Here is a 288,358-nt window from a genome sequence, read left to right as displayed (position 1 = left end):
CCCGATTTCTAAGCAGTGTTTTACAAATAGGTGCTCAGGACATCTGTGCGCATGGCCAGGATGAGATGGCCATCAGAGCATCAGAGCTCATTATGCAAACGGGCAACAGCCAGAGAACTTCAAATCCTCACCTAAGTACCAGAGGAGGGCTTTTCCCATCAAGTGTGGCTTTCAAATTGCTTCCAAGGGTGAATTCACAGAACTGTCAGGAACTCTGGGGACTGGCGCCTGCGGTGCATCTGATCACACTTTACTTGCGTGTGGCTTGTGTGGCATGTGGCAGTGGCTCCTTGTGATGTTAATGAGCACGAAGGTATCTAAAATCATGGCCGGACCAAGTTGAGTACATTTCCATTCCTACAAGATACAGAAAATTGGACATTTTGTCTCCCCTTCCCTTCCTGTTCGCCTCCCTTATTTTGATAAGACCTCATTTCAAAGTGCCTCGAACAGACCCATTTCATCTCATCTTTCATCTCAAGAAGCAGGATTCAAGGAGAGACTGCCTCACCAGTTAAAGCAGGGGGTCCTATAACACGAAAGTTACTAATAGACGTTTCCAACATTCCCCAAATGACTTTTTGCTTCCCTCAAACTCATGGCTCAAGCTTGAGCCTTAAATCCAAATACGAGTGTATCATGAAAAATTGGCACAAAATGAAGTAAATAATTGTTTTTCAAGCAGGATGAACTTTAAGATGCACAGACCTCTTCTTCCTCTCTGTCTGAAACCAGACAAAAAGACCCACCTGGCAAAGGACAGCAGTGATGGAAATCTCTCTCCCCGTCACGAGGATGTCAGTACTCAGAACAACGCCCCCTCCTGAGTCACGAGGCCGGTGCTTTTCCATAGAAATGCAGCCTGTCCAGGGGAAGCTCCTGGGCCGCCTCTGTGCTCAGATCCGAAACATGGGGAGGGAGGCTCGAAACTGAGGTCTCAGAAGCCGCTCTTTACTCACCATCAACAACAAACAGTCCAGCAAACACGCCTGGTTTGGCAGGTTGCCATTTGGGGTTTGTACATTTGAATATTTACGTTGATCCTTGGAAGCCAATAAACATTTGGCATCTAAATGTTTTTCTTTCATTTTCCAGACGTGAGTTATGATGTTAACATAATGAACCTTAGCAAAACTAATGACACTCCCCTCCTGCCCCACCAAAAGTAATGTGAGGGACCCACCCTGGAGGGAAACCAGAGCAGAAGGACCCTAGCCGACTGGGGAGGCAGGGCCCGGGCTCCTAGAGGCCAGTCTAGGGTTCGCGGAGGAAGCTGTGCTACCAGCAGGTCCCCACGATGCTGCAGGGAACATCGACTCTCGGCCTGAGCTAAAGGGTGCAGAAAGAGAGAGGGTGCATGTGATAACATCAGGATTGCACGCTCAGAGGCTCCAGGAATCACCTCACGTCCATAGTCTATCTCCCTATAGCACTGCCTGGTCCCCCTCTAAGTGACCCCCAGGGCAGTCGCATGGGGCTGCTCAGAGTGTCCATCGTGCCGGCCGTAGATGGAGTGACGGTGCTGATCTCACCACACTGTTGGGAGAGGGATAGCCGTGAGCCTGGCGCACACTGAATGTGCCGTAGATGGAACAGCTTCCCAAAAGGAAAGAGCATTGTCGTTAGCATCTCACTGCGAATCAGCCCATCAGGTGACTTTCTTCTTTCATGAGAGGGTCTGTGCAGGACAGAACACTGGCTTGGAGCTTGGAACCGAGGCTGGAGGTGGCAGGAGGGGACAGGAACATACAAGGGGAGACGGAGGAACTTGGGAGACAGACTTGGCTTACTCTGTGCTCATTGGGCAGGGAAGCTGCAGGAGGAGGGGAGACAGGAACATGGTTGCGGGGTGACTAGGCCTCAGCCAGGAACTGGGACTCAGGAGACAGAGACACCAAGGAGGGGCAGCCAAGCTGAGCACAGCCCTGGATGCTGCCAACACAGGGTGAGGGCTAGGGGACCAGGGAGCAAAGGATGCTTGAGAATCACAGAACCGGGGGGAGGGGGCAGCCAGAAAGCACTTTAAATATCCTGTAGCTCAATTTTCATTTCACATTTCACAGAAACTGAAGCCAGGTGGTTAAATGACTTGTCCCATGTCACAAAGTAAAGTTAGAACTCAAATGCAAGTGTTTCCATTTAAGTCTAATGACTCATAGTGCTTTCATAAACAGTACACAGATAGTCACAGTTTATTTCCACATTTCTCCATAATACAATCAAGAGCATGGTGGGGTTGGTTTGAACACGAAATCCCAATACTGGGCACTAAAGCCACAACGGCCTCCTCGACCTCAGGATCTATCAGGGAGGGGCTCAAAGCCACGGGGACTCAGGGAGGGTTATCTTCATCCATTCCATTATCTGGCAAATGTCAGCATGTAAGGCGCGTCAGGCTCTGAGGGTCTTATTTCCCCACGAATAGGCAACACTTGCAAACAGTTTAAGTGGGAATCCCCTGGGCTTCCTGAACACGATGGCTTCGGCTGAGCTGTATTTATCAGGCCATAGTGATCGAAGTGAAGAACCAAGAACTAAAGAAAGTAAACAGGACAGAAGAGAAACGGTCTTGTCGTAAAATCAGTGTGTGAGGAAACAGTGGACATTTTCATACTCTCAATACACAGACTTAAAATGCTGACATCTCTTGCCACGTCACGAGGTGGGAGAGTGGGAGCAGGTGACCCTCGGTGGTCTCTCCAGGGACTGAGTGGGACCAAACCCCGGGGAGGAGAGCCCCTCTCAGGAGACTCAGGGATGAGAGAGGAATCCTTTGCATGACCTTCTTTGATAAACTCAACTCTTTTTTTTAACTGAAGTATAGTTGGTTTACAATGTTATGTTAATTTCTGCTGTACAGCAGTGACTCAGTTATACACACATATACATTCTTTTTCATATTCTCTTCCATTATGGTTTATCACGAAATATTGAATATAGTTCCCGATAAACCCAACCCTTTGTGAAATCCAAGTGGCTTACTGGTTCCCCAGGTCCCACTAAGAATCCCTCCTGTGACAAGGGCTCTGTTGCCCCACAAGACGTGAGGTCTCCCCCTGGACTCAGATATCAGCCAAACACCCTGAGCTCCCCCGAAGACCAAGCATTCTGGATATGAGTAGCAGTTGGATTGATTGGGTTGGGAAGAGCGTCCGGCCATCTCAGAACGAGCTCTCGGCACACCTCAGTTTCCTGGATGAACACTGACCAGGGTGAGTATCACCAGGGTGAGTATCTGGCCACGTTAGCCTCCGAGACTCGGAGCAACAACCCATCCACATACATGAGAACGGTTCCCATTTAGGAGCCTCTGCTTCTCTTTTATCATCTTCCAAAATTCAATATAGACTCTCCAGGCTGGACGCAACTCAGCTTGAGCGTTCAAGCCATTACTCATCAGTTGGGGAAAGAGGCCAGGTCACCATCTAGTTAATGTTTACCCTGCTGAGTCTGCCCTGTGGCTGATCTTTTTACATCCCTCTTCGTGAGAGCTGAAAACTAAACAAACTATTTGCAAGACGAAGGGGCCTAAGGGGGACAGCTCTCTGCAAGGGGTGGGGGCCCTGCCAGGCGGGATGTTTGTCTGCCTGGCCTGTCCAGATTCTCTGACCTCCGCTGTCAGACCTTCCCCAGCTCTACTGAAAATTCTATGTTCAACTGACAGCACCAGTCCGAGGCAAATGATCTCCAGTCTCAAGTCACTTCAGGAAGTTCTCCATTCACACTTGTCCCTTTGCTGTTACTTCCCTATAAAATGCAAACATGTATATTTTGTATGTCAAGACTTATAAGTGACACTTGAGTCCTTGGTGTTCCTCAGAGTCACTCAGAGCCGAGGCATACTGCAAATGAAGAGTTTTGCGATGGCTTTTAGGACACATCCCAGCCCTATGTCTTCAGGGCTGATTTCTCAGTGAGACTAAGATCAATTGCCTCCTGGGCATCTACATTTCAATTCAACAAGCCTGAGGCCAAATTCATCATCTTCCTTTCTGTAAAGTCATCCTCCTCTTCTGGTACTTCTAGCACCCCACCCTCTTACTCCTTCCTCTGCTCCCTGCTTCATAAAGGGAACCACCATCAGCCCAACGATTCAACCCAATGATGAGAGATGTGACGTTATCCTGTCTCCCCATCGTTCAGTCACCAGATCTCACCAGGTGGGACCCTACCACTCTTCACATCCTGCACTCTGCCTCCACCTCCATTGCTGCTGTGTTGGTGGTGGGGGAGGGGGGCAGCCTCATCTCCCACCTGCATTAATACAACAGTCCCATCAGGCTTCTCCACTTTCAGTCTTGGCTCCCTACACTTTTCCATACTGTAATCAAAAGTGAGCTTTCTAAAGCAAAAACTCTTATGAAATCATTCCCTCTTTTATAATATTGGTGGCTCCTCATTGCCCTCAAGATAACACCCAAACTCTTTAATATAACTACAGAACATTCATTCAGCAAGTATTTATTGACCATGTTCTCTGTGCCAGGTCCTGGGAATAAATGTAAGCAGAGCACACATGGTCTCCACCCTCATGGAGCTAGAGGGGCAGGGAAGCCAGCACCACACACACAACCACGCAGATCAACATCTGACTACAAGCTGTGATTGGCACTGTGAGAGGAACTGTGATGTGGGATGAGAATTTGTGGTGGGTGGGGTAGGGGATGAAAGGCTCCTTCAAGGAAGCAGTGAAGTGGTCAGGGAAGATTTCCAGGAGGAAGGACCACCATTTATAAAATCTATCTGATAGGAGGCAACTGCAAAGGAGGTCAGCATAGCTGGAGTGGAGAGGGCAAGACAAAGCATGATAAGAGGTGAGACTATAGGGGTAAAAGGGACAGAATCACACCATCAGGGCCATCAGGTCACCCAGAGAATGACGCCTGGTTCTCCAGTATGTGCAACGGGGTCATCGGGACTGGGCATCTGGAGGAAGCAGAGATTTGGGAAATATAAACCAGATCCTTGGACAAGCTGCATTTGAGGTGGTTTGAATCATCCTAGGAAAGATGTCACATAGGAAGGAAAACCTGCCTAAAGCAGCTGGAGTTGGGCATTTGATAAAAAAGCCTTGTCTCCTGCCAGCCCCCTTCAGAGCTCTCTGCTCTTGCTCTGCAGACACGCTGACCTACTTCCAGCCCCACAGCCCTTCTCTCCCTCTTCTTTTGGAGCCTTGCATTCATGGACCCTCTGCTCAGACACACTGTCCCAGCCTCTGCCCATGCTTTACCTGCCGATCCCCTACTTGTCCTTCAGAACCTGGCTTAGACAACTACCCCAGCAGAATGTGTTCCCAGAGCACCCGTGCTTGACCCAGAGGTACAGCAGCCTTGGTGCTGAGACTGCCTACTTTCCCGTCTGTTCTCACCACTACACTCCTAGCTCTGGGACATGTGTTCAGAAAGCATTTGTTTAGTCTAAGAATGACAAATTATTTAATTATTTATCCACAGAATCAAGTAGTTCTACAAACCCCTAGCAAGATAAAGAAATGCACAGCTGGACACATCACAATAAAACTACAGAAAACCAAAAAGACCAAAAGAAAATCTTATAAGCAGCCAGAGAAAGAAGACAAAGTAACCTCAAATGAGCAATAATTAGACTGACAGCTGATTTTCAACAGAAGAACAATGAAGGGCAGAAAACAATGGAAAGATGACTACAAAAGACGGGAGGAAATTACTGTCAACCTAGTATCACACTGTACATGGCAAAAATAATCTTCAAGGGTGAAGGTTAATGCAGACACCTTATACCAACAAAAGCCCAAGTATGCAAGTGGTAAGCAGACCCACGCTAAATGAAATACTAAGAAATTTTCTTCTTCTGGCAGAAGGAAATGTCCCCAAATGGAAGACCAGAAATAGTAAATGGTAAATACATGGTTACATACAAATGAAGATTGACTGAATAAAACAGAACTTGTACGTGTCTGAGCAGAAGGGAAGAGGGGCAGTTCTCTCAGGTCAGAACAAATCAGCATCAGTTACAAAGCTTAGAAAAGGAAGGAGGAAGGAAAGATACATTAATTGGGAATCTTCTATTTTACATATTTTTCTAGCACCTGGCTACTATTCCTAGGGATAAAAACCTCAGTTTCTGAGGATTTTTAATACAACCATAACTTTACAAGATAAACTCTTATGAAATCCCACTGATCCTTAAATATATTGATTCTACACAGAGGGAAAAATAACCAAAGGACTCAGGGCCACCTCTGAGTCCCAGTGGAGTCTTCTCTGCCCTCCCCACTCCAGGGCTCAGCACAACAGAGCTTACTTCTCACACACCAAAGTCCTTGCAGGTCCTGGTGACTCTCAAGGCAGCCGTCCTCCATGAGCTAGCTCTGTGATTCAGCCTCAGGGCACCTCCGTGTCTTCCTGGCTCCCCTATTGTGGCTCCCACAATAGGGGAGCAAAAGTGCAGACGTAGCAATAAAACACTCTCCTGTAGCCTAGAGAAGTCACATGGCCACACAGGTTCCAAGGGGGCAGGAAAATGGCTCCCCTAAGAACTGGGAACTCAGGGGCTGAAAAGTAGCTCTCCGGTCTCAGATGGTCAAAGGCTAATGCATACTTTAATCATCCTGGTCCCCAGCATTCTCAAGGCTCTCTGCCTCTGAACTATGCCCAACTCCACCAAAAAACTCCCATTGGCTCAATACAAAGTCAAACTCCACGTGACATAAAGGTCCTCCATGAGCTGGCCCTTTTCTCTTTCCATCCTCAACATCACCCTCCCCACCTGCTCTGTGCTTTGGCCATAACAAACAGCCATTGTTCCCCAGCCCCCACTACAAAGGGCTGCAGCTTCCATCATTTTCACTGTGGTTCCTTCAGCCCTACCTGTCTGGCCACCACCTGCTGGCTGTGGAAGCACCACCTCAGCATCCCCCAGTGAAGTAGGCTCTACCCTCTCTCCCCAGCTCCTGTGCTTCTTGAAGCCCAGAATCCTCTTCACCTCTGCATCCCCGGGGTCTAGCAGAGTGTCTGACAGAGTATTCTTAAATGCTTATTAGCTGATTAAGAAATGTATACCAGCTCTTCCATTTGGCATTCAGTGGCTGTGTCCCCGAGAACCTGGGTCCTTATTCCCTGTTAATAAAAAGAATGGTAGAGAGAGTTACCATTCACATGGTGCATAGGACACACAGTACTATTCTAAGTGTCTTACACGATGTGCTAACGCACTTAGTCCCCCCATCAGCCCTGGGAGGGAAGCACCATGTATTAGTCCTCTTCTCCTGGTGAAGAGCCTGGAGCACTGATTGGCAAAGTGCCAGGTGACACAGCTAGACCATGGCGGAGCTAAGATGTGGATTCACACTCTCCAGGGAGAGCCCAGGGCCATGTCCCGACGGCTTCTCGGGTTCCGCACACAGACCCTCTGGTGGAGGTACTCCACATGCCATATCTGCCTATGTGCAGTGCCCCATCTGCCGGAATCAAGGGCAGGTTATGCTCCTGCAGTTCACGCATTGTCCCTCTAAACCCAGAGGGGACAGTGGTGGTGTGTTGGGCTGATGGCCATGGAAATCTGCTTCACCCTAAGTCACTCAGATTGACCAGAGGGCACACCAAGGAGATATTTAAAGCTCATGAGAAAAAGATTCACCCACCATCCAGTGACAATAACTGATAACTACAGAGCAGAGAGTCTTCTAAGGACACACATGTATTCATTCATTTGATCCTCGTAACAACCACTATGAAGCGGATACTATCACCAGCCCCATTTTATCAGAAAGGGACTCACTCTGAGCACCAATGACTTTGCCCAAGGTCTCCAGGCCCCTAAGCGGCAGGGCAGGGATTCCAACCCAGATATCTGGCTGCAGACAGAGCAGTGGAACCTGGCCGCCGGCCAGGTCTCTTCTGGTCCACAGGGGAGGCCTTGTTCAACTCGCCTCCCGGGCGTGCATGTTCCAGCCTCTCTCCCTGAAGCTCAGAACCGCGCTGCCCTGGCCACCCTGCACAGGTGCACTTTGCTGTGATCTGCTCTCTTAGGCTCGGAGGAAGCCACGCTTGCAGTTTCCTCCATGCACAGCGGCCCAGGAAGGCAGCCTCCCAGGGATCGGTGGGCGGCCTCCTGCCGTCGTCAGGAATGAAGGCTGAAGACAGGAGCTGCCCCAGCCCCAGGGAAAGGGGCTTTGTGCCACCTCTAGTCCATTTGTGCCAACCTGACGCGATTGAAAGGATCCGTCAAAACGCACACGCGCGGTTTTCGTGACCTCTTCCCTAGAAGAGAAGAACGAATCAGGGAGGTGCCCGTCACACCCTGTGGTTCCAGCCTCCCTGCCGCTGGGAGGAACGGGCTCCAGGCGAGGCCCACTGCTGTGTTTACTAGAAGCTTCACACCACCCCGTGGAAGACCCCGGAGATATGGACAGGGGACCGTAGCTGTCAGGCCTTTTGACGCAGATCCCGAGGCCCCTGTATTGATCCTAATTTGTCACCCTGGCCCTTCTCATGGCTGATGACTAAACAGACTTCAAAACAGTTTTAATGCTGTTTTCTAGGACTTATGGAGGATTAGAACCTTAATATTTGCTCACTGTTATCTCTGAGCAATTGGACAGATACGAAACCCAACTCATTTCAAATAACCCCAAAGTGATCGTGATGTTTAAGGAAACATGAACGGCAGCAGTTAAGGCAGATTTGGGGGGGATTCTTCTTTTCTGACACGGCAGGAGATGACTGGGCAATGCTGAGACCTCCCTGAGCCCCCAGATGTGACTGGGGATCTCAGCACCTCGGACTTACACCTTAATGCAGCAGCAGCTCCGATTCCTTATTCCCTTAAACCACAATGTAAAGTGAGGTCATAAATCAGAAATAACATGAATGTGTGGCTAATGCCCCTCTCAGTCGCCACAAAGGAATACAGGACACTGAATCGTTTTCCAAAAGGCACCTCCCACAGACATGACAGTTCTCGCTTATGATTGTTGTGTTCACGTTTGTTTGGGAGGCAAATGGAAGGGAAGGGGGCTCAGGAAAAGAGAGCTGTTCCCTTCACTGGGTGGAGTCAAACCATAACATTCCTCTGAAGGAAGCATCTCCTCTTGGCCTTGCCTGTGTGCCCTACTTCTCCCTGAATCACGGAGGCTGGTGTGTAAGAGAATAGTGATAGGCTTTGCACAAACGAAATTACAATATTTATGTTAAACTCACAATAGGCGTGGTCAGTTAACCCACCACTGATTCACCCACACATAAAGCTCATTATGCAAAGCTCCTCGGATGCACCTTCTACCATATTCTGTTTGGAAGCCACTCTTCATTCCAACGATTACAGGAAGATGTTATAGTAAAATCTTCATTTCTCTTATCTGTGGTCTCTCGACTTCACGCACATTTTGAAAAAAGGCATGTTTATCTTCCTCTCAAGCCTTTGAATTTAAGGTTGTTGTCTTCTCTTTATTCCTATAAGTGGTCTTTCTTCTCTGATTTTTGTTGTTTTTAAGATCTGAAGTTACCTACTATTCCTTGAACTTCACAACATAAATGACTCAGGAGTTACAGCCAAACTATAAACAGTATTATCATCATCTGAGGGTGAGGGGCAGAAATTCCTGGGATTATGAGGTTAATTCATTTGAAAAATGACAGTATGTGTCTGTCTTCTAATATTTGAACAAATGTGGCCTTGGCTACTCCTCTATCTTATATCATTTCAGAAAGTATTCAGGTACCTTTATGAAGGTCGTTCTCTCCACCTTAGGGAACAGCGTAACATGGAAGAGAACGGTACAGACATAGACCTGGGATCAAATCTTAGCACAGTGTGACCTTGTTAGAAGTTGACCTTTGTGAGCCTATTGCTCACCGGCAATAAAATTATCTGACTCACAAAGTCACTGTCAGGATTAAATGAGAAAATAGTTGGGAAGGATTTACTCAGTATAGAGCCTGGCATCTGTAAGTGTTAATGAAAGCTAGAAGTAGTGGTACCCATTTTAATGTTCCAGAATAGATTCTTTAGCTTCGGTCTATAAAACATTGAGTGTCATGATGTCACAATCACACACACACGCGTGCGCGCGCACACACACACACACACACACACACACACACACACACACACCTTTCCCTGTGCTGCTGCTGCTTTTCCATTGGTTCTCTTCCTTGCCGTGAATTCTGTGGTTGTTGACCTGGTGCTGTGTCTTCTCTTTTAGGCTTCCAGGAAAAGAGATACCAAAGAGTTTGTGGTTTCTAAAAAGGTTCTTACTTCGAGTGACAAGGTCTGCGTTAAAACATGCTTGACACCATTAATATCCTTCTTGGTGAAATGTCCACTAGTGATCTCCAGAGGCCACTTTTCAGAAGAAGCCATACAAGAGCAAACGAAAGCAGATTCTCTGCAGAGAGCCCGGGAGCAGATGGGGTGATGGTGAGAGAGAGAGGAGAGGGCAGATCTCGCCTGATGACCAGCAAGCCTGCATTTTCAGACCCGGATCAACAGCTCAACATCTATGTGTCTCACGTTAGACTGTACCCTTTAATGCAGCACGTGGTCACTGGACAGTTTCTTTTCTTCCCCCACTTCCTCTTCCCAGCGTGAACCCTCACTTCGTGAAGACCAGCTCTGCAGTCATGACGAGACCCACCCTGAGTCAAAACAACCAGGCCTTCTTCCCTCGGAGAAACAATCCATTCCAGTCTATTCCATGAAAGCTGTATAGACCCCAAATTTCTTTCTTAATCGAATTTCATACTTTTTGACCAGTTTGTACTTGTGCATCTATCCTAAATGGCTTGAAGGGAGATTTTTTCTGTATCATATTTAAAATTACAGTACCAACTTTGAATTTTAAAAATAAAGAGGAAGGAAGATTTTAAAAAACTAGTCAAACCAAAGCCTGCATTGGGGTTAGTCCACCAGAAAGACCTGCAGAATTGCTTAAGGAATCTCAAAACCAGGCTCTGCTCTGTTTACAGCAGAGGAGAAGCTACCCCACACGGTAGATACTCGGCCCTATAGACGGTTTGCGGCGTTGGATTGCACTCCTGTGAAAAGCCGCCAGTGCTGACTGGTGAGTGTGCTCCCCTGGGGAAACAGCCCTATATAGGGACCCCTAAATATCCTTTAATGAAGTCCCCGCCCCACAGGGAACGAAAGGGCAGAGACGTGCCTGGAACCAGCAGCCAGGGTGTGACCCCTCTCTCATGTCAATAAACAGGCCGGTTCTCTTCATTGAGCACTGGCATGGGCGGGGCCGCGCGCGGTGGGCGGGGCCGGGCGACGCGCCTGCAGGTGCCCGCTCGGCCCCTCTGCGCTTGCGCGGAGCCAGGCACCTTGGCGCCCGCAGCACCAGCGCTGTGCCTGGGGGCGGTGTGCGGGGCGCTAGGGCGGCAGGTGCGCCCCAGACAGCGCTAACCCCACAGTAAATTCCATAATTACAGGTCACCGAGTGGGCGCCCCTTTGAAGTGAGGGACTTTCTTCTTGTTCCTGCAGCGGATACAATTTGGCTGAGATATCACATGCAGATAGCAAAAATTTAATTAACAAATCAAAGCCTTTATCTGGAGTTTTCAGAACTGTGGCCAACAGTTGTCTTGATCTCCAGAGCGCCTGTCAGGGCCGAAGAGAAGAAAGCAGCGCCTTTGTAGTGCAGAAAACGTACAACTTCTGATGATTGCTCTGACAGATAAGGCTCCTCTCAACTGCCTGCCCCCTGGGGAGAGGCTTCGGGACCCTCTGCAAAGGGGCTGCGTTTCTGAGAGCGCTCTGACCTGACTGCTTAACCCTCTGTCTCAGAGCCCAGGGTGATCCTCCCACCAGCCAGGCCGTGAGGGATGGCGGGTCTCCCGTGGACGGGCATCACGCCCGGGAATGAAAATAGAGTCCTTCTTATTACTGTGGACTCAGCCTCAGGAGATAAAGATGAACGGACCATAGGTAACGATTTACTTCTGCATCAGCCTTTCAACACGTTCACGGGGGAAACAGCCGCCGCTGGCGTCCACCGCGGCTGCCGATGGGGACACAGACACTGGAAAGCAGGGAATACCCAGACAGACCAAGATGCAAGGCAAAGTGTGACTAAAACACAGAATCCGAATGTGTGTGTATATGTACTATATACACACCTACATGTACATAGTAAAATTATCAAGGTGGAATCTCTGAGTGTGCTTAAAGGTGATTTTTTTTCTCATTTTTTGTGCTTTGCTCGAGCTTTCGGGTTTTCTAAAATCAATGTGTAAATTTATAGGAACAAATTACTATAGCAGTTCACTGAGCTCTTGAAGGCAGAGACAAATGGCCCCTGGTGACTGGCTCCCAGTGCGGATCAGATTGGTTTCCAGTTAATTGGACTGGACGGGGTTGAACTGGATGGAGTGGAGGAGAGATAGCGCTCCTCCAGGATTGCACACAGAGGCTATGAGGAGGGGCTGAAAGAGGGAAGCAGCTCCAGGAAACATCTATAAAGACATGCAGAGGCAGGGAATTAGGAAGTTCCCTCTGCTGTCACTCCCTTTTCCGATGTCCAGGGAAGGAGCGTGATCTGGAGGGTCCTAGCTGTTGTCCTCTGGTCCATCAGCTGTCCCATTGCTCACGCCGGCCCTGTGTTTGGAGACGAGGGAATGCAAAGGAAGCTGAAGAGAGAGAGGGGAGGCCCCTGGGACCTGAAGCAGCAGAGAACCTGTTCATTTATCTGACAGCAAGTGTAGCTCACGACCGCGTCCATATGAGGCTGCAGCTCCGATAGGTTTGGGTGGGGGAGGGGAGATACACGGGCAGGCCGTGGAGGAAGGGGTGGGAGCAGTGGAAGTTAAAACGGCCCATCCGGAAGCAGCATGGTTCGGGGACCTTTAATACTGTGCGGAAGCAGGCGCCTCTCCAGGTCTGGGGGCGTTTCAGCCAAGTCGCCATCCTGGGCAGCGTGTGCTTGAAGCCACGGGCCTGACTGTGCTGAGCCCACTGTGTCTGAGGCTGCGAGGGGAGCCTCACGTGGAAAAGTCCAGAGGTAGCTGCCCAATGGGGTCCCCTCCTCCCTCTACACTGCAACTCCACCCCTCATCCACCATCCATCCCCCCAGGAGGTTTCTGTTCCACCTGCCAGGATGTTTCTACACATAAATATGATCTAAGACACATTTGACAATTAAAGCTGTTTATTATTGTCAAGGTTTCTCTTCTCTTCTCTTTTCTTGTTGGAAAAACAAACGAAAATGCCTGTGATACTCTGAGGATGGGTGCAAGTCATCAGAAAAACTGTAAGAAGATGCTGTCGTGTTTAATGCGTCCCTTAGTTTTAAACCATATTTCCTCGCCCCATGGTTGAAAAAACTTTTTAAGGGCTTCAAAAAGCAATGGCATTGCGGGCTTTAATTTATCTTTTTAATTTATCTGGGTCTGCAATGTATTAAACATGAGAGGCTCCTCCGGGCCCGTGTGGTTTTCGTGAGGCTGCCTCGCTGATTCATTGGCACTTGCTTAGTGACGGGGCGTGAGGGCAGCAGAGCAAGGCCAGGTCTGCGGGGTTCTTCCTGAGCGGCTCTCGGCTAAGCACGTGCTCACTTTGGTGAGCATCTGGTGAATGTGATCTGGGAAAAGGGAAGCTGGCATTTAGGCTACAGACCCTGAAGAGAGATGGCCAAAATCTCAGGTGTCCCTATTAATTTGTCAATCAATACTTCCTGAACTATAGTTACTATTTATTGGGCACTTCGTAGATGCCCATCGCTGTGCTGAGCTACTGTTTAATCCTTACTGCATCCCTGAGAAGTAGGAACCATTATGCCCTCATTCCCAAGACAGGATAATTAACAGGCACAGGATTTGACTCCAGTTCTCTTCTATCCCTGTTCTGAGCCCACCCCACACTGCCACCGTGCTGCAGGGAAAGCTGGTGGGGAATATAAAGCCGTATATCCATGATCCCCACATGCCCGCTCTGAGTTTTTGGTATCTTTGTGCAGTAAGCTATGCACATAAACTCTCAGCTCCCTGTGCAGGATGGAAGCAAGTGCTGTAGCACCCAAAGCGGAGTGTGGTCCCACTGCTGGGAGCACCAAGAAAGTTTCCAAGGAGAGGGAGCTTCCGCGGGCTCTCCGGCGATGATACTGGGAAAAGGGATATGAAAGAACTCAGATTAATGATTTCATAAATCCTGCATAGGTTAGAAGGTGAGAAGATCCAGTCTTAAAACACCTTTACCGGTTCTAACAAAACTTAAAAGGAAAAGATTCATCTCCATGGCTACAATAGTATCTGAGTTTAAATCTGTGGTAACAAGCCCATGACAAAACTAACAACACGACACCAGTAACACAGCTACCCCCTACTGAGGGTGTACTCTGTGCCCCAATAATCCTAAACTCCTATCATGTCCCCATGTAACAGATGAGGAAACCGAGGCCTACAGAGGTAAATTGTTCCTGTTCACACGGCCACTACGTGGCAGAGCTGGAGCAGAACGTGAGCTACCAGAACCACGAGAATTTGCACATCCAGAAGAAGAGGGAGGCCCCCAGAGGAGCTGTGGGTTTGGGGGCCGCTCTTCCTCGTGGGCAGATGCCAATTCCAAAAGCAAAGGCAGTGGCCGAGAAGCTGAGCAGAGATTTCTGCAAATCATGGTGCTGGGGGCAAAACGTCGAGTTCAGTCTCAGGAGAGAGAGGCCCTGGGAAGCAGCCAGCTTGTCCACACAGATCCTGAAAGGCTGACCCAAGATCAAGAAGGAACCAGAAATGGACCAGCCTCCAGGAACTGGATCCCAGGCAGCTCCTGGGTCATCTCCATCCCTGACTGGATCCAGTGCTCAGCAACCTCTCGGAAGCAAAGAGACATTGTCCTAGGCGGACCCCAGAGGCGCAGGAAGGCACCAAGAGCAATGGGTGTGCAGGGAAACAGAAATCAATACCAACCGAATAAACAGTCATTCTGCCCTGAAGGGTTTTAGATGTGCATAAAATTAAAACACACGCAGCAAGAGCACAAAAGAAAGGGGGGTGGGTAAATGGATGTGGTGTGAGGGCCTGACATTATGCTTTTGGTTGCCCGGCATCCACTTCAAAGGCATCCATCTCGAATGAATGGACCTCCAGCCAGACGACTTGGCTACTAGCAAACCAAATAGATAAGGAGCCAGCCGCCCACCCAGGAAGGTCCCCTCTCAGAAGGCCCTGAGTGACCCGGATAAGTGACCACTCAAGTAACCCCTCTTCTCCCTTCCTGTGCCCCGATTCCCACTCTTATGCTTTAAATTCACCAATAAAGAGTGAACCCATAAAACCTCACGCACCCCACCTGGGGCCCTAATAAAGGCAGAGCCCCACATCTTCACTCCCTCCCTCCCTCCACCCCAACCTCGATGTGTGGCCCCGGGTATGCTGTGTGTCCTCCAGGACCTGTGAGTCATGAATCTTTTTTCCCAAAGTTCCCTGACGGTTGTCGCTGAGGTGCATCCTGCAGTCATAAGACCCACAAGGCCCGGTCCAGCCACATCACTGCATCCTGGTCAGGGAAATGTCTGTGGAGGCTGCTGCAGGTAGGATGGCCCAGGTGAGCGCCCCAGGCATCCCTAGCCAAGAGCATCACTATCATAGGCTGAGATAATGGAGTTAAAGCGTTCTAAGATCCCTTTGTTCAGAAAGTGGTGAAAGAATTAATTTATGTTAGACTTTAATGGGTCAAGGAAAGATGTCCCAGTTTCTATGGTAACCACGAAAAGAACAGTAAAATGGTATGCAGCTAAAGAACTAATAGGAGAGGGATGAATTTTTAAAAAGATTAACCTAAGAAAGGGCAATTAAAGGAAAAGAAACACGTGGGGGGGGGCGGGGGACGATTTAAAAAAATAGTAAAAGGATAGACTTTAACCCAATTATACCAGTAATTACACTAAATGTCCTGCACATTTCAGCTGAAAGACAAAGATTCTCAGACTGGAGTGGGGGAGGGGGCAGGGATCAGATGCTTACAAGAGCCACACCTTCAGATGCAGCCAGCTTCCCACCCTGGAGCTCAGGCCGGGTCTGGCACCAGGAGAGCTTTGACTATGAGGCTGTGGTGTGGAACCAGGACCATTCAGGGCATTGGAGCCAGAGGAGAGTTTTGTGGATCAGTGTAACACCCAATCAAGATGAGTAACCAGGCAACCGATAGGAAGATGTTCTGCTCTTGAGTAAAGCATCTCACACCCTGGAGGTTCATGTCTCTCTTACCCCACCAGCGCTTTCTATTCCAATATCACTCCACAAAGCCTCAAGGGCATTCGCAGTAGCCCAAGGTGGACGCCCTGGTGAATCTGGTTTTATACATTTCGGAATGTGACACTGAAACAAGCTCTGTTCCCCAGATCGATACTTTATTATGTTGAAATCTGCAGATGAAAGGGATTGGCGAGGCTGTGGTGTTGCCTGCTAGGAGATCTGTGAAAACTATTTTCATCTTTGCTAAGAGGTAAAGTATTTGTGTCTTTAATAAGCATGGTGACTGAGACATAAGCGTGCTCATAAATAGCTACGCCAAAAATGTGCACACACCACTTAAATAAAAGGAATGTAAGGCCTGCCAAGTACCGAAGAGCGGTCAGCATCCCGCCACAGGTCAACTGCACGGGGGTCTCAGGCTGGGGTCGGGGGTGCCCTGCAGGCCCAGACATCACGTGGAGCTGACCCTGTGGCAGTGGAACTCGGGCGGCACTGCCTGTTCACACCGAGCCTCCTCCAGGCCCTTCTGAGCTCCCCTGTTTCAATCACAGCCCTGCGTGCGTAAACACCCCCCAAACGTGACTGTCCAGTGACAGGTTAGGATAAAGCTGTCATCCTACCATAATCACTAAAGCACTCAGTTTGGGGCGCCCGGGTTACAAGGACTATGAAACCAGAGGAGAACCTGAAAGACCAGGACACGTTCACCAGCCAATCTCCCTTCTTTACTGCAGAGATAAAACGGGAAAGAAAACGTGTGTTGGCACCAGAAACAGTTATGTGACCCAGATGCTCCGTGCTCAGCACTGCAGACCACAGCCGATGGGGGGACATGGAAAGCTGGCAGGACAGAGCGAGCTGAGGCCAGGAGAGGCACTGAGAGAGCTGTCACTGGCCTGAAACAGTAAATAAACACCGTTCACCAAAGAACATGGAGATGTCTTGAATTCTTGGGGAGATGGCAGAGTCCCAGAGCACTTCTGGAAGTATTTTTGGCATTCGGCGTCTGCTGCATGTACGCGATCACACCATCCCTCTGGACGAGGTTAGGGCAAATCTAATAAAGCGCCCTGGTTCCCTGATTCATGGGCAGAGAGGCCGTGGGCCCTCAGCCACACCCAGAAACTAATCCTGTGACTTTTCATGTGCAGCTGAGTGGAGTGAGGGGGTGAAATAAAGTAACCCCCAAACCAAACTCACACACTCGGTTCCTGAATGTACAGTAAACTAGATTCTTCCATCAACAGATCTTCACCTGACACACGTAGCAATGGACTTTAGTTTAGACATGGACCCAGGACATTTTTTTTTTAATTGAAGCATAGCTGGTGTCAATATTATATAAGTTACAGGTGTAGAATATATAGTGATTCACAATTTTTAAAGGTTATACTCCATGCATAGTTATTATAAAGTATTGGCTATATTTCCCGTGTTGTACAATACATCCTTGTAGTTTGTTTATCTTTTTTTTTATTGGAGTATAGTTGCTTTACACTGCTGTGTCAGTTTCTGCTGTACAGCAAAATGAATCAGCCATATGCATACATATATCCCCTCTTTTTTGGATTTCCTTCCCATTTAGGTCACCACAGAGCACTGACTAGAGTTCCCTGTGCTGTACAGTAGGTTCTCATTAGTTATATATTTTACACATAGTAGTGTGTATATGTCAATCCCAATCTCCCAATTCATCCCACCCCCCTGCTTCCCCCTTGGTATCCATACGTTTGTTCTCTACATCTGTGTCTCTATTTCTACTTTGGAAATAAGTTCATCTGTACCATTTTTCTAAATTCCACATATATGCGTTAATACACGATATTTGTTTTTCTCTTTCTGATTTACTTCACTCTGTATGACAGCCTCTAGGTCCATTAGACGTGGACCCAGGAAATTTTATGTGCAAGTTTTTGACTGAAAATCTTTAGTGAAAATTTTCAACACATAAAGCATGATTCGAATATTGTTATAGGATACGTTAAGTCCTAAACCACAAGTTGGTTATTAAGAGTTTAATTATCTTGCATTTTAAATATTAGAAGATAACGATTATCTATTATTCCTACAGATTCCTACAGTTAGCTCGAGGATCTTCCCAATGTCCCCCTGAGGTCACCAGGGGAGGGATTCCGGCTTTGCCTGTGTAAGCAGTGAGACGGGCCATGAACCTCTGATGGCTGGAGCCAGAGGGGAGAAGGGCAGTGCTTTCCTGCCCTTCAGATAGTTGCAAAAAACTCTACAAGGGAAGTCTCAATTCTGTTCCTCTGGGACAGTGAAAAGCTGAGTCTTCATCAGCCTGGCGCTCGAGGCGAGACCATGGTCAGTACTGCCCCTGGCCATCTAGCTGGGTCAGCTCTGTTTCACTCCACAGACAAACATTTTACTCTTTTAGTAATGGGATATTTCCATCGTAGTCAACAGTAGTTTCTTTCGGAATAACTTGATAGTATGGGAAACAGACCGAATTTCTTGGTAGGGGTGGTTTCTGTGCCACAGCCATGCTCTCTCAAGCTCTGTCTCTCCTCCAGCTCAGCCTCTCCCTGACCCAGGTCTGGATGTCTGAGAACAGCTGGACGCAAGTCACTTGTGAACCGTAGTTCCAAGGAACAACAGTGTCTCAAAATACAGAGATAGTTCAGAACCGTGGATGTAGGACTCAGGTGGGCATGGCAAGTCTCACCTGTGTGAGTGTTTAACTTGCCTTTATATGACAGATAGACAGACAGACAGATATAAAGGCAAATTTGCTAACTTACATGATTCCTGTGTCTGTGTTTGAATGTCCAGCTACTCAGAACAATGGATGTTTGGCTTCAATTTGCTGAGACGACTAAATCTGAACTTTATCATTTGAACTTTAGTTGAAATTTATGAACTGTTCTTTCCTTAATGGAGGGAAGATTTAGAATTTTTAGAATTAGAATTAGAATTTTTCTTACACTTAACTACAAATTTGAGTCAGAGAGAAATTTTCCTACCATAGGGAACTGAGAATTGGAAGGGATCAAGGAAAAGGAGTTTTTTTGTGTACACATTAGAAAAAAAGATTTCCTAACATAAAAAGCATTGATCTGTGAGAGATGAAAGTTGTTGGTCTGATGTGTGTCTATTTCCAAAGGGAAGAAAAAAATTGGTGGTCCAGACTTTGATCCAAGAGTTCCTCACATCAACCACCAGCTGGATCGTCTGCCCAGGACTTGGGCAAAAAAAACCAGCAATGATCATGATAGATAATGTTTACTGAGCACTTACCATCTGCCAAGCACTCTAGGGAGAACTTCTCTTATTTCAACTCATGTAGGAAAAAATTGTGGAAGGTTTTGAAGTGGGCAGTAGAGATCACTGGCCATCTTTCCAATGGAATGCCCCACACACCTCTGGGGATGTTTGCCATTGACTAGACAGTTCGCTCTATAGAGGTAAAGGTTAGCTTGTAGAAAACTGATGCAACTTATTCCTATCCATAGAAATGCAAACTGTACCCAGTGAAATGCAATTGATTATCGCCCTGTGGATACTAAGCAGCTCCGCCAGCTCTGCATTCGTTTGTGAATTCGTTTCATCACTTATCTAACTCCAGACGTGTGGTACCAGTGGTCACATTGAGTGAATCTGTCGTTAATTAATGTGTTAAGTGAAATCTTTGACACGTGTTCATTTCGAAATTGTATGGGTTGTGATTTTATTCTCTTTAAAATTTTAGCCTTTACTGCTCATCAAACCTTCATCATAATAATACTATGGGTAACGGGAGCAGGCTTGATGAGGGCTTCTGGAAAATGGGGACAGGAAGGCAGGGGACAGCCAACCCCAACCTAGATCCAAAGAGAGGGGCCTTCCTGTCATCTCATCCACACGGCCCCTCAGGACATGAGTCATTCCTCCCCAGCATCCCTGCCTAAGTATCCAGTGCACAGGCCCTCGTGCTCAGGAGGCAGCAAGCCAGAGGTGGAAAATTATATTCTTAAACAGATATTTCTCATATGGAAAGGAATTTTCCCTCTGAAATGTTAACCATTCCCCCCTTGAAAAAAAAAAAAGTCCATTCTTTTCCCTGCAAGAGTCTTTTCATGTTCGAAGGCAAATCTCTCACATCCCCTGTGCCTCCTCCAGAATAAATACATTAACCCCTCCTTACCTGAGATGGTTTCCAGACCTGCCCCCGACCATCTCATCCCTTCTTTTTGCTCTTGAGTTTGTAACATCCCTCTAGAAACATGGCGCCCAGGATGGAACCAATATTCTGATCCACCCAGAACGCTATTCCCGTGATCGGAGCTCCAGTGATTTGCTGAAATCCCTTTATATCAAGGAAGCTGTCATCACTTCTTTTTGCCCCTTGTGTATGTTCACTTTGTAGAACAGGAGATTCTTTTTAATATGTATTCTAACTTATTTCTACTTAGAGTCATTAAAATCTTTACTTCTAAAGCTCTCAGTAATCTTTTCATTCAGTTTTTTATCGAAAAAAATTCTGCTGTCTTCTCTGTTAACAAATTACTTTTATGTTAGCAAAATTAACTCTAATGATTAAGCATCTATGAAACCCTCTTTGGTTTAATACCCTGTAGTCAGATTATTCAAGCAAGCAATAAAGAATTCATTTTGACACTAAATGGACAGTCAATCCGTATTGATGGCTACGCTTGCTCCTTGTTTAGGAATTCCCGCTGATGAATTTCACGGTTCAGCCGGCCAGTTTGGGGAGCCCAGTGGGCAAACATCCCAGATGCCCCCAGGCCTGTAATTAAAGTGCTCAGCTGCCCCTTCGTGTGACTCCCTGGCTTCCAGCCCCTGGCTGGCCGGCCGCTGGGGAGGGCTAACCTGTAATCAGAACGCGGGAAAGAATAACAAAGACCAGGAGGACCGGAAACTGTGGAAAGTCTTCACTCCCAGACGGCCCTCTGCTCACTGCAGTTTCAAAAACACAGGAGCCCTCCATCTGACGTCTCTCCTCGCAGAGCTCAGTCAAGGGCTAACAGACAACCCTCCCCGAAGGACCTGGCACCACGTGACCCTTGCTTTTCATGCCACTGCTGGTCGTGCATACAGAGCACCAAGCTCTACCTTGCGCTGCCCAAGTAACCACCGGGGAAGGAAAACACAGTCAGCCCATAAGCCCACGGGTCTCCATGATACCCACACACTGGCTTTTTCACCACGGTTGATTAAAACAAAAGACATTTTAACATCCTGTATAGACAGAGTCTGACGTTGTCAACGCTCTTCAGTATAAACATATTTCTTATCACGTAAGTTCTTCATGACACGTAAAGGCCCCTTTGATATTGTGTAGCTATCACAATCACAGGGAAACAGATACTGAGAGAGTGGGCAGGAGGCCAAAGGTCACCAGCAAGGCCAAGGATGAAATCAGGTCGAAAAGTGAAAGTTTCCCCTCCATTAGTCACTGCTCCCCAGTGAGACTCCAGAACATCCTGTGAGACCTTGTTGTGTCTACTGTCAAAGTGAATTTCTATCATTAACAAGTGAGGAAACTGTCTGAGTAACATCACAGAATCCAATTGTGCAGTTTGATTATTTGGGTCTAGAAACATGGGGAACTTTTCCAAAGTCAGGAGACATCTTCAGTGTTCCCCTTCAGTTAACTCTGGCCAACCCCTTAAACCTCAAGTGAGTTCCTACTGACTTCACTCCCTCAGGAGCCCAAGGTAGGAAACACTGACAACACCTGCATCCCTGAGCCTCTGAGTGAACAGCGTGTACAGTAATTAGTGTCCCCCGTTGGCTGACGTCTGGAAAAATCCCTTCATCCACACAAGGGAGCCTGGGGTGAGCAATAAAGATTTCATTTGAACAGAGAACCAAGCCTGCACCACTTAACGCAATGACTTAGCACAAGCTTAGAGCAATCGTGTGGCTATTCCCACGTGTCAGGAAGGGAAGCTGGGGAGCCGTGCACATGGCTTCCACGGGGGAGAAAAATCCTCGACCACACACAGCGTGCAAGAGCGTGGGGAGGGCTCCTGGGTGACAAAGCTGTCCTCAGGACGGGGCTCATCCAGGGGCTCCCCAGAGGCAAGGACCAGGCCATCCAGCACCGAGCTGGCCGACAGAACAAATAAACCTTGTTGCCTTGGGATTCTTGCTAAAGGAGCTCCAGGCACCAATGCACACGGAGTGAGCTGCTCGGACGGTCCGTGCCCAGGCTTCTCAGATCAAAGATAGGTCTGGGGAGGAAGGAAGTTTTGAATTTGACAGGATTTTCCTGGACACACTGAAAACAGGAACAACCTGACAGGCGGGGAGCAACAAACTCACCGCATACAACCCTCAGGGCAACGCGGTGGGTGCATGGGGTTCAGGGCCTGCGGTTGTGTTGGCTTAAAGAAACCCGCAGGGTGAGCGCTAGCCCTCAACAGTAACCCACGAAACTGGGTAGGGGGAGGGGAGACAGATTAAATTAAGCGCACGAATTCCTTGACATGCGCCTTATGAGTTTTGACACTTTAATAGGAAGAATCTGTTACAGGGCTTGAAAGTTCCAAGCCTCACCCTGCAGGGTACGGGGGGAAAAGAGCAAGGAGTTCAAAGTGAACCTGTTATTGATGTATTATATTTAAAGACCCTGGCTAAGGATTAAAGACGCTCTCAAGGCCATTAACAGGCTGCAGTAAGCAAGTCAAATTTCAGACGGGAGGAGGAGAAAAGAATTTCACAAGGATTTCCTCCGCCAACCTGAAACCCTCTGTAGGTAAGGCCAAGTGTGCACGTGTGCATTACACGGATGGGCATATTTAGATCAGAAAAAAAGAAAAATCACCAAACACGCTGGAGCTTCGTCTTGGTCCCTGGAGTCAAGTCCTGTGAGTTTTACTCTCTTTCAAGGACTTTGTCTTATTAACAGATTCCTGGCACCACAGAGGGATGAGCAGCCAGTAGGTGCACAACGAACACGGCTGCTTGGTTGGTTGGTTGGCTGGTTGAACCCAATTTCCCTGTTCTTCATGATTTCAGTAAAAAAACAAAGATTCTGTCACTGAAGTCCCTGGTCACCCACCAGACCCAGCACCATTTCCCCGGGGACCAGCATGGAGAAGAGACAGTTTCTCTCTGGCCAAGTTGCCCTGAAGTCCCCTGGGGAGCACTTGACGATGCCCTGTTTCTGTTTCTGTTTCCCCTTTTGGGGTATCGGATCCTCTGATCTCTCAGCTGAGGACCATTATTCTAATGAAAAACACTTCCAGGAACTCAGTCCAAGACAGGCTTAATAATCTGACGTGGAAAGGAATTTCAAACGCACATCATGTCCATCGGAAATTACAATCAGCCTTAGCTTTCAAGTACCCAGATCTGAAGATGCCACAGTCCTTTAAGGGAAATGGGGAGGAGTACTTTTTTGTTTTTTGGTTTTTTTAATTTCTTTTAGGAAAAAAACTGAAGAAGCCAAGGTGGAAAAGACAGCCCTGCTCAACATAACTACAACCCATGGATGGGCAGCGCCTGGCTCCGCACTGAAGCCACGAGGCCGTGTGTACCTCCGTGAGGCTGTCGGGAGAGTCCAGCCTGCAGAGGAAGTGCCCATCTAGTCCCCGGGGGGCCGGCTCCCTCCGTCCACGCTCCCCACGGCACCGCCCTACGCAGGAACCTTCAGCCTCTCAGGCTCAACTCTCTGAGCTAAGCATCAAGGCCTCCCTTCACTTCACTTGCTTTTCCACGTCCAGCTTCTACGTGTGTCCTCCACACCGTGTCCTGCAGCCAGGCTGGTCCCAAAGCTTGTCGCCAGGGAACACTCACCCAGTGCATGCCAGCCTTTATCTCTGCCCCTTCCACAAAGAGGGGATAGAATCCCACATTTTTAGAGTGAAAAGGGACTAACCAACTCTGCACCTGAGTTCCAGAGTAATAAAATGAAAAGATCTCTCCATGTAATAAGATACCACTGCCTTTCAGGGCTCAGCTTTGAGACCCAGCTCCAAACTCTCTCACTGGTCCCTCCTCTGGGCTGGACTTCAAAGCTACAGTGAAACCAGGCCTGGCTCCTGCCCTGGAAACTTCCCCCTCACAGGTGTGCACTAAGAACCATTGTGGTAAATGTCATCCCTCCAATTGCGTCTTTGGTTTGTTTTTTTTTTTTAAACAGAAGATCTACAGCACGTGGATCTTTTTTTTTTTTTTTTTTTTTTTTTGGCTGCATTGGGTCTTCATTGCTGTGCATGGGCTTTCTCTAGTTGCGGCGAGCGGGGGGCCACTCCTTGTGGTGCACAGGCTTCTCATTGCGATGGCTTCTCTTGCTGCGGAGCACGGGCTCTAGGCACGCGGGCTTCAGTAGTTGTGGCTCGCGGGCTCTAGAGTGCAGGCTCAGTAGCTGTGGCACACAGGCTCTAGAGCGCAGGCTCAGTAGTTGTGGCTCACAGGCTTAGTTGCTCCGCAGCATGTGGGATCTTCCTGGACCAGGGCTCGAACCCGTGTCCCCTCCATTGGCAGGCAGATTCTTAACCACTGTGCCACCAGGGAAGTCCCCCAATTACGTACTTTTTTATTCTGGTGAAATATATTTATAAAATTTGCCATTTTGACCTTAATTACATTCATAATGTTGTACAACCATCAGCATGATGTGTTTCCAAAATTTTCATCATCCCCAAACAGAAACTCTGTACCCATTAAGCAATAAGTTCCCACTGTCCCCTCCCCCCAGCCCCTGGGGACCTCTAATCTATTTTCTGTCTCAATGAATTTGCCTATTCTGCATATTTCATATAAGTGGACTGGTACAGTATTTGTCCCTCTGTTTCTGGCTTATTTCACTGAGCATGTTTTTAAAGTTTATCCGTTTTGTATACATATTGTGTTTTCATTATTTGTGTGGCGGGATTATATCCCATTGCATATTTATCCCATATTTTATTTATCCACTCTTCCGTTGATGGGCACCTGGGTTGCTTCCGTCTTCCGGCTACTGTGAATAGGGCTGCTATGAACACGGCTGTAATGGTACCTGTTGGAGTCCCTGGTTTCAGTTCTTTCAGGTAAATACCTAGGAGTGGCATTGGAGGTCACCCCTTCATTTATAGTTGATGGATGGATGGATGAGGGTTTCCAGCAGCCGCAGGAATTTGGGCACAGACACTGGGACACAGCACAGCCCAGTTACCCTGTACCCAGAAGCAGTGTGGACCGGCTGCTCTGGGGACACAGAACCGAGGCCACGGATAGGAATTCTCCTGAAACCCCACCATCTCCATCTGCTGAATGCGCCTGACAAACTCCCAAGAACAGGACAAGATGTGATTGGTTCCCAAACTTGCCTCGTCCTTGACACCCAGGACAGGTCACTCGACGAAGCAAACTGCCCAGTGGCCTGCCAAAAAAGTGGCATTAATGCCATCCTTTCTCGGTCACTCCAGAAAGATCTCAAACTAAGGTGATTCATGTTTTTCAGGAAAAATCATTCTAATATATTAGACCAACCTTCAGTGTTTGGTATTGGATGGCTCTGTCACTCCCTCATGATCAACACTGACACAGTTCCTGGAGGTGGATCCGTTTTCTGCAGCTTCTGTCTCACGAAAGGATCCACGGTGGATCAGCTGACACTGGTGACCAGGGGATGGAGAACCTGGGAAGAGAGGGGGCTGGGGCAGAGATGACATCATTCTCAGATAGAGGCTGAGAGGCATCCCCCGGGGGTGGGGTGGGGGCAGAGGTCAGGTCTCCATGGCAACATCAGCCTTGAGAGAAAGATGCAGGAGTCATCAGCATATGGGATGAGGTGACCCAGCCAGGGCGACAGCTTCAGAGGAAAAGACCAAGAGCAGCGTGGTGACGAATTCTGACATTTAAGACATAAGTCGGCAGAGAGTTAGAACAGCAAAATGTCAGAGCGGTCAAGGGAAGCAGTTCGAGGAGGTGATAAGCAGTGCCCGGTGCCCCCGAGTGCTGGGCAGATTGGGGATCCCACTGGGTCTGACAACTGCTTGGACCAAGTGGTCTCAGCGCGTGTCAGGGAGCAGTGTTCACGTGTGAACTGGCTTAGGAGTGATTGGCACATGTGCCACAGAGGCCACACACAATAGACACTCAAATGTTTACTGCATAGGTAAACGCAGCGATAAGCGCTTGGGGAAAAGCAGTTAGAACCATCTATCGCTGCTGAGTATACGACTGGACTGAGATTGGGAGATGGACATATTCACAACTGCTAACCAGTTACAGGAAAGACTTGAGTTGTTTTAAATTGGATAAACACTATTGATATAACTGTGAAGTCGCCCATGACTATAATAAATGCAATAAATCAGATCATTAAATACACTAGAAGGTGATTACAAGATATTCTCGTAATATTTCTTTTTCTCACCTAAAGCTAAAGGCAGAGCCAGGAGTCTCAATACTTTGGGGTTCCCTTAAATGTTTCAGAATATGGCTAACATCAAACAGAAAAGATGATGATGATACAGAGGTCGCTCGGAGAACCTCAGGAACTAGGGGCTGGTTCACTGCAGGGTAGTAAACCGAGAGCCCTCCTTCAACCCGCTCGGTGGCCAGGAGCTGTGATGGACTCCACTCCGAGCGCTGGAGGTCGGGAGAAATGAAATAAAATGAAAAGAAATCGCCTACGTAATAAGACACAAATCCTCACATGCTACGTCCTGCTTTAGTTCAGAGCGGCTCCTGATGACAACCTGTGGGCATCACTGGGAACCCTGGACAGACGGACCCACTGTGGGGTCCTGCACACCTGTCATCTCAGAAGAAGGGGGAGAGCAGGAAATAGACCCTCCAAACTGTGCCCCGGCACTCTGCCCACCCTATCCGCACAGCCTCCTACAGCCAGGGGTTATTTTAATGGCACACAGCCAAAGAAAATACTCCCGAACAGTAAATGGCCTGGTCATCAGCAGTCTCTTCAAGGATCTCTGTGCAGCACATTCCCATGTCCTCCCCGCGGCAGGGCCACCAGTCCTGCCCAGAGTCACTTGGCAAAGGTAAGGGACTTGGACACTTGCCAGCAACGAAGCATTTCCAGCCTGAATTCTGGAGGGGACACGAGGTTATCTGTGACCCTCCCCTGTCCTGGTCCACACCTGGGGCTATTTTCTGAGTCAAGCACGTGGTTTGGCGCTGCCTGGCACCCACAAGCACTCTTGACTGATGGAACAGACATGTCTCCTGCGTGATTTCTTTTTTGCTTGTGACCTAAAGACACCTGACCAGACTCTTCATGGTCGTGGATCTTAATCTCCCTTGTTTAAGAAACTGCACCCAAGACTGTAAGAAATCCTAACTGCAAGCATCTTGCTTTACGTGGCATTTTCCACTGACGTCGGTAAAATTCAAATCCAAAATTTAGTTTCCATCTTCAGGATCATTAAGCATTTTCATCTGAGTTTTTTTGGTTTTTTACTTAGTGCTTTTAAGAAAACAAAGTTTTTTAAGTGTGCTTGTGTGCAAGGGCGAGGGATCTGAATGATGTTTCTGGTGATTATCCCACTGAATCAACAAGCCCAAACGTCACCCCAGAGCGTCTCACGCATTGCTAAGCCACGTGTTTGCAATCGGCAGTGGCTCTTTAAGCCCAGGCAGCATGTTTTTGGCTTTTGAATTCAGTTTCAGCACCTTGAGAAGGCACAGCCGAGCTGGGCAGGAATGTGAATAGTATTCGCTTAATTTGGGTCCCATGGAAGCCAGATAACCGTCCACTGTGTCTGTTCCAGGATGTTCACTTGCACGTGTGCAGCCGTTGCTCACTCGGTTCTCGGCCTCCGAGGCGTGTGCGTGTAAAATGCATGGGACGGAAAGGTCCACAGCTGTCTGACTGAAGGCCTGGGCAGCGCGAGAACAAACCAACGAGGGCCCTGCTGGGCTGCAGCATTTAATTGGTCCGAGTTTGATAAATTTCTCCCCGTTGGGCTCTCTTCTCACATCCTCAGACATCTGGAGGGAAACTGGAAGGGAGATATTCCGCGGGTCCCGGAGCGCCAGATGTGTGCCATCACGCGGAAAGAATGTCCAGATGCCGGACGTCCCCCGCGTTCCTGCAAGAGAGCCTTTCCCGAAGCCTTTTTGAAAGTCAGATGAAGAATTCTAATGAAGGCTTCCTCACCGTGCTACAGGGCGCTTCCTGCCACCGCAACCCTTTAGAAGAGGTAGGGGTACCAGCAAGGAAACATTTTATTGCGAGACTGAGGAGTTCTTTCTCTTTCAAATTATACTTCTGTTTTTAAATCGACTTTATTACAGAGACGCAAATGTGGGAGAGTGTTTAGCCAAGTGTGTGAGTGTATAAGTATGCGTGTGTGTGTGTGTGTGTGTGTGTGCGCGCACGGGTATGTTGGTAAGAGCCTGGATTTCAAAACAAGGCTACCAGTAATCATGAACCTGAAAAACTTTTCAGAAATCCAGATCCCTGCTCCCAAACTGGACCTACTGACGCGAAATCTCCGGGTTTGGAATTGGGGATCACTGTTTCTAAAATGCACGCAGTTGGTTCTGCCATCAGAGCACAGGTGGCACCTGGGAACCAGGAAGTAGGGAATAAATAATACGAACACTGTCACTAACACTAATCCTAACGGTTAACATTCCTTGAACTCTGACCAGGTGCCAGGCGCTCTTCTCGGTATCTGATAGACACCTGATTTAGCCATCACCAGCACCATGTCATGGAGGTACCACAGTATTTCCAGTTTAAAATTGAGGGCACTGAAGCTCGAACACAGAGCTGGCGAGTGGTGGAGCTGAGCCTCAAAGATCCTGGTCTGAAAAGCGGGTTCTCGTTAAACCACAAGCTCCAGGCAGATGTCTCTTCCAGCCCCACCGCAGCCCAGCCCAAAGTCTCCAGTTGATTCGAGCTGCATCGGGAGATTAATTTATCCTCTGATCTAGCCCAGCCTATTTGTTTTAGAGATGAAGAAACTTGACCTAAAGAGAGTAAGTAACTCTTCTGGGAACACCCAGATGAGAACTTAGATTCTCTGGTTTTATCAGAGTTCTTAGGAAAGCACCACGCTTCTGGTTTAGTGACTAAATTCTCTCCATGATTTACACACTAAAAGTCCCCTTGCCCTGCAAAGATGGACAAATTTCATGGTGCTCAGTTTATTTTCTGAAAGTTCCAGACTTAAGGATCTCTGGAACTAAGACGTTCTAGAATTCCACAGTGACCCTTATAAGGCCCTTGGGTTGGCTGGCTGGTTTGTTTGTTTGTTTGGGGGTTCAGGTAAGAAATATTACCAAATTCATCTTAGAAGTCTGTTTTTACAATCCCAGCTCCATGAACGTGTGCTTGGGGAGTCAAAATAGAAAGACGGTTACCTGGAGGCCTTTAGAGACGGCAGACACATTCTAACAATTTCCCCCGAGGCTCCCACCGCTCTGCTATTGGCTGCTAACTTTCCAGGTAAAGGGGCTGCTTGAGATCTGGGCCTCATGACCCACCCGCTGACGTAATCGGGAGCATCCTCTCTGCATCCTTCCCACACACAGACTTTGCTACGACCTTATTTCCTAACCGTCCTAGCACTCAGACTGGCGGAGTTTGGGTCACAGCTGCCTCTCCGTCCACAAGTGCACGTTGAAGGCCGGGTCACCGAGATGAAAACTGCACAGTTAAGACTGAGATTCGAGCCCGCGGGGCGGCCAACAGGTGGGTCACCTCGTTCCTGAAGGGCTCCCGTTAGAAGGGCCAGATCTGCTGTCCTTTCTGCAAGGATCTGGCGACTTTCTCCCTCCCAAGCTCTGGGTGTCAACAATTCTTAGTGATTATAGAAATCAAAGATAAGGAATAAGGCCCCAGGGAGGGAGTGGATAACTGCCCCTCCGGCCCCCGTGGACGAGGTCACACTGGCCAGAGTGGCCGGGTCCCTGCACATCCATGTACGGGGCGGTGGGTGGGGGGATGGCAGAGAAGAGCTGGCGGAAGGCGGGCCTGGGTCACCGCTGGCCACGTCAGGAAGACAACTGGACATGGCGTGGGGCAGAGCAAGCATGGTGGACACCCCAGCGGCTCTGACTGACGCTCACCGGGGAGGAGAGCAGCCTGGAGACCCTGTGTCTCTCAGAGCCTCGGGGGCTCTGGCCTCTGCTTCCCTCCTCCCCGACCTTCCACACATCACACGCCCCCTCCTCATGTGGGTCTACAGTTCCAGCTGAGCACAGTGACACAGGACGAAATCACTGCAGTCCACCCCTTTGCACTAGACAGCCAGGTACACTTTTTAACCATTTTTAATTCCCAAGTAAAGACAGTAGGAAACCTATGTTTTCATCTCACCTAATGCAAGCATCCCTCATACAAACGAAGACGTGCTAAGTCTCTCCCTGAAGTAGCAGCAGAGTCTCATGCCTTACTGCACCCATCGTTGGGTGACCATGTCACGCAGAATGGAGCTGAAGTTTCTCCTTCTCAGTAAACCGTCGTAGGGAATCCCCGACGAGGCTGGGCGGCGGAGGAGAGAGGAGACAGATGGGGGGACCAGGGCCTGAGAGAACGGGAGGCACCTGCTTGGGCATCACCTGTGCCTCAGGACCTGCTCCAGTCCGACAGTGCACGTCTCGCTTGCACCCAGTGATGGAACCTGTGCGTCCAGCGTGCCGGTGGGTTGAGCAGAAAACACCCAGTTCACAATGGGTGGGGTGGCGTGCACAGTGGCCCGTGGCCCAGTGTTCAGTATCTTCTCTACGTTGGCTTAGAGACTCCATCTCCGCGGCCCTGTAACCAGCCGGAAGCTGTTTCTCAAAGGAACAGTTACCTACACAACGGCGTGGCTGTACTCCAGACTCCTAGAGACGTATTCTCTGATTCATTTACAGGGGTGTGACAAAGTCTCCCGTGTCAGAGACACACCAAGCTTCACAGAACACGCTTTATCACGGGGCTGAAGTGGCAGCAAACAGCTGTCTGCTGCAGACCCTTCTTTTGCTGAGAGACCCACCCAAACGGGTAGCCTTTGGGGTCACTCAGCAAACAGGTCAGAGTGACCTGGCCAAGGGAAGTGTTTGTTGCCTTCGAGCTCCAAAAAGCCCCACTTGACTTTGTGCCTCCTTCTTAGCGGAGGAACTACAAGATGTAGAAACTTACCTTCCGGCACAGTTTGGAGCACTGGACCCCTCAAAATGCTCACTGAGATAAATGGCCCCTGAGTTTCTGTGGGATCGATTTCCACCCTCTGTCACGCAGAGGTCTTATCAGAGTCTGGGTTGTTTCTCTCCAGCTCAGTCCCTGCTCACAAGTCTGATCAGCATGGCGTCACCACGATGTCATAGGTCAGTGCCCTGTCCCTCACGGCACAGAGACCGGCAGGAGCCCCGTGGCTCAGACTGTGGCAGAGGGATAGAGGGTGACGTTTCCCTGGGTCAGGCCAGCGAAGGTGTGTCGCCAGGGCTGCTGGGAGGGCAAACTGCTCCTCGTGCTCGTTACCAGCAGGTATGGAGGGAAAAGCGTCTGCCAGCCTGATGGCTGCGTACCAGACGCTAGAGGACGCGGAGAGAATACACACCTGGAAGAGCAACCGCACTGGAGCCACCACCCGACTGGGTGGTTCCTAAAACCCACCCGTCTTCTGCACCGGCCGAACCGGCAAGTTAAGTGGAAATACGGCAGGATGCACGAACTCTGACTTTCAAGTCCTTGGTAGTGGCACCAATCCCTGCAGGCCCCCCAGGGATGCCCCGATGCTTCTGAGGCTGTTCTAGAGTCTTCCACTCGGCCTTTCCCACCTAATAGCCTTTGGGTCATTCCATGTGTCAGAGAAACAACGTGGGGATTCTGCTGAGTGTCTCTGTCCCAGTGACAGATTCCAGAACTGGGTTACGTGTGGGGTGGGCTCAGAGACGCACCTGGCCCGCTGAGGGGGTGACCTGAGTCAGACCCATTCATCACCCGACCCCAACAATCCCCCGCACTGGCGGATGCATCATAGTAGCATGTGAGCCTCAGGAAGTGGTGTCATTTCACAACCAGAATCTGATAATGCCCCGCAGTGTCATCATTCCCCCTCTCCTGGTGCACAGTCACCGGGGAAATGACCAAGAGGGAGGTTACAGGGCACAGTTACAGCCGTGTTTTGGGGTCACCTCGCTGCAGAGTCGCTCTCAGCGACCAAGGGGGGTGGTCACCCCCTCACCCTCTGGGCTCTTCTCCAAACGTCCCCACCTCTCAGCGAAGGGCCCCCTCCTCCGGGCCTCGTGCAGCCTTACAACCCCTGAAGTGCCCCTTATTTGGGGAATCTGAGTCTCTGTGGCTCTCCACAGACGAACAGGCTGCAGGGGCTCTGCTCCCCTCGCTTGAGGGTCTTTGGATATAAATCTGTTTGCACCTTAGAAAAAGAGGCCGCATGAGTCAGGTATTATAGATGCCCTCGGTACTCATTTCCTGGGGCCACTGGAACAAATGACCACAAAAGGAGGCTCACACAATAGACATTTATTCTCTCACAGTCCTGGAGGCCCAAAGTTAGAAATCGAAGCGTCAGCAGGGCCGTGCCCGCTCTGAAGGCTCCAGGGAGGATCCTTCCTGCCTCTTCCAGCCTTTGGCGACCCAGGCGGCCCTTGGCTCCCAGTGTCATGACGCGATCTCTCCCTCTGTCTGCCAGGCCCCCTCCTCCACGTGCATCTCTGAGTTCTCTCCTGCTCCCACCAGGATGTCAGCCATCGGACTCGAGGCTCACACTACTCTCGTGTGAACTCAACCCTTGACCTGCACAGACCCTGATTGCAAATAAAGTCACATCTGCCAGTTCTGGGGGCCCGTGAACTGGGGGGGACATGGCCTCTCATGGTATTTCTCAGCCCCTAACTCACCTGGCGGTCCCCTTGAAACATGAGCTGCCTGGGTCCCCCTCCCACCTCCTGAGACTCTGCTGTATTTTAGTCCTGCTGGGATGGCATCCAGGCATCAGCGCTTTTAAAGCTCCCCAGGTGACTTTTAGTAGCTGTAGCCCAGTGGTCCCCATGGTGTGGGACACGCTCCACCCAGTCTAGGTCCTGGGAGAACCCAGGTCTCTGCCTTCCTAAGCTCTGGTTCCCAATCATTGCTGACAGTCACCCGGCTAGTCTACAGGAATTCTGTAAGATCTACAGTCACAACCCTAACTTTTTGCCCTAATGGAACGCAGGACGTTGCATCCACACGGCCAGAGTTCGGTCCTACACACAGTAAGCACTGCTCAGCCCGCCTCTGCTCCAAACTTTGGGCATCTATTCTGTGTCGTCCAACAATCTCCAGGCGGTGCCTTTCTGGGAGCCTTTGTCCTCTTGCCTCCCACGCGCCCTAGGTACAGCAACCTCAGAAAACGCAGCCCCCCCTTATTCCTAGTGCGCCCTCAGCAGAGTATGTCTCAGGGTAGGGTGTATGCTGGAGGGCAGGACATGCCCCGTCTCCATTCTTCCCCCTCCCAATCCACAGCGCCCAGACCTTCCCTCCTCTCTCCCAGCTGTGCCCACGTCCGTGAGGGTCCTCCAGCATCGCCCGAGCCACGGCTCCACTTTCCCACCTCGCCCAGTGTTTACACAACCCCCATCCCACCTTTATGGGCTTACACTCAAACACACACACACACAAAGCCATGTGACAGGTGTCACTGAGGATAAACTCACCTGCTGCTTGCAAAGTTTTCACTCAGGATCAAAGCAAAGACTGGCGCCCCCAAAACTAAAGCATTTGTAGTAAAGCATTGGTAGTGAAGCATCGGTAGCTTTCCTGACTAGCTTAATGAAAAAAAGAAAGTCTCCTTTGTTCCATCTTAGTAGATTTTCCAGTTAAGCAATAAAGGCTGTGTTTTTCGCTTTGTACCTTGGCTTCCTAGATGAAATAAATCTACATTTATTTCAACCCTGAATGCTCACAGAACCAGGGATTTTCCATTGTGGACTTGCTCCCTGATTGTCTTCCTAAAATAGTGCCTTGCGCACTATTTTAGGGACAAGGGACGGCTCAGCGTCCGCACGGCCTGATCACTGAGGTTCGGTCTCGTGTCCTCTTGATGCCACGATGGTGAGTTAGCAGAGGGAAGTGGGGTCACCTTGCCAGGTGACTGGCAAACGACTGCTAACTATTCCCAGCACGCTTCCTAGAGTTACCAGTGAATTCTGATATGTTTAGCATCAGATAATAATATATAAAATTATAACATTTTATAAAATACAATCAGAAGCTCCTTTTCATGTCACCTCGTGGGCCACAGAAAATCCTAGGATTCTGCGCTGCTTATGAAACAGACCATCGCAATCCACAGCAAAGTGCCCTGGCTTGTCTACGTTCGTACTTCCCTTCTTGGCAGTGAACCCCTCTCTCTCTCTCTCTCTCTCTCTCTCTCTCTCTCTCTCGCTCTCGCTCTCGCTCTCGCTCTCTTCTTGCTCGCTCCCCACCTGATGGTCCCACCCTGGTGGTTGTTTTCCTTCGAGTGCTTTGCTTGGGGTATTAATATCTTGGTGGTGAGAAGCATATCTGCCTATTCCTGGAAAACTATATATAAAGCAGAGGAAGCCAATTAACTGCCCTGAAAAGGACACAAAACAACTTGCCTTTGAAACAAAGTGTGTTTCCCCAAGGCTATTGAAAGCCTTCCTGCTGCTTCCTCTGGTGCCACAGGGAACGCAGGGTGACAAGAGGCTCTAGCTCCCTCCTGGAAACAGGGCACGAACAGCCATCACTCCTTCTAGCTCAGCTTCCAGCAAAGGCCCCCAGCCTCCCAGCAGCTCACTGACAACACTGGCAGGGGGCTCCCTGATCCAGCAGGACTGCAGCCCCAGAGGAAGCCCAGGTTTGGGGTGAGAAGTCGGGGGACTCCTGCCGGATGCTGTATTTGAGGACGTGTTCCCCTCCCGTGGGCCTCGGTCACCCCATAGCTAACGGCAAAGGGTTAGATCTAATGACGTCTCCGTACATAGCCTTCCAGATCCCGTGATCTGACCTGCTGGGGCAATGCCAGCTGCTAACACACATTAGTAGGCCTGGCCTCCTGTCTGGCCATTTAACTCAAATTGGTGACATATGTTTAGTTTAAAAAGGGGGGGGCTCAGTGATTTGCACACAAATCTATAAGATTTGCATAAACAGGGAGTCTGGGCCAATCCACGAAGTTCCGCTCCCTGCCCTCCCCCAGGGCCCACATCGAAGGAACTGTCTTGTTCTACTCCCTACTCCTAGGACCCTCTCAGCTTCCATCCATCCGGGAGCCAGTTCCTGGCGCGACTCACATCATTAGAAACAAGGTCGCCTCTAGGACGTAAACTGCGACATAAACGTGCGTGACCGCAGCGGAGACCAGGGGTCAGGGAAACGCCGTTCCCCACCCCACCTGCCTGCCCAGAGGGGAGGAAGACGCCTTCCGCGGCCTCCCGGAAGTTGGTGAGCAGTGTACGTACCGGCGTCCCAAGGCTCCTCCTATCCGCGCAGCTGGCGGCAGAGTTGAGGCTGGAATCACTGTTGTCTCCCCGCCCCAATCTGAGAAGGGCTCTAAGAGAGATGCCTGACCACCTGGGACTACGGTGTGAGCCGGAAACACACCCGATATGCTCGGCCCTGCGACGTCAGGGTTGGTGACTGTAGCAGAGCCCCTGGTACTTGGCGGGCTGCTCATAAAAGCACAGAGAAGGAGTCTCCCAAAGACGGAGTCAGCCACTGCCCGCCAAGCTCTGGTTCCCACTGGCACAGTCTTTCAGGAGATAGAAACTGATAAGTTTAATAACAACTTGTTCAATTACCTGAAACCATTAAGTTACCAGTTCCCCTAGTACCTCCTGATCTTCCTCACTGCTCACCAAAGAACCTTTGATTATGCTCTGGCATCCACCGTAGGCTTGACGGCGGGGAGAAGATGTCAGAGCAGAAGGATTCTGGAGTTAAAGGATTCCCGTGACGGTGCTTCCTTAGGCGGAGTGGGTTATGGTGTCGGCACAGGTACAGCCCCGGCAAGGAATGTTCCCACCCGGAGGCCAGGCTGAGGACCCACCTTGGACAGCCATGCTCTGGACCACGGGGTTCCCAAGCCACATCTAGCTGTTGACTCATTGGTTCACTTATCCAGTCATTCATTCGGCACACATTTATGGAGCATCTCGTGTGCACCTATGACCAGCACTGGGGAAGCAGCAGTGAAGAAGCAAACTCCCCGTTCTCACGAATATTTCATTCTGGAGGGTGGAAGGCAGCTGATAAATAAGAAAATAGGTAAATCGATAACGTATCAGATGGAGATAAGTCCTCAGCAGAAAAATAACATACGGAAAGGGGATTAGGAGTGTGAAATGGGATTCACTATTTTCTAAGCCTCACGGGAAAGGCTCTCTGGTGAGAAGACATTTGGGCAGGTTCCTGAAGAAATGAAGGAGGCGGCTGTGCAGATACGCCCCAGAACAGGGGAAAGTGTGGTCCAGTGGGAGGAACAATGGTGGCAAAGATCCTGAATCGGGGACACTGTTTGGTCAAGAAGACACAGGCAGCCAGGGGGCAGTGGATGAACGGAGGAGACAATAATGTGAACTGAGATCTGGGGAGACAGGGGCCTGGTGGGGACACTGGGCTGAGTGGGATGGGACGTCATTTAAGGTTTGGAGCATTGTAAAGCAACTGTGCTCCAATAAAAATTAATTTTTAAAAAACACAAATTGTTAATGATTATAATCAATAGATGGCAAATTTTCCAGCTGCTTTTAATTTTTTGTATATCTGTATTTTTCTTTTTTCTGAAATAACCATTAATTACTGGAGTAATGAAAAAATGAAGACAGAAAAATTTACAGATAATGTTACCAGGGGAAACATTGATAGATAAGTCCTAACATCAAACATTAAAACTCTCTCACACTACTATACATAAAATAGGTAACTAATAAGGACCTACTGTATAGCACAGGGAAATCTACTCAATACTCTGTAATGGCCTGTATGGGAAAAGAATCTAAAAAAGAGTGGATATATGTATATGTATAACTGATTCACTTTGCTGTACAGCAGAAACTAACACAACAGTGTAAATCAACAATACTCCAGGGCTTCCCTGGTGGCGCAGTGGTTGAGAGTCCACCTCCCGATGCAGGGAACACGGGTTCGTGCCCCGGTCCGGGAAGATCCCACATGCCGCGGAGCGGCTGGGCCAGTGAGCCGTGGCCGCTGAGCCTGCACGTCCGGAGCCTGTGTTCCGCAACGGGAGAGGCCACGGCAGTGAGAGGCCCGCGTACCACAAAAAAATAAATAAATAAAACTGTACTCCAATAAAAACTTTTTTAAAAGGTTGGAACAGAGGAGGGGCGTGATCTTACTTAGATTTTAGGTTTTCTTCATGACCACCTATGAGAAGCACCCAGAGAGATTTTTAAATCTTGATGCCCAGGCCACCGTCCAAACCGTTTAGGTCAGAAGCCCTGGGGGCGGAACGAACCACAGGTAAAGTTTTAAGCTCCCATGATCCCCACATGCAGCCAGGGCTTAGCACAGTGTCGGAGGATGGTGACGCCGTGACACCTGCAAGACAGACGCGGGTGCCGATGAGTCGGGGTGGAATTCAACGTCACTGCCACGGACACTGCAGCTTCTTAGAATGAACAAACAATCTAGAAGATGGAAAACACACCCTCCCAACCGTGTTGTGGAAGCAGAGGCTTAGTTGTCAGCACATCACAGCTGGGTCCCTCACTAACCCACACGAGACCCGTTCTGTCGTGAGTCACCGGGAGGCCGCGGGCCCTTGGAAGGACGTGTCCACAGGCAGCAGGAGGGCAGGTGGCAGGGGGTCCAGTCTGGGGGGCCCCTGAGGACAGGCCCCGTCCATCGCAGGGGGCGGCACATCTCCAGTTGTGCGGGATGAAAGGAGAGGAACACATGGGAATCTAGGCCCCGCCAGCAACTCCATTCTGGGCTGGGGAGCAGGTGCAGGGAGCCTGGCAAAAGGGGAGCCCTGCTTTTGTCTGCCTGTGTGTTGATTTTGATTGTTTGGAGAGAAAAAAATTCATGGTGTGCTAGCTTGTTTCAGAGCTGGAAACATCGAGGAACACCCTCCATGGCCTTCCCACACCACTCGTGCCCATCCGCCCGCCCCTCTGTGTTCCTGCCTGTTCCCTCCTCTTCCCTCCCTCCTTCCTTTCTCCGCCCCCTCCTACTTCATCCTGCCCCGCCCCAGCCCCCGCCGCCCCCTGGGATGTGAGGCAGGGGTGCCGGTCAGCTGTGGGGTCCGGGTGGAAAGGGAAACCTCCCAACTCCTATTGCTCCACCTCAGACCTGTGTTCAGATCCGTCTGCAATAGGCTACGTAATTTCACCCCATCTGTCGTGCATCCTTGGACGTGAGCCTCCTTAAACTGAACCTGTGAACCTATTTTTTAAATTATAAAGTGAAATGTGTCTTGAGTGACTGAAGAGAATCAGGGAACCTGGTAATCATGTGCATTTCTGTCACAAGAAGTAAATTCCAATCCACTGGGCTGGCCCAGGGTGAGCTAGGACACCCCTCACTGTCGGAGTAAACAGATCAGATTGGTAGATATCTACTCGTAAGACCTGCTCGTAAGCCAAGTGTCGGGGTCTTCAGAGTTTCTGCCTTGGGCTGGCCTGGATCTGATGTCCCTGAGGAACTTCTCGGCAGGAGAGCTTGAGACAGAAGGGGAAACTGGTGCCTCCTCAGGGCCACGACCCACCCCCCCGGGGCCGCAGTCCACCTGCCCGACCCTCAATCACCCAGGCCCATGCCGGTCAGGCCTCCTCCCTGTGGGAGGAGTGGCTGCAGCAGCTTCTGGGCCCCGTATAGCCTCACAGACTATAGTTCTGAGAGGGTGGGTGCCAGCTGGCACAGGTGGGACGGGTCTGCCCCCTCTGCTCCAGGGAGCCTCCCACCAGGGCCCCGGCACCCCGCCCTCTCCCAGCACCCTTGGAGTCATTGCTCCCACCCCGTGCCGCCTCTCCCCTGCCCACAGCATTCTGCAAACCAGCCCATCCTGCGATTGTCATGCCAGCTGGGACACCATCGTGCCTGCCCTCAAAGGCAAAAAGTGCTCCCACACCACACAGATGGGCCTTTAGGATACGAGTGATTTTTACTGGACCTTGTCTGCAAATAGAGTCACCGGAAGAATTCCATGCTCCAGGGTACTGACTTAAGTCTTCAGATCACAGCCCTCCCGCTACACGTCAGCCTTTTCCCGGAACACCTCTGAAATGAGAGGAGTTCAGCGCTGCACAGTAAGTTTTTATGAATTCAGCTATTTTGAAATGATAATGACAAGGGGTCTTTGAGAAACACAGCCTGGTAGAAATTTCCATGCAGCCTCCTGCTTGAGTTCGGTCTCTAAAATCTTTCGAGAGATTTTTGAAAGACCCAGTCCCATCCTTTCTGCCTTGGGCGTAGGGCAGGCTGTGCGGGTGTGGCTTCTCTGGCTTTGAGATGGGAAATATCTCTCCGTCTACAAGAGGGTCTAGGTATGCTCGTCCCTGCCTACTGCTTTCTGCAGATTCCTGCTGGTACCAGGCCTGGCCTGGCTGGGATGGGACAGAGGCAAGCCTGGTGCCCACCCCAGCCGTTTCTCACTGGACCAGCCCCCAGAGCACACTCTTGCCCCAGTTGTCATCTCTGGGGCGGAGAAGAGCCGGCCGCCGTCCTCCCCAGAGCCCTCTTCTCAGAAACAGCTGAGGTGTGTTCCAGCCGCAGACCACGCAGGGTGATGTGGAATTCAGGGTTAATTACAGGGAGGGGCCCGTCCTCTGTCGTGAGAGCTGGCTGAGCCCCCTCTGGGGCTGGTACTCGGCCAGAGGTCTGTAGGGTCAGCCCCCAGGAAGGGAAGGGAGCCGTGCCAGGGAGACAGACAGGAACAGCATCACGGCCTCTCCAGCCGTGGCCACCTGGGTGACCCGCAGGAGAACTGACTACAAAGAGGAGACGCCTGGGAACCGGAGCCCAGGTCTGACAGCTGCCCCTCCAACAAGGCAGCCAGCAGCTGACGGCTTTGGGCTTGACCTGCAGCAGGCCGGCCCTACTCCAATCCATGAGCGTAAAAGCAGCCACCACTTTGCTCCTCCTTCCAAGTCACACAGGGGTTTCTCCTGCAGTGAAACACATGTACGGGTCCGTCACCCAGCACCCCAGGGACCTAGTCTGTCCACAGTTCATACCCCACAGACAGAGCCTAAAAGGACGCCCTGATTGAAGGAGGGCTGATGCCAGCCTTGGGTTAAGGTCCAAGTCCGGGCACCACAGCCTGTTTTGAAAGACTTCTTTAACACTCTCTACGATGTCCTATTTCACACCTACGTTCATGAAATTTTTCAGAAACACACATACATGAATAAAATAACCCTTATTTCTTGCCCAGTCAGCAAATCTTGCCCCAAAACACACTTACAATACTGACAAACTGCAATTCACATCTTGTCGCTGATCTAGCAAACTGTGGACAGACTTTCAAAGCAAAGGGGCTTTTACTATTCCAAAGTGTGGCTTTAAGTTTTTAAACTAATGTCACTTCTGACAGGTCCAGCCTCAGCAAGTTCATCCGCGCCATCAGAATGGTGGTCCGTCCCACTCTGTACTAACGAGGGCTGCCTCGTGCCCAGATCAAAGACAGTGCACACCAGGTTTTCTCCTAAAAGAAACAAGGCAGCTCATGCGTTCCTTAAAGACTCTGCTTAATGAAACCTGGCAAGTCTTTCTTCTGTGCACACGTGTGACACACACACACTGATGAATAAAACCTGTCCAGACGGGTGAAAACTTTCTGATCTGTTATGAGTAACAAATGGACCCAGCATTCAATAGATCCCCTGAGAGTGTGGTGATGATTATTTCCATTAGTCAACTGAAGTGTCCAGGCCATCCTGACTGATGGAACTGCAGCTTCATCATGAGAGAGGAGGGGAAATCCAGGAAATGCGTCATCCCAGGAAATGCCTGCAAGATTCCATGTCTGGTTGACTGGGCTTTCTTATGAGTTCAGTATTCACCAGAACAATTTTACTGTCATCGTTTAAAATTTCAATAGAATATATTGGTCCATTTTCCTCCTTAGTGCTCTATAGCACTGGCCTAGCACAAGCTGAGTAAAACATAATAACAAAGTAATTAATTTTTTCATTGTTGATTCCATATCTTAAAGGCTTCAAATTCACATTCTGTATGCCACAATTTTTTTCCAATACCGTACAAACAGATGCTAGGTATAAATTGTTGGCTGGCTCTCTAGCAACTTAAGAATATATCTCATGAGATTATTTTAAATAAATTCCTACTTTGAATTCGTCTTCTTAACCATTGCCTTTTTTGAAGAGGGATTTCCTGCCAGAGGATATTCTGGTAAATCGAGGAAATCCTTTGATTTATGAATTCAATAAATTTCTAACACCTCCTTTATTATGGACTCTGCACTAGGCCCTGAAAAATTATATATAAACTCCAGCCTCTAGCCTAAAAATAATATGGTCTAATAGTTGATGTAGAGAAATAAGCCAGAAATTATAAGACAGTGGGATAAGTTGCCGTGAGAAATGTTTTGAGTAGAGGACAGACTACAGTGGACAAGGTCCACCATGGCGGGAAGGAGGATTCTATTTCTGCCCTTGTTTAGAACAGGGCAAGGTTAGGGTAAAAGGCAGCCTGGCCTCTGGTCGCTTTTATCATTGTGCTGCAGACCACGCGTCCCATACTGCTCCCACCTCTCCCAGGCCACCCGCTCCTCGGTGGCCCCTGACTGGAAGGGGCCAGGTGAGTTGCCCCACCGGGCAGGGAGAAGAACACGGGCACACCTGAGCCACAGGGGGTCAGAGACCACCCCCGGGAAGAGCTAAGGAGGACCCCAGGGCAGCTAAGTTTCTGGTTCAGAGCCATCGCAATCGGGCCACAATTTGGGCATGAATCTTCATGTGAGGTTGTCTGCAGCCAGGCTGGTGGGTCGTGGTGCTTGGCTGCACAGGTAACAAGACGGGGGTCTCCACGTGGCTCAGAGGGGTCCAGAGAGGCAACCTCTATCCTGTGGTGGGTGAGGCCTCAGTAAGGACTCTGTCGAAGACCGAGGTCTGTGTTACCAGGAGGTGGGTGGAGGATGGGTCTCTGGGCAGAGGAAGAAGGTTGAGCAAGGCACGAAGCAGCATGGAACACCAGGGGACACCTGTTGGCATAGATGGAGCTTGCGGTGGGGATGATGAGGGTCTGGGAGACAAAGAGCTTTGTATTGTCCCAGTGGATTAGGATGAAAATTTGGACTGCCCCTTGTGCTCCTCTGTCCTCCTGGACACCTCTTCAGGTTTCATGTTAAGTCTCAGCACATCAGAAAGCATTTTGGGTGAAGACAGTCAAAATCTACAAACTCCCTCTTATAAAATAAGTAAGTCCTGGCAATGCAACGTACAGCAACGTGACTATAGTGGATAATAGTTACTGTATATTTGAAAGTTGCCAAAAGAGTAGGTCTTAAAAGTTCTCATCACAAGAAAAAAAATTGTAATTATGTGAGGGGATGAATGTTAAATAGACTTATCATTTTGCGACAGATACCAATATGGAATCATTATGTTGTACACCAGAAACAAGTATAATGTTATATGTCAATTCTATCTCAATTTTAAAAATGAATTGCCATGATCCAAAAAAAAAAAAAAAACAAAAAAGCCTCAAACAGTTTTTCTAATAAATCAGCACCAGGGAGTTCCCTGGCGGTCCAGTGATTAGGACTCCGAGCTCTCACTGCCGAGGACCCGGTTCAATCCCTGGTCGGGGAACTAAGATCCCACAAGTCAGGCAGCACGGCCAAAAAGATAAATAAATAAATCAGCACCACTGGAGGGTGTTAAGCAGGGAAGAGCTGTCGGGTTGCATTCTGGACTCCTCGCTCTGGCGGCACCTGCCGATTCAAAGCTCTTGGAGTAAAGAGAAGCCATAGGATTCGGTATCTGATAGACGGGGCCACAAGGGAGGGGGGCCCTAGTTTGGGCCTGGTTTCCATCAGGAACGATGATGGCACAGCTCACAGGGAGAGGACCATGACTGAGGCCAGGGGATGGGACGAACGGGGGCAGGCGGAGTCTGAGATGCCCCAGCACGTTCTGCTGGAATCGTCTGCGGAGGTGCTCAGGCAACTGTGAGGGGCCGTCCACATTCCAGCAAAGGGGAAGGAGGACCGCATCGTGTGACCAGAGACCAGGACAGAGGACAGACTCCGAGAAGCCCTGACGTCGAGGAGTGACTGCAGAGCCCAGCTGCACCCGGAAAGACGGCGGAGGGAACAGGCGGAAGCTGGCGCTCAGAAGCCAAGGGAGGAGAGAGTTTCCAGGAGCAGACGGCCCCCAGCAGTGCCGTCCCACTGGAAATAAGATGCCCGCTACTAAGGTTCTACTTAGTAGCCACATTAAAAAGAAAATCAAAACAGGTGAAATCAATGTTAATAATAGTGCGTTTAACCCCACGCAGCCAAAATATTATGATTTCAAAATGTAATCAGTGTAAAAGATGTTGAGAGAGTCTACGCTCTTCTTTTCATTACAGACCTCAGAAAGCTAGCGTGTATTTTACCCTGCCGCACATCTCCATTCAGATGCTATATTTTCATCAGAAATGCTTGCTCCGTGGTTAGATTTCACAGCATTTACAGCTGTAAAAACTGGGTACACAGACCCAAGTTGTTGCAGTTATACTGAAAACTTTTTCAGTAACTGCTTTCAAATTTAAATTTGAAATAAAGTTAAAGGAACGATGCACCTGCCTGGTGCACTGGCACCGTTCGAGTGTTCAGTAACTGCCTGCCCAGTGGCCACGCTTCTGGACAGCGCAGTGGACAGCACAGACAGAGCCACGGAGGCACGTGATCCAGAGCGGCGAGGAAGGCTGTTTCAGGGGCTGTTGGTGTCCTAGCAGTGGAGGGTCAAAGGTTGAAGGAAAGCAAGGGAAAGTCAACAAAGCAAACTTCCTGGATATTGACTGTAGGGAAGTAGAGACATTGTGTGGTAGCCACAGTGGGTGCAGATTTTTTGTTGGTAAGACAGGAGAGCATTAGGAATACTGACTCAGGGGAAGAACAGTACTAGATGAGATTGCATAGAGGAGAATCACAGGTGCCATCTCGGAGGCTGTTCTTCTCTGAAATCCCTTTTTAAAGCCACGTGGGATCATGAGTGTCATAGCAATAAAGTTTGCTGAGCACCTCCTCTGTGTTGGTCGTACTTGCTCCGTGTATTGTCACCTGTAATCGACATGTAATTACGGAATCATAGGTTTTGCTCTGAGAAGGAAAGCAGAGGCCTGAACGATCATTCTTCCGTCGAAGTTGGACTGGCCCGTAACCACGATGGGAACTGAATCCCCGGGGCGGATGCTGCCGTTTGGGTCCTGGGCTGACACGGAGGCGTCTGCGTGCTCTTTTGTGCTGGGGCCTGGCTTCCTCGGATGTATAACTGATGCAAAGCAGCTTCTGACACAGAAGCAGCGTTGGAAGCAACAGGGTGGAGGGTAGTGCGGAGCCTGCCGGCTCAGGGCGGTGAGTCCCGGGGTCACAGACCCTGCCGTAAAACGCTGCCCGCAGTGGCCTGAAGACCACTGCTCCCAGGGGGCTGAGGATCCACCTGTGAAATCCCCTTATCTGTCCCCCGCAATCAAGTCCTGTGCACAGTCCGGTGGGACACTGATCCCCCAGTGATGGCTGGAAACCATAAGGAAACCGGTTTATCAGAACCAGCCCTGAGGAGACCACAGCCAATCACACATGCAGAAAACATGTCTGGCCCACTTCAAAGACGCTGTGCATGTCTTCACCACCAAAGGAAAGAATTCCAAAAAGAAAGCCATAAATAAGCCTTCGGGGCAGGGTGGGGGGAGTTCAGTATTTTGGATCGCTCTGTCTGAAAGGCAAACATTTTCCCCCTTTTTTCTTCTGCTGATCTTAAGCCAATAAAGCAACTGACATAATTTTTAAAAACTGAGCACTGAACACAAATGTATTTTTTATAAAAGTTTATCCATCTGGAATGGCAATCCTGTCTGCATGAGAAAGAAGTGACCTCACCTGGTCTGCAGAATCCCGCTGCTCGCTAGCTCCAGAGAGACCCGCGAAGGGCTGGGCCACACGGCAGGTACCAGAGGGAGAACCTCAGGTGAGAAGGTGGGTCCCAGGGCTCACCCCTCAAGGGGTCGTGCTGGCTCATTGGATGCAGAGGGCAGGCGGGGGTCAGCATCATCTGGCCAATGCGAAGACCCTGTCAGGACCCCACGAGAACAGCCCTCACTTATACAACACACTTGCCTTGTGCCAACAAGGCTCTGGATGCGTTACATACTGACATATTTAAATCCCTTCCATCTGTCTTCATAACAGCCCTTACGGACGAGGATCCTGAGGCACAGAAAGGTTAAGTCACTTGCTCAGAGCCACACAGCTGAGAGGGGCAGAGCCAGAATCTGACCAGCGACTTGGGCTCTGAGTGTGCAGGGGACCTGCCAATCCCACGTCTCACTCCGACTCAGCTGTTCTCTGAACTGTTCCTGCATTTAAATCCCAGTGAGAGGGGAGCTGACAGTGAAGGAAAATCCCCCAGATACTCCAGGCTAAAATTCCAACCTACTCACCCGATGGATACGTAGATGCCATTTTAAGGGCCTTTTTTTTTTTTTTTTTTTGCTATTAAGGTTTTTCTTTTAACGTGCCATGAGATACGTTAATTGGATATTTTTCAAAGGACTTTTCCAGCTGCATCTCCCAAGACTTTACTGAATGAGGGCCAGATACTCCCCACCTTACATTTAAATAAAGAGCTTCTTGCTACTGTCCCCAGAGACGGGCCTTCCCAGAACAGAGGGTGGTGTCTACTGGTCATTAGTCACCTCCACCCAGGTGTGAGGAAATACTGCGGTTTCCTCATTCATCAGTTTCCCGTGGAATGTTCTGGCTGCTTCCAGGGATCACAATCATCGGTGAGCTCGGCGGGGAGGGCTGAGAGGTGCTCGGGGCCTGTGGGGACCTCTCGTGTTCCCATCCATGTGCTCAGACTCCCGGCACCTGGGAGAAACGGCTGACGTGATACATACAGGCCTCCTTGGCGCCAGCTCCCAGGGTGGGAGGGGCGTCAGCGCGGAGGATAAAAGAAGCTGAACTCCAGGTTCAGAAACCCCAAGAACAAGCTCAAAACCGCCTCTGGAACAGCCAGCTTTCTGGATTCGAGACGGCAAATTCCAGGAAGTACAAGCACCAGAGAGCCTGGAAAGTTCTAGAATTCCACCCAACATCAGAAGACGTGACCCCAGCCTCCCCACTGAAGCCAACAGTGGCCGTGGAACTGAGCCAGCTAGACTCCCAGTTCCCCAGAAGGACAGAGAGAGACTCCTGGCCCCAGTGGACAGCCTGGGCCACCCTCGCTCAGGGCAGGGCCTCCGGTGGCTGCAGAGCCTAAAGGGGCAGAGCAAACTGGCTGCTTCTGGCAGCTCTGTGAGCTGGTCAGCTCCTCGCAGCCAGGACAAGCCTTGGTGTTCTCTCGTCCCTAGAATTCTGGCCAAGCCTCAGCCACAGGAGGACAGAAACCTTGGAACTGGCTGAGATGCCCGCTTGCATTTCTCTGGGCAACCCAACCGCAGTGGCCAGACCGTCAGAACAAGGCAGGGAAGGGGCGTGATGTTGACTACGCCCACGTGAGCCAGGCTTGCTCCACACCTTATCTCATTTAACTCTCAACACCTGGCAGGACCAGGGTTAAAGGAACTGGAACTCAGGAAGGAGGCAGTCTCCTGCTGTAACCCAGTCCAGTGGACTCCAAAGCCTTTTTTCAAAAAACATTGCTATTGCATGGCACAGGGAGATCAGCTCGGTGCTCTGTGACCACCTAGAGGGGTGGGATAGGGAAGGTGGGAGGGAGACGCAAGAGGGAGGGCATAGGGGGATGTATGTATATGTATAGCTGATTCACTCTGTAATACAGCAGCAACTAGCACACCATTGTAAAACAATTCTACTCCAATAAAGATGTTAAAAAAAGAAAACAACTGGTATTTTTATCAACTCAATTCATTTTGACAGTGAATCCTAGAACTCGAGGGCTGGGCGGCGTCAGGATGGCCCAGGGGCTGCAGGAGAGTGTCAGAGGTCACAGAGGTGAGGGTCCGCGTCCGTGTTCGCAATCTGCCGCGACAAACTACCATCCCGCCAGCCGATCATGCCCCATGTGTCAGTCCCAGTTCCCCTGGCCAGAAGTTGAGGCCTCTGCTGATTCTCTGCTTAGGGTCTCACAGCCCAAAATCCAGGAGTTGGCAGGGCCGCAGCCCCTCCTGGAGGCTCTGGGAAGATTCCAGTTCAAGCCCATCGAATTCAGGTCCCTGTGGCTATAGGGTCAGCGCCCCCATTTCCTCGAGGGTTGTTACCCGGGGGCCACTCAGCTGCCTAGAGTGACCTGCGTCCCCACCTCATTGCTTGTCCTCTTTAACCAGCATGTGGAACCCTTCCCACCGCGCGAATCTCTCCAGCTCTCCCTCGGCCCCGTCTCTGACTCCGGCCGGACAAAGTTCTCTGCATTTGAAGGCTTCTATGATTCAAACGGGCCCACCCGGACAATTCAGGGTAATCTCCCTTCTGTAAGGTCCATAATCTTAACTACATCTGCAAACATGGAACACGACGTGGTCACAGGTCCCAGGAGCTAGGGTGTGAGCATCTCTGGGGTGCCATGCTGTCTGCAGTTCTGACCAAGGCTAGGGGTGACAGTTACAAACCCAGGACGAGTGTTTAACCACCCGAATCCAGCACCACGTGTGTCAGGAGCCTTGCAGCTCTAAGCTGCTGGGCTTCAGGCTGGGGGCTTGTACCGGCCAAGGCGATGCCCCCCATTCCCTATTGCCCGCTGGACAGCAGGGGAGCCGTGCAAGCTCTGTTTTTTCTTGGTCTCCGAGGGCTGCTGTGAATCCTCAGAACATTCACAAACAGATGTGCAAATATAAATACCAAAACCCATTGCAAAATATTCATTTGTATGTCAATGTATTCAGTCATTCAATAAACATTTATGGAGAGCTCGCTGCAAGCAGGCAATGTGGAAAAGATGTGTAGATCTGTAGCAGCTTTGAATTATTCACAAGGCAGCCCCCTTGATTAACATGGATAACTGGATGGACCACACTTGGGCCTCTCCGTGGCTCAGTCTTCTCGCAGCCCATGTACACTGAAAAGCCCTGGGGGCCATGGATGGTCTGGTGGGGAAGTGACCTCTCCCACCCCACAGGTGGATGGAGGTGGGCACTGAAGGTGGGGGACCCCCGCAAGCAGGGTGAGGGTCTGCGTTTGTGGTCACTGTCCATTCGGGCCCCAGAAACACGTCCTTCTGCCTGGGCGCCTGGCATGGACAGGCGTGCAGGGAGACAGTTTGCAGGGCGTGTGCCGGGCTCCTGGGCGAAGCCACAAGGCCATCCTGCTTGGGGACACACATCGTGGACCTCCATTCATACGCTTCCAGCGCCCTCTGCTTCTGTAGTTCAAAGCCTCAGAGTATCAGCTCATCTCCAAACAGACTGACATGAAATCTGAAATGATCAGAACGACCACCTATGGGGCAACTACTCACTTTCCAAAAAGACCCAGAGTCCATCATGTAGCATCTTTAAACTGCAAGCTTTCTCGAAGTGCGGTTCGATTTAGGAACAGATTCCTATTTGTAAAGCTGGAAGGGGCCTTGAAATCCAAACTTTTTATTTTGAAACAAGAAACCTGGGGCCCAAAGAGGCAAAGTGACTAGCCCAGGAGCCCAGCTAGTTGGCAGGCAGGACTGGGGCTCAGAACCCCTGAGCGTTTGCTCTCCCTCTGCATCTACAGCGCTGCTTGCAAATTATGTTTATAAATTGATAAGCACGGGACATATTCAATTCCAAATTATCTTCATCACACACAGCACTTGATACAGAAGCACAGGGAAGTGGGGGAGGCTGGCTGAGAGCCAGGAGAGCTGGGGTCCAATCTCAGTTCTACAGGCCACACACACTGTGTGTGGCCTGTAGAACAGGCAAATGACACAACCTCTCTGGACTTCATTTCCCTCGTGTGTAAACTGACTAAAGTTTAAAGTTTTCCCATCTCCACTATCCATGACCAGATGCAAAAAGCCTTGCGGGGTTAGCCACATGTCATGAGCAAAACAGAACTAGGAAAGAAAGGGTCTGGGCTGAAAACTGCTGACTTGATTTACTCTGTATTAAGAGCTTGAGTAAAGGAACATAGGGTCCACGAGGAAGTTCCCCCAATCCACTGAGGCACGGTGTGTGAGGTGGGAAGCCACTGGGGCTGGGGGGTCGGGGAGCGAAGGAATAGATGGTTCAAAGGGAACGTGAAGGAAGCAAGGGGCCACCCACCTGTGGAGCTCACATCCCTCTAGCTGCTGCACCATGATTAGCTGTCAGAGCCCCCAATCCTAGTCAAGCTGGGGAGGGGGGCAGCCGGTCCTGGTTGTTGCACTTTTTACCTGAGCCTTAATTCTGAGACATGAGGCAAGGTGAGCAGAGGGACCCCCCCACCCAGAGCCCAGGGGGCCCAGCTCTGTTTCCTGGCAAACCCCACCCTCACTGATGGAGAAAGCTCTGAGTGGGCCAGACGGCTCCCTACTGGACCCTCATGCTAACCCCAGGAGACACACAGATATTACCCCCATTTTATAAATGAGAAAATAGGGGCCCTGCAAAGTGACCTGGCGGTCTTGCTCAGAATCCACAGGCCCCCACCTCTGCCCCGCGGAGCAGAGTCCGAGTTTATACACTGTGTGTAATGAGAGAAGCCGAAAATTCACAGGAGCTGACAATCCAGCGAGAAAAGCTCATCCAAGATGCTCAAAACCAACAGAGGAGGTTAACCAAGTCCTACCTGCTTCAGCTGCACTGACCGTGGCTTCCTGAGGTCCAGACAGGGCAGAAGGGTGGCGATGATTCCACAGCCTCACCTGTTACCTCGCTCACCATGACGCCACTTGCTGTCAGTCGTGACACCATTTGCTGGGCAAAAACTGGTACATTGAATCCCGAGTCAGTAATAAATGCTCTCCGAAGACAAAGCCCAGATATTTTTATTACTCGGGACGATATTGTAGTTTCCACTGGAACGTTTGCCCTCTGCTCACAAAAACAGGGCAGGGGAAGGGGACAGGTGGGACTTTTCACGCTAATTTTTCCCCAGCAACGATTATGGCTTTTTATGATCGGTGGTGGACTCGACATTCCACCAGCACAGGTGGTAACTCTCATCTTTCCCAGCAAGAGAATTAAGCACATAAAAAGGGAACCGCCTCCATAAAAGCAGAAAAAGTCTCAAAAGTTAAGCACCAAAATATTGAGAAAGGCAACCACTTAAACAAATGGAAATTCCCTGTCAAAAGAAGAAAGGTCTCAGCCCACATGAGTCAGAATTTAAAGATTAGCAGGGAATGGGGCGGGCGCATGTGTTTGCGAATGAAGCTGCTCCAAAGCGCCGCCGTGAATGACATCCATGTGGGGTCTCTGGGGCCACCTGACCTCCTCACGCCTTCGTCCCACGCTAACTACATCCAGAATCGAGGTTCCCCTGTGTGGTTCAAACGTGCAGCTATACACGTAAGTCGCAGATCGCTGAGGAGGAAACCAAGGAAGGAGACTTTTCAAGGGGGCCTGGGTCAGGATGGGATGCACAGAAAGGCAGAAACCTCCAAGGTCCTCTGGTCTGTCCCATCAACTTACGGAGAAGGAGCCTGAATCCTGAGGAGGAAGTGATAAACCGAGATCACGGTGGCGCTAGGTGACGGAGCTGGGGTGAGACTCAGATCTCTGCACTCCTGGACCACAGGGGCCGGGGTACCTTCAGCCACAACAGAGATGTCCAGTGCGGCCAGCTGCTTTGCCCAGTCCTGCTGCAGACTCCATAGGCTTTGCTGCATGTCCCTATCATTTCCTCTCCGGGTGCCCTGGACCCCTTTCTCCTCCCCTCTCCACACCCTCTGCTTCATGCACGCAGCCTGAGGGCGTCTGCCCGAGTCACCACGCTGCCCCTGCGTGCCCTGAGCAGGGCCTTCACCTCACTGGAGAGGCCTGTGCCAGTGAGGGGACAGAGGAGGGGTGCAGGAGGGGGAGGGGGGAGGGGTGCAGGAGTGGGGCTGGGGAGGCAGGTTCCAGCCTGGGGCACAGGGAGGAGGGATGGGGAGCTGTAAAGGAGAAGGAGGGTGTGATACTTCCGGGTCTGGCTGGTTTCAAAGCAGGGATAGTGAGTGATCTTGGGGGACAGGAGTTTAAGGTCTTGTCCCCACAAGGCCAGAAAGGCCTGTGTCCTCCCAGGGCACCAGGCTGACGGGGCCTGGGGCCTTACTGTGGGTTCCAGGGGACGGGTGTGTTTCGAGGCCCCAGCCAGGAGGCAGGAAGGTTTAGGGGGGCTGCCTCCCCTTACTGGGGTGAGATGGATTTTCTGGGAGCCCAGGAAGGCAGGACTTTTCCTTTCACGCCCACTAGTCTCTAAGAGCAGTGGGGAGGTGACAGTTTTATCAGCACGCAGCTGGAATGTCTGAGCATCAGTTTTAAAAGGCTACGTCTGTTTATGAGGTGAGGTTTGACCTCAGTGGAATTTGTACCGTGTATGGATTTGTATTTCTTGATCCTCAGAAACTATGAATGTCTGCGTGGCTTCAGACCAAATGCACAGACGCTGCTCAGTCTTTCTGATCGTCTGCAAGTCTGTTTAGACCAACCTGAGGGAGGGAGGATTTCCACCTGGTTTTGTGTTTGTTTTTTTTAAATTCACTCTCCCCCTAACACTTTAAGGGACGTTGTATAAAATCACCCCCAATAATTTCAAAATGAAATTAACTTCCTCACCCTGCCGATGGCAACAGCTGGGGGTAGACTGAGTTAGAACTCCTTTGGCTACGGGACTAGCTGGCAGCAGAGCCCCAGATTACCCCAGCCTGTCGGTCCCGTGCCCGGGGAGAGACTGGCCCCAGAGGGCACCGAGTGGCTCTGGGATGGACTGAGACCTCCGTGAGTGGCCATTCTCTGTCTTCTACCTTTCACCCCAAACCCTCATCCCAGCAGCCTGCCGCCTTGGCCTCTCTCTTGGCCACCGAACATCTAATTAAACAGTGTTTTGTGGCATCTGCAGATAAACCAAAAAATAAGATGCTTTGTGTACAGAGGAGAGACTCACCTTCCCTCCCGTCCAAAATGGAACCATGGGCCATAGATTTTAAATTGGTTGTAGAGGTAAAGAAATCAAAAGAAAGCTAATTTCTTCACATGTACTTTTAGGCGAGAATTTTTGCTCCCTTTAGTGTGTGCAAAATGTGTGTGTGTGTGTGTTTTACATACACATACTGCATCAAGATGGTCCCATTCTAACAAAATCTGACGAGGTCAGCCAGCTAGCTCAGGGTCTCCATCTCCCAACTTCCCGAGGCTTGGCAGCCTGTCAAGGCCCCACGTCCATCAGAGGCTGAATTATCCAGTCATCGCTGGATTAATTGAGCAAGGACCTTGTACGGACCACAAGCCCAGCCAGAGGGCATCGGTGCCCACAGGTGTAGCAGACACAGCCCTGCCCTCAAGGTGTTTACCCTTTGGCTGGTGTCGCGTGTTCTACCCACAAACAGCCAAGCGGGGGAGGGCTCTGGGGCAGGGGGGCAAGGGGCCGTGTTTTGTTCTTTGTTCTGACAACACCGGTTGAAAGTCTGCCGTATCAGATGCTCCTGGGACACAATGGACACGATTTTTCCATCTGCACTGTTGATTTTGTTCTCCTCCTGGCTCGAAAAGGGATCTGCTATCATTTCAAAGCCTTTCAGTGCCAGTCAGGACGGGTTTTCCTTAAACAGTTTCATGTGTTTCTGTAGTTGCCTCCCCCCACCCCCGGGCTCCACGCCCACCCCTTGGCTCAGTGGCAGGCGCCACGCTAAGACCAAGCAGGGCTGATTCGAGAACCGGTGAGCACCTTAATGCCAGGACTTGAAGAACGACTTCATGCTTTGGAAGACAGCCACAGAATGTGAAAAACAGAGGATGATGGATGGCAGCCTGGGCCTCAGCCTGCCGAAGCCCACAGCTCTGGGGTTCTCGCGCCAACTCGAGGTGTTCTGAGGATGCGGTCCTGGCTGGACCTGTGGCCAGAAACGCCTGGCGTCTTCCTCGGTCACCGTCCTCTGTCTCATTCATTCAGTCAGCACACTGTGGACACGTCCACATGGCCGAGCTTACAGGGGAAGGGGCGGGCAAGAAGGAAAGGAGTGAAGCTGGGGAAATACTAAATGTTCTAGGGCAGGAAAAAACACACTGAATGCACGTCACTCCGCAACGAAGTGACGAAGCGCTTTAGGAATCATGCTACGTAAAGATACACCAACAAAATTTTGCTACGACAAAAGGGCTGGGAGAAAAAAGTCCAGTCTCCACCAACAGTGGGTAAGTTGAATTAGACCAAGTAAATGCACACAACGGAGCCACTAAAAGAACAGATACCTTATCACTGACACGCAAAGTCCCCTCAGAGAGCATTGTGAGGAGAAAAGGCAAGGCGGGGGTGAAAATCAGCTCATTTTTGTTTGACGAAATGCAAAGAAAATTTCTTTTCCAATGCAAAGAAAATTTCTTGAAGGACAAACAAGAAACTGTTCACAATGGCTATCTTTGGGGAATGGGACTTCCAGTTGGTTTGCATTGTCTGCCATGAGAATATATTAGTTTTGTTTTTAAAAAATAGTAATAATTTTTTAGATTAAAAACTCACCACTAAGAAAACCAGTTCGAATACTACTCCCCGGCTCCCCAGGGACCTCCTGGGCATGGCAGGTATACTAGATTCTCTGAAATTTGGGGGGTCCTGGTTTCTAATTCGAACAAGACCATATTGTTTTGCTCTTCAGCCTTAGACCACACACCCTCTCTATGAACCAGTTGTACCCTCAATAAAGTAAGGATTATCAAGAGTCACTGTCACCATAAAGGATGGAAAAAGACAGTAATAAATTATAGCAGTAATAATCACAGAATATTAATGAAGTAAGAGAACGAGGAGGTTATAAATTAAGTTTATTGAGCTGGCCTTAAAAGGGGTTCTCTAAAGCAAGAGGTGGCAAACGACAGCCTAGGGCCACAGTACATTCATCCCTGTCACTAGGCTCCCGCATCCACTGTAGCCACAAGGCCCCACTGTCCCTTTGACCCTGCTCCTACCGCTCACCCACCCATTCACTCACCAGTTCCAGCCGCACTAGTCTCCCCTCTGCTCCTAAGATAGGCTAAACACATTCCTGTCAGCCTACTGCCTAGAGAGAGTTTCCAGGCTGCAAGGCAGGTAGGGAACCCAAATCGAGCCCTGTGGTGTCACTGAGTTAAGGAGACAGACTTGAGAAATCAGGGAAGCCCAGGCCACTGGAATCACAGGGCAGAGGAGCTCAGAGGAGCCTGGGGCTACTTCACGTACCCACCAGCCAGAGTGGCAATGTCACAACATACAGGCTAACAACATACAGGTTCCTGAGGTATAGTATCTCAGGAACACAGAAAACTCAGTCCTAGACCAGGGGCTACTCTGGTCCCACCTAACAAATTTTAAAAGCAATCCTCGTAAGGGCCAAATGGCTTCTAAGTAAGTCCACTGCACCCCAGAGCAAAGCCCAAAAACTACTTAAATGAATACCAAAAACCCCCGCACCCTATGAGGTAAAATGTACAGGTAAAATGTCTAGCATCCAATCAAAAATTACCAGTCGTGCAAACAAACAGGAAAATACAACCCATATTGAAAAGAAAAATCTATCAATATACACAAACTTAGAAATGACCCAAAGGATAGAATTAGTAGACATTAAACCAGTTATTGGAACTATAGTCCATATGATCAAAAAAGCAGAGGAAGATATAAACATTTTAAGAGACATGGAAGATATAGTAAAGACTCAGATCAATATGAAAGATAGAAATAAAAACTATAATATCTGAAATGAAAAATACAATTTGATGAAATTAACACCAGAACTGCAAAAATAAATGTACCACAGCAGCATAATCAAATATGAAACATTGAAAAAGAAAACCAAAAACATAACGAATAGAACATCACTGAGTTGTGAAATTCAGAGGCTTAATAGATGGGTAATTGAAATCCCCAACGGTGAAAGGCAGGAAAAGTATTCAAGAAATAATGGTGACATTTTTTCCAAAATTGATGAAAACTCTAATTCTACAGATCCAAGAAATTCAACAAACTTCAAACACAAGAAATGTGAAGAAAACTACACCAAAGCTCATCGTACTGAAATTGCTCAAAACCAGTGGTAAAGAGAAAAATCTTCAAAGCAGTCAGAGAATATTGACACATTATATGCAGAGGAAAAAAAAAGATTAAAATGACAGCAATTTTCTCTTCAGAAACAACACAAGTCCAAAAACAGTGGTTCAACATCTTTAAAGTACTGAAAGCAAAAAACTGTTGACCTGGAATTCTATTTGTGGAAAATAACTTTCACAAAAACTTTCAAAAGTGAAGACAAAACAGATTCTTTCAGACATAAAAAAAGGTGGATGAATTCATCCCCAGCAGATTCGTACCACAAGAAATGCTAAAGGAAATCCTGTAGGCAGAAGAAAAATGATGACAGGTGGAAATCTAGATCCACACGAACGGAGAGCACCCAAAATTGAAACATAATCATGATAACATTTTGTAAGAAATTTTCTAGCAGAAGCTGACATTTTGACATCTCCTTTTCTCTTTGCATGTCCCAAAGCAAGATGGTGACACACAGAACTTTAAGAAATGTCAGGAAAACGTTAATCAACTAATATTATTGAATATCCAAAAACATTGTTTAGTGAGTGATCATCCATATGTTTAATAATGTTTAATAAACATTTCAGAGGAAATGTTTATTAAATGTTGAAGGAAAAAAGAAGAAAAAGAGGGAGGGAGGGAAAACCATCAACATAGCATTGGAGCCGATTTCCAAATACCACGGAGCAGCCCGCTGCTGTCACACTTGTCCTTCACTTGGAAGAACTACCACGTCCTTCAGGGGTCAGCAGAGACCCTGGCCTCCCTCCTGAGGGGCACTTGTCCACCAGCCCCTCACCTCCCGGGTACAAGCCGGGGAGAAAATAAGAATGAGCCTTAGCACTCTAGCTTTCAAAGGCTGGGGCCTCCATTCTGAGGACTTACAGGATATTGGACCGACTCCCCAAAGGGGGCCCTTCACTGAGTAGCTTCAGGATCAACGGAATGTTTCTCCCGCCCACAGAATTGTTCTCACACCCTGTGCCAGGCTCACAGCCCAGCACGGCTCTGTGCCCTCCCTGACGGCTGCATGGAAATTAAAGCACACAGAGCACATTTATCAGCTCTGCCCCCAGTTCTACTCCAGACCAAAGAGACGTGATCTGGCTTGAATGTGATGAGCCATCATTAATGTCCTGTCCCCACTGAGAGCCTGGGGGCCAAGGAGTGACCCCAACCCTCCAAGCAGCCCCGTCTGTGCAATCTCAGGACAAGTCGGTCCAACAAATACCTGGTTTTCTCATCGTCTCCAAATCACGCACACACCAAAAAAAATTTCTGGCTTTTCATTTTACCTGTTACTAGTGAACTTGCTCTGTGGATCTTACGTTTTATCTTCCTAATGCACAGAGCAGCCAATCAAAGTCAGTCGGTCTGACAATTGCCAATTTTTGCACAGACTAAAACTCATAATTGTGGGAATTCCCTGGCAGGCCAGTGGTTAGGACTCTGCACTTCCACTGCAGGGGTCCTGGGTTCAGTCCCTGGTCGGGGAGCTAAGATCCCGCAAGCTGCGTGACACAGCCAAAAAGAAAGAAAAAAATCAGAGATACCAAAGGAAAGAAGAGCACAAAATATTAGAATCATGTAGGTAAATAAAAATAACTATTTTTAAAATAAATAAAGTCGTAATCGTCTGAATTTTTCACACGGTAAATTGAATAGATTTAATTCAGTTGATGAATAGATGAATAGATCTATTCAATTGAATAGATCTAATGAATAGATCCTGACAAGGGCAATGTCTCGGGCGTCCAAAAGACCCACCTCAGTCGCAGCTGGAGTGAGTCCTAACCCCGCTGGTGAACTTGGGTCCCACCCTCACATTTTTATTCAGAGCTGTCCTTCGTGAGCCTTGTGTGGGCCTGAGGGGAAGGGGACCCTCCTCGGGACAGAGAAGGGGCTGGCTGAGCCAAGCTTGCCTGGGCCAAAATAAACAGGCCCTTTGTGGTCATTATTTTAATGAGATCATTCAATCAGTCTTGACGTGCTTTCTAAATACAGACAAGAGTGCGCCCAAACTGCAGCGGGGTTGGTGATCTTGAAAAGGTCTGATTTTTCCACTCCCTCCTGGATATAAAAATAAGGAAAGCTGGGAAGACTCTTATTACCTTTTTTTTTCCTTCACACAGTACCACCGAATTTTCCCCAAAGGTCCGGAGAAGAGAACAAGTCTTAGAACCAATCATTTTTTTAAAGGATGTTATTCGGTTTTCCTAATCTTCATAAAACAGGATGGTTGCAAGAGACCCACTGAGACAACCCGTATTGCCAGGCTGACCCCCGAAAGCAGGTTTCTGGTGGAAGCAGCTGGGCCTTCTGGGGGTACGGCAGGGAGGAAGGGGGCGAGGCGGGGTCATGCAAGGCAATGTTAGGATGCTTTCGTTTTTAGAAAAGCATAATTAATAGGAAAAACAATGCATATTTTAATGAGTTTCTTCTTCCTTTTCAGAAGCTACATAATACTCTTGTAGGCAAAGGGATCAAAGAGATACAGAGTCCTGAGTCCAAATTATGTTTCGGGAAGACTTCCCATTTCTGCTCATCCAAAACTTTCCTTTTACCTGTAGGGTGGTCTCCAATCTTGGCTTCCCTTAAAGGCTGTTTCAGGACACCCTCGGGGCCTGGCTCCCTCTCTCCCAGGCCACCCCAGCTGCTGTTCGAAAGCCTTATCACCTGAACCACTCTGCAGGCCCTGAACTTCCCTTTGCTTTCTTGCCACTGTAAACTCTGCAGCTCGGTGCCAGTAATCAATCCCCTCCTAACCTTTTCCCCTTAGAGCAGCTCCCACTGGACAATGGCTGTTCCGTGGAACACACTGTCCTCTTAGAAAGGTCAGACTCCCATAGTCTTTACACATTCGGGATACTAATCCTTAGTGACTTCAAGGTATTACAGTCATTTTCTTGTAGATTGTCACTTGACTTTCACTTTTTTTTTTTAGTGTCTTTTGATGAAGCAAATTTCTAATTTTAATGGGATCAAATTTATTATGTTTTATATATTGCTGTGCTTTTCTTGTCTGACTTAAAAAAAAAACATTCTCTCCAGAAAACATAATGATATGTTGTTAGAATCTTTTCCAGTGTTTTAATATTTTTAATTCACGTTTAGTGTTTAATACAACTGGAGTCCATTTTGTGGCAGTGTGTGATGGGCCATGATTTTTGTTCGTTTCCCTATGGCTAACCACCTCTCCCACAGCCCTTTTACTGAATAGTCATCTTTACGTGCAATGAATTCTGTCACTTATTAAGTTTCTACCCACGTGTATCTGACCACATGCATGTGTATTAAAGACGTGATTTGGTTCTGAGACCTCCAATTCCAACCCAACAGCGTAGGGTCTACTCCAGCCTACCCCCTTAGTTAATTCATAACGCCTTTCTCCAACTGTGAGAAACACGGTTCTTGTTACCTACAACATATTCACTTTTTTGCTCTATCTTAGAATAAACACAAAGTAGTTTCAACTGTTAAAAAAGAAGAGGAAGAAAAGATCAGACCCGAGCAAAACAGAGGAGTTAATGTATGTCCCAAATGTAGGTCTGAGAGAGAAAGATGCAGTCTGCCCTCTCCGTGTCCTTGAAGGGCAGCGATCTGGACCCTCGGCCCCCAGCTGTGAGCACAGCAGCCTTAGGCAGATGGCCAGCACCCACCCGGGAGCAGAGCGGGATGCAGGGACCCAAGTGCAGACGGGGCAGCTCAGCGCCGGGCGGGCTGCGGGGTGGTGGGGGGTGGCCTCCCCGTGTACTTGGTTCCACACACGTCCACCCTTCTCAACCAAGAAAAATACACAGAAACCTCCTCCAGTCTCATCTTCCTGCCAAAAGGGAACCCATAGAGAATTATAACAAAGGGGATCTTGTTTCTCTGTTTAATGCTCTCTAGGGACTGGTTTGGAGGATGCATTAGCATCCTTGCCATTTTTTACCTATTCTTAAGAGTCACCTTGGGGGCTTGGAGGTGCCATCAACCCATTCAGAAGCGAGGAAACAGGGACAACGCCTTGCGGGCGGCGTAGCAATGAGACAGGGGCTCCCAGGGAACATCTGAGAGCTTTGCTTTCCACTGAAGCCTGAAATATCTAGAGGGAACCATCTGGGGGACATCTGGGGGAGGTGACGACAGCGAGGGGGAGCCCAGCCCCTTCGCTTCAAAGCCAACTTCCCACCCCACAGTGAAGGAACTTCCCTTCTTCCCACATGTCCGCCTGGCTAAATATAAATCCATCTTGGTTTATACTGTGCGGCCTCCAATTGAACCATATTCTTTCACTTGTTTGATTCAGAAGCAAGAAGCCATCCTGGGCCCTCCCCGGGAAGCCTGCGAGCGAGACCTCAGGGACGGTTCCCAGCTCCTCAGGCGGGGGGTTGGCTCCAGCATCTGCCGCAGAGCACTTTGGGGGCTCGAAGGGAAGGGTGCGAGGATGGACCAGTTCTAGGAAACCATTAACATAATTCCTACATCAAGGCGTCCAGAGAAAACGTAAGCCCACAAGATGCCAAAGAGGCGTTTCAGAGCAGTAACCCTCCTCTTGATTTAACCCAAAAGTCCTAAGTAACATCGGAACAGACGGTACAACCTTGACATGATGGAATATCTACCTGGAGTCAGAAGCCAAGGTCAGCTGCCTCCGGGGCACTCGGGGAGCTGAAGGGCAGGAGTCAGACAAGCAGGTCTCTGTCACCCCTGGTGTCCAGAAAGATGCTGGACATGTAAAAAGAGAAAGAAGAGGGGGCTAAAGCAAAACACTCATTTCTTGCAGATGACATGATTACATACCAGAAAATCCAGGAGAATCCATTAAAAACTAGAGTTAGAATCTAGTAGAAACTAGGTCATAAATCAGTACCTTAGAAGTCATAACTCCATGAGGTCTTGGGTTCTGGTTCAGGATAAGCAGTTTTCTTTCACAGTTTCACTTTGGCAACTGTTGAGCACCTCCTGTATGCCCGTGGTGGTCTGGGCGCTGGTGACTCACAGAGGAGAGCAGAGTGCCGCCCTCCTCATGCAGCTACCTCCTGGGGGTCAGACAACAAACAAGGGAATCAGCAGATACGCCAAGTCCAGGGGGTGACACGTCTATGGTGAAAAATAGGGCCAAGGAGAGGTCCAGTGACCTGGTGAGAGGCTGCTGTTTTCGCAGGAAAAACAGACAAGTCCTCCCTGCAGAGCTGACTTGGAGGAGTAGGGGCCCCAGCAACTGAAATTGAAATCTGGACTCTTTCAATTTCCCTCAACCCAGCAAAGCAGAAGAGCTGTCTCCAGGGACTACTGGAGAAGGGGGTGTCTCGCAGAGAGGGCATCAGGACCCGGTGTGGGTCTGAGAAAGTGTGGGGATCAGTAGGCGATGAGGCCAGAGGCCACCGGGGGGACAACCTCAGAGCCCAGGAGGCCATGAGGAAGGCTGTGGCTCGCGCTGTTTAGAAGACTGTCAGCACAGAAGCAGAACGATCTGACTTTCTGTCAAAAGAGAGTAGGGCACAATGAGATACCACCTCATACCCATTAGGATGGCTACTATCCTAAACAAAAACAAAACCAGTAAATAACAAATGTTGGTCAGGATACGGAGAAACTGAAAACTTGTTCACTGTTGGTGGGAATGTAAAGTGGTGCAGCCACTGTGGAAAACGGTTATGGCAGTTCCTCAAACTAGTAAAATAGAATTACCATATAATCCACTTATTTCACTTCTGGGTATACCCCCAAAACCACTGAAAGCAGGGACTCAAACAGGTATTTGCATCCCATATTCACAGCAGCACCATCCACAGTAGCCAAAGAACAGAAGCAACTCAGGGGTCCATCAACAGATGAATGGATAAATAAAATGTAGGCTGTACATACATGTAAAATTATTCAGCCTAAAAAAGGGAGGACATTCTGACACAGGCTGCAACATGAATGAACCTTGAGGACATTATGATGAGTGAAATAAGTCAGTCACAAAAAGACAAATACTTTACGTTTCTACTTATATGAGAGGCCTAGTGAGGTCAAATCCACAGAGACAGAAAGTAGGATGGTGATTATTTACCAACGGCTGGGGGAGGGGTTGGGGAGTTGCTCTGCAACTTCAAACTTCGGTTTTGCAAGATGAAAAGAGTTTGGAGACGGATTGTGGTGATGGTTGCACAACAATGTGAGTGTAATTAATACCACTGAACCGTACACTTAAAAATGGTTAGAAACAGGACTTCCCTGGTGGCGCAGTGGTTAAGAATCCGCCTGCCAGTGCAGGGGCACAGGTTCGAGCCCTGGTCCAGGAAGATCCCACTTGCCGCGGAGAAACTGAGCCCATGCGCCACAACTACTGAGTCTGCGCTCTAGAGCCCACGAGCCACAACTACTGAGCCCGCACGCCGCAACTACTGAAGCTCATGTGCCTAGAGCCCGTGCTTTCTCCGCCACAGCTAGAGAAAGCCTGCGCATAGCAATGAAGACCCAACGCAGCCAAAAACTGATTATTTTTTTAAGTCCTTACCTTTTAAACAAATGGTTAGAAACATAAATTTTATGTTCTGTGTATTTTACCACAATTGAGAGAGGGAGAGACAGAGAGAGAGAAGGATAAGGAGAAGAGGAGAAAGGGGAGGTGGGGGGGGGAGGGGGAGGGGAGGGGGAGGGGGAGGAGGAGGAGGAGGAGGAGGAGGAGGAGGAGGCAGCAGCCTGGGTTAAATAGTCTTTATTAGAATCTCATTGCACACATTACACAGCCCAAGTGGTCTCTGCTGACAGTTGTACATTAGTGCCCAAGTGTCTGCGGTGGGCACACCAGACAGGCGGTCCCTGCAGACGCGGGGACGACGCGCCACCTTCGAGAGGCCCCTGCACGGCACACCTGCTTGTCTCCTGGGGCCGACACAGCTCGCCCTTCCCTTCGGGGACACCGCAGGCTGACCACCAGAAGTATTTAAACAGCAACTGAAACCTTTACAGCCATTTCTGGGCAAGTGGCAAAGGGAGGTCTTATTCACGACTCAGCAACCCTTTTCACGATCCTCTGGCCCACCTCCCTCTGGGTGCCCCCAACGAGGTGGCGGCCACCCTCCGCCCTCCCCTCCTCTCAGCCCTGTCCCCCCTCTGCTCTGCCCGCACCCCTGCCTCCTTCCTCGTGATCTGGATCTCACACAGGCAGAGCCCCGCCAGCCTGGGCTGTTTCCACTTCCCTCAACCCGACACGGCGGGGCAGCGCCAACAAAGACAGACCTGCTTCACGCCGAATCAAGGCGCTGCAAGCGTTCAGGTGCTCTCCCCGTGCACAGCACTCCGGGTGGGCCGTCTTATTTTCCTCCAAGTGATGGGAGTGTGGTGCTGCAAGCAAAATGCTCCAAGACCCCACAGGCTGGGCGACAAGCGAGGTGACCAATGGCCCTCTCCCGGGGTGGTGGAGGAACAGCCTGGCACCATGTCCTTTACGTGAGGACGGTGTCAACCTGCAAAGTCGCCCCAGACTCTTCCTGACCACGGCACTGGACAGAGCCCCCCTTGATGTCACCTGCCTCAAGGTCTCCATCCTGACCTCTCAGGCTCCAGAGGGCCCACTGCCTGCCCAGAACCCCCTGTGGTGGAGCAAGCACCCGGCCAGCTGCCTTTTACCATCAGACTGTAGGATGCCCTGCCCCTCCAGAACCTTTGGATAAAGGAAGAAACATGATCACATAACAGAAAGCTCTCCTAAACCCCATCAGCCCTCGCGAAGGGCTCCAAGCCCTGAGGTGCCGTGACTCACGCCAGCCTGTAAGTTCCCAGGCCCACTTTGGGACTCGTCTACCTTCCAAAGGGGTGCATGTGAGAACCTTCTAAGTCTGGGGATTCGTGACTCAGGAGCCGGCCTGAGCCTTTGCTCTCAGGGTGTCTCCTCTCTGGGCTAAACGGGGGCACTCAGGTGAGACCAGATCCCGCTGGGTACCATCCAACGGGTCACTGCTGGTTCACGTTGTTCCAACATCTTGCGACTCAAGGCCAAACCCAGAGTTTCTGTGGTTCTGGGTTTTCCATCTGATGTGGTTTTTGAAAGTACAACTAATCCTTAAAGAGCATCTCTTATTTCAAACCACAGCTCAAGGCTATTTTCCAGAAGGAGGGTTAAAATCTGCTCCCAACTTCCTCCCTCCGTTTTCATCTTAATGACCAGTTAACTGAATTTACCGCCCAGCTGAGCCAAGGTGGCAGAGCAGAGGAGGCGGAGAGAACTGTCCCTGTCCCCCACGTTCCCTCGCTGAGGCCTGTCAGACCCCAGGGTGGGTGGTGGTCCCCGAGCCACGGGCTGTGTGTGTCTCAGGCAGACAAGTGCCCCTCAGGCCGGGCTCATTCATTCTCTCTCCGGGCTTCTACCGTCCACTCAATGGGGAGCAGCAGACCCCGATAAAAAGAGGAAGTAAGCAATATGGGCTGATGGCCAGGCAACAGTGGAAAGTTATCAATTTGAATCTTCCCAATTCTCTGTCTTTGGATATTTGTTCTAAAAAGACACATTTTCCCTGTAAAGCGGTTTCGCACCAGCCATTTGTCACAGCAAACGTGATGATGAAAGACACCGATTCTCAATTTCAAGCATGCATTTTCACAGTCACATGTCACACTTGTGTGCAGTGTCGCTGACGAATGCCGAGCACCAGCCCCAGGTCTTCCTGGCTGTGCCGAAGCGACATCCAGTCCCACTGCCCAGTGAACCGTGAGCTCTGCACCCTCTCCATCAGGTTGCAGCAGTGTTGGGGAGGGCCTGGAGGGTGGCGGAAGTGCCAGCAGAGCACACACCCTGCCCATGCCGTATCTAAGGTGACACCTGCCGCGTGTCCAGCCGGTACCTCACCTTGTGTTGGGTCCTTGACAAAAACTCATTTCATCCTCACAACCATTCTATGATATAGACCCTTCGTTTTCATATGATCTCTGAATTCTGTTCTGACATTCTAGGTGGTAGGCATTCCCCCCTGGATGCTTGAATTGTGTTGTTCCTGGGATCCGGGCAACTCTGGTCCCATAGTAAGGATGGGCTGACGGAAGGACCCATCTGGGCCTAAACTGCAGGGGAAACTCCTCCTAAGGGATGAAGGGGCTCAGGTGAACATGAAGGGCTCACAAGAAACGGGGCAGACTCCCAGGGATGGGGGGGCTGAGTACACTGCCGAGTTCCTGCCACACGGGCTGTCGCAGCTCAGGCCCGAGGCACACACCTGGGGTGGGGTGGGAGGGCTCTTCCGAGATGTCCTGGGCCGCAAAGCCAGGAGCAGGAGTGCCCTGAGGGGCCGCACACAGGGTTGCCCACAGCACTGATCGGCCACGAGGAGCGATCAGCACGTCCGCGGCCTTAGCATCAGTCACCGTCAGATGCCAACGGTGAATCCCCGACATGGCGCCAGCCCGGGAAGCACTCCACGTAGAAGTGAAGGCAGAGGCTCAGAATTCATGCAGAAGCTTGGGACGAAGGAGTTGGGCGTCTGTTTCAGTCGCCCAGATGCTTTCTGAATGTTTCTCGGTGCTCCCCAGCGTCCACGGAGGCAAGTCGGAGTACACCAGACACAGGCCTCCAGGGGCCGCACGCCCCGCTGCGGCCTCCAGGCTCAGCTGCTCTCCACTCACTCAAGCCAGCCCTTCCGCCGCCCTTTTGGGCATATTCCAAAAGAAATTTCTACTTTCTCTACTTTACACTTCACTTCCACTCCCAAAGAAACTCAGCGAGGGCGTGTTCTCTGGGCGCCTGCACCCCTGGCCGCCCCATGCCCAGCTTCCCCAGGCTCGGTGCAGGGCCCCCCGTTTCTCGATGTGCCTTCAAGTGTGACCCAAATCACTCGCACAGCTCTCGGGATGATGCCATCCGCATTCCTCGTCAAAGCGTAGCTTTGTTTTTCATCCGATTATAACACATGCATTCAAACAAGACAGAAAAGAAGAAAAAAGAAAGCAGAGATCGCTTGAAATCCCATTTGTTCACGGGTAAATTAGCAAATTTTGCAAAGTCAAACCAGTATTTCTACTCTCTGCCATACTCACAGCCAACAGCAACTGAAGTAGCTTTGGTTTGGCCCCGGTTCTGTCAGTCGGTCTCTGTGGAGAGGACGCACGTGGGCAGCCCCGGGATGCAGACGGGCAGTGATACCACCCCTGCCCCGGCCGTGCTGCCAGCATCCACTTTGATTCACAGAACCTGGGCTTGTGCTGCCAGACTTCTTCGGTTGCTCACATCGAATCAACAAGTTACAAACCTCAGGTGTTGCTGTGTGACCTTCACAGCCCTAGTGTGTGGAGCCTGCTTTGTCTTCAGTGTCATCTGCTGTTCTCCCCAGGCTACCTCCCCCTGGCATGATTTACCTTTTGACACAGATAACTCAGCTCTTTTACAAACTTTCACTGAGACAGAATCTTCTTAGTCTCTCCTAAACCAAGAGGATTTTGCAAAAACAACAGGGTGTAAACTCTAAAGGAAGTTAATCCCAGCAGGGGAAGTTCAGTGACCTGAAATGGCCCAGCAAGCAGACCTCAGAAAATCATCTCCCACCAAGGTGACTGGACCTTAGGTGTAGAAACGGTGTCGCCCCAGCGACGGCATCAGAACCAGCTCTCCCAAAAGCAACTGAATGCAGCCAGGCTTTTGCACGACCTGTGAATTATGGGCCCCCCTCCTCGCGAGCATGCTTTTACAAGCATGATTTGGGCCAAAATCCCCATATGCCTGCTGTCAGGAGGAGGAGAAGGCGGGGAACGGTTGGGCTAGTGGATCAGGGGAGGGGGGCGCCTTGAAGCTTGGGAAGAGGTGGAGTCACCTCTTCCCAAGTCACCCCCGATCCCCGCACGTGCTAGGGAGAACGAATGGGAAGAGAGTGCGGTTCTCTAATTAAAACACACATTTTCAGGACCTCCTTGGTGGTCCAGCAGTTAAGAATCTGCCTTCCAATGCAGGGGACGCAGGTTCCATCCCTGGTTTGGGGGAACTAAGATCCCACATGCCGCAGGGCAACTAAGCCCACACGCCACAACTACAGAGCCCACGCGCTCTGGAGCCCACAACTATAGAAGCCCACACGCTATAACTAGAGAGAAGCCCGCATGCCGCAACAAAGACCCAACGCAGCCAGAAATAATATATAAATAAATAAATATTTTAAAAACTATAAAATGCATACTTTCCTGGAGGAGAACCACAGAGGCTCTCAGCCATACTGGTTTGGACTGGATCCCTTCTCGGGGGACCGCTGAGCAGAAGCATCAGGACCTGGGGGGCGGGCAGCTGGCCAGGAAAGAACAGGATGGGTCTGGAGTCTCTGGGTTTGGGAGGAGCCAGGAAACCCTGACCCCTCCTCTTCCCTTCCGTATCCACTCAATCACCAGACTCTGCCAACTCCAGAATCTGGATCCACCGCTGTCCCCTCTGCTCAGGCCACCATCACTCTCACGGGGTCAGAGCCGCAGCCTCTCCGGGGCCTTGGGGCTCCAGTCGTGCTCTGCAATCCATTCTCGACGCTGCAGCTGGGACGCTCCCTTGACTGAGACGTAGATGTCTGATGTCACCTACCTGCTCGATGCGCCAAAGTGCCCCCCACCCATTGCCTGCACACGAGGTACAAACGCGCCGCCTTCAGAGCACCTCTGCCTGTGCCCCAGCCCCCGGCCCCGCTTCTTCCCCATCCACACACAGTGCTCCTACCAAACCCGCCGCCATCCTGCCCCTCCAGAAAGGCGCCTGTGCCCCATGTCCCGGCCCCATGCTGCTGTCCTGTTCGGGTCCCTACACCACCTGTTCATCTCACTCACTGCTCAAATCACCAGCTTGTCCTTCCTGATGCCACCTGGTTGGGTGATTGTGGTCAACGAGAGTTTCTTAACTCAGCTGCTCATGAAAATCTCCAGGAGAGTTTAAACAGAAACCGTACCAATGCCCAGGCCCGCCTCCCCTGGAACAAGGAAGTCACCTCCCTGGGGTGTGCCTGGACGAGGGGAGTCTGCTGAGAGCTGGGTGGGGACGCTGCGGCCCTGTCTGTGCTCCCCGAGGACCAGGCGCTCTCTCTATCCCAGCGCTTATCAGATCATCGACATCGTTTCTTCACACCGCCATTCCTTACATCATCCTCCTTGCCGTGCTGTCCTAAAACCCATACTTCTCTTTTGGTTTTTTGTTTTGTTTTCGTTTGCGCTTTTTTTGTTTTGTTTTGGCTGCGCCGCACAGCATGCGGGATCTTAGTTCCCCAACCAGGGGTCGAACCTGTGTCCCCTGCAGTGGAAGCACGGAGTCCTAACCACTGGACTGCCAGGGAGGTCCCCATACTTCTCCTTTAATTTTCATGTTTCAAATTTGAAGACAATGCCCATCTTCATCACCAAGCTGTCTTCCAAAGAGTACCTGACCCACGGAGGGATCACACCAGGTGCTGCAGCTCTACTCATGTCAGTTGTTTTGACTCAGGAAACAAAGCCACCAAGTGAGGCACATGTTGGGGTGTGTTTGCTGGAGGCTCTCGGGCTCTGGCTGCAGGTGCCAAAGCGTATCTGCACAGAAAGCCTCTGTTTGCCGTGGTTTGGACAGAGAACTGTTCCCGCCATTGTTTACGATGAAGAGCCTGCAGAGATTCTCGTGGGTTCCTCAACAGCGCCTGCAACTTGGCCTCTGCTGATGGCCGGGGATACTAAAGCCCTTGTTTTCTGAGCACGGCTCATAACATTGGCCAGAATCACTCAGGGCCAGTTAATCAGAAGGAAGAGGTGATAACAGCATCTTTACGATACGCAGTGATGTGATAAGATGCAGACGTAATGAGAACTCTTTTCTTCTGGGAAAGATTAAAGACATAAAATCCTGGCTTAGGAAGAAAAGACTCTTTGTGCCGCTAAAACAAAGTGACCGGATGTCTTGATTTAGGCAGAACAGGGCCTGATGCGTTAGGACTGGCCCCCCATCTGTGGTATTTGGAGTTATTTCCCTCTGTTTTCTGGGTTTATGAGGCACCACTTAAAAGAATCTGAACTCTGCTGGGGCTGGCCTTCCTCCCCTGGGAAGCAGTGACCCCCTGAGAGACAGGACCGGGGGGCTGGGTCTTCTCGAACACAGGGAGGATACAGGGGGATGAGCCCTGAGATGCCCTCCTGGTGCCCATGTGTGGGGGCTGCAGCATCACCATCAGTGACCCAGAACTAGCTCCCTGCTGATCCTCCTCCAGGGAAGTTGTTCTGGTTTTCCTCCCACAAGAGCCATCAAGTGGACATCAACCACGCCAGAGGGATAGGAGAAAAATCCAGAGCTTTGGAACCACCGTCCAGGAAGACAGTGTGTGTTCTTCTCGCCTAATTAGAGAGAAAAGGGGCATTGGGTGGCTTCTCTCCTCTGGGTCACTGGCCACGGCGGCAGTGGGGCGAAGTCGGGAGTTGGAGGACCAGGGACCAGCCATTAGTGACCAGCCACCTGGCCTGTGATTTCCCGTCTCTGAACCCATTCTCCACCTGTGAACTTAGAGCATTGGATGAGGGGCTGACACTACATCCCTGTAGGAGGACTCTATCCATCACAGTTGACAGTGGGTCTCCAGCCCCTTGCATGGTGCCTGTCACATGGAGGACCTTGATAAAACTTGCTGAATGAAATAAGGAATGCCTGTAGGAATGAAACAACCTCTAAAAGTCCCCTGTGCCCTAAATTCTGTGATTCTTGCCAGGTTTTTTTTGAAAATCACTCAGCTTGCAAAATTTGTACTGAACCCAACCCCCAGTAACTTTGTTTACTGTCCAATGAGTCCGTGAAATCTGCCTCAATGCTGAGGCCTCTGTGGGGGTTCCCAGAGAAAACCAAGCAAAATTAAGCCAAAGGGAGAAATGGAACACACTTAACAACTCCCAGTGTCTAGGCCCTATGAGACAGTAGCACACTCTAGGTATGGAGACAGAAAATATGGTCTGAAACTCACTTTTGCCAAAAGCAGGGTTTTTTGCATTTGGATAAGCTGGCTTGATCCCTCTGACACTCAGTTTACCCATCTGTGAAGTCGGATAACAATGTCATAACCACACAGACTCACACACACACACACACTCACACAGGGTTGTTTTGATGATTAAATGAAAAAATATTTGTGATCATATTTGATAGCAAAAAATGCAATCACATGTCATTCTTTACTATTATACAGACGGGTTGTCTTCAAGACTGATCTAAGTGAATGGGGCGTGAACGGCACTGACCCATGCGGCCTTGAGCTCTCACTGTCAGACGCCCTCGCAGCGCTGCCACTTTAGAATTGTTGAACATCAAACAATCTCCCGGAATAACATATTGATGTTTTTAGTATCCACAAATGAGGAACATGTGGGTTCAATTTCACTACATATACAACCTATGACTGCAGAGAACATCCCGGGGAGGGAATGTGAGGCTGGGGAGAGCCCTAAGGTTGAAAAAAATACAATAATTCAGAAGAAAGGAAAACTAGTATTAATGAGTGCGTGGTCTTGGCCAGATGCTAACATTCATCATCTCCCCTAACCCTCACAACACCCCACGGAATGTGGACTGCTTTCCCTCATTTATAGGGAAGGCAACAAAGTTCAGAGAGGGTGAGTTACTTACAGGAAGTCACAGAGCGCACCAAAGCTCAGACTCAAACGAACCCCAGTCTGACTGAGGCCGACGCCCCCGAGTTCCCCTCTACCACTCCCCGCCTCGCCAGAACGCTCAGCACAGTATGGGGTCACCACTGCCTCTCTGCACATAAATGACACCTTTCTCAGAAAATGCAGACTGTCCCCCACGGGCTCTGTGGACCTTAAAAGATCTGGAGGTTGATAAGTTTCCTTAGTCCCAGATGGGAATAATCCAGAAAATGGCCTCACTCTGAGAATTAATGTCAAGGGCCGCTGCACTGAAGCTGAGTCAGAAACACGTCCAAGTGCGTTTGCTTATTTGGTAAATATTTACAGGCCTCAGGCTCTCGGCCGCATCCCAGCCCAGCTCGTGAAAACACCATATTTGGGAGCTTTACATTGAAGCAGGGAATCTTTGATAAACAGTGTGGAAATGACCATGAAATGAACTAGGGCTTCTTGGCTCTAGTGAAAGAATCTGGTGAATTCTCCCTGTCCATTTCCAGGAGGGCACTGCCTGGCCGTCTTCCCATGGGAGCGAGAGAGACTGACCCCTTGTCCAGCCGTGTCAGAGTCTTTCCAGCAAAACAGGGCGACACACCAGTCAAGGCCTGCAAGGCGCTGGCCAGCACACGGCGAAGACCCCCTGCTCTAGGGCCCCGGGCTGCCCGCCTCCTTAGACCCACAGCCAGAGTAGACACCCAACCTTCTCAGAATCCCTAGCAGACTGAGCAGGAGACGTCAGGCTGGCACTCATAGGGACGTCCTTCTCTTTTACCCCTTGCCCTCTTATTACTTACCATCTGGGCTGCCAGGAAGCCACACAAAACGTCTTCAGGACCTTGTGCATCTCTGGGTTCCATGACCTGTGTCTACATCCTAGCTACATATATAAATGTCCTGCACTCAATAAACGTTTCTTGAATTCAGCAGAGGATGACTACACGCAGCACAGAGAATGTGGTTTTTCAGGGACCCTAACAACCAAACCATTTGAAATTAAAATATTTTGATGCCTTGACTTTTTCTAGTTCAATAAATTTAAAACATACAGGTTTGGTTTCAAACTGATACACTGGGGTTTAGGATTAGAGATTTTGTTCTGCTGCTTGGCTGCATTTTTTTTTTTTTTAATGACATTGGTTCCATTCGTGGTTGGGTAAACAATGAATATTTGATTTCAGCTAAGTGCTCAGTGAATGAGCACAGCCCACTCCAGGTCTCACAGCCCAGGTGCCACGTCACCTGTGGCACCTCAGGCTGGGGCACCTCAGAGTGTCAACAATACTTTTAGGGAAAACCACCAGCCAGGATACAGCTCACATTCTTGGCAAATTTCATTTCTATGCCATCTTTACCCCATGTATTAATACGTTTCACACATGTTTATTGAGCACCAACTATGTACCAAGTGCCATGCTAAGCGCCATTCGGGTAAGATGATGAAATAAAACATGGATCCGCCCCAAGTCACCGACAGGACAAGCGTAAGTAAAAGGAAATGGTTAAAGTCACGGGATTGACACTGAAAAAAATGTTTTTAAATAATAATAAGGGCAAGGACAGGTCCTTGAGAAACACCTGCGTGCAGAGGGAGGAGAGACCCCCGGAACCCCCCTCCTTGGGGTCTGGCTTCCTCCATCCCACGCAGGACAGGCCTCGCTTGAGGCTCGGGAATGCTCGGACATGAAGCAGGGCCGGGACGAGGGCCAGTGCCCATCTTGGGGCCCAACGGGCAGCACAGGAAAGAGGGGCCAGGTCCACTGGGAAGCCCAGGACCAGCTCCGCGGGGACGGGCCGACGTTAGAAACCTGCCCGGCGTCAGGAGGCTGGAGCCGGCTGCCTTGGAGATGGCTGACCAGGTTAGTTACCGGGTCAAGTTGTTGACCCTCCAGTAGCTGAAGCCCAGGCTGTGTTTGACACGTGTCCGATTGTAACCCCGGACTCTAAGGTGTGGATCACAGCTGACAAGATCTTCAGCAGTCCCTGAACGTACTTCCCACACTGCCCCTCTCTTACTCTCAAACCTCGACCCGAGAGAAAGGCCAGCCCCTCCGTCCCAGTGACAAGGACGCGTCTAGACCGACTGGCGCACGCAGGGCGGATGGCAAAGACAACACCACTGGTCCACGGCCCGCCTGCCCCAGCAGCCGTTCCCATCCCTTCTAGGACTGGCTTCCTGCCTGGGCGTCACCGTTCAATCAGAGTGAGAGAATGAATGAGACCAACAAGATGTGGCAGCAGAGGCCAGGACCGGCAGTGGCATCATCGGGACCTTAGTGAAACGTCACCAAACGGCTGTGACCATCCCGTAGTGACCACGGGGCTTCATGCCAAGTGTTTGCTCATTTCTAAACCATGGGCAGGAGTTTTAAAACAGGACCGTCTACCCCGTGTAACCACCTTCTGGGGAAATCGTTGGAAGTGCTGCCTGACGTCTCCCTCCCAGGTTTCATGTGTTTAAAACGCATCACATGTGTTCGTTCTCCGGCAGGAATTCTCAGGAAGATTTTCTTCACTTTACATCATGTCAAAATGCAAACATTAAAAGAAAAAGAAAAACTTAAGACTGAGTAATGCTGGCAATGCTGCAGGGTCAGAAGGAGACTGGCGGGGTGAGGCTTGAGGTCCGCGTGGGTGACCTGATGGTCGAATTGGGTCCCCTGGGCACTAAGCGGACCCCAGCGGGCGCCGGGCACTGGGAGGCTCCAACCACGAGCACCGTGAGTCACCGTAAAGCCCACGGGTTTCCTGAAGGCAGGCAAACAAAGGGCTGTTCTTTCGCATGTTTTTGTTGGACGCCCAAGTGTCTCCAAAAAAGGATGAGTATCTCCGAGTAGATTAACACTAAGAAAAAGTCAGGATTAGGAAGAGGAAAACAATGAGGGAGGCTGTATAGCTAATGATCTGCAGCAGCTTAAAGGCTCAGACTGACAAGCTCCCGGCCACCGAGGACTCCCGAGCCAGTGGTCGCCGGGCTCGTGGAGGGAGCAGAGGGGGGACGCACGGGGGCTCCGGGACAGCCACCAGCGCTGCCGCTGCCAAAGCGGGCTCGGAGGACCCGGAGCTGACCACCCCTGCCCCAGCCCTGTTCACCCCGTCAAGCCTGTTCCACAGTTTCTTTTCTGAAGGAGTCTCTTTGATGCAGCCTCATTTTGTGTTCGGTGACATGAAAGAGATATGCTGATTATCAAAGGCTCCACACGCTAGCTGAGGAGGCCTGGGGGATGTAACTTTATCTCTTCCTCAACGTCTGCATCCTCCCCCCGTGCAGGCTGCCCCGGTGAAGTAGCACAGCCTTTGCCCCCCAAGTTCCCATCAGATGTTCATCTGAGTGGGGAAACAAGAGTTCATACCTGAAGCTTGTAGGTCACACTCAGGCGAACACGCTCCACAGAGCTAAAAGCCACAAATGCTGAGAGGAAGCTGACCCTGCGGCTCCCGAGGCCTCGGGTCCGGACGGAGAATCCTCTCTCCCCGCAGCATCCAGGCCCCTTCTCCGCAGGGCCCTCCCACGGAGAGAGCCTGCTACCTGGTCCCTCGGAAACCTGGGCCATTTAGACATTTGAGATGTAAAGTGTGTGGCACCAGGGGTGTGAAGTAAATCAGCACAGTGACCGTGGAACAGCACACAGCCACAAAAGTCTTGTTAGGATGTATCTTTCCAGGCAAAAACGCTCATCCTGTAGCACCAAGGAAAAAACTGGGGAACTGAACAGTACTTGCGGAATGACTTCAGTTTTGTAAAAATAAAACAAGCTGAGTGGAGTCCACAGAGGAAGGTCTGAGATGAGCGATCCCAGCCGGCAGAAATGGACCTGGACAGGATTTCCTTCAGTCTCCCTGTGCTTACGTATCTTTTCCAACTTGTCCACAAAGTGCATTATTTCCTTAAGTTTTCAAAGTTTAGGATTTAACCAACGGATGCACAGTAAGGAAAAGAAAACCGTCGTTTTAAAGAAAATGTCCGAGTGTGTAGACAGAACGTGGCCACACCCACAGGGATCATTTAAATCACTTTTCATGTATTATTTTAAAGCACCAACAACATCACAGACGTCTTCGTACCAGCTCATTCACCTGCTGGGTCACCCCCCTCGTGGCACCAGCTGTGAAAGGGAGGGACCAAAGTACTGTCACTGTGGGCCTCAAAGCCGTTTTCTGTCCAGCTCTTTGTGGAGGGATGTCAGGACCACACAGCTTTGTGGCTCTCGTTCTGGGACTAAACCAGGTATGGAGGGAAGCCGTCAGTGTGACTTGCCACACACACGTGCTTCTCAGTTCCACGAGCAGCTGTGAGGGACCTGGGAGCCGCTCCTGCCTCACAGCCAAGTCCTCTGCTGACCCTTAGCCTTTTACGTTTGAGGGGCGGGGCCTAAGCTTCAAACCTGCAGTGGAAGGAACGCGGGGTCAGACAACCCCCCTCCACGGTCTCACTGAGACACCTGAGGGTAGTCTGAGAACCCAGTGTAACAACAGAAGGACACAGGCCCCTGGGGAGAAACCCGAGGAGACTCAGAGCAAAGATGGTTAATGGACAGACGAGGGTCTTCTGACCCCCTGAGGCCATCCTTATAGAGACCAGATGAAAAAGGATGTATTCGCTGGGGAGTGTGAGAGTCACAATTTGACTAGAATTTCTTGCCATCCAGAAAGTCTCTCTCTCTCCCTCCTGCTCTCCCTCCTTCCCTCTCTCTCTCTCTCTCTCTCTCTCTCTCTCTCTCTCTCTCTCTCATACACACCTTCCTGATGCCCACACTGTCCTCATTCAGCAGCTGTTTGGAGAAGCTGCATCTCTGTGAGTCCTGAGCCCCCTGGCCATCCCCGCATTAAAGCATCCACGGACCCAAAAACAAGCCCAAATCCTACAGGCCTGTCTAGGCCGCTGGGCCCAGGGGGTCTGATTTCCCAGATGTGTGCACCAGCAGATTTACTGCAGTGAGAATGGACGTCGCAAAGAGCACTTTTCTCACCCCAGTTCAACGAATATTTGGTCTCAGGCCCCTGGAACAAAACACAGCCTTGGCGTCTGTTGAGGGACCTTGAGAATAGAATAGTCAGGTATGGGATTGGAGCCGAGCAGAAAAAGAAGGAGGCGGAGCTCATTTCTCTTTTGCTTGAGCTTTTCTAAACTCCCTCTTTGCCCTCCTGACCCTAAAAAACACACCTGGAGCCCAGGGCCTCCCCCTCTCCCCTCTCTCCTCCCCCGTTCCCTCTCTCCCTTCCCCACTCCCCACCTCCCCTCCCCCTCCCCACTCCCCTTCCCTTCCCTCCCCTCCCCTCCCCTCCCTACTCCCCACCTCCCCTCCCCCCCTCCCCAGGGCCCCACCCCTGCCTCCTTCACACACAGGGTCCAGGTTTCCCCAGAAGCCCCTCTGGCCCCGCAGCATCAGCTGGACACGGAATAGCACTGCCTCAGCTCCTCTGCTCTGAGGGGGTCTGGCCAGAGCAGAGACACTCCCCTCGTGGGCCCAGGGCTCTGCATTCCTTCACTAAACCCCCAGCTCAGAGCAGGGGTTCTCTGGGCCCTTCTGAGGCCGAGGCTCGTGGGCCTGCCCTGCTCCCTGGAGCAGTCCGGTGTCTGTGGGGGGCCCCCCTGCCCTCTGCCCAGAGGCCCCGGCGTCTGCTGCCTTCTGCTGCCCCCAGGAGGCCGACAGCAGAGACCTGGAGTGCAGGGCCCTCACCTACCCACCAGCAGCCCGTCAACTGCTGCAGCTGCTTGCATCCCTTTAGAAGGTCAGCAATGCTCAGATGGACCGCAGGCCAAGCCACACAACCGCACACCAACTGGCCAAAGGGGTGGCCCCTGTGCTTGCTTCTCCTCAGGAAGCTCCCTGTAGAGAAGAGGATGTACAAAACTACTAAGCAAGGGAGCCGGGCCTGGCGCTGGCCTCTCCCGTCGTGGCCGGGCCTGGTGCTGGCCTCTCCCATCGTGGCCGGGCCTGGCGCTGGCCTCTGCCACGGTGGCCAGGCCCTGCCTGAGCTCCCTGAGGAAGACAGAGCCCCCGACACGTTCTACCTGCTGGGACGTGATGTGAGGTGTGCCCGGCAGTGCGGGGGCCCTTGACAGAAGGAGCCCCCCACACAGGGCCGCCAGATGCGATGCAAGATGCCCACACGAGTCGAGCTCAGATTCACAACCAGTAGTGTTTTGGTATAAGTACATCTCAAATGTTTCATGGGATGCACCTATACTAAAAACTAGTCATCATTAACCTGAAATCAAATGCCCCTGGGCATTTGGTTTGGGGGAGTTTTGTTTGTTTTTTGTTTGTTTGGGGGGTTCGTTTGTTTCCAAATCTGGCAACCCTCTTGCCATGTCAGCACCCCACCTTAGCAGGACTCGTGCCCTGAAACACCTGCCCCACATCTGTTCCCCAGCAACGTGGTCACACGGTGACACGCAGCTGGTACCTTCCGACTGAGGGAAGCAAAGCGAGCTGAGACCCTCCAACTGGAGGAGGCCTGCCCGCGGGGGGTCCTTCTGCTCAAGTCAGTCACCTTAGGACAAGGACACCAGCTGGCCTTGGGAGTTGCCTCTTATCTGATCCCAGCTGATATTTTTTTCAAAGTCAGAGATGAAAAACACTTCTAAGGCCCCACATCTCCCAAACATCTGTTGCACATTTTCTTTGGCCTTGATTTTGTCTTAATCTTGTATAAGGGCTCAAGCATGCCTTTGACTATCTGATTTGGGTTCTAAGCCGGTGGCTTTCTGGAGCTGGTATTTCTCTCTAGATAAGAGAGAGAACACCCACCTTTGTTTCCAAAGTCCTCTGACACGCATTGCGTCATTTCATCTTCCTACCCTGGGAGACAGCCCGGCCCACGGCAGCAGGCCTCCACCTGGGTGGCACACTGGAATTACTTGGGGGTGTTATAAAACCCTGATGCCCATACCACACCTAGGACCAGTGACACAGAACTCCTGGGGGTGGGGACCCAGGTGTCAGTGTTTAGCCAGGTCTCCAGGTGACTCCCAGGTGCAAACCAGCCGAGAACACTGGTCCAGAGCAGATGGTCTCAGATGTGGTCCCCGGATCCACAGCACCAGCTTCCGTAGGAACATGTGAGAGACGCATGCCCCGGGGCTGCGTCCCCAATCTACTGAGCCAGAGACTCTGGGCCCGGCTCATCTGGTGATGACTCCGACGCACATGGACGTTTCAGGGCCACTGGAGCGGAGGAAAGCACGGGTTTTGTAAAGTCAAACAATCTGGCCCCAGTTCCAAGCCTAGAGCTATCACCAAGTCCCTCTCAAAACTCAGCTTCCACACCTGCACCGTGGAGGTGATACCGTCTGTCTCCTCCGTGGAGCCTATGGAGAGATGACATGAGACGAGGGCACAGCCGTCTAAACACCCTGCAAAGGCCAGTCCACGCGGCGGCCACACGTGGCTTGCTCAGGACAGAGGCAGCCCCCGGGACACGGGCTCCAGGGTTTGTCACCCGTCAGCACACGCCTGGGCCCTCCTAGCGCCTCTGGGAGGGATGGGGGTCAGGCAGCACAGCCTCCGCATCCCAGGTGGGGACACTAAGGCTTGGACACTTGCCCGAGACCCCACCAATCTGGCGCGGCGGGGCTGAGATCTCGGCCAACTGGTCTTTGTTTTAACCTGCGTGTCGTTCCCTGCGTGACACTGGTGCCCATTCTGAACTGTTAGTAACAGCGTGTCGAATCCACACAGCCGGCTCAGAGGGTGACACACCATAGCCTCACCCACACGAGGAAACGAAGGCAACCGTCACCACCATCGACCCCAGAACTTTTTCATCTTCCAAACTGAGACTCTGCCTATGACACGACCCCCCCAGCCACGCCCCCCCAGCCCCTGGCACCCACCATTCTCCTTCTGTCTCTGTGAGTTGACCACTCACGGTGGACTCATGGAGCGTTTGTCTTTTTGTGACTGGTTTATTTCACGGATCATAAGGTCCTCCTGGTTCATCCATGTTGTGGCAGGTGTCAGAATGTCCTTCCTTTCTAAGCCTGAGTAATATTCCATTGCATGAATAGGTCACATTTTGCTTATCTGTCAGTGGACACTTGGGTTGCTTCCGCCTTCTGGCCTTTGTGAATATTGCTGCTATGAATGTGGGTGTACAAACATTTCTCCAAGACCTGAATTTCATTTCTCTTGGATATATACCCAGAAGTATCTTCTTTAATTGGTGATTTTTATAATGGCTGAAAAACGAATAAGCATTGATGTGACTTCCTTTTGCACAAGAAAACACACAGTGACCTTTAGTGAAATGTGAAGAAGTGTGTTAAATTCTGTACATATGTGTGCTCATATGTTCCATCTATACCTCCATAGACTGAACAGGTGTTCAACTAACTGCTGATTTTCAGTAGCCTGAGAAGTTGTCTAAAATTCTGTGAAAAAGCAGTCTTGTCTTTTCTAACCTTTGCCTCTTCCCTCAGCATGAAAATTTTAATTTAATCAATGAGGGAAATTAAATCTACAAAATCTAATACTATGTTCACTGTCCACGTGGATGTCCTCTATGATTTTTTTCAATTGTGGTAAAAAACACATAACGTAAGATTTACCAACTTCTGCATTTTTAAGGGCACAGTTCGGTACATTCAATATATTCACATTGTTGTACACAGAGCTCCGAAACATTTTCATCTCGCAGAACTGAACCTCTCTCCCCATTAAACAACTCCACTCCCTCCTCCTGGCAGCCAATATTCTACTTTCTGTTTCTATGAGTTTGACTACCCTTGATCCCTCATACAAGTGGTATAATTTTTTAAATCAAACATGAAACAAAATCTCTAGGCCATAAAGAAAACTATCTATTTGTTGACCATTAACCATTGTGTATACATGCACGGAGTGCTTTTTTTTTTAACAAAACTCTCATTTGCTAATGATCTTAAGAATGCTAACTTGCCCTGAAAGAAAACTACTCAATTTTAGTCAATATTTGATAAGCAATTAAAGGTTTTATGACAGAGGTCCATCTACCTCAAGCACTAAAGGGAAAGTTATTTTGAGAAACACCAGCTATGGTTTCAGATTTCTTAGCAGTTGGTACGTCTTGGCGAGAGTTGGCCTCCCTTTCTGTGGACCAGCTTACGGAGCCCGGAACACTCACTCCTGGCTAGATCTCTTCTCACTGACTAAGATTTCTGTAGGATTCTTGCAAGAGACCGGTGGGCGAGCAGAAAAGTAAGTTGACTCTCTTGCAGGTAAGGTCACGATGCTGCCCTGGCTTTGTTGAATCCCAAGTTAAAAACTTCACTTGTAGCAAAGGTGACTTTCTGAAATGCCAGCTAAACCACTTGAATGTTGAACAAGAATACACGCAAACATCAGTTCAATGTCCTTGCCTTGAGTATTAACTTTTTAGTTTACATAAGCATTCTCTTTAAATGAATATAGGACAAATTATGGCCATATCTATAGACCCTGGATAAACTGGATTGACCAAGTCCATGCTCACTGCAACTCCTGCTGTTTCCCGTCTTCTACCCTGGGCCACACAGCAGGGCCTTCCCCAGCCTGAGCTCCCCTCCCAGCGGGCTTCCTCCCTCTCAGGGTCCCTCCCCACCCCCACCAGCCTGGCTCCCTGCCCCCCCCCCCCACCCCCCACCAATTCTTAGATCCTGAAGGATGCAGATGCCTTCCAAGCGGCTCTTACTCCTTTGTGTCATGCTGTGCCACGCATATCAGATGGTAGAGGGACATTCAATGTCTTTGCAAAATGGTCCTCTTTTCCCTTTCCATTCTTTCTCTTCCTCCCTATCACTTCCACTCGCTGGTCTACGCTGGCCCCTCTGCCACTGGCTGGTCTACACTGGCCCTGCTGGCTTCCAGGGATCCCTGCTTACCAATGAATGAGTCAACTTCGTGCTACTGATGTCTACTGAAGGCCTGCTAACAGCAGCCCAACACAAGAAAATGAAAAAAAGGGAACTGGACCAGATCTAGTGCGTCACCAGGTGGCCTTCGTGACCATCATTTCTCCTCCCCGGGTCAGGTCATCTATCGATGCATAAGGTGCCACTGTGGGAAGAGCTCCGGCCAGGACTCGGGACATGGGCGTTGGGTCTAAGATGTGACTTTGCCCCACTTACCCTAACAAGTGAGGCTGATTCTGTGGTGCTGGCAGGAGATGGGAGGCTCCTGCATCAGAAGTTGGGGCTGCTCAGGACACAGTGTCCTCACTGGGCCTCTATGAGAGAGTGAAGTAGATAGAATTATTTCCATTTTAAAGACGACCCAACTCAAACACCTAGAGGCTAAAGGATGTGCCCAGAACTAGACACTCAGCAAGAGGCAAAGCTGGAATCAGACCTGGGTCTCCTGCCTCCCGGTCAAATCCATTACATACCTGTCTCTGAATCCTCCATAGTATTGTAGGAAATGCCTGAATAATCTGGCCAAAGAAGGAAAAGAAAACCAACTCCATTACTTTAAAGAAGTCCAGGCTGATGGAGATGTGCACCATATACATAGCTAGGAAGGCAGTAAGAAAGTAGATAGGTAGATTGATGGGTAGGAAGGTAAGTAAGTAGATAGGTAGGTAAGTGGACGGGTAGGTAAGTAATTAGGCAGGTAGGTAGTGGGTAGGTAAGTAGGAAAAATAACACATGCACACATATCCATAAACATTTGAGGCAACTTGGAAAATTAACCACAATATACAACAGGAAAATGAATAATAAAAACAGAATCAGTCAGTTTGAAGGGGCAAACAAAGGGACACCACCAGGCACCGGGATGTGACAGGCGCTGCTACTGGGGATGAATCCAGTCCTGAGTCCCCTGTGACAGCACAGGACACACTTGTCGCTGTCAGTTCAACAGAAAGTTCATTTGGGAAAGAAGCCCTTCTCTGCCTTACAGGTTCTTAGGAAAAGGACTTCGGGTAACACAACAAACTCCCCCCTTGTCCTCCTATAAAAGACCCAGTTTTGCTCTTCAAAAGTGCATTTCTGTGTCAGCTGCCCTCTGTAAAAGCCAAAGAGGTGACATTAAATTTTACTTTTTGGGTTGCTTTTCTGTGGGGAGCTAAGGTAACAAGGTCCAGGAACATAGCTTTCAGATGATCTAACTCAGAGCCATGGGCATGGGGTCTTGCGCCCTGTTTTCTGTCTTTAACGTCTATCCCCCGAAACAGGAAGAGCTCTGAGCGAGTGGGCATCCCACACCCCATAAACATCCCAAGTGAGGAGCTGCAGACGGACCAGAGTCAGATACCCAGGTGTTAAGAAGCCAGGCAGAAAAAGAGAAGGTGAAAATCAAGAGAGAAAATAACAGGGGCTGTAAATGGAAGATTCTAGATAGGGTCGTGTTTTTATAGTCCCTGCGAACGAATACAGACATTAATCCAGGTGCCAATGACATCAGCTTCTCAAAGGCTTTCCTTCTGTATCCGCTTGGCAGTTTCGATGTTAACAGCACATCTCATTTCCGTGTGTTTGTGTAGCTGGTTTACCTTCTTGAGCCTCTCACGGCCATTGTCTGTTTGACCCTGTTCTCTGCCACCCGCCTGCTCACTCTGACACGTTTTCATTCTGTGGAAACACGTTTCCTTTTCTATTCCAGCCACAACCCAGACCAGCAGGTGTGGTCTCTGAAAGAAGGAATGAGGAAAGAAGGTGCGAATCGAGTCGTGCTTGAATAAATGTATATCCAGTCCAACAAATATTTATTGAGCGTCTGCCAGGATCCGTGCTGGTGTCACGCTTTCAGAGACGAATAAGGCAAGTCCTACCCACCAGGGAGCCCACGAGTGAATAGAGAAGCGTGTGCTGTGGGTCCACAGTCCTTAACAGGGAATCGAGCCCTTCGGCAAACCCATAATCACCCTCTCTGCGGTGAGGTCCGCAACAGACTGGAAAGGCTCATTCAGTGCAGAGTAGGGGACAGTGATTGCAGAGGGACAGGACTGCCTACTCAACAGTTCCACACTCCAGTTCCTTGCTGATTTAGTCTTCTTCTGTGTATTTATAGTAATATGTTCCATAAAATATTATTTTACTCAGTACATTTAAACACTTGATCAGCCCTGAACTTCCTGTCTGGCCTCTAGGTTGAGCATTCGGCCATTTCAAGCTTCTCATGATTTTATTAAGTGGATAACATCACCCTTTTCCATTTTTTTATTCCACAGGGCAAACATCTTAATGGCTTTATTTGCTCATCTTGGGGTCTTCGCCCATCCAAAAGTCTAAAATACATCATAAACATTGTAAGACATCCTAAAGATTTTAAGTCATTGTTGATATTTTTTTTAAAGATTTTTTTGATGTGGACCATTTTTGAAGTCTTTATTGAATTGGTTGCAATATTGCTTCTGTTTTATGTTTTGGTTTTTTGGCCGCGAGGCATGGGGGATCTTAACTCCCCAACCAAGGATCGAACCCGCACTCCCAGCATTGGAAGGCGAAGTCTTAACCACTGGACCACCAGGGAAGTCCCACTGTTGATATTTTTAAGATGACTCGGCCTTTCAATATTTTTGTTTATTTTAGGGACCTGTTTCACCACTGGCCACATCCTCTCTGAAGCAAACATTTAACTATAACTCATTTGCCTAACAGGGGGCAAGCTTCAAAGAAATAGAGATATCTAATCATTCACACCAAGTTCTTAGTTTTTCCTTTACAGACATACCTATCGATGCTTGACTTAATTGAGCCCTAGGGCTTCCCAGGCTCAAGCAGACCTTACCTGGAGGCATCTCCCAGAACACAGCCAGTATCAGGCTTCTGGGATGTTTCAGAGGTGAAGACAGCCACGCATTAAAACAAACTTTGTATCATTGCCGGGCGAACGCTTTTGACTGCTAAACTTTAGAGCATAACACCAGTTTTCTGTAGCTCTTCCCAGAGATCAGAAACCAAAAACCGTACCACGCTTTTATGACTGTCACCTCTGCAGGGGTTATTTGTGTCTTTCTCCTGCAGACGTCCTGACCCAGCAGGTGACAAGTCCCAGGGCCCCTCTGCATCAAGCCGAGCACTTGCACATTCACATGTTGGTGACAGGGACTGTCTTCCTGGCAATCAGGAAAGAGTCCCCCTTAGCTACTCCTGCCTTCACGAGCGAGCATTTATAGAAGACTTTCCTCGGACTAAAACTGTGCTGATCCTGGTGTACATGTTAGTCAAGGCGAGCCCTAGAACAAGGCATATAAACCGAGGATGGCAGTAGCCCACTGGCTCAATGACCATGAGGGGCAGATGCCAGGACACTGAGGGGAAGGCGGTGACTACTCCGTCCTAAGGACTTGGCGAGAGCGGCAGAGATGGTGACCTCTGAACATCTCTGTTCAAAGAGGGGAGGAGTAAAGTCGTGTACAGGGTGTGGTGGCTGGAAAACAGGACGCAAGAGTCTAAGTGTGCGAACTTGGGTAGAGCCACCAGTGATAAGTGATAGAAGCCAAGCCTTGAGTCCAGGTCTCCGCAACCCTTCCACAACCCAGAGAGAAACCTGTGCGCAGCGTCACAAAGTCTACAAAGGACGGGGCACCTCAGACATCACGAGCGTCGGGCTCCAGCGGAGGAAGCAGGGCCTCCACGGCAAGTGGGCAGCAGGGTCCCCAGCCCACTCCCTCTGCCCCATCCTGCACAGGATCCCTGAGACCATCGAGGAAACATCCCTACTCACACCCAGACTTTCAGCTGCACGTACTGTTTCCTTCCTCCCCTCTCAGTCCCCTCCTGTTGGGACTAATGACCCTGAAGATGGGGGGAGGGCTACCCAGCTTCGCACGGCCTCCTGGGCCCTCACAGACCCCTGATACTCAGGGCCACCAGCCCTTGGGTACCAGAGGATGTAGGAACCTGACAGAAGCGTTAGAGCCATTGACACAGAGCCCTGTGCCTCACATCTCACAAAATCTTCCATGAAAACAGCTCCCTTGGCTTATGGCTCCACCCACACCCTCCTAAGAGAGCAGCCTCGCCCAGGGGCAGATGGGATCAGATGCCACATCCTCCATGACCCTCATCTCTCATCCTCACCCCTGGCCCCAGAACCCAAACCAAAACCAACACCACCTCCTCTAGGCAAACACACAAGCGCCAGGCACATCCTCATAGGGATAAGTGTCCGGAGAGGCCACTGCACCATTAACCAGCAAATAGCCACGTCTGGAATTCCAGCTCAAGCAGTCAAGCCACGTATATGTATATAAAAGTATACATATATGTATAAGAGGATATGAAGGACACAGAAGGATAACTAAATATATAAGGTAGAATATGATAAATGTCAAAAGAATTTTTGGTGAGAAAGCAATCTTAACAGAATGCTTTCCAGGGAAAGTGGAATGTAAGCAAGAACTTAAAGACACAGAAGCAAAGCCTTGTTTATGCAGAACGCCAGTACTTCCCAACCAGAGCACCTCTCACACAAATTTGTACTTGTCTATTTACTTCTCTGCATCTTCCAGTAAACCTGAAGATCCATGAGGGAAGGTCTTATGTATGTTTTGTTCAATATTGTAACCCAGAAGGCTTTCAGAGTGTCTGACCCGTAGTAGGTACGCAGTCAATATTGGTTGGATGGATGGATGGATGGATGGATGGATAAATGGATGCTTTCTTGGGTGAATACATGAGTGGATAGGAAGACGGACATGAGAACTGCATGGACAAAAGATGTTCTTCATGTGCATCAAGATGGAGCCTTGGGGCTTCCCTGGTGGTGCAGTGGTTGGGAGTCTGCCTGCCGATGCAGGGGACACAGGTTCATGCCCCGGTCCTGGAAGATCCCACATGCCGCGGAGCGGCTGGGCCCGTGAGCCATGGCCGCTGAGCCTGCGCGTCCGGAGCCTGTGCTCCGCAACGGGAGAGGCCACAACAGTGAGAGGCCCGCGTACGGCAGAAAAAAAAGATGGAGCCTTGCTCACTTTCCTTGACACTTTTCCAAAACTACTTATCTATTTAACGTTCCTTGGAGAGTACAGGTGTAACAAAGTACAGGAAATTGTAATCACCACAATTCCTTTTTAGTGAGAGCACCACTTGAATGAAGTAGAAGGGACAGATGGTGTAAGGAGTGAGACCTGGGGAGTCTGTATGCAGAGTTACTACTTGAGCAACAACAGTGGAAAATGCCAAATGGGCCACATCTTCATTTTGAAAAAAGTTATGGATACTCAGCCTGGAATTTCTTAGGCAACGATGCAGCATAGGGGAAACCCCCAGAATTTAGAGTCTAAACATCTGGGTTTAAGCCTGCCACTTACTTGCCTTAATATAATGGGCAACTCACTCAATCTCTCTGGTGCTTTAGTTACTGCACCTGTAACCAAAGAGCAGTAATAATAGTATGCAGTTAGTCTCCCAATGGGTAAGAGGATTACAAGAGCTCGTGAAGGTGAAAGCTCTCTGTCAACTGGCGGGCACCTTACAAACGCTGCTGTTCATAGTCAAACCTTCCACCAACCCGTGGACGTAGAAATGGCACAAAGCATCCTCCTCACCCACAGCCACCTTAAACTGAGACACAGGGCATCCAACTCATTAACCTCGTGTGTTGATCACATAAAGCCATGAAGGACTGGCCGCCATCAGACTCTGCCCCATGCCTGCCGGGGCTCCAAGTGCCAAGCGGTGGCCAGCCAGGACCTTCAAAGAACCCCAGGACATCCCAGCTCTGGGAGGCACGTGGAAATTTCATCTACAAATTACCCCGGTGTTGCCATCTTCAGCCTCTGACGGTGCTCACTGGAGGATTCTCTAAAATAGACCAGATTTTGTCCTGAAACGGACCTTGAAGGTCACTTAGATCAACCTTGTTCATTACAGAGATGAGACAACTGGTGCTAAAGAAGAGGGATGATTAACTGAATATTCACAAGCTGTTGGCCCCGGGGATTCTGCATCTGGCAGTGAAGAAATAAGAAGGAGCATGAAATTCTAACTTATGAATTCTTCTGAGGACACAGATGGGAGGAGTACGCAGGACAGCAGTTTATCAAGCACCTCTGCCCAGGGCAACACCAGCGTGTCTCTGGACTAACAAGGGCTTTGGGGGAAGTTATCCATTTAATCTAACTCTTGGGGGCGTTGATTTTGCCACAAGGCCAGATAGCAGGATATGGCTGAGGAGAGATGAAAATGCATCTCTTACTCAAGGACAAAGCCCTCTCATTGGACCCCCACTGTGAGCCCCTGCAGAGACACTCCAGGCGGTGGAGGCTCACTCCCCAAAGAGCCAGCAAAGGTCTGGGGCCACTGACTGGGCAGAACTGCAGACCTCAAGCTACGGAGTAGATTGAAATAAATATTGGTAGATTCACTCTCCCGAGAGGCGGCGTCTAAAAATCAAACTGGGCAGGGTCTGGGGTGTGTGCAGCACAAAGACCCTACTGAGGGCGGGCAGGGAGACCAGGGCACCGCGTGGCCTCTGAGTCAGCGGGGTCCACGGGCAGACACACATGAAACCAGCCCTCCTCAGAGTTTCAGGAGGTGGTGAGGCGCAAGTTCCCATTGCAAACACGGAGGCCGGACCCTCTCCACACTTTGCTTTCTCCTGGGTGGCGGGTGACACTGTCATCTACCTCCTTGTAACCATTACGTTCCACCTCATTGTCAGTATCAGATTCACCTCTGCCTCACAGGGGAGCAGGGCACGTTTCCTTATGCCCAGAAAAACAACAAGCTGAGAGATCTGAGAACGTAAAGGGAAATGACATTGAATTAAAATCAACGCACAAGTAACCCACTCCCCGCCACATGTCACGCATTGCACCAGGTACTGTGTCCACGCAGGTGGCGTGAGGGCTGTGTGGTCCTAAGCAGGGTCCTTGCATCTCAGGTGGCTTGTGGGTAAAGCGTTGTCCACGCAAACGAAGACCTCCCTGGGGAGTTTGAAAGGAAAAGCGGTGGTGACCGTGGAGCACTGGGTTCTTGAAGCCGCTGAGGTGCAGCCTTGCCCTGGAGAAGGTCACAGGTGGGGCCGGTGCCACACAACCACCCCCGGATCCTTGTGCAGCCCCCTGCCCGGACACACCTCGGGGAGGGCACTGCACATGGCATCACACGGCAGCAGGAATTTGCAGACCCCCAAGAGACGGTCAGCATTCGCACGGGATGGGTCTGCTCTGCACCTGCCATTCTGGTGCCCCGGGGGAGGTGAGACTCCCCAGCGTACCCGGCCATCCGAGCAATGGTACCCGGGAGGCAGGGAGATGTAGCACCAAGTGGTCCCCCCGTGGTCCTCAGACCGTCAGGGTTAGTGGGCCCATTCTATCACGTTGCTGAACCTCATTTTAATCTCCCCAGCATCGTAGCTGCAGTGAATTAGATGCAACTATACATCTCAGAACCACACACAGGGAAGAGTTTCAGAGCCTCTTCCTCCATTTGTCTGGACAAGGAAACGTTACACCCTAACAGATGGTCACTTAGGTGTCAACTCAAGTCAGTTAAACTTCAACCTGGACTTGACACATGCGAGGCCCTGAGCTGCGCCCTCTACGGGCTGAGAAGTCACAGCACCTGCGCCCCAGGAAAGCTCTGTACAGCACAACGTAGCCACAAGACCAGCCAAGTGTCAGAAGGAAAATGCAAAGCCATCTGGGAAAGACCTCAAGCAAGAAGGTACCGTTCGTGTCGACGGAGGACCAGAGTGATTCTGTTTATAACGATACCAGGATTTCATCTTTCATTCATTACATCAGCCACAATTTCCAAGCACAAGGTGTGCGCCCACGGGTGTCAGAGCCATGGATGTGCTTGCAGATGGGACCAGAGGGGGAGAGGCGGGCGGGAGCCAGGCACCAGACACCCTGCTTCTGGGGAACAGAGGCCTCACTGATGCTCCAACCCAGGGCTCATACTCAGACCCCAAATTCCCTTGAATTTCCTTTTTAGCCCAGAGTTCAAGGCCCTGTGGCCACCACTGCTCTTGGAAATTCCATCTTGGAAATTCCATCTCAGAAGTTCTGGAAGCGAGAGCCGAAGCCCGTCCAGCTCCACCCACGCTGGTGGGCTCACAAGTTGTGGTTTCAAACCACATTTGTACAAACCGTCATCTTCTGGGACTTCTAGGTTCTGTTCTCATACACAGGCCAGGTTTAGGAAGTAAATTCCTTGGTAAGAAAGTGATTTACATTGTGACAGTTGTAGGCCCACGGGCGGTCAGAATAAGTCCAGCTCAACTTTTCTCCAAGTTCATCATTTATCTCCCCCTCAGCCCCTTCTTCTCCACCCCACCACACCACACACACACACACACACACACACACACACACGTGCGCGCGCACGCACGGCCCTCAACCCATGTGAGTCATCCCCCCGCGGCAGGCTGGGCCTGCGTTCCCACGTCTGTGGTCCCACTCACCAGGCAGCCATACCCCAGGCTGGTGACCCAGCTGGGAAGCCTGGTCTCAAATGTCATCCCGGAGCGTGAAGCCGGCCGAGAGCCTGCACAGGCTGCGAGCTGTGAGCTGGTGGCTCATCCACACTGGCTGGGGTCACAGAGCCTTTCTGGGGGGCCCTGACCATCCCGACGGCATCGCGAATGGGAAGAAAGGCAACTACTAGGCAAGCACCTGTGTTTCTCTTCACATTCGGACGAGGACCAGGGTCCTGTGGGCATCCCAGCGCCCGCCGAGAGCCCAGCGGGACCCGGGGAGGCGGGCCGATGTCCAGCCTCGGGCGTGTAGGTGCCATGACCCGCAGGCAGCGGTGGGGCAGCGCGAGGGGGGCTCCCCAGATGTCTGACACTCCCTCCCTCCAAGCAGCCCTGAGACCTGTTTTAAACAGAGGGGGAGGGGAAATAGTCTACCCCAGGATAGTTTTCCCACCGTCCCTTCTTCTCTGGGGACCTTAAGAAAACACATGGCCTTCAGAGATGTTTCTAACTGGTCGCCCTGGTCCTCACCAGGGCGACCGGCACTGACCCTCCGTTTCTCTTGCAAGAAGCCAAAGCAGGAGGATTTGCCTTTGGAGCTTAAACAGCCTGCGTTCTGGCTCCAAATCAGAAACTCAGAATGACTGGGCTTTCAACTCAGTCCTGTGTGTTAGGTTTCTTGGAGGCGGCCTGGATCCCTCTCCGCGCTGTCAGCCAGGAGAGAGGGGCTGGCACACGCTTCCCACAGAGCATGCGTTGGTTCAGACGCTCTCCCGGCCTCTGGCTTTGGGCAGCAACGTCAGAGGAGGAAAACATATTGGATCCTGTGTTCCACGCTCCCTACCAACTCCTCAACGTCCAACAAATGTTATGAACAATTAATGATCCGCTCCCGGGGACACACACGACGTGGATGGCGGCGCCGTGGACGGCGGGCCTCAAGCGCATCAGATCTCGGGGCGAGTCGAAGGTCACCTGGGGTGTCGGCTCTGGGCACAGACAGGGCCGAAATCCCACTCGGGTTGGTCTAAGCCGCTCTTGGGGGGGTCACCCAGGAACTTGATTCCTCCCAACACAATTATCAAGTTTCACTTAAAACCTGTGAAAAATACAGTTTTGTCCATTTGAAAATCACAAAATCTCACAGCTGGACAAGCCTTTAAAGTCACCTATTTCCACCTTCTTTCTGACTGTCGCACACGGGGTGGTACACAGTCTCCCTGCCATGGGGTCCCCCACCACCCCACAAACTCAGCCCCTCCAAGGGCTTGGCTGGAGGGTCACCACCGCAGCGTCCCGGCCCAGCCTCATGGGATCAGTGCCCAAACCGTCCAGCCACTCTTCAACTCTCTTAGCCGAGGTGCGTGTCCCCCTCCCCCATTTCTCATGCAGCTCAGTTTGGGGACCCATGTGGCCCTGGCTCTTCTCCTTGCAAAGCACCCCCATCAGTTATGCCCCCTGTGAAGAGAGGTGCCCCTCGCAGGAACCAGCCAGCCGCGCTCCCTCGGTGGTCCAGCTAAGCCAGAACAAGACGATCCCTCGTCCCCCAGATACTGCACTTTTTATTAACGCGGCCGTGGCTCAGATTCCTGGCAGGCACAACGCACCAGAGCTGAGTATTAACTTTATTCTCAACCAGCTTTCAGCCCGTTTCACCCCCTCTTCCCACTAAACTCCCGTCGCCCCACCCTGCGCTTCTACAATTCGTTTCCTGGACCCTAGGCCTGGGTCTTTTGTTTGCTGGATATTTTAATTTAAAAGTAGACAGCTAAACCACAAATCAAAATTAGGGCACACCCATCTACGTCCTTTTAAAGCTGCCTCAGAACATCCAACAAAAAAAATCCAACAGGAGAACAAGAACGGTCAATTTGACGTGAAGCCCAGTCCACGTTTCATCTGGACAATCGCTGTCCTATCAGTTTTAGTCAATGATTCATTCAAGCCCCACGGGGTCCAGGAGGCCTGAAGGAACCAAGGCATCTGTCAAAGCCACTGGTCTGGTGACAGGGATGATGTCTTGCTTCGGCCTGTGGAGCACAGCCGGGGGCCAGGGCTGGCGGAGGGGTCCTGGTAAGTGGAGGCCTCCTGGCCCCAGGGAGGCTGCCAGAGAGCCAAGCAAATCAGTGCTCTCCCACCTGGACCAACATGCCAGCAGCCTGGCATCCAGGGCGGGGCGCCCCCGCTGGACTCCACCACCAATGAGCATCGCCGCTACCGCTGGGTTCCCCACCTCGAGTGCTGGAGTATGCCGAGCTTCTGTCTTGTTTTCCTTGATTCTCAGTCTCTAAACTGCAGTGGTGGGAAGAGAGGAGGAGAAGGGAAGATGAGTCCTGGGCCTCTTTTAAATGTGGACAGAAACTCCACACTCTGACGTTCTGTAGGAAAGCAAACTTTAAGAGAGACAGTGGCCACTGACCTCCCCGCTCGGGGAGAGAAGAAATTCTCCCCTCCAACCTGCGTGGAGAAGAGGACTGCCCCGGGGCATCCAAGCCTCCGTCCAGGGTCACACCCTTGATGCGGAGTGCAGCAGGAGGGCCGGCAGAGAATTCTCTAACTGCAGCGACCCTGGGCCATGGCCCTCCCTGCTGGGGACACAGGGCCGCGGCCACTGCAGGGTGACCTGGAGTGCCTGCCGGTCACCGATCACCGAAGATGGTCCTCCCCGATGGCGGTCTTTTCTCTTCCCCGGCTCGTAAATCACATTGAATTACCAGCCCACAAGTCCCCCTTGGGACTCTCTGACATGGCTTTTGGTTAAAAGGAAAGCCAAGCGCAGTCAGGAGCACAGTGTGAGCTTCTTCCCTGAACACTTCCATGCCTCTGCTGCTGTGACCCCTCTGATGTGGAGGCTGCGTTGGCCAGAGATACCCACTCCACTTGCACACAGCTGGCGAACGAAAACACTATCAGAGCATCTCAGTTACACAGCAGGCCTTCCTGCGGCGTGTTTCAGACTTTCCTGCACTTTCCTTTGGAAATGCTCAAAGCAAAGACATCTGTTTCTTTTCATCGGGATTTTTATGTTCTTCCAGCCAAAAAAGGAGAGGATAGCGTTCAGTAATTCAGCATAGTAATAATTACGATGTCCACATAAATTCTGTTGGGTTTGGTGCTTTCAAATATTGAGGGCTCCACCCCCCCTCCTCCCCTCCTGCTTTCTCATTTGAGACAAGATGACATCTTGAAGATGACAAGAAAACCGGGAAAGCTCGGGGTGAGACCCCAGAGGTCTTGCAGCCAGAAGGAACTTGCCACCAGTTTCCCAAGAGGAAGGTGACATCCCCAAGACCTCGGGAGAGCACAAGGACGTGGTCACTCAACATGTCATGGACAGAGGGAGACTCAGGACGCCCCACTTTTTATTTCCTGAAGAAGGTAAAAATCTACCACAGGTAAGCAGGGGCAGGAGAGGGGGTAGAAGGAGGCGGGGCCAGGACACGAAAAACCACATAAGTTAAGAAACTTGGACTTCTTCCTAAAAGCAGAGACTCAATTCCTTGAAGGTCATGACCATGTCGTACATAGTTTCTGTCGTCCCAGGCTCTAAGCCCGGCATGGAGCACAGAGTCCAAGCTCCACAGATCCCGATGAATTGATTAAGTTGATTGATGGGTTTCAATTAAGCAGTAGTGTCCCCGGAAAAAATGAAAACAACTGGCGGTGCTTGACAATGACACCAGGAAGGCTGATTATCTGGGAGCTCAGAAGTTTCATAAATTTTCAACGTGTGCTTCTTTTGTACTGAACAACCTAATTAGTTTTCTCATAAAAGCATCTGAGTATACATTCTGGGCGCTTCTCGGCGGGGCAGTCGCAAACTTAATAACAGGTGAGTTCATTTACCATCATTATTAGGCGTGACAGCGGTGGCCTGAGCGCCAGGCGAGGAGGCATGCGCACAGCCCACAGCCTCCCTGCCCAGCACTCCTTCTGGAAGAACAAGCTTTCGTATTTGCGTTCCAGTCGCTTGTAGCATTTGAGCTTCCTAAGTCCATGCACTCTGCCTTGCCTAAAGAGCTGCACCACAGAGGGCAGCCTGCACTCCCAACTGCCCTGCTCTCCCTGTTAACCAACTGACAACAAGAGTCCTTCGTGCTCATCCAAAATACTAGAACAACAAATGGAAAAATAAACACATGGACTACACCAAACAAAAGCTTCTGCACAGCAAAAGAAACCATCAACAAAATGAAAATGCAGGGCTTCCCTGGTGGCACAGTGGTTAAGAATCCACCTGCCAATGCAGCGGACACGGGTTTGAGCCCTGGTCCAGGAAGATCCCACATGCTGCGGAGCAACTAAGCCCGTGCGCCACAACCACTGACCCTGCGCTCTAGAGCCCACGAGCCACAACATACTGAGCCTGCATGCCACAACCACTGAAGCCCACGTGCCTAGAGCCCATGCTCCGCAAGAAGAGAAGCCACCGCAATGAGAAGCCCGCGCACCACAACGATGAGTAGTCCCCGCTCCTGGCAACTAGAGAAAGCCTGTGTGCGGCAACGAAGACCCAACGCAGCCAAAAATAAATAAATAAATATTTTTAAAAATGAAAATGCAACCTATGGAATAAGAGAAAATATTTGCCAATCATATATGTGATAAGGAGTTACTATCAAAAAAATATACAAAGAATTCAAAACAACTCAAAGCAAACAAACAGGGAGTTCCCTGGTGGCCTAGTGGTTAGGATTCAGAGCCTTCACTGCCAGGCCTGGGTTCACCCCTGTTGGGGAACTGAGATTCCGCAAGCCAGGCAGCACGGCCAAAGTATATATATGTGTGTGTGTGTGTGTGTGTGTGTGTATATATATACACACACACACACACATATATATGTGTATATATATATATATATATATGTATGTATGTATGTATATAAAAGCAATCAATTTAATTTTAAAGTGGGCAGAGGAATAGCCATTTTCCCAAAGAAGACATACAATGTTCAACAAGCACATGAAATGCAAATCCAAACCACAATGAGATATCACCTCACACCTGTCAGAAGGCTACTGTCAAAGAGACAATAATAAATGTTGGCGAGGGTGTGTAGGAAAGGGAACCCTAATACAGTGTTGGTGGGAAGGTAAATTGGTGCAGCCACTATGGAAAACAGTATGGAGGTTCCTCAAAAAATTAAACATAGAACTACCATACAACCCAGCAATTCCACTCCTGGTATATATTCAAAGAAAATGAAAACACGAATTAGAAAAGATACATGTACCCCAATGTGTATAGCAGCATAATTCACAATAGCCAAGATATGGAGACAATCTACATGTCCATCAACAGATGAACGGATGTGTGAATACACACACACACACACACACAGGCGTGCACCCACATGAAATGGAATATTACTCAGCCGTAAAAAAATAAAAGAGTGAAATTTTGCCATTTGCAGCAACATGGATGGACCTGGAGGGTATTATGCTAAGTGAGGTAAGTCAGACCCAGAAAGAAATACTGTATGTTTCATGTTTTGACTTATATGTGGAATCTAAAAAATTAAAACAAATGAATAAATATAACAAACAGAAACAGATTCACAGATACAGAGACAGAGAACAAACTAGTTGTTACCACTGGGGAGAGGAAGTGGGAAGGGCAAGATACGGGAAGAGGATTAAAAGGTACAAACTACTGTGTATAAAATAAATAAGATACAAGTATCTAATACATAGCACAGGGACTACAGCCAATATTTTACAATAACTTTAAATGAAGTATAAGCTATAAAAATATCAAATCACTCTGTGTATACCTGAAACTAACATGATATTGTAAATCAACTATATTTCAATAAATAAAACTTTCTTTTCAAGAACAGAGGTCGGCAAACTATGGTCCATGGGCAAAGTCTGCTACCCATTTTTATAAATAAAGTTTTACTGGAACAGGCCATGCTTTCTCATTTATATATTATCTGTGGTGGCTTCCTGCTACAGTAGAAGTGTTGAGTAGTTGTGACAGAGACCATATGTCCTGTAACATCTAAAATATTTACTATCTGGCCCTTTGCAGGCAAACTTTTCCAAAAACCTCTGGTCAAAAGAGGTTATACTGTCTGTGGTAACAACTCCAAAAATCCCAGTGGATTCACACATTTATTTCTCACTCCCAAAAGGCCAGCTGTGGTCTGGAGAACCTCCAGGCATGCCGTTCTCTGTGAAGTAACACAAAGTAAGCTGTCTCAATCCCATGGCTCTGCCATCACAATGCAAAGCTTCCTGGATCCCCTGGTGAAGGAAGAAAGCAGTGTTCTCACCCCCCCTCCCCCTGACTCCTCCCATAGAATTTCAAGGGGACCAGGAAGTATAACAGTCTGGATGGCTGGAAGGAGACAGAAACCAGATATTGGTAAGAATTATAATATCTACCAAACAGACTTTATTACATCTTTGTAATTTCTTTCCACTCCTATTAAAAAGTTTTTATTTGGTTGTTAAAATTTCAACATGTATTGATAGGTTCCTATGGGTTTTCTCCACAGGAAATGCAATGTAATAAATTATGCCCATAAACTTTCTGTGAGGGACTCATTCATGTGTTGCTGCAATGAAGTCTATTTAGCAAAAGTTTTGTTTTATAACTGATGATCTTTCTATATTAATATTTTATTTTTGCAGCTATATCCATACATCAGATTAAGCTGTTATTTTCCCTTTTTGTACTGTCTTTATCATATTTTATGTTAGGGAAGGTCTCAATTCTGGTACTCATTAAAATCACTTGGGGAGCTTTTGCAAAATACTGATGTCCAGGTATTTTGGATAGTTAGGCAAAATGAGGAGACAAAGGAATATGTTCCAAACAAAAACAGACAAAACTTCAGAAAAAGAACTAAACAAAAGAGAGATAAGCAACCTTCTAGATAAGGAGTCAAAAATACTAGTGATAAAGCTACTCACTGAACTCAGAAGAATGGAGGAACACATTGAGAACTTCAACAAAGAGGTAGAAAATATTAAAAAGAGCTAATCAGAGCTGAAGAATATAATAACTGAAATGAAAAAATACACTAGAGGGAACCAAGAGCATATTAGATGATGCAGAAGAACAGATCAGTGACCTAGAAGACAGGCTAGTGGAAATAACCCAATCGGAATAGCAAAAAGGAAATAAATGAAGGTATTTAAGAGACAACATCAAGCTTACTAACTTTGTAGTATGGGGGTCCCAGAGGAGAAGAGAAAGATAAAGGAACATAAAACCTACTTGGAGAAATAATAGTTGAAAACATTCCTAACCTTGTGAAGGAAACAGACATCCAGGTCCAGGAAGCACAGAGAGCCTCAAACAAGATAAACCCAGAGACCCACACCAAGATACATTATAATGTCAAAAGTTAAAAAGAGACTCTAAACAGCAGCAAGAGGAAAACAACTGGTAACACTCAGAGGAGCCTCCCAAAGACTATCAGCTGACTTTTAAGCAGAAACTTTGCAGACCAGAAGGAAGTGACATGACATATGCAAGTGCTGAAAGGAAAAAACTTACAACCAAGAATACTCTATCCAGCAAGGTTATCATTCAAAGATGAAGGAGAGGTAAAGAGCTTCCCAGACAAGCAAAAACTAAAGATGTTCATCACCACTAAATCAACCTTATAAGAAATGTTTAAAAATCTTATTGAAACAGAAAACACTATAACTAGAAATATTAAAATTATGAAAGAAAAAATTCTGACCAGTAAAGGCAAAAAATATAGTAAAGATAGTGGATCAACCACCTATATCACTAGTATGAAGTTTAAAAGACAAAACTAGTAAAATCATATATATCTACAATAATTAGTTAAGAGATATACAAAATAAAAAGATATAAAATGTGACATCAAAGACAAAAAATGTGGTAGGGGGAGAGTAAAAATGTAGTACTTTTAGAGCACACTCAAACTCAAGCAACCATCAGCTTAAAATAGACCACTATATACATAGGTTGTTATACAAGAACCTCATGGTAACCACAAACCAAAAGCCAATAATAGACACACACAAAAATAAATAAATAAATAAAGAGAAAGGAACATAACACTAAACACAGTCATCAAATCACAAAGAGAGCAAAAGAAGAAAAGGACAGCAAAGAACCACAAAAATAACCAGAAAATGATTTTTTAAATGGTAATAAGTATCTATATCAATAATTACTTTAAATATAAATGGACCAAACACTCCAATCAAAAGATATAGGGTGACTGAATGAATTTATCAACAACAAAAAAAAAACAAGACCCATATATATGCTGCCTACTTCAGATCAAAAGACACATACAGCCTAAAAGTGAGGGGATGGGAAAAGATATCCCATGGAAATGGAAATGAAAGGAAAATTAGGGTACCAATACTTATTATATCAGATAGAATAGACTTTAAAACAAGGACTATAAGAAGAGACAAAGAAGGGCATTACATAATGATAAAGGGATCAATCCAACAAACAGATATAACACTTATAAATATATATGCACCCAACGTATGAGCACTTAAATATATAAAGTAAATACTAACAGACATAAAAGGAGAAATTGACAATAATACAATAATAGAGTATTATGCTAAGTGAAATAAGTCAGAGAAAGATAAATACAATATGATTTCACTTATATGTAGAATCAAAAAAACAAAACAAGTGAGCAAACATAACAAAACAGAAACAGACTCACATTTGCAGAGAGTGAACTGGTCTTTGCTAGAGGGGGCAAGAGTGGGGGTGGGGGGAGGTTAATTGAAATAGGTGAGGGAGATTAAGAGGTATAAACCTGCAGTTATAAAATAAATGAGTCATGAGGATATAATATACAGCATAAGGAATATGATCAACAATGTTGTAATAACCCTGTATGGTGACAGATGGTTACTAGATTTATCGGGGTGATCATTTTGTAAAGTATTTGATTGTCAAATCACTATGTTGTACACCTGAAAGTAACATAATACTGTATGTCATCTATACTTCAATAAAAAATTAAAAATAAATAAAATGTTTTTCAGGAGAGAGGGTAAGATATACAGGGGATACAATAAGAAAGTCTAACATATAAATAATTAGAAATTCATTAGAGGAGAAGAAGGAATTTAGGTAGAAGCTGTCTTAGAAGAGATAATGGTGGAAAATATTCCCAAACTGATGAAAATATCAAGTCACAAAGAGAAGAAGTCTCTCAAATCCCAAACAAATAAACAAACAACAGCAACAAGCCCACATCTCATTGCATGATAGTAAAACTGCTAAAAACAAAAAGACAATAAGAATACCTTAAAGAAGCCTGAACAAATAGACAAATTCCTTTAAAGGAGCAATAAATAGACTGATGGCCGACTTCTTACAGAAACAGTGGAAGCCAATGACAATGGAAGCATATTTTTAAAGGACTGAAAGAAAATAATGGCAAACCCAGATGGTACACCCAGCAAAAATATCCTTCCAGGGCTTCCCTGGTGGCACAGTGGTTGAGAGGTCCCCTGCCGGTGCAGGGGACACGGGTTCGTGCCCCAGTCCGGAAGGATGCCACGTGCCGCAGAGCGGCTGGGCCCGTGAGCCGTGGCCGCTGAGCCTGCGTGTCCGGAGCCTGTGCTCCGCGACAGGAGAGGCTGCGGCAGTGAGAGGCCCGCGTACCGCAAAAAAAAAAAAAAAAAAAAAAAAATACCCTTCCAGAATATAGGTGAAATGATGACATTTTCAGATAACTTTTATAAAAGGCTGTAGCAAGGGCAGGCTAGGAAGCATCAGAGCTCAGGAATACTTTTCAACCACAGCAGCATCGTTTGGGAAGCATTTCTCTCTCTGCCTGGTTTTGGAAGCAGTAGGACACCTTTGGTCAATTGTGAGGCGTGGGAGGCTAGGAAGAGAGAAGTTTCTGAGATTCTTAGTCTTTACTTCATGGTCCCAAGATGACCACTAGAGGTAAAGCCAACCAAATTTCACGTTTCAGTCTGGAAAATAACAACAGGAAAAAAGTGATGGGAGTGAAATAAGAAATGAAATGTCCCAGAAATTTCCAGCAGTCTCCCACTTACTTCTGACTGTTCAGTAGCACATGATTATGCGCCCCCCAACGAGAAATGTCATTGTTTTCGTCCAGCAAATGCTACTCCAAACAACAGCAGGCTCTGTGGGTGAAGAAGGAAGGGAGAGTGGGGTGGAGAAAAGGCAGGTAGGGCTGCTGCAGCCATGCCAATTTCACAGGAAATCCATATATCCTAACTTTGTAAAAACTCATTGTCATGCCTGCTTGGATTTCCAAAATGTCTTCTACTCAGAGCAGTAAACATCTTCTTAAAAGTTACATTCTATCTCTGAAAGTCTGTGTGGAGTCTTACGGTTTGTTTGTTTGCTTTTTACAGATGCTTCCCGCTGAATCTATAGAACATGGGTTGGACACCACAGAGATTGTTTTATTCTTTACGGTCAATAAAAATGTCCTCTTAGAAGTCAAAGAACATCATTAGAAATGGAACGCAGAGGGAATAAACCTAAAAACTGTTCCCACAAAAGTTAAAAATCAGATTTTTTAAATTGAAAGTGTCCTGAGGCATCATTCCTTTCCATTGAGGTAGGTCGAGGAAGTGTATTTATCATCCTTAGGATAAACCATCTAACGGTGCTAATGAACTCCACCCAACTGTGCTCTCTGCACAGCCTAATGAGAAGCAGACGGTCCCAGTGGGCCCCCGCCCTCTGCTTTCTCCCTTCGAGGCAAACAGCTTCAGAAGGAGCTGTTTGCAGAGGGGGTCAGTCATTCCCTTTCTCCTGGTTCACTGTGCCAGGCAGAGGGGAAGGCACCCCTTTCATTACAGCAGGGCAACACTGTCCTTCCCCTCCAGACTGGCCACGAGACCAGAATTTCCACCTCTGCCCAACTGCCCATGGTGTAGGGTTTGCACATTGAGGACAGAGATCCCGTGCCAGCTCCACCCCTGGAACAGGTTAAGTGCCTGACAATTAGCTTTTGATTGTGGAGGCACCACCTCAGAGACTTCCAGCTACACAACTAGGTGAGGAGCTGGCCGCCCACCCAGGAAGGTCCCCTCTCAGAAGGCCCTGGGTGACCCGGGTAAGTGACCACTCAAGTAATCCCTCTTCTTCCTTCCTGTACCCAGTTCCCACTCTTATGCTTTAAATTCGCCAATAAAGAGTGAACCCACAAACCTCACACGCCCAACCTGGGACCCTAATAAAGGCAGAGCCCCACATCCTCACTCCCTCCCTCCCTCCACCCCAACCTCGATGTGTGGCCCCAGGTGTGCTATGCGTCCTCCAGGACCTGTGAGTCATGAATCCTTTTTTCCCAAAGTTCCCTGACGGTTGTCGCTGAGGTGCATCCTGCAGTCATAAGACCCACAAGGCCGGTCCAGCCACATCACTGGATCTGGTCAGGGAAATGTCTGTGGAGGCTGCTGCAGGTAGGATGGCCCAGGTGAGCGCCCCAGGCATCCCTAGCCAAGAGCATCACTATCATAGGCTGAGACTGACAGGTAACCCTCTGCTATAGAGACACGTACAGCAAATCCTAGCTTGTGCACTGCAACAGCCCACTTTAAAGGACCATGTTCCTCTGTGGTGTCCCAGAGTGACTGGCCTGGGGCAAGAGGCCTGAAAACCAGGTTTGCTTACCTGTGGGAAGGTTATTACGACTTCCTTTAGTTTTTTAAAAAACCAAAGTTGGAGAACTCCAATCAATTTCACCCCTCCCTGTCACTAGGATTAGACCAGAGGGGTGGGGGGAGGGGGGAGGGTCAGCAGGCCTAGAACCTTCTGAAAGGCCACCAGAGAGGCCCAGGCCAGCTTGGGACAGCCCAGCCGGCAGGGTCCTCATGGGTCACAGGTCACAGGTCCTGTGGACCCAGTTGGAGCAGCATCCATGGAGGGTGGGTGGACTTGAGGACATGCATCTGCAGAGCCCAGCCTGCCTGCGGGCACCGAGGGGCCTCAAATACCCTTCCCCACTGCCACCAGTCACCTCCTGCACTCACTCCATCAGGTAGAGCAGGTGACCAAGGAGGGAAGGAGAGAGTGAACAACTATAAAAAACACAGCATGGCCTGAAGGGATTTTTTTTTAATTATTGGATTAAGACTAGATTTCAGGAAGAACTAAAAGTGCATTTCCCTTCATCCTCTACATGCAGGGGAGGAGGTCGGTGAGAATGGTCACTTCACCTATAAAACAAAGAAATTGCCATTTCTCAGTCCTCTGAGCCAAGAGACAGCAGGAACCACCCTCCCCTGCGGGTGGAACCGGTGCCGTGTGACACCAGGCACTCGTTTCCTGTGGCCACTGTGACAACTCACAGCAATCTGACTGGCTCAAAACAACACGGGTTTATTATCTCACAAGTCTGGAGGTCAGAAGTTCAAATGAGCCTCAAGGTGTTGGCAGGTGGTGTCCTGTCCAGATTCCTCAGCCTGTAGCTCCCTCCCCATCCTCAAAGCCAGCAGCCTCGGGGGACCCCTGAGGGTCCAGGGGAGGGTCCCCAGTCCCTGGGGCCCACTCGGATAATCTGGATAATCGCCCTATTTTGAATTCAGCTGACTAGCAAACTTAATTCCATCTGCAGCCTTCACACCACTTGCCATGGTCCACAGCACACCCAGTTTCCAGGGTTTACAGCCTGGACATCTCTGCGGACATTATTCTGTCTGCCGTTCTGAGGGACCTGCTTCCTCCTCTGAGAAAGCGGGGGGCATGGGCTTGTTGGAAGGATGGCGTGAACCGTGAGTGAACTGGCGTTCACCCAGTTTGTGGAGGGCTCCACCCTCACCCAGCAGGGGCCTGAAGCCTGCTCTAACCTGAGCACCCCTCCAGCACCCCCGTGACCACCCCTCCAGCACCCCCATGACCATCCCTCCAGGCAGAGAGCAGAGGAGAGCTAAAGCTTTCAAAAATCAGAAAGGTAATGAGACCTCTCTCATTAGAGTTCAAAACATTAAACTCAAGACAATTATGCATTAACACTTTTAACAATAGAAAGTGGAGGAGTTTTTGCTTTGAAATTTTCTGTTTTTAAGCTCCTGTTCAAGCTTTGCACTCCCCTTGCTAGAGGTTCATTCTGACAGTTGGTACATAGGACAGGCCTCTTACACATTAGCCCAGGGGGCAGGAGGGATACATAAAGAACCCAGAATTTATCCACTTCAATTATTAAATGAAAAAGCTGTTTGGGACTTCTCTGGCAGTCCAGTGGTTGGGACTCCGCGTTTTTACAGCTGTGGGCCTGGGTTCAATCCCTGGTCAGGGAACTAAGATCCCACATGCCTCGGGGCATGGCCAAAACATTAAAATTTAAACAAACAAAAAAAGCTCTTCAACATTTGAGTGAAGGACCAGATACAAATCAACACATAACACATTAAGCAATTATGAGACATTATAAAAACTTAATGCTTGCAATGAAAGTTAACAATGAAATTAAAGGTATTTTATAGCATCTTTTCATTAAAGACATCACAAGGGTTTACCCACATTATTGCTATAATTATCCCAATTTTATAATGGAAAAACAAACTTTACATCAACTATCTGTTGTCTTCTAAGGGAGAGGAGAGAAGTTTTGTATCTACCCTTAGAATCAAGACAGACGTTTCCTTCGGTTGGTAACAACACTTTGAATAAAAACCATAATAGTCCGATTTGTTTGAGATGATAAACCCACTAGCTGGGGGTTTCCGGGGTCCGGCCTCAGGACTTAAGATCGCACTGCCGGGACTTCCCTGGTGGCTCAGTGGTTAAGAATCCGCCTGCCAATGCAGGGGACACGGGTTCGAGCCCCGGTCCAGGAATATCCCACATGCCACGGAGCAACTAAGACCGTGCGCCACAACTACTGAGCCCGCGTGCCACAACTACTGAAGTCTGTGCGCCTAGAGCCCGTGCTCCACAACGAGAAGCCACCGCAACGAGAAGCCCGCGAACCGCAACGAAGAGTAGCCCCGGCTCGCAGCAACTAGAGAAAACCCGCGCACACCGCACAGCAACGAAGACCCAACACAGTCAAAAATAAATAAATAATTTTTTTAAAGACCACACTGCCACCTGGTGGCAGGATCGAGTTTTACAATGATTCATTTTGAGAGCCTGCCAGACTTTGGATTGCAATGAAAAAGCGGTTATCATTTAACTTCAAGAAAAATGAAAGGGTCTGAGGGACAGGGGGCTGGAGGTGCCGAATTAAAACAAAACGTCAAAATCTTAGAAGAGCCATTAGTCCCATCCCTCCTGGGGAACAAAGCCCGACCCCACTGACACCTGGAACCCTGGAACCGGGTAAGTGGCCTCTGGGTGCCCCTGGTGGAGGAAGCAGCCCACTTCCAAGATCCTTCTGTTTACCTTAAAACCAGCCGTGCCATTCAGCCAAAACCAAATCGACAAGGCTCTGAGGTTAGGAAGCCAAATGCAGTTATTTACCTACTTTTAGAAAACCTGAAAGCAGCTCCAAGCACAGGTGTCACGTGAAGCCAATGAATTCTGGTGACCCTCATTTCAAACATGTCACAACAGTTAAAATATTGGGAAAAAAAGAAAAGTAAGAGAAAAAAAAATTGGGGCTGAGGTTTTAAGGAGAATTTCCTAAGACAAGGCGATGTAGCCAACAATTTATGGACAAGAAGAGGACGCGCTGCTGCATCTTGGGGTGAAGGTGGGAAGAAGACTCTTCCCTGATGTCTTGGGGAAGGGCTCTTGGCAGCGCGTATCCTCAGGCTTCAGGATCCAAAACACTCCCCAAGACGATTCCTATCTCAACCCAGTACAATCCACACAGAACTAGAGTCAGGTATAAATCTGACCAAATTATCCACGTTGAGCCCACGCTATCTCCACCACTGGATGGTGGGCTTTCGCCAGGCCTGCTCCCTGAATGCTCACAGGGACACCCCGGGGGGCGGGGCCGGCGAGGGCCCAGAGCCCCTGGGTTTGGCCTGCTACCCAGCCCTGCCCTGCTGACCTTTCAAGCCAAGCCTAGGATCTGCAAGACCAGCAAGATGGAGTGAAGGTCTTCCACTCGGTGAGCACAGCTGGTCACAGGCCCTTTCATTCTCTCCACTCTGGCGTCCGAACCCACTGAAGACTGAGGGGCAGGCGGCAGGGCAGGAGGCGGGGGTGCCACCTCGCAGGCTGGCGAGGAAGACGTTCGGGAGTGGGTGGCCGCCCAGGGATTCCTGCATCGCGTCGAGTGAATTGTCGCCCGTGAGAAGAGCCTCGGTTCTGCTCATGGATCTACCGCCCCTGTTGGAATAGAGTTTCCAGGTCGTTGTGGTTCCCCTACAAAATCAATGAAATCAAACCCCTTCCCAAAATAAGGAGTGACATGGCTGGAGACCCAGGTGAGTTTTAAATTTAAGTGAGTAACTAAGCAAACGAGGGAGGAGAGGAACCAGACTGCTCTTGGCACGCCTCTGCCTGTCCTAACGCACAAAAAGGAGGCCTCGCTCAAAAACGAAGAAAGGAATATTCCCAGATCATCCCAGTTCTGTGCAAACACACATAAAGGGAAACTACCAATTTTACCACAATGCCTGAGTGTCCATTTGGAAATCAGCACCATTCTTACACTAAGAAGCTCCAACTATTTTCCACAAATGATCAAAGATTTATCAAAATACACTTCATGTGTTTTATTTGGTGACGCCTCCTCTGACAGCGAGGGACAGTCCCCGTTTCTCGAAGGCGCAGAGGGACAGCCATGGCATCTGCTTCTCCAGGCAGCGTGAGTGTGGGAACCACTCCCTCCACCCTTGTTCCTGGAGGTGCCACCCCTGCGACACAAGGATAAACCCTCCTGAGGGTTAGACTTTCAAATCTACTCGGTAGAAATTAGGTGCTTCCACAGAGCTTGTAAAAACTAGAGGTGTCACGAATCAGGAGAGACTGAGGGTTAACTTCTGAGACTTAGAATCCTACCTGTGTGAGCTGAAATGGTGCACCTACCATTTCAGCATTTCTGAGACTTTCTTATTTAATATTTTTTTGTCTTTTTTTGTTTGGGGATTTTTAAAATTTTGTATTGGAGTATATAGTTGATTTACAGTGTTCTGTGAGCTTCAACCGTACAGCAAAGTGATTCAGTTCTACATATACATGCATCTATCCCTTTTCCGATTCTTTTCCCATTTAGGTTATTACAGAATACTGAGTAGAGTTCCCTGTGCTATACAGTAGGTCCTTATTGGCTATCTGTTTTAAATATAGTAGCGTGTCTATGTTAATCCCAAACTCCTAATTTATCCCCCCACCTTTCCACTTTGGTGACCATATTAACTTTTCACATTAATGGGAAGAGTCAGCATCCATGACGATGGCTGTCCCATGTGGTGCTCGTCCTGGACAGCTGCTCTTTCCAACAATCTACACATATTCCCCCCCTTAGTTCAAGAGCCACCTTCAGAACCACTCCCCTCTTTACAGAGGAGGAAACTGAGACAGCAAAGTTGAAAGCTCATCCAAGGTCACATGGAAGCCAGCGCTCAACCCTGGCCGTCTGATGCGAGCCTTAACCACAAAGCCTGTGAGTCCTCTCCCCACCGTCCCTTCAGTTGTATCTTTATCCACAAACAAGGGGCAGGACCTCGTGGGCCTCTGGGCACCAGACCCTGAGGAAGACAATAGCTCTGTAGTCTTCCCGCGAAGAACCCATTTCTTGAATCTAATAGTGAGGAAACAGCAAAAAAAGCCCAAATGAGCAATTTTAAACGGTGGAGGTGAGGGAGGACTGTATCTTCAGAAGCCTCAATGTCATAAAAGTCAGAGGCTGAGGAACTATTTCAGGGTAAAGGAGCCTAGAGGGACAGGACGACCAAGCACCACACGTGAGCCCAGCCTGGATCCTGCACTGAAGCAGAGATGCTGTAAATGACGCGGACAAAGTGTCCAATCAGCGCTCGACCTCCTGAGGTGGCCAACTGCACTGCACACCCGTCAGAGGAGAGCTTTCCCAGGAAACCACACGTTAGTGGGGACGGATGGATCATACATGCTCCACGCCACATGCAACCTAGGCTCGGCTGGTTCAGAGAAAATAAAACGTGGGTGCACGTGTGCATGGGTATATACGCGCTCGTGTGAATGTGCACGTGTGTGTACGTGTGCCACACGCCGGTAGTGCGTGCCTGTGCATGTGTGCATATAAAATGTGTATTTGTGTGTGGAGAGCGAGCACAAAGGCTGAAGCCAATGAGGCAAAATGTTAGCGACTGACGAATCTGCCTAAGGGGTATATGAGTGGGTTTTGTGCACAATTATTTCAAAAACTGTTTCCAGATCAAAAGTGAATTATTTCAATAATTTTGTTAATTGGCTTATAAAGACACACGTTGATTTTAACAGTATTTATATTTACACTAAGTATTATGTTAAGTATACATATTTGATACTCAGCTCAGCATTAAAGCTGTTAGTAAGTTGTCTAGGGAGTGGGATATCGGAATTCTACTATAGGCTTTTCCATAATTTCTAAGCTTCTAAAATCAATTAGTGTTACCTTCATATTCAGAGAAAAAGAAATCAAAAAACAAAAGTGCATCACGTGTAATTCTCACTGGCTGCTTACCTGTAAGAACAGCCTCCTTTAAATTTTTAAGATAGTTTTACATTTTCTAACTCAGGATCATCCATTTCCACTAAGCAGCTGTTGGAAACTTCTAAACTCTTGCTGTATCTTTCTGATACGTGACTAAAGGGCAGAGTATAAATGCAATTTTAATATGTTTATTATGTTCCCAAAACTATGCTGGGTTCTTTAAAATGCCCTCCAGTCCTCACCACACCCCCTCCCTGGCTTACAGAGAAGCGTGACCAGCCGGCGTGCTGCTGACGAGGGGCCCTTGCAGAGGCTCCACTGTGTGCCAGGGCAGAGCTGAGATCCGAACCCTGGCTCATCCCTCCTCTGAAACCCACGCTGTATCCTGCTGCCTCTACAGGTTCAGTGAAAGGTGTCTGCATTTGGCCAGATACTATTTCAGCTGCAGAACTGGCTCCTGACTTTATCATGTCAAGCCAATACCCACTCTGGATATTCCACTTGAATTCTTGGCCCAAATAATCGGACAACTCGCCCACCATCCACCTCACTTGTAGGTGGACAGTACCTGTTTCCATCTGCTAAGTGTCTGCTCTTCCAGCCACTTCGCACCCAGTGAAGCAGCCTTACGAGGGGAAAGCTGGGGCACAGGAACAGAAACGCCCTGGGTCGTAACTAGGGAAGTGACCAAGCCCAAACCATAACCTATGCCCTGTCAGCCCAGGGCCCAGGCTCGTAACCTCTTTGACAGGCTTCCTTCCCAAGCCACTCATGTTTCATACTTTTAAACTATAACGCTAAAGACCATTTATATAGCTAGTCACCTAAGTTATTAGCTGGTCGAAAGCCCAGCTATAAAGAGCCTGGACTGCAAAAACACCTTAAATTCTGAAACCATATTGCGGCCACGCCTCAGCTTCTAGCCACTAATGCAGTGTGTAATAAGTGTGTAGTGCTGTTCTTGACGCCAAGATTTTCAAAAGCAGAAAACTGTTTAATACTCTCAGTATTGAGTGCCTGAGACCAAAGCGAGCTCTCGTTTTTACTGACCGCCATCAGGCCACTTTCGGTTTCATCCCCCTCCTTCTCAAAGGCGCAGGGCACAGGGGAGGCCCATGCCTGGGACCCGGACTCGGCTCTGCACAGTGGGCCTGGACAAGCCCGTTCCTCCCAGCTCTTCTCCTCTGTTAAAAAGTTTAGAAGTTTGTTCCGGAAAGGAGATTATATAAAGCACCTGACATACAATGGGTACCCCTGAAAGTAGCTTCCATTGCTCCTCAAATTTTAAGGCTGCTTGACCACGTTTTGGACCGTCTGGGCCCAACCACCTGTTGACTAAGGTACAAGTGTGTTTAGGTATCTTTTGCTTCCCGAGAACAGGATTCCCCTGGATCCCACCATCCAAAACTAAATCCCAATCTGGTGTCATCTCACCCCAGCCCACGGCCACCAGTGCCTGGCTCAGGGAAGGAGTCAACGTCAGTAACATGTGATGAAGACCTAAGCCAGGTTCACAAGCTCAGGTGAATCCGGGAATTGCACAGGTAACTCAGAAGTCAAACAGTCTGAAACAGGAAGTCAATCTTATGTGGGAACCAAATCCGTACCTTGAGGTTTTCCAAAGTACGAATCCCCAGTTTTTATGTAAATTTCTCCATTTCCAAAACATGGAAGGAAAACCACCTCCATCCACCACACACACGAACATAAGAGTCCGCAGCACGTGCACCAACGGCAAGGACGTGCGGCCACGCGAGGGTTCCTCACGTGAACGTGCACCCTTCACCTCCCTCCCCTCAGACTGACCGACCTCCTTCCCTAGTTCTGTGCGCATTATGTCCACACAGGCACACAGAGCAGGTGGCTTTTAAGGCAGCATTTGTCAACAAACCCCAACCCTGAGAGATGCAGCTTCAGCAGAAGTGGCGGGACCTTTGGGAGGTCCTGGTGTCACAATTTCCGCACTAGATTTGTCAGTGACAGAAAACATTCCTACGATGGGTCCAAGCTGGAGAGCAGAGGAGAAAATGGTGTATTAGGTCACAGAACACGTACAAGACATCCCGAGGGGATACTTGGAAGAGTGTGCGCTTCCCAGTAAGAACTTTTAGGTGAGGGGAGAACTAGAGAAATCATATTCTGAGTAAAGGACACGTTTACGTCACCGTTTAAAACATGCAAAACACTCTATATGCTGACCGTTACATACAAGTGGGGTAAAATCTTGATGCGAGGATGAGAATGGTCCACATACATTTTGGGTCAGTGGCCTGCCAGAGGGAAAGTTCATCAGGGAAGGGTATAAAGGGGACGTCGGTTATTATCTTTGATGATTTACTTTTTAAAAGCAGCCGAGAAATCTAAGGCAAATATGGAAAAATAAAACATCAAAGCTGAAGAAAACTTCACAGTGAAAAAAATAAAATCCGAGGAGGGAGGCGACCCCATTCTGCAGGCACTACAGCTTACCTTACCCCCCACTGCAGGGTGGGGAACACACCAGCTTCTGCAATGTCCTTTTTTAGAGTTAAGAGATCTAAGTACTGGATGGAAAGAAATATTTACATATTTAAATAGTGTGAACACTACCCGCTGGGAACATTTATAGCATTTACTGCCTCAACCAAATGCAGAGATGTTATAAGACTTGTTAAAAACTCAAGAACGGCAGCTGTGTCCCTTGCACGGCCTCACCATGCCAACATTATAAAGATGAACACACAAATTTTTAGCACTTTATAAAGTTCACACCCAGAACCTAAGTATATATTCCAATATACTTACCTCTCTGAAATTCCACCCACCACTTGTCTGACAAAGGAACACTTTACCCAATCAAAAACTAAGGTTCTTATTAAGCCATTTCCTCATTACAGAATGTAGAATCTTGATAAGAAACTGATTTCTTAAAACATGGAAGGAAATTCTCCGGTTGACAAATTCCATGGGGGCAGCGGGGCGGGTCTCACAGTGTAAGAGCATTTTTCCCTTAAGAGAGAATTCATTTAATTTGATAAATTAAACATGATCGTTAAACTTTTACAAGAAATTCTGAATTTTATTTCAATAATTTCATAAAACTTAGTTGATGGCAAAGTACAGAACAGCACCCAAATACTTTGCAACAAAGCTCTCCTTTGCTTCTCAAGTTTATCTTTAAGTTGGATTTTTCAAATTAAGTATTTCCCTAAATTTAAATCAAAGTAGCTTGATACACACCCTCATACATTTATCTATTACATATTACACATTTAAGGATACACACTTTGGATGAAAATAGTACACAATGAAAAAGCAAGTTTGCCCCCAAAACTACATAAACTCTTTATATAACCCCTGACAAACCTCTACGTCTTGAAACATGGAATGTACTAAAATGAGTATTTCTTATTGCTCAGGAATGTAAAATAGACAATTACTTACAACTGCAACTCTCCATAACTTGTTTTGGAACTTAACTGTCAATAATTTCTCTCTCCCAAAAAAAGATCTATATTTTTTCTCAAGGTCCTTAAGTGTGTACATTACCTGACATCCTTTGTTCTCTGTAGGATTACAAAGAGTATCGAGATTTTTTTTTTTTTTTGCGGTACGCGGGCCTCTCACTGTTGTGGCCTCTCCCGTTGCAGAGCACAGGCTCCGGACGCGCAGGCTCAGCGGCCATGACTCATGGGGCCCAGCCGCTCCGCGGCATGTGGGATCTTCCCAGACCAGGGCACGAACCCGTGTCCCCTGCATCAGCAGGCGGACTCTCAACCACTGCACCACCAGGGAAGCCCAAGTATTGAGATTTTAGACCATGAATTATCAAAACCCACACACTTGGTTTAAATAATCATTAAATCTTTAAGGACCATATACAGAAAAGACTGAGGTCACACTCTGTTCTACAGCCTTGAAGGTTACATAAACCAATGAGTTCCACAGCCCCCTTCTTTTATTATAACGTTAATAAAGTTGTTTAGTTATGCTCATACTGGTATTATTTAAGAGCTGAGATTGCTAATGGCCAGTTACGTCTTCTCACTTCTTTGGTAGACAAAAGCAAGAAAAAAAGTCTTAGAGAATCTAGGGCCACAAGGTTCCACAAAGAAATGTTACAGTCGGCCCTCTGTCATCTGTGGGCTTCGCATCAGTGTATACAGAGAGGCTGACTGTACTCAGCCATTTTATACAAGGGACTGGGCATCCCTGGATCTTGGTTTCCACAGTGAATCTTGAAACCAATCTGCCCTTGGTCACAGAGGGACAACTGTACTGTCTTTACAGTGAATCAAAGGCATCACAAAAGGACCACACTAGAGACAGTACCTGATTTGGACAGGATAGAAAGCATCTCCTCTGCGTGGTAGACTACAGTGGTTAAGAGCCGGCGCTCTTATGACCAGACCATCGGGATCCAGAGCCTGTGCTGTTACCTAAAGTTGTGTAAACCTGAGCATGCCTAACTTCCCTAAACCTGTCTGCTCGTCACCTCCTAAGGACATAAAAACAGTACCTGTATCACAGGATCCAGGGGAGGATTATGACTTGACATAAAACTAACACCTGGAACACTAGGATAAGCATCTTGAAGACCATTTCATGCTTTGAGAAACACACGATGGGTGAAATAAATTGCTTAGGTGGGCAATCACTTTGGGTGTCTGCTAGCAAAGTGGTAATTAAAGCTCAACCCCACATTTCTGAAGTCATTTGCACAGACAGCTCAGACCTATTTGCAAGCAAAAACCCTTTACTGGTGTTCTAGCAACGCTAACTTCACAAAGACAGCTCTTGCAATAAGCAACCCCTCAAGCTGATTCCTGCAACTTAATGTTTTAAAAAGATTAACATATAAAGAACTCTGAAAATGCCAGGTTCCCTATGTTACAGGACTTAAGTCTTACTTGAACCTACTTGGTATCTTGTCTTTTGACATTTAAAAGCCTCTAAAGCAGTTGTCTTGGCTGCAGATTAAAATGACTGGAGCTTAAAAACAAACGACCGAGCCGGGTCTCCACCCCTGACCAATCTTCACGCAGTATATCTACAGGTACCGTCCAAATGTCAGGATACTTTCTGGAGCACATCACACGTGTTAACACATGCTGTAGCTGCATACCACCACTAAAATCTAGCATAATGAACAGTTATCTTAGTAGTTCCCTGCACCTTTTTTCAAGGTGGGTGTTACATATAGGAACAACTGGACAAGAAGAAATGCAGTTTTAAAACAAGAGAAATGTGGTAATAGAAGTGTATGCGTAATTAGAAAGGGAATTACCTGGCCAACAGAGCTTTACATTGTAAATAAAATGTTCATAACCTTACAGTCACAAACATGATCATAAAAATATTTTAGGATCATAAAAAGTACTTTTGCAGTCACTTATACTTGGTTTTCAATAAACCAGAGAAAGTAGATTAAAATTTTTAAAAAAAGATACAAGGTTGTATGTAATTTATGCTTAAAGAACACCAGTATTATAAGGAAATAAATGTTTATAAAAACCAATGCAGTTTAGCATTTATTTTTTATAAACTATTTTCTGAATTCCCTAAGATGCATACATCATTATTTCTACAAGCAGAAATGTAGGAAGCTAGAACTTTCTTTCCCTTCAAGGATGATGTTCAAACTTCTCTGCACCAGTTCCTGCAGGCTGGGCATTCCCAAGAGGCCACTGTTCCTGCACAGAACTCTCCAGAAGCACGGCTTCTACCAAGGTGGGCTCTCAAGTGTGGAACCGAAGAAGGTGTCGCCATGTCCTACCAAAGAGCCCTTAACTTCCAGGTCACTAAGAAAAGACTACCTGCCAGCGGGACCCGGGTCCCAGTGACCGGCTGTTACTACCTGATAGAACATAAATACACACACCACCATCGTCTGTTGAAATCAAATTCCTTTTTGTTGCTTTTCAGAAAGGAAAACGACACTTCACCACATTTTTAAACAGTTTATTCACACAACAGTTTATTTTCCTTTGAAAGCTAGAATATGAAGATCATTTACCTTATTTTGTTGTTTTCCCATATGGTAAAACTGGGCTTTCCCTAATTCTCATAAAGGTGAATTTTTAAAAATCTATGCACATACCAAAACCACTGAAAGGAATGTGCAAAGCTCTGGGAAAACTAGGACTTGAATGTTTTCAAACTGGCAGAAGACTAAAATTGGGGGATATACCCTATAAGGAACTATATTTTTTATCTTATTGATAAAGGCTGTTTTCAAAGTGGCATATTCTGAACTAAGATAACTGAAGGAGAAATTAAGAATATTATTTTTCTCTGACGAGAACTTCCGAATTTGATACATATTTTTTTCCAAGTGTCATTTCTTCTTTTTTTTTAAGGTAACATAATGCACACTCAGAATACAATTCTTAAATCTGTCTCTTGTAAATACAAGAATGGGCAAAATTAAGGTACATTAGTTACAGAAAGAATGAAGGAAGGTAGTGCATTTAGGTCAGGTAAGAACTTAAAGGCCTTAGTTACTTGGTTGTGGCTTCAGAGATGGCAACGGTGTATTTCCCTCACGCTGACATTCACAAGTAAGCAGGCAGACAACGCAAAACTTTCTGAACATGTAAACGTAAGGAATGAGGACGAACAGTTTCATCTGCACGTTACCAGTCAATTAATACAGCTGGACTCTGTCGGTAGTAAAATAATTTGATCACATTTCGTAGAGCAGTTGAGGCTTCTGAACAGTCAGAGCATGTCCTGCTACATAAAGCAGTAAAGCCGCCCCTGTGGACTTGATTTTGCAGACAACACCCAGACTACATTCTAGCTCAAGACCAACTACTGCATTACGCATCTTGTGAAATGCCTCCCTAAAAATGCATTTATTTATTTCCAATTGGGAGGGGGGATTTCTAGCCTAAACACTAAAACCAGACATGTGCATGAGACTATTCCACAGCTGCCTGTGGTACAGTCTTATGACAGGAAATCTCACACTCTGAGCATCTTACGTCCACTGTTCAGTCGTATCGAATTGCGGTACATTTTTTCCTACAAAGTTACCAGAAACAGACACTGAGCTAGAGTCAGGAGAACAGGTTTCAGGTCCAGCCCTGCCTCTGCCCTTGTGAGACATGAGGAAAGTTCTCTGAGCTCTCGTGAAGGCCTCAAATCCCTCAACTATAAAACAAAGAGGGTGAACAAAATGAACTAAGGAGCATTCCCATAAAACAGGCCTCTACTAAATTTTTGAGAACTTAAATTGTTTAAAAACTGATAGCTATGAAATCTCATGCCTGAGGCTCATCACCGCTAATGCTGATTATAGAAAGAGACTGAAGCCGAGGAATTAGTGACTCTGCACGGACGGGACGGAAATGCAAGGCTTGTTGGCATGCTTTCCCAGGTACCAGAGTGGGAAGGAGCTTTTACAATGACTGCGCCAGGCGGCACCTGCAGCACGTGCGGGGAAGACGTGCCCTTGTTCTTACTCTTGCACTCAAGCAAGAGGTTTCCTAGAAGATAACATACAGCGCAACACCACAGTACACGGGCTCTGACGAGTTCAAAACATACTTGAAATGAAAATGCAACCAAAATACTTCAGAGCATCTCACTCCATTATAAAAGGTACACACAGACCTGGGGCCAACATACTTCACTGCACCATGTCAAGTCCCAGAGTCCAATTTCCCTTTCAAATGTAAGTGCATCTTTCACAAAACCAACACCTATTTTCAAAATTTGCTTGTATTAGACTGTACTTAGTAGAAAAAGTGAACCTATTTTTTCTGGTTCCAGAATTTTCTATGCCAACACAGATTAACTAAATGAGACATAAGACTAAGTACAGGAAAGTACGCCAGACCGTCACGCATTTACAGTGCAAACGTATTTCACGTGGTTGATGTAGAGATCTGCAAAGGATAAGGTCATTTTTCACAAAGGAATTCCCAAGGTTTACTCAGTAATACCAAATTTCCATAATGGAAATTACTGTGCGTGTCAAACTGGATGGGAAAAAAACTACTTTTAACTATTATTATGAAATGTTATAAAATAAAAGGAATTCTTAGGCTGGTCAAAAAGCAGTGACTAGAATCAAGGAGAATCAGTCTTTCTTGAGAACACACTAAAAGAACCTATTAAGAATAGGATAAATTAAACACAACAGAGCCACAGGGCAGACATGTAAACTGACTGAAATTACAGCACTTTTATACTCATGGTATTTTGCTTTTTTTGTATTATCTTGAGGACAAATGGATTATAATCTTCCAAAATTCCAAAAATGGCCTGAAATTTTATCAATTCCTTTCCTTAAAAGAATGAGGACTTTGAACCACAAATACTCTAATATCCGCAAGGGTTTCCATGAGATAAATTATGCATTTTATAACCCAGATTACCACACAGCACACTCCCTGGCATCCCGTCTAATGACACGACAAACACAAGCTATCGAGCAAGAATCTGTTAACAGTTTTATTATTTTTGTGTTAAATACCATGGGACAGGGTTGGAAGGATGAAAAACTCAGTCAACAACTGCCTCACAAGGGATAAGAAAAATTCTGCCATGATATTAGCAAAGGTAAAGGAGAAAATTTACACTGTAAGAGGCACCATTTCCCCACAGAATACCTCTTGGCATTTCCTGAATGAGTGGGATTAGCAATCTAAATAAATCATATTTCAAGAGGTAACAGCAACAGATAAAATTTAAAGGGATTATTAAAATAACATTTACAAGACTCTGAACAATTCTTGAACTCTTATTAAAACCACAAAGAAAGAACAATTCTTTATTTATGAATTTCATAAAGGACTGAATGTGCAATGACACCTGCTAGGGATGGTCTGGTGACGTTCACGCTGTCCGGGAGCCCAACACTCTGCTCTTACTGTGTTTCTAACCGTGAGACTGTTACAGGCGAGGCCTATATGACGCTGTACACACAAAGAATGGTCACTGTGGGCCACACTACCAGTGAGATGGTAGGTAAACAAATCTTTTTCTGGTCAAGAGAAAAAAAAGAAATAGCACTCTGCATGCTTCACTCTACAAGATGAATTTCCCTAGAAAGAATCCAATGAAAATGGCTGCAATTACAACAAGAAGTGAAGGAAGAGGACTGGTGACATTATCTCTGAAGGATGCAGCTGAGGTGGATCCAGGTTTATCCGAATGTGCTACCTTTCTGAGCCTTAAGCCTTCATCCTAGAAAAAAATATATGCACAAAAAGAGGTTTTAAAAACAAATATTCATACGACCAGTGAGCTATAAATATACAGACAAAAGGCAGGTCAGTATGCATGCGACTGGGGGTAAGAGCAGGGACGAGCTGCTACCCAGCCTAAGGAAACTTTCTAGGGTGATACAAACAGTCTAAAATCTGATTCCAGTGATGGCTGCACATTCCATAAATTTACTAAAAAAAAAAAAATCACTGAATTGTACACTCGCAATGGGTGTCTTCATGGAATGTAAATTATACCTCAATAATGCTGATTTTAAAAACTAGAGCCAAGAAATATACTTCTAAAAAACTGAAAAATCAGCTACAGTTGTATTTACACGGAAGGAAAAATCCCACTAATATTAATACAATTAAAGAAGAATCCTACGCACGCACTTTCCCCAAGGTGGCCGACAGCATCTTCACGCTGGACTCCATCAGCCAAAGACCACCAGAAACAAAGTGAGGTCATTAGTCTGACCTGCCGCAAGCAGGGCCCCACACAGCAGAGCGCAGGGAAGAGACAGGACTCTACAGGACTGGGGAGGGGGAGTGCAGGATGAAATTTAAATGCAGCGTTTCAATGTGCTCAAAGCAAAGCAGGAGGTCTTTGTGTAAAAGGGTCAGCACCAGAGTCTGGACTGTAGAGGAGAGACAGAATTGTTTCCTTGGAAACTACAAATACAACAGGGGTGGGAAGCTGTAGGCAGAGCCCCGCACCTGAGGCTCTGCACCTGGACCAGAAAGGGAGGCCGCTTCTCTGCCATCACAGTGACTCCCATCCTCCAGACCAGGTGGCTGCTCTGTGCTGACTGACACAGCCTCACCCAGCGAAGTTTCTGACCGTCAGTCTGTGACTTTAGGGGACCAGGTTTCTCGGTAACAGGACAGCAGTCACTCTAAGCAGAGGTTGTTATGACACTTTACCAGCTGCAGAATGACCTTGGGGAAAATACTGACACCGGTTTACCTAGGCAGCTGGCTTTACCTGGTCCATCATCCCAACCAGATGAATACGGGGCAGGCTTTCACCTCCTCAGCACAAGCTCCTGTTTACCTCTCACACTGATTCGTTCCTCTAGTGTGTGCACTAATAACACCCAGGGTAAGAGTGCACCTGACGTCATGCTGTTTTATTTGCATGACTGGATTTTCTGAGGGTTTGCGGGTTTGGGTCTTGTTCTTATTAGTCCCGTGTGGACAGAACAATGATGCTCAGTCCCGGCAAGAACTTTAAAGGCTACTCCAGGTGATTCTGCCTCCCGGGGTCTCGGGAGGGCCTGAACACGTGTGTTTAAGAGCTCACGGCAGATTCCGATGCACAGGCTGGATGAAGAAGGCCAGGGCTGCGGAACATAAAGGGCAGTGATGAGACCCCTCAAGGAAGTCAACCTGGCAACCAATGATGATGGGCCTTAGTGTGAACTGTTAAAGGTCCAGAAGTTGACTCTGTAAACCAGTGGTCTTCAAGGTTCTTTTGTTTTCTCTTTTAAACAGCAGAACACTTTTTCAAATAACATCTACAGAACGTTAGTCCATAAAGAGTCGGGACCGGGAATCAATCTTATCACCTATCTCCCCAGCCCGGCCCGACCCAGGCACTTCTCCCTCCCAGCCAGGCGACGGGCTGTGGCTCTCAGTACACTGAGGAGCACATCTTCCATCACATACAGGACTGAGGAACTCATGGCACATAAAGGGAAAGTAACAAAAAACAGCACCCTTAAAACTCCACAGGGCGTGGGTGTGGGTGTAAAATGAGACCACCTCTCCACTCTCCAGACAGGCGCTGGGGGCAGGGGCCTCTGCGGCGGGGCTGTGGAATAGGAAACAGCCAGAAAAGCCGTCTCAGCACGTCAAGCCAAGACACAGTGCCTTTGATCCAGAGTGTAGTTTCCACAGGCTATGAAATAACCAGATATAGATGACATCCCACAGTTTAGCTTATTTACCTTAAGTACATTTTAGTATCCATACTATCTACTTTGACGTGAAAAGCTTCAAACAAAGCCTCAAAAAGCAACTTAAAGGTCTTCAGGTCTTGAAATATTAGCAAACTCCACACTATCCCACAGCCCATTGCTCACTCACTCAAATGTGAATGAACGCTGTGCACGTGTGCCGTGAACGCAGAGGCGGTGAACACGGCCCCTGCCTCCGAGACACCCCAGCCCGCTGGAGGGAGACGGACAATGGGAGCCAGAAGAGGTAAGCGGTAGTCTGGAAACAGAGGAGGCAGCATTCCAAGACTGTTTTCTCTTTTCAGGGGAAGAGAGTCCCAGAAAAGGTCATACTGACAAGGTGATGAGAACCGAGCACCATGAAACGTGTGTGCGTGTGTGCATGCCACGTGGGCAGGGCAGGGCGCCGGGCCGCCCTCGGAGGGAAGTGCTCCTGCTATAGCAGAGGAGGCTCCTCCAGGACCCCCAGCCCAGTGCTGACCGACACGACCTGGAGAGGCACTTCCAATGGGTGCCCTACATGGAGTTTTAAATTTTCTAACAGCACATTTAAAAAGGTACAAAAAGGGCTTCCCTGGTGGCGCAGTGGTTGAGAGTCCGCCTGCCGATGCAGGGGACACGGGTTCGTGCCCCGGTCCAGGAAGATCCCACATGCCGCGGAGCGGCTGGGCCCGTGAGCCATGGCCGCTGAGCCTGCGCGTCCGGAGCCTGTCCTCCGCAACGGGAGAGGCCACAACAGTGAGAGGCCCGCGTAACGCATAAAAAAAAAAATAAAAAAAAAAAGGTACAAAAAATTGGCAAAATTTTAATGATATACTTTATTCAATCCAATATAACCAAAATATTATTTCAACATGTAACAATACGAAAAAAAAGAGGTATTTTGGGCACTATGTCACTCACAGCACATCTTAATTCCAAGTAAGCACATTTCAAGCGCCCTGGACAACGGGGTGCCAGTCTGGGGACAGCACTGCTGCAGCAGGTGACAGGACCAGGGCCCAGAATGAGAAGGCTGCACAAGCGAGAGAGGAAGCCAGCAAGGCCACGGCCAGACCCCAACACCCAGGCCAGCTGCTGGGAAGGGAGCACGGGACACAAGAAGCCACTGCCAAAGTGTAAGAAGAGGCTGGCGGGGAGCCAAGGCCAGGACAGAAGCAAACTGGGGAAAAGGAAAAAGAACTGAAAAAGGGTAAATGTAAAAGCTGACAGACAAAATGGCCCAACAACGTTCACCTCCCCGCTGCCTTCATTGCAATCAAGTTCCTTTCCCAGGAGCGAGCACTTACTCTCAGGTGTCGGTTTTCTTCCGATAGCTTCATCATCTCTCCCTGGAGCCTCTTGCACTCTTCCATGAGCTTCCTCGTCTCAGTATCATTGAGGGAAACACTGTGTGGCTTTGGCACGGGCCCGTCCTGCTTCGCAGCGTTCAGGGGAACGGCTTTGCTGGGTTCCATGTCGTTCTGCAGCACAAAGACAGCAGGCGGGGCGTTTTTCAACTGACTAACTCTCCTTACAGGTTTTTAAACAACTTGAACTCCAAACATCCATCTCCAAGAAATTATTTACACGCAAAGTTTTGACAGTTTTCAATTTCATTATTAAAAAGCTTTTTAAATACGCAATGCCCGGTCATCTGTGAACAACTGCACAGGACGACAGCAGTAAACACCAGCAGTCAGCGAGGTCAAAGCACATGAACCACCCCTCCTCTGCGCCCGCCACCCTGTGCACTTACCTCCACCAGAGCACTGAGCACACAGCACAACACTGTACTTTTGGTGTTCTTTCCTACAATGCTTCAAAGCCTGGGTAAAGCAAGAGCCATTCCTCTTTGCATTTACCCCTAAATCCAGCACTGTGGCCAACAGTAGTTACTCAATAAGTATGCTGAGTGATGCCAACCAAAATCCAAACATGAAGTTCATTTTCAGTGCTCTGATTCTGCGATTCAAATGGGGCTCTGGAGGGAAGGGGGGATGCTATTGCAAACACACAATGAAATCAGGAGACTACCTAAGAAAAACACTTGAAAGAAAACCTAACTTCTATTCATGGGGAAAAATAACTGAAGGATATGAGCACCGAAGGGGAGATGATGAACACAAACATGTATCATGGGGAAAAAAAGAGGGGAGGGAGTCCACTTCATGACTTTAAACTCAAATATAAACGATCCCTTCAAATCATTAGTAACACTACCTGCTTTAACTCATGAAACTCAATATGGAACCACAGTGGTACTCAGGTACCTTTAAAATTATGAGCCCCCAAATCTTAACTCCTGCCAGCACTCACCCATTGGAACTAGTGGCAAAGGCATGGAGAGAAAGGCACGGGGCAGGGCCTAAGCAACCCTGAGCCTCAACTCAACACCCATCCACTGGAATCTCATCTCTGCCTTCACAAGCTTCCTAAGAGGACTAGCACTATTCTTGTCTTTAATTAAAATTTTACTTGCTAAAAAAATTTTTCAAAAAGAAAGGTATAAACCGCTTTATTCAGATATAAACTTCTAACAAGAACGTTTCCAAAATCAACTTTATGGCATTTTCCACAGCACTCATCAGGAAGATTTAGTTATAGGTCACACACCTAACACAGCATCCCAGCTCCTGAATTTACTTTCAGTATAAACAGGGACAAAACTAGTATTTCGTATGAAGGGGCTGTGATTTGATCGCCATTGTCTAAATCCATGTAAAAATTAGTAGTACTGTACTGAGGTTCCAGTCATCATTCAGATTTTCCCACTTCTCTTCAGAAGCGTCCCCGCTGTGATGGGTTTTAGGAAGCCTGCTTCACCATCCGGCTCTGTGCTTCCTGTGCGAGCCTCTTGTTCTCTGCTCTGTCCTCCCCGTCCCAACCAATCTCATGGTACTGTTACAAATCCTGTTTCAGATGTTTCTGCTCTCCACCAATTTCTTTTCCTATTCTTTTCCTTAACAGTAATTAGAATTCATTTCAAAATGACTTCTCAAGTGTGCACTTTCCAACCTAGAACTAGTCCAGCTTCTGGGAACCAGAATGGCACATGGCCTTCCTCTGTGAAGACGAACAGTCAACAACACGGCAACTCAGCAATCTTTAGGTTTGGGGGAAAATATCACACTCATACCAGAAAGGTGACTAAGAAATTACAAGGAGATACAAAAGGCCAAAAAGTGAAGGCAAAAAAAATTAGAATGAGGAATCATCAAACTCTTCACAATTGGCTTTTTATTTTTACACAAATTCTTGAAATTCCAGAAAATTGAGAATTACAAGAGGGAGAAAGGGAATCACCTCCCATTCTCTCATCAACCTAAAATAACTATTATTTATATATTATCTTCCAATATTCTCTTTCATATGCATATTTTATAAAATCAGCATACACGTAACTTTTTAATCTTTATTCATTTATATGTACATCTTCTAATTATCATTTTAAATGACACGATGTCATTAAATATTCTATTCTGTGCCTTACCAAAATTACTTCAACATTTCACTCGTTAGACATTTGATGAGTAGCTTCCCACTCTGGGATTTTAATTAACATGTCAATCAATATCTTCTCATGGTGGCAGAATTAGATTTCTCTTTTTATTGAAAATTTTCCTTAATGTTGATATATTGCTTTTACAAGAAAAAGGAGAAGAAATGTCATAACCAATCTGTGGAGCATAAATGTTAAGACGAGAGTGCAAATGATAAAAGTGAAGCCTAAACCCTTGTCGAAAGTAAGCCAAGCAAGTCACACAACAGTCACACTGAGTAAACCCACTTACCCCATGTGCTCACGACCATTTAGGCCCCTACAAACCAGGCAACATACAGAGCAGAGGCAAAAAAATCTAATTTATTGATTGATTAATTAATTTAAGTAGAACCATGTATAAGCTACCTGGGCGGTGGTTAAAGGGGGTGGGGTGGGGGGAGAGTCACGGGTGTGGAGACAAGCTGCGGAGCCTGGTGGGAACACTAAGGCTGCTGAGACAGCTACAGGCTTCCCTTCAGGAGCGCCACGGTGAGGTTTGGCTCCAGAAAAACAGCGTGTTCCTTGAGAGCTGCTTCAGACTGGTCCCGAAAGAGGAGACTGGCTGTTCTGAGAACCATGGAACAAGCAAACTGGAGGGACTTGACACGCTCTGATTCTGAGGCAGCTGAGGAATGACACTGCACGCACATTATATCTAACACTGCAACTCAGAATAGACTTGACGGTCAGGCCATGGTATCAAGATAAGAGAAAACACGGTATCTCGTACATTTTCCACCCTTTTATATTATTTAGCCTACCTGCAGTAATCTCCTATCTATAAGTTGAATTTACTTCTGCACTTTTTTTTAAACAACCTTTAGAATTTCAGTTCCAATATTCTAAATTATTCCTTTTGGGGGTAATTAGAGAAAGCGAGGACTTTGGGACTGTTCAGAAAAGGAAATATAAATACAAGGCAAATTCGGTTTTTGCATTGAAGCCTTGGGATGGACAAAGGAGCCAAAGAATGTAAACACGAGGCTACATTCTCGTGACTCCTGTTAAGAGTAAGGGATCAAGTGTATTACAGGGAGGTAAAAGGCAAGGCCAAGAGCCACAGCAGGAAACTGTCAGAAGGCCTGAGTAAGGCCTTAACTGGGAAGAGGTAGTATTTGAATAATAAAGTTACCGAAGACGTATTTTCACTCTGAACAACCCACTTACTCTTCTTCTCTAGGATCGTGATTCCCAGAAGTAAATAACTAAAATCACGAAATTTTAAAAGTATCAGACATTTAGACAAAGGATCAGGTTTTGTTTAAGCCTTAGCATACACATTCCCTGCAAAGCCAAATCAAAGTATCAGCAGCCTGTTCAAACTGTGAGGTTCCCGGAGCTCCCAAGAAGCAGGAAATGAGAAAGGGAATCATATAGCACCCAGGACACCACCAGGAGGTCACTGTCATCTACTGATGCGCTGGCATTGCACTTGAGTGCATGTTAAGTGTATACACACACACACACACACACACACACACACACACACACGGAGACATGAATAAATTCAAATATGACCTAAGATCTTCAGGGCTTTTGCCACAATTCTCCTACCCTGGGGCACTGTAAATAACTAACAATGACAGTTTAAGAAGGGTTAGTATTATTTGTACTGGATAAGAAAACATAAAGCAGTAATCTCATTTATCTTTTTTTTAAATATATAAACACAAATACTTGCCTGGAGAGTGATATTCACCAGCTCCCACCTTTACTGCTACACCTGCTGGTCTGTTCACATTTTTTTTAGAGGATGCTCCCCAAATCTCAGTGACAGGGAAAATTATACCAATTTCATAATAATGTTCCCACTTACATTTGTCCTGCTCACTACTGAGATTTTATTAAGTGTGGTATTTGTTGTTTTAGAACAGAATAGTTTGTATGCCTGGTTTTTAAGTGACTGTGGTTCTACTGTAATTTTAAACGTATCTGACATTTTCAACTCTAATTCCTTCACAACACACAATAAACACCTCGTACGTGCTGGGTGACCACATCACCGTAACCAGTGACACTGGCAGACTTGTCTATCTGTTAGCTCCCTCCTGTTTCTCCTGTTTGAACACACTGAGTCCCCTGGGCTCATTCTTCGCGCTATAACTGGCAGGTGCTGCAACTGTGCTGCTGATGCTGCTCGGCGGAGCGACAGCCAGGGCCGGCCCCGGGGGTGGGGAGCAAAATACCCTGAGGTGCAGGGGAAACACATTCTCGGATTCACACCAAGCTCTGACTTCTCCTGCATGGGACTGGGAATGACTAACACAGAAATCATTAGGTTCTAAAACAATCACCTTATTCTACAAAGATGTGTTACGCATAAGAAATAATAATAATAATAGCTATGTTAAAGCAAAAAATACAACATTTCTCAACTTCTTCTATTAATTAGCTATAATCAACTTGCATTATGTTCACTAACTAAATGTAGAAACCTTATTAAACTTAAGCCAGCCTCACGTTGTCCTAGAATGAGTACCTTCTGTGTGGCTCTTAATTTTTGTTACTACTCAATACTTGTCAGTACCTGAAGAACAAGCACTTCTTATTTTCTTACCTTTGCTAACACTCTAACTGAACAATGTTTAAGTTAAATGAATTTTTTCAAGGGTTCGAAAATTGTAATGATTTATAAACCTCTCCTGTACTCAACGACACCCCTCCCCAAACACACACACACACACACACACACACACACACACACACACACACACACTCTTACCCCCCAGGATCAAGAAACAAAGACACACAGAACATTCTAGTATTCCATTAGTATCTCCACAGTTCTCTTCCTATCTTCTCTAATTCCTTTAATACACATAAAAATAATACTATACAAAAAGGTTGAAGCAGACTCTGAAATAATACTTACTGAGGGCTTCCCTGGTGGCGCAGTGGTTAAGAATCTGCCTGCCAATGCAGGGGCATGGGTGCGATCCCTGGCCCGGGAAGATCCCACATGCCACAGAGCAACTAAGCCCATGCGCCACAACTACTGAGCCTGCACTCTAGAGCCCACAAGCCACAACTACTGAGCCCGCATGCCACAACTACTGAAGCCCACACGCCTAGAGCCTGTGCTCTGCAACAAGAGAAGTCACGACAATGAGAAGCCCGTGCACCACAACGAAGAGTAGCCCCCGCTCGCCGCAACTAGAGAAAGCCCACGCACATCAACAAGGACCCAACACAACCAAAAATAAAAACAAAAAAAATACTTACTGATATCCAGGTCATTGTACATAACTAAGACAACTCCATCTTACTTAATAATGCATTGTCCCCAATCTGTTCTTTGTCTCAACAGAAAATAATGTATATTTCATTACAAAAAGTCTTTATACATAGGACCCCTGAAATTCCCTATTCTTAAGTCCTTCAGGCTTCATTATGACAAGTATTTTTCCCTAGAAAATATGTCATTAACAGATAGATGTTAAATGGAGGGCATAAATAAAATGTAACAATTTTTCTAAATTTGGAAAATGTCAAGTAAAGTTGGTGGTCTAAAATAAACCAAAAAAATTTTTTTATTTCAACATAAAGAATTGAAGAGGTTATAAAACATCATAACAAGTTAATTAAAACCACACTCAATCCTAAAAAAAAACACAACCACTAACTGGACATTAGATTTCATAATATAGAGTTGATAATAAATAAAAAGAGCTAATAATTCACAGAACTCCAGTTTGTAAAATGTAAAGTAGTCAACACTCCAGTATCATCTGCGTCCAGCTATCAACAACCCAGGGAATGTGCTGAGCGGTTCTCAGTAGTAGCTCTGAACATAACTCATTTGAAGACTGTGGGCCATTACCTTACTGAAATGCATCCAGTCAAAGTCCTGCTGTCCCCGAGGACTAGGGGGACCACACACCTTAGTGCCTAAGGGCAGTATTAGTTAATGCCTGTTGTCCAGGAATAACTATTAGTAGTACCTCTTTTTATTCTAAAATAAAAGGGTTCTTGGACTCCTAGGTCATTCTATGTATGATCCAAATCAGAGAGCTATTTTCCAAAAAGAAGCCCATATTCTAATGATGGTTCCAAATAAATTAGGACTGTTTTATCATAAAAATGATCTCTTTAAACCATAAAAATAAAAACACGGACTCAACCACCATACTTCTAAAGCTGGCATCTTTCTTATCCTACAAGATGACTAAAAACTTCAATCATTTTCTGAGTTATATATTCAGTATCAAGGTCCTAAAAAACCTAAAGAAATCAACAAAATAACAACACAGCTGTTTCCAACTGTCTTTAGAAACAGTAAATGCCCAAGAACTAACAGCACACCTAAAAAGATCCAGATCCTCAAACAGGGAAAGGTATACTTACATAATGTACTTAACTGCCTGTCTACTTCTTTGGAGGGCTCGGGGAGGTGGGTGAGGAGCTGCGGGCAGGGGTGAGAGTGGGATGGGGTACCTAACATAAGAAACACTGAATCAACAGCACGTTTTGCTACCTACACCAACTCTGAGAAGAAAGTATCAATAACCATGATAGCTATTGTGCTATCTAACTGTTTTGGATGCTAACCAAATTTTTCTAAGTTGATTACTAAAGATCATAAATTCTGATGAGCAACTCTTTGGAGTAAATGTGTAACTGAACATGGGCTTCTCCACTGCTCTGAACACTAAGGATGAACACAAAGTACATGTGCCATCTGGAGAGAGCTGTGTATTAAAGTTGTCACCAGCAACTTAGTTAAAAACTAAACTGGGGGATTCCCTGGTGGCGCAGTGGTTGAGAGTCCGCCTGCCGATGCAGGGGACACGGGTTCGTGCCCTGGTCCAGGAAGATCCCACATGCCACGGAGCGGCTGGGCCCGTGACCATGGCCGCTGAGCCTGCGTGTCCGGAGCCTGTGCTCCGCAACAGGAGGGGCCACAACAGTGAGAGGCCCGCGTACCGCAAAAAAAAACTATACTGAAGTTTGCTTAAATTAACGAACTTTTTAAAACATATTGACAAACAAACTAAAATAAATAAGGGGTCAAACCATGTCACTATAGGAATTTACTAACAGCAATCATGACTATATAAACTAAAAAATATATTTTGTACTCTACTTCTAAAAATACAGGCTACCAACAGTTCTCATATTTCTGTGAATCTTGCACATTTAGAAATGTGTTTTCCTTGAATAAGGGCGTTTCATCTTTAATCAATTTGTGTAGTCAGGATTCAGCTTCATATGGCATCTTACCAATTTGTCTGTAGTAAACTGACAAGCTTTATCTAGGTAAAACACTACTCAATGATGCCCTAAGTTCCTAACAGACAAAGTTCATACTAAACTGAAGACAGACATACAGAAAAAGGATATTAAGTAATTTCGTAACTGTATCTATGGATACTAGAAAGAAACCAGTATGTTAGAGATACTATGGTCTTTAAGCAGTTTCATCAACTTCATCTGTAGACAATATTAAACCAGAAATGGCAAGATACTATTAGGGTCTTACCAACAGGGTTTTATTACCACATGAATAAAGTATTAGAAAAGAGATGTTTTATGTGTGTGTGTGTGTGTGTGTGTAAAAGGTTTCATCTTTAATCATTCTAACAAATACAAAAAACTTTATATATTTTACACTATTATAAACACTCCAGATTTGGTTACTCTGAGGTTTCACATTTTCTGTAAAGGATGCGATGCAACAGTAAGCTTATGACTTGACAGGAAGTCACTAATCAACAATTCGGACAGCACCAGGTCTGTACCAGGCTGCGCCCACTTCAGTGATCCCTCAGTAATGGGGATTTCTCGTAGAACCTGCAGTTTAGCAGCTCCACAAGAATGAGTTTACACAGGAACGGCATTTCCAGAAGTGTATTTTACAGAACATCTGGCATTCCGTGGGAAGTTAATTGCATTATATGAAACAAAAAAGAAATACTAGGTTAATCAGATTTTCTTTATTCAGAGCCTTTAATGTGCAAATATGCAGTGTGCTTATTTATAGCGTTTTTCCAAACTCATCTGACCACAGAGCCCTTCCAAACCAACACATTCTGGCAAACACCGCCTCATAAAAACACAGCTGTATTTCAGCCCTTCTTTTTAACATGCACATTAATCAATTAAGGCCACCTCTAGTATAGATACAAATATTTTTGCACATTTGAATTATATAAATCTGATATACTGATATACTGAAATATTAAAAGTCTCATTTTATGTGCCAAACTTGAAATGTGAATTCCAAACACTTAAAAATGTCCATCAAGAAGCATAACAGCAAAGCTAAGAAGCCATATGAGTTGCTATATTCCAACAGCACAGCACTGCAGCTGGTGCACAAGAGGACCTGCCCATTCTTCTCAGATAGTGTTGGATTTTACACAATTTAAATTATCCAAGAGCTTCAAGAACATAACCCAACCATTAAACACAATCACAACACCTCAAAAAATAAAAGGATGAGCATCATCTTATGTGATTTATGTGATACTGACTAATTTCACCATTAAAATTTTACCATTAAAAGTGCCTTCAACTGACAATCAGGCCTCCACTAGAATCTTGGCCAAAAGAATGGTTTGATAGGAATTCTCACAAAACTAAAAATCACTGTCTTACTCCCAGTGCCCAGGCTTGTGGTCTCGAAATACCATCTCCCACTGAAAGGACCCAGAGCTTGAAGAAATGTCTAATCCCAGGTCTGAGCCTGGAAGTATCTTGCCATATTGGACATGAAGGAAATTACCAAAGACTACTAAGGTGAAAGGACTCAGGAGCGGCTACTAGCCAATCTGATCACCAATACGATAACTGCAAGGGGCTGAAACAGTAGGAAGTTTAAGTCCGTGAGTCCATAACAACACGGCAAAGAGGGAAGGAAAGGAAGGAGGACGGAAAGCTGACTGTACATCATCAGAGGGACACTGTAACCAACTCATTTTTTGAAAGCCTATAACTTAAGAGAAAGCTTTAGAACTCCACCATTGAATGAATCAGCGGGTATCAGATGAGCTCCAGTTACTCTCTAACTAATACAATGAAGCAGTAATGACAAAGTCACCATTACACAACCTTGAATGAATCAATGGACTTAAACTGTATTTACTCACTTCCAACTGTACTGACATTTGGGGCTGGAGAATCTTTGTTGTGGGGACAGTCCTGTGCATTGTAGGAAGTTGAGCAGCATCCCTGGCCTCTACCCACTAGACGTCTGTAGACCCTCCACGTTAGCTGTGACAACCAAAACTGTCTCCACACATTGACAACTGTCCCGTGGGGGGCAAACCACCCCTGGCTGGGACCACTCATCTACACACTGCACACCAACAGCTGCTAACTTCAAAACAAAAAAAATCAGACATTAGGTACCTCCCTGAGAGAATAGATAACCACCTACGAAGTAGTCTTGCCTCTCCCTCACCAGCAAAAATAAGCTTCAATTTAATCAAGTCTCTAGATCCAATGACAGGAAATACCAAAGACAGCAGAGAAGTTAAAAGATACCTGAAGGATGCAATCAGCAAAATCTAGTCCGTGGGAAAGTCTACAGGACAAACTTGGTTTCTTTAATAAATAATTTACAAGAGAAAAACAGAGGGACTCTATAGATTAAGAGACTTAAGAAACATATCATCCAATAGCAGTATGTGGACTTTATTTTGATTTCAAATCAAACAAACTGCAAAAAAAACAAATGTTTAGGGCTTCCCTGGTGGTGCAGTGGTTGAGAGTCCGCCTGCCGATGCAGGGGACACGGGTGCATGCCCCGGTCCGGGAAGATCCCACATGCCGCGAAGTGGCTAGGCCTGTGAGCCATGGCCGCTGAGCCTGCCTGTCTGGAGCCTGTGCTCTGCAACGGGAGAGGCCACAACAATGAGAGGCCCACGTACCGCAAAAAAAAACCCACAAATGTTTAAATGACACTTGTGAGGCAAATGTGAATGCTGCCTGAATAGTCTGATATTAATGATATATTAAGCTTTCAAAGACTAATGATAGTATTGTCATTGCTCTTTTCTTCCTTTCCTTAAAGTCCTTATCTTTGAGCGATATATACTGAAACAGTTACAGATGAAATTAATTATGTCTGAGATGGGCCTTAAAACAGTATGTGAGGGCTTCCCTGGTGGCACAGTGGTTGAGAGTCCGCCTGCCGGTGCAGGGGACACGAGTTCATGCCCTGGTCTGGGAAGATCCCACATTAGGCCCGTGAGCCATGGCCGCTGGGCCTGCGCTCCGCAACAGGAGAGGCCACAACAGTGAGAGGCCCACGTACCGCCAAAAAAAAAAAAAAAAAAAGGAAATCCTGCCATTTGTGACAACATGAACGAAACTCTAAGGGCATTATGCTAAGTGAAATAAGTCAAAGAAAGACAAATACTGTATGAGCTCACTTATGCATGGAATCTTAAAACAAAACAACAACAAAGCCCCAAACTTGTAGAAAGAGATCAGGTTTGTGGTTACCAGAAGCGGGGAACGGGGAGGAAGGACTGGATGACGGGTACCAGAAGGTACAAAATTGAAGATAAACAAGAACTGGGGATGTAATGTACCACATGCTGACTCTAGCTAACACCACTGTTTGGTATATTGACAGCTGTTAAGTGAGCAGACCCTAAGAGCTCCCATCAGAGGGGGAAAAACTTTTTTTTTTGGCAGCTATATGAGATGGTGGATGTTAACTACACTTACTGTAGTAATCATTCCACAATATATGTAACACTAGTGTTTATGCTGACACCTTAAACTTATACAGTGCTGTATGTCAACTATAGCTCAATAAAACTAGAAATAAAATAAGTCAAACGAGATGAATGTGCTCTTTTCTTGGTTCCAATAATAAGAGTTATGCAAGCTGTTAGCGTCCTGGCAGCCTAGCAAAAGAGAAAGTAAACTCCAAATGGGAAGCATCAACATGCCATCAAAATCTCACTTTCCAGTAACAACATATGTATTCACATTTTTTGGTATTTGGCAAATATTTTAAAATCCCTTTAATAAGGCATTAAAAACACAATAAATGATTTGGTCAACACCTAATTACCATTCAGGCACTTCTTCATTTCAGCTTATCCTAAGAGTAACATAACAATTGACCCCACGTATTTAATCTGCAAGTTTACTTTTTAATAGGGCAAATGGCCTCCAGAGCAAAGAAAAAAGTCATGTAAAATTGGAACCTGATTGTGCCAAACAATTCTATTTATCCATATTATTTTATATGCTAAAGCACACACACAAAAACCTACTTACCCTTCAAGCCCCTCCTACAAACCACAGGAAAAAATTCAAATTTGCGTTTCAGAAAAGGAATAAAGTGACCACAACCCATTCTATAAGACTACTTTTTAGGGCTTCCCTGGTGGTGCAGTGGTTGAGAGCCTGCCTGCCGATGCAGAGGACACGGGTTCATGCCCCGGTCTGGGAAGATCCCACATGCCGCGAGCGGCTGGGCCCGTGAGCCATGGCCACTGAGCCTGCGCGTCCGGAGCCTGTGCTCCGCAACGGGAGAGGCCACAACAGTGAGAGGCCCACGTACCACAAAAAAAAAAAAAAAGACTACTTTTTAAACTCCATGCACATATACTTCAGTCCCTCAAATTGTATTTGCCTCACACTAATCAAAAAACAACATAAAAATTGTTTACTAAGGAATAAAATCAGATGTATTTTGATCAACAGTGAACAAAATACCTGGGAATAGCCAAATTTGGAATAAACTGTCCATGTAAATTAAATCTTATCCCCAGATTGCAGGTATATAGTTGCCAAAAAGTGGTTTATGTCTGTAATTTAATTGTATTTATGTATACACATGTGTCATTCTAACAAAGAACTTGAAGTTGTTTAAGTAGCAAAATTTTGGTAGAATTAGGTGGTTCTTCTCCATCATCCAGCTTGTATCTAAACGTATTTTTCTTCTTGAACAAAATGTTATGAAATGAAAAGAGCATATACACATTTTTAAAAACCGTAAACACTGAGTCTGATAAAGTGGAACAGCCATATCACACAATCACAAAGGCCAAAACCAGAAGCAGAATTCAATCTCAAAGTAACTGAGAGCTTAACAGCTTCCAATTTTCTTATATTTTCCTACTTACCAATTTATCATTTTCATTGGGCATTTCAAATACACATCTCAATTTAGAATCCATCAATTCATCGGGTTTTGCCTCTTTCCACTAAAAGCAAACAAAACCAAACAATGAGACAGAGATACGATGGGGACAAATAGGTTTCGCCTCAAGGGATAACTGAAGGGTTAGTGTAGCTGCCGTGTGTGTGCGCGCGCGCGCGCAGGGGGTTCCCCAGGTCAGCCAGGACTACAGCTGCCTGTACACACTGCGTTATTCTCACCCACCAAAGGTACCGGCAATGCCACAGAACTTCCTATAGAACCCTATGAAGAGCTACTATCACAATCCATTAAAATCACACTAACATCCCTAGAGATTACAGGACTTCACTCTTAATAGTAGCACTTCAAAACTGTCTCTAAGGCATACTATTTCAAAATTCCTTCATTCTTGAAATGAGTCAGGGTTATCTGTAGTGAACAGATTTACAGATTTTGTTAATTTTGAAAACCAGGTTTCTCAACGGAGAACTAAACAAAACCCACAGTTTAAACGACATTTCCCCAGACAACTTCTGTTCAACTTCTCTACTCACCACGGCTTCCATATCTGAAATGTTTGGTGGAGCAAAGATGGTCTGTACCATAAACTTGTGTTTACTCTTCTCATTGGGGTCATAGTCAAAAGGCTGCAGCATTACTAAAGAAGAAGAAAGGACACATGACAGTGACTTCTGCATTTGTTTGCTTCTTTGCATTCCTAGTACTCACTCACTAATTTGCAAATTTAAAGAAAACCAGGAAAGGTGCAAGAAACCACACACTTGATTATTTACAGTAAGGATCCAGAATCAACTTTATGGTTTCCAATTATTTTTAAACTGTCTACCTTTCTGATTTGCTAAGTCCTTAACAACCCATAAAATAAACAAATGTCTATTAAAAATAAATAAATATCAATCTATGATTGCCCTCTCTAAACAAGTTTGGAAATTTTTCAAAACTTTGCCAACATTAACTATTAAAATGCCTATAAACTCAAAATCTAGTAAATTGTCTATTAAAACCACTTATAATATAAACTTAGGTTTCACATTAGTATTTAGTGATAACAGCTCTTAAAATTAGACAACTGAAATATTTATAGAAGAAATTCTAAGTAACTTAAAAACTCACCACCATATATTAGTGTTCTGATATAACTAATTTTTCTAAAATAGATTTTAAATACATACCTATTCAAGAAGAGTTTATTAATTTGTTTAAATGAGTCTAGGACAACAAAGTGTACATGGAAACCACACAGCCTCATGATTTCTAAACTTTTTCCAGCTTCCTAATAATTATATTCAAATTTTTTTCTGAAGTATTTATGATTTTCAGTGGCCTACAAGAGGGTTTTTAGACGTTCCATGTGGTTTTAAATTATGTAATATAAATCTAATAAGAGAATATAAAGAATGAATCAGCAATTGTACACAATATGTATACAATATTGTGGAGATTACTTCCCTGCTAATATTTAGATTATTTCTAAGATAGATGTCAACATTTTCAAAAAGACAGATGAAATGAAGCAAATGTAAGAAATATCAATTATATAAGAACATCTTCTTTATAAGGTATGTCTGAGAAGTCCATTAACTCCCATCATGGTTAAAAAAAAATTTTTAAGGGCCAAATATACAGCTGCAGAAAATGCACAGGATAAACACCCAGAACCCAGATAAAGCACAGTATATCTCCAGGAACACCCTTCACTGAACAACCACCCTACGCTATTCACTAGAAACTGGATAAAAAGAAAACTTCAAACATGGTTGTGACTTTATGACAGTCATACTTCTAAGGCTACAGACCATGTAACAAGGGAAAGACAATCTTAGCACAGATTAAAGGAGTAAATCCATAAAGGTGCATGCTAGAGGGAGAGAGAGGGAGAAAAGGAGAGAGTATGTAGACAGAGTCAATCAGGGAAGGCTGCTGGAGGAAGCGTGGCTGGAGTGCCTGCTCACCCGGAAAGGCACTGCACTGAAAACTGGAGTCCCAGTTCTCAGTGGAGGAGAGGGATCAAGGGCATGCATGGAAACAGTAACAGGTGTGTAAGGAGTTTTTAGTAAGTCAGGCGCTCAATACAAGGGGCTTATGTGAGAGAAAGGGCTTTGAGAAGTATACAGGTTCTTAAGAAACATTAATACAGTAAAACTTCAGAAAGCTAGAATCCTAAAGAAAAAGTCCTTCTGAATAGTTCCATGGATTCCTAGGGATATAGCTGTTTGCACCAAAATCTATTTTTAACCATGTGGATAGAAATAATTTTATCTTCTTCCAATTGAGCTAAAAAGGCTTGTGGACTTAGCAACTTCCAGAACACTCGTGCTCACTGCCCACTCTTCTTATTGCCCACCCATCTTCCCCATGAACTGACAGTTCGGTCAGACAAACATGAAAGCAGGCCTGCCAGGCCACCACACAAGACTCACTAAAAGCATCTTCTCTAGGCCCTCCTAGCTCTGAGTTTGGGAATACAGTTACTGAGGGAGGATTAAGTGCCCCAAGAACTCTGACGTCTGTCCTTGACTGCCTCTGCAGTCAGGTTCCACTGATGAACATCTCAGTGAGCCTGCCCCGGGCGCTCACTCTTTGTATAATTTTCTGTTTTTAATCTGCTGTGGGCTTGAAAACTAGAAAACTGATACAGAATTATTTTAATATTTCAGGAATACCTATCAGGATTACACAGGCATGTTTTGTTTTGTTTAACATACACATGTCTAGGTTGTGTCCCCAGAGATTCTAATCTGGAAAGGTCCGTGTGTGTTCCTGCTCTCTGTGCAATTACAGCAGACCTTCACAGAGGTGAGAACTACTGCTAGAAAGTAAGAGTAAATGGTCTCTGTGTGAGGCCTGAGAAGTTCTCCCATAAGTAAACTACATCCTCCTACTTGCTTCCTATCACTCTGCTATGTTAGATGCGATCATGAAAGGATATCGTCAGGGAAGTCTGAGGGCATTAACTCTGGCACCAGCACAGACTCCACGGCAGGAGTAAGCAATCCACACATGGAAGGAACCAAGCACACTCCCTGGACTACAAGCAAACACAAAAGGGGGTGACAAAACTAAAGTTTTCAAGTGCGGGACACTGTTGGCATTAACAATAAAAGGCAGAAAGACGTATCTAAGTTTACAACTATTGGCAAAAAAGAGGCACTGTACATTTTTAAGCAAAAGATTTAGGACAACACCTCCATAGCTGCATGCAATTTGTAACAACAGCTAGAGACCTGAATGAACGAGAATGAGCAATCACAAAAATGATACAAAATTTCAAAGACAAAATAATACGGGCAGAGAATGTGGTAGTAAGCTGGAGAAATAAAGAATAGATATAACATTTTTTGAACGACAGTAACTGCTTACAAACTGACCACATACACCCTCATCCCAAGATAAGACATTTCCTGCAGCAGTATGCATATAGTAAAAGAACAGCATAAATTCAGGACATGGTTTGCTACCTGAAACAGTCACAGTCAACCCTGGGTCAATAATTCCACTGTTGGGCCTCACACAGTACCGACGAGGTGCTGTAGTCTTCACTTTGAAACACACCTTTCTATCCGATGGATTTCGCAACTTAAGATTTGTAGTGACTACATCTGTGAAGGGGCCTGTAAGGTTTAAAAACCAAAAACAGGGAAAAAAAATTTTAATTGGATTCACACACACACACATACAAGCAGAATTCAAAACTGGATGCACATAACCTCAATTTTATATAGAGTATGTACTGAAAGTCTGTGTACCTAAATATACCTCCAGGTATACACACACAAACGAGTTTTATTTTCTTCTTCATTCCTTACCAGACTTTATAAAATCACTACATGAACATGTATTGTTTCTATCAAATAAAATATATTTTTAAAAAATATATATATATATATATTTAAAGTTTCAATTTATGAAATAAGCCCAAAATTGTATTCCTAGAGTATGCTCTTACCACATGACTGAAAAGATCGGGATTTCCAGTGGTCTGCAAAGCAATGCCAATCTTCAGATTCACCTGACAGAGCCGACCACAAAACCTCTCCATCAGAAGCCAGTGAACCCAATGACAGGGTGCTCTTGCTTCACCTCAACTAAGTTTGATCCCTTCACTCGTTCATTCTTTCACTCACATATCTGTCAAGTGTTTATTAAGAGCACTGTGTCAAATGCTCTACATACAAAGTTTTTTTTAAGCTTTGATTCTACACCCAAACATAAAACTGCAAAACAAAGAACCCAAAAGGTGATGCAGTCCTGCCTGAATTAAATAAGTCCTAAACCATTTTTTGTTTAAAAAAAGGGGCGTGAGGTGTGGAGAAACAGTACCGCCACTTTTGTTCTTGGCGGAAGAAAAGCCTAAAGATATTTTATACAGGTTTAGACAGTAAACTGAATACCTGTTAATTTGGAGACTGAAGATAAATATGTCTCAATGGAAGCAGCAACCACACACTTCTAACTAACCCAAAAGCAATTTTCAGTGGTTTCTAAAACAATTAATTTTAAGTTATACTTAAAAAAAAAAAAAAAAAGCTAGAAGGCTGAAATCAAAGACAACTATTATAAAGGCTATCTTTCCTTTATTAAATAAACCAGAAAAAGTATGTCTTTTAAAACTTTAAAATATTTCTAGTTTAGAGTCCAGACTGAGAAGATTCCCCAACTCTGCCAGATAAAGTTTCCCATTTTGCTGAATACTGGAAAATTATCTTAGACAAAGGCTTGAAGGGGAACAACAGACAGACAATGAAGAGGCACTGGGAAGAGAGCAGGGGCTGAAAGTAGACCTGCCTGATGCAAGAAGAGGAAAAGAAGAGACTTGAAATGAAAGGCACTTATCTCAGGTCCTAGGAAATGAATTAATTTTATCCTATGCTTAAAGTTTGTGAGTTGTAAGATATTTTCTAAAAAAATAAAGATTTGGAACTGGGATGAAAGGGAAGAGACAGAAATAAGACATTAGAAGAAAGCATATAAAGGCAGAGAACCAGTTATGGAAAAAATTCTAATGTGAAATAGGCATTTAAATCAACAAGTACACATTTTTAAAATATATATATACTATATATAAGAACTACAATCTTTTGGACAGCTTGCTTGAATTATATGGTCAAGTTAATCACTGCATTTATATATTATTTTACATCCTTTGCTGCTTCTTCAATCCCAATTGCTTGCATTTTTTGGCTAGCAGCTAATTACCCCACCATACACTGGCCCGGGGGAGTGAAGGGGAAAGCTCCAATCTGTCCATTTTGCTGCGTGAATCCACAAAATCATTGGCTAAAGACACATTTTAAACTATTAAAGCTATGAGTTTTAAAGATATAGATTCCATTTCTTAACATTCTGAAAATCCATAAATTACTACAGATAACTGAGAATGTGTACATTTTTATGTGACTATTTCGACTAGGATTTTAACATTAGCATTAAGTATAAATTTATTTTTTAAAGTTTCTTAGTAAAATAACAAAGGAAACATTTTACAAAATTTTAATTTTAAAAATACTATATTTTTATAACAATTACGTAAGTTTCAATTCGTAATTTTAAATTCAATTTTTTAAATTTCCCCAATTTTAGAGGAAAGTACCAACTATCCAAAACAAGGTAAAATAACTGATTTTTTAAACTGACTTTGAAAATGACAATGTGTCAACTTTCATCAACATATGAATTCTGAAACAGTACTTACATTTTATATTGCCCAAAAGGGATTATAAATCTTAAATAATAGATTGTGGTCTTTCTAGACATAAAAATGCAAACTACCTAAAGATGAAGATAATATGTCAAAAGAAAAAATTCCACCAATTCAAAAGCCAAATTCTTTACTGAATATGTTAACCTTATCAGTAAATGTAAAATTACCTACAATAAAGCCACCTAACAAATGAATTTGAGATTTTCTACTCCACTGTGTCCCTCTAACCAAGCCTCTCACAGTAAGGGTTGCTCCCAGCAGCCAGTTCAGAGTCTGAGCCCATTCTCCTGGTTAAGATGCAAAATCAGCAAGTACTAATGACCACTAGCATAATAACCAGATTTAACAGCTTGAAGAGGTCTTAGGCAGAAACATCTGTTCCACCTTTGTGGGTCACAGAAACTCTTTAAGAATCTCATGAAAACTATATACTAACCCAGAAAAACATACACAGGCAATATTCACAACAATTTTACCTTGGGTTTTTCTGGAGGGTGAGGGTGAGATGGGGCGATCTGGGGTGGGGTGTATCGTGGATTCCTGGAGCCTGCAGGTTAAACAGACCTGACAGAATCTACCCTTACAGGCCCTCAAAAATAGAGGAAGAGTTATGTAATTTATCTGCTACAACACAAGCCTAAATGCAGGGTAATACTGCCACTGTCAGGTACTTCTGTCTGACATTAGGACTGGGTGGTGCTACTGTTGTGGGGGGGGGGGGCGTTAGAGAGGAACAGGATGTTAGACATTTCACAACACCCGGGTAGATCCGTGGAATCAAGTACAGTATTAGGCCCCCATCCCACCAGATCTTCACATACCCCTCCAGAAATCCACACTGGTTAAAAAAAAAAAACCTCTTTCCCAGAAATACATCTATTGTGTAAAACAAGAAACTTTTTTCTCTTTCCCTAAAACTCTGAAAGGTGAGTTCACCATTACAGAAAATTATTCTACCAACAGCAATGTCACTCAGGACACTTAAATTCCCACAGACGTCTGGTCCAGTCAGCACACATGTATGGGTGACACACTCACATGATTCTACCCACATGCATAAATATTCTCTTGCCCTTATTTCAAAATGTTAGAGAAAACCCTCTATCAGATAACTCCTTCCTTAACCTCCCTTAAATCCAAACTCATTTATTTAAGTAGGTTACAGGGATCTGGCTAATTCATTATTCTTCTACTATAGTCATGCCCAAACATTTACACACTGAAATGCATATTTCATCACAAATTCACTTTCTTCTCCTTTATGTTACAGTTAGGGCATTATATTAAAAAATTTTAACTGTGTATGTTGGTATGTAATTTTATATATGAATTTCACTTCAGGATGGAAAAATGGGCATTACAAAATATAAAATATCAAAATGGGATATCGTGTCAAATAAGGTTAAAACCCACTGCATTATATCAATAATCTCCTGCTTTACTAACATCCCCTGCAATGCTTAGGTGTTTAAACCATTAAGAAAAACAAGTAAATGGTTACCATAAAAAACAGGAGTTAACTTTGCAGGGAGAAAGTACTAGGAGAGCTTTGCAACACACAAGTTCTATTTCTGAACCTGAGCAGTGACTGCAGAGCTACTAACTTCTTGATAATTCTTTAAACTGTACATATTTTTCTTTTATGAAAAACAGTAAAGGTTTTTGTTTTTAAGAGAAGCTGACCCTTGGTGTAAGCTTAAAAAAAAAAAAACAAAGAAAAGTGAAAAGCAGTGTTTTGATGAAAAAGTGAAACATTCGAAGCAACTTATATAGGAAATAAATACTCACGTTTTGAGGATTTCTAAAACTTAATCCCTGTAACTGAAGAAAATCCTGCCATTTGTCCAATATAAATGTTTAGTTTATCATTTAGAAACAATCACTACAACAGTCCATTCTATGATTACTTGATTGTAAACTACTCACCAACCACAGGTACCACCTGATACTTCCTACTTCACAGATGAAATTTCACTGTTTATATGTAAAAATATACCATATAAAACAAAATTCCACACAACACAGATAACATTTACTTGAACTCTTTTACTGAAAAAACAAAATTAAATTTTAAAACTCCACCTTTTAATTACACAGGCTGCCCTCCTTCAATCTCCCACGCCACTTCCTGTCACTAAGTATTCTATCCTAGCTCTACTACATTATCATTCCCAGTAAGCCAAAGTCCTATTCTCAGTCCCAAATTCTAACAGATGGAAATGTAACATACATAAATACGGTCCCTGTATTAAAAAGTTTGGAAAAAACTTGGAACTTCAAAAATGTAGGAAAAGTTTAAGGCAGCTCACCCAGAAGTATGTCCTAAGTGAGACTAGCCTGACTCCTTTACCTAAATATATATTTCCGGCATGAAACGCTGTATACCTAAAATGTAGAGCAGGACTTCCCTGGTGGCGAAGTGGTTAAGAATCCGCCTGCCAATGCAGGGGACACAGGTTCGAGCCCTGGTCCAAGAAGATCCCACATGCCGCAGGGCAACTAAGCCTATGCGCCACAACTGAGCCTGCGCTCTAGAGCCCGCGAGCCACAGCTAGTGAGCCTGCGTGCCAAACTACTGAAACCCACAGGCCTAGAGCCCGTGCTCTGCAACAAGAGAAGCCACCAGAATGAGAAGCCCACGCACCGCAGCAAAGAGTAGTCCCCGTTCGCCGCAACTAGAGAAAGCGCACAGCAACGAAGACCAGCCAAAAAATAAATAAATTTAAAAAAAATTTAGAGCAATGATTTCCTTTTAAATAGTTCCCCAAACCTCCCACTCTTAAAAAGAACACAATTAAGCTAAAAACAGCTAAAAGTAGAACCACTCCGACTAAACAGTTTCTTAAATGGTTATCATATATACCTATTTTGATGTAAATTGCCGTTAAAGTTTTCTTGAAATGCCAGGCTTTGTTAAGTTGCAAAGAAAACTGACTTGGGGAAAATAAGGGGAGAGCACTTGGCTTTTCCCCCAGCATTTTGAAAAACTTCAAAGAAACTGAACAGTGGACAATTATGATTATACACCCATAACCTAGACTCTACAATTAACACTTTGCTGTTACTTTCTTTGAGACCTATCAATCTACCTAGCCATCTCTGGCCATCCATCCATCTTATTTTGATGCATTCCAAAGTGACTGAAGACTCCTAAACACCTCAGCATGTATATCAACTTGAGTTCAACAGTATCTGCTTACTAGAAGAGAATCAAATTTATTTCAGGATAAGTGGTCCTAAATATAGCATGGAGCATTTCAGAAACAGAAAAGGCCTCTGGGATGCAGCTCAAGAATAAACAGGCTATGTGCACCAATGTTAACTCATGAACTCCGTAGCATCATTTAGACCACCAACCCGGAGGTCTGTTGGGAGACAAGTCTCCATGGGTCTCTAGCATTTCTGCACCTTTTGCCAGTGGAGGCCCTGGAGGCTTTCATACAGACCGTCTTTTCAAGGATCTACTACATAGTGAACAGTCTTGCATCTGACTGTTAGCATCTCCCTCGTGAGGAGAGGGCAGGTTTGTTTACTGTCCAGTGTGATAATGCTCAGGTCCTCCTCTGGAAAAGGTCAGGCAGGTTTCTGTGCAGCCCATCACAAAAGATTCAGAGGCCCTAGACTCAAGGTTACTCAGCTATGACACAAACCCACAAGGTGGGCAGCACCCACCTGCACTGAACCCCTTTGTGTTGCCCCCATGGAACCTGAGGGGCAAAGGAAACCAACACAACTATGAAGCTGCTGCCTGCAGTGCCCTGAGAGTAACACCCTTTGTCTCTAAACCCAGGAGTCCCATGTCTTCTACAGCACCTTTAACACCGAAGCAGGCTCACCTTTCAGACTCTCCGGTTCTGGACAAGCTCTGAGTTCTTGGCTATGGGGTAGAGACTGAGTTAGTGACCTCGGGGGGATAACAGCAGAAAGTGCAATGAACCAAAGCATGCATCTCTGAGGAGAAACAAGGGTGACCGACCATACAACTACCATAGCACAGTGTCCCTACCTCTCTCCCTGCACGTCTCACTTCATTATTCATGTATGTCTTAAATCACCCACTAACTATAAGCTCCCTGAGAAGAAACCAGCTCATCCCTGAATGAACTGGAGTAATTCACACTGGCCTTAACCTGAGTATGGCTAAGCAATCACATGGATTGTTCTTAGTCAACATGCAATAACAACAAAAAATATCAGAAGTAGGGCTTCCCTGGTGGCACAGTGGTTGAGAGTCCGCCTGCCAATGCAGGGGACGCGGGTTCGTGCCCCGGTCCAGGAGGATCCCACATGCCGCGGAGCGGCTGGGCCGGTAAGCCATGGCCGCTGAGCCTGCACGTCCAGAGCCTGTGCTCCGCAACAGGAGGGGCCACAACAGTGAGAGGCCCGCGTACCGCAAAAAAAAAAAAAAAAAAAAAATCAGAAGTATGTACGTTCTGCTATGACTCTAGGTATTCATAAATCATTTACCCCAGCATGACATTTTCACTCCTCCATCCTATCTGTACTGAAACAGAACAGGTAAAAATCCTAATGAGGCAGGCTGGATGCTCAGCTCAAATATATAAATAATGTAGCTGTAGTGAAGTCAGTGATGACTACTTCAATGTTTCCACAGGTGTTAGCAAATTAACGGCTGCATCGCTGATTAAACAGTTTTCCAGTAACAAAGGGTTATGTTGCTGAATATGTTTTGCTACATTAAGTTAATCACACATCTGAATTATATGCTGTACAGTATACAGAATATCTACTAAGAACTCCCACAGTAATAGTAGCATGGCAGCAGTAGTAAGAGTAAACATAGTGATAACAGAAGTTTTTACAATCTAGCCTTTTACTGGACACTCACCACGTATCAAGAACTTTGCGTGAATTATGTCACTAACCCTAATAACAAGCCTATGAGGCTGATACTTTTATTACTTACCCTCATTTTACAGATGAGTCGACTCTGAGTCAGAAGTTAGAATACTTGTCCAAGGTCAGACAAGCACAAAGCCATGGAGGTGGGAAGTCAGGTCTGCCTCCAGAGCCTGAACTCTCATAAATTCTCTATGTATTTTATGCAAATACCTAAGCTATATTTATTTCCTAATTCATAAGCCATTCCAGGCGGATTTCTGCAGTGTTAAAGCATGAAACTGTAATCAAATCAGTAATATAAGAAAAAGATTTTTATTGGATATTTTATTGTATTTCCCTTGGTTCCACAGGATGAATATTTCTGGAAACAAGTATCAAACACCAAGAAAACAGTTTTTATGTTTTACATCAAAGAAAGCCCTAAAACATCTTCATTACAAATTTTAAAGATGAAGTTTCCTTAATTTATTTACTGTATTTTTTTCCCAAACACACTGAAATCTCAGACTTGAGCGAATGTAAGCTCCATGAAGACTGGGTCTCTGTTCTATTTGCAGCTGTATCCCCAACTGGACAATCCCTGGCATAGTAGGTACTGAATAAATATTACTGTACAAACGTTAATGTAAAAATAAACAGAAGACCACTTTCCGGGAAACAAAATGAGTCATTTCTATTCAAGATGGTTTACTTATTAAAGCACTAAACATCATTTTATAAGCTTTCATTAACCTTACAAAAGTATGGATCCTGAGATTAATACAAAAGCCAAACTTGCCTATTTTATTTAAACCTTCTACTATTTAAGGAAAGCTTTGATTTCTTAAACTGTTTCACTGCCCTTGTTTATCCACATTACATAATCAACAAAGAATTTCAAAATGTATCATGAAAAAAATGTCCAAATCCACGTAACATAGTAGTGTGTCATCATTAAAAAAAAAAAAGTTTTCCCACTCCAGGGGCTTAACGTTATAGTTAAAAGTAACCAACAGGCAGGAACCATGTCTTTTCTTTCTTTTTCAACACTTTCAGTTAATGCAGCAGTGTTCTGAGCACAAAGTTAAATACTCATCCATCACCTTCCTGTGGGGGAGGTGGATGGGGGAGGGGGACGGGGCCGGGGGGAGGGGGGCGCTGGGGGGATCTGCTATTGATGGTGTAGGTACTGACTTTTGTAAAAAGCATAATGTAAAGCAGAAACTAACACACCACTGTAAAGCAATTATACCCCAATAAAGATGTTAAAAAAAAAAAAGCATAATGCAGTGCGCTGAGTTAGAGGCTCACAATCTAACACCATTAACAAGGTGACTGACCTTGAGCAAATCATGTCACTTCTCCAGCCCAGTCTAACCCTCCACTCTAGCTCAGTACACAAAACCATCTCTAAGACTCCTCTCAGCCCTCAAAGTATGTGACATTTATAAACAACTTTACTTACTGCCTTAACTAGAAAACACCTACTACTCCATGGTAACATGGCCGGTAATTCAATCCTAGATGATCACAGCCTCACTGACATTTTGTATAAAGCTACTAAACATTTTAGAAGTACTTTTTCTGACCTTTTGATGCACAGACTGCTCACTCTGACCTAAACAATCTTTGTGACACAGTCCTGAAAACAAGTGGGAGAGTATAAACAACACTGTCGTCACACAGAAATGAAACATTTTGATTTGTAATATTTTTATATAAGTCTTATGTCCTTCCACTGTGTAACTTTCTAGAGAAAAATAAGATGTACACACAAAAAAAATTTTTTTTCATGCTTGCACTCAGGATTAACATTAAATATGCTTAAATTAACACCTTTGTTAAAACAGAAGTAAGTGTTCCATATCTGAAGAGTTTACTTTTTAAAATCTATGTAGGCAGGATGGGAAAGAATAAAAAGAGAAATTGATATCTTCGGGAGAACCTGAAATAAATGTTTTTTTAACACCATTTACAGATCTAAAGTTCCTGTTAGATTATAAGCAAAATACTTATGGGAAAATTATCACAATAATATTAACTAAAAAATATAGGATATAAAAGAGTCATACACAGAAAAAATAATCAACTGTTAACAGTGATTATTTAGGGACTTCCCTGGTGGTCCAGTGGGTAAGACTCTGTGCTCCCAATGCAGGGGGACCTGGGTTTGACCCCTGGTCAGGGAACTAGACCCTGCATGCATGCCGCAACTAAGAGTTCACATGCCACAACTAAGAAGTCTGTATGCCGCAACTAAGACCTGGCGCAGCCAAAATAAATAAATAAATATTTTTTTTAAAGAAACTGGTTATTTATAGGTGGTAGGAGTGAGTAATTTTTATTTGCTTTATACTGTTCTATGCTTTTTCAACTTTCTACATTAAGCATTGATTTTATAATCAGAAGGGACTTTTAAACGTGAATTCATATTACCTTAATTTGTTCAGAAAATCTTTTATTTTTAAAGTGGAGGGGTGGGGACTGAAAAGATGCAGAAAAAGCTATCTTTTGAAGATGCTGTTACTGAGATTTTTGGCAGTAGGAACAGTACTTAGAAAACAAAACCAAGGGATTCATCTTCCCCTATAAGCTATAAAAGTAAAATCTGTTCATAGAGAAAGAAAACACACTCCATGATGCAAAGGTGCTCTATACCTTTAAAGGTATAGGAGTCACTCCAATTCATGTCAGATTATCCAAGTACCAAAATAAAAATATGTATGTATATATATATATATATATATATACACACACACGTGTAAATATATATGGATGAGTAGATATATATGGAAGTATTAGCTACAAAATAAAAGGCTGTCAAAATGCAGGCCCATAAGAAATCTGTCAATTTATATTACAAACTAGTACTTTAAAGCTCTCTCATATTAACAATTCTTTAACATAACTATTTTTAAAAATGGCCACTGAATCCAATCACATCCTTTAAAAGCTTAACCATAAGTAACTAAACATCTCATTCATTTAAACCTGAATTTTGAAAACAGTAGCAAATGTTCAAGGTAACTATCCTAGAGAACTCCCCAAATGCCAGAGAAAAGTAGCTAAGCAAACTATGGTATACTGGGACTTCCCTGGTGGCACAGTGGTTAAGAATCCACCTGTCAATGCAGGGGACACGGGTTCGATCCCTGGTCTGGGAAGATCTCACATGCCACAGAACTAAGCCTCTGCGCTACAACTACTGAGCCTGTGGCTCTAGAACCCGCAAGCCACAACTACTGAGTCCACGTGCCACAACCACTGCAGCCCACGTGCCTAGGGCCCATGCTCCGCAACAAAGAGAAGCCACCGCAATGAGAAGCCCCCGCACAGCAACAAAGAGTAGCCCCTGCTTGCCACAACTAGAGAAAGCCCGTGCGCAGCAATGAAGACCCAATGCAGCCAAAAATAAAATAAAATTTAAAAAAAAAAAAAAATTTTAGGGCTTCCCTGGTGGCGCAGTGGCTGAGAGTCTGCCTGCCAATGCAGGGGACGCGGGTTCGTGCCCCGGTCCAGAAGGATCCCACGTGCCACGGAGCGGCTGGGCCCGTGAGCCATGGCCGCTGGGCCTGCACGTCCGGAGCCTGTGCTCCGCGGCAGGAGAGGCCACAACAGTGAGAGGCCCACGTACCGCAAAAAACAAATAAATTAAAAAAAAACTATGGTATATTAACGACACGGCATCAAAAATGGTATTTATAAAAATTTAAGACATTAGTCGAGGTTATTTTTATAAAGTGCAATGTGTCATAAAGTTGAACACAGTCTCATAAATGTTGAAGTCTAATTCTATTTAAGCAAGGCATTTTATTATGAGGAATAAAATCATACTTAAGCATTGATTATAAAGATGAAAGCAATCTCAATGACACAGGACATGAGGTACAGCTGGCCTCACAGAAGGCTGCATTCAAGAGAAACTGATACTGGAACCACAAGACCTCTCTTGCCTGCTTTCCTCTCCCTGTTCTCTCTCAACTGGCTACTTCTGCTTGACATGGCCCAAATCAGCCACTGTCTCCAAGTCTCTGCGACCTTAAAAGTCTAAAACCTATCGTGTTTAAAGAGGAGGCTTCCACATTGTGACTAGCTAATCATCAGTATGTATATATTGGCTGGCCAGCAAGGTGCCCACCACTGAACCCTCAGCACTGTCTGGACGAAGAGGGATCCTGTGAACTTACATGCTGCTCAGACCTACTTGCCTCTAATAGAGTCTATGGGCAGGGCCCATTCTCTGAGAAATAAATACCCCAAACTAATCTACCATGCTCTCACAAGAGACCACCAATTGATCCTAACAGTAAGAGCCCAATGAAAACAGATATATGTACAGTTAGTTATAAATTAGATTTGCTTTCAAACAAACATGATTTTCTACTTGTCTTTATATGCCTTGATTTCTGAACTGCTACGGTATAGTTACAGACTTGTTTTCTATTGACCTGATATAACTGCTTTATTATTTAAAAAAAAAAAGACTTCAACCTGTATAAAAGGCTTAAGTTATTAATAAAAAATAAAACAAAGTATTACAGGTAGGACAAATGAAACTTTTGATATAATCTCTCAAAGTACTGAGTCTAATAACAAAATAATTTTTTTCTCTTACCATTAAAAGCACTGAATGTTCATTGCAGAAATCTTGGAAAACACAGAAGAGTAAAAACATAAAAACAAAAGCATCCTAAAGTAGAGCTAATGACTGCTAACATTATTTTCTTTCTGATCTTTTCCCTCACACATATTACCATAAATGCACTCATACTTATGCAACTTTTCACGGGAGGGATAAGGCGGTCATCACCAATGAACTTAACGTCACTAGAAGTTGGACAACCAGACGTTATCCACACCTGATGCGACACAATTCTATCTATGCAGTATTTTTACCAAAAAAATACTAAAACCTGAATCTTCAAGCCCTTAAATCCAACTCCAAATTTACAGGAACTACATACCAGAAATATCAATACGGGACATTCCACTGGACAACGACCTGGTCTTTTCAACAAGTAAATGGCATAATAAAAAGGAAGTGGTGGAGGCACTGTTAAGATTAAGATGACCTGGGTACAACAGCCACATGCAATGCACAGACTGAACAAACCTACTAAAAACCAGGACTGTAATTGGGAAGATTTCAATAGACGAAATATCAGATTATTGAAGAATTATTTTTGGTTTTATTAAGTGACGATGGTGTCATAATTCTGCAAATAAAATTACCCTTTTTTTGTTTATCAGAAATGCAAGCTCAGGTATTTAGGCTTGAGATGTTAACAGCCAGAATTTGTTTAAAATACTGTAGTAACCCTGCCCCCCCAAAAAACACAGTAAAATACTAATAATCATTAAATTTAAGTATATATAAAATTATTAAATTTAAGAGTATAGAGGTTTCGTTAAGTGTATAGAGGGTTTTTTGGGGGTATTTTTAAGTGTATAGAGGTTTTTATAAATATTTGAAAGTTTTCATAAGAAATTTTAAACAGATTAATTTGAGTCACTTTTCAGTTATAATAACCCAGGAAACAAGCATTTTCAAAAATAACCCCCTCTTGCATTTAATTCTTTTTTTAACAATAATTTTTTCTTTAGTAGTTATACAAAACAATATTACATTTTGTGGTCTGTAAAGTTTAATAAACTGGCAAACATGTGATTTTCTTTTAAACCAACTTTTTATGAAGGAAAGTAGGATCCATCCTATATTAACCACTATCTCCTCTGAAAAACAGTTCTTTGAAGGGTCGGTCAATCAAGATAGAAAAGCAACAAGAAAAAGAGTCAGGAAGAGCCTCTGAGAAAATAAAAGGGTCCTTGCTAACAAATTCTCTTCACAGACCATCTGTGCATGGTTAAGGAAGGTCTTACTTAAAGGAAATCTAACAGGTAACTAGTACAGTAAACCAACAACAAAATTACCAACACTAACAATCACAAAATACCAAACTTTGCAGAACTTAACTCAACCAAGGTCTCCCAATTCTTTACATATGTAAAGAGAAAAACTGTGTTTTCCTTTTGCAGGGAAAACTTGTGTCTTCCTTTTGCACTCAACTGTCATACACGTTCACAAACCCTGACAGGCCGACCACCACCCAAGAAATCACCCAGTCCCACTTCTCACTTAACAAATGAAAAAGGTGAAGCATAAAGAATGAACAATGTATCTATTGTTAGTCAGCTCTTAACAAAATACCCTTTTCTGGAACTACAAAACTCTGAAAACACAAGTACCTGAAAAGGCAGATGAAAAACCCTACTGAAAAGAGATCCAAGACAGAAAACATAAGAATTACAGGAGATATCATCTGAATCTTATTAGTGCAATCAACACTCACTGGACAATCATCCCATGCCAGATCTTGTTATTATGGACATAAAAATAAATGAGCATATCCTCAAGTACTTTACAGTACAGATTGTGAGAGAAAAGTACGTAAACATAAATACTACACAATGGTGAGTGCTGTAACTGCAGACAAGCACAAGCTCGGACGGTGGCATGAAGAAGGCAGTGACCAGGTGGCCTGGGACAATCAAAGACAGCACAAGAGGAAGGGGCTCTTGAAGTGGAGAAAGCCTGCCTGACAGGAGGGAGGACAACACTCTGAAAAGAGCACCTGGAGAGGCTTGCAACAGCTGAGAGCGTCTGGGGAGATGGTTTCATATAACCAAAGCTACGGCAGAAGAGAAATGAAGAGGCAGGCGGTGGATGTGGAGCTTTGTCAAGTGCATAATGGGAAAATGGTGCAGGTTCTTCAACCCAGGGAGCAACGGTATCAGGCCTGCATCTTTCAAAGGGTAGTTCTTTCTAGCATGCGTGTAGATGACAGGCCGGAGGGAGGGGATGCTAGAGAAAAGGAGACCAGCTGCTGACCAGTAAGGGAAAGAGAGTCACCTGAAGCAAAGAAATTAGCCAAGCCCAGAGCGCTCCTGAGTAACACGCCCATACCGCCAAAGGCCTACAATTCACCTCCTCATGACAACCCTGAAAGGACCTAAATGTAGCTAACCTGTCCAAGGAGATCACTCCTTCTTCCCCCACTCCCCCTGGGTAAAACGCACCCGTTCTCACAAGACAGCCAGTGCTTGTTGTCCCCTCTCTCCAGGTGTGTAAGCCAGAAATCAGAGCCTTCAAGACACACTCTCCCAGTGCACACACCTAAGAGACCGCCGGGTCTCACCAGCTTTATGGACTTTAACTTTTTGCATCTCCAACACCACCCCACAAGCGGTCACCTCTTGCGTGGACAGCAGCAGCTGCCTAATTCATCTCTCCCTCCCATATTACTCCATATTGCTACCACAAGTGTGTTTCCTTAACTACAAATATGACATCACTCCACTACCTCCACACCTGTACCGTTCTCCCACTTAACATCAATGTAAAAAACCAGTTTGGGATATGCGGAGTTTGAGATGTCTGAGCAACATTCAAATCCAGATGTCAATAAGTAATTAGTATGTATTCCAAAGTCTGAATTCAACACAGATTTGGAGTGTACCAATGTGTGCAAAAAAGAGAGCAAGCAGGGGAAAGAGAGGCCCTTGAAACAAGGAAGCCTGAACAAGGGAAGTTCAGAGTGAGATAAAGTTGAAACCAAGTCAGAATCTCAGAAACATGAGCATTAAGAAAAGGTCACAAATGAGACAGTAAAGAGCAAAGAAGAAAACTAGAAGACAACTGTATCACAGAAGTCAAATGAATCGAGTTTTTAAAAAGACGAACTGTCAATAATGGCAAGTGCCAAAGAGAGGTCAAGGGAGAGAGAAAGTGGCAGTGGTCACTGCAGTAGCAATCAGGAAGCTGTGAGGACAGTGGACAGGAGGAGAGGAACAGGGAGACTGGGAACATGAACTACTTTTCCAAGAAGTCTGACTGCAAAGGAAATGAAGCACAGGAAGGACAAGTACCACAAGGAGTTGGGAGTCAAGGAAGTATTTTGTTGGCTTATTTGTTTTAAAATGAAAGACTGAAGTGCATTTTTATGTTTAAAGGAAGAAGCCAGTGGTTGAAAACATGACCAAGAAATATCTGATGGAACATGGTCTGGGTCATGAAAGACTTTTACCTTAACCAGCAAAAATAGCAGAACAAATAAGCTTAAATATGAGAAGGGTTTTTCTTTCTCAGAGAAAAAAGTGTGGATGTGTGCCGACGAACAGGTGTAACAAGAGGAGACAGCACATCACGGAAGGGCTTGTATGTCACACTAAGAGTTAGGCTTTTATCTGGTGGGCAGTGGAGAGCTCGTTGAAAACTATTAAGGAATGGAGTAATAAGACAACCATGTCCTATTTGGGGGGGGGGGTGAGGGGGGGCCGGAATCACCCCAGGGATTTGATGTAGCCACTGTAAAACAGGAGTGATCTGAAATACGTAAAAATGTGCCAAATACCCACCAAGAAGAGGAGTATTCCCCATCCTCACTCAGGCCTCTTCATCGTGATGTGCTGCTATTCAAAGATGCTTTGGCTGACACACTGCAGGTCCCTCGTCACTCAGAGAGCTTAGTTTTCTTTACTGATGTTACTGTTATGGGCCACCTTCAATACAGTGGTTTTGGTCTATTTTCCTCTTTCTCTGATCATTAAGAGGAAGAATACATTCACAATTTATTTTAGCATTTTCTAAACTTTCTTCTCCAAACTCTCCTCTAGAATTACTAACAGGTTGGAAAAATAAAAATGTTGTATAATACAAAGGAAGAAATTTTATGATAGTAAATAAACATTTTAAGGACCCCCCAGAAAAGTCTCTCACATGTAATACCAAATTTCAAATCTGAATTCTAGGTCAAATTACTGCCAGGGCTTACAAACAGAATTTAAAAATATCTACCTCTTTTTTGTTACTAATGCAACAAAAGAACTACTTTAGAATTCATGACATCATTGTAAAAGTATTTTCATATAAACAATTGTATAAAACAATAAACTTCAGTAAAATAGAGGTATGTGGAAAATCTATTAAACGGCTATCTGCTTCTCCACAATTGTGCAAAGTGATGATAATTCATATCAAGATGACTTTGTTATGCATATAACAGAAAAATTCACCACCCAATCTCAGAATGATTAAATGACTCACTCTTGGAGAAACCATCTTAATCAAATGTAAAGTCAAATTAATTCAAATAAACCTACCAGCAGGTGACATTTTGCAAAACTATCCTTTAATGGACTTTTACTTAAACTGAAAATTACGGGTAATTCACGGTAGAGTTAAATGACTTTTTATACCACCATCAAATGAAGCATAAAGAGACTGTTGATTCTAACTGAGTCTCCTCACTTAGTGTTGAACTGCTCTTTGGAATACAGACAGCTTTCCATCAGAGCAATCTATTTACCTTTGACTAAAAGAATAACTTTTATTAAGAAGTTCAAATGACACCAAATGTCACCTCCCAATTCATCCTACCCCTCCTCTTTCCCAATCCTCCCCATTACCCCACTTTTAAACCGAAGCACACAGCAACCCACTGGGTATTTAAGTACAAGCCAACCTTCTCTCACATCAGTAAAGGAGCAAACCATTCCCTTGACCAGCCCTCCCCCTTCCCCACTTGAAAGCAAGCTGCTTCCTAAAGCAAGCGGAGAGGAAGGAAGAAGGGGCTTCTTTCCTCATACTTGTTTTGCCTCTGTTACAGCATCTATATGCCTTTTCCATCTAGGAGTTCTTCAAGGGCTGAGATAAAACCTAGCACATTTTACTGTTATTAATTGTATGCTTACTCCATTAAACCAAACTAACTGTGGACCTTTCCTCCACCTTGCTTAGCACTGAATCCCCAAATGTAAGCTGATACCTGCTGAATAAATTACTCATTGTTGAGTACTCTTAATCAAATATAGAGATGACACAAATCTTTTTTTTTAAGTCTTTATTGAATTTCTTACAACATTGCTTCTGTTTTATGTTTTTGGTTTTTTGGCGGTGAGGCATGTGGAAACCTAGCTCCCCAACCAGAGATTGAACCCGCACCCCCTGCGCTAGAAGGTGAAGTTTTAACCACTGGACCACCAAGGAAGTCCCGGCACAACGCTTTCACTAGTGTTTGCTAAGTAAATGGCCCAAGTGAATGTGTGTCCCTATAAAATTTCCAGTGAAACTCTTTTTTTTTTTTAAGTCAACTTGTGTCCAAACTTTAATAGGCCCTGTGAACTACTTTCATCCATAATACAAGAACCTGTTCTATCATCATAGCTAGTAAATCTTCAATACCTGAAATGAGTTAACTATTTGGCAAGTCTCCGTGTAGGGTTTTTGGTTGTTTTTGTAACTTGCCTCTTCGCTATTACTAGTGTCTTACTATGGAAACATTACAATAACTTCTCTAAGCAGAAAGCATCAAACTCTTGCGAACATTTCCTGACCTAAAACTAGTTTTAACGGCATCCCAGTCCCTTATGGCAACATAAACAGGTTAACCAGAAGAGGAAACTTCCTCTGTAAACTCAGCCTCCCAAAAAATAAAACCAAAATACTAAAATTCTCGGAAGAACCACACACCATAAAGGTTTACATTAAATTCCTCCACCCTAAGATAATAGCTATCTGAGTTAGGTACTATCTAAATCATTATATTCATGATTCCCCAAAAGTTTTTTTTTCCTTTCGCCTAAAACTATGTAAAATCATGCCGCGCACATAAACTTGCTACAATAAAATGCACTTAGCGCCTCTCAAAATATTAATATTTCATGGGGTTGTCTTAAAACCAAATCTTTACCTAACAAGCAGCTCACTGACATTTCCATTCAAAGAAATTCGGAAACGTACTAGAGCTTCCAAAATGAAGGCTTTACACAAAACTCCTCTCATTACGTCGGAATACAACATTTTTAAACTCCTAAACCTATTTAAAGCGTTTCCTATGGAAAACAATCTGTTTTCCTTTCGGACTCAACCTTGGACTACAACGAAGGATTTGATTTAAGCACTAGAGCGGCCACACATCTCACAGGCTCCGTGCTCGGCACAGTCCCTGATTTAAGGACAAGATACGGACTCCTGCACAAGCGGATTCGGTCTCCCCGTGACGGGAGCTGGGACGGACCCCGCTTCCCCGCAAGCTCCCCGCACGCCCTCAGCATCCCCAGGAGAAACCCGCCCGAGGCGCTCCCTCGGGCCCAGCAGCCCCCGGAGTCCACGTGCAGGTGTCGCCCCGGCGCAGGTGTCGCCCAGCGCGGAGGACGTCCGGCCGCCTGTCCCCGCTGACGCAGAGCCCGGCCCGCGCCCGGCCGCCCGCCCCACCGCCCCCTCCCCCCCCCACACACACACACCCCCACCCGCCCCGCCGCCCACGTCCGGACCCCGCCCCGGCCCGCGGGCCAAGGACGAGGCCGCCGCCGCAGCGAGGCGGCCGCGCGCCGCAAGATGGCGGCGGGCGCGCCGGGCGGGAGGAGGCAAGGGAGCGCGCACCCCCGCGGGCGGGGCCGAGCGCGGGCGGCGGGGGAGGGGGCCCACCGGGCGCGGCCGCCACCTCCCGCCCGCCCGTCCGCCCCTCCCGCCGGCCGCCCCTGCCCACCTTTAAACTTGAGGTCTGTGGGCGGGTCGAGGACCAGGATCTGCTCATGCTTCGCCATGGCCCCGGAGGCGGACGCCATTGGAGACAGCGCAGAGCGGGGGCGCGCCCGCGGCGGGTCGCTGGCTGCGGGCGGGGGGCGGCGGCGGCGGCGGCGGCTGCGGCGCGGCTCGGCCCGACTTGACGCGGGGCCAGCGCTCGGCTCCCGAACCCCACGCCCGCCGCTCTGTCGCCGGCTCGCTGGGCCGCCCGCCCGTCCGCAGCTCCGGGTCTCACAACTGACTCAACCCCACACCAGCCGCCGCGGCCACGCGCACTGCGATCCTCGGAGCCCCACGTGACGCCTCTGCGTGCCTACGTGCGCGCCCCGGCCGCTGCGAGGCCTCGCGCCCGGCCCGCCCTCCATACCGCCCCGCGCGGCCGGCTGCTGCGCCTGCGCACCCCCGGCCCGCCGCGCTCCGAGCCCAGCCCAGCTGTCAAGGGAGCGGGTGTCGACGGGGTGGAGCTCAGCTCTGGGGCACGGATGCGGCGCGCACGGCAGGGCGAAAAGGCGCAATCCTCGGTCCCGTTTAGCCGTAGTGAGGGTTGCGAGACTGGAGAACCCGCTACGGCAGCGAATTACCATCTCTCAAGCGGAAATGCCTAATAGCAGAAGGAGGAGCGGTCAGGCTTTTGTTGACTACAACTCCCAGCATGCTCCGCGCGGGGCGGGGCCTCCGCCGGAGCTGGTCCCCTGTGGTGCTGCGCGGTGCTTGCTGGGAGTTGTAGTAACGGCTGTGAGCGGGCGGGAAGGAGAAGGGTCGACTGGGGTGGGGCGCGCCAACACTCATTTTGGGTCCCAGCGGGTGTCTCGTTTGCGCTAAAAAAGAAAAACAGCTTCTGGAGACTGACCCGAGGTTCACCTGATTAGAAATAAAGAAGATGCCTTGTGGAAAACATGCGTGGATCTGTCAGCGTGCTCCCTAATTCTACCCATCCCTAAAGAACTAAATTCTGTGGCTCTCCAGTCCAAGCTCTCCTCCTTCCTGAATTGTCTCCAGTAATGCAAAAGCCGAAGAGGAAACACGCCTCCTTTAAGAAGCAGACGCGTAGTTGGGGATCTGACGAGGCACACGTTATCAAACTGGAAGTAAAAGTCAAAATCTACAATATTTGTTACCGTATCTGTTCTTCAGTTTTGATTGATAATGATAAGCCCAAACCAAAACAGTGTCACGTTCACGTGTTGGCAACGAATTCCAGCTGCAGCGTTTACGGTAGCCTGTAGTAAACTGAGTCGAAGGAGAAAAATCCCAACAGCAAAGTTGCTGACCAATCTTTAACGGATTGCCAGGGTAATAGGGGACAAGAACGTGATAAAAAATGAATGTGCCGTAAATAAACCGTTACAGTGCTGCTCAAATTCAAATCCCTAGGAAGCACCACGAAACAAAGGACAAATTGATGCTGCTGCCATGACGGAGCAGCCCAGTGGGTCTAGAAAACAAATGAGACAAATGGAACCATGGCCTAGGCGCGGGCACAAAGTCTACGTTCTCACAGCAGTCCAGCCATCGGACCCCAGCTGGAATAGCTCTCCAGAACAGCCAACCTAGCATTCGTACCAGACTGTGCCAAAGGAGAGCAATGGAAGACCTCGGAGGATGGAAGAGGTTATTACATAGTTTGAAAAGCTTATTCTAAATTTACGTCTCCTTTGAGTTCCTTTTATTCACAAAATTATCCTAAAATTTCAGTTCTCATTAAAGAATACACAAATTCTATGTTTACCAAAAGAGGCCTTAAGGTTAAAAACAAAAAGCTGAGGTTGACAATCCCTTCAAGGGATTTGCTCCCACATATGTTTAGTCGTGAACAGACAACCATAAAGCTGTCACAAACTCCTTTTTTTTTTTTTTTTTTTTTTACTTGCCTAAGAACTCCTATCCATGGGCAAGTTAGCCTGGCTGGACTGGCTCCTCCACGGCTAGATGGACGCTTGTCTTCCCAGCAAGCTAACTGGGAGCCCCAGTTAGCGGGCCTAGCATGCTGAGGGCTTTGCCAGCCTCTTCCCTGCGGGGCAATGTTGGCGTGTTCACCGTGAGTTCAGGAGGAAGCCGAAATTGGATGTATTCCAGTTTCCACATCTATATCATTCAGAAACCTCTGCCCATTTCACTTTTTCTCTTTACAGTATCGCTTCAAAAATGGCATAGAGTCTAAACTTATAAGAATCTACAGATCCGGTGGTCTAAGAATACATGAAACTTCTTTGGAATAATTCGCCTATTACTATTTTAGAGCACAGCATACCCTCATTCAATAGTGCACTATTTAAGTGGTTTGTGCTTTGGTATTAATACCTTTCTTCTAACAGTTCCAAGAACTTTACAAACAACACAGCTACTCAGGACAACCTTATAACAGCAAGTGTTACTTTTGTTGTTAAATATGGAAATGAAAACACAGGTGAGAGCATCTTATGTCAGTAAATAGAGGGGGGAGGAAGGTGGGGGAGGGAAGTTGCACAATTTTCTACTCTGTGCATTTTTGCTCTTCCCAAAGCCACGAAAAATGACACCCAAAAGTCATTAAGGCAACAATTTTAAATGTAATTGACATCTATTGTTTGGAATGGAGAAACAGCGGCCCAATGTTCATTGCTTTTTTTACATTGATTGATGTGGCTACTTAAAGATCCCTTAATAAGTTATTAGCAAAAAATATACTCAAGCATATACTCTCTAACTCCCAAGTTTTCATGAGTCTAAGAGGTATGAAGTCCTTGAATATTACTTCAGCCTACTTGAATCATGAATAATTTTCACCTTTGCACAGATTATCTCTTATGCGTTTGGCAAAAATAATAATAATTTTACCTACAACCGAGGTTTGTTGTGAGAATTAAATGAGTTAATACACACGAAGAGCTTAGAATAGTGCCTCGTTCCAGCACTGTTACCTTATCATTGTTAAATGTTAAATGATTGCTGTGCCCGGCATGTGACGGGTGATTCAGTGGTGAGCCAGTAAACATGGTCTCTGCCCTTATAGGCTTACATCCAAGCAAGAGAGACAAACGTGAAATAGCTCCTTTGCAAGTAGGATTCTGTTCTTGGAATAAGTTCGACCAGTGAGTTACACTCCTGGGACATTTAAAAGTGAGACGGAGGCCGGCTTTCTTCCCCTGTCTGTTTTCTGCCGAGGCATCCGGGAACCTGGAAGCTTTCTGCAGCAGCGTTCCAGCACCCAGTCACTAACTTCCTGTATCCAGAGGCGGTAAGTTGTTTCAGGGTCAGCAGGAGCAGCGGCTTCTGCTCGAGAGCAGCTTCCAGATCCCTGGGTCAGAGGTAGGGCGTGCAGCATGGGAGGGAGCAGCTGCCCTGTGGAGAGGCTCGGTCTGGCCCTGGGAGTCATTCCTGGAAAGCCCGTCCCTCCTCCCCTCCCCAGACCGTTTAAGCACCTAATTCCCCCTGTTGCGTTGCTTCCTGCCTGTGATAATTGAGGGCTGCAGAGAGGGAGGCGTCCGGGAAGCCAGGAGCGGACCAAGAAGGAGGTCAGTGGTGTAGCAATCTGCTCAGCGGTCCTGTAAGGTGAGGACGGGAAGCCATCCACCCCACGGAGTAAAAGGGGGACGCTGGGGCTACAACGGGAACGAAACACAGTTACTGCACACCATGGGGTCTTTCTAAAACACATAGATTGGTAGAGAGTGACAACCACCTGAAACATGCAGGAGGTCGGGAAGCATCACAGGGATGCAGTGCTCATGGAAGTGTGGTACGATGGGGGTGCTTGTTGTAGCGTATTTGTCAGACTTCCCTGAGAAATAGAGATTCCAAGAGCAGGCAGGTGGAAGCTTCACCAGATAAAATCAAGGCTGGAAGAAGAGTTAGAAAAAAACTTATCCCGGGACTTTTTCTTTGTGTGACTATGTAAAGCAGTTAAAACTATAAGAGGAATAATCTTTGTTTATGAAAAATCATTTGAAGAATGTTTTCTCAATCTGTTATTCTGTAAAAGCAATGTGTGATTATTGTAACAAGTGACACAACCCAAAGGCATATGAATAAAGTTTCCTCCTATACCTCCCAATTTTCACTCCACTTGGAGTGACCAATGCTAACTGCCCGGGTTGTGTACCACTCCTCAACTTTATCCATACTTACGAAAACATAGCTATTTGGCTTTTGCGTTTTTTCATAAGAATTCTTGTAAAATATGTAAAACCATATGCAGTTGCTTTATTCACCTGACAGTATATTATGGATATCAGGTCAATTGGCAAAGATCTAACTCAGTCTTTTAATAGCTGAATCCATAGATTAGATTACCCTACTATGGTACCATTTGTCCCCTTATTGATGAACGTGTAAATTGATCTAGACTTTTATCACAACAAACAGCACTGCAATAAACGTCCTTATACACGCATCCTTATCATAGGATGCTTTTATTTCTGCAGGGAGATGCCCAGTGATGGGACCACTAGATCAAGGCTATTTCCTATTTCGATATATATTGCACACATTTTATCCAAAGGGTTGCAGCCGTTCCCACTTCCACCAGGAACTTATGAGAGTGTCCATCTCCTGTAGCCTCACCAAGTGCTAGACGCTCTTCACACCAGCAACTGAAGGAGGGGCGTGTATAAGTATCCTTGGATTGTTTGGGTCAATAGTTTTGGTCTCAAAAATTGTACACTTTCCTAAATCCATCCTTGTTCATTGAATGCACCTTCTCCTCCTGCTTATTCCATTTTCTTTCTCTAGATTACAAAGATCAGAGCACCTGTAAAGCACCAGATTCTTTGCAGTTAATAATGTGTTTTCTCCCACAAATACAGTTATTCCTAAAGGAAACCAATCAAGAAGAAATCCAAGGATGCCTATGAGCAATAAATCCACATCTGACCTTATCTGACCCCTTCTAGTCTCTGAACCTATCAAAACCTGGAGTAGACACTGGGCGGAGAGCACAAATTTTTTCATCAGCAGACTGGAATCCAGGCTTCATCACTTTTTGCCCTGTTATGCAATTAAACTCATGACCTTATCTATAAAATGGCAACAGTCCAACTTCTATTTAATATTGCTTATGAGTACAAAGTGTTCAGCATGGTGCCTGGCAAATAGTAAGCTTTTACTAAATGATTGTTGTATGATAGATCCCACAATTTGATATCACCTTTGAAATATCAGCCATACGTTTATATAAGTTGTTGGACATTTAAATCCACAACCAAATGTCATCTTCTTAATGAGATACTTCATAAACAAAAGAGAGTTTTCTAGGGTTTTCTGAAAATAATGAGCCTTGGTTTCTTTGTATTCATTTATTCCAATTGTTACTTGATATCACGTTTGGGACAAAGTGCTCTATCGCACAGGCTCGGGCAGACACAAAGGAAACCAATACTTGATTTCAGTACTGAAGAGGTTGATGGTCTAAATGGACTTAAGCAAGCATCATCCAATGCGTGACGTGCGTTACGAGTAGGAGCTGAAAAAAATTAGTTCTGGGAGAGCTAGGAAGTGCCTCAAATATATCTGACCACTTCAAGATCATGGCATTTTTTTATGGCCAGGTAAACATACACACACACACACACACACTCACCTTTCTAAGATTTTCTACTAGAACGTTTAATTTATTTTCCTAAAGCGTTTTTGTTTTTTCTTAAGAACAAAACAGTTGGAAGCATGGATAAGCAAAATATGGTATACACATACAACAGAACATTACTCAGCTTTGAAAAGGAAATTCTAACACATGCTACAATGCAAACGAATCTTGAAGACATTATGCTAAGTGAAAGAGGCCAGACACAAAAGAACAAATACTGTATGATTCTTGGGAATCCCTGGCAGTCCAGTGGTTAGGACTCGGTGCTTTCACTGCCGAGGGCCGGGGTTCAATCCCTGGTCGGGAAACTAAGATCCCACAAGCCGTGTGGCCAAAAAAGAAAAAAAAAAAAAAAAAAAAGCAAATACTGTATGATTCCATTTACTGTAATATATGAGGGACCTAAAGTAGTCAAATTCATAGAGAAAGAGTAGGATGGTGGTGGCCAGGGGCTGGGGGAGGGGGAGGGGGAGTTAGTGTTTAATGGGTGCAGGGTTTCATTTGAGAAGGTGAAGAAGTTCTGAAGATGAAGATGGTGACGGTGGTACAGCAATGTGAATGTACTTAATGCCGCTGAACTGTGCACTTAAAAATGGTTAAAATGGTAATTTTCGTGTTCGGCATATTTTACCCCAATAAAATAAAAGAATAAAAGCATTGGTTTTGTGTAGCACACATGGTTAATCATTTCCATCTGTAACAGTGTTCTGGTTGTCTGCTGTCTCAAGGGCTCTTTTTTACCTCACTTTTCCTGGCCATTTTAAACAATATTGGGGATCTGAGCTTAGGCTCACTCCAATCTGGGTTCAATTCCTGGCCTTTCACTTCTAAGGGGATACGACAACGAGTTACCTCCCAGGGTTGTGAAAATTCAATGAGGTGATACTTGTAAATGGTTGAGCACAATACCTGGCACTCGTAATGCCCAGTAAATGTCAACATTGCTGTTATTAACTTCATAATTGCTCATTCTTAGGCAGGCATGAATGTCCATTTCTGGCTCCCTTTTTAGAGGTTATATAGCTTGGGATAACTAGAATCATAACTTTATCTAAAGAAAATAATAGATCAAAAAAAATTGAACTGTCACCGCTGGAGACTCAGTAGAACAATCTGGCAAAGAATTACTCCCAAAGGAGTTCTCTTCAGTTCTCCTGTTGGACTTTGTGCTGTTGCCTAAGTCTGGACTATATCTCATCAGCATATTAAGTTCCTAGTCATGAGATTAAAAAATAGGAATATGAATGCGTTTGGGGGGGTCACCTTTTAATGCAGATATAAATAAGGACCTGTAGTCCTCAAAGAGTGGTTTATGCCTATAGCCCGAATGAAGGCTGGGTGACCCCAGGATTAAGTACAAACCCAGCCTAGCGGGGCCTGAGCAGTCACCGATCAGGAACCTGAAAAGTTCATTCTAAACATGGATGTGATGTGTTCACTCACCACAACCAGAGCAGCTGCGAGGTGGGTGGGGACCCTAGAGTCACGGTTCATTCAAGTCAGTGTGGAGGTATGGCCGGACCCCACTGACCCCCACGGACTCACTCACCTGGAGAGTTTGTACCATGAAACATGTACACCAAGTTCATAGCACAACGTGATAGAGGAAGCATCCAACACTGTAAATGTCCTTAGCATTTTACTTGGTACCATGGCTCTAGCCATTGTCTATTTGTTATAGGTTTATTAGCAGTTGAAGCCAAGTATGTAGATTTAATTTTAGTCCAATGCAATTACATGGCTATATCATGGAAACTCACTGAGCTGCTTCCTCAGATGGAGGATCTCTTTGGAATTAAAAGGCTCTGAGACAGATGCAAACTATTATATATAGAATGGATAAACAAGATCCTACTCTATAGCACAGGGAGCTATATTCAATATTCTATGATACACCAAAATGGAAAAGAATATTTCAAAAGAGAATGCATATATATGTATAACTGAATCACTTTGCTGTACAGCAGAAATTAACACAACATTGTAAATCAACTATATTTCAATTTTTTAAAAAAGGCTCTGAGGAATTTAATTTATCCTAGCCTCAGTGGTTCACAAGATTTTACTTCCTTACAGATGTGATTTTAAAAAACTACTGGAACCCTTGAAAACACACACGCATGGCTTATCTTTTTCACACGCTATTTACTTCCCCCCACCTCCCTTTACGTGACTGACCCCCAGGGCTGGAGCCTGCTGGCAAAGACACGTGACACACACATCCAGGCTCCACTGCAGCATCCATCCCCTGCTCTGGCCGGTTTCACCTTCAGGACAAGCGAGATTCAGCAAGCAGGCTGAGCCGTCAGCCAGGCTGCTTCTTCCCCTTTGTCCTGGCCCAGGTGATTTGACAAGCTCAGACAAATAAAACGAACACGTGGCAACGGGATATACTTATTCCTATTTTTAATCTGGCCGAAGATCAGGAGAATCATGAATTTTGAAGAACTGTCAAGCTAAAGAATGGAAATGAAATCACAATTCAGATGCGAGCTATGGATTTTAATGTGAATGGCTCGTCCTTTAAGTTTCTATAGTTCTATATAAAGTACAGCCTGGATAATGTGTGGTTTATCACTCATGCATCTTACTAGTTTGGTTCAGTTTCAGAAGAAATACATTAAGGTGAAATTGGACTGTGCCTGCCCAGACGACCTAGTAATCGTGGAAATGAGCACATGAATTCCAGAATTTATATTTACATATAAATTACTGCATGTTAGCACTGTAGTAAATGACGCTTTGTCCCTGATTGTACATTCTCTTTTATGAAACCATGAGATGACAGTTACACACTCATGGCCCAGGAAAATGACTGTCAGGTGGATGTGTGGCCATAAGGGGCCGACTGTAAGGCACCCTTAAGCCAGGACTCTGAGGTGAGGAAAGGCTGAGGGGCACACACAGGTGGCATTTCAGATCTCCGGTATCCATGTCAGCTGAGACTGGCCCAACAGCCCTAGGAAAGTCCGGGTACCTCCTTCTCCCATCGTATAGTGACCCGAGTCAATGGCCAGAGGTCCCTCTGGGCAGTCCTGAGGGAGTCGCACAGTGTTTCTTTCCTTCCTCCTGGGGACTTAGCCATCTCTTCCACCAGTGGATTCTGAACTGAGCACCAGTGGATTCTGAACTGAGCACAGGAACATGGCTTTTTATTGGGGCAGCTCCCCTCAGCTAACTGCTCCTCTGTTCCCGCACGTACGCTTTCACCCATCCAGGGTGGAGTCCCAGAAATGCCTTCTGTTCGAACACCACCTTGCAATCTCCTATTTTCCTATAGCCTTGTTTGCCTTCCAATGAATGTGTTAACAAACACTTATAGGTCATCTTTCCGAATGGATAAAGAAGATGTGGTACATATATACAATGGAATACTACTCAGCCATAAAAAAGAATAAAATAATGTCATTTGCAGCAACATGGATGGACCTAGAGATTATCATACTAAGTGAAGTAAGTCAGACAGAGAAAGACAAACTCCATATGATATCACTTATATGTGGAATCTAAAATATGACACAAATGAACTTATCTACGAAACAGACTCTCAGACATAGAGAACAAACGTGTTGTTGCCAAGGGGGAGGGGAGGGGAGGGAGGGAAGGGTTGGTAGTTTAGGATTAGCAGATGCAAACTATTATATATATGATGGATAAATAACAATGTCCTACTGTATAGCACAGGGAACTATATTTGATATTCTGTGGTAAACCATAATGGAAAAGAATATACATACATATATATATATATATATATATATGTAAACTATGCTTTGTCTTTAATCAAGGGACAGCAAAGACAGCAAACCCCATTACAGGATTAAACATCTTGTATTTCAGATGGACTTTTTGGCCACCCCATCCTATTACTTAATTTAGAGTGAGATTGGTAAACATAATCTAGTTACAGCCATCCAGTTTCTCAAATTTTCATAAGCAATACAACTTCAGATTTCTGGTGTAGCCCCATGATCTACTTAAGAAATCGTAAGTGCAATAGCCAGGGCAGCACTCAAATGCCAAGGTCTTGTCCACCCTGACTACGGCCCTTGAAACCAGGGTGACCAACCTCTGCACCATACCTGTGCCCCACTCATCCCTGGTTGTCCCAGGTGACAACCTCCTCCACTTCCCACCCCTTGCTCCGTCATCTTCCCTGAGTGCATCTTGTTCCCATGTCCGGTAACCAGGTTCTGACTTTTTTACCCACAGATCACTCTTATGGCTTCAGAAACTTCTGCAGTCCCCTCCCGGTTTCTTGGGTCTCATCTTCACTGCTTCATTTTCAGCTTGTTGGCATCCTCTACTGCCTGAGATGAGAGACCTCTGCTTGCCCTTGACCTGCAGGAACTCTCCATGCCCCTGCTGGTCAGCTCAACTCTTCCCTCCTGGAGAGGGGACGTTTGGATGTGTTTCACTTGAATTGTTGGAAAGGCATCGAATCTCCATCCAAGAGAATAAACAAGGGTTATCAAGATCTCACATTTAAGCAAGTCAATGAGGTAGAGAAGAATCCTGAGAATTAGAAATCAATTTATTCATTTTAATTAGAAACAGGAGTTTTTGGTATCCCATGTACCTGTAAACAGTTTTCCCAGAGGACGGCCTGTGGTTTCCAAATATTCACCTCATTCGAAACAGTTTCTCTGTCAGTTCTGAATAGAGCTCATTTCTGACGTATGCACCCATCTTTCTGCCTTCAACCTGAATATCAACTATAAACATGTTTAGTGTCTGAACCACACATAATAAATCTTCTTTTCAAAGCACACAAGGAAAGAATCGGTACCATGGATGGAGCTTGAAGAGGAGACACAATGGCTGCTGGTATGCAACATATACATCTACCCATTTTATTTTAGCATTTTTACATCTATAGACATATATGAATGTAGCAATCCAAAATAAAGTGGGATTATAATTTGGCTTTGTAAATGCTTTTTAAAAAACCTCAGATGCAAAAGCAGAGATTATTTGAAAGTAATCATCTTTATCATACGAGTGATTTCGCCCTCAGAGGGAGAGATCAAATTACTTAAGGGGGTGAACACGGGGAGGAGCTCACTCAAATCCACTAATGTTGAATCGTTTCACTGAGAGGCTGCTCCAGTTCCAGTCATTTGTTTGTCCGTGAGAGCATGACAACACACTATAGCCTGGCCCTTGTTAACTGGCATGATTTAAAGGAAATCTTCTTTAAAGCCGTCTCTGGGAGGCGGCTAGCCTCTTCTGACATTTCTGTACTGAGAATCATTAGCTGACTGGTGATTTCCTCCAAGTTGTCCTAATGTCCCTGAAAGATATTGATCTATGAGTCATTAGACCTGCATTTAGCTTTGCCTTTCAAAGAACAAGGGGCACGGAGAGAGAAGCAGCCCTTCCGTCCACCCTCCTCAAGCCCCACCAGTAAGTGGTCTCCGAAGGCCAGAGACCCCCCGGGGTGCTTAGTGAAAGCAGCAGTCAAGTCCACAGACGCCTTCGATGCCAGAACGACCCTGCTCCTCTCCGAGCTTCCCACGCCAGGTCTCACTCTTGCTTGAAGTCGCCATCTTAACCTAAAAGAAGATGACTCAACATGTGAGCACAAAAGCACTACACTTCCTATCAGTAGGCGACAGAATGATCACATTTTCTTTGTTTTCACAATTCACCTTCTTCCATTTCAATCACTGCCTTTTTACCAACCTTAACTTCATGTGTACCACTTTCCATTTTTTCATATTCACGTCAATCATGTTTTTCCATTCTAGAGTTTGAAAAAATCCTGATTTTCCTAAACCGTGAGGCTTTACCTGGATCCATGCTATGCCCATCCCAGTGTGTGTCATTGTTGCCCTGGTTGACACTTTTTACCACGGGTGTTAAAGGATCTCCTGATTAAAGAGTCACGATTATTTCAGAATTTGCAGCCATCTTCTCCCTGTACTTTTTGGTTTATCTCGTTTTTTAGTTAACTTCTATCTCCATAGAATGTACCATTTCATAGTTCCCTTGCAAGATCTTAAAAACCTGCCCCAGATCACAATGGAATTCTCTAAGCAACAACATACCACATCTTTTCCATATTTGCTAAGTATAATTTATTTGAACATTTCTGCCTCAAAAAGACAAACGTGTTGAGCATCTAAGGAACAGTCTGTATAGATCCCCACTATGAAATCAAATTGCTCATACTTACAGAAAAATAAATTTCTAAAGCATCACTCAGACCCCAAAACTGTCTTACCTTGTTCATATCCGTTGCATCTTTCTGAGTATCTAGTTGCTAAGTGTTTCATGCTGTCTTTGGATTCATATTCCGTATGCCATCTTTGGCGAAACTCAAGTGTTACCGTAAGATAATTTGTCATTTGAATAAGGCACAGAGTGTATTGATTTCTAAGTCCTGTAGATACAGACTTAAGGAAATCAGACTGGATTACAATGAAATGAGAAGGGGTGTTTGAAAGGCACTGGGTAAGTGCACAGCATCTTCTTATCAGGTTGGGAATTGAGTGATGCTGACCACATTCTTGGCGTAGCCCTTGGTCCAAGGCAGTGTGTCCAACGTCATCGCCATCCCCTGCAGAAGACACGCTAGTCTGCCCAGCACCTCTTCCCTCCTCGCCCTGCCCCCGTGGTGGTCCTGCTTAGCTTTGATGCTTTCATGGCACTGACCCAGACCTGAAAGTTCTCCCCCAAGTACTCAGGATGGTGCAGGGATCGGCATATGACTAGACAGTCAAAGTCTTCCCGGGGACTTTGATTTGAGTTATTAGGTAACAGGCTCACTTTTTATCTGTGTTCACAAGCCAGCGAAGCAAGCGATGCTAAAAGCAACACGAGCAGCAGAGCCAAGAGGTGGAGAACAGCAGGTCCTGATGCTGTTGTTTGAACGCCCACACCCACCTGAAGCAGTTTGTCCCCCTAGAATCTCCACTTTCAAGATCCAGTACTCCCTCCATTTTTGCTGGAGCAGGTTTGAGTTGGGTTTCCGTCACTTGCCACCAAAAAGTGAATATATCACCTACCCCACGACACCCAAGATCACCAAGGCAGTTCATCTCCAAAAGAAGAACTGCTACTGATTTAGTCTCTATGACCATCTGTCCTGTAAAGCCGGGAAGGCCCAGAATGCACAACTGGAACACAGAACCTGCAGTTAAGTTCAGCGTTCAAAGATTCCACCAGAGCATCCATGACCTTGGGCCAGTGTGCTCACTCCCCTTTGCTTTGTCCTTCCAAATTTTGTATTTCCCAGCAGTTTCTAAGCAACTGGGGTCTCCAAAGTACTCTATAATTGTTTGTTTGTTTTTCTTCTATTATAAGTAAGCGGGAAAAAGTAGAATGAAAGAAAAAATATGCATACAGAGAGAGCCAATGACAACACTTTATGCTTTTTATTCCATTTTCAAGTAAAACAGGGATCATCCTGTTCTTCGTATTTGGACCTTTTTATTCTCTTGTTTCCATTTTTCATTTCTGAGTGAATTTGGAAGAGCAGAGTCCTGCTTTCCTGGTCCCCGTATGCCTTATAAGCATTGACTGGGGGAAGGAAGGCCCTCCGTCTAGCCAGACCCTTAGGAGGCATATAACCCAGACCCCACAGCCTGCTCCAGGAGGACTCCGGCCTGTAGCCCTTGTTAAGCAACTAAACAAGGAGCCCATTAGACAGAAGTGGCTCCAGGGCTTTGGTGGCCTCTGCAAGCCAACCAAAACCAAAGCCTGAGATGCCTCAAGGGTAAGAAATTGAAACCTGAGGATCACAGCCAACCAGGCTTCAGGCTGCAGCAGTCCAACCATTTCCTTGCTTTGCTTCCCCACCTTCTCCGTGTCAGTCTTTCCCCAGCTCTTGTCGGCCGAGCCCCCCTAACCATTAACGGTTTGGCGCTGCCCAACTGGAATGGTTTTTGTTTGTTTTCTTTTGTTTTGTTTTGTTTTTGCGGTACGTGGGCCTCTCACTGCCGTGGCCTCTCCCGTTGCGGAGCACAGGCTCCGGGTGCGCAGGCTCAGCGGCCATGGCTCACAGGCCTAGCCGCTCCGCGACATGTGGGATCTTCCTGGACCGGGGCACAAACCCGTGTCCCATACATCGGCAGGCGGACTCTCAACCACTGCGCCACCAGGGAAGCCATATATATACACATATATATTGTGTGTGTGTCTGTGTGTGTATGATACGCGGGCCTCTCACTGTTGTGGCCTCTCCCGTTGCGGAGCACAGGCTCCGGACGCGCAGGCTCAGCGCCCATGGCTCACGGGCCCAGCTGCTCCGCGGCATGCGGGATCCTCGCGGACCGGGTCACGAACCCGTGTCCCCTGCATCGGCAGGCGGACTCTCAACCACTGCGCCACCAGGGAAGCCCTCAAATTCTTTAAAACATTCTAGATCAGCAGAAGATAAGACAGTGGCTGACAGGGAATGGGGGGAAATGCAGGGTTGTCGTTCAGTGGGTATAAAATTAGTTATCCAGGATGAATACGTTCTAGAGATTTGCTGGACAGTATAGTGTCTGTAGTTAATATGCTATAGTACACTTAAAATGTGTTAAGAGGGTAGATCTCATGCAAAGTGTTCTTAACACACACACACCAAGGTAAGGGACACACAGGGCAAGTTGTGGAAACAGATGATGGGTAGGTTTATTACCTCAATGGTGGTGATGGTATCACGTGTGTATGCATATGTCCAAACTCACCAAACTGTATATATTAAATATATGCATATATATGCAATATATATGTGTATACACACACACACTCTGAGACATCTGAGAACAGGTATCAGAAACCCAGTTACCAGGATGACAAAGCAGGAACTCTGCTACTAGGTTGCTGATGTCATAATGGCACCAAGGATCACACTAATTTAAACTTGAACCATAAATCTCTTGGTCTGAGAAAACCAGAAGTTTTGAGCTGTCTCAGATTTTGTGAGCCTGGATCAGTAGAAAGAAGCCTGAACTTGAAATCTGGAAACATGGCCTTGGTCTCAGCTCTGATACCAAAGAATCCCCTAGATGTTTGTGGAGCCCGTGACATTTCCTGAGGCCTCCATAGCACTTCCCGCACATGAAGGAGGTTAGATATATGTGAATCCTTCAAATTCTTTACTTTCTTATCAGATATCCCAAAGGTATGTGAACATCAGAAATTTCCACTCGTCATTAAAACATGTCCTTCTACAGAAAAACTGTCTAAATTTCCAGCGCTGCCACTAGGATTACACGAGCTGAATTTTCAAGAGTGAGTGAAAAAAAAAAAACATCAAGATTAAAAAATAGGGGACAACTGGACTTCCAATATCTCCACCAAAGGAAATTCTAATATCACACTGTCCCATCAACAAGAGCACAGTCACAACAGGCATTAGGGCTTTGACTGCTTTTGGGAAAGGGTTGAGCTACTGTTTCCGACTCACATGCAGGTACCACTTGGACACACACTTTTGTTACCCCTCATCTTTTTTTGTAAATAAAAAATCACAAGCTATGAACAGCCGACTGTTCCTAATGCTTTTGGAACACACGATCACTTTAATGCGGTAATGAATGTCTCGAGTTTTTCCTTAAGGGCACCAGAAAATTCGCCCACCTTTTCTTCTTTTTTATAAAACTGAAAGGTTGGGATGCAAACGATATTGCAGTCTTTCGCCAGCCCCTCACCCTCATCAGCGTCCACTTCCAGGAACACCACATCCTTGTGCTTCGTGGACAGGGACCGGAAAAGGGGCTTGATTGACCTGCAAGGCCTGCACCACGTGGCCGAGAAGTCCACAGCAACCAGTCTCTCCCCGGCTTCCTTCAGCGCCACCTCGAAGTCTTCCTTGCTCAGGATCACCTTCACCAGATCCTCCTCCAGGACCTCCATGGCCTCATCTGCTGACTGCAGGTTGCCTTCTATTGGCTGGATGGTGTCTTCTAAGGACTTGGGGGTGTCACCCTCCTTGGGCAGAACGGTTTCGGCTGAGAACTTTGGGGTGTCACACTGCTTGGATAGACTGGTTTTGGCTGAGAGCTTGTGGGTGTGGCCCTGCCCGGGCAAAATGAATTTTGCTGGAAAATTGGGGGTATTGCCCTGCTTGGGCAAGGTATTTTTTTCTGAGGAATTGGGGATGTCAGCCTGCTTGCACAGGATGGTTTTGAGTGGGGAACTGGGGGTGTCACCCTGCTTTGGTGAAATGATTTCGGCTGGGGAGTTGGGGGTGTCAGCCTGCTTGAGTGGGATGATTGTTTCTGGGAATTTGGGGGAGTCAGCCTGCTTGGGTGGGATGATTTGGGTTGGGGAATTGGGTGGGATGATTTTGTCTGGGAAATTGGGGGTGTCAGCCTGCTTGGGGGGAATGATTTTGGCTGGGAAATTGAGAACGTCACCCTCTTTTGGTGGGATGGTTTCTTCTGGGAAATTGAGGGTGTCAGCCTGATCGGGCAGAATGGTTTGGGTTGGGGAATTGGGGGTGTCAGCCTGCTTGGGGGGAACACTTTGGGCTGGGGAGCTGAGGGTGTCACTGCCCTGCTCAGGTGGGAGTGTGTCCATGGCCTGTAGGACTTCAGACCGCTCCGCAGGTATGTGTTGAACGTTGCTGACCTCATGGACAAAGGCCTCCGGGGTGTGTGCTGGGACCAGGAGTGTCACATGGCTGGATAGAACCTGTAATGATGGACTTTCTGAAGAAAAGGGTAAAAAAATAAAAATGCCGAAGAAGAAACAAAATAATTCTGATCATCTACTCCAAGGAAGACGGGTGTCATTCTCAGCGCTCGTGAAGGTAGTCTTATAACAGATGTATTCACTTCCATAATCAGATTCAGCAGAAGGCCAAGCAGCATCGATTACATGTCATCTTCATGTGGGTTTTTTGTTTAACTACAACTTTGTCTGCTTAGTGCGACACTGCAGCCAACCCCCTTAGCGCATAGGTCCCCCTTCCCTCCCCCTGACCTGTAGCCTCACCTTCATTCATGTCTGCCTGACTGACTGGCCTCTTTTCCGATTCTTCCGGGGCTCCAGCTTCATCACTTTCCATTTCCGGTCCTTGTCGCAACCCACCCCTACTTCACAGATGCCTCACAGTGCCAGCGAGGGCATCCCCTGCAACCTTTGCCAACTGAACGTCATACAAGGAGTAACAACTTGTATCTGGGTGGTGCTCACAGCCGGTTTGCCCTCTCTGTTCTCACAAGGGTCCTCCTCGACAGTGTCATGACAGCCTGGGTTTGGGGGCTGCTCTGTGCGTGAGGCTGTGCCCAGTGCCTGAAATGAATTCACAGCCATTATTTCCTGCGACACAACACAGCACTGAGGTAAGTCCCATTATGACCCCCACTTTACAAGTGAGAAAACTGAGTCTTAGAGAAGTTATGTGACCCGCTCAAGGTCTCAGAGCTCATGGTGGGGCAGCTTCCGAGCCCATACTCGGAACACTGGGCTGGGCTGGGCTGCTTGCCGGATGCCCTGGCCAGGGTGGGTAACTTGAGATCACCTCTCCTGCCCTCTCCCTCTAGGATCCCCAGCTCCTGCTTTCTCTTTATGACTCACCCACCATAACCATCAACATCCTCTTAACCATGTTACCCTCTTCTGCAAAGTCCTGTGTGCTGGTCAGATGTCCGGTTTGGACACTGGGAAGGGAGATTACGACACAAAGGGGTTCCCTAACTGAGAAGAGGCAGAAGTGAAAACATCACCCCCATCCGTGTAGACCAAGAACCAAGAGAACAGTACCTGTGTCCCATCTCCAGGTAGAAACCTCAGCACGGACACAGATTAAATGTGTTCAGAGGAAAGCTGGAAGCAGGGGAGGATTTGCCTCCTGCTCCATCTGGAAGACCAGGGAGGGCCCACGTCCACATGGCAGCATGGGTCACAGGCAGATTCTTGGGCCAGGGATCAGGAAGTCCTCACACCCTGGGGTGGGGCCGTGAGTGTTCTAAGACCAGAGAACCAGTAGAAGCTCAAGGAAGAACAAAGAAGCCACAGTAGAGGTGGATCTGCGGTCAGAGGCAAGGAACAGAGGCACAGGCTCGAACAGTGGGTGACAGCACGGGGCCCCAGCCCTAGACAGGATCTACCGTCCTTAGCAGTTCCCAGTTCAGGGACCAGGCCAGACCAGCCACTTCACATGGGGACTCAGCAAGAGGTAGAGGGCCCAGGGACAGCTCATCCACACAGCCTTGTGCACCCACATATTATGGAGAGGGCAGGAATCAGGAAGACTGAGCTGCCTCCAGAATAAAACCATGTTCCTTAGACTGAAATGCCACAAATGGGCAGAGATTGAATTCCATGCCCCTTCTCCTCACCGTCCCTCCCAAAATCCCTCTGAGGTCAGGCTCATGGGGAAGAGTAGACGCCTTGTAGGAAAATTTTAAAGTCTCATTATATCTGCACATCTTAATAAAAATGAGGAAATCTGTGACCCCGTGACATTCATACTTGGGGATCTGAGTTGTGTTTTCGGTTCGGCAGGGTTTTTCCAATTATTTCTACTCTTGATTCTGAAATTCAGATGGATTCGAGGCAACTTGAAATATTGATGCTGCTGAATAATTTTCACTCAACTTGTCCTAAAACGTATTTTTTTTACCTTCAGCACAAGCTCATCCCCAAATTGCTCATGAACCCTTATGTCAGTCGTGGTTCTGTCAGTGAAACAATCAGCTATTTTAGGCATAGAAAGATCTGTCTAATCAGAAAGTAGCTGGAAAGGCTGCTTTGGGTGAGGTGTCCAGGAATGATTCCCAGAAATAGGAACAATGCCGCAGAACTGGCCTGCCAGGGGGGCTGCGACCTCCTTTTGGAGGATAGCAAACACGCAGGGCAGGTGGTCAGGAGCAGGGGCCCCAGCCACTGGTGGCAGAGAAGGAGGCTGGGCCCAGATGAGGGGGATTTGTCACCACAGGTGACAGAGCTGGAATTTTATTTAATTTGCAATGGGTGTCCCAGAAAGTTTTGAGGAAACATGATCTGATATGCATTTTAGCAGATTCACTGTTACCATTTATTCAACCATAGATCTGAGGGCCAAAGACAGAATTCAAAGAGATCTGTTAAGAAACGATCGCATAGTTGAGAGAGAACATATTGAAAGTCTCAACTGGGACAGTGGAAAGAGGGTTCAGGGTTGGAGAAATTCCAGACATAAAATTTACTTTGTTTGATAAATGCTTGAGAGGAGCTGAAATTGAATCTCGAACGTGGAGCCTGGGCAGCTGGGAGAAAGCAGTGCATGAGACACACAGGTAACAGGGGAACGGGGCCTGCGTGCCCAGAGGGGCATCGTACCCGAGGCAGGACATCCACCTGGCAGCTGGAGATCAAGGTCTGATCTCCGGAGAAAAGTCAGGCCAGACCACCATGTGGAAGACAAACACCCAGAGGTGACAGTTGAAATCCTGAGATTGCAGGCGATCATTAGGAAGGGGTATCAATGGAGGAGGGTTAGGAGCACGGATTTGCAGGAAGCATCTGCATTTGAGCAGGTATGTGTAAAGGGGGAGGAGCCAGGAGAGCCTTGGAGCCCAGGCCAGAGGCCAGAGAAGGAGCATCAGGTGGTAAGTCAACAGCCTCGGGTGCCCTTGGGGAAGTGGGGGGAGTGAGAAGAGAGAGGGCAGTGGTGGGGCAATTAGGTACCTAAATTCAGGTGAGGAGTGAATAGAAGGTCACGGTTCTCCTTTAAGAATTCAATTAGTGTGAAGGAAAGAGAGGGTAGCTTGATGGGGAAAAGGAGAAGGACAGTAGTTTATCAAACCTAGTGACAATTTATGCATATGTGTAAGTGAACAAGAGGAGAAAACAGTGCAGAGGGAATTTTAAGATGGAAGCAAAAAAAAAAAAAAGCTTGGGACATGCTTTAGAAGTGAGTTGGGATCCTTTTCTGAAGGAGCAAAAAAGGAGAGAATAGGTACAAATCCGGAGAAAACTCAAGGTAAAGGCGAGCAGAGAACACTAGCCACGCTTGGGTCATCCGGGCCCACTTGGGGACAGGGTTTGGGGACTGGGTTCTCTGAAGGAATTCAGTGCCTCAGGCCCTGTAAAGTCAGACTTGTCAGACGCTGATCCAGAAGCCATTTCAAAAAGCCAGTGAAGAACTTGAGTCCCGGCTGAATGATGGGGTCAATGTCAAAGTCAGGGACAAGGAAAAGATACACGAAGCAGTCTGAGCAGTGGGTGGAGGGTCAGCACACCCGCAGTTGGGATCAGGTAATAGTTGAGTGAAATCTCGTTGATCGTGATTCAGCTCTGCCAGCCTGAGCTGCTTAACCCTTGGGTCCCCGACCAGCACCTCCTCCTGAGATGCAAGAGTGGTAGCCTGGCCTCAGCATGGTGGGGGGCTGTCCTGCTCCCCAACTAAGCAGACCTCAGAAGGCCAGCTGAACCCTCTGTGGTCCTCCTGCACAAGTGAGAACAATCGTGCATCCTTCTCAGATTCATGTTTTGGATAAAATGAGATACAGTTTGAAAGGATTTAGCTCATGGGAAGCATTCAGTGAATGTGGATTTCCTTTCCTTCATTCTTTTATTTTTACAGTCCTTACAATGAGAGTAAAGAAAGGGGAAAATAGAAAGTCGTCAAAGGTACAAACTTCCAGTTAGAATATGAGTCCTGGGGATAGAACGGACAGTGTGGTGATGATAATTAATAACACCATGTTGCATATTTGAACGTTGCTAAGACAGTAGATCTTAAAAGTTCTCAGCACAAGAAAAAAAAATTGTAACTATGTGAGGTGACAGATGTTAACTAGACTTATTGTGGGTGATCATTTCCCAAGATATACAAATATGGAGTCATTATTGTACATTTGAAACTGTTATGTGTTAATTATACTTTAATTTAAAAAGTTAAATTTGGGACTTCCCTGGTGGCACAGTGGTTAAAAATCCGCCTGCCAGTGCAGGGGACACAGGTGCAAGCCCTGGTCTGGAAATATCCCACATGCCACGGAGCAACTAAGCCCGCGCCACAACTACTGAGCCTGTGCTCTAGAGCCCGCGAGCCACAACTAGTGAGCCTGCGTGCCACAACTACTGAAGCCCGTGGGCCTAGAGCCCATGCTCCGCAACAAGAGAAGCCACCACTATGAGAAGCCCACGCACCTCAATGAAGAGTAGCCCCCGCTCACTGCAACTAGAGAAAGCCCGCATGCAGCAATGAAGACCCGACACAGCCAAAAATAAAAAAAAGTTTATTAACAAAAAAAAGTTAATTTTTTTTCTTTTCTTTCCCTGTGGTACGCGGGCCTCTCACTGCTGTGGCCTCTCCCGTCGTGGAGCACAGACTCCGGACGCGCAGGCTCAGCGGCCATGGCTCACGGGCCCAGCCGCTCCGCGGCATGTGGGATCCTCCCAGACCGGGGCACGAACCCGTGTCCCCTGCATCGGCAGGCGGACTCTTAACCACTGTGTCACCAGGGAAGCCCCAAAAGTTAAATTTTTTAATTAAAAAAGACAGGAGAAGATAACAGAAGCTAGCATTTGACTTCTGCCTCTCTTACCAGTCTATGGTCGTAGGCGACTTACTAACCTCCTGGGCCTCGGTTTCCTTATCTGTAGAATGGAGAAGATAATAGTATCTGCCTGATAAAGGGGGTTGTGAAAATAGAATGAGGTCATATGATGTAAAACACCTGGGACAATAGCTAGAGCAAAGCAGGTTGCTAAATTCGTGTTTGCTCTCGTTTACGAGCACCTGCTCCGTGCCGGGACCAAAAGAGGTACTTTCTGTCCAGTGAAACCCGTAAAGCCCACTCAGGAGGCACTGAGGGTGTTGACGTCTGTGTACACAGGGCCCTCCTGGCTGCCCGGAGCCCCCGTGGGCAGCCCTCTTCACACGCATGTTCTCCTTGAATCCTGAGGACACACACCTGCAGGGTAGATGCTACAGCTTTATATGGTGGATATCATACCTTGTATGACACCTTGGGGGCAGATGTTTTCAGAATTCGGAATTTTGTCTGGAATTTATAACAGTAATATGGTGCATCTATTACAGAACATGCAGCAGAGTCAGGGATCGAATCCTACAAGCAAAGAGCAGGAATTCTGCAACCGAATGTGCAGACATTCCCCCCTCACCCCCGCCTGGTTGGATAAGTAGCTATAAATAGCATCACATCAGTTCAGGTCTGGTTTTACGGCCAAATGAGTCCATATCAAACTTAAGAAAAAGTCTCTTCCAAAGCTTTTGGGATTCCAGAATTGGGAATGTGTGCATATGAATTATTTTCTGCATTTGATATGTGAGGAAACGGAAGCTTAGAGAGATTGACCTTCCAAACCCTCCCACAGCCAGCAAGCTACTTAAAACAATTATTCATCGGAACATTATAATAAGAAAAAGACAAAGTTGGTAAAACTTAAAATATTTATTAGTATGAATCAGTGTGCGTTAAACCAAAAATAACAGATACAATTGGACGATGTGGAGGGCAATGCTTTACTACAGAATATAAGGTGGAGAGGTCCTAATGTCTGCAGCAGCGTCTTCTATACGTGAGAACTGGGTCCAGCCCAGACAGAAGCCCTTTACAAAAACACGAGAAAGGGAGCAGTTTACACAACTGAGCGGTGACAATGGATCACTGGGTCTGGTTTCATGGTTAAACCAGAACCTAATAGGTCTGAATGAGGCTTGGAGTCCTTTTATTTATGAGCCCACTCTTTCTTCAAGTTACAATGAGCATGGCAGAGCAGGGAGAAGCAGGGCCCCTGAGGGGAGCCAGTTTCAGCCATCACAGGCCACGTTCCTTGATCTCAGGGGGCATACTTTGGTCACCCGAGCCTCCCTCGGTCCTCGGTGGGTCCCAACGCTTTGCTTGGCTAAATGTTGGCTTTAGGTCTTCAGCCGTCTATGGTTTGCAAGGGAAGTCATCTTTAGCGCCCCGATGTACCACTTTCCACTATGAAAATGGCAGGTCAATTATGTGCGTAGGTAGAATGTTTGCATGACCCCACTGCCATTTTAGAGATTCCCACCAGGAAATAATCCCTCTGAGAGCCCGTGCCTGCGTTACATGACACAGAGTCACGAGCCAGACTCAGCCAGTGAAATGGATCACATGTCGGCATAACAAATATGAAATCATATTTACACATATACACACGGGTACCACACAGGAGAGAAAGGAAAACAGAGGAAAAGAGCACATTTGGGGAAATTGGGCAAAGGATGCTGCTTGACATTTTGGAGCAACAGTAATTTCCAGGCCTTTACATGATATTGCGTGGTTATAGTTCAAAGATTAGAACAGCCAGAAAGTACTCTCAAGGCAAAATAAAGGAAGATCCGAAAGCCTCCTTGTGGACAAAGCTCGAGCACCTATCTTCAGGGAAGACGCCGTGTTCCTGTGAACGTGTGTGTGCCCAAGTGCCATCTACTCTTTCTACCAATTGCTCCAAGGACTGACTATAGACACATTGTCCCCTGATGGCTTGAATAGTCAAGGCCATACAGGAAGGCAAAAGAGTGATTCCCACCCTCGTGGGCTTCTGGGTGGGTACCCAGCTGGTTAAGACCGGCTGTTTTATGCAAGATGCGAGCACCGAAGACTTGCTGGGCTGCGTACCTCCTTAGCTAGGCAACCTTGTCTAGAGACAAGCCCAGGTCCTTGGGGACAGCTGGATGATGAAAGATTCCAAAATAAGCCTACATTACACCTGGAATTAGGTCATTTGAATTTGCAACCCACATTTTTTTTTAACTTCGGAAAGAGGCAAGATAATCGCTTGGCCTGCAAGCAGAATCACAGTAGCCCATAAAAGTGACAAGGTGAAGAAAACCCTAAAAAACCCTGCAAAGGCCCTGCCGAGACGTCCACGTGCCAACTGCTAACAGTTTTTGAGGAACCCGTCTGAGAGAGCTACGAGGCACTCCTGAACCAAAAATAAGTGTTTCCAGCGTTCGTGTCCTAAGATTGTCAAGTTACTCTTGCAAGCTGGAGGAAGCAGTAAGAACATCAAACTGACAACACATTCTCGAGTTTAAAAACCCTAAATCTGAGATTTCGACCTGCTTTCTTGATTGCAGTCCACGTGAAGAAGTGTGAACTCGGCCCTGGTCTCTCAAGGACTCTCGCTTTTTTTGGGTGGCAGACTCAGCGTCCCCGCCCATCCAGGGCTCAGGGGCAGAGCCTGGCAGGACTCAAGCACAGTTACTGAAAGTTCGAGGGTTTTACTCAGCTTATGATCTCTTCCCTGATTTTTACACTGTAGGTTTCCAATTAATGTTTGTTGAGCCCTGAAGGTACCAGCTGGCCCTGATGCCATACTACGTGATCAACCACATCTCACCCCCAAAAAAGGCACCAATCTGAATATCCTCCAAGAATCACCTCCCAACATGAGCCCTCGTAGGAAACCAACTGCTTCTTGATCCCAGGTTTCTATGCAAGTTAGAATGGAAACAGGATTTGAATTTTCAATGGGGACGGCTTTTCCTCCTTTCCATGTCTTCTTCCCTTTTCCTTCCATTGGATTCAGACATCTTTAATTAATTGAGCAGACAGGAAATCTGAAAAGGGAGGGTTCACTGAAGTTTGTTCTCAGCCAACTGGCATTCCAGGGTTGGCCTTCTGGTTAGCCTTAATACCCACAGCCCCAAAGCTTGGCATCTTCTTCAAGACTTTCTCTGATTTTGCAGTTTTGCGGGGTCTAGAATCTTAATGTGCTGGTACTTCCTCTGGCTGGCTTTCCTGTAACCTATTATTCATTGATATTATTCGAAGTTTGCCCTACAATTTAGATTCAAACATCCTCCAGGTAATTTGCTCCCCGGATATGACACTATGACAAACTCTCTTAGTAAAATAATACTCTGTGTGAAACTTCCCTAGGAGAGTGGGAATTTATTACTGTGGAGGTGATGCAAACCAGGTGGTCTCTGGAATAATATTTATACCCTGCGTTTGTTACAGTTTACACAGTAGTGACTCCAATGACTTCCAAACCGGCCCTCCAAATCCCAGAATGACATGATATATTGTAGTCAGATTTGGTTGGCTGGTTTATATGACCAAAACTTAGAAAAATGTTCATTAAGTAAACGTCACAGATGTAGATAAAACTTCCTAATACATCTTTCTCCACTTTCATAACAGCGCAAGTCTATAGCAGATGGTCCAATTACACTCCACTGAAAGGGAAATTCCATGAACCTTTCAGTGGAGGTTGGTTGAGTAATTAAGGCAATGGCACTGAAGAAGTTCCTGAAATTTGGTTAGAAACGTAGGAAATCAGAGTGGAACACCAGTTTAGAATCTCACACACATAAGCCAGTAAGACTTCTGTACAAATTTAAGAATAATTTGAGGCTTTTAACAAAAAACTCAACTATAATTAATACCTAAATCCATTCCCTCCGAGTGAATTTCACGCACCAAAGGCCCTTTCCTGGCAGTGTGGTGGTTTTTCCCAGAGTTTTGAAGAATCCTTTTCCAGGGATGTTCCCTGCTCCGTTCCCTGCGGGTCTCACCTCCCTCTGAGCCAGGGGCCAGGCCACCGAGGGTGGGAGGCCCCCGCAGCAGCACACGGGGAGGGGAGCTCCGACCTCTTCAAGCACAGGGGACCCCAGCCCCAGGTCAGCAGCACCGCCGGCCGGCCTGCGAGGTTGGCTTCAGTTTGATTGTTCCATTGTTTCCGTTTTCATGGGGGTCCAACGGTGGGATCTGGCGACCTGGAAGGAACGGAGGCCAAGGTTGAGTTCCTGTTCCCAGCCAACCCCAGCCCGCTTCCACTTCTCCAGTCATGTGCAGGTCGCACATGAGGCAGAGGGGCTGTGGTACTAGCTCTTTCCCCCTCTCCCTCAGCTGTATGAAGTCAAGCTCAAGCATAGAAAGTTAAGGAAAGGGAAAAGTAGCTTTCTGATCATAAGTATTTCCCCGGAGGTGGAAGCCCTGCTCCAGAGCCGGCATCCCTCTTCTCTGCACAAACAGCAGCCACTGGTTCCTCCCAGCCTTCCCCCCCGCATCCACCACCGGAATGAGCCCCTTCTCAGCTCCTAGTGAGGCCTCATCTTTGTGCTTCTAAAAACAGACCTGGCTTGGGAATTGTGATGGTCCCAGTAACATCACGTATTAACACTGAGCTCCCGTCCCTCATCCTGCCAACGCACTTAGAGCATTAACTGGAAAGCCTTTGGAGACATTCTTCACAGGAAACAGTATCTTAAGTGTCATTCACAAGTAATCTTGTTTTAATTTAGAGAATTAGCTGAGAGTCTCTGCTAACAAATCCAAAGTAAAAATTAAACAGGCAGTGGAGGGGGATAGGGTGTTGTAGTTAAAGAGTATGTGTTTTGTTTTTTGTGGGGTTTTTTTTTTTTTTGGAGATGATAAAGAAATCCTAAAGCTGTGCTGATGGGTGCACATAAAAAACACTGAATTGTACATTTTGGTGAAATGTATAGTATGTGAGTTTTGTCTCAATAAAGCTGTCTTCTAAAAAGGAATGGAATATGGAAATAACAAACATTTGTGTAGAACCTCACAGTTAAAAGATTTTCACAGGCACATCTTCACTGGGTCCTGTGAAGCTGTGAAATGACTGTTATGATCACCATTTTACTATTAACTGGAGAACTTAGGCTACACCTGAAGGTCAATACCAAGGGGCACAGGTGGCTCTCTGATTATAACCTACATCTTGACTTTCTGATGGATCCCAAAGCCTGTGTCCCTCCCACTCTACCACCATAGCTCTTGATGCTACTTTTCTAACCCCCATGGAAAAGGCATGAAACACGAGCTCTAAAACAGGGATTTAAAAAAATCAGCTAATTAGGGCATCAGTTACTAGGTAACCAGTAATTAGAGATGGAAGGGAAATTAGTTCCAAGACAAAGCCCTTCCATGCAAGTGGATGCCCTAAGGACCATAAAGAGAGCCAAAACGCCCTGGAAGAGGTGCATTTTCACAAGGGTGGAAATCGTCAATTTCACAGGTATTAATGCATTGTGTAGATTGGGTGGTATGGCCACTCATGGAAGCTCAAGCATAAAGATTAAGGCCATTGGCAATTACCCAAAATTCAAAATTCGTGGTAGAGCTCTTATCCGCTTACGGGGCAGACATGAAGGCTGGAGGGATTTCTGCAGCTACTGCTTCTGCCAATTTGTGTCCTCCACAAAGCTGTACAAAGCTGCCGCAGGCCATCCTCCAAACAGTTCTGTCCTAATCCAGAAGCAAGTATGTACTTCCCTGTCCTGGACACGCTGTGTCTGTTTTATTAGTCATAAGAAAAGGGAAGGAAACAAAATGCCTCTCCTACTTTGTCAATCTTAAGTGATAAATAGAGGGGAAAGTTCCCAGTGACTACCAGTACTCTGATATATTTAGGTCAGATCTTCCCGCTCAAGTGTTCCATACCCCTCCAGAGAAACTGATGTGTTGTGGAGGGATGGCAGTGTCAAGTTACAGCATTACTGGTGTTATTTATTTCTTTATTTGAAGTATAGTTGATTTACAATCTTGTGTTAACTTCTGCTGTACAGCAAAGTGATGCAGTCATACATACATATATATACATTCTTTTTCATATTCTTTTCCATAATGGTTTATCGCTGGATATTGAATATAGGTCCCTGTGCTATACAGTAGGACCTTGTTGTTTATCCACCCTATATATAATAGTTTGCCTCTGCTCATCCCAAACTCCCAGTCCTTCCCCCTCCCTCCCCCAACCCCTTGGCAACCACAAGTCTGTTCTCTCCATCTGTGAGTCTGTTTCGTAGGTAAGTTCATTTGTGTCATATTTTAGATTCCACGTACAATTACTTAAGTTGTTTAAATTAACATTTCGGGTGCCTCCTGCGAGTGTTAGGAGCTGTAATAGGGGCTTTTGCATCTGCAATATTTTGGGACAAAATTGTAACTCTGACCGGTGCATGCCGCTGCCCTAGTTAACTAGTCAAGTACTGTTTACCGATTAGTTTTGACTACGTCAAGATCAGTATCCTACACTCCCATCAACCTCATGGTATTCTTAAGTTGTTAACTCTGAAGTTAGCAAAATAGCATTAAGCGGTATGCCCTCCTCTATGTGACCGATTCTACACACCAAGTGTCATAAAGTTTCATAAGTTTTTTCCTAGGAAAAGTACCTCAAATATAGAAAAAGCTCATCCAGAAGATTGAAGTCACAAAAGTGACTTGGAGTGAAGAGCTAGAAAGGGTAATGCCGGAGTGGCCCATCCCATCCCATCAGCACCTCCTTTGTCCCGATTCCTCCTCCTCTTCCCTGGCCCTCACTTCTCTCCTCAGCAGACGGTCAGGGGGACAAGGTCTGGGAGCAAGATTAGGTAACACTCGAGGCAGCCCCCCAAGAAGACGCCCCTCTTATTTGTTTTAAACTGTGAGCAACGTTTCTGAATCAGTGTCAGACTCGGCTTCTGAGAGAAGCCAGGTTCTGTTTATCTTCAGAATATCCCAAATCTCACTGAATAGAACAAAATATTTCTCCGAGACAGAATGACTGCAGTTTGTTTACATATTTGGGTTCCATGTAAAATTTTGAGAAAAGGGCTGTTCTGCTAAAAAAAAAAAAAAAAAAAATTAAAAACCGCTGATCCACAGCTCAGTGCTTTGTGACCGCCCGGAGGGGTGGGATAGGGAGGGTGGGAGGGAGGGAGACGCAAGAGGGAAGAGATATGGGCACATATGTATAACTGATTCACTTTGTTATGAAGCAGAAAGTAACACACCATTGTAAAGCAATTATACTCCAATAAAGATGTAAAAAAAAAAAAACGTTGATCCAAAACACCTTTGAGGGTTTCCCCTGGTGGCGCAGTGGTTGAGAGTCCGCCTGCCGATGCAGGGGACGCGGGTTCGTGTCCCGGTCCGGGAAGATCCCACATGCCGCAGAGCGGCTGGGCCCGTGAGCCATGGCCGCTGCGCCTGCGCGTCCAGAGCCTGTGCTCCGCAACGGGAGAGGCCACAACGGTGAGAGGCCCGTGTACCGCAAACAAAACAAAACAAAACAAAAACAAAACACCTTTGAGGCCATCTGCACTGGAATGTGAATTAAAGGCTTAGATTGGTGTCCTGTGACACATCAAGGCATTTTTATGGGTATCATGACATTTGTTTCTAGGTTTTTTTTCCTGAGAATTGGGCTGCCCAAACCTTTTAGTCATGTCCAATTTTGTCATCATCGTGTAGATGTGGATAAAGTCTTGTCATCAGGGTCAATTGGAAAATGTTCTTTACAGATGTAGCAATTTCTCATTGAAAACTGCCCTCCTGGGGGAACATAATAGATTTCATGGTTCCCCAATGAAGGGGGAAGGTGCTAACTAGCCGTGTGGCTCCAAGTACATCATTATAGTAACTGCTTCCCTTTAAGGAATAAAGAGCTGGTATTACAGCCTTAAAATTCCCTTTTAATACCAATAAAAAGATATTTTCACACTTGTTCTGTGAATAAAGTTTCTTCAGTAGCTCCTTAAAAAAAAAAAAGAATTACTGCAGTTTCCTTAGACTTTGTGTTTCTCATCTGGTGGAAAGAGTTTTGAGATCTGAGTGAGACTGTTCCAGGTGAGTGAATTCAGACATGCTATCTGCTCTCTCCAAGACGGCCTTTCCTCACCTACAAAAAGAACACGGGAAGTAGCCTGACAACCACCACGCATCACAGACGCTGTGGCTAATGTGCCAGGAGCCCAGGACAATGGGCGGGTCCCCAGCATCCCAGGCTCTGGATGCAGCTACGTATCAACCCCTGCCTCCCCCTCCGCACAGTGGATGCTTAGGGTTCAGTTACTAGGATGGGGCCCATCCTGCTCTTCTCCTAAACACTCAGCCGGGGAGGGGCCCGCACGTGCCAGCTTCAAACAGTAAGAAGAAAGGAAGTGCTTCCATTTTCAGGCAGAGAAAGGAAAGCCGGGCCCTAACAACGACGCAAGCACCTTAAAAAGTGCAGGAAGCCACCAGCGCTGTGAAAACACACCAAGAACTCGGATCTTGTGGTCTGAGTTATTTGGAACTTACTCAAAGCTTCAATGCACTTACACAATAGCATAGTTCTGGAAAATGCCATAGCGTTTGGTACCAAGGTGATCACCTTGGAACACTGTTGAATCAGTATTAATTACATGGACACAGAATTGGACAGAAATATACACGCAAACGTCTGAAAGAAACATCACTGCATGTTTCTGCTCTTATAAAACGTCCTCTGAGTACACAACCTCCAAAGAGCTCGTTCTGGAGTATAAATCCTATGTCAGGGTGTTTATTTTAATAAGGTTTGGATTGTGTAAGATTCTGCTTGGGAAAAGTTAAAAGACTTTTTTTTTTTGGAGTTCCATTTTCCTGAAAGTTGATAGCCCAGAGAAAAAGCAGGCTTTAATAAATGATTCCTCAAGAATTCAGTATGTGAGAAAACAAACTCCAAGCCTATCAGCTGTATCACGGCTCTGGACTGGGGCTGTAACGCTTTTACACACAACAGCCTCAGCTGCAGCTGTCTTCTCGCCCTGTGTGGCGACCGGCCGCTTTCTGCACAGGCCTGGAGTCCTCCCTGACAAGTCGCTGTTTGCATTCTTCTCTCTTATCCCAGTCCCAGGATTTATGAGGCTCAGCTTTGTTTCCTTGGTGTTAGAGGTGCTGGTACTTGCCCTGTCACTTCCATTTCTTGATCCTGATTTTCTGAATCACCCAGAGACCAAGTTTACTAGGACTTGGCAGTCTTTGCCCTGGATCATGACCTCCACGCCTCTCCATTTAGAGAGGGGTCTCTATGGCCCACTGCGGTGCTCACAATCACGGGACCCTGCCCTAGAAATACAGAGTGGGGCAGGCGACACATGCATGACACTCGAGGTCATCCTCTTAACCGTCCTTTTGCCGTCGTAAAGAAGACAATATTGGGATTATGAGATGACCTGGAACATTAGAGTCTAGACCTCGGAAGGTGCTAACATTCTGTGCAGGACCAGCATGGCTTAGGATTCAGGAAGCGGATTCAGCCGGAGGCTGGCAGAAAATCTAGGTCAGGGATAACGAGAGCCTTAATTTGGGTGCAGTGGAGAGAAGCAGAAAACAGGGCTGGAAGGAGAACTGTAGGAAGACACCTGGCAGACGTGACAATTGATTGGATGTGGGAGGGTAAAGAGACGGGGGAGGAAAACTGAAGTTCAAGTCTAGGAGCCGCGGGAACAGTGATGCCCCAGCAGAGGAGGAAGGGAGGGGCCAGATCACCACTGGCCGTTAGTCCAAAATGCCAAACGTCTTCAGCACGGAGGGGCTTAAGTTACTCTAAGATCATCAGGCTTCCTTACCTTTCAAAGGCATCATTTCCTTCTATTTATTTTTTTAATTAATAGACTATATTTTGGGGAAGGGAGGTAGCCTTAGGTTTACAGAAGAAGTTGAGCATAAAGTTCAGAGAGTTCCCATACACTCCTCCTCCTAACTCCCGATTTCCTCTATTTTAACGTCTGGCAGGAGTGTGGAACATTTATTACAAGTGATGAGCCATTACTGATCGTTAAGTGAAGTCCATGGTTTCCGCGAGGGCTCACTCTTAGCGCTGTACATTCAATGGGTTTTGAGAAATGTATAATGACATGTAGCCACCATCACAGTATCACACAGAATAGTTTCACTGCCAGCCCCTGGCAACCACGGATCGTTTTACTGTCCCCATAGTTGTGCCTTTTCCAGAGCGTCATATAGTTGGAATCATATAATATGTAGCCTTTTCAGACTGGCTTCCTTCACTTAGTAAATATGCATTTAACATTCTCCCGTGTCTTTTCATGGCCTGATAGCTCATTTCCTCTTATGGCTGGAAAATATTCCATTGTGTGGATAGATCCCTTTTAATCTTTTAGTTTAACATTTAAAAATTATAAGACGCAAAAAGAAAAAACACAGGCCACAAAGAACAAATCTAATAAGCTAGGCTTCATCAAAATGAAAAACTTCTGCTCTTCCAAAGACGTTGTCAAGAAAGTGAAAACGCAAGCCACAGCCTGGGAGAAAATATTTGAAAGACAATTATCTGATAAAGAACATGTATCCAAACTATGTAAATAATCTTTAGAACCCAATAATAAGAAAACAACTCAATACAAAACGGGCAAAAGTTGAACAGACACTTCCCCAAAGAAGACACAAGGATTGCGAATAAGCACACGAAAAGGCACTCAACATAATCTGTCGTTAGGAAGATGGACGTCAAAACCACAAGGAGAGACCGCTATATTCCCATTCGAATGACTGAAATTTTATCAACTGATCATTCCACGTGCTGGCAAGGAGCTGGAGCTACTGGAGCTCTCCTGTATTGGTGGTGGGAATGTAAAATGTTAAAACTGCTTTGGAACACAGTCTGGGGGACCCTTAGAGTGTGAACCATTAGCTGTGAGATAAGCCAGTTGCGCCACTTCTAGGTATTTACCCACACAGACTTGTACACGAAAGCTCATCACAGCCTTGCCTGTAATTAATTGCCAAAACCTGAAAACAACCCAAATGTTTAGGTGAATGGACTAACAAATTTTTACTCATGTTACGGAATACCACTCGGTACTAAAATGGAACTCAGCAAAATCCATTGTGTTTTCAACTCGGATCAGGACAACTGACCTAACTGCTCGCATAAAGAAATTGCAAGGAGGGAACCTACTGCTAAGGAGGGGCTTAAAAGACACACCAGCTAATTTTATCAATTTTATCCACTGTGTGTGGAGCTTATTTGCAACCTGATCCAAACAAACTATAACATGCAAACAAAGAAACCATTTATGATCATTATGAACCATTGAAAATCTGAACACTGGATGTTTGACGATATTAATATGATTATAGCATTATGAGTATTAATGTGAGCATGTCATTGTTCTATGTAAAAAAAAAAAGTTACATGCTGAGAATATTTACAGATGAAATGATGTCTGGAATTCCCTTCGAAATAATACAGGCGGGGGGTCAGGGGGAGTGGGGGGTAGGGATGAAACCAGCTTGGTTATGAGTACAGTCTGCCCTCTATGTCTGCAGGTTCTGTATCCGCAGATTCAACTCACCGCAGACTGAAAATATTCGAGAAAAAAAAAATTCCAGAAAGTTCCGAAAAGCAAAAGTTGAATTTGCCACATTGGCAACTATTTGAATAGCATTTACATTGTATTTACAACTATTTGCATAGCACTGACATTGTCTTAGGTATTATTTGTAATCTAGAGATTATTGAAAGTATATGGCAGGATGTGCTTGGTTATATACAAATACTACACCCTTTTATATAAGGGACTTGAGGATCCTCGCTGGGGTCCTAAGCAATCCTCCAAGGACAGCAGGTGACGACCGTACATGACGGTTCATTATGTTATTCAGTTTACTGGTGTATATGTTTAAATTTTCCTGTAATAAAGTCTTTTGTTAAGTTCCCTGCAATCTCACCGCCATGCAACAACCACTGTTGACGTTTTAATGTGTGTGTATCTTCCCAATATTTGCCCAGAAGAATATATTTACTATTATATATTATATGGTTCATATTTTATAAAATCAGGATATTATACAAACTGCTCTATAACTTTGGTTTCACACTCAACAATTTATCTTTTTATGTCACTAAAGACAGATTTACAAACTCATTTTTAATCACTAGTTTATACCGGTGTCCCATGATTTTTAAAAAATTATTTCCCAAGTGTTGCACAGTTAAGTCATTTCCTGTTTTTCACCATCATGAATAATGTTACCATAAGCTGCCATCTGCAATGAGAAGTGATACAGACTCGCAGTTGAGAGCCTGGGTTCTGGAGCCCTGCTGCCTGGCTTCTAATCCTGACCCTCTGTGACCTGGAGCAAATCACAAACCTCTCCACACCTCAGCTTCCTCAGATGTAAAATAGGGATGATAACAGTGCCTATTTCACAAGACAAACGGTGCATTAATGAGCTAGTATATATGTGAGCAATTGGAACAATGGCGCAGAATGACAATTTGCTCTATATGAAACATCCTTACTACATTTTGCACGCCTGGTCAATTTCTTCTTTAGAATCACTGGGATAAAAGATATGCATGTTTAGGGCTTTTGAGACCCAACTTACCCACATTCTGAAACTACATTCTTTTGCAGAGGTCTCCTATCATTGCATTTGGTAAATGAACTTTTGAGGGGTTAAGAAAGTGGACAGGCTTTGTCTTTGTCCTTTCCTTGTCCCACAAAGGCTAAACTTACCTTCATTTGACAGTCTGCTGTACTATTATAAGATGTGCATACGTTTTGTTTTGTTTTAAACTTTCTTTAACCTGCTCCAAACCAAAAGTGTCCACCTAGAGAATTTCAAAATCCAGTGGACGTAAAATAGCTAACACTCTGTGCAACATGATTGCAGACAAGACACGATCACTGCCCGTAAGCCTTAACTTCCTGTCTTTCATGTTAACACCCTATTCTAATTTTTCCAAACTCATACGCTTGTACCTCTAATTACATTCACTTTAAAAAAAAACAAATAGTTCTCACCTTGTTCTCAAACTAACAACAAACAAAAGCCTAGTTTCATCTCCAGATGTGATGTTCAGGACAAACCCTGTGTTCTCTAGTCAGTATTCAAGTTAGCTGAGCAGAAGCACAGCTGTCCAGCCTAGGTCCTGCCCCAATCCAGACATGTTTCTGTTGAGCCTGCAGCCCATCTTTTTGCCCTCAGGGAGAGATTCTTTTTAAAGGGTAGGGGATTTGAGTTGAAATCCACAAAGCAAACCTTGTGTTCCCCACGCTCCAGAATCCAGTCTGCCAGGCTCTTAGCAAATCCAGCCTCAGAGGACTTGCTCCTGTGCTCACTTTCCTCCTTCCAGGGAAGGGAGCCTGGGGTGCATCTCAGGACCATGCTGTTCCTTGTTCCCCATTCGGACCACTACCCAGTGTTCCTGGTTCTACTCCCAAAAGACTTCTGAAATTCACATCCACGTTTTTCCTCCTCATCAAGGCCTCTCTCCTAGAGGACCACAACAGCATCTTCCTCCTCCAGACACATTCTCCAGGGTGGATCTTCCCACTACAAGGCCTGCAAGCATCTGGCTCAGTCTCTAACACCCCCTTCCCCTCCCCACCTCCATGTGGTTCCTGAGCTCCCACCCTGCAGCCCACCCACCTCCTTTGTCTTCCTTAAAGGCTCCACCACTTCCTGCCTCAGGAACTCACACACCGTGTCCACTTGGCCTGACTGCTGTTCGTGAGCTCTCTGCCTTCTTCTCATTTTTCGGGTCTAGCCTAAAACCATCTCCCTGGGGAGACCTTCCCCAGCCAATCTAAAGTCCCCACCTGTAACTGTCCCCACGGTCCTTGTACTTTTGCTTCTCAGCCTTGACTACGATGTGTAATTACGCACCCACTTGACTGTACCCACAGCCTGTCTCCCCACTCGACCGTCAGTCTGTTTTGTTCCCCAGGCTGTCCCTGGTGTCCAGCGTGGCCTGGTGCTAGCCAACTTAAGTACCCATAGAAAAGTGACACATTTCACTTGATCTAGTGAATCCACTGAAATATTATCTCCTGGAACAGCATGAGATGAGCTGGAAGGTCCAGATTCAAAAACCTCAATCGGACACGCTCTTATTTCCTAGCCTCATCTTTATGGGGAATGTGCCAGAATGAGATCAGCTCCCAGAGGACTTACAGCTCACCAGAAGAAGAAACGCATACCTGGAACCCTTGGAGAATCACTCAGAGAAAGCATATGTCCAAGTGTCAGAGTGATGGAGCAGAGACCATAGTAACCTCAAGTCAAAGGGGAGAGCCATGCATGAGACTTCACGAAGGAAGGAGATTCCAGGGAATTAACATCTGTGGGGAGGAAGGGAGGGGCACCTCATGCAGGGTGGGGCAGGAGAGAGCGAATGTACGAAGGAGGGAGCAAGGATGAAGCCTTTACTGCTGTCCGGGCTCCTCACCTGCCTCTCAAGGTGACTGAGATGGGCAGAGTAGTTTCATAGGGAAGACCATACAGGTTTGGGACAGCAATCGAGTATTCTCTGTGTTTCCACACACCAACTTAAAAACCCAATGGACAATAATTTTCTTGGCTAAGAATCCTTCCTATGTTTTAACTCAAAACGGAAAACGTTAGTGTTCAAACTAAAGGTCTAAAAACCCAGGAAAAAAAATAAGAACAACCCCATGGGACTTCCCTGGCAGTCCAGTGGTTAAGACTCTGCATTTACAATGCAAGGGGTGTGGGCCTGATCCCTGGTTGGGGAACTAAGATCCCACATGCCACGTGGTGCGGCTGAAAAAAAAGAACAACCCCGAATGGAGATGCACGAAAGAACATTAGCCACACACCGTTGGGTAAAGCGGGTCCAAAAGTGAGCGGTGGAAAAGGGCACCGGAAGGATGCCAACCAGAGAACGGAGTGTGCATAGACCACCCCAAAGGGCAGCACAAACACTTTACAGGGCAGCTTCAGTCTGAAAACAGTATTTTGCTAACAATTTCCAGTTACGAAATATATTAACTTATGTTCCCAAAACACAGTTGTCTCATTTCTGGCTTACGGGCCTTCTGGGAATGTAAGAGGGAAACGCTGGTCTCTTGCTCTGAGTCCGTACGAATCAATTTTGCTTAAGCACACCTCTTTAACGGCTTTTCTTCTCACTCCTTCTGCATGGTTTTCTGTCACTGCTCTCTCCCGGGCATGTTGTCTCTGCAACCCTGTTCTGGGGGGCACAGGTGTCAGCAGTATCTTGACCTATTTTGAGTTCAGGGAGGAGCGTATGTAATACAAGTTGGAACAGGGGGCAGGAAAATGAACGAGGTGTCTGCTGTAATGTATCTAGGTGCGCTCAGTACTGTGTTTTAAGTTAACCTGTAAGTGGGTGACAACATCCCGCTCTGGAGACATGTACCTGAAGGAACAGAGGCCAGGGAGGCACCAGGGTCCACATTATAAATATGGACGGACATCTCGCCACTGTCTGGGTATCCACAGGCTTCTTTGCTACGGTAACTCTAACCCAAGTCTAATGAAACAGAAACAAACAACTGTTTATTTGATGTGGAAGATGAGGAGATACAAGAATTCAATGGCTTCTCTATGAATTAATGATTTGAAGCCATGATTACCCAGTGCTATAAGCAAAACTTTTTTTTTTTTTTTTTTTATTAAATGAAGCAGACCACCAGGCTCTCAGGAATTCCTTATGCAAAGTCTCCATCACTTTGATCCATAAAGACCTCATATGCATGAAGGGATTTATACTGGCCGAACAGAGCAAAGGAATTAGCTTTTGAGTTGAGAGACTAGTGCTTGGGCTTAGGCTTGTTTTCTTCCTTGAAGTCCTTATGTCATTTTATATCAAAAGCATGACTTTGCAGAAACCTCAGAAGGTCCCCAAGCTCGTGCAGAAATCCCAAGGTGAATTTCAGGTACACAGAGCTGCGTGGATGTGGGGGAGAGGGCACTGGAAAATACCAGGAGCTGCACAGGGACGGCTGTGAATGTCACAGTTGTCAGTAGCTCTCCTGCTGCATTAATTAAAACCACTAATACATATTCATGAAAACAAAATGTTTACCAGCTGTACAACTAGACTGACGTACCAGGAAAGCTGAACGTCCCCAGAAAAGATAGAGTGTGAAGAAATATGAGATTAGCGGAATGAGCTCAATCCAAACCCTCTTAGACGTCACCCAGACTCACACGGCGCAGCCCTGCACCCACGGCCCAATTTCGGGCAGGACCAGGAGTCTGAGGATGTGGGGTTTCCAACGTAAAACTACAGCCCTGGCGCGCGAGAGTCCGACCTCCGAGACCCGAGAGCTCAGAGAACACTATTGTTTTGAGGGTGAAACCGCAGCAGGAATACAAATCCTTCTGAAGGAGGAAGGAAAGGAAGTGGATGTGGACCCCGGCGAACAAGTGGGACCAGGGCTGCAGAGAGCTCCACTGCTTCTTTCGCGTGTTCCTGGGCCCTGTAAGTGACCCAGGTCAGAGCTCCTCATGTGCGGTGAAGTCTCCTTCAAGCCAAGAGAAACAAGCAAAATATTCCCTGCTGTGGGTTCTCAGAGTCTGAAGTAACAAACCAAAACCAGCGGAAAGGAAATCAAATCTGTCCTGGGAAGCACGGCCCCTCTGCCTCTGAGAGGTTCGCCAACAGGGACTGCAGGCCGCACGGAGACCAAAACATCAGTTTCCCTTCTGGAATTCCCTTCTGGAATTGCCTGCAGCCCAGCCAACTGTTCTGGGGTTCGGCTTTCCTGAGACGGGCACCCCAGGACTTTGGCTCCCTGCACCTGGCTAGGCACACGCTCCGAGGGCATCTCAGGACACAGTTTCTCGAGACAGCCACCGGCAGGTCGCTCTCTGGGGGGATCCAGGATGGAAAAGCTGTTACCAAGGAAGCTGTGAAGGTTCAAGCTGGCCGTCGGCTGGGGAACAGCCGCAGATAAAGGTTATTCGTGAGACCAACATAAAGATAGGGAAGCAAACATGACCCAGGACTGGGGACAAAGACAAGAGCCACCAGCTTCCATCAGTGACTGATCAGATGGACCCAGAGATGATCACGCTGAGTGAAGTAAGCCAGGCAGAGAACGACAAATACCATATGATATCACTTCTTACACGTGGAGTGTAAAAAAAAAATACAAATGAATTTATTTACAAAACAGAAACAGCTCACAGACATAGAAAACAAACTTATGGTCACCAAAGGGGAAAGGGGAGGGATAAATTAGGAGTTTGGGATTGACATATACACACTACTATCTATAAAATAGATAACCAATAAGGACCTACTGTATAGCACAGGGAACTGTGCTTAATATCTTCTAATAACCTGTAAGAGAAAAGAATCTGAAAAAAAGTATATATATATATACACACACACACACGTATAACTGAATGACTTTTCTGTATACCTGAACCTAACACGACATTGTAAATCAACTATACTTCAATTAAAAAAAAAACAACTCATCAGAAATGAGGAAAAGTTTTCCACACCGACTTCCCAACTTCAGGTCACATGGGATGGAGACACCACTTCTTGCCGACAATCACCAGGCAAAAGAAATGACTAAAAGCTTCTCTTATTTCGTTTGCCCAGAGTCATTCAGTTTCATGAGTGATTTTGGTTTTCTATACCTTTATCACTCTCTATTTTCTTTCTCCTCCCCTGGACATACTAACATAAAATGCTATAAAATACATAATTCTTTGATTAAAATACATTTTATTTTTCAACAGGATTACTTCATTTTGATTCACAAAACCCAGACTCGGCAGGTGAAACCACAGACTCGTGGAGATGGAGAAGGAGGATGCACTGTGTGGGTCTGCGGTAACCAGGGCAGAACTGCAGGGTTTAGTATCTGTGGCATCGGACCAAATTCACACAGAGGAAATGCTCTCCTCTGGAGTTCCCTGGTTTTTATCCTCTGACTCCCAGAGCATAAAAATGCAAGCTATGTGGAAAACACAAATCAGGTACTCACTGATTCCTTGAAAGAGCTCTTCGATATTAATTGCATTCTTTGCACTGGTCTCAACCACAACAGCACCAATGGACTCTGCGTACTCCTTAGCATCCTTCAAGGGCACCTCCCTGGAAAAGAGGGCAAACCCAGACAGAGATGAATGCTCGTTTGTACAGGATAAATAACCCGACAGCGCAAAGAAAAAGCTCACGTGCAAACAGCTCCCTTGTGGTCCTGCAGAATAATAACTCGGTTGCTCAGCAAGTACTGGAAACCTAAGATGGGTGAGGCTTTTTCAAGTTTAAAACCTGCTCTCTGGCATCCATGGAGATAAACTACTGTCCCCGGTCCCACCGAAGGAAAGAACTCCAGAACAGTAGGAAAAGGCTTTAGGAGTAAGGCCAGCTTTCGGAGTTAGGATCGATTCCAAAATTTTTTCCCTTAATAATGACTCAATATTTTTAAAAATTTGTGTATGTGCGCATGCATGCATACATGCTTTTCTAAGGATTTCCATATATCGCCTTTTATAAATCAGAGAAAATATGTGACATGATCTGGAAGTTTGGCAGTGAGCATGTTCACAACTCCAAGGGCACATTTAGATGAATAATCTAACAAGACATTTACTGATGTACTTTTCATGTGAATATACTGCGGTGGATCCAAACATTTAAAAAGACACAGTGCCTGTTCTCCAGAAGTTTACTGATGTATTCAACCAATATTTAGTGAGTGCTGTTGTATGCCAGCCTTTCTTTCAGGTGTAGAGAAAACCCTAGTCCCTGCCTTTTGGAATCTACACTTGAGAGCGAAGACACACACACCCACGGACACGCGAAGGAACAACATTGTCATATCTGTGTGGACAGCAAAGTGCTCAGGAGTAGCGGGGTGGAGAGCCATGCATTTGATCAACGGAACCCAGGCAGGTGCCTTGGAGGAGGTCACTGAAGTGTGGCCACGAGCGGCAGTGAGAACATGGACCAGGGCCTGTGATACAGCAGCCTGACAAAGGCCCCCCAGGTGGGGAGCGCCCTCATTCCCCCATCCCCGGTGCCATGGAAAGTCAACTCTGCACCCAGCCAGCACTGCCTTGGGTACAATGGAGGGTTGACAATGAAGGACGTGGGGTCTGAGTGCAGAGAAAGTCAGTGATGGGGCTAAGAGGGTCCAGCAGGGATCGTGGATGGGCAGGTGGGCACCTAGTGGTCACGGAGGGCCAGCGACAGGATCAGCTCCACATCCTAGGGAAACAGGGGCACGAAAGGGACTAGACGGGGAGGCAGGGGAGAGTTCGCCAGCTCCTCCAGTGCTGCAGGCAAGAGAATGCAGGGCTGGGCTAGGGGGATGCTACAGGGAAAGGGCAGAGGGCAGGGAAAATCAAAACTGGGAGGGCAGTTCTTCTACAGGCCTCATCGATGGTTTCAACTGGTGCATAAAGTTACCGGGAAGGGCTTCCCTGGTGGCGCAGTGTTTAAGAATCCTCCTGCCAATGCAGGGCACGTGGGTTCGAGCCCTGGTCCAGGAAGATCTCATATGCCGCGGAGCGACTAAGCCGTGCACCACAACTATTGAGCCCACGTGCCTAGAGCCCGTGCTCCGCAACAAGAGAAGCCACCACAATGAGAAGCCCGCGCACCGCAACAAAGAGGAGCCCCCGCTCGCTGCAATTAGAGAAAGCCCGCGCGCAGCAACGAAGACCCAGTGCAGCCAGAAATAAAATAAATGTATATTTTTAAAAAAGTTACTGGGCAACTTCTACCTGGCATTTAAATTCTCTCCAGACCCCAAATCATATGAGAGGAGGACTTTTCAGGCACTTCCTGGGAAAGGGTCCCACTGCCACCTTCAAGATGGTGGTCCCAGGAGAAAAGAGGCCTCCTGAGCCGTGTCAGCTGGAACCTGTACTTGCGTTATCATTCTCACCAAAGATGCACCGGGCGAAATGGCCCTCCTGAAGCTACCCTCTTTCTTGTTTTCTAACAGACAAGCCCCGGGCCTCTCAGCTATTAAAAATGTCTTCAGTTTTTTGGTGGCGGTGAATTTTACAGTTGAAATATTTCAGAAGAGGGCTTGTCTAGGTTCTGTTTGGCAAGTCACCCTATTTCTTCTGTCTTCTGGGCAGTCTTTATCAAATCACAAATTGAAGGGTGGGGCTCCTCTCTGCCCAAAGGTGGAGCAGATAAGACGGGCTGTGTCTGCTCATCTCTCCCTGGGGTAGGGGCCCATCTGGCAACCAAGGAAGCTGCAGCAACACCTCCCCTGCGTTCTTAACTCCCCTCTCATCAGCCCCCTCACTGGACGAAGACGAGCAGAAAAGTTTCTGCCAGGGTTACGGTGGGAACAAAGTCACTTGCAATGCAATACAACCTATCCATCCCGAGGACCACAGTAAACCTCCGAGAAGGGTTAGTTCTCTCAGAGACAACAACGCTGGGCCCTGAAATGCAGAGAGAAGAGAAGCGCGTCCTCAGATCTCCCCCAGGTTTCGAAACGGGTCTCGTTAAACAAATGACTTGCCAAGGTGACACAGTGACTCAGGGCAGAGACAGGGGCCAACGCAGGGCCCTCTGGCTCTGCCCCCTTTGCTCCTGTCACAACGAGCGAACAGGCACCCACATTCCAGAAATTGTTCCTTCAATCTTTACAGACAAAGAAAGAACCCCAAACTGCAGCACACTGGAGGAGGGGCGGAGGCAGGGCCAGGTGCAGCCCGTCCTGTAGAACAGGTTCTCATGCCAGGAGTCTGGAGGCCAGGCAAGTCCCGCTCCTCTTAAATGACCTGAGATTAGAAGGACCACCCACTCCTGGGTCTGAGAAAGTGTGTCTCACCACGGTGATATCACACAAAATATGTCTTTGTCCCTGGTTCTTGGTGCAGAACTCCTGAAGCCCATGGAGTTTCCCGAGTGGTCGGCGCGTCTTTGTTATTCATTAAGAGCCCCCAGGAGACCACACCTGAGTTTCTGATGGGGGGGGGGGCCGTGTCAGAAGTGGCTGCAGGACCGGAGCTGGTTGCCCAGCTGAGTAGAGGAGGGGGAACTTTCAGCCCTACTCCCAACCTTGGGCGGGGGGCTGGAGATTTAATCAGTCACGACCAAGTAATGACAGCTCAATAAAAAGCCTTGAACGCAAGGCGTGGGGAGCTGCGGGTTGGTGAACACACGGAGGTGCTGGGTGGGTGGGGTGCCCAGAGAGGGCATTAGAGCTCCACATAACAGCCCCTCCCTACCCCCCAAACCTTGTCTTATGTGTCTCTTCCATTTGCCTGGTCTTGAGTTGTACCCTTTATAAAAATGAACCATAAGCCTAGTGCTTTCTTGAGGTCTGTCTGTTCTAGTGAATCATTGAACCTGGGCGGGCCAGTCATGGACACCCAGAATGCGTCGTCTGCTGCGCAGAAGCGTGGGTGACTTGGGGATAACCAAGACCTGAGCTGGCGTCTGAAGGGGCGGGTAGTCTCGTGGGACCGAGTTCATGACCCATGGGGTCGGTGTTAACTGTGGGTCAGTCAGCATCAGAAATGGGCTGAGCTGCGGGACACCTGGTCGGTGTCCAAGAATTGTCACTGGAACAAATGGTACAGCTACAATCTGAAAGGAGAACCCTGGGGAGGTGAGTGGCTGCTTCCTCGGGGCCCCTGCTAGATGTGTGACCATCCGGTGACCTTGGAATCCCCCAGCTGTGTCTCAGGGGAGGCCACACACAGCCCGGGGAGACTGGAAGGTGCCAGCATCAACCGGTCTTCTGTAATCACCATCACAGGAGACATGGCATCCATGACTTTCCTTCATTTCTTTTTTTTTTTTTTTTTGCGGTACGCAGGCCTCTCACTGTTGTGGCCTCTCGCATTGCGAGCACAGGCTCCGGACGCGCAGGCTCAGCGGCCATGGCTCACGGGCCCAGCTGCTCCGCGGCATGTGGGATCCTCCCAGACCGGGGCACGAACCCATATCCCCTGCGTCGGCAGGCGGACTCTCAACCACTGCGCCACCAGGGAAGCCCCCTTCATTTCTTTCAACGAATATTTACCGAATGTCTGCCATAGGCTGGGCGCTGTGATAGGCCTTAAACAGGTAAACTGAAACGAGTCCGCCCAAGCCAAGGTATAAACACACAGCTAGTCAATTTTGATGGGAAAGAGTATTTTCAGACTCTCAAGATGAAGCTACATACACAAAGTCAGGACACCCAGAAGTCACCCTGGAGACCATGGAGAAAAACACCAACTTCCAGGGACCATAAGAAGAAACGGAGTCAGGATGAGCGTGCAGAGCTGGGTGACAGCGGGGCGGGGGTGCTGGTGAAAGCATCACGGGTCAGGATCTGGGATGGGCGGCTGCCTCCAGCAGACTGGCCTGTGTTGGGCATGCGGTTACAGCCTCAGAGGGCTCACAGCCGTGTGGAAAGCAAATGGGCTTGGAAACCATCACTTCTCTATTTATACTCACCGCCTTTCAGCCACAAACCGGCGGCTCTCCCTGTAAACCTGCTGTTTCCTAGGCCAAAAGCCCTGGAGGTGCCTACAAGGCGTCCCCTCCCCTCTCAGCCCGAAGTGATCAGGCCCTAGTCTCCATCACTCAGGTTTCTGCTGTTGTCTCTAACTGGTCCTCCAGCCTCCTGCAATGTATCACCCCCAGGCCCACCGTGGGGATCTTTCAAAACTACAGATCCATCAAGTATTCCCGTGAATAGAATTCTTCCATGTCTTCCAACCCATGAAACCTAGCGCCTTGGCAGGACGAGGCTTCCTGCCTGAGTCCTCCCCGTTCATGCCCGACGGGACAGCCGCTCTAGGACCTTGCTGTGCTCACGTCTGTTTCTGGACCTTGCACACGCTCTGGTCCACCCCTCCCCACCCCCTTCCACACGTGGCCTCCTGGAGAGCTCCGCGCAGCACCCCCTCCTCGAGAGCAGCCTGGGGGCTGCCATCATCCTGGTGAGATTCTGTCTCCCTAACGGGCTGTGGATCTCTTACGATCAGGATCACGTTTTGTTTTTAAGGGGCCAGGATCCTAGCAGTGCCAGGCACCTAGAAGGTGACTGGTAAGTACCCACTGAATGACTGAGTGACAGTCACCCCCACTGGCCTTCAGCAGAGAGGAGGACTGAGGTAGAGGGACCATGGGGTCTTCGGAGGAAGGATGGGGAGTGCTGACAAGGACAACTGGAAAAGTCCTGGGGGGCGAAGACTCACCCAGCCGTCTGAAAGGGCCAGGAAGGAGGCTTAGGGCTGAAAACACAGGAAAGGGGGCATCTCCTCCCAGCCCCAGGCTCGGACGGTAATCAGGTGTTATATTTCAACGGGGTCCACGCAGCGTGGACGGTATGTGTCTGGGACTCAGGCAGAGCCCACAGCCCTGGGAGGCTCCCTGTGGGGCAGGAGGGCAGGAAACAGCATTCCTGTGGCTCCGGATTTCTCAACAGGCTGTGCCGCCCAGTGAGGGTCCGTGTTTTGTTGTTGGTGGGTGTAACCCAGCAACACGGCAGCTGACTCATTCCAACCCCAGGGCTATTTAATTCCCCATGAGCCTCCTCCACGGATGGCAGGGGGCGAGGAGGTCAGGGATCCCAAGAAGGAGCTCCTGGGCCCCACCTGTCAGGAGGTGCATCCCACCTGCAGGCCAGGGCAGAATAGCACTCTGCACCTAGGGGTTCACTGGCAAGCTCACCTCCTGTGTCCCTCCTGAAAGTCAACGGAGACAGGTGAGCTCCACTGGGCCTCCCGTGCAGAAGAGCAGTACTGTGGCAGTGAATTCTCGTTCAGAATCTCCGAATGACAGGTGTCCTAGTCAGTGGCCAATGTGAGGAAGGTAGCTCAACGTGCGGCTCACAGAAGTAAAATGTTCTCCTTCAGTAAAACAGCCTCATCATGTCTCCCTCGCTCAGGGCTTAGCCCCCGTGCTGCCAGATGGGCGAACGCTTTACCATTTTATTTTATTTTACTTATTTTTGACTTTATTATTTTATAAGCAGGTTCTTATTAGTCATCAATTTGATACACATCAGTGTATACATGTCAATCCCAACCACCCAATTCATCACACCGCCACCCCACCCCCCGCGGCTTTCCCCCCTTGGTGTCTATACGTTTGTTCTCTACATCTGTGTGCCTATTTCTGACCTGCAAACCGGTTCATCTGTACCATTTTTCTAAGTTCCACATATATGCGTTAATATACGATATTTGTTTTTCTCTTTCCGACTTACTTCACTCTGTATGACAGTCCCTAGATCCATCCACGTCTCAACAAATGACCCAATTTCGCTCCTTTTTATGGCCGAGTAATATTCCATTGTATATATGTACCACATCTTCTTTATCCATTTGCCTGTCAATGGGCATTTAGGTTGCTTCCATGACCTGGCTATTGTAAACAGTGCTGCAATGAACATTGCAGTGCATGTGTCTTTTTGAATTATGGTTTTCTCTGGGTATATGCCCAGTAGTGGGATTGCTAGGTGGTATGGTAACTCTATTTTTAGTTTTTAAGGAACCTCCATACTGTTCTCCAAAGTGGCTGTATCAATTTACATTCCCACCAACAGTGCAAGAGGGGTCCCTTTTCTCCACACCCTCTACAGCATTTGCTGTTTGTAGATTTTCTGATGATGCCCGTTCTAACTGGTGTGAGGTGATACCTCAATGTAGTTTTGATGTGCATTTCTCTAATGATTAGTGATGTTGAGCAGCTTTTCATGTGCTTCTTGGCCATCTGTATGTCTTCCTTGGAGAAATGTCTATTTAGGTCTTCTGCCCATTTTTGGATTGCGTTGTTTGTTGTTTTAATATTGAGCTGCATGAGCTGTTTACATATTTTGGAAATTAACCCTTTGTCCAGTGATTCGTTTGTAAATATTTTCTCCCATTCTGAGGGTTGTCTTTTCATCTTGTTTATGGTTTCCTTTGCTGTGCAAAAGCTTTGAAGCTTCATTAGGTCCCATTTGTTTATTTTTGTTATTATTTCCATTTCTCTAGGAGATGGATCTAAAAAGATCTTGCTGTGGTTTATGTCAAAGAGTGTTCTTCCTATGTTTTCCTCTAAGAGTTTTATAGTGTCTGGTCTTACGTTTAGGTCTCTAATCCATTTTGAGTTTGTTTTTGTGTATGGTGTTAGGGAGTGTTCTAATTTCATTCTTTTACATGCAGCAGTCCAGTTTTCCCAGCACCACTTATGGAAGAGACTGTCTTTTCTCCACTGCATATCCTTGCCTCCTTTGTCATAGATTAGTTGACCATATGCGTGGGTTTATCTCTGGGCTTTCTATCTTGTTCCATTGATCTATATTTCTGTTTTTGTGCCACTACCATATTGTCTTGATTACTGTAAGTTGTAGTATAGTCTGAAGTCAGAGAGTCTGATTCCTCCAGCTCCGCTTTCTTCCCTCAAGACTGCTTTGGCTATTCGGGGTCTTTTGTGTCTCCATAAAAATTTTAAGATTTTTTTGTTCTAGTTCTATAAAAAATGCCATTGGTAATTTGATAGGGATTGCACTGAATCTGTAGATTGCTTTGGGTAGTATAGTCATTTTCACAATATTGATTCTTCCAATCCAAGAACACAGTTTATCTCTCCATCTGTTGTTATCATCTTTAATTTCTTTCATCAGTGTCTTATAGTTTTCTGCATACAGGTCTTTTGTCTCCCTAGGTAGGTTTATTCCTAGGTATTTTATTCTTTTTGTTGCAATGGTGAATGGGATTGTTTCCTTAATTTCTCTTTCTGGTCTTTTGCTTTTAGTGTATAGGAATGCAAGAGATTTCTGTGCATTAATTTTGTATCCTGCAACTTTACTAAATTCATTGATGAGCTCTAGTAGTTTTCTGGTGGCATCTTTAGGATTCTCTATGTATAGTATCATGTCATCTGCAAACAGTGACAGTTTTACTTCTTTTCCAACTTGGATTCCTTTTATTTCTTTTTCTTCTCTGATTGCCGTGGCTAGGAATTCCAAAACTATGTTGAATAATGATGGTGAGAGTGGACATCCTTGTCTTGTTCCTGATCTTACAGGAAATGCTTTCAGTTTTTCACCATTGAGAATGATGTTTGCTGTGGGTTTGTTGTATACGTCCTTTATTATGTTGAGGTAGGTTGCCTCAATGCCCACTTTCTGAAGAGTTTTTATCATAAATGGGTGTTGAATTTTGTCAAAAGCTTTTTCTGCATCTATTGAGATGATCATATGGTTTTTATTCTTCAATTTGTTAATATGGTGTATCACACTGATTGATTTGCATATATTGAAGAATCCTTGCATCCCTGGGATAAATCCCACTTGATCATGGTGTATGATCCTTTTAATGTGTTGTTGGATTCTGTTTGCTAGTATTTTGTTGAGGATTTTTGCATCTATATTCATCAGTGATATTGATCTGTAATTTTTTTTTTTTGGTAGTATCTTTGTCTGGTTTTGGTATCAGGGTGATGGTGGCCTCATAGAATGAGTTTGGGAGTGTTCCTTCCTCCGCAATTTTTTGGAAGAGTTTGAGAAGGATGGGTGTTAGCTCTTCTCTAAATGTTTGATAGAATACACCTGTGAAGCCATCTCGTCCTGAACTTTTGTTTGTTGGAAGATTTTTAATCACAGTTTCAATTTAATTGCTTGTGATTGGTCTGTTCATATTTTCTATTTCTTCCTGGTTCAGTCTTGGAAGGTTATACTTTTCTAAGAATTTGTCCGTTTCTTCCAGGTTGTCCATTTTATTGGCATAGAGTTGCTTGTAGTAGTCTCTTAGGATGCTTTGTATTTCTGCGGTGTCTGTTGTAACTTCTCCCTTTTCATTTCTAATTTTATTGATTTGAGTCCTCTTCCTCTTTTTCTTGATGAGTCTGGCTAATGGTTTATCAATTTTGTTTATCTTCTCAAAGAACCAGCTTTTAGTTTTATTGATCTTTGCTACTGTTTTCTTCGTTTGTATTTCATTTATTTCTGCTCTGATCTTTATGATTTCTTTCCTTCTGCTAACTTTGAGTTTTGTTTGTCCTTCTTTCTCTAGTTCCTTTAGGTGTAAGGTTAGATTGTTTATTTGAGATCTTTCTTGTTTCTTGAGGTAGGCTTGTATTGCTATAAACTTCCCTCTTAGAACTGCTTTTGCTGCATCCCATGGGTTTTGGATCGTCATGTTTTCATTGTCATTTGTTTCTAGGTATTTTTTGATTTCCTCTTTGATTTCTCCAGTGATCTCTCGGTTACTTAGTAACGTATTGTTTAGCTTCCATGTGTTTGTGATTTTTACGTTTTCCCTGTAATTCATTTCTAATCTCATAGCGTTGTGGTCAGAAAAGAGGCTTGCTATGATTTCAATTTTCTTAAATTTACTAAGGCTTGATTTGTGACCCAAGATGTGATCTATCCTGGAGAATGTTCCATGTGCACTTGAGAAGAAAGTGTAATCTGCTGTTTTTGGATGGAATGTCCTATAAATACCAATTAAATCTATCTGGTCTATTGTGTCATTTAAAGCTTCTGTTTCCTTATTTATTTTCACTTTGGATGATCTGTCCATTGGTTTAAGTGAGGTGTTAAAGTCCCCCACTATTATCGTGTTACTGTCGATTTCCTCTTTTATAGCTGTTAGCAGTTGCCTTATGTATTGAGGTGCTCCTATGTTGGGTACATATATATTTATAATTGTTATATCTTCTTCTTGGATTGACCCCTTGATCATTATGTAGTGTCCTTCCTCGTCTCTTGTAATATTCTTTATTTTAAAGTCTATTTTCTCTGATATGAGTATTGCTACTCTAGCTTTCTTTTGATTTCCATTTGCATGGAATATCTTTTTCCATCCCCTCACTTTCATTCGTATGTGTCCCTAGGTCTGAAGTGGGTCTCTTGTAGACAGCATATATATGGGTCTTGTTTTTGTATCCATTCAGCAAATGTATGTCTTTTGGTTGGAGCATTTAATCCATTCACGTTTAAGGTAATTATCAATATGTATGTTCCTATGACCATTTTATTAATTGTTTTGGGTTTGTTTTTGTAGGTCCTTTTCTTCTCTTGTGTTTCCCACTTAGAGAAGTTCCTTTAGCGTTTGTTGTAGAGCTGGTTTGGTGGTGCTGAATTCTCTTAGCTTTTGCTTGTCTGTAAAGCTTCTGATTTCTCCATCAAATCTGAATGAGATCCTTGCTGGGAGAGTAATTCTGGTTGTAGTTTCTTCTCTTTCATCACTTTAAGTATATCATGCCACTCCCTTCTGGCTTGCAGAGTTTCTGCTGAGAAATCAGCTGTTAACCTTATGGGAGTTCCCTTGTATGCTATTTGTCATTTTTCCCTTGCTGCTTTCAATAATTTTTCTTTGTCTTTAATTTTTGCCAGTTTGATTACTATGTGTCTTGGTGTGTTTCTCCTTGGGTTTATCCTGTATGGGACTCTCTGCGCTTCCTGGACTTGGGTGGCTATTTCCTTTCCCATGTTAGGGAAGTTTTCGACTATAATCTCTTCAAATATTTCCTCGGGTCCTTTCTCTCTCTCTTCTCCTTCTGGGACCCCTATAACGTTTAATGTTGTCCCAGAGGTCTCTTAGGCTGTCTTCATTGCTTTTCATTCTTTTTTCTTTATTCTGTTCCACAACAGTGAATTCCACCATTCTGTCTTCCAGGTCACTTATCCGTTCTTCTGCCTCAGTTATTCTGCTATTGATTTCTAACAGTGTAGTTTTCATTTCAGTTATTGTATTGTTCATCTCTGTTTGCTCGTTCCTTAATTCTTCTAGGTCTTTGTTAAACATTTCTTGCATCTTCTCGATCTTTGCCTCCATTCTTTTTCCGAGGTCCTGGATCATCTTCACTATCATTATTGTGAATTCTTTTCCTGGAAGGTTGCCTATCTCCACTTCATTTAGTTGTTTTTCTGGTGTTGTATTTTGTTCCTTCATCTGGTACATAGCCCTCTGCCTTTTCATCTTGTCTATCTTTCTGTGAATGTGGTTTTTGTTTCACAGGCTGCAGGACTGTAGTTCTTCTTGCTTCTGCTGTCTGCCCTATGGTGGATGAGGCTATCTAAGAGGCTTGTGCAAGTTTCCTGATGGGTGGGACTGGTGGTGGGTAGAGTTGACTGTTGCTCTGGTGGGCAGAGCTCAGTAAAACTTTAATCTGTTTGATTGCTGATGGGTGGGGCTGGGTTCCCTCCCTGTTGGTTCTTTGGCCTGAGGCAACCCAACACTGGAGCCTACCTGGGCTATTTGGTGGGGCTAATGGCAGACTCTGGGAGGGCTCATGCCAAGAAGTACTTCCTAGAACTTCTGCTGCCAGTGTCCTTGTCCTCACGGTGAGCCACAGCCACCCCCCGCCTCTGCAGGAGATCCTCCAACACTAGCAGCTAGGTCTGGTTCCGTCTCCCCTGGGTCCCGATGCGCACACTACTTTGTGTGTGCCTCCAAGAGCGCAGTCTCTGTTTCCCCCAGTCCTGTCAGAGTCCTGCAGTCAAATCCCGCTAGGCTTCAAAGTCTGATTCTCTAGGAATTCCTCCTCCCGTTGCCGGACCTCCAGCTTCAGAAGCCTGAGGTGGGGCTCAGAACCTTCACTCCAGTGGGTGGACTTCTGTGGTATAAGTGTTCTCCAGTCTGTGAGTCACCCATCCAGCAGTTATGGGATTTGCTTTTATTGTGATTGCGCCCCTCCTGCCGTCTCATTGCGGCTTCTCCTTTGTCTTTGGACGTGGAGCATCTTTTTGGCGAGTTCCAGTGTCTTCCTGTCGATGACAGTTCAGCAGTTAGTTGTGATTGTGGTGTTCTCGCAAGAGGGAGTGAGAGCACGTCCTTCTACTCCGCCACCTTGGTTCGGGGCCTCCGCTTTACCATTTTAAATGTAACGTAGGGACTTCCCTGGTGGCAAAGTGGTTAAGAATCTGCCTGCCAATACAGGGGACATGGGCTGGATCCCTGGTCCAGGAAGATCCCACAAACTGCGGAGCAACTAAGCCCCTGGGCCACAACTACTGAGCCTGCGCTCTAGAGCCCACGAGCCACAACTACTAACCCTGCGCACCACAACTACTGAGCCCGCGCGCCTAGAGCCCATACTCTGCCACAAGAGAAGCCACTGCAATGAGAAGCCTGCGCACCACAATGAAGAGTAGACCCCGCTCCCCGCAACTAGGGGAAGCCTATGTGCAGCAATGAAGACCCAACGCAGCCAAAAATAAACAAATTAATTTATATAAAAAATATAAATGTAACGTAAGTTGATATAATAAAGTGCTGAAAACTATACCCGGTACATAGAAGGTGTTTACTTAATACATCTTTACAAAGATGTCACCACTTTCTTAGAGAATGCCAAAAACATAGAGGAAATGAAGCAAGTGGAGGAAACAAGTAAGTAGGAGGCTCAAACTGCCTCAGAGCCTGTGTACATTTATTTGACTCAGGCCCCTCATTTTACGGCCCAGGAAGGCTCCCAGGCCAGTCATCGCTATTCCACAGAAGAACGGGGGACACAGGATACATCATTAAATACACTAACCACCATAAATCACCCCAAGAGTAAAATTACATCATAGTTCAAAGTCCTAACTCCATGAGAAAAATCTGACATTAATTCTGAGTAACTTTTATTCAAAGTTTGTGCACAACTTTTCATAAGCCACAGATATTTCTTGTTCTGTAATATTCTTACCCATGTTCTCTGCACACTTCGGTTTCAATTGTTTGGATTTTTAAAAATTTATTTGCGGGGCTTCCCTGGTGGCGCAGTGGTTGAGAGTCCGCCTGCCAATGCAGGGGACACGGGTTCGTGCCCCAGTCAGGGAGGATCCCACGTGCCGCAGAGCGGCTGGGTCCGTGCGCCATGGCCGCTGAGCCTGCGCGTCCGGAGCCTGTGCTCCGCAACAGGAGAGGCCACAACAGTGAGAGGCCCGCGTACCAAAAAAAAAAAAAAAAAAAAAAAAACAAACAACAACAAAAAAAAATTTATTTGCAAGCGCTCTTTGCATACTAAGGAACCTAGCCTTTTGTAATATATTTCCCACTTTTTTTTCAGCTTAGCATTTGTATTTAGACATTGTGTATGGCATTTTTTCCACACAGGAGTTTTCATGTAGTCAGACTTATTGATCACTTTCTTCCTTGACTTCTGAGTTTTGTATCATGATTAAAACAGTTCATTCCAATTCCAAGATTATTTTAAAGATTCCACTGCTTTCTCTAACTTCTATGGTTTTGTTGCTTTACAGTTAAATCCTTGATCCACTCTGAATTTATTTTCTCTCATTTTTTCCCCTAATTATCCCAAAACCATGTATTGAATTATCCCCCTTTTTTGGACTTATTTAAATATCATATACTAAATATCCCTATGTATTTCACCCTATGTCTTGATTCTGTAGTCTGTTCATTGATTTTCTGTCTAGTTCCCTGACAATGCTGTATTGTTTTATCACTAAATCACTAAAATATATTTCAATACGTGCTGAGATTAGTCCTTCCAATACTATTTTTGCCTGTTTGTTTTTCTAGGTGAATTTTACGATCATTTTGTAAAAACCTTTTACAAATGCAACTTTAAATTATCTGCGGTAATTTGCCTGGAAGCTCAGTGGATTCATGATGCAGGTGCACAGAAGTCTTCATCAACTTAGAGCAAACTGACATTTCTACACTACTACTCAGTTTTCCTATCCAAGGAAAAAGTACCTTTTTTGTCCTATCCTAGAACTGTAACATTCATCGATATAGGTCTCGCTCAATTCTTGCTGAATTCATTCCTAGGAATTACAATATTTCAGATTTTAAAAATGACACACACACCAAAACAGTCTATTACTCATTTACATTGTTACTTATAAAGAGGGTTTTAACTTCTACTTGATTTTCTAATTGATATAGGTAAAGAATAGTTCTTTTTTTAAAATTTATTTTTAATTTTTGGCTGCGTTGGGTCTTTGCTGCTGCACGCGGGCTTTCTCTAGTTGCGGTAAGCGGGGGCTACTCTTCGTTGCGGTGCGCGGGCTTCTCATTGGGTGGCTTCTCTTGCCGTGGAGCACGGGCTCTATGTGCGGGCTTCAGTAGTTGTGGCACTCGGGCTCAGTATTTGTGGCTCACGGGATCTAGAGCGCAGGCTCAGTATTTGTGGCGCACGGGCTTATTTGCTCCGTGGCATGTGGGATCTTCCTGGACCAGGGCTCTAACCCGTGTCCCCTGCATTGACAGGTGGATTCTTAACCACTGCGCCACCAGGGAAGCCCAAGCATAGTTCTTGTATATAGGTAAAGAACAGTTCTCAGTAGATAATCTTGGTTTTCCTAATCCTGCTTGCAATTAAAGAAATTCACATGAAAATGAGGATCACATCATTCATGCATCATACTGGCCAAGATGAAAACGTTTATTATCTGCCATGCTAGCATGTGGAGACAGAGGAGGGCTCAAACACTGCTCGCAGGGTAACCATGTGATTCCAGACTTCATGGGTAAATGCATAGCAGCCATGTCTCCTAAGAACTTTTCAGGTATCTTGGAGCAGGTGCACAAAAGTCCTCATTTTCCCAGAAAATTAAACACATATGTCAAAAAACAAGACACTTTGATGCTAAAAACAAAGAGACAAAACGACATACATCCAAGCTTCCCGCACTTCTCTCTGTCACATTAACAACCATCACTAAGCTTCTCTAGATGTCTTCAGAGGATGCCGCATGCATCTTGTAGGGCATCAGTCTCAGATGTGTTCTACAGACCTCCTAGCCCATGATTATTCAGGCCTTGTTAGAAATGAATACCCCTCTCCCCCAGACCTACTGAAGCCGAATGTTTAGTGGGCATAACCCAGAAATAGGCATTTTAGCAACTTCACGACCGTTTCTTATGCTTTCTATAGCTTGAAAACAACTCTTTTAGAAGGTAGACTGTAAAATATTGAGTTTGATATTTCTGCAGTCTATCCAATTCATAATCTGACACTATCAAGTCCAGAGTTTGGAAATCTGTATTAAGATGACTATACGTAGGACATAATAAAGTATACATTCACCAGGCACCATTTTATAAGTGATAAAAGAATAGTGGCCTCGTGAGCTCTTCCCAACAGAAAACTTCTGGTGTTTCTGGTGTGTTCTAGCGTGTATATTATATTTCTAAAATACCATACCAGCAATAACCAAGCATTTTATCTTCTGCCAGGCTCCTGGGATACGACAGTTACCATTTCACTGAAAAATGTTTGCCCTGTAATTTTACTCTCTCCTCCAACCACAGCCCCCTTCCAGCCAAGGTCAAACTGAAGCAACCAACTAAGCTGGCCATGAGGACGCACCAAGGCGCTGTGAGCAGGAGAGGCTGTTGAATGTCTGCTGGCATTATTTTTGTCAAAACCCTCCCATGTGTTTAAGGCATTCTAGCCAAAAGCAATACATGCCACCAAAGCCCATCAGAGGAAGGCTGCAGGCTGTTTGCAAAGGCTGTTGTGTGTCATGAAGTGGTCTCCGTCTCCCCAGCTCCCTCAAGCAGCCACTGAAATGCATAATCAGGGCTTACTGTGCTCCTACCAGCTCGTATTTTCTCTAAATATCCAAGATATTTGTGTAGCACCCAGAGGAGGCAACCATGTTAGCAATAATTAAATCAGCAAAATCTCTGTTCAAAATGCCAGTTCTTTTAGACCCTCAGATTGGTTTATCTGCCAGGTGGAACTAAAACTTAAATGAACTTTAAAAAAAAAAAAAGAATTACTACCTTCTCAATAAATATCTGATTGGACAATAACTCTTTACGATGATCTAAGCGCTTACAGTTAAAGCACTTGGCATGTGTACCCTGGGAAGGATTTCTGTTCCCAGGGGGCCGAGCCTGCTTATTAATGTGTCTGCAAATGTTATTAACCTGGGGCCAAATTCCTGGTGTCAGGTTCAAACAAGCAGTGTCAGGTTCCTGCCACAGACTTAGATGGACTGTTTCTCATGGAAAATGTCAGAATTTGAAACGAATGAGGACTGAGCAGAAAACACAGGTTCCCGATGGGGGCCTGGCCATTACCTCTGCTTCCAAATACCCCTTCTCCAGACAGAAATGTAGGCTAGTCCCAAGAGGCCAGAGAAACCATTGGAAAAAATCATTAGCTCCAAATTCTCTGAGCAGAATCAAATCAGCTACCATTTATTTTCTCTCGGTAGATCAGAAATTATTTTCCCTCTTGGATCCTGTTCGTACTTCTTAGGAGAGGAACATAGAACAAACATCGGCTCTGGGACAGACTACCTGGGTTTAAAGCTGGGCCCTACACCTTCTCAGCCACAGGACCTGGGCAAGCTCTTCAGTCTCCATGCCTCTGTTTCCTTATCGATAAGATGGGAGAATGACTGTAACTCACTGGGCTGTGAAGATTCAGTTAAACTACTTATAATAGTATCTGGCACACAGTAAGCATTCAATTCAGGTTGACAAGGATGATAATGGTGATGACGGTTAAACTTGTTTTCAATCCACCGCCTAAGTGAACAGTATATAAAGATAAGTAAATATCGTGCCATTTGAAAGTAACCACTGACATAGCTGTATTTCTTCACAGAAGTCACATTTTGAACTCCTAAAGGTCTGGGCAATATGTAAAGTGAAAGGGGAAAGATTGTTATATCTTCTAAGAAAATCTCCAGCAACAAACGCTTATCCCTCTGTTTAATCATACATCAGTTGAGAATTTTTTGAAACAGCCCTCCCCCGCCCTGTAAAGAAGGTTACAATGATCCCTATGGTTCTGGATTAAAGTCAGAGTTATCAATATGAACTTATGTTTATCTTAATATAGATACAAATGGATACTTACAGAAATAATTATAGATATGTGTGTATGTATACTCCTGTTAGCATACATACATATACTTCCCAGCTCTGTTCACCCAGAGGGCCTAGACTCAATGACACCCCAGTAGCAACGAGCACACTCAGCCCAGATCTTGGTTTCTAAATACCCTTCTCCAGTAAAAGGAATGAGGGCTGCTTGGAGAAATGGCTGAGTCTAGGGTTGTAGCCTAAGCCATCCAAGATGGGCCTGAAACATCTTATTGTGTCAGAAAGTAAGGAAGTACTCAAAACCCAAAATGATGCGTACATGTTAAAGGGACACAGGTGCCAAAAGAAAGAGCTCCCAGCGGCCAAAGTGGGAGCAATTTGGGTAACAAATTAAATGATACAATACTGCATTATAACTTAAAGTATAAAATAAATATCCATAAGTCCACACTGATATAAGTAAATGACTGAATAAATAAAATGGGGGTGAGACAAATTTCATCAGCAGAAGAATTACAAATAATTTATGTAGGGACTCCTCCCCCGAGGCAGTGGAGGACAATCCTTACCCCTTGAGTGAGGGCTGGGAACAGGGGCTGCCTTCCAAACAGCATGGTAAGCAAAGCGGGGGAGGGTAACTTTACAGTCACCACCTCAGCCAGGTGATCAAGGTCAGTATCATCAGGGATGACAAATCATGTTGATAACATGAACCCCTGCTATGCTTAATTAATAATAAAGTAATGAAAAGAGCACTTCACCCCTGTGGCCTTCCTCCCCAAGACACAAACCCTCAGTCTAATCATGAGAAACACATCAGGCAAACCCCAATTGAGAGACAGTCCCCAAAATATCTGACTGGTACTAAAAACTGTCAAGGTCATCAAAAACAAAGGAAGTCTGAGAAATTGTCCCAGCCCAAAGGATCCTAAAGAGGCATGGCAACTAGATGTAATATGATATTCTGGGTGGGATCCTATAATAAAAAAGGGATATTATGGGAAAAGTAATGAAATCTGAGTAAAGTATGGACTTCAGTTAATAATAAAGTATTATACAAAGTATAATAAAGTATAATGTAGGTTTCTTAGCTGTGACAAATGTACCACAGTAATTAATGTAAGATGTTAACAACAGGGAAAACTGGATATGGGGTATATGGGAACTCCATACTATCTTTGCAACTTTTCTGTAAATATAAAACTATTCTAAACTAAAGTTTATTTAAATATTTTTTAAATCGGCCATAAAAATAAACACTCCCCAACACACACATGTAGATTTGCGCCCCAACACTCTCCTAATCTCCACCAGACCACAACACACACACCCACACCCACACCCTACACCCTCAGGAAACCTTCCCTGGGGCCAACAAATATCGCTTACAGAGATTCCAGATCATATCAGAAGTCCAAGACCATTTATCAAGATTCATGAGAAAGCTGTGATAATTAAGTCAGTGTAGTATAGGTATGAGGATAGGTAAGTCGGCTTGTGAAACAGAACAGAGAGCCCTAGAAACAGACCTGTGCACCCAGGACACGTGATACACGACTGAGGTGGAATTTCAGCGGGGCTAGAATGGACTTTACAACCAAGAGTGCTGAGACGACTGGATATCCACATAGGAGAAACTAGGCAGCACACATAAAATCAGTGCCAAGTGACTTAAAGACAGACAGGAAAACAAAACTGTAAAGTTTTTAAAAGATAATCAACACAGTGGAATATCTTCATGATCTCGGGGGTGCAGAAAGATTTCTTAAATGATTCACCCTCCCTCGACCATTCCCCCCAAAAAAACATAAAGGAAAAACTTGATAAATTCTCTTAGGTAGGAATTACAGGCTTCTGATGCTGTAAAAATATAAAGAGAGGACTTCCCTGGTGGCGCAGTGGTTAAGAATCTGCCAGCCAATGCAGGGGACACGGGTTCCAGCCCTGGTCCAGGAAGATCCCACATGCCACGGAGCAACTAAGTCGTGCGCCACGGCTACTGAGCCTGTGCTCTAGAGCCCACGTGCCATAACTAATGAAGCCTGTGTGCCTAGAGCCTGTGTTCCACAACAAGAGAGGCCACAGCAATGATAAGCCTGCGTGCTACAACGAAGAGTAGCCCCCACTCGCCGCAAAAGAGAAAACCTGCGCACGGCGACGAAGACCCAACACAGCCAAAAATGAATAAATAAATAAAAATTTTAAAATATATATAAAGAGTGAAAATACAAGACATAAATTTGAGAAGATATTTCAACACATACCATCAAATTAGATAGATAGATAGATAGATAGACAGATGAATAAACAAGATGAAGGTAAATATACCAAACGGTGGCAAAGTCTTGAACAGGCTCTCCACACAAGACGAAACTTGAATGGCCAATAAATAAAAACATGCCAACTTCCCTGGTAACTGGGGAAACGCAAACTGAAATTCTTATCACATCTCTCTCCACGCCCTGGCGTCTTACAGCACTAAGGGCATTGAGTAACAGGAAGTCTCCTGCACTACCGGTGTCCTCCTTGGAAAACATTGGCATCACCTAGTAAAACTGAGCTTGCGCCCACCCTGTGACTCAGCAATTAGACTCTTACACACCTGAACCTAAAGGAATGCTAACACGTGGCACTATGAGATATGCAAGAAATGTTCAAGAAGCAATGTTCATAATAACAAGGCAGAAATAACACAAATACCCATCACCTGTAGGATGGATAGATAAGTTGTGTTGCACTTATCAAATAGAACTGTGCACGGGACTTCCCTGGTGGCGCAGTGGTTAGGAATCCACCTGCCAGTGCAGGGGACACAGGTTTGAGCCCTGGTCCGGGAAGATCCCACATGCTGCGGACCAACAAAGCCTGTGTGCCACAGCTACTGAACCTATGCTCTACAGCCTGAGAGCCACAATTACTGAGCCCGCGTGCCTAAGAGCCCGTGCTCCGCAACAAGAGAAGCTACCACAATGAAAAACCTGTGCACTGCAACGAAGAGTAGCCCCCGCTCGCTGCAACTAGAGAAAGCCCGCGCGCAGCAATGAAGACCCAACGCAGCCAAAAATAAATAAATAAATTTGTAAATAAAAATTAAAAAGTAAATAAAGTGTATTAAGACTGCCTTAAAAAAAAAAAAGTGTACAGCTGTGGAAACGGGACAAGGTACAGCTAACATTCATTGTGATGAAATCTCCCAGACATGTTGAGGTAAGAGACAAACCATCATATAATACACTCAGGGTTATTCCATTTACATAAAGTTCAAAAACAGGCAAACCTAAATCTATTGTTTAGATATGCAAACATGGGTGGCAAAGTACAAAGAAAAAAAGTGATGGTTATCACAAAAGTCAGAGCAGCAGTTACTTCTGGATGGGGAGAAGGGGATGTGATTGAGTAGGTACAGAGCTGTTCAAATTCATATTATTCTTTAAGATATACGTAAGTGTTTTATAGATTCTTCATTAAGAATACTTGATAACTGAAACAGAGCAATTCCAGATCCCTCTCTGGGGAGGTCAGTCTTCAGTTCCTTCCCTCCCACTTGGATAATAGCAGTAGATGCAGGCTCAGCCACTGCACAGCATCAGAAGAAGGTAGAAACACGCGAAGGTGCATCTCAGGGCACAAAACTCACATTTTAACAACGCAGACTACTCTGCTTCCTCATCTCATGTAAGGAAAATGCTGGATGTATTATTCATTCATTCATTCATTTACTTGTTTGTTTGTTTGTTTATGCTGTGTCGCGTGGCTTGTGGGATCTTAGTTCCCCGACCAGGAATTGAACCCAGGGCCACGGCAGTGAAAGCTCTGAGTCCTAACCCCTGGACTGCCAGGGAAGTCCCTGGGTGTGTTTTAATACTTGCCATGATATTTCCACACCTTGCACAGTAGTGGCTTTTGATGTTCGTTGGCTTTTTTGCTTTTTAGTATTTGGAATAAACTGGATTTTTATCATCTAACATCTCAAGTTCTGTTATTTGGTTTGTATAATTTTAAACAAACTCTTATACCCATTTTTGGCCCACTGTCAAGAATGGAATGAGTTTTGGAGTCACACGTAAGAAGTGAAAGCAATTCATGTATTCTTAGTAAAACAATATTTATTTCCAAATATATTTTTCATCTACTGAAGACCTCAACTTCCTCCCCAAAACTTGAAACTACTGGTACCTGATGATTTCTGGCTGGGTTGGCATGTGTTTCAGGAAGCTGCACAGCGGGCACTGAGCCTGCAATATCCAGCTCTCACCCTGGTTTCCCGCTCTAGATGACACAGGAAATTGCAAGAAGCCTTACTTGCTGAAGAATCCAGAGAGGGTCCCACACCTACCGTGGTGTTGGCAGATAGGTTCCATTGCTTTAGCTGGTGGTGACTACATGCAGCTCTATGTTAAGAAGGCTGAGACCACAGAGGCTCAGGAGAAGACAGAGCCATGACTGACGGGCAATGGAGCCTGGGGATGAGAGACAGAAGTTGGAGGCAGGACCTCGGGGAGTTTGCCATCCTGGCCCTGCCCACTGAGCCCAGACACTCGGCATACTTTTAAGCCACTCACCACACACCCATCTTCTCCCCATTCCTGAGGGCAGACGATCAGGTAGATACTCTTGATATCCCCCCCCACCCTGCCATGACACCTGTCAAAGGCCCTCCCACGCCCATGCCTTTGTCCATGATCTTCCCTTCCTGGAATTTCCTCCTACCCGACTCATCCTGAACAGCCCAGCCTGTGACACATTTTATCCATGAGCCTTTCCAAATCACCGTCTGCAACGACAGACTTTCCCTTTCCTGAATCCCTTTGTCCTTCCTGCACCTTAACTTTGGAACTTTATTAAACATAGTCTTGGGGGCTTCCCTGGTGGCGCAGTGGTTGAGAGTCTGCCTGCCGATGCAGGGGACACGGGTTCGTGCCCCGGTCCGGGAAGATCCCACATGCCGCGGAGCGGCTGGGCCCGTGAGCCATGGCCGCTGAGCCTGCGCGTCCGGAGCCTGTGCTCCGCAACGGGAGAGGCCACAACAGTGAGAGGCCTGCGTACCACAAAAAAAAAAAAAAAAACAAAAAAAACATAGTCTTGTATTACTCATTAGATATTTTCCTCCCCCTGTATATCCCTCTTGGCTCCCCAAATAGAAATAAATAGCTCTAAGAAAATATTTTCTTCTCTTTTCTTGTACTTCCCATAGTACTTTGCTCCACACAGAACTACCAAAAGTTATTTGCTAATCGAATAACTGAAAACTGGTAGAATAAATCGCCTTCCTCGTCCCCCAGCCTAGTTTCACTTCTACCCCAGCTGCTCTGTTCTTGGAAGACGACCTCTACTCCAGGAGAAAAGTCTTGACTCATCGGCAGCAGCCCAACCAATGTCTCACAGTGTTTCTCTTGGAGACACCAGAAGTGTTGCTGTAAGATCTCAGAGACCCTGATTCCATTCCTCAGGATTCCATCCCTGATCATCTCCTGGGTTGTATTTAGTGGGGGAAGGGAGGAACCTTGGGCATCCCCAGGTCATCACCCACCACCTCTCCAAGCCCCAGACTCCACCACTACTTTCGGTGGGTAACTTCCATCTGCTACCACAGGCAAGATAAAATAAATCAGGCCTCAAAGGCTCTCTCCTATCAGCACTTCTACACCATCACTCCTTCACCCTTTCTGATTCGTTCACAGCCCTAAGGATGTCAGGAGACCCCTAAGCTGGAACCCATTAGAGGAAGGCCAATGTCTAAGTGATCAAGAAAGGCAGGAAGAGTTCCTAATCTGGAGAGGTCACAGGGGGGGTTGTGTACAGAGTCAAGAGTCCAAAATCGGTAAAAGAAAAGCCAAGGAAACAGAACTGGAACCTGCTATGAGGTAGGGGTGGGGTGGGCGTAATTTCTCCAATAAATTACTTATTATGATGGCTACAGATCAAGGCTGCTTGAAAGGCTGACGGGGAAAAGTGAAGGGGGGATTCTGGCTGAAGTGTCAGGGGTGGGATAGGGAACCTCTTCTTCCTCTAACCTCAACACCTGGAGGATCCTTCCCCCCATCATTGATTAAAGCAGATGGTTCCTGAAATACCTGCAGTGCATCACATGAAAGCACTCAAGCAAGGTGATCCTAATTCCTGGCCCAAGCCAAGGCAACCAAGTACAGGCTGGATCTGGGGGAGTCCCAGCATCCAGGAGGGGGCTGGGTGCAAGATGCTGGTCCAGCGGCATCTGATATTAATCAGATGGAGGCAAACCAGCCCACAGTCGCACCTTTTCTCCTGATGACTATCATTGTGAGATGCAGAAAATGGGGCAGAGAACTGGAGCTGCTTCTGAAGGGGACAAGACGGTGGGTCAGTGGTGCTTCCTCCGTATCCTGAATGATGCTGGACCACTGTTTCCAGCCTCTGTGAGCTCCGAAGGGCAGCAGGGAGGCCCAGGCAGGTGTGGCCTGCAGTCAGAAGCCCAGCCAGGTTCCAGGACCCCGTTCCTCTTCCCTCGCATCAACTCCTATCACCTAAGGCAATGCTTTTGCGAGTATGGCCCTTGGACCACTTGTAAAAGAACTGCTTTACAAAATGTATTTGTCCCCAGCCTGCTCCTGCCCTATTGAATCAGAATCTACGGAACTGAATCCTGGAATCTGAATTTTAACAAGTGTGCTAAGCAATTCTTATGTTCATGGAACTTTTAAAACTCCTAAAGCAAGGTGATCTATTTCTTTTTTTTCTTTTCAAGACTTGTTTGCCCAAAATTTCCCACCAGGCCCGGGACAAGGCTGTGCAGTCTCTGGCAGGCTCTCCAGACTTTCTGAGAAGAAGGTTTCTTTTCCCTCTAGACCCCAGGCCAAATGTGCCCTCATCAGAGGCACCTGGAATTAGCCCGAGGCCTCGTGTTACTAGTTCAGAAGCCTGGGACCCGCCCTGCTCAGCACATGTCAGCAAATGGTCACTGTCCGGGCTCCAAGCTGGCTGCGCTCCTCCAGCCGGCCACCTCAGGCCCTGCACAGTCAGTTCAGCGCAGGCTCTCTGATTTTATTTCAACTATGTATGTTCCTAAAATGTCCCCAATTTGCAACGCCCCCTTCCAGCATCAGTAGATGGTAAGGAGAAGGGAGGTGCCCCATCCCCTAGGCCCCATCAGGAGTCACACACACTTCTCCCCAAGGCCCGTCCTCACTGGGGAGGGAGGGGGCAGGAAAGCAGGGAAGGGATGTCCCCGGAGCACCTGCTGTGCACAAGCCGGGGACAGTCTTCTCACACACAGTATCACCAACTCCAGTTTGCTTCCTCGCCCGGGTTCAGAGAGACCACACATCACTCCAACTCCACAATAATCTGAGCCCGAGGAGATTCTGTCTAGAATTCTTCAAGATATTCAGGAAAATCTCTCAGAAAGATCAGAAGCCTTAAAAAAAAAATCCAAACTGGAAGTCCTGAGTTCCTCTGATCAGATGCCCGTGAGGGCCTTTCATGCTGGGGTGTGGTCAGACCCTTCTACCCTCTTCTGGAATATTGGTGGATGTGAAACCCACTGACCCCATGATCGGCATCTCCCCTGCGAAGCACTTCTGCACACAAGCCTCCAGTGGCTGAGTCAAGTTCAGGGAGTTAATCCCATTTCAAGTCCAGGCACTTTCAAACTACGCCAGGCCTAGCTCTGCTCAAGGATTTACAAGCTTACACAACCAAAGTCTGTTAGGTGAGCCCGGCTCCTGCTACACACACACACCAAATCTACATACTATCCTTCTCCAACCCCCAGTGAAAAAGAAACTATAGTCTTGTGGCAATTACAGAAGAGCAAAGTATTTTAGATTAGAGTAAAAGAAGGTCAAGCTCTAAATAAGGTCTGGGGTGGAGAGACTTGGCTAACTCCCCAGAAAAATCGTACCGGCAGGCGGAATCTGGAGCAGCTGGATTGGTTGGCCAAGAACGCAATTCCACTGCCATGGAAAGGAGTCAACAGCAGGTGTCATTAGGCTCGCAGGCCTATCATTTACCAGACTATTTCTGTCTAGCGGGAGAAAGTTTATCCTCTGGGCAAGGACCAATCCACCAGGCTTCCCCTTCTCCGCTTTCCTAAACAGGAGTTTTTAATAGAGTTCCCGTTTTTCTTCTGTACAGTGGGTGTGGCGGGGGAGTGGTTAAAGTCATCCTTTGGCTCAGTGTGTTTACAAAACTTGAGTTAATCATATATAATATACATAATATGCATGTATATGTGCACATATACATGTCCGCACACACACACCACTGCCTAATATTTACTTATTATTTTTATCTAAATCCAACTTTGTTGACTGAAATTTGTACTGGGGTAGCTGTGGATTCACACGCAGTTACAAGAAAAAATACTGAGAGACTCCTTGTACGCTTTGCCCTGTTTCCCCAAATGGCACCGTTCTGCAAAACTGTAACATCATACCCAGGACACTGACACCAATACACTCCATGTTGTTCAGATTCCCCTGGCTTTACTGGTGCTTGTGTGTGTGTATTATCACTCGTGTAGGTTCGTGTCCTCCCCACAGAGAGGTGGACGTTTCCAGCATCACAAGGATGCCTCGTGCTGCCCGTTTATGTCCATGCTGTCCTTCCCCCGCCCCTCCGCCCACCTCACCCCGACCATAACCACTAATCTCCCTCTAATTCTAAAATGGTTTCATTCCCCAAAGTTATATAAGTGGAATCATACAACATGAAACCCTCGGTACTGGCTTTATTCACTCAGCGTATTTCCCTGGAGGTTTGTCCGGGTTGCTTGTACCCGTTTTGTTCCTTTTCACTGCTGAGTAGTATTCCACAGTGTGATGCACCCTGGTGTGCCCACTGAAGGACATCAGGGCCGATTCCATCACAAACAAGGTTTCTGTGGGGACTTCCCTGGTGGCGCAGTGGTTATGAATCTGCCTTCCGATGCAGGGGACATGGGTTTGATCCCTAGTCAGGGAACTAGATCCCACACGCATGCCGCAACTAAGGAGCACACATGCCTCAACTAAGACCCAGTGCAATCAAATGTAAATAAATAAATAATTGTTTTTAAAAAAATGTTTCCATTAACTTTCATTTGCAGGTTTTCTGTGAACGTAAGTTTTCATTTCTCTGGGATAAATGCCCAAGAGTGTGATTGCTGGGGCGTATGGTAATTTTATATTTAGTTTTTAAAGAAATCGCCAAAGTGTTTTCCAGGGTTTTATGCTCACGTCAGCGATGTACGAAGGATCCAGCTCTTCCCCACCCTCACCCGCACTGGTCGTCATCCCTCCTTCTTATTCTAGCCATTCTGATGGTCTGATTATGACATTCAGCATCTTTACAGGGCTTTGCTCAACACCTTGATATTCTCTTGGGTGAAATGTCTGCTCATCTCTTTTGCCCATTTTAAAATGAGACTTTATTAAACAACTTATTAGACTTTATTAAGTCTTCAGAGTTCTTTATGTAGCCTACATGCTACTCCTTTGTCAGATGTTTGGTTTGCAAATATTTGCTCCCAGTCTGTATGTTGTCTTTCATCCTCTTCACGTGGGCTTTCACAGAGCAAATGTTTTTAATTTTGAAGAGGTCCAATTGATCAATTTTTCCTTAGATACACTGGGATTTTGCTATCAAGTCTAAGAACTCTTTGCCTAACTCCAGATTCTCAAGATCTTCTCTTAGATATTTTCTAAAAGTTTCTAAGAGTTTTACATTTTACATTAAAGTCTATGATTCATTTTAGAGTAATTTTTATATAAGGTGTGAGGCTAGGGTTGAAGTTCTTTTTTTTTTCCCTTTTTTTTAAGGTTTGGCAGTTCCTCAAATTATTAAATACCGAGTTACCAAATGACCCCAAAATTTTACTCCTACGTATACACCCAGGAGAAATGAAAACATATGTCCGTATAAAATTTGTACACGGGGCTTCCCTGGTGGCGCAGTGGTTGAGAGTCCGCCTGCCGATGCAGGGGACACGGGTTCGTGCCCTGGTCCAGGAAGATCCCACACGCCACAGAGCGGCTGGGCCCGTGAGCCATGGCCGCTGAGCCTGCACGTCCGGAGCCTGTGCTCCGCAACGGGAGAGGCCACAACAGTGAGAAGCCCGCATACCAAAAGAAAAAAAATAATTTGTACATGATTATTCACAGCAGCACTTTTCATAATAGCCAAAAGGTGGAAACAACTTGAATTTCAACTGGTGAATGAAAAAATAAAATGTGGTATATCCACACAACGGAATAACAGTCAGCCATGAAAATGAATGAAGTAACTGATACAAACTTCAACATGGATGGACCTTGGAAGTATGCTGAGTGAAAGAAGCCAGGCACAGAAGACCACGTTTGTATGATTTCATTTATACAAAATGTCCACAAAAGGCAAATTAATAAAGACAGAAAGGTAGATTAGTGGTTGCTAGAGGTGGGAAGGAGGTGGAAATTGGAAGTGGCTGTAAATGAGCATGACGCTTGTTTGCAGAGTGGAGATGTTCTGAAATGAGATGTGAGGCTGACTAGACAACTCTATACATACACAAAATTCATTGAACTGCATGCTTAAAACAGATGGGTCTTATGGTTTGTCAATTATCTCAATAAAATATATTAAATGCTTTTTTAAATTTACTAGCATCAAACTGGGTTTTCTTGTTGAGTTAATCAGAGGTTTGAAGGAGAATCTCAAAGGGAGTTAGGTCCTTGATTCAATAGCAAGGAGAATTTAAGAGAAAAATCTAAGAGAGTTTTGTATCTAACAAGAGATCCACATTCCACCCTTTAAACCACAACCACGGGAGCTGGAGAAGCTACATTCGGACCCACTGAGGCCAAACCAGGGGGCGTGGGCTCATGGGACAGTGACCCCATGATGTCACACTGGAAGCTGGAAGTAGCACTGGATCATCTCCCTTTGGGGATGGAGTATAGATAAGCAGACAAAGCAGAATGTCTGCCGAGGAGAATGCAGAACAGTGAATTCCACCCTGAGAAACGGTGTGACTTCGGTGCCAGCGGCCAAACCAACATGTCACAGACATCAGGTTGGACTTTTCCAGGAACTGCCCCTCTTCAAAACCACCCACCCTCCCATTCTTGTGACTACGGCGGGAGAAATCATCTGTCCCGCCCACATCCCCTCCCTTGGCCACAAATGCTTTCTCATGACGTGTGGCAATCCTTTTATGGCAATGTAGAAACAAAGAGAGCCCCAGGCCAGGATCTTTCTAGAAACCAAAGCTGGAACATATCAAATACCAGAGCTAAAGGCACCCCTGTTTTTTTTACCATGTGGATCCTAGTACCTTCCAATAAATTCCCCTTTTTCCTGAAATTAGTTTCAATTGAGTTTCAATCCCCTATAGTCAAGAGTCCTAACTAATTCCATTCACGTTTAAATCGTTTTCTGCTTAAATTGTCATCCATTCGTTCTCCCACGACACACAAGGCTTAGTTCACTGGAAGTCACACCTTTATCACAATTCGATGGTGTCAGGTGAGAGCAAAGGCTTTCTCTCAGCAAAGGCTGCCTCCACCCACCCAGCCCACCTCCTTCCCATGACAAAAGTTAAACCATTCTTCTGGGAATTCTGGACAAGCAAGCTGTTTCAGGATTACAGGGCAGAAGGCAGAGATCTGAACTAAGGCTGGGGAGTTTAAAGATCTGTCCAGCCCCCAGAAAGACAAACAAGTAAGTGGTGGTTATGGCTGTTATTATAAACCAACCTGGTGCAATGTGATATAAAGCTTCTGAAATCCCAAAGAAACAGAGCAATTTGGCAAAGGCCATCTTAAGGGCTTTTGCAAGATCTTTCCTGTTCATTACACTTTGGTTTCATCAGGTTTGGATTAGCAAAACCTGAAGCATGTGTCATTGTCTTTACGAAAATCAACTACTCGAATTGCTGAGAATTAAATTAACCAGGGGATGAAGACAACACAAATTCATTGTTTTCTTTTTTATTTCAGTTTTATTTAGTAAAAATAGTTAGCTTATCAGGCTAGATAAAGCTATCATCACAGCTTTAGTCTAGGCAGACTGGGTCCCTACAAATCTCTCTCCTGGCAGAGGAAGTTCAACACCCAGTGTCTCTGGGGGAAGCCAAAATGTTCACATACGATGCATCAAATTCAGATCTTAGAACAAAACAGTGAGATCATATAGACCTGGCTACATCCTTAAGTTAAAGTCTAGAACTAAAACAAACAGGGATGCTGTGTTAAATGTGAAGAATTCTAACCCTCCTCACCATATGAAAATGTTACTAAAATGGTAATAGTAGAAATAATGACAGAAACAACAGAAAAGGTAACAATAAACAATAATAAGGGAATTCCCTGGCGGTCCAGAGGTTAGGGCTCCAAGCTTCTACTGCAGGGGGCACGGGTTCGATCCCTGGTTAGGGAACTAAGATCTTGCAAAAGCCATGCGGCATGGCCAAGTAAATAAATGAATGAATTAATTAAAAAAATATTAAAACCATTCAGCCCAAAGACATCTAGATTCGGGGTGTAACTGTACTCTGTACAGGAGATTTGATTTAAATATTCATGAGTGGGTGCTCCCTCAAATGTGCATCTCCCTATTATTTTTCCCTCAATTCTACTCTGGTTGAATAAATACCACCTTGATCACAAGTGAATGACATAAATTAGATTATGACACTGAGAACAGACTTAACCACACAGTTGTGACAGCCTTTTACGCACAGACATTCAGGATGGAGGACTTGAACTGCATAGACATTTTTTAAATGCATCTTACCTAATATCTGAGAGGTCGCACTTGTTTCCAGCGATAGCCATCACAATGTTTTCTGGACCATGTTCTTTCAGTTCTTTCACCCATTTCTTCAAGGTATGAAATGAATCCTAAACCAAAAGTGTAAATCAATCTTGGGAAAGACCCATCAGTGTAATATCTGAACCATGTAGAAATACAAACCCAATATAATTTAATGAAGAAAAATATCTTCAGGGGGCACACAAAGGTTAACATACTACCCCAGCCTTGGCACAAAATTTAATATTAGCTAAGTTATACTTACAGAGCCTGTAAAAAGTTCCCCTTCTAAAATGGAAACTTGAAGTTAAGATAATCATATTAGTCATTTTCTTTTATAAATAACATTAATGTTAGCCTTACCTCAACTTGAGTGAGACAAAGCTATAGGACTGAACCAATGTTCATGCTTAATCAGAAAAGAAAAAATATATACATACGTACACACACACGCACGCGCGCGCATAAACGCACGCTTTAGAGTCCTATTTTCCTAACTGCTCTTCTCTCACAATGACCTCCAGGAAACAGCCAAGGTAGCCGCCCCATTTAGGAAGCAGTGGTCAGGAACTCACGGATGGTCACAGCATTGAATTAGTTAAAGCAGTTAACTAAGTTCAGTTAAGCAGGTCCTCAACGCTGAGTTCCAGGAGTGGGGGAAATGCCAGCAGACCACTGCCGTTCTTCATTGATGGGTATCTTGGGTCCTCAAAATGATAACTAAAAATACATTCATCCCATATGCACGCAGACACACTATACATATATAAACATCATCCTTGGCGTTTCAAGTTGTATGATTGAAACACTAATAGGAAATAAGTGTCTATAACCATCAAACATGCAAAATTTAAAAGTAATTTTCCTTTTCCTAAAAATCTGACATTCTGGAGACCAGTATTAGCAGGCATAACCTTGCCCTTACAAAGAGTCAATTTTGAAAGCGAATGATCATTGTTGTTTATTTAAGTTAGCAGGTAGATTTGAAAGGCTTAGCTACATATACATGAGAGAAACTCAAAATTTGGTGTTCACTCACCCCAACCAGCATACTGCGGAATCTCACCCCAGGCTGCTGGTGAGACTCACTGATGTCTCTGCCTTGGTCTTTCTAGGGGGATCACCATAAATGGCACCTAAATTCTAAAGGGGACCTTCTTACCTGTTTGGTAATATCATACACTATGACAGCTGCTGCGGATCCACGATAGTACATGGGAGCCAGTGAATGAAACTGTTCAGGAACAATGGATAGTTTTAGGCCAAAGTGAACATACTTTATGCAACCCCAAATTAAACATAAAATTATCACCCTACATCATCCCTATAGGATCCCTAGAATTTCCCCAGAATTCAGATCAGATGATAAATTTTCCTCCTCAACGGCACATTCCCTTGTAGTTTATAAACCATGAGATTCATTCTTGGGAAAAGCCAAAAATAAACGTTACTTTCAATGTTGCTATCCTATGAAGTTTCTTTTCTCTCCCGCTCATCACTTATCTAATACGGTGGACCCAGGGCAATCTCATCAGGATGATACAGCGATAAGATGTTTGCCAGGGGAAGGAAAAGACAAGACTGGCACAAATCACACCACCCGGGCCTGGCTGCTAAGGAAGAGCACTGCAGCAAGGGCATCTCGGCCCCCGCCCTCGGGTCTGGAAGGCTGCCGTCCCACAAATTCACAACAAATGGTTAGAGAGATGAGCTTCCTTCCAAATGTGAACAGAGCAAGTGTTGCTGGTCATGAGAATCATTCATCCCCAAGCAGGACAGATACTTATCCTGGGGATACATACAGATTTTATGTATATTTTGAAGAATATATCTTTAAATATATTTGAATATATCTGAAGCATATATCACGGAGGTGTTTTGAAAGACAATAAGAAAAAGATAGCTCAATAGAAAAATGAACAAAGGATATATATAGATGGATAAATCACAGAGGAAGAGTAATAAATTGCCAATAAATATTTAAAAATATGTTCAATGATAATAAAAGAAATAAAAATAAAAGCAATGATAGGGTATTCATTAATTTATTAAGTATTAAAAAGATTGATCATATCCAGGGTTGGTGTGGGTTTGGGGCAGGAGGCACTCATACACTACACAGGAAGGTATTTTAAGACCTGTTTATGGAAAGATGCTCAACACCACTAACCATCAGGGAACTGCAAATCAAAACCACATAAGATATCACCTCGCACCTGTTAGAACAGGTATTATTAAAAAGACAAGAAATAACAAGTGTTGGCGGGGATATGGAGAAAAGGGTACCCTCATACGTTGTTGTCTGGAATGTAAATTGGTGTAGCCACTATGGAAAACAGTATGGAGGTTGCTCAAAAGATTAAAAATAGAACTACTAAATGGTCCAGCAATTTCTTTTCTGGATATTTATCCGAAGAAAACAAAAACACTGACTTTAAAAGATATATTCGCCCTCATGTACACAACAGCATTATTTACAAAAGCCAAGACATGGAAAAACTACCAGTGTCCATCAACTGATAAATGGATCATCAATAAGATACGATACACACACACACACGCATACACACTCACATATACACACACACCACACACATATATAAACACACCACACACACACACAGGAATATTATTCAGCCATAAAAAAGAATGAAATCTTGCCATTTGCAATACCATGGAGGGAACTTGAGGGCATCATGCTAAGTGAAGTAAGTCAGTCTGAGAAAGATAAATACCATATTATCTCACTTCCATGTGGATCTAAAAACAAAAACTGAATTCACAGATACAGAGAGCAGACTGGAGGTTGCCAGAGGCCGTGGGTAGGGGTGGGCATAATAGGTGAAGGTGGTCAAAAGGTACCAACTTCCGGGCTTCCCCGCCAATGCAGGGGACATGGGTTTGAGCCCTGGTCTGGGAAGATCCCACGTGCCGCGGAGCAACTAGGCCCGTGCGCCACAACTACTGAGCCTGAGCTCTAGAGCCCACGAGCCACAACTACTGAAGCCCGCGTGCCTAGAGCCCGTGCTCTGTAACAAGAGAAGCCACCGCAATGAGAAGCCCGCGCACCACAACAAAGAGTAGCCCCCACTCTCCGCGACTACAGAAAGCCCCACACAGCAACAAAGACCCAACGCAGCCAAAAATAAATAAATAAAATAAATAAATTTATATAAAAAAAAAAGGTACCAACTTCCAAGTATAAAATAAATAAGGCAGGGGAGGGAATCAATAGCATAGTGACTATAGTTGATAATACTGTATTGTATATTTGAAAGTTCCTAAGAGAAAAGATCTTAAAAGTTCTCATCACAAGAAAAAAGAATTGTAACTGTGCAGTGACGAATGTCACCTAGGATGTGAACTAGACTGTTTGTGGTGATCATTTCACAATACATACAAACACCGAATCACTGTGTTGTAAACCTGAAACTAACATAATGTGGTATGACAATTATACATCAATTTTTTTTAAAAGTTAAGTACATAGAAGCAAAGAAAAGAGTGGTGGTTAGCAGGAACTGAGGGCGCTGGGTAGGGGTGGCTGGGAACACACTGATCAAAGGGGACGAGGTTGCAGCTATGTGGGTAAGTCTAGAGATGGAATATACAGCGTGATGACTGTGGTTGATAATACTTGAACGTGGAAATTTGCCAAGAGAATAGCTTTCACATGTTCTCACCACTTAAAAAGGGTAACTATGTGAAGAGAAAATATGCTAATTAGCTTGACTGCAGTAATCATTTCACTACGTATACATACATCAAATCATCATGTTGTACACCTTAAACATATACAATTTTTATTTAAAAAAAAAAAAGAGATCTTCTTTCAAAGCTACTGTTGGTAACATATAACAAAAAGTTGAAATGTGCATATCGTTTGACCCCAAAGTTCCATTTCTGTGATCGTCACACAAAGATCCTCATCCCTATGTGGTAAATGGGAGAAAAATATTCAAAACAACCCAAAGGTTCATCATAGAGAATTCATTAACATTGTATGTATATCACGGAAATGCCATAACCATTAAAACGATGGTGAGGATTTTTATTTATAGAAGATATCCTTGACATACCATTAAATGAAAACAACAGTCTCAGAGCAGCAGACGCAGCATAATATAATTTTGGGTAAAACGTGTCTGGGTGGGTCCATGTGTATAAGCATAACAGAAGGTTTCTCAAAATGTTAACAGTGGGATTTCTCATCACGTGTACCTTTTCCTCCTAAGAGTCTGTACTGTATAAATTTTTATGATGATTTTTAAATGATTTTTAAATTTTCTAAAAGCAGCCATATTTCAGCCATAAAAAATAATGAAATAGTTTTCAGCAACATGGAGGGATCTAGAGATTATCATACTGAGTGGATGTAAATCAGACAAAGACAAATATCATATGATATCACTTATATGTGTAATCTAAAAGAATGATACAAATGAACTTACTTACAAAACAGAAATAGACTCACAGACATAGAAAACAAACTTATGGTTACCAAAGGGGAAAGGTGGGGGGAAGGGATAAATTAGGAATCTGGGATTAACATATATACACTATTATATATAGAACAGACAATCAACAAGGACCTACTGTACAGCACAGGGAACTCTACTCCATATTCTGTAATAAACTATGTGGGAAAAGAATCTGAAAAAGAATGGATATATGCATATGTACAACTGAATCACTTTTCTGTACACCTGAAACTAACACAACATTGTAAATCAACTACACTCCAATATAAAATAAAAATAAAATTTTAAAAGAGAAAAAGAAATAAAAATAAAAAGCAGCCCCGGTGGCGCAGTGGTTGAGAGTCCGCCTGCCGATGCAGGGGACACGGGTTCGTGCCCTGGTCCGGGAAGATCCCACATGCCGCGGAGCGGCTGGGCCCGTGAGCCATGGCTGCTGAGCCTGCGCGTCCAGAGCCTGTGCTCCGCAACGGGAGGGGCCACAACAGTGAGAGGCCCGCGTACCGCAAAAAAAAAAAAAAAGTAGCCATATTTACTGGGGAGTCGGGGGGAGGGGGTAGCAGGGAGAGAAAGTTCGGATCCTGATGTTTTTCTGGCAAACAACAAAACCATCGTTCATTTTTACTTCCCGTGCAATACTTTTCATTGAATCAACACTGGCCAAGGTGAAATGATCCTATTTGGAAATTGGAAGCACACCCAAAGCCGAGGATTCCTTCTACTGCAGGATGCTAGTGTGGCCTCACCAGAGTGTGCAAAGAAGCAGGCCACCCACCCCAGCCCCACGGCCCTCGTGCAAGTCTCCACCTTGATGAGAAACTGCCCTGCTCCTGTGTGGCTTTCGGAAAAGGGAATGGGTTGGATGGAGCTCAGGATAGATCCAGGAGTTCCCAGCTGGAGGACCATGGCCGCTGACCAGGAGTCACTGAGGACAGAGCCTTTCCATAGGCACTGGCTGCCCAGCTCTGTGTTTGTTGTCCTTGTCAGGCATCAAAAATCTATTTTCAGTCCATCCTTTGGCAACCCATTCCAGATACAGAAACCAAAATCAGAATTCCTGCCATAAAGGAGAAAAAAGCCATGTATTTTTTAAAACATTCCTGCTTTGCTAATGGAAAGGAATACATAGAAAGTGTCCTTTTAGCCCAATTATATAAAATGTCTATTTTTCCAAAATAGCCTCCGTCTAAGAATGGTCCACTTACACACTCGAAGCAGGAGAGTCAGTACAAAATGTATACACAAAGAGGATCCAATCGTGGATTTTCTAAGACAGAATTCGTTTTCAGCCGTAACACCGTGAAGTAAATCTGAAACGGTCACTACTGTGCAGGTCGCATGAATTATTTACTAGAGCTTTGTATATAATGCATTACTTGCTCTTTCCTTCCTCCAAATGGATTCATTTTGAAATAAATCTGTTGATGAAGCCACTTAAACTTTATTACCAGGGACCTGGGGGTTTTAATGAGTTAAAGTTCGTGTCTCAGTTCCAAAACCCGGTAATGCGTTGGCCAAAGGATAATGTTTGTGGAGGACAAAAAGATAAATCATGTCTGGCCTACAATGTGTATACTTTTCCCCTACAAATATAAAACAAAAGCCACAATCAGCCTCAACACTCAATATGACATCATTCCATTTCCGTGGGGTTGGAATTAAGACTGATGAAACACTCTTGTAAAAGATTCTTCTAGAAACAAAGTTCTCAATCACAGGAGGTTGATAAAGCTTTTTTAAAAATCTCACCTTGAAAGGTTATTTGAAAATCAGCACAATAGGTGCCAATTCAAAATCCCTTCTTCCCTAACTATCCAACAAAACATCAAGAATGCCAAATTAAAGTGTTCAGATAATTCTCAGGTGACATTTGTTTAGAAGAAGCACAGGCATTGTCAACAGTCAATCTGTCCCTCAAAAGAAGAGGCCGTTTGGGCTTCCCTGGTGGCGCAGTGGTTGAGAGTCCACTTGCCGATGCAGGGGATGCGGGTTTGTGCCCCGGTCCGGGAAGATCCCACATGCCGCGGAGCGGCTGGGCCCGTGAGCCATGGCCGCTGAGCCTGCACGTCCGGAGCCTGCGCTCCGCAACGGGAGAGGCCACATCAGTGAGAGGCCCGTGTACTGCAAAAAAAAAAAAAAAAAAAAAAAAAAGAAGAGGCTGTTTATGTCCATGTGTGTGACTGTTTGTAATTGTTGGATGTCTACAGGGTAAGGGCAAGGGAATGGCCTTCTCTGAGCTTCTAAGACCCTCAGCGTTCACAGGTGCAAAGTGCTGCTCCCACTTCCAGCAATGGGCAAAATGGTAAGTGGGCATGACCTTTCTGGAAAGCATCTGGACAATGTATTTAGAAAGTCTTACCTAAATGTCCATCAACAGAGGAGTGGATAAAGAAGATGTGGTACATATATACAGTGGAATACTACTCAGCCATAAAGAAGAATAAAACAATGCCATTTGTAGCAACATGGATGGACCTAGAGATCAACATACTAAGTGAAGAAAGTCAGACAGAGACAAATATCATAGGACATCACTCATATGTGTAATCTAATTTTTAAAAAGGATACAAATGAACTTATTTACTAAACAGAAACAGACAGACAGAGAAAACAAACTTATGGTTACCAAAGGGGAAATGTTGGGGCGGGGGCAGGATAAATCAGGAGCTTGGGATGAACACATACACACTACCATGTATAAGACAGATAACCAACAAGGACCTACTGTATAGCACAGGCAACTCTCCCCAATATTCTGTGATAACCTACATGAGAAAAGAATCTAAAAAAGATTGAAAATATGTATATGTACAGCTGAATCACTTTGTTGTACACTTGAAACTAACATAACATTGTAAAATCAGCTATACTCCAATAAAATTACAATTCTTCAAAAAGTCTTGAAACATTCATATGCTCTGACTCAACAATTCCACTTCTGAAGGGGATGATCAGAGGTGGCCTCAAAGAAACCAGAATTCATTCTAGAATCATCAGTAACGCTGAAAAACTGTAATCAACCTCAGTGTCTAACCATCGGGGACGGGAAACGTCACTTTGGCTTAGCCGTATGATGGAATACTGGGCAGCAATTACACTCAAGTTTCTGAAAAATCTGAAATGGCACGTGAGGCAAGATGGCTTAGGATTTCCCAGGGAAGGGTTTTCTGCAGAACTCTGTGCCGTTGAAGTACTTTTTGGGAAAAAGGTTTCTTGGTCATGTACGTTTGAGAAACTCTACATATTACAATGTTCCCCTGGAGGTTTACGGAGTTTTATTAGTACATGAAAGGCTCTGAAAATGTCTGTAGTAAAGGAACCTATTTATTTTGCTCTTAACTCAGAATTTTTAATTTACTTTTTACCTTTTTTCAAGTAATATTTATTAACATCTAGGGACCTAGTGAGTGTCCTGAGGACCCACATTAGGGGCACAGGATGAAGACCCAAGACAGTGTGTTGACCTGCGTCTGGCTCTGTACCGGTTTGGGGGTGGCGGTGGTGGGGCGTGGGTGGTGACAGCTCAGGCTTTCCCAGCTCTGTGAGGACACTCACGGTTCAAGGTGAGACAGGCTCTGCGTGGAACCTCCTTCCCCTGCCCTGCTCTTGCCATACCAGCAAAACAAAGCTCCCTTCTTCCCATCCCACAGCATCCTTTGTGTGCCTACACACACACACACACACACACACACACACACACACACACACTCAGCACACAGGCAGAAAGTGTTACTCCAGGAAACCTAATCCTTTAGACCACCCAGTCTGCTTCAGGCAAAATTCCTTACACGCAGGTTGGTGGTGACATAAATTCCAAAGCAGCAAAATTCTGCACATCAAGGATGAGCAGTGGTGGAAAATACACGAAATTTCCAAACAAGGATAGGCCCCAGCTGGGCTCTCTCTCCCCAGATGAGTAACCCAAGCCAGAGGGCTATGGCATCGGGTCCTGGAACTTCAGGGATTGGTTGTTTTAGGATTTTCAGAGAACGCTCTGTCCCTGGTGAGAAGCTTCCACGCAGCCTGGGAGCCAGTGCTGGTCTGTCTCGGGGGCCAGCGCTCGAGCAGAAATTCTCACCCTCCCCCAGAACACCAGGGCCACGCACACTCAAGGGCAGAAGCCAAAATACATCCCGAGGTCCCTCAGGATTCAAACAAAGAGGGAAGTGGTAGAGGAAAATTCCTGACATTCCGACATTCTCAGCTGGCAGAAGTTGAATGGAAAAACCACTACTGAATGTACTTTCTGTGTCATTCAGAAGAGCGTTTCTAAGTTTTACACAGACCCTCTCTCTCCACAGAAAAGCAGCGGCCTATTTAATATGCCTACTCAGATGCCCTAAAATCCGATAACACGTAAAGTTTAACAGAAAAGCCTATTATAATGGTTATTTCTGAATAATGCCATTATAGGCAAACCATCACTTGTTTCCATATTTCCTAATTATTTTTTTTTAATTTTTTAAGAAGATACACTACTTTTGCAATGAGAGGGGATTTTTTTCCCCCTCTGCTTTCTTTTTTCTTTTAATGTGCCAGTTAATGTCAAAGGGCTTCCTCTGCATTCGGAGATCAAAGGGTTAAAGCAAAAGTCCCAGGAGGAAGCTGCGGTTTAGGGTCACCTGACAAGGTGTGTGCAAACCTTCTGTAGCGGAAAATGATATGACCAAATCCAAATGTCTTTCCACAAAAACGGTGTCGGCGTGGGAGTAAGGGGAAGAGGATCAGTGTGTTTTAAAAGACAAGGTCGTGAGCTGGCCTATTCTGATCCCTAGAATAATGTGTAAGACAGAAGTCGAGGTTTCAAAGCGCTGTAGCAATTCACGTTTCTCCCACCCATGAAAAACCCAACCACGGGGACCCTCGGCTCTCAGTCCAGTTGGCTGGCGCGAGGGGGTGGGGAGCGGTCCTATAAGTGCAGAACCACGTGTGCCCCACTTGCCCCTAAATCATCAGAGGAAAAGCGGTGATGGGGTCACGTCTCCCCCTCTCTCCTCCAGGCTCTGCGTCCTCGGCCCTCTGAGCTTCAATGTCCCATCGTGGAGGCGAGTCCCCCGCGGAGTGGGACCACAGAGCATCACCCGGGATCGTACCCGAGCTGGCGACCCCGCACTTACAGGTGCCGGCCACCCCGGTGCCAGCAAAGCTGGCCCTCGATGCAGCCACGGGGAAACCTGCCCCACCTGCCCCCACCCCGTGCAATCGCCTTCCTGAGCCCAGGTCGGCCTCCCGTGACCCACTGTCCCAAAGCTTCCATCAGTGCATTTAGATGTGGCCGTGGCCTCCACGCTGGCTGCACAGCGGGGGCTGGGGGATGCTATCTTTTACTGCTGGGTTGTGATATTTGTTTACATACACTGTCGAATCTATTTTTAACTTTTTATCGTGGAAATTTTCAAACACACACACAAGAAGAGAGCAGAGTATAAAGCACGTCGGTGCTCTTATCCCCCAGACTCAGCACCCCTGACCCGCGGCCCCTAATATCCGCCCCCCCTTACCACCCAGCCCACCCCCACCACTGGAGTCCAATGCAGCAAACACTTGACATCATATCATGTTAACTGTAAAGCATAAGGACTTTTCTTCAAATATAAGTCAAATTGTGTCACCTTCCTGTTCAACATCTGTCTAACTTAGCATAAAATCCACCCCCTGGACTGTGGTGTCTAAGGCCCTCATCGCTGGGGCACCAGGCCTGAACCTGCAGCCACAAGGAGTCCCAGGTTTTTCCCCCAGCGGGACCCTCCTCCACCCACACCCACATGGCTCGCCCCCTCCTTCATTCACACATTTCTCAGCTGCCACCTCCTCCGAGAACCTTCGGTGACCCCCTATCTGGGCAGCAGCAGGAACTCAACAAACATTCAGAGACTGAACCCACAGGATGAGCCAGTAACCCTGTGCAGGCAGGCTAGACAGGGGGATGGGGTGTGTGTGTGGGTGTTCCCATTTTACAGATGAGAAAGCTGAGGCTCCGGGTGATTACGTAAATTGCCCACAGACACACTGCTCTTAAAAGACCTTGAACACAGGTCTTCTGACCCCAAATTCCACGCTTTTTCCACTCATCAGCTGATTCTCTGAAATGAAGCATTGCTTACAGAGATGAAGATACGGGTTGGCACTAACTTTACTCATTCGTTCATCAGCTATCACCTGGACACCCGACACGTGACAGGGACCGTTCTAAGCCATGGAGACTCAGGGCTGGTAGGTAGGATAACAGCCCCCAAAGGTTTCCACCTAATCCCTGGACCTGTGGTGATGTTACAGTGCACAGCGACGGGCACTGGGTTCCTGGCCAGCTGATCCTGGGATGGACAATTACCCTGGGCTACCAGGTGAGCCCAGTGTCATCACAAGGGTCCTCTCACATGGAAGAGGGAGGCAGGAGAGTCAGAGAAACTTGAAGATGCTCTGCTGCTGGCTTCGAAGATGGACGAAGAAGCCACAAACCAAAGACTGTGGGCGGACTCTGTAAAAGGCCAGGAAACAGATTCTCCCCAGAGCCTCTGCGAAGGAACCTGCCCGGACCTGTGAGAGCGTGAGCCCGGGTTGTTTGAAGCCACAGGAAACAGAGAAGGTGAAGAAGACAGACAAATCCCCGTCCTCCAAAGTGCACATTTTCCTTGGAGTGGAGGGTGGAAGCGCTGCCTCCAGAGGGGCTGTTCTGGAGATAAAGGCACACAGGGTGAGGTCCCTCTCAGAGGACACTCCTCTGTCCCCGTGTAGACACGACCTGCTCTCTGCCCCAGGTTGCTTCAGAGTCACAGAGGGAAACTGGCCTCAACCCAAGCGGCACAGACCATCCCCACAATTAGAAGCCACTTAGGGTGTCACATCCCAGACTAGATACACACAGTAAAAGCGCAGCTATCGAAGCATCTTCATCTAGAGGAGTCACATCCCTCCACAGGACAGGGAGATGCCCTCTGGGGAACAAAGGAAGATAGTGGCGTCTGTCATGATGGGGAGGATGCAGAGGGCAAGGGGCTGGGTCCCTTTCAGACCAGCTCAGGGCTGAGACTCCCGCCCCCCACTCCTGGATCCCCACTCCCCATCCCCTTCCCCACTTACAGTGTCCCATCCCACTGGCCGAGGGCAGAGACGTTTACAGTGTTTCCCGAAGGATTTATTATTTTGTACATGGACGTGTCCTTCCTCTTGCTCTCCTGTCAGCAGCATCTCCGACACACAGGAGGGCAATTCTGCACCTAAAGTCCTATTTTCCTAAATGACACCAACACCCACACACTGAACAACCCTGGGGACCAGGTCTATGAGCAGCTAGCTCTGTCCCCTCTCCCACACCACTGTCAGGCTCTTTTCCTGTAGTTTCTGCCGCCAGATAACTGCCCCTCTTGGGCTGGACCACTTTTAACTAAAGGAGACTCCTGGGGCTTCTTCTAAGAGGAGCTGCTAAAAAAGAATGAAATAATGTCATGTGCAGTAATGTGGATGGACCTAGAGACTGTCATAGAGAGTGAAGTCAGTCAAGACAAAGACAGGTATCACGTGATAGTCCTTATATGTGGAAACTCAAAAAAATGGTACAAACCATTTATTTATAAAACATAGAGTCACAGGTGTAGAAAACAAACTTATGGTTACCAGGGAGGGAAAGCGGAGGGGAGGGACAAATTGGAAGACTGGGATTGACATATAAACACTACCATATATAAAACAGATAACTAATGAGAACCTACTGTATAGCACAGGGAACTCTACTCAACGCTTTGTAATGGCCTATATGGGAAAAGAATCTAAAAAAGAGTGGATCTATGTATAACTCATTCACTTTGCAGTACAATAGAAACTAACACAACATTTTAAATCAACTCTACTCCAATAAAAATTTTAAAAAATAAAAATAAAAATAAATAAATAAATAAGAGGAGCTGCTGTGACCCGGCCCCGTCGACAGCTGTTGATCTCATATTAATAGCACACAGCACATCTGCAGGTTTCTAAGCTCTTCTTCCCACAAAACCTTCATCCAGTTTTCCTTTCTGGGAGCGTTCTTGGTGGGTGATGGAGCGAGGGGGTAGTTCCCTTATTCGGACCTCGATTCACACTGTGACAGCACTGTTCTCTGGGGGAGGGGGGTGCATGTACTCTATCTCCTCCCACTGAAGAGAGACCCCCATGGAAGTTTGCGAGGAGGCGCCCCAGGGTGGAGCGCCCCCAGCAGTGCTCCAAGTGTGTGCTCCGCGCTGGGTGCTGGGCCTCTCTTTCCAGGGGCTGCAAGGCGAGCGGGGGAGAAAACAAAGAGCAGCTCATTTGGAGCCTGTAAGAGGCCTCTTTCTTCAAGGATTCCTGAAGGTCAAAATTTCCTCTTACTGTAGCTGCAGCCTATGAATAGTGAACCACTTTCCTGACCATGGACTCCAGGGCCCTGAGAAAGAAGGAACGAGAGCAGACAGGTTTCTTTTGATGTTTGTAAACGAGCCTGAACTTGACCTCAGATACTTGCTGTCTTCAGTTCTCTTTTCCTTCTCAAGGACCCATTCAGACCCAGCAGTGAGGCCACGGCATTCCCAGCTGCATCCCAGCACCCGACCTCCAATCACCTAAGTTTCCAAATGATGGGACACTGGTAGGTGCTGGCAGAATTCAGCCGCAGTAGGGGAACTAGCAGTACCGCTAACCAGCCCGGGCACCCAAGTCTTCACAACTGCACCCATGAAGCCGTCAGCTCCTGGGGCCTCAGTGGCTTTTCCTTCTTCAGGCACCCGGGGCTCAAGGAAAACCCCCGACAGAAGGGGCAGGTAAAGATTAAACAAACCCGGGTGGTGCCAATATAGCTCTTTAGTATATCTTTTCTGGAATCTTTTAAATCTCTCACAATTGGGGAAAAAAAAAAAGTCTGTGCGCTTACTAGGAAAGTGACCATAAGCCTTTTGAATCAATGGGTTTCAGAATATTATCGCATTATCATTAGCAGTATGTATTAAGTCATAAAGTCTGGTCTTGGGTTAGATAATATTGCTGAAATAAAACTAAATCAGCTGCAAATACTACTACTTTGACGACTGATTCCTTCTTTTAAAAAAATATATTTAGTCAAACAGCATAAATTTCAAGTCTAATAATGGTTTGGTACATTGTAAGTGATAACTTCACAAATATGACCTTGTTTATGGTACTACATGAATTTACTACAGGGACCACATTTAAACATTTAAAAAGTTTAATACTTTATTCAACATTTTTTTCTTTAGGTACTACTGTGAGGTCAAGACTGCACTTCCAAATCACGAGTAATCTCCAAAAAGATGGAAGACAGCGTGAAACTCACTTATCACTTATAATTTAAAGGCTTAAGGAGTAGGCAACCTCAAATTCACTATGGATTCAATACAATCCCTATCAAAATCCTAACTGGAGTTTTTTTGATGAACATTTACAAGCTGATCCTACAATTCATGTGCAAATGCAAGGGACCCAGAAGAGCCAAAAGAACCTTGAAAAAGAAATACAAAGTTGGAGGACTCATACTTCCCAATTCCAAAGCTTACTACAAAGCGACAGGAAAATTTTAGATCAAAGGAATAGGACTGAGAGTCAGGAATTAAACCCTCACACGTGTGGCCAACTGATCTTCAACAGAGGTGCCAAGACAACTAACTGGGCAAAGAATAGTCTTCTCAATTGTGTGTATGATACTGACATACAAAGAATGAGGCTGAATTCCCTTCTTACCAAGATACACAAAAAGTAACAACAAATGATCAGAGAGCTAAATGTAAGAACTAAGACTATAAAACTCTCAGACGAACATACAGGAGTAAATCCAGTGACCCTGAGTTAGGCAAAGACAAGTGTTGGAGAAAATGTGGAGAGACTGGAACCTCATGCATTGCTGGTAGGAATATAAAACGGTGCAACCACTTTGGAAAACAGCTTGGCAGCTCCTCAGAATGCTAAACTTAAGAGTCACAACCAATTTCACCCCTAGATACATACCCAAGAGATTTTTTAAAATGCATCTGCACAAAGCCTTGTACAAGAATGTTCACAGCATTATTTATTCATAAAAGCCAAAAAGTGTAAACAACCCAAACGTCCATCGACTGATGGATGGATAAACAAAATGTAGTAATCCATACGATGGAACATAAACAGCCGTAAGGAGGAAGTACTGACCCAGCTACAACACAGATGAACCTTGATGACATTATGCTCAGTGAAAGAAGACAGTCAGAAAACCCACAGACTGCATGAGTCCATTTATATGAAATGTCCAGCTTAGGAAAACCTAGAGACTGAAATTAGCCGAGGGCTGGGGGATTTGAGGGGAGGCTATTTTTCAGTCTGTATGTGTGTTCTTCAATTTCATCCTTAAAAAGCATAAAACAATGAGCTTGATTTCAGAAGCCAGTCTATCCAACTTCAGATGTTTGCAGAGGACTGGAGAGTTTTTATGCTAATAACGGAATCATCAACTTGCCTTTGTGGAGCCTGTGACTGTGGTTCATTTGAAACCAAAATTACACAAATGCAACCGTTACGGCTCAGGCAGTCTACTAGGAAAGACAGACAGCTATAACACTGACTCTAACCAAATGAAACAAAAGAATAAGATGAGGGCTTCCCTGGTGGCGCAGTGGTTAAGAACCCGCCTGCCAATGCAGGGGACACGGGTTCGAGCTCTGGTCCGGGAAGATCCCACATGCCGTGGAGGAACTAAGCCCGTGCGCCACAACTACTGAGCCTGTGCACTTAGAGCCCGCGAGCCACAACTACTGAAGCCCGCGTGCCACAACTACTGAAGCCTGCACACCTAGAGCCCGTGCTCTGCAACAAGAGAAGCCACCACAATGAGAAGCCTGCGCACCGCAACAAAGAGTAGCCCCCGCTCGCCGCAACTAGAGAAAGCCCACGTGCAGCAACAAAGACCCAACACAGCCAAAAATAAATTTAATTAATTAATTAATTTTTTAAAAAAGAATAAGATGATGCTAATATTTTTCCAGGTTAGATTCTTAAAATAATGCTGCTCTGATGGATCAGACCAAGAGAAGGAAGCCTGACATTTTCCCAAGATACTGACATTTTCAATGGCGTTATTCTATAGATTGTGATTGTGTTTTAAAGCAGGCACAGAAGGATCTAGAAGCACACATCTAGAAAGTGAAGGTTGCATCTCACATTGTGATATTTAATAGCAATGAGGATATGCTGGTCCCCAGTTTAAGTGAAAAAACAAAGGACACTCGGAGGGAAGGAATGATGTGTTGATACCGTGGGACAGAAGTCTCATCTGCCCTCACAAATTCTGACGATGGGACGACAGACCTGGGCAGATAAGTTCCTTTCTCTTCCCGGGGTTCTCCCTGAGCTGCAGCTCCTGAGTGCATCCTTCTAGGGGCTTTGCTCACCTACTGCTGGTCCTCCTCACAGATCAGCATGGAGCGGAAACCAGCACCCATGTGAACAGGGCAGGGTGGAAACCCCAAAAGCTCCCACCGAGCTCCAACACGGGCACTCTTCCCTCGCAACACCCCTCTGGGGAGCAGCAAAGTAAACGCACAAATCTGGAAAATGGTAATCTGTTAACAAATTGGATTCAACAATCAATTGGAAATGGTTACATTTCTTTTAAACCATTTTTCTTACAGAGGCACTCAGTGGATTACCATTTGCCATTGAAAGAACTAGAGGATGCCCATCATATATGGCTGAACTAAAAGCAAAATTAAGACAACATATCAAGAAAGAATGCACTCTTACACCCAGACAAAACTCTAGTTTGAAAAGATACATGCACCCCTATGTTCATAGCAGCACTATTCACAATAGCCAAGACATGGAAACAACCTAAATGTCCATCAACAGAGGAATGGATAAAGAAGATGTGGTACATATATACAATGGAATATTATTCAGCCACAAAAAAGAATGAAATAATGCCATTTGCAGCAACATGGATGGACCTAGAGATGATCATACTAAATCAAGTCAGAAAGAGAAAGCCAAATACCACATGATATCACTTATATGTGAAATCTAAAGTACGACACAAATGAACATATCTATGGAACAGAAACACACTCACAGACAGAGAGAACAGACTTGTGGTTGCCAATGGGGGGTGGGCAGGGAAGGACTGGGAGTTTGGGATTAGCAGAGGCAAACTCCTATATATAGGATGGATAAACAACAAGGTCCTACTGTACAGCACAGGGACCTATATTCAATATCCTGTGATAAACTGTAATGGAAAAGAATATACATATGTATAAGTGAGTCACTTTGCTATACAGCAGAAATCAACACAACACTGTAAATCAACTATACTTCAATAAAATTTAAAACAAAAAAAGAATGAATGCACTCTTATACAAGGACAGGAGAACCGGGATCCCTTTACATCTTCAGTGCCCAGAGGGAAAAATAAACTTTCAAGAGTACGAATCTGTGCCACACGTATAATGCAGGATTAGTACCGGCAGGAAGTAGCGCATCGACGGAAGTGCCATGTGTGCCAGGCAGACACAGACTTGCTCTAATTTTGAGAAATTAACATATGCAAAGCACTGCACTCAGCAGTCTCCCTCCTTGAGGACACAGAAATCTGTCTTGATATTGTCAACTCATAAATCCAAAGAGACTGGGTTTGTTTAGCGTTGTGAAAACTAAGGAGAACAGCAGCAGATTTCTATGAAGATAAGGAGGAAAAATAAAACGCACTGGACTCCAGCAATTAATGAGAGAACCAACAGCACTCTGCACCAGCAACAGCAAGGAATTTATTTTTAGCTCAAACACGAGGGAACGTCATTACGAGCACGATTAAGTCCCGCAACGAGCTGCCGAAACGACTGAAAGACTGCCATCCTTGAGAGACAGGGGACCGCACAGGGGGACCACAGACAAGGTCAGCCGGGAGTCACACACCTGCCCTTCGAGGGTCAGAGGGATCGGACAACCAAGAGTCCGGGTGGATACGGCTCACTCGCTCTCCACAAACTGGATTCACCTGAAGTTACCACCCAAACCCCATCCCTCTTCCCTGAAGTATAAAGAAAATCACTAGTACGGAGGTGTGCCTTGCACTTACAAGGCTAACACTTTTCAAATTATAGGCACAGTAATATAGTCACAGGTGTCTATAACCTCTAAGAGTCAAATTTTAGAAAAGCAATTAGAAGAATTAAAAATACAGTCATATGAAAAAAATTTTATTGCTATGTTGCTTTGAGATGCTAAGTGGGCCAGACTCCAAACTAAAAGAGTCACTTTAGAGCCAAATTTCATCAAAAGCAATCGACCCCTTGAATATTTTATTGGAATAAGTAAGTAAATGTCAAATGTCCTGTTTAGATTATACAGAAATCTCCCTTTAAGGACACTATTATCAAGTGAAAACGGCAGATTATAAAGACTCATGATCCCATTGATATGAAATTATCAGCACACACAGTGAGCTATCTGAAGGATGGTCACCTAATGTCAACAGTGGAAATATGTGGGGGTTGGGATTTTGGATAATTTCACTTTCAACTGTATGGTTTTGTATGATTTTTCTATCATAACAGAACTATAAAGCACAGGACCCAGACTGCTGGATTCAAATTTCAGCTTTACACCTTATTAGCTGTGTGATCTTGAGAAAGTTACTTAACCTCTCTGTGCCTGGGTGACCTCCCCTGTAAATGGAGATAAAGACAGTCCCCAGCTCAGAGTGTTGTGAGCAGGCTAAATGCATTGGTGCACAGAAGGCACTCAGCACAGGGCTGGAGCACAACAAGCCCTCAGGACACGGCAGCCGGCGGTAGAAGCCACAGTGCTGCCAGATCTACGTAAAATTGACTTATTACACTCAATAAAAGCAGCTGCAAAAGCAACTATTTCATGGGCAAAAGTAAAAAGGGGAGCAAGAAAACCTCACTGCTTAAGTTTAAATAACAACCCCTCAAACTCCCAAAACAAAAAACTAGCAGATCTACTACAGAGAACACACAAGTACATGCAGAAGAGGTCCCTAAGAAGACATTTCCCCTGGAATCCATCCCCCTCACTTCAGGAAACAGAGAGAAAGAGGGGCCCCAGGCAGCAGCTTCATACGTGCATATCTGCACTCTCAATTCCAGAGAGAAATAGAAGACATTCTAATGAGGTTAGCATTGTAGGACAGAAGATTCGTCCCAATTAAAAGAAAATCTCTGAAACACCTTAATCTACAAACGCTGGAATGTTCATTTTAAGAGTGGATTTATAGAAAATGAAAATTATATAAACACACGCTTGATTTGTTAGGAGCTGATGATGAAAAATGATGGATTATCCTGAACCCCGGATTCTCTTTCTTTGAGAGGGAGACGGTCCACAGAATCGATAAGTGAATTCAGTGGTGTATTAGAGGCTGGTAAGGGCTATGGAGAAAAATGGGGTGGGGAGGGCGGGGAGGAAGTGCTGACATTCTAGGCAGGGTGGGCAGAGAAGGTGACGTCTGAGCTGGGACCAGATCAGGGGAAGTTCAACCTGTCACTCCACGATCACAAGCTCTGGTGAAAGTTTTGATCAGGCTGAAAACTCTCGTTGAAGACGAGTTTTGAAGTATCGGTTACCGCTGTGTTCACTTCTCCTGGCCACCCCTCTCAACTTTGATAACATACGCTCTACTTACTACACACATTCTCTGTTCTAGACAGTCTGCTGGTGTTTGTTATGTCACTTTTTAACATCTAAAGATGTGAGGTTCTTGAGTAATCTTCTCCATAAATATCTTCAGCAAAGAAAAAGAATCAGGAATAAGAAAGCAGTCATCTGCTGTTTCTGGTAACCCAATGTCCATTGCCCTGTTTCCGAGCAAGAGAACCCAGACTTTCCTCAGGGAACAAAGCCCGTCCGGCTCCCAGCCAGCAGGGTTCAGGCGCAGCTGAACGTAGCCCTCACCTCCACGGGTAAGTGTACTGCCTGGCCCCACCAGCAGGGGTGCCACAGCCCCCGAGCACATGACCAGGTGGAGGAGGACCCCAGGGGCAGGTCTGGGAAGAGGCGCCTGCTTCCTGGGGTTGCTGATGAGGCCTCCTTGCCACCCTCGTGGAAGGGAAGCTGGTGGGTCAGCCTAAAAATGAAGTCAATTTAAAGGTAAGCAAGCCAAGGACTTCCGTGGTGGCGCAGTGGTTAAGAATCCGCCTGCCAATGCAGGGGACACGGGTTCGAGCCCTGCTCTGGGAAGATCCCACATGCCGCGGAGCAAGGAAGCCCGTGCGCCACAACTACTGAAGCCTGCGCACCTAGAGCCCGTGCTCTGCAGCAAGAGAAGCCACTGCAACGAGAAGCCCTCGCACCGCAATGAAGAGTAGCCCCTGCTCGCCACTAGAGAAAGCCCGCACGCAACAATGAAGACCCAGTGCAGCCAAAAACATTAATTAAAAATAAATAAAATAAAGGTAAGCAAGCCAAGAAAACTGAATAGAGACGGACGCCCTGGACAGCACGTTGGCGGGAATGGAACTCAGCCTCACCCAAAGATGATTTTGCCCCCTTCTTTTTCTCATAGCTGAAGAGTACATTTCCTTTTTTGCTTAAATTATGTCAAGCTGGGTTTCTATCACTAGCAACCAGTAGTCTTGCCAAATACAAAGAAACGGTTGGTCGCTGGCATTTTTTCCCCCCAGGATTTTCCCTAGAAAGCCAGTAGCAGCACGTTCTTACCCGTTCCTGACCAGCAGTGTCCCAGATGAGGAATTTATGAAGTTCATTTCCACAAGGCACTGTTTTGGTCATAAAAGATGCCCTGAAAAAGAAAACCGACATCTCCACGTTACCAATCACCCCTACAACCTTCACGAAGACTCCTGTTTCCGGCAAGTGAAGGTGGAGCCTCTGCAGGACTCCAGAAGCTCTCCTCTCAGGGGTCACGGAAAGGAAAGAAGGGCTGTGGAGTCCTGTGACCAAAAAAAATATTCTGCATTTTCTGTTAGTACAAGGAGGGTTTAGCAGGGGAGAAGGCAAAGAATGCATTCAAAACACTGTTTCCAAAACATTTATCTTCAATTGTTCTAAGATATCATGCCTGAAATCAGGAAAGAAAATAAAACCTTAGATTTTAAAAACATATTATCACCACAGTGAAGAGTGAAAAAGCAGCTGGTATTCGGGCATTTGACAGTGTGGGCCCTGCAGAGGTGCAAACAGTGGCGTATACTCCCTGCTCTATGAATCCAGCACTGGTAGCAATGATTAGAATACTGTATCTCATTCCCATCCTGCTTGCCTAAGCGCAGGGATAAAGATGGGTAGCTTAAGAAACATTTGCTTTCGCCAAGAAAAAGGAAGGATTTGAAATCCTCAGTAGATAACGAAACACTTGGTATTTTCTTTTTTGCATAGTTCCTCTTAAAGCTTTTTCTTTGTGCTCAGGAAAGATGTAAAAATCCTTGTACTGGATAAAGCTTCCCATTCATTAAAAAATAGCAAGCCTCTCCAATCCTGTGACAGCCAGACACGAGGAGCCTCCTGATGTGATGGGATTAGTACACGCATCACCTGGGCAGCATTCCAGGCAAAAATGTTTAATCTGAATTTAATCATGAGGAAGCAATCGGGCAAATCTGGAATGGGGAACATTCTACCAGACAACGGCCTGAACGCTCGGAATAAGTCAGTGTCATGAAAAGCAAACAAAACAAAAGGCAGGGGAATTGTTCTAGATTAAGAGAAAGAGACAAAACAACCAAATGCACTGTATGGACCGAGACTGGACCCTGGAGACCCTGGATTAGGAGGAAAAGCGCTTCAAAAGACATTTTGAGGACAACTGGAGAAATTTAAATTTAGACTACATGTCAGATATTATCATTGAATCGAACTAACTTTCTAGGTACAATAATGGTATCCTCCTCATGTTCTCCTTAGGAGATGCACACCGGAGTCTGCAGGGGAAACATGTCAGGGCGTCTCTCACTTTCATGGACCCCGCAGGCCCTCCTGGTCCGGTGCAGAGTCCAGCCCTGCGACCAACCACTCAGCACTCAGCCCAGTAATATTTCCTCAATTTCCACTCCTTTCCCCCAAGACTAAGAGGCAAACTACAGAAGTCCCAGGGAGAAAGGTATTCGGCCCTGCAATTCCCATACTGTTCCCACAACATACACACACACCAAGGTTAATAGTTGTAATTATCAACATGCAATTGTACTAAGTGGAAATTCTAAGTATTTTTCTAAGTGATATGACCTAATATGATCAATATCGCATCTGCCCCATGACATTTCATTTCTTTAAGGGTTCTTAAACTATACATCCCAGATTACCGGTCAGAGCAAATATATTCCAAAAATAAAAATATCTTTACTACTTTTCTCATTATAAAAGCAATATAAGTATTTCACAAAAAAGAAATTCAAAAAATGAAAATAAAGCAGGAAAGTAAAATCAACTGTAATTTCACTACCTAGCCACAATCACTGCTAATAAGTTGGTATGATCTTTTCACAACTTTTACCCCCAAACTGGTGATACATAAATTTTGTTTTTCCTCCACTTTACATATTGTGGACATCTTTCAATTTCTATGAATATAGATCAACATCATTATCTAAAGGGACTGCATATTACATACCATGTTATGGATGTAAGTTCATCTTCATCACCTATTTTTCACTATTATGACAATAGTTACATGAATATTGTTGTACCTAAACCTTTGTGTCCTTGTACACTATTCTTTGGACTTAATTCTTAAAAGCATATATTCTCCACGTTGCTACGTTCACCAAACGGTGGGTTGTACCAACCTGTATGCCCACCGCAGTGTATGAGATGACCTTTTCCCCAACCAAGAATCTTTCAAATCTTTCAGGATGACACATAGAAAATGGTATCTCATTCCTGTTTTTGTTATAGTTATCATAAGTCTGGACATCATTTTAGTGTTCACTGTTCACTTGTTTTGCTTTTGTGAATCTTTAGTTCGTGACCTTTTCCCACTTTTCAGTTGGGATGTTCATCCCTTTCTTATGTACTTTTTGAGTATTTTACACCAACCTTTTGTAACAGTATATTTTAAAAAATATTCTTCCAGTTAAATCTTTGCCCTTTAACTTGGCTTATGGATTTTTTCCAAAAACGCTTTTTAAAATTTTATGTGGACAGCTATATCAATATTTTGTCTCAGTACTTATTTTTGGTTTTGTTTCTACTTTGATGTAAGCAGACTTTCATTCATTTTTCAATATATTCTAGGCAATGGGATAAATAATACAGCAACTCTGCCCGTAACAAGTTCTCAGGCTTAGAAAACTAAGTGTGTGCCTTTAAAATCTTAGACTTTACTAACTGGGGAAAAAAAAAAAAAAATCCAGGCCAACCCCTTCACTTTACAGATAAGAGGCGGGTAAATCTGAGACCTAGTTTGCTCACCTGTGAAACAGGTCCCAAATCTATTCTGCATAATCTACGGGCTGTTGTAGGGTCAAATGAGGAAATGATAGGTGTGAAATCCCCACCTTGGTACACAGTAAGCCCGTGAGGAACAGCTCTAGTCACAGTAGTAACGAGTATCATATATATATGTACGTATATACCTATACGTGCAGACACACTGCACACACACGCGCGTACATGCACACATGCACACACCCCTCTCTGTCCCTGATTTCCTGCCACTAGGAGAAAGACTATATCACTATGTGAAATGAAGACTGGCAACCACTGGTCTTTTGGTTGTTTGGGGTTTTTTTTCAGCCTCCTTGCTAGCTTACGACTTCAGACTCTCAGGCATTGTCTCTTCCCTCTAGCTGCCTTCTTGAGCCATGAGAGTGAGCAATGCTGAACTGACTTCGTTCCCTGCGGGAAGCAAAGTCTGGCGGAGAAGCTAACACAATTTCCTTGTAAAGGTCGAAATAGAAAGGGAGGTGCACACACACGTCTGTTCAGGACGCCGACAATCTGCCTGAACAGCAGCCAGGGTTTTTTATGAGTCACAGGACGATAAGGATGAACTTTCGCTGCTGAAACGCTGCCCTTTCACAGCCTTCGGTCTTTCCCCAGCACAGCGATCACAGTGGGAGGGAGGTGGACTCCCAGAGGACTCACTTGTTGTGAGTCAGAAGTTTGCTGTGTGCCCGCCATGAATTTTCTCCACTTACGGCTGATGGAGACCATCGCCCTGTCCTCATCAATCCTACCCAGTTCCCCAAATTTATACACACATTGTTTCTCTGCTGAGGAAGACCAAACCTTGCTCTCTGCAGAGAGCATGCTGTCTTCAGGGAGAAAACTAAGCCAGGCCAAGTTCTACGACAGTGAAATATCAGGCACCTGCAAAACCGCACAGCAAAAGCGCATCTGGCAAAGGCGTCCGTAAGGAAAGGGGAAAATGGAACAGGAAAACGCTCCTACATTCCAAGGTCGGGGTCTGGGGTGAGCAATCCTCCCCTCGCCTCCCAAGCGTTAGAAAGGAGATGCTGACATTGGATTAAGCCAGGAAAGGAAAATCAATCTGCCCACAGGCTGTGCAGACAGCTCTGCAGTGAGTGGATGCGTTCCCGGTTTCCCCGCAGGCGAAGTCAAAGCAGAACCCAAAGCAGAACCCTCAGGGATTTGCCCCAAGTCTCGACTTCCATCTGGAAATAAAGCCAGCATGATTTGCAGAATAATGCTCTTGGAGATCAAGGAAATGGCCTTAGGCTGCAGTGTGAGGAGGCTGGTTGGGGGGATGGAGGGGATTGACAGGGACAGTAAGACTGGACACACTGCCTAAAAGGTCCCTGAATTTCTGTCCAAGTCTTTACAGTTGGGATTGGTTCTCACTGGCTGGGATGAAACCACTTGAAGGCTCAGACACAGAATGACCTCTCTGAGCGCTTAGAAAGGAGGAAAGGTGAATTAGAAGAACAGATGAGAACTCACCCAATGGTTGGGCTGATGTTGTGGTCAAAGTGATCCTGGACAAAGCGACACACGATGCTCGATTTCCCAACACCGGTGTCCTGGAAGAGGAAGAGAACACAGCCGTGAAGATCAAAGCCGCCGATTCTGACGGAGTCTAAACAGAACCCAGGACACGGGAGCTTACTTCCAGTTGGTGGGAAGGGGGATATTTTCCTCTATTTCATACCAGCATTTCAACAATGAAATCGTATTGCTTTCATAAAATGAAAAGAAGTATGGTAAAAATGAGTTTAAGAAACATGTCCCATCTATACGCGGTAACTAACCTAGAATTGGTATGTTCACAGTACATTTATTTCCAGAAATTTGGAAATTTTTGGAGGGGTCTAAGACATATGGCAATGCATCACATTGTTTTGCTAGAAATAGAATTGATTTTGTTCAAAACTTTAGCACTCTAAAAAGATGTAACCTATTTTTCTAGGTATCGCCCTGTAAAAATGATGAATTCTAATTATTGCATTTCTAACATTTTCTCTCTAGAATCTGATGGCTGCATAAGAACCTCCAGTTTTGCTCAATTATATAAAGGTCGCATCTCAGCTCTTTCTCTGTTAAATAATTCTTTAAAGCTGATTAGGATAGGGGTCCAGTTACAGACTGGAACTAGGACACATGCGTTTTTCTGCAGTCCCTTCCAAAACACTTGGTCAATAGGTTCAAGGAATACAAAACACAAATTCACAAGGTCAAAGAGATGGGAGAAGAGACAACCATCAGACCAGTGATGACAGCGAGAAGCAGTGTTGGGGGAGGGGGTGTCACTGGAGCCAAAGGGCCTGCAGGGAGGAGAGCAAGTCAGTCCACGCCCACATTCCCTGAAGGTATCAAGAGCTGGAGGGTGACGCTGGAATCAGAATCAGGTGAAAAGCTGCACAAAATAACACCCTGGGCGCCCCAGGCACATAACCAGGGGAGGGACATTCCATGAGGACCCAGGAGGCTGACTCTCCAGGAACTGTGTATCAGCGACCGGCTGGCTCGGGACTCCACATGCAACTCAGGGGGCCCCGGCGCTACTGCCCTGGCCTGTGGGACCCCAGATGGAAGAGGCGAGGGTGCCCCTCTGGGGAAGAGGAAAACCCTGCAGACCCTTGATATGTGGTGTCCCCCAACTACAGGCCACGTGTGCACCCACCCACAAGCCCCCGTGCAAACAAAGCTTTGGGAATGCATTTTAATCTTTTAAAAAGAAAGGCTCAGCTAAGAAATACCAGACACTTATACCCACAAAAAAAAGTGCAGGATGCAATTTTAGCAGATCATTCAGAAAGTTAAGAGGGACCCCTCAGAAATTAAAAATCCGATGGTAGAAGTGGAAATTTCAAAGGAAGAGTTACAAGGTGAAGTCGAGAGATTTTCCAGAAAGCAGGGGAAGGAGAGCAAAGCAACTGCCCCAGCTGCCAGCAGCTGTGCTTTGAGAGCGGCCGCAGGGTGCGCTGAAAAGTCCTGTTGCCCTGCTCTGAGGGCATCACGTAGACTCGAGATGGATAGTGAAAGGGAAACGAGACACATTTAGCCCAAGAAGGAAAAAACATACGGATACACTTCTCTTAAAAATATAACGTTAGGGCTTCCCCGGTGGCGCGGTGGTTGAGAGTTCGCCTGCCGATGCAGGGGACACGGGTTCGTGCCCCGGTCCAGGAAGATCCCACATGCCGCGGAGCGGCTGGGCCCGTGAGCCATGGCCGCTGAGCCTGCGTGTCCGGAGCCTGTGCTTCGCAACAGGAGAGGCCCGCGTGCCGAAAAATAAATAAATAAATAACGTTAAAAGCCTACAGATCAAGGAGAAAACGCTGAAACTCAGATAAAGGTGTTTTTCTCTAGACACTGAAATATGAAATGAGATTTGAAACACCACTGCCTGTCTGAACTACGGGCATGCCCTTTCGTTCCTACATTCAGGGGGTCATTCCAGCAAACCTGGGGTGAGAGGGCTGTGGGCTCAGGATCCTCATCAGAAAGTCAGTGTCCAGAAGGCGTCAGCTCCCGGTGCACGCGGCCTGCGCTGGTCCCGAGCCCCAGGGAAAGCGCACCAAGCACTGTCTCTCTGCAGTGTAGGCAACGCTGTGCGGAGCTCAGAGAGGTGAGGACAGAATGGAAACATCAGCTCCTCTGACTCCAAATCAATGCCACTGCTATTTCTGAGCTGCACCTTCGGGAGGGATTACAGCTAATATTCCTCACTTCCCCCAAACCACAAGGCCCTCCTTCCCATCTCAGCTGCTCTTAAAGCCCCCGTGGATGAGCACACCCTTGCCATCCTGCGGTCCTCGCAGCCCCGGAGACACTGGACACGGAAGAACTTGGCTGCCACCCAGGCAGCCCTCCTTCCCAGCTGGGACGACGGCCCCTTGACAGCCTCCGCCCAGCAGCAGGGAGCTTGCCCTCTAAGGGAGGGGCTGGCTCCAGGGCTCCAGGGTGCATCCTTGGGGTCATGATTCTGCTCCGGGGGCATGTTTTGGAGTGCATCCATTTGCTCTACGCAAGGGCTCAGCTCAAAACTGGCTCCAAATCCTCCAAACAGCCCTAGGGTTCTGCGAGGCCAACCCTTAAAATCCCCTTAAAGATGAAATATTCCAAAGCCAAAATTCCAAATTATTCATCTCTATTCATCATCTTCTCTGGATAATTCAAGCTAAAATACCCCTGGTCCTGCATAGTTAAAGCAGTCAGCCTGCTCAAATTTAGATTGAAGCTCATTCTTCCAACAAATACACTCAGTGTTTCTTTTCTTTCTACAATGTAACTCCCAACATCTCTCTCTTACACAATTGACAGGAAGGAAATACAGGACAAAAGGAGAGGCTAAGTTTTAGTTTCTCTCCGAAAGGAAAATATTCTTACAAAGCACGGCCTAAATCATCTTGCGGGGCCAACGGCTTTGTGATGACCCGGGGACCTCGTCCTCCCGTGCCTGCTGTTCCCCCTCCAGCCACGAGGGGAAGGCCCGGCTCGAGGATGGCAGAGGAGCCAGGCAGGATGCCGGCGCTTCTCATGAATCACTCAGCTTGGTGACTTCCTTTTCCTGCAGGACCTCATTCAGACCATGACACACACACACAGGAGGAACACGCCCTAAGTCATGACTATCCCACGGGAAACGGCAAAGGTCTGAAGCAGGAAATCCTGGGTGGATAAGGAGGCAGAGGAGAAAGAGAAGGGGTGAGGCCCGGGCTGCTCACGGCTCTCCATGGCCCCGTTACTTCCGGGGGACTTGACACCGATGGAAGGAAGCTTGTTCGCTTCCTGAGATGAGGAGACTGTCACAGCCCTGTCCAGCCTCTAGTTCTGCACAAGAGGAAGCTGCGTGGCTTCTGAGGTCACACAACAGGCCGCAGAGTCAGAACCTAATTTTCTGAGTCCCGGTGAAATCCTTAAAGGCTCTCATGGGGTTAAATCAACCGCCCTGTCAAATGTAAATTTCTTTTAAAAAAAGTCCATTTCTAGAACCCACAAGGAGTGCTTTGACTATTGCTTTCCAGAGTTACCTTCCTTAGTAGAGTTACATGTCCTAAAGATACGTCCACTGGGTTTTGCCTTAACGAAAGGGGGACATATTGCCAACTACCGGGGAGGCATTAGAATAGAACCAATTTTTTTTTTAACTGAAGTATAGTTGATTTATAATGTCATGTTAGTTTCAGGTGTACAGCACAGTGATTCAGTTATACATACACACACATCTATACCTATATCTGTATACTCTTGTTCAAATTCTTTTCCCTTATAGTTTCTTACAAAATATTGAGTACAGTTCCCTGTGCTGTACAGTAGGTCTTTGTTGTTTATCTATTTTATATACAGCAGTGTGTATATGTTAATTCCAAACTCTTAATTTATCCCTCCCCGCCTTTCCCTTTTGGTAACCATAAGTTTGTTTTCTATGTCTGTGGCTCTATTTCTGTTTTGTAAATAAGCTCATTTGTATATATATTTTTTTAGATTCCACATATAAGCGACATCATGTATTTGTCTTTGTCTGCCTGGTTTACTTCACTTAGTATGACAATCTCTAGGTCCATCCATGTTGCTGCAAATGGCATTATTTCATTCTTCTTATGGCTGAGTAATATTCCATAGTAGATATATACCACATCTTCTTTATCCATTCATCTGTCGATGGACATTTAGGTCGCTCCCACGAGAATAAAACCAATTCTGACTGCACAAAGCAGGAATAAAATTTAGTACAATCCTCCCTGGGGGATAAACAGGATTTCTTTGTATTCTAACTTGTACAGTTGATACCAGAGCCATTTTGAGGCCGAGCTATCGGTTCCTGCTACTTCCTGGATATTCCTCCCATAGACGTTATTGCTATTATTTGGGGCTAATAAAACAATTCTCTGCGAACAATCACATACTCTGCCATGACACTCTCTGCTGTTTGAACGGTCCCCATTATTAATCACGTGTAAATCTGGAATCACGAACCACAAACTTTCAGCTGCTGCCACATAAATCTCTAGGTGCCACTTAATTCACTCCTGGACTAGGGCAACAGGCTGCAGATAGGGTTCCCACCTCTCAGAAAAGAGAACGGGAAATCCTAGGCAGCTATATCACAGCTACGTGATCCTGCTCTAATGGAAGACGTCACAAATCAACTCAGGACACATTATTTCAGGAACCTTTTCAACCCAGCTCCGCAGAGAATCACTAAAGCCCGATCAAGGTGGGTTCCCAGGACAGACAGCTGCCTTCTCCCGACCTTCCACCCACTCCTCCCAGCCACTCCACTCCAAACTCACGAAGCACTGCTCTACAGACGCTCTAGACATCTTTACAGGCGGTAAGGTTGAGAAACTAATAAGGAATGTATACTGTTGATAACATTATAAATCTACATGCCTCTTATGGATAGGAAACTGCAAACGATAACAAGACCTACAGACTCAGGAATTCCATTCCTAAGAATGCAATTAAAAGAAGGGGAAAAAATGAGCACAAAAAAAGTTCACTGAGGGCTTCCCTGGTGGCGCAGTGGTTGAGAGTCCGCCTGCCAATGCAGGGGACACGGGTTCGTGCCCCGGTCCGGGAGGATCCCACATGCCACGGAGCGGCTGGGCCCATGAGCCATGGCCGCTGAGCCTGCGCGTCCGGAGCCTGTGCTCCGCAACGGGAGAGGCCACAACAGTGAGAGGCCCGCGTACCGCAAAAAAAAAAAAAAGGTTCACTGAGGTATTATTTATAAAAATTAGAAATCACCTAAAACATAACTTTAAATTAATAGATGGTACTCGTGAAGCTTTCATCTCAGACCTATCAAAACATCAAAGAGGTAGAATACTATTTGCACATAATGTGAACTATGGAAATGCTAACTCCAGCATCTGTCTCTGGTCTGGCAATCAGAACCCAACCAGCAAGGATTTTTACATTTATTTGTTGATTTGTTTCACTCAGTCAACCATTTATTTAAGTGTTTAGACTTTAAGCGTTACATTATTTCTAAAAAGCCTTAAGTGTCTGACGTGTCGAGAAGGAGTTAAATTAGGAATTTAGGAGGATGAGAGAGGCCAGCCAGGTCTTGTGGGTGGAGAGAAACAGGCAGAACCGCGGGGTGGCTGACAGTTTGATCCTCTGAGCCCAAAAGTGAGGGAAGCTGAGAGGAGGGTGGAGTCTGACCCAGGGGAGTGAAGGCCTTGTCCAGGACACTGGACACACCCCTGCACGCGACGGGCATGTGGGGAGGCACTAGACTTTGTTTACTCTCATGGGAAAAACTGCTTACAGACCGAATTTTAAGCATACAAATAGCATAAATGAATTTAAGCATCTAGATTGAGGTCCCAAGGACAAGAGTGAACACAGCTTGGAAACGTCCACAATCCTCTAGATGTATACGAACACAATCTCAAGTCCACACAGAGGGAATAAGGTGCCATGTCTCAGGTGCAAAAAATGCCCAGGAGAAATGTAAAAAAATCCTGCTAGAGAATATGAAGAAATAAGCAAAAATGAGGAGGCTGAAAGCCCCAAGAGAGATGATCAGATGGTTCAACAAGGAACATAGGCACACGTCTACTTCCTTTATCTCACTGGGTGCTCACAACAATCCTTCAGAGGACAGATGTACTGTCCACATTTCCCATGTTAGGAAGCTGTGGTCTAAACGTTTATGTGACTTGCCTGCAGTCCTATAATCAGCAAAGGCTTCATCGACCTTCAGACTTCCCCTCCCCCATACCCACTGGCCAAACCATCTCTCTCCAGAAGGCATGCGTCCATGCCCTCATTGACTTACTCGTGCCTGTGCAGCCCGCAAGATACGAGGACGGGAGGCAAGATTAAGTCCTGATTCCTGCAAGTCAGATCACTTACACATCAGACCTAAACTTTCAAAGGAATCAAAGACAGACCGTAGTGACTGAGATCACACAGGCCACCCCAAGACGTCAACAGGACGGCTGACAGCTGTGTTCCAAACTGCATTTGTTGGCCCATCACTTGAAACTCAGGTGTGTATTCTTCTGTTGACATAATGCTGTAAATAAATGATTATTTCCCAAGCTTGCCCCTGCACTATAGCACTATACAACAGAAAACCCCGACATCCATTTGTACTATTGTTTCCATAGGAAAATTCATTCTACTTTCAACCTGGGGGTTCCAGCCAGTGTGAACCAGGCCTGCAGTCCAAGCAGAACGCCCCAGGAGTAAAGAGATCTTTGGGGAACACAGTCTCCTGCATTTGGACTCCAGTAATATTGCCAATAATCCCAACCTTTCATAGGAGCAGGAGTGGGCCAAACAGTCATAAGGACAGTGACTAAAGCTCCGGCCACCCAGCCAGGCATTTTCTATGGAGAAATGTCTACTGTCACTTCTTCTAGCATCGTCTCTGGTCTATCATACCTCTTCTCGCCTTCTGGGACTCCAACTGTGCCTGTATTAAACTTTCTTCCCTTACCATATATGTCTTTTATATTCTTTTCTTTATTTTCCATCTTTTTGTCCGAGTTTCAATTTGGAATTATTCTAACCTATCTTCCAGTTCTTTCTACAGACGTACCTAATGTGATGATGAACCCATTTATTGATTTCCTGATATAAATAAATTTCTATTGTGCAGTTTTCGATTGCATGCCAAAGCTTGAAATCATGACTTTTATTTCCTTGAACGTAATGAACATACGTGTTTTAAAGATGTCTGATAAGTCCATTATCTAGATTCTCTGCAGGTTCTGTTTCTATTGCCTGTGGAAAGATCTTCAGTCACATCGCCTTGTCTCCTCCTATCACTGGTCAAGTTTAAATCTCGGAAGCGTCCCTCCAGAGAAGGGAATTAGAGCAGCCTGTCTGGTGATGATCCCTAATCTTCTCTGACTCTTGGATGGGTGTTTAAAAAGCACAGTGATCTCACTTCTGGGATGTCATCCACCCCCAAAAAGCTGTTTCTAGTAAGAAAATATTTATACTGTTTTAAAATGCTGTCCTGGACTTCCCTGGTAGCGCAGTGGTTAAGAATCCACCTGCCAATGCAGGGGACATGGGTTCGATCCCTGGTCCAAGAAGATCCCACATGCTGCGGAGCAACTAAGCCCGTGAGCCACAACTATTGAGATAGTGCGCCGAGAGCCTGTGCTCTGCAACAAGAGAAGCCACCACAATGAGAAGCCGGTGCACCGCAACAAAGAGTAGCCCCCACTCGCCGCAACTAGAGAAAGCCCGCACGCAGCAACGAAGACCCAATGCAGCCAAAAATAAATGCCGTCCCTTTCTACTATTGTTAAATTTATTTGCCTCTCGCTATTACAGAGTTGACAGGTCTGGAGGATTCCAAAGTCTAGCAATCTTTCAGTGATCAAGTGCTCTGGCCCCAGAGAGGGGGTGGCTTCTCAATCCTGCTGGTGGCAAAGGAACGTCCTAGAGGTTCTAGGGAGGCCAAGGTCATGTATTGGGCATGAGAAAAGGTGAGCAGCAGAGGCCCCATCCCTCTCCCGGCCCCGGTTCAGAAAGAAGTCCTCCTCCTGCCTGACTCCTCAGACAAGTTAAAGAAGGAAAAGAAGAAGGAAGACACTTCTTAAATGGGGAAGAAGGGCAAGTTCCATCACCCCTTCACTTCCGTTATTCTTATAATAGCTCCCACTGCTTCTCAGCGTTTCCAGAGAGCACTCTGTCCTGATGTACAAACTCTGTGCAGCTAAGCAGAAATTTCAGAGTATCTGAGTCTTAGAAGGTGTGATCTTAACTGTTTTAAAAAATTTTTAACCCAGTGTTTTACTTAAATCGCACTTCCTGCCCAAGGAACCAACTGTTCTTTTACCACCTTTGTTTCCTCTCAAGCAACGCACGTGTGGGCTGGTGACTGGGCAAGACAGGTCACCAGACAAACGGCAGAGACACGAGCTGCCCTGTTCCTGGCGGGGAACCCACTGGCTCCACGGGACACCTGGCCTGCATAGGCTCCCGGCACCAATGTGGGATTTTATTGTTATATTCTGTCGTGTTCTTACAAAACACTCAATATTCACTGTTCCCGAGTTGCAGATCTAGCAAGTAAGGATAAAGAATGACCATAATTGCAGCTTCTAAAGTGGTTCCCAGTGATCCCTGACTCCTGGTATTTGGTCACCTGTGCGTGACCTGGACCTAACGACTTGCTCCTAAAAAGTAGAAAAACGGCGAAAGTGATGGACGTCAGTCCCCAGGTTAGGTGATGAAACACTGAGACGTGGCCTCCCCTTTCTCACCAAGCTCCCTGCCCCCAGCCAATGGGCTCCTGAAGCAGACACGGTCCTGGAAATGGACACATCAGAGCCCTGGCACCCAATGACCATCAGGGCGCTCTGCCCATCCTTAGGATCGGCTGGTACGGCCACACCATGAACTTATCCTTCAGGTGGGAGGGGCTGCCATGAACCCCAAAGGCGCCAGAACTCGGATGAGGAGGTTTCGCCCTCCTCCCCTCCCTTCTTCTCCACCAGCCTTTGGAGCCTGGACTTGTCCTAAGGGCAGTGGAACCAACAATACCCACCAGGGGTGGAACTTTAAGAGGATGGGAGGGAAACCAAAACAGGAAACAGAGGCATTTAGGAGGCTGCGCTCATCTGCTGCATTTTTATTGAGCACCTACTATGTGCCGGGCATCTTCACAGATAACAGTGGCCAGTCTATCGTGTCAGAGCTAAGACTCCACATCGAGAGCTCGCCTGGTGCTCACGTTGGGTTGTGCAGGGAGGACAGAAGGAACCATTTTTTGTTTGTTTGTTTTTGACACAGCACAAGCTTTATTCAGTGGCCAAAGAACAATGGAGTGAGAACTAAATTCACAGATCGACTTCTCGCCCACCTGGCAAGAGGGATTTAATTTTAAAGGGTAAAGATAAAGGGAGGAGGAGGGAGGCTAAAGATGGGAAGGCAGATGCTTTAGTTTACAGGGGAAGGGGCAGGGCTTTTTCAAGGGAGTAGGGTGCCACCCCCTTTTTAGGAAGGGACCATTCTTACATCCCGACTCTGACAAGCCTGACAGCTGGCATCCTCAGACCACTTGCTCATCTGAATTAATGCTCGATGCTTCGCTGACCCCCAAGCCGAGATCCTGTGTGATGTAGACAGTTAACTGCTGTGATCCTTAATCACGACACTAGGTTACACAGGATGCACATGCCCCCTTGTCGGCTGCAAACAAGAGCAAACAGTCAACGCACCTGCATGGTACGGATAAGCTGGGGATACTAGCTTCTGCTCACAACTAACCTACCTTCCTGACTCTATCACTGTTCCCATGAAATAACCACAGTTTTTGACCCATGACATGTGAGGAATCGTCCTATACGTATGACAGTCAACTCTATCAAGCCCCAGGCTTGATTCCCACACTAGTGTCAGAAAAGGGACTTGCATGAAAGGGAGGAAATGTGTCCGAGGTGGGGCTGGGCCTACAGAGTGTGAGAAAAGCCATCCCCATAACTATCACACTGGCATGACTTTCTCATGGCTTAAGTTCCTTCGGTCAGCTGGCACTTCTGCAAGCATTTCAGAGACTTTACAGAACACACATAGAAGGCAGCAGCGGGAATTTCCAGCTCGAGGGAAATTACTACCCCCCACATTTTCAATCTACGCTCTTTGGGAATAAATGCTAAACTATCACACTTAGTTTAAGACATTCGTCCAGGAAACGCAAGGACAGCTGCATCACAGCTGCCCCTGCCAGAAGAACCCCTACCTGGCAGCCTCTGAGCAGGGCTCAGCCTCCAGGGTCAAAGATGGGGCACCCTCTTACTTTTTTTTTTTTTTTTTTGCGGTACGTAGGCCTCTCACTGTTGTGGCCTCTCCCGCTGCAGAGCACAGGCTCCAGACGCGCAGGCTCAGCGGCCATGGCTCACGGGCCCAGCAGCCGCTCCGCGGCATGTGGGATCCTCCCGGACCGGGGCACGAACCCGTGTCCCCTGCATCGGCAGGCGGACTCTCAACCACTGCGCCACCAGGGAAGCCCCCACCCTCTTACTTTCATTGTCCAAAGGAGAAAAGACAGGTGTGGCTTCTGGGGCTGGAGATGAAGATGGACCACGTGGATGAATTCCCCAGGAACAGCCTGAGTGAGTGCACTGCTGACAATAAGCAGTAAAGCCATGGATACGTGCCCTCTGATTCCTGCACGGTGTCCCCCCCCTGCTCCCCAGCCAAAGACCAGCTGAAGGTTAAAGAGGAAAGCACACGACTGCAGATCCGCCCTCCACTGCTGGCTGGATGCTCAACTGCACAGCCAAGGCCACGTCATTAATGCTGAGGCACAGCTCTGGTCTGAAAAACACCAGCAACCACCCGCCACCGCCAGAATGGAAAACTCATCTGAAACCTTGTCAGACAGGAGCACGTTCCCGCCGACGGCAGTGAAGATCAAGGGTGCCGCAGTGAACCTGAGCTAAAGAGTAAGTGCACGGGCCCAGCTGAGCCAAAATTACAACGAAAGTGATGACTCAGGGAAAAGGGAAGAGAAGGCAAAGCTCCAGGACAAATGGAGCTTCTGGGCTTCCAAGTTCCGGATCACGATGATTGATGAGCTGTTAATGACACCGACCGTGTTAGTCACGTGACGATGGTGATGGTGACGGTTGACGTTTTGTTCAGCTAGACTCCACGTTAACCTGCATCACCTCGTTCATTTTCAGCCCAAATCTCTGAGAGAGGTACTACTGTGGCCCATCACGGTTGGGAAAACAGGCCCAGGGAGGGTCAGCAATTGAACCCAGTCTGTGCTTCCAAGCCCGAGCTCTTGACCTCCATCCTTTACCCTAGTGCCTCCTGACAAACACCACCCGCGTCCCCACCCTGCGACAGGTGTGATGATGCATTTCTCTCCCGCTCGCTAAGCCATCCCGTGTCTGAGACACAGCAGGCCCCATGTCGGGCGCTGGCGAGTCAGTGGGATGTACCCTCTCCTGCAAGCGCAGGAGAGACACACCCAGGGACATGACGCAGAGCCAGACCTCAAGGTCTGGAGTTTCCCCTTCGTGACACAGAAGGAGCATCACGCCCAGGACAACATGCCCCCATCCCGGGGGAAGACTGCTCAGGCCCATGGGGTTTCCTTGGCCCCTCACGATGCCCTTTCCATGATGTTCTGGCACCCCTTGCTCAGAAGTTCAGGAGAAACTGAAGCCATGGCCTTTCTTGACCTCAACCTGCATTCTGAAGGCTTTCCAGCTGGCCGAGCACTCACATTCATTACTGCATTCGGCCTTCATGGTGACCCTGTGAGGTCATCATTCCCATTTCGCAGATGGAGAGCTTGAGGCCCAGTGCCTGTCATAGCACACTGCTGGCAGAAAGGAGGTCCAGCCAATTCCAGGCCTCGGCCTCTCCGTACGTTCTTTCCCAAACACGAAACCATCTCCAGTCCCAGGTCAACAAATCCTTAGAGAATCTCAGCGTGCGAGGCCAGGAGGGCTTTCAAAAGCAAAACGCACAAAGGGGGTCAAAAGGCACAAACTTCCGGTTATGAGATAAACAAGTCCTGGGGATGCAGCAGATGGCTTGGGGACCAGAGTTAACAATACTGTGTTGTATATTTAAAAGTTCTAAGAGAGTAGGCCTTAAAAGTTCCCATCACAAGAAAAAAAGATTGTAACTATGTGAGGTGATAGATCTTAACTAGACTTATTGTGGTGATCATTTCACAAGATACAAATGTCAAATCATTACGTTGTACACCTGAAACTAATGTAATGTTATATGTGAATTACATCTCAAAGAAGAAAAAAGTTGCAAGCTAAAAAAGAACTTGGTCAGGTTTTCATAGAAATAAAAATGCTTTTATCATGCAAATATATGCTGCGTGAACCTAATAAAATAATTTGCAATTTTAAAAAAGATTCAACAAAATGTTAGAGTTATTTCATGTTGGTACAGATAACTTATCTTAACTAGAAATATGGGCAAAGTAAAAACAGAATTCTTTCCAAAAAAAAAGTTAGGGAGGAAAAAGTCCAGAGCTAAGAAAGGTCAAAGTGAAATAACAGGCGGTTTGTTTCCTATAAGTGAACAACTTTGGTTAATTTTTATATTAAAACATAATTTTATGTAAATAGGTATAGATACGTTGATAACAACCCACAGCGCAGGTCACCTCCCTCTTCACGCTGATGGGAGGGTATCAGTACGTGTTTGAACTTCATGCACCAACACTGTGAAATTCTGCTTGTGGATACTTCTAGATTTGTGGATATAAATCTCTTTAAGAAGTTTATTTTAGGGTCAAGAAAGAAAATATGCAGTTTATGCTTCTTACGATAGGAGCTGTTCCCTTGTATGAATCACTGAATATTCCCAGAGACACTGTGGGTAAACATCCTACATGTAATGTGAACAAAGGACAAGTCCCACATTGCAGAAAATGAGCTGTGTATCCTCTGATAGGTGTATATCTATTTACAAGTGGCACACATGCAATACTGTATGTACTAAGATACTATACAATGTATAAGATACAATCAGAAATAGAAATTTTAAGAGAATGATCTATTAGGATCTTCTCAATACTGTGCCACCAAATACAGAAAATCCCTGGATGCTGAGGCTGGCGTAAGCTGCAACTGCCCCCAAGCCCCCGATTTCACATTTCTGCTAAACCAACCAGCATCGCTGGTGTCACAGACAGACTTACAATCGACACAAGCCAGCGCTGGGGGAAAGGACTTTCAGTGTGCCCCGCTACCCACACACACGCACACACACACACAGAGGCTGGGAAACACAGGGATGAAGCCCTCTGAGGCTACAGCCACACCATGCGAAGTGGAGGCTTGGAGGCAGCCACCTTTCAACTCCCTGCATCGGAAAACGGAAGCAGCTGTGCAGAGGGACGTTAAGCCAAGCAGCCCAAAGACGGGATTCTGGTACATCCCCTACGTTCCCGAGGCCCAGCTGCATTCCTGCTTTGGGTTCCGTGGGACACCATGTATCTTTCTTACTTTTTTAACCGGGTCTCAAGTGCACGTTGGAACCTCCCAATGGCCACCAGCAGCACGGTAGGAGGCTGCCCATCCGAAGCTTGACCCCCAGGAGGAAACATCTGTAAGGGTTTTACAGCTGACCCCTGGTCATATCGCACCATCTCCATGCCCCTTTCCTTCCGCCCCTGACTCTGTCATCACGTCATCACACATGCTATTTTTTTGCTGGAAGTTACGGCCAAACCACAACTTCACAACGTGCTGCTCTCCCATCAAAAGAGAGCCTGGACAAGGCCACCTGATGTCTGGGCCTGGCCAACAGCAACGTCTGGCTGCCTCCGGCCAAAGCATCAGGAGCAATCCCTCGGCCACTCGCTAACCCTGGGTGGACTTCATCTGCATCACGGTCTAAAGGCATTGCTACACATGCACTCAGAATCTAAGAGACAGAAAGCCATGTGCAGCCTCTAATTTGTTCAGAGATGTCCCCTTCTATCTTCTAGCTTTACAAAAAGACAACTGATTGACTTCATTAGAAAATGAAACAAGGAAAAAAATCATTGTCTAGGAAAGTCTAGGAAAGACGATGACTTGTTCCAGGAGTGAAATCATCTTTCTGGTTTCCATTTGGACCCTGTTCATGTTCTGACTCTGGGGACCCATCACACACTGCCCTGCCTCCCCCACCAAATTCTCTCTCAAGCAGGCAGGAAGATTGAAGCTAGATTGAGGCAACCAGGCCAAAAGTTGACAGAATAATTTGGTCAGATGAACCAAAGGAAGTGTGTTTCTTCACTTGGTGGTTTGGACACCTTCAGGGGTGAGGAAAGGGATTGCAGACCTCTGCCCTCAGAGCACAAACGTCTGCTCTATTGCGATCTGACCACGTGACCTGAGCAGCTAATTTCAAACTCTGATTTCCTGCCCACGAATCTGTGTCTTACCCAACCTGGCATAAAAGAGACTTTCCCAAGCGTCTGACGCATATGAAAACACGCTGGTAAATCCGCCTACACAGTCTCCTATTTTGTGTGCCTGCCTCTCTCCCAGAAAAGGATTAGGATATTTAAGAATGAGCTCCCAGCACACGCCCAGCCTGCATTTTTATGAGACGGGATCCTTTTCTGCTAAATGGATCTAAATGGCAAACTGTAGCTGGCGGCCAGAAACACAGGGTCAGCCAGGACACACAGCCAGCGGCAGCATCCAGCGGCAGCATCCTGCTGTTCTGCTGACCAAAGGAAAACATGCTGGAGCTTGAGTTTTCTATGACGTTTAATCTTGACTCTAGATCCAAACCGGCTCGCTGTTATGCTTGCTCAACACAGTAGCAAAAGGCTGGCTGGCAACACTCCTTCTCCGAAAAAGCCAAAATGTGCATCCCCAGTGCACGACTGTTCTACGCAATATCCCCGCATCTGATAATGCCACGAACTCACAGAGTGCCCCGGCGCCCCACCCTCTGATCCGTGGGCCGGCTTACCAGCTACAATTCAATCTGGAGCTCATCAGCTGGGGAGACACGATGACCCAGAGCAAAGAAAAGGAAGAAATAAACAGCAAGGGCCGAGGCGCCCAGGGATTAGGGGCTTCCTCGGCCCCGCCTTTTATCCTGGGGACCCATTCACCATGTAGCAGGGCAGGCAGGGGACACCCAGAAAGTCCCAGTGTGGTTCTCAGCCATGTGGCATCCCACAGGGACAACCAGGACCTGCCTCTCCTACAGGAGAGAAGAGTCTCCGAGATTTCTTTCTGTATGCACGCCAAGCTATAGAAATTATACACACTCTCTTTTCTGGGCTAAAAGATCAAAATCTGATAGCCACTCTTGGGGATAATTTTGCAAACCTTAATCATAATTGTTTTGCTCTTCTGAGTTATTCCCTATCTCTTTTAACTGCAGGACAACATGAAGAGAACTCCAATAAAACAGAGATCCCAAGAGGTCATAGCCTGCAGTGTGAGACACACAGGCACACACATCCGAGGGGATGCTGTAACAAAGGAGGAAGAGAAAATAACCGTCAGGGGTAAACCAGAAGCAGTGATAACCCCCGCCTTCCCACAAACTAACTGCACAGGGGAGCAGAATCTGGGGGTGGTCAGAGTGTGGGTCTGGGGTCAGACGCATGAAATTTAAGTTTCTTCCTAGTTCTCTCTGTGCTTCTGTTCCCTCCTCTGTAAAAGAGGAGCAATAGGAGGGCCCGCCTCATAGGACTGTCGTGAAGATTAAATGAGATAACACGGCCACAGCACTTAGAACAGCGCCGGCATCCCGCAAATGTTCATAAATGCTGATTACCATCATGACGATTACACAGCCATTCAAAAGAATAAAGTCCATCTGTAGAAGCCGATACGAATGGAAAGCGTTCCAAGATATACTGATTGAAAAAATCCATTTACAAATTTGTAATGACACGTTTAGTAAAAAAAAAAAAAAAATCTGGGTGTGTGAGCACAAGCACACAAGCCTGAAACATTTCCTTTAAAAAAAAATCACAAGGGGCTTCCCTGGTGGTGCAGTGGTTGAGAGACCGCCTGCTGATGCAGGGGACACGGGTTCGTGCCCCGGTCCGGGAAGAGCCCACGTGCCGCGGAGCGGCTGGGCCCGTGGGCCATGGCCGCTGAGCCTGCGCGTCCGGAGCCTGTGCTCCGCAACGGGAGAGGCCACAACAGTGAGAGGCCCACGTACCGCAAAAAAAAAAAAAAAAAAAAAAAAATCACAAGGACACATTAACAGTGATGATCGAAGGTTAGGAAGGCTGCACATTTTATTCTGTCCATTTCTGACGCATTTGAACTTTGTAATCTTATACAAAGCGTTCCTTGTATCTATTTTTAAGTATGAACAGGTGTGATCCAGGTACAGGGATCAGGGTACAAATTCTGTATTCTTCTTTAAGCTTCTCTACATAAACGTAACTTTTTACGCTAACATTTTCTCCCCAGACCCCTTCGTATCATCTAAATTTTAAATGGCCATCACCCAAATCACAGATTCTTGCCTCCGTGGGGTATGGCTCGTGTGATCTGTATGAATCAGCGTCACCAAAGCTGACGAGGTGGAATTATAGGAAACTTGTTGGAAACTGCATGAACCTGGGAACCCGTGGGAGTGTGCTTCCTGGGTCAACTCCACTGTCGGTGTCCTAAGTGTCATGTGTTTCTGGTGGGAAAACATTAAAACTGCTGAGCTAAACCCTCCCCCTCCTAATTACTCAAATGTAAACTATTTCAGATATGGAAGTTGCCTACGCTCATCTTTGTTGCTGTTGAGGTGCAATTCGCATAACCCAAAATTAATCATTTTAAAGTGAACAATTCAGTGGCACGCAGTCCATTCACAGTGTTATGCAACCACCACCTCCATCGAGTTCCAAAACATTTTCTTCATCCCCAGTAACTCCATACTCATTAAGCAATTACTCACCATTCTCTCGGCCCCACAGCCTCTGAATCATACATTTACTGTGTCCCTATTGATTTACCTATTCTGGACATTTCATACAAATGGAATCATACAGTACGTGATCTTTCGTGAGTGGCTTCTTTCCCTTAGCGTCATGTTTTCAAGGTTCAGTCACATCGTCCTGTGTATCAGTACTTCATTCCTTTTTAAGGCTGAATAATATTTCATTGTGTCTAAACCACAATTTGTTTATCCAGCCTCCACCGATGGACACTTGGGTTGTTTCCACCATTTTTGGTTGTTGTAAATAGCACTGCTGTGAACATTCACGTTATAAGTATTTGTTTGAGGTCTTGTTTTCCACTGTTTGCAGTATATACCTAGGAGTGAAATCGCTGGGTCACAGGGTAATTCTGTCTATAACTTTTTAAGGAACAGCCAAATTTCCATTTTCCACAGCAGTTGCACATCTTACGTTTCCGCTATCCATATATGAGGTCTCCAGTATTAAGAGAAAAACTTCCCATGTCTTGAACCCTTTAGGATTAATTAGTTCTTCCGCATCCAACTTCCTCTTACTAGGGTCCTTTCTTGTCACTAGTTAACCAGGAAGCACAGCGCACCTTTGTCATTTTTTGATTCTTTAACATATTTGTTATGTTAAAGAAGAATTACCATAAGCAAAATCCTGACTTGTAGATATAGAATGAACATGTGTTAAAGTCTTTATTAACCTCATTACTAATAAGAGTGCTCGTGAGGTGTTACAACCAATCCACATAAGTCAGAGAAGCACAAATTTATATGGATTAAAGGAATGATCCAATTAAATGTTGAAATGAATTTACAAATGGACAAGAAACTGACTTTTTTTCCTGATGCTGGGGGAGGTCATTTTAACCACACAAATAGATGTTTTTTCCATGTCTGTAGACTGTAATTATTTTGCATCGCTATCAGTTATCTATAACTTACAGAGGCAAAAAGCAGACCAAGGACAAGAAAGGCCTAGAATCAGACACCCTGGAAGGCTGCTCTTTACATGATGTATAGTTTTCCACTGGGGACACCCAGAAATCTTTTCTGCTTATTCCAAATTTCCTCACAATATGACACAGGAAGTAAAAAGAGAAAAAACTAAAGGTGTGGATGAGAAGAGGAACTAGGAGAGGCAACTCCACACTAAATAAAAATGAGAACTAAAATGGGAAAAGATAAATGGGCCAACGTGCACCATGGGGTCCCAGGACCGCTGTACAGTTGCGGAGAACACAGGCCACGCGTGCCACGGGAGTCCACATGGTGAAATCTGGGGGCTAACGAGGAGATCTCTCTTGCAAACAAGACCCTGGTCTAAAAGGGAGGGCACCAAAGGCAGTGGACACGGGACAAAGAACTAACCGGGGCTGCAAGACGGCAAACCCTGGCACTGAGTCGGACAGTGCAGAGGTCTGTCACCGTTGCCGGGGGGTGTGAGGGCCCAGAAGCATCAGGAAAGACTAAAAGACCGGGTTTGGGCTGGGAAGGGAGGTTCCCTGGAGCACGTGTGGGTAGCGGAGACCCAGGAGTTTTCCCAAACCCACCCAGGGTCCAGCCTGGCATGCACCTGGGAGCCCGGATGGGGAGTTGGCCCTCGTGTGAACCAGCCCTTGTAGAAACCTAGGCAGTCATAGGTTGGCTTCATATAAACACTCGGGTATTATTATTTGACTTAATGCAATACTTCTTCTTTAAGTGATTGAGATATATATATAAATATTTCAGTTATTACATCTGTCCTCTTTATTTCCTGCAACAAACGCATTGCTTTGTAGCTTTCAAGCATATGAAAATTATTTGCGCATCTGTTAATCATTTCTCCTCATATGCTGGTAATACCTGTACAGGGAAAGTTATCACACACAACTGAAAAAGAAAATCACAATATTCAAGGAAAATAAATCATTTTAAGCAAAACTGTTTCCATCCAAAGCAGGTCTAGGGGTTGACTTACTAAAGCATTGTCACTGGTCTTCAGAGCCTGTTTACATTGCTTTTTTTTTTTTTTGGCTGTGTCGGGTCTCTGCTGCTGCGCGTGGGCTTTCTCTAGTTGCGGTGAGCGGGGGCTACTCTTCGTCCCAGTGCGCGGGCTTCTCATTGCGGTGGCTTCTCTTGTTGCGGAGCACGGGCTCTAGGAGCGCAAGCTCAGTAGTTGTGGCACGAGGGCTCAGGAGTTGCGGCGCACAGGCTTAGTTGCTCCGCGGCATGTGGGATCTTCCCGGACCAGGGCTTGAACCCAAGTCCCCTGCTTTGGCAGGTGGATTCTTAACCACTGAGCCACCAGGGAAGTCCCTACACTGCTTTTTAAATGGGCATCTTCCCATTTACGTTTATGAATAAAAACCTATCACTTATTAGAAGACAAAGAGCTATGACGAGAACTGAGAATAGCCTTAGCACGCAGCTGGCGGGGCGAAGGCCCAACCCCCTCCCTGCCAGTTCATCAGGACTCGGCTGTTCCCTGTGGCATTAGCATTTCTTTACTCTTCCTGTTGGGACAAACGGGGTGATTGTTTTGTGACAGGAACTTCCCAGAAGGCCCACCAGCTCTTCAACGGGAAGCATCCACAGGCAGTTTGCACCCTAGGATTCTATGAAACCCTCAAAAACCTTGCCTTGCTGTTTGTACCCATCCTGCATCGTGACAGTGATTCTTACCCAACGACAACTCCCTCCTGCTCAGAAAGACCTCCTTAAATCAAACTTGATTCTCAGCGTCGGACCTTGCCTCCCTCCACTGGTGCTGCCAACACTGGCTCTGCCGGGGAACTTCAGTATCTCCTAGACAGGCTGTTGGTGAGGACAGCTCTGGACAGGAGAGAGGGTGACCAGCCGGAGCCCCCATGACGCCACAGGCCTCCCGTCAAGAGGCCACCGACTCCCCCGCCTGACACCAGGGCCCCCGCAGCAGTAGGACCTGTGGGCACTGCATCAGCTCAGCAAAGACACAGGTGCCACGTGGAAGGCAGGGGAGCATTTCCAGATGCCGTCCCCCCAGACGGCAATCAGGACGCCAGTGAAAAGTAACCACACCCGGGGGAGGGGTTCCCAAAGCCAGGGTGGCAGCACTGCTGCCGAAGTGCCAGGAGGCAGACAGTGCCTTAACTGAAACACACATGGAAGCTACAGGAAGCCCAGGCCAGGATGCATGGCCCCACCCCCTCCCACAGCCCTGCGAAGCCAGCAAAGCACCAGGGGAGCCACCCGGTAGCCCACATGTGTGACCCCGGCCGGGGAGGCAGAGATGGGAAAGAAGGTGGCTTCCCAAAGGGCAGGTCCTCCCAGTGAAGGCTCATCGATTCCGACCCCACGACTTCAGTTCTTGTGATGTGTCTTTGTCACTTAGCGATGCCACCCAGTTCTGGAGCTGCCTATCCCAGGACCCTGTCTGCCACATCCCAGGGTGCCACTGGCCACCTCACACTTCACAGCATGCGATGCCCCAGCAGGAGTCCCACCTGCCTCAAAGCAGCACGTGCCGGGGTCTTGCCCAGGACCAGCAGCTTCCCTGACAGGGTCTGGGCTCAAGACCCAGGGACGCCAGGGTACCGGCCAGGAGAAGCACGTCTGCACTGCCTGGAGACTACAGCTCACGGCCCCCAAAGCCTGCTTCGAGGCCACGGCTGCCACTGCAGATTCCCACAAGGCAGCGTGCATACCTCATTTCCCAAAGAAACTTGCTTTTTTGTTATCCCTTCTTTCTAGCACGGGTGCAATGGGGCCAGAAGATGTGTCATGATGGTGTGAGTTGCCTCTGGGTGAACATTAGTTCATCACAGAATTTTAAAATTTGCATTTGGAGAACTAAAAATACCTTTACTGTAAAGTGGTGTAATCCTGGTGCAATGAGGCAAGTTAAAGTAACTGCTGAGCAAGTCAACTTGTTTTTCCAGAAGCATCAGGGAAGTAGATGACCTCTACCGGTCCTCCTAGAGAGGAAGAACAAACTTAGTCCTACCCAGAAGTTATCATATGACAGGCAGGAACCCCAGTGTTCTCAGGTTACTTGTGCTGTGTAACCGTTACAACTCGCTGAGACAGACAGTGTTATCAACGTTTGACAAGTGAGGGATCTGAGTTGAAGAGGTTCCACAAGCCAGCTTAAAGCTCGCTTCTCTCTCCTTCGAGTCCAGAGTCTGAAAGGACAAATCAAGTCAAAGCTCCAATCAAGCCATAAACTCACAGTCTTCAAATTCATAGTCCGGCAGTGACCTTGTTGAAACACAAAAGGTGCTTATGGGAGAAACTAGCATCGCTCCACGATACCCACGCTCCCCTTCACCATCAGAAGAAGAGCCCCGCCACCCCTGCTGGTCGAGGTGGTCAGGGGTCTTGGTTCTGGCCAATGGGGTGGAAGCAGAGGCAATGTGTTGACCCTGTATCACACACATATCGGGTGGGTAAACACTGCACGTAATTAACAGCAGTGTTTACCCACCCGATACCGAGCAGTAGAGGGGCAACAGACTGTCAGCACAAGAGACCAGCATGACCCTCGCCATCCTGAACCAGCATCCTGAACCAGCCACCAGGACTGATCAAGAAGAAAGAGACGATTTCTCTCCTGCTTAAGTCACCAGACTTTCGGATCTCTTATTTCAGCAGCTCAGCCTGTATCCTCAATACAGCACATCGAAGAAACTTAAAAACCTGCATATCCCTCTACACTGGCTAAGAATTATCCTTAGAGCTTGTTGAACCTCATCACCTGTTTATTCCTCATTCATTTATAAGGTAAATTCATCCTGGCCCTGTGTCTGAATTCTCACAATTTCCGAATCCCAATTTATGAGATTTACCTGTAAAGTATGACAATATACCATTTCTTTAAACCCATATTCTTCCCAGAATATGTCCTTCTTTGGAAAATGCCACTCACCCATATTTAGCTATTGCAGGTGGTCTGTCCACCACCCAGTTTCCCAGTGGCCCAGGCTAGCAGGGCATCATTTGAACCAGACGGTAGGTACTCTTTGCCCTGCTGGGTGGCTCTGGTCCTTCTCCAGCAGCTGCATCTACTTTCACACACATAAGGCCCAGCGGGGTTGCCACGGCAGCAAGCATCCTTTAAATGCTGGCTGGCAGGCCGGATGCCAGGACCAAGTCGTTGATAGTCCTGTCTTGTTGGTTAGCGTTAGAGCAGACAAGACTCTTTTTATGACCATTCAGCAACAACAGCCCTTAAAAGCAGCAGAAGGGGGTGGGGTATCTGCTGGAACCCTCTGACCCATTTAGAGACCCCCAGCTTGGATGCCTTACGCTATATATTTCAGCTGCACCACACATAACCACCCAACCGTCATTACCTGAGATTTTATGACAGGTATGGGTCAATTTATTCTAGTCTGCGGTTTTCTGCCTTCTCAACGACCTATTACCAAGCTGAGACTGATTTGCTGTGACACCTGCTGTGTCCCGTGACCAGAATAATTAAACACAACCAATTCACTTTGGCCACTCCATTTTTGGTGAAGAGCTGCAGTCGAGAACGACAGACATCTGCCCCTTAGGAGCAGCACGTAATTAACAGCAGTGTTTACCCACCCGATACCGAGCAGTAGAGGGGCAACAGACTGTCAGCACAAGTGACCAGCATGACCCTCGCCATCCTGAATTACGGACGCTACACTCTACCTCCCACTCAGCCTCAACTACAACCAACATAAATACACTTTCAGATTGAAATGACCTATGCTATACATCCATTATTTTCTATGCTATATATTTTCATTATATTACATGTATTAGGAAACTAGGTGTTTGTGTGATCACCTGCTACAGAGGCAGGACTGGGGCTAACCTTAGATTGAAACAGATGGCATTGCCAGCTCTGCGACAGAATTAAACTGGCACATGGAACTGCGCTTTTTATGGCGTTTGATTGGAATTTTTATGTGCGTGGCGTTGTCACAGGAGCAGAATCCATCATCTATGAAAAGTCATAAAACTGACAGTGTCACCTTGGCAAACCATTCAAAACCAACTAACCGACCTTCTGCTAGACACATAAATCCATTGATCCATCCTTACAATTGGCATATAAAACATGCATAAGTGCAGACAGGTAATACATTTTAATAGACATTTGAAAGAGTAAACTAGAGACAACACAGATTTTAAAACAAAAATAATGAGCCCCTGTCCCTCTTACCCAACATCTCAAAGCACTACTTTTTAGTCTTAGGGGAAAACTTGGAAGTTCACATAAAACAGTACTGTGCTTTTAATATACATTTGTGTATTCTAACACAAATTATACACCATTTTCAAGCAAAATTATCACCACTGTAATAGTCTGAAGGCTTTTTAGAAGCTGAAAGCATAACCCACTTAAGACTTCTGTTGTCTTTGGCAAATCTAATTATTAACATTTGCTGAATTGGCTTTAGACACCTGATATCATGTTAACACCATCAGCAAATATTTACCAAAAATTCCCAGGATGAATGCCACCATTTTGATGTTCTGAGTTGTCAAGGAATTTACAAATGAACAAATACAAATCCACACACATCGGGAAATTTCAGCTCTAACAATCAATAAATGAACAAGAGGGACCCCCCTCAGTCACAGAGAAGGCTCCCTCACCTCCAGCATCACTGAGCGTCACCTGCTTGGAGGCCCCGGGCCAGCTCCTGTCCTCTGCAGTCCCGACAGGGGGACAGAGTAGTGACAACGGTGGGTAGCAAGCTTCTAGAGCTTCAGTTCTAGGTTTAGGGTCTAGAGTCCAGAATCAAAATTAAAAGTTTCAATAGTGACAGAGAAGATGCTATTTACTCTCTACATCAAGACGGTAAAGAGTGGGAAAAAGGGCCCCTTCTCAAAAGAAGAAATAGATTTTGCTAGAATAAAATCACACACAACACACCTGGCACACAGATGAGACAGCCTTGGCATCACCTGGGGAGTCCGTCCCTGCATGGTGACTCGGTCCCAGAGCCCAAGAACACAGAGCAGTCCCCACCCCAGGGAGCTTCCAGGGGCCAGAGCCGAGGACCGCCTCCCGGTGCCCCTTCTGTCACCCATAGCTGTGTCTTCCATCTCCCCTGCATTAGTCACTGAGGTCGGGTCTGCTGTGCGGCCTTCAGGCCCTGAGCCCTGCACGTCGTCAGCTGGCTGGCCCCTCACCCCGCTCCTTACGTGGCCTGCACAGGCCCACAGAGCCGCTGGGAGCCAAGGCCAGGGAGGTGTCGTGTGCTCATGACCTTCACTCGATAGGACCTAGTCGTCCACACCTGCAGTCTGCCAACCCGGCTCTGATGCCGACAACCTCACCACACCTGCGGTTCCGGCCAGGGCTCCACGCAGGGCATTCAAGCTAAAAGAGATTTCCTGAAAAGATGTCGGCCTGGAAACAAAAAGGCACAATAAACAGCAGAATGCTCGGAGCTGGGTTGAGGGCCCGAGGAAAATGAATTAATTCGAGCTAAAAAACGAGAGAGAGGGTGTAGGCGGGCCTGGGCTGACGAGGCATTAGGTGAGGGGTGTGTCCATTGAACCCTCAGCACCTAAGAGCACAACTGGGGGGTGGGGTGAGTCGTACCAATTAACCGAGGATTTTCAGGAAGCTGGAGAGCTGCGGTCGCAGCCGAAATCACACCAGGACATCAGGCGGGCCGGGGAAGTCTGCCAGGCACGGCTCCCCACAGCCGCCTGCAAGGTCACTGCCATCGCGGCTGCTGGGCAAGGGCCAGGGCGCAGGCCCCAGGCTGGTCGAACTAGGTCACCTGCCCGTGACCAAGCTACCAAAGAGGTTCTTGGCCTTTTTCGCCTCTATTCAGAAGGCAGGATCTGCTTCCCTCTGAAAGTAATGCTACAAGGAATTTCCTAAAATAAAAGACAAGCATCGACCACATTCCCTGCATCTAATTCCATGGCTTATACAACTCAGACTGGACACTGCACCCAACTCCAGACAAAATTCAGTTTAGTTCAAGAGGAGAAGCAGCTCTTTCCTCAGGCACTTTTCAGGTGCTCTGAGAATCGTTCTCTCCCTACGTTTGATCTGAAACTAAGCCAAGCAAGTCTTCCATCCTGTGATATTTGAGAATGACGGGCAATTAACATTCCAGCTAAAGTGAGTTCCGTCACAGAGCGATAAGCCTGTTTCACACGCGTGAAATTTCACCAGTCATGTCACGTGCGTGGATTCACGTGTGAGGGTTCACGGGAGGGAAGGTGAGCCTGAAGACAGAGGAGAGGCTGGCGGCAGAGGGGCTGGGACACAGCGCCTGAGGGAACGCGGATTGGCCCGCCAGGGCAGGAGCAGAGGCCGTGAACTGGAAGGCAGGCGGCAGCCTGTCCACACCCCTCCTGGGCGACTCCTGGAAGTGATGACGGCCCAGGAAAATGGGAGGCTGGGGTTCGGGTTGGGACTCCATGAGGAAAGGAGGAATCAGAATTCTCCTAGAAAGAAGGCGAACCTGTGCCTCTGGATTCGCCCTCAATACTGAAGTGCGTCCTCCTGGAAGCAGCCTCTGCCCCACCTGACTGGCAACAAGCAGTGCTGGACCCGCCGTGATGTGGGGTCATCGCTTCCCTGACCGGAGCATATGCCCTACAGTCCAGAGCTACAGGCATCAGAAAGCATTAATTTGTCACGAAGAAGAACTCCAGCCCTGCTCACTATTTGGGGGAGATGAAGAACCCAGGATCTAGGATCTTTTTTTTTTCGGTACGCGGGCCTCTCACTGCTGTGGCCTCTCCTGTTGCAGAGCACAGGCTCCGGACGCGCAGGCTCAGCGGCCATGGCTCACGGGCCCAGCCGCTCCGCGGCATGTGGGATCCTCCCGGACCGGGGCACGAACCCGTGTTCCCTGCATCAGCAGGCGGACCCTCAACCACTGCGCCACCAGGGAAGCCCTAGGATCATTTTAAATGGACTGTGTTACACGTTAAGCTCGATGTATCCCTCACTTTTAGACTCACACTTCCCACTGACATAGCACTTTCTGGACTAACTCCAATGGAAGTAATCCCACTCACACTGAAGGGGAAAAATATAAAGATTCACAGCACGGAAAACACCCAAGTGCTGTAGATGGTGGAAACTGTAACTCACCACTCCACCTGCTTATTTTTCTACAACTGGTCCAAACACAGAAGCCATCGCACTTCAGAGCCAGGTACCACCCAGCTAAGTTCAGCTCACAACATCACTCTTTCCCTTTAGCCACCCTCAAATTTTTCATTCATTAAAGCACCTTCCAGTAACCACTGAATGAATTCAATATATGCAGTGTTCCAGATTATCATTCTCGCTAAAATGGACATTGTCACAGGCGAACGAAACTCTCAATACACTTGTCCCTACGAAGTTCGTACACGTTAATAGTGGTTCCATGAGCAAACCAACGAACTAGATCCAAATTGCAGCCCTGAGTGTCCAAGGCCCCCTGAACCATTCAGTCCCCAAAAGTGATTCCTTCATGCTATTTCTAAACTTTCCTGAATCTGATGGATTCAGAAATCAGTGTATTTTTAATAGAACAATATAGAGTCCAGAAACAGACCCAAATACACATGGAGATTTCATTTATGATAAAAATAACCTAACAGATCAGTAAATAATGAAGACTTAATCAATAAACAGTATTAAAACAACTACCTAGATATTTGGAGTGAAGAAAAAACAAAAACAAAAAACTTGAATCCCAGCCTGGCTCTTTGTACCAAAATAAATGCCACATGACCAAAAAAAATTTTTTTTAATTAAAAAAAATTTTAAGACACTATGAAAGTACAAGAGCAAAATTAAAATATAGGTAAAAAATTTTATAATACTAGAATGTGGAAGGACTTTCTAAGCAAGACATAGACAACAAAACCATAAAGGAAAAGACTGATATATTTGACTAAATAAAGATTTTTAAATATTGATATGATTTTTTTAATTCAGTAAAAAGGTAAACTAGAAAGTAACAAACTGAAGAAAAGTTTGTACAATACAAACGACAAAGGATTTGGTTTCTTTTTTTTTTTTGATAGGTAAGAGGTGGATTTCTTTACAGAGAAACACACTCCACAGACAGAGTGTGGGCCATCTCAGAATGTGAGAGAGGCCAGGATTTGGTTTCTTAATATACAAAGAGTTCTCACAAATCAATAAGAAAAACAACCCAATAAAAATTAGGTAAATGATGTGAATGTGTAGGTAACAAAAAATACAGTAAGTCAATAAACATATGAAAGATGAACTCAGTCATTCATAATTAATGAAATCAAATTAGAACAGATTATCATTTTTAATCTATAATATTAGTGAAGATAAAAAGTTCTGGTGATATTCAGTGTTGGTAAAGTTGCAGAAAATCATATCCTAAACACTTAATAGGAATATTCTGGTTTTTGATCTGGACATTTACATAGGTTTGTTCAATTTGTAAAAATCCAGTGTGCACTATATTAAAATTTGTGCACTTTTTTGCATTAATATTATACTTCAGTATAAAAATGTAAAGAGGGACTTCCCTAGTAGTCCAGTGGGTAAGACTCCACACTCCCTATGCAGGGGGCCCAGGTTTGATCCCTGGTCTGGGAACTAGATCCCACATGCATGCTGCAACTGAAAAGAGACCACATGCCACAATTAAAGATACTGAATGCCACAACTAAGACCGGTGCAGCCAAAATTTTTAAAAATAATAATTTTTTTAAACGTTAAAAAAAATTTTTTTAATGTAAAGAATATGTTACATCACCATGAGATATCACCTTATACCTGTTAGAATGGCCATCACCAAGAAGACAACAGGTTCTGGTGAGAATGCAGTACAAAGGGAACGCTTGTGCACTGTGGCAGGAATGTACATTGATCCAACGCTATGGAAAACAGCGTTTCTCAATGTTCCTCAAAACATTAAAAATAGAGCTACCATATGACCTCCCAATTCCATTTCTGGGTTTATACCCAAAGGAAATGAAAACAGGATTTCAACGAGATATCTGCACTCCCTTGTTAACCACAATATTATCCACAATAGCCCAGATATGGAAACAAGCCAAACGCTCATCAGCGAATGAATGGATAAAAAAGATGTGGTACATCCACACGACAGAGTATTATTCAGCCATGAGAAAGGAAGACATCCTCCCATCTGTGACAACACGGATGGACCTTGAGCACGTGATGCTACCTGAGGTAAGTCAGACAGAGAAAGACAAGTACTGGGTGATACCACTTATATGTCGAATCTAAAAAAGTTAAACCTGTAAAAAACAGACAGTAAAATGGTGGCGACCAGGGGATTGGGGGTCGGAGGGATAAGACTGCTATTGTTCAGGGCACAAACTCGTAACAAGGAGTACATAAGGCATAGAGATCTAAGGCACAGTATAATGAATACAAAAATTGTACTATAATTATGCAATGTGACAAATATTTATACGACTACACTGGCAATCGTGTTACAACACATAAGTGTATCAAAGTAACATGCCTACACCTTATACCATCAAATTTATAAAAAAAAAATTTTAAAGAGTAGGTTAGAAATTTGTTCAAATTCATGAAAGGAATGAAATTCTGAAGTGTAACACAGTAAATCAAAAGCTATTACTTACCACCTATGCTTTGCCAGATCCCTTAGCTAAGCAGAGTAAAGAAAACTTCTAAACTGGAGATTCTCTTGTGGAAAGAACCTACTTAAACTCTCTTAAGCCTTGAGATTCTCAGGGTGTAAAATGGTTTGGGGAAGAAGAGGTAAGAGCATATTCCCATATGACACGCCAGGCAGGGTTAGAGGGGATGTCTGTGCAAACTGTCAGCATTTTACAAAGGAGGGAACTGGACCCAGGCAGTTATGTGATTTGCCAGGGGAATCGAGCTAGGAAGTGCCAAAGCCGGAGTAAGCACCCACGTCTGCCGGCCCAAGGGTGACCCACCATCCACTGTGCTCCGCTGGCAAGAGGCCCGTCCAGCCGCCCTGACAGTTCAACTGCAGCCTTAGAAACTCTTAACACCTGCAGGCCCGCCATCCAGCAGGTGGGCCGTCATGATGGACCACAGTTTGCAACCTGACATTTCCTGAACCCAGTTACAGCGCTTAACACGGATCCCCTGAGGGAGCGAAGGAAAAAAGGCCTGGAAGTCAGGGCTTCCTGCACATGAGCTGGAAAATGGGCAACAGATAAAGCCAAGCTCAAGGCCGCTCCGCACACACAGCCCTGGGACCTGCCAAGGCTCCTCTCATACCACAAACCAGAGACAGGGGCCCCCACACAGGGTGGTCCGAGGACTCAATGCGACAACTTACGGACCCCACGCTGCCCCTGCAAGGTGCTAAGCAAGCAGAGGGGACGTCTGTGTCACTGTCACCGTGCATGGTGGTGTCCTGGATGCGTCCCAGACTCCCAGCTGATACAGCACTTTGCCTCTTCACGGCTAATACAGGCCCCTCCATCACACCTCCCCAAGCCTGGCCAGGACCCTGCCTTTTTCTTCCAGGGAAGTACTTCAAACCTGGTTCAAATTGCTGAACTATTTTTTAAATAGTGAGAAGGAAAAATAAACTGTTACTTTAAGCACTAAGTTTGGGGTGGCTTGTCACAAAGCAGTGGAAAACTGAAACAGCATGGTGTCCGGTATGTGAGTTACACTCAGTAGGTGTCAGCTGTCTTGATTACAGGGATACTCATAAACTAGAGTGATTTCAAGACATCCCTCTTCATAAAAGGCATTCTGAAGCACTTTCCTGATTGAGAAAGAACAGAATAAGGTTTTGCTTCAATTCCTTCTCAACTGTTACTGCTGTCACTGTTGCTGTGATTAGGGCTGGGGGCAACTACAAATTATTACAGCGCTGGTGAGTTTATAGTTACTGTTTTTCTTTTACCCATGGAAATTTTTAATAAGAAAGAAGTCAAGGACATAAGGAGAAGACCCCAGCAGAGCATCTGTAACTACATTGCTCGCAAGCAAGAATAAGGGTGTGTACATGGTTAGCTGTGACACAATAACTATGACTACCAAAACGGAAGCACAGGGCTGATGGGAGTGAAATGTGCAGTAATGCAATTCACACCAACATATTCAAATCAGTAAATTACATCAATTATAACTTTAGCAAAAACTTCAAAAATATTTCTATTCTTATTGAAAAAAATATTCTACTAGTTGTCTTACTAAGATTAGCCTAACCTGAGGTGGAGGTCTAGAAAGAATACAACCCATCTTTTTACCTTATTTATTTTTTTAAAATTTTACAACTCATCTTTTTACACAGACGTCTTTCTTTACAAAATATTCTCAGGGCCATGCTTCTCAGGCCCTGTTAAGGTTCTATAAGCTCTTTTTTGAAAATTTTTTTTTTTTTTTTTTTTTGCGGTACGCGGGCATCTCACCGCTGTGGCCTCTCCCGTTGCGGAGCACAGGCTCCGGACGCGCAGGCTCAGCGGCCATGGCTCATGGGCCCAGCCGCTCCACGGCATGTGGGATCTTCCCGGACCCGGGCACGAACCTGCGTCCCCTGCATCGGCAGGCGGACTCCCAACCACTGCGCCACCAGGGAAGCCCTCTATAAGCTCTTTTAAAGAGAAAAGCAACCCCAGGGACCCAACGCAGATATTACTTGTTGTGTAAATATACTGTATACAAATAGTAAAAGTACACACAAACTGTTTTTGTTATTCTAGAGCTATAAAATAAAGATAAATGCATTAATTAAATACAAATTAAACTATCAGACCGGTGCCATTCAAATGAACATTAACCTAATACGATGGATGGTGTTGCTTGCTGAAGAAAAACAGTTCAGGGCTGTGGTCAGTCCCAAGGTCAGAGTGCTCCATCACCCTGTGCCCGGGATGGGTTACTTCCCTTGCATTGCACACAACATCTGTCAGCAAAGCTTGTCAGTTCTTCCTTCCAAACAGCCCGATCGGGACCCTGCTCACGACCAAGGTCACAGCCTGCCACAGGCTCCCCTGCATGCATCCTCCAGTGGTCTACCCTCCATGTGGCCGCTAGGCTGACCACCATGATGGACGAGCCAGATCACTGTCACTGCACAAAAACCTTCCATGGCCCCCGCTGGATTCCCAGGAGACGCCACAGTTCCCACACCGGCCTGCGAAACCCCAATTAACAGGCCCCCAACCCCACTTCTGCCCTCTTCCCACTGGTCACTGTTCCAGCCACACTGGCCAGCCTGCTGCTCCCACCCCAGCGTGGGGTTCCCTCTGCCAGGAGGGCCCAGCCGGCTCAAGAATATGGTCTCTGTGTTTACTTAAAGGCTGTCTTGGCGAGGACTTTCTCAAGCCCCTACTTGGAGCTGCACCCTCCAAGTGCAGGGGAGGGTGCAGCTCCAAGTAGGGGGTGGGCCCACCTGGCCCATCCTGGCTTTCTCTGCAGGGCGCCTGTCACCATCCGTCACATCAGGGACCCAGAGCTCTCAATCACGGTCACTCCTAGGATGTAGGCTCCGTGAGGTCAGGGACAGTGGGTCCACTCCGCTGCCTGCTGTGCCCAACCCCGGAGCAGGTCCATCAATACCTGAGGCACCTGCTCCGGAACTGCTTGGTCATCAGGTGGCCCCAACGCGGTATCTGTGCTGACTCTGCCTGGGTTCTCCTCTCCTTGGCCAGTTTTAACGGACATTAAAGTTGCTATAGTTTTGTTACAGGAGGATCACCTGGAAGATCCAGACGTAATTTTATTTACCTTTAAAAGAGCAGCATAGAAATGAACAGGCACAGACAACCTGCAGATCCCACAGGACAGATCGGCAGGCCCACGCCACTCCCAGACCCATTTGGAGAAACCCTAGATCAGGGACAGGTGGGGAAGCCAAACGGGGGGCCACTGACCACACCCGGAATGCCCCTGCCCACCCCACCGCCCCTGCCACGGCTGTGGAACAGGAGCCTGAATAACAACCCAAATTTACTTTCTTTTTCTTTTTTTTTAAACTGAAGTATATAGTTGATTTTACAATGTTGCATCCAAATTACCTTCCAATTTTATATCGGTGAACCCGTTATTTCCAGCAACAACCAAACGATCTCTACCCAGCAAACATCTCCCCGGGTCCTGCAGTAACTTTTTACATGTTTTAAGTTAATTACACTAGTAATGCAGGCTCACTAAATAAACCAACGCACAGAAGCAAACGAGAAAGAATAAGTTATTTATGAGCACGAATCAGGCCCAGGTGCACCCGCATAACCACTTGGACGTGCATTCGAGCCCTTTCGGAACCTTTTCCTGTCTCTGCTCGGTGTAAACAGGGCCACTCTCGGTCCCTCCTCTGCACCCAGCCTCATCCTCAGACACCTACAGCCCCCCCTCCACCAGCCATGCCCAAACTCCACCCCCTTACCTGGCCATTGAGCACCATGTGACATCCCAGGGGTCTCCTGGTGCTGTTACTTCACCTCCCGCTTCCCGCCCTATCAGCCCAAGGGCCCTGCTGGGCTGGAAACCCAAGGACAGACCCCACACCCCCGCGGGAAGTCATTACACCTGCCCACATGGCAGTCATGCACACACCCGGTAAGGGTCTCTCTTCATCCCTACAGCACACGACCCATTAGTGAAATCCTAATTTACTTTATACAGACGCCTTTTTGTTGTTTTATTTTACACTAAAATAAGAAGATTCATGAAAGGCCTTCGTTACTCCCCACAGGGTAAGTCTGGCCGGGTTTCTGGTCTACACTGGCAGTAGAAGGAAAGGTCAAGCACTGGGGCTCAGCACATTCCCCACTCAGTGGGGAAGGGAGGGATGGAAAGCAGAGTCAGAAACATTTTCCTCTAACAGCCAAGCCCCAGGTGTCTCTTTAAAGGACAGACTGATGATTCACTGACTAGAAGGGGAGAGAAAAAGGAAACAAAACAATGGAAGAATGTGGGGCTGAAAGAACAGAGACAGCAGGAAAACTCTGGAGCAGGACGGTGGGCTGGATGTTGACCATAAAATAAAGGAGCCGGCTGAACATAAAACAAAAGACAGAGGAAGAAAAACCATGAGGAGGTGAGCTGCGAGGTGCAGAAGGGCAGGCAGGATGCTGTCTTCACAGCTGCAGGATTTCCAACTCACCCGAGGAAACAGGACAACAGCAAGTTGGTACAGTTACGTGTCATTATAAAGAAACAAGGTTTAAGGCGCCATCCTGTATCCCTAGCCTTTGCCATCTCAAATCCAAATCGACGTCCATCATTTTACTCCTTAATCCTTTCCCCCGCCTCATCATTAGGTTCAAAATCTAATTAAGGTGAGCATGGATAATGAAAAAAAATAGCTTTTCAGAAGTTTGTTATGAAAAGTTTAGAAAATATCTTACCTCCCCAAATAAAAGATGTCTGTGAAGTATTGATGCTATGAGATTTTTTTTTTTTTTAAAAAGAGTTTCTTAATCAAGCTTGCTGCAAATGTAAATGCCCTGGCCAATTGTTTGATACAGGGAGGGAGGGAGGCTTTGCTCTTTTCCCCTGCCAGCAGAGGGCAAGCTTTATGTGATACCGTGTGTGTGTGTGTGTGTGTGTGTGTGTGTGTGTGTCTGTGTGTGTGTGTGTGTCTGTGAGTGTGTGTGTCTGTGTGTGTGTCTCTGTGTGTATGTGCGCTTGTCATTCTCCCTCTCTCTCCCTCACACAGACTTCTTTCCCCTTCCCTTGTCTTCTCCAACCCACCCACCCCCGCATAACCTCTCCTTCCCTCCATCCCTTTTCTCTCCTCCCCTTCCAGGGCAGGCTGGGGTAGAGGCACCTTTTAGGACGATGCATTTTATTTGCAGGTCCTAGTTAGAACAGTGATTCCACGAGGGCAGAAAGGAAGTAATTCTAAAGAATTCAGGTACCTGTTTCTTCCAGAAAAACGCATACTGTTGATACAAAGGCATCCAGCTTCCCGGCATCTTGCTCAAAGAAGAGTAAATAGGAGGGAAGTGACCTCCCCTAGGTTCCGCTTCTCTCCAGGGCCCAGTTTTCTGATAACCCGGGTCATCTGGGCACCTCTAGGGAAACTGAGAGTAGCCCAGGCTAAATCCTGAGTGAGCAGAAGCACAGTCCTCACCTCCAGAGAATTCAGAGCAGGGCTGGGGCATCAGGAGCAAGGAAATCATCAGAAAAAGACTCAAGACAGAAGGTTCCGCAAGGAGAAGCTCACTCCGGGACCCCAATGTTAAATCCCGCTTTTGTTTTCTTTATTTCTGCCGACAAACTCCTCAGGACACCTGCAACTGTCAGCTGCTTTAGCAATTAGGTGGGGAAAATAAATCATGTGGTTTGTCAGAAAGTGGTCAGTGCTCTGTGGAAAGTCAGGACCCAGAGCCCAGGAAGGGCTGCGGGAGCCCCGGGGGTGGGAGGTGGACGAGCAGATGGGTAGGTGGGTGAGCTCAGCATCTCATTCACCCCGAGTTGATTTCAGTTGTGCACCTTCAGTCCCTGCTAAAGCGTCCGACCCACATGATCAAGGCCCTTGGTTTTGTTCAGACACACCACTGCCCGTTGCTCATAGAGGCCAGGAGTATTTTTTGAAGGAGTGCCATAGAGGTTAATGAGAAAGAGTTATTTCCATATGAGCACAGAAAAAAATACAACCATTCAACATCACCTAGGCTGTCTTCCCACCACTTAACCCAGAAGAAGCAACGAGGAAGCAGACACATCGAGATGCTAGGACTTTCTACAGGACAACTGTCCGGATTCTTCAAAAACACAAATGTCGTGGTGGAAAAAAAAAAGAGAGGAAGGGTTTTAGATGAGAGATGTTTAGATAAGAAGCAGCTGTGAGAAGCAAATGTAACATGTGATCCCTGACTGCATCCTGGACGTGAACTATACGACTGACACTATTGCTGTGTTCAACGTCAGAGGTGAGATGGTGATGTTACAGCTGTGTGGGGGGAGAATGTCCTTGTCCCTAAAAGATACACACTGAAGACTGTAGGGGTGAAGTGTCATGATGTCTGCAACTCACTTTCAGATGGTTCAGGGGGAAAAGCCAGTATTTTTTGTGTACTAGAGAGAGGAAAGCAAGAGTGACAAAAAGTCATCCCTTCTGACTCCAGGTGAGAAGGCTATAGACATTCGTTCTACTGCTCTTTCAACTGCTTTGTAAGTTTGATGTTTTTCAAAATAAAACAGGAAAGGGGAGTTAAAATAAAAGACCCCCTGCTAGAGGCTGTGGGGTCAGCAAGAGAGCCGTCAGCCTTGGAGTGGGAGGCGGTGCTCATCACCTCCCCACACCCTCCTACCACCTCAGCCTTCCAGAAAATAGTGTGAGATCCAGAGCCTGCTCTCCCAGTCCTGGGGTCCATGCCCACCTTTCCTTCCCTGTCCAAGCCCTACGTGTCCTTTGAAGCCCTGTGCAAATCCTTCCCATGCCAGGAGACCTTCCAGATGGCTCAGTTCCCAGCCCCCCACTGCACTTAACATAACCTGCATGTCTCCCATGGCACCACGTGACACCTCCAGCATCCTTCTTGTCACCACGGCCACGGATGCTGGCTCCTGTCTTACCTGCCCAACCAGGAGCCTCTCCACCACAAGTGTGACTAGAACCCAGCCTCCCGACTTTCCACCTCCAGTAGAGCTGACACAGCACCTTATCCACCGCAGGTACTCAAGACAGATCTTGAGCAAAACCTTTTTGTCCCTCACCTGTCGTCACACCTGATAAGATGGACGACAGTCAATATTTATTGTCATCCTACTCTGTTACTTCTATTGGGCGTGGCTCCGCGGTGAGTACTGGTGATGTCATTTAGTTCACATGTCATTGTGTCCATGCCGTGGGAAAGGCAGAGTGCCTTGAAGACAGGGATCGTGGCTGTCCTGTCCACCTGCAGCCGCCCAAGCTCCCGGCATGAAAAAAGTGCTCGATTATCAGTGAATGACTGAGTGAAGGAAAGTCTATTCCAATTTCCGACACATATGACAAATTATAAAAACTAAGACAAATGAAAGTGTAGTATGTACAGACACGGAAGCACCGAAATTAGTCTAACCTGTTGGACACAACTGAATTTGAAGACCTGTTCTAATGCGTGACCTCAAAATCTTTTCATGTCCTGGCACCTTAAAATGTAAAGTTTTCTGTTTTCCAACGGCCAGAGCCTTGGAGCAGATCTGGGGGATACAACACACTCACTGAAACAGGGACACTGGGCAGCGGTAGAGGTGGGGCAGCACGCCTGAGAGCTACAGACAAGGGCTGGGGAGGGACCATAGAAGTTTGAAAATGCTTCACAAATGACTGATGCACACGCTGGGCTCAGGGTGAGATGCGGCCATACTGACCCTGAGCAGAAGAGGAACGAGGGCCTGGTGGAGCCCAGCAGCCCGGCTCGGGGGCTCAGTGTCACTACGCGCTGGGCCCTGCTGGGAGACGTCCCACTCTATCGTGGATATTTATTCTCATCCCAGAGTCACCAACGCTAAACCACACTTTCCACAGGGGTTCAATTTAATAGAGGAATCAGGTAAGAAACGAATTACTGTAAGTTCCTAGCCTCTCTGCATCCCCCCACTCCCCTCCCCACTTTCCCTGCAAAAAGAAATGCTAGTTTCTGGGAAAGAAAAAAAAAAAAGCGTATGTGTTTTCTTCTTTAATTTTATTTAAATTTTATTTATTTATTTTTGGCTGCATTGGGTCTTCGTTGCTGCCCACGGGCTTTCTTTAGTTGCAGTGAGCAGGGGCTACTCTTCATTGCGGTGCGTGGGCTTCTCATTGAGGTGGCTTCTCTTGTTGCAGGGCACGGGCTCTAGGCTCGTGGGCTCAGTAGTTGTGGCTCACGGGCTCTAGAGCGCAGGCTCAACAGTTGTGGCACACGGGCTTAGTCGCTCCGCGGCATGTGGGATCTTCCCGGACCATGGCTTGAACCTGTGTCCCCTGCATTGGCAGGTGGATTTTTAACCACTGCACCACCAGGGAAGCCCCTCAAAAATGAGTATGTTAACAGAATCTCAGGCTTGGACAGCAATGCTGATGGCTGCCTGGGCTGCGCTTCCCCATCCTATGCATTGTTCCTTCCACAAGGACCCCACGATTCACATAACCTTATGGAACACTTTTGGTAAGGAGCGCTCACCCTCATTCAGCCGGCTGTGCCGGCGTCCACAGCTCGGGCCGATCTGCTGGCTGTGAGCAGCCTCATGGGTCTTCGGGGGTCCCACAGCCCTTTCTCGTGAAGGTCCGGACAGGCTAGAAGTCCCCACTGCCCACATGTCACAGCACATCCTAGGGACTGGACTGCTCTGTGATGAAGCACTAAGCAGATTCTAACAGAGGCCAGAGGAGAGGCCTCACCAAGGCCCTGACGGTGGCCTCTTAACCATGCCACTCAGCTGTGGAGGAAGTGGCAGAGATCTCTAAACTGTCGTCAAGACAACCGAAGTCCAAATATAAATCTCTCAGGGATTCCATTCGGAAGCAGTTTTTAAGTGTACACACCCAGAGGAAATAATAAAAGACAAGAAATATCCTTTCCTCCTTCTCTCCCTCCCCCTCTCCCCCTCCTCTCCCCGCCCCTCCCCCACCTCCTTCCCCTCCTCTCCCTCCTCTCACTTTCTGCCACGTGGTGATGTGTTTTAAAAATGCATACTGGGAAGCATTCCACCTTTGGGGTTGGAACAGCTGCTGCCTCAATATTGTTTTTGTTAGTTTTTGTGTTTTTTTTAACATACTTTGCTGTTTTTAATGGAGTTGTTTTTAAGCTACATGTTTCATAATACTAGCTGAGATTCACAAAGCAGGATGATTGGCACTTTATTGGCAAGAATGAGACTCACGTGTCTGAAGAGTCCAACGCAGACCCCCGTCAACACCCTCCCGCCCGGCTCACTTCCACGACAGCCCAGCTTATCCCAGGAAAGGGCATTCACGAAGGCTTGGGAGAAACACGACAAAGTCCACCCATGAAAGCAGCAAGGGTCAAAAATCTCTAACAGGTAGGCTAAATAAACCCTGCGCTAGCACAAAGCATTCAGGGAATGTTCCACAGATGGCTGTGGTTCCATCTGAGAGCACTCACCAAAAGAAATAAGATCAGACACGTCTAACATCAGGGTTCTGAAAGGCACAGGTACATGCCACCTGGCCCACTCCACTGCCACCTTCTGCATATGATCCTCCGGTGGGGAACCTCCAGCCCCTCGAGGAGAGGGAGGAAAGCCTGCACCGCCTGTGCCAAACACAACCATGTGCCTTAAATGGGAAGCACATCCCCAAGTAATCACTGAGGAACAGGGACAATGACCAGGCACAGAAGGACCAGCCCCTCAGCCTCTCCAGTGAGCGAGCAAGGCTGCAGCCAAGTGGTCCTCATTCCCATCACCTTTTCAGCGGGGCCCAACAGACAGTGACACCCACAGTGGGCATGGCTGCTAGGGCCTGGGTCAGACTGAGATTTCAGGGAGGTGGGGCGATGGCTAAAAACAGGAAGCTGAGGGCTGGCTGCATGCAAGACTTCATCCAGAAAAAACAGGCCTCCCACACAAAGAACAAAGGAGCCGGGACGCCTCTTAAAATTTTGAGAGGACGCTGGGTTTGGCACTGATTCCCTCTTCCAGCCGCGGATCCACAGGCCTATCTCTCCCAAATCAAGAGAGCAGACCCAGCAGTTAGAATGGCTGTAGCCTCACCCAAGTGCTGTCTCACCCAGAGCATCGCCCTGTTTGGAGGAGCAGCTGAGAACATACCCTGTCACACACATCTTGCCCAGGACAGGACCAGCCAAATGGGGGGAACTTAAGACACATTACTCAGTGTGATAAAAAGATCACTGGCCCTTTCAAAGATATCAGATAAGATGTCTTCCGACCTAAGCAAGACTAAAACCTAGAGCCACTCTCAGAAAAAGAAGGCCATGGATATGGTGTGATAGGATTGGAGCTTCAAGGTCTCCATCTGCTCAGAAACATCTTCTTGCTCTGCTTTGGGACCGTTCTTCCCTTCCAAGCCCAACCTCCTACCAACTGAGCCACTGCAAAGGACCAGCAAACAAGGAGAGGCACTGTCTCCAGGAAATCACTGAATGAGTGCGTTCCATTCTTAGTGATAAGACAAAAAGTATAGGGAGTTCCTCCAGCTTTCTCATCTCCCAGGCTTGGAATCACAGGGTAGCAGGAAATGGTACCATGTATCTTAGGCGATCATCTGCTATGGTCCTCTGCCTTAAAAGGGAAGATGCTATTATGTCCATTTCACAGACGATGCAACTAAGGTACTCGTCCAAAACACCACAGCCAATGAATGGGAGAGAATGAGAACCCAGGCTTGCTGCCTCCGGGTAAAGGGCTCTTTCTACCTGATCAGTTCCTTGTAGAAGGAAACAGACTCACCCCTAAGTAGCAAAATTGCAAATAATTCATGCGGTGGGACAGGTAAGTCACTTCCGACTTCATTTATTCCCAAAGCCAATCCTGACACACACAACACACGTCAAAGCTGCCTCTTGATTCCTTGGGATCCGACGTTCCTTCTGAGTCTTTGAAGGGCTTCCTTGAGGCTGAAATGATTCCTCACAAGGAAAGCATGCGATTCCTGGAATTTATGTCTGGCTTATGTTAGAGAGCCTGGCAGACGGTGCAACCTACCCCTGCAACACCGATAAAGGTCAGCAGAGGAAGGCCAGAACAGCATCCCATCCAAATCCAGTCCTTGGCAGAGCAGGCAGGGGGAGGGTCACAGGGAAGGGGGGGGCCTTTGCCTGACCCCCTGGAATTTGAGGCCAACCGAAGACCTACTGTAAATGGGGGTTCCAGCAAAGAACAGTGAGAGGAGACAGCCAAAAGCATCGTTCTGCCCCAGGTTCCAGAAGAGCCTAGAGGGAGCCCAGACAGCCCCTTGGTCTGCGACAACCCAGTCCTAACCTAGAACCATTTCTTCATTATCTACTTCTGCACATCCGTCTTGACAGACCAGTTAGTCCAACCTTTGCTGCTTTTTTCAGAAATGGTTTTCTTGGGCGACCAGGTCGGCAGAACACTAGGCATTCCTATCAAAAGCTGCTGAAAACAGGGCTTCAAACCAGCTCTTCTCAAAGAAGTAATTCTGGAATTTGATATGCGCACCCAAGAGGAGGAGACCCTTAACACTATCTGAATCCCCTGGGCGGTCCCCAGGGGCCTGTCCAGTGCCATCTGACAGGTCCGCACCACTTGGGTGTTTGTGTCTGTCTTTGTTTCTGGCTTCTTCCAAGTTTCTTCGGGCTCAGAAGGACCCACTTCGGGAGGGGAAGTGGGGACAGGGGAGGACTCTCTCATCCTGCCTTTATCCGCGGCACTAAAAGTTTCCTAGGCGCGGTTTTCTACCATCCGTTCTCTCTTCACCTTCCCGCCGGGTCATCCCCTAGCGCATTTTCTCACCCTGAGCTGGGCTTTCTTTTTAAACAAGTAAATAAACCAGTTGGCCCAGGGAGGCAAAAAGAGTCGGCGCCTTGGCTGAGTAACTTAAAGGCGAAGGAGAAAGCCCTCAGAGATGAGGGCCGCGGCTCCTGTCCCCGCGGAGGGGTCCCGGGCGCCCGGCCCGGCCCGAGCAACTCCGGGGACGCGGGCCGGCGGCGGAGGGACGACGAGTCGAGAAAGCTCCCGTTCAGGTTCGGGCCCGGAACCAGCAGGGCCTGACGAGGAGCGGGCCCGGGGGAGCGGGAGAGGGGGTGCAGGGGACACGGGGGAGCACGGACGGGGGGTGGGCAGGGGAAGTTGGGGACGAGGGAAGCGCGCCGACCAGGGGCGCGCGGACCCGGGTCCCCGGCGAATGGCGGCGCAGGACTTACCCCGAGGAGACAGACTTTGAGCTCCCGGATGGCCATCATGAGCTCGGGGCCGGGCCGGACAGGGGCTCAGCATCCTCCGGAGCCGCGCCGCGCCGCGCCCCGCCAGCTGGCGTCCTCCGGTCCCCGCCTTCCCCTCGCTCAGCCCGCGGGCGGATCCGCAGCCGCTGCTATTTCTGGGCCGCCGGCCGCGCCGCGGAGGGTCACGTGGCCGCCGCCGGCTCCTCCCGGGGCTGCGGAGAAACCTCGGCTGCCCGGCTTCTGGGAACGCCCCCGACGGCGTCAGCCACCCGGCCCCCAGCCCCCGGGCCTGCGGCGTCCTGGCACAGGGCCTCTTCCCACCCGCCGGCCGGCGGCCTCGGACCCCTCTCTGCAGAGACCCCTCCCCCTCGCCTGCACCCGACCCACGGGCTGCCGGCTGCAAGGCGCCCGGGGTGGAGAGAGGACCCGTCCCGCCTGGGGCGGGGGTGAGGGGGGGAACCGGGCCCACGGCTGGAGACTGCATCCCCCTCCGGAAAGTGGGTGATGCCAGCCCAGGCCATCTGCGGGGAGCATTTCCAAGTCATAAATGGCACTTGACAGAGGCTGGGCGGACGGGCAGGAGGGTCTGAGGGTGCAGCCCACCCTCTCCCGCAGTTCCTAATATCATGGGGAGGGGGCTTCAGTTTACCCCCAGGTAGTTTGTCACTCTCAGCCCTGAGCTCATTTTTCTGTATGTAATCGAAATTGGTTCTAGAAGCTACGGTCTATTCCTCCCTCCAAAACAAGGGTGTCCGTGTCCGAAAAGGGAAGCGCTTTCTAGAGAGGAAGCTGCCATGCTCAGCACAGAAATGCTGCCACTTGCCGGGGCAGACACCCAGCCCTCAGAACGACGAAACAAACGGACCTTCTGCATCCTTCCTTGACCGGGAAACCAAGAAGCTCTGGCTTGAGACAGTGGAGGCAGGCTTGAGGAACTGCCCTCCCCTCTCCACCGTGGCTCACGTACCTCACCCACTCAGGCCACCTGTGTTGCTGCCATAGAAATGTCCGCCTTTCCGACATAGGTACCTCAGTTATTCATGTCATTTCAGATCAGAAAGAACTTTTTTCTTTAAACTTCATCCCCTAACCCAAACTCTCAGGCCTCTGTCCTGAGTTGCCAATTTTGATGGATGGATTTGTGGCCCCCAATGGACCACCCACCTTGACTATCTGGCTTTGTTCCTACTGAGGCCATGTTGAAGCTACCCAGCACCCAAGTAGCGCATACAATAGGGACTTCTGAATCAAGGCCTCCAGAGAGAGAGAGAGTCTGGAGTCAAAATAGCCCTCGCCCCCAGAAAAAAACCCTGACAGTTGGCCATGAATTCCCCAGGGCAGTGGAGGCTTCCACTGGCTTGGGCAGGCTGTGGAGGATTATTCACTCACACAAACCTGGACTAAACTGTTCAAAAAGTAGCCATAGATGAAACACAGGTCCTGTTCAGCGTGAAGATTATTGTATCGGTACCTGTCCTTGGTTTAGTATCTAAAGCAAGGACAGAATGAAAAGAGGCCTGCCCAGAGTCACCCAGCCCTGGTCACAGGGCCTCACTGTCCTCAGATTCGCTGAGCAGAGAACAGCTGCCACACAGCTGCAGAGCTGTTGTGGTGAAGCAGCTCTGGCAAGGCCACCTCGAGTCCCCGGCAGAAAGAACTTAAATCTCCACGTCAAAGTGCTTCCCTTTGGCCTTTCTTCTCACTTCCCCAAAGTCATCAAACCAGTTCTCACTTCCCCAAAGTTGGCCAAACCAGGGTGGGAGGCTTTTCCATTAAAACTGCAAATAGAACTACCATATGACCCAGCAATCCCACTACTGGGCATATGAAAAATCCAAAATTCAAAAAGAGTCATGTACCAAAATGTTCATTGCAGCTCTATTTACAATAGCCTGGAGATGGAAAGAACCTAAGTGCCCATCATCGGATGAATGGATAAAGAAGATGTGGCACATATATACAATGGAATATTACTCAGCCATAAAAAGAAACGAAATTGAGCTATTTGTAATGAGGTGGATAGACCTAGAGTCTGTCATACAGAGTGAAGTAAGTCAGAAAGAAAAAGACAAATACCGTATGCTAACACATATATATGGAATTTAAGGGAAAAAAATGTCATGAAGAACCTAGGGGTACGACAGGAATAAAGACGCAGACCTACTGGAGAACGGACTTGAGGTTATGTGGAGGGGGAAGGGTGAGCTGTGA

At 46.5% G+C, this 288,358-nt stretch overlaps 3 protein-coding genes across 17 annotated transcripts; all 3 read right to left on the bottom strand.

Annotated features, from left to right (window-relative positions):
- Positions 1-114,193: 114,193 nt before the first annotated feature.
- Positions 114,194-153,004, bottom strand: VAPA (VAMP associated protein A). 2 transcript variants are annotated; one of them, XM_032602400.1, is made up of 7 exons: positions 152,674-153,004; positions 134,043-134,195; positions 131,118-131,221; positions 130,546-130,627; positions 122,501-122,637; positions 118,225-118,398; positions 114,194-114,954 (listed from the first exon to the last, which is right to left on the bottom strand). In XM_032602400.1, the coding sequence occupies exons 1-7, from the start codon at positions 152,750-152,752 to the stop codon at positions 114,796-114,798; spliced, it is 888 nt and encodes a 295-aa protein (XP_032458291.1). In that variant the 5' UTR covers positions 152,753-153,004; the 3' UTR covers positions 114,194-114,795. The 2 variants fall into 2 exon arrangements, with proteins under 2 accessions (XP_032458291.1, XP_032458290.1); XM_032602399.1 differs by lacking the exon at positions 122,501-122,637 and having other exon boundaries at positions 130,547-130,627; positions 152,674-152,998.
- Positions 153,005-166,745: 13,741 nt separating this feature from the next.
- TXNDC2 (thioredoxin domain containing 2) lies at positions 166,746-170,461 on the bottom strand. Of its 2 annotated transcripts, none has more exons than XM_032602767.1 (3): positions 169,978-170,461; positions 169,195-169,506; positions 166,746-168,903 (listed from the first exon to the last, which is right to left on the bottom strand). In XM_032602767.1, exons 2-3 carry the CDS (start codon positions 169,210-169,212, stop codon positions 167,785-167,787), a joined length of 1,137 nt encoding a protein of 378 aa, XP_032458658.1. In that variant the 5' UTR covers positions 169,213-169,506; positions 169,978-170,461; the 3' UTR covers positions 166,746-167,784. The 2 variants fall into 2 exon arrangements, with proteins under 2 accessions (XP_032458658.1, XP_032458659.1); XM_032602768.1 differs by having other exon boundaries at positions 169,207-169,506.
- A 4,144-nt stretch (positions 170,462-174,605) lies between these two features.
- RAB31 (RAB31, member RAS oncogene family) lies at positions 174,606-286,406 on the bottom strand. Of its 13 annotated transcripts, none has more exons than XR_004345391.1 (8): positions 286,130-286,335; positions 245,516-245,595; positions 241,316-241,397; positions 222,331-222,402; positions 221,151-221,257; positions 191,705-191,814; positions 177,725-177,925; positions 174,606-176,764 (listed from the first exon to the last, which is right to left on the bottom strand). XR_004345391.1 is itself a non-coding variant. In XM_032602764.1 (8 exons), exons 1-7 carry the CDS (start codon positions 286,166-286,168, stop codon positions 191,039-191,041), a joined length of 498 nt encoding a protein of 165 aa, XP_032458655.1. In that variant the 5' UTR covers positions 286,169-286,340; the 3' UTR covers positions 174,606-177,925; positions 191,007-191,038. The 13 variants fall into 13 exon arrangements, 10 of the variants coding, with proteins under 10 accessions (XP_032458655.1, XP_032458654.1, XP_032458651.1 ...); XR_004345390.1 differs by having other exon boundaries at positions 174,606-177,458; positions 286,130-286,334; XM_032602764.1 differs by adding an exon at positions 191,007-191,046 and having other exon boundaries at positions 174,606-177,925; positions 286,130-286,340.
- Between the last annotated feature and the right edge of the window lie 1,952 nt (positions 286,407-288,358).

Source organism: Phocoena sinus, chromosome 14, assembly GCF_008692025.1.
Source record: "Phocoena sinus isolate mPhoSin1 chromosome 14, mPhoSin1.pri, whole genome shotgun sequence".
Classification (NCBI taxonomy): Eukaryota; Metazoa; Chordata; class Mammalia; order Artiodactyla; family Phocoenidae; genus Phocoena; species Phocoena sinus.
Note: the sequence above shows the minus strand (reverse complement) of the source record. Positions and strands in the feature narration are given on the sequence as shown.

What these genes read in the sequence shown, in the direction of transcription:
- VAPA (XM_032602400.1), bottom strand. Translation starts at nt 152,752, where the DNA reads ATGGCGTCCGCCTCCGGGGCCATGGCGAAGCATGAGCAGATCCTGGTC. An exon ending in TTTCAGATATGGAAGCCGTG is followed by an intron (nt 130,628 to 131,117) that starts GTGAGTAGAGAA and finishes GTTTGCTTTTAG; the next exon opens with TGGAAAGAGGCAAAACCCGA. An exon ending in AAGAAAACCGACACCTGAGA is followed by an intron (nt 114,955 to 118,224) that starts GTAAGTGCTCGC and finishes ATTTTTTTCTAG; the next exon opens with GATGAAGGCTTAAGGCTCAG.
- RAB31 (XM_032602755.1), bottom strand. Translation starts at nt 201,497, where the DNA reads ATGAAAGTGAGGGGATGGAAAAAGATATTCCATGCAAATGGAAATCAA.